The sequence below is a fragment of the Lichenostomus cassidix genome, chromosome 10, assembly GCF_008360975.1.
Source record: "Lichenostomus cassidix isolate B80296 chromosome 10, HeHo_3.0, whole genome shotgun sequence".
NCBI classification, from domain to species: domain Eukaryota; kingdom Metazoa; phylum Chordata; class Aves; order Passeriformes; family Meliphagidae; genus Lichenostomus; species Lichenostomus cassidix.
Window position 1 is genome coordinate 17,925,272 of NC_139491.1, and position 224,439 is coordinate 18,149,710.

Consider the following 224,439-nt stretch of genomic DNA (forward strand, 5'->3'; position numbering starts at 1 on the left):
ACTTGGTTCCCCCCTTTGATTGCTGGGGCTCTGTAGTGTGCTGCAAATTCCTCACTGGACTTGTTAGTATTTTTTTAAATCTATGTGTGCTGAATTAACTCTTTTCTTTACAGCATTAAAAGGGGTAACTGGAGCCAATTAAGCAGCTGTTTTGGATGATAGGTGCTTGTAGCTGTCCAGGGTGATGGAGAGCCCCCCTCCTCCTCTCTGCTGAGCCACTAGCTGAGTGTCAGTCCAGGCAAGCAGGCTCACACTGAGATTTCTGTGCCTCATGTTCTTGCTTGGCTTCACTTGGCTTGGCATCATCCTCCAAGTGCTGAGAACCCTGTGCATCCCTGCCTCTCCCAGGAGTGCTGCTCTGAGCCCCTGGAGCAGGATCTGCAGTCCCTGGAACTTGCCCTCAGCTTCATCCCTAGGTTTGTGTGTTGCTCTTTGTAGTTTTGTGTTTAGCTCACTGCAAAAGTTGGTTAAACACTGGTGGGAGGAGAAGTTCATAAAGAGCATTTTGCTGTGGCTCTTTTAAAAAGCAAACTAAAAGCCAAAGGCTTTTAAAAAATGTATTGGTTTCAAAGTCAGGAAGCAAAGATGTGTTAGAGATGAGAAAAGAACAAATCAAAGCTTCTGAAACCTGCTGAGGAGAAAGAAACACAAGATGTTTTGTTTGAAGATGAGCAGAAAGCTGAAATCAGCAAAAACTCCCCCTCCCCACCAGCACAGATGCTTCAGGTTGGTTCTTCTAGGTTGGCACACTGCTGGAAGAAAAGCAAATCCATTCTTTTCCCTGTTGGGGTTCCAGGTTCCTGTTGCTTCCATTTTATCATCTTGTCGTGACTTTGATCCCTGAAGACTCCTTAGGTGCCTTACAAATCAAGAATGCAAATCTTGTCTCATCTGCCTCAGAGGTGCCACTGAGGCTGGGTGGGCCAGGGGGGTCAGTGTGATGTCACCCTCCTGGTGGCACCTGGGAAGGTTGGGAAGCACCTGCTGATTCAGTAAGGATTATAAAAGCTTTTAATGCCCATATTGCCGCTACTTGCAGGGATGTTTTGTGCTTCCAGTCCTGGAAGTCCAGTGACCAATTTAACCCCCATTTCTCCCCTTTTCTTGTGGAGATGAGATAGATTTTAAGGTCCCTTCCAACCCAACCCATTCCATGGTTCTGTGATGCAGCACAGACCTTCCAGACCTCCTGATCCAAGTCGCAGAGCTGAGCAAAGGCAGGATGTGGCTGTGACCAGACCCCACAGTGATGGGCACACTGGTGCATGGGCAGACAGTGTGTCATAGCGTCTGCCTGTTCTCTGCCTCAGCCTATGCCTGTTTATAGACCTATCTTCAGACAAGGTCTCCTGTGAGCCTGGAAACTGAATTCTCTTGGATGTGCCTGAGGGTGCTTGAGAGTCTTGGCTGCCAGTGACCAGGTCCTGAAAGCACTGTTAAGAGTCATGACAGGCAGGTGGGGAGCAGTGGTACAGGGTACCAGGTGCTGGGGGCACACAAGTGGCCAATGGATGTGACACATCCCTGCCCATGGGGACAGCTGTGTAGAGCTCAGGAGCCAGCCTGTCCCCCTTGCAAAGGAGACCCCATGGTACAAAGGTCCCCGTGCTGCAAAGGCTAGCAGAAAATCCTCTCCCCATGTAAGCAGCAGTGGGGTCCCCAGCCCTGCCTGGGCAAAGCCTGGCCCTGCTGGCTCCCAGCCTGGAGGCCATAGGCATGGCTGTCACCTGCCCTGCCATGGCGCTCTGCATCTTCCTCCCACACAGAGGGCAGGAAAGCCCAGCACTGCTCCATATTGCTGTGGACATCAGTGTCACAGCTCTGCTCCACAGGCTTTGGGGACGGGCAGGGGAACCTAACTATAGAACCAGGAATAATGTCAGGCTCCTCTTGGTGCCATGCAGGGCCCAGGACAGTGCAGGAGGTGCCTTTGGTGTCAGTGGGAGACTCACCCTGGCTTGGGGCTGCTCTTGGCAAGGCACCCGGGAAGTGCCTCTGAGGCAAGAAAGCGCTTGCCAGGTACAGAACTGGACAGATCAAGAAGTCAAGATTTTGCATTCCAACTATCTATAGGAAATAGGGTTTTTTTTATTATTTCAAGTTTTCATAAAAATCCATAATTATTGAAATCAAAGTTACAGAAGAAAGTTTGTAACTTTTTTATTGATTTTATTTCTTTTTTCTTTCTTTTATTTTCCCCCCCCTCTGTTGTTTTTCCCCTCTCAGAATTATATCTGACACCAGAGTCCATCAGACAAAGTCCTTACAAACACAGGAGTCCTGAAGACATCGGCTGAATGTTTTCCTGGTATAAAGAAGAGGAGGAGAAGGAGGTGGTGACAGTGCGGGCGCAGTGGGTTTGGACAGGGGCGAAGGGCACGGTGGAAGGAGAGAGGTCGGTATGTTTGTAGCAATGTTTGTTAGTTATTTTTTATTTGTTCATTTGTTCTTTTTTTTTTTTTAAAAAACAAAACAACACCATTATTATTTGCAAATTGTTGCCTGGTTAAATCATTTTCATATTGAACTTGCGCGGTGCGTCGGCAGAGCTGATGCCCGCGTCGGACTTCCGTGGCACGTACTCGATTTCAATATTGTGCTTGGTGTTGCCTTTCCCCCGGCTCCACAGGAAGAGGAGCACCAGACAGAAGAGCACGACGCCCAGGAAGGAGATGAAGCCCATGGTGGTGGCGATGATGAGAGTCTTGATGTCAAAGGGGAAAGGCACGGTGGCGCGCGTGCTGTTGGCATCGCTCTCGTTGGGCTGGTTGGAGATGAACGCGAAGGTCTTGTTGGGCTGGTGGGGCCAGTCGGGGGAGTAGCTGCGCACGTGCAGGTGGGCCAGCATGGTGTCGTTGCCACCTGCGTTGCTGGCGATGCATAGGTAGGTGCCATTGTCCTGGATCTGGGCGTAGCGCACCTCCAGCGTGCCGTCAGGGAAGACAGTGAGCCGCCCGTTGGTTTTGGTAGAGATGAGGTGCTTTCGGGGAGAGAGCCACATGATGGTGGGCGGCGGGTCCCCATCTGCCCGGCAGACAAAATGCACCGTGTGGCCTTCATCCACGAAGATCTGCTGAGGTTTGCGGTCCCGTATTCGCGCTCGGCGGCAGGTGAAGTAGTTGGGCAGGAGGACGTCGGGGAAGTCCTTGAACTCCTTGCCCTGAACGAACTCGGGGGTGGAGCAGGTGGGCTGCTGCTTGTTGAAGTTCAACCTCCATCGCCGACGGAAAACCCAGAGCAGCCGACAGTCGCAGGCTAAGGGGTTGTTGTCGAGGATGAGCGTCTCCAGGTTGCCCACCGAGTGGAAAGCTGACTCCTCCAGGGTGGTCAGCAGGTTCCCTGACACGTTCAGGATGCGCAGGTAATTGAGGCCGCGGAAGGCAAAGGGCTCGACTGTGGTGAGCTGCCCTCCCACCAGCTGGATCTCCTGGAGCCTGAGCAGGTCATGGAGCATTGAGCCCTCGATGGTGACGATGGGGTTGTAGGACAGGTTCAGGAACCGGAGGTAAACCAAGTGCCTCACCGACACGTACGGGATGGACGTCAGGTTGCAGTGGGTGATGGACAGGGAGGTCAGGTTCAACCCGTAGAGGCAGTTGGATGTCATAGTATCCAGGTAGGGCCAGTGTGAGATCTCGAGGACCTTGAGCCGGTACAGCCTCTTGAATGAGTAATCCCGGATGGTATTGATGTTCAGATGGCGCAGCCGCAGCACGATCAAGCCGTGAAGGTGAGACAGGGCCTCCGTGGGGATGGAGGTCAGGTTGCATTTCTCTAGGGTCAGTTGCTCCAGGCTGTTGAGGCCACTGAAGGCCCGGTGGGAGATGTAGACAAGGTCATTGTCCCCCACCTCCAAAGACTTCAGGTTGTACAAGTCCTGGAACATGTAGTCTAGGAGGATCACAATTTTGTTCTCACTAATGTCTAGCTTGGTAAGGTTGCTGAGTCCAGTAAACACCCCCAAGGGGATCAGCTTGAGTCTGTTACTCCTGAGCCCCAGCGTCCTGAGGTTGAAGAGGTTGTTGAAAGCCCCAGGTTCAATGGCACTGATAATGTTCTCGTTTAGCTCCAGCTCCTCCAGGTGAGGGTAGTTGGCAAATTCATCCTGGTTGAGCGTCTTGATGCGGTTCTTGCCCAAGTCCAGCAGCTTGGTCTCGGTGGGGATCCCCTCTGGCACGACCATGAATCGCTTGCGGTGGCACAGGACGGCGCGCTCCTGGGCAGAGCACTCGCAGCGCGGCGGGCAGCCTGTGGCGGAGCCGGACAGGATGGATCCCAGCATCAGGAGGAGAATCGGCTGCCAGCAGGCCAGGATTGGGCTGCGCATACTCGCCTCCCCAGCTACCATCCTATCTCTCACCTGCAGCAACAGCGGGAGAGAAAGAGCAAGGGGCACGTGAGCGAACAACGGGCACGGCCACGGCAAAAGATCTGGTGTCCTGGCAGAGATGACGGTAAGGCAAAAGGCACTGCTGGTGCATAGCAGAGGGTCTAATTTTCCAGCTGAAATCCAGCCCTTCGGCTACACGGCCATCTCTCCTCCCCACTCCCTGACTTTCCACTTGATGATTGAACGTGCACAGACTTTTGAGTGGAAGGCCTTGAGGAATCTGTGTCAGACAGCTTCCTCAGCTTCTTAAAAAAATAATTTAATACGAAACACATCTATCTACATCCTATTTTAAGCTCTTGAAATTATTCCATTCCCTGTAGATGGAGCCTGAATATAAAGGCTGCTTTGCAAACACAGAGGAGCCGAGCATGGGATGGAGCATCTGGGGGAACCCCACTTGGGGTCAGCAACTGTGACAGCTCAGTGGGAGCCAGCCCCTTCCCCCTGTGCTCCCCCATGGCCCTGCTGCCCTCTGTGTGTGCCCAGGGCCAGTTTCTTACCTCCCACCATGCCAACCTGCAAAGGCAGACCCAAACCATTCCCCCCAGAAACAGCGACTGGGCAGAGCAAGCTGTAGCCTCAAGTCATGCCTAGGGGGGCTCTGGGGTACGGAGAAACTGCCTGGTGTCAGCTGGGAAAGACCCTGCCTGCTGCTGCCATCCCTGGGGAGGGCTGGGAGACCTCCCTGGGGTTCGTGGTCCAGCTTGTGCCCTAGCCCGGAGCCATCCCAGCCCGGCGGAAGCAGATGCCTTTGTTGCATTTATTTCCTTGTTCAAGCTGTTATGAGGAATCAAATCATATCAATATTGCATATTAGATCTACGGCTACTCCAGCCCGTGTTTATATCTATTGTTATGTTACTCTCTGCACTGCTCCCACTAATGCTATTTATGGCTATCACCAAACACACCCAATACATTACTTCCATTGGCTCTGTTTGTATCCATCAGTGTATATCCTGTCCATTACTTTCCCTGCTCTGGCACTATTTATGGGGCTGGTACAGGTTCTGTGCATTCCTGCCATTGTGTCTGCTCATATTCATCATTTCATACAGATATATGACCCAAGGATCACTTTCATTCCCAAAAAATTATTCAAAATTTCTTTGTAAGGACAAAGATGGGAGATGATGGACTGGCCATAAAAATGTCCACCAGCACCATCTTGGAAACCACCAGCCTTGGCACAGCTGGTGAGGGGCTGTGAGGGCCTGGAGTCCCCACAGGAAACCTCTGTGTTTCCCTCCCAATTCACTGTCCTCTTCCACCTCCCTTTACCTGCTCCCTCTGCAGTGGGGCTGCTTAATGGGGTAAGCAGCCTAAACTCATCACACCAAAGTGAAGGGATGCAGGGATGGGAGCTGATCCTGCTGAGCTTCCCTGGCAGTGGTGCTGAGCTCCCTCCTGCTGGCCCCGGGCCAGCATGTCCCAGTCCAGTGGAAACATTTCCAGTGGGAGTGCCTGGGCCCCAGCCAGGCTGCAAAGAGCCATTTGCTGGGTATTTACAATCCATCATCTCCCATGTCATCACCTCCCTGGTGCTGGGCAGCAGTACAGATACAAGTGGGGCTGCTGCTACCACTGCGATGCTGCCGGGGTGGGGTTGGGGCTGGGGCCACCACAGGGATGTGCCTCTGCCCTGGAGCCAGGATGGCTCCCCAGGCTCCTGCTGCAGTCCCAGCTGGGACTGGGTTGCCAGTGGGTCCCCATGCCACCTCTCCCCATGGCCAGGAGGTTCTTGGGGCACTGCTCACACACCCATCACTGAGCACCAGCTTGCCCACAGCTTTTTTTCTCAGAAACCAATTCCTGCTCCTCACAGCCGTGCTGGGAAAGCCATCAAAGACAGCAAAACACGGCATGCAAAACAAAATAGAGTCTGAGGGGCTTAATTATAGCAGGACTGAAAACACTCAGCTCATTAAGAGTGCCAGGCACCGGCCTTGTTTGTGCGCTGGGCCAAAAGCTCAGCTCTGCCTGTGCGTGCTGCTCTGTTCTGGTCCCTGCTGGGCATGGGGAGGGGGCAGAGCCGAATCCTGCAGCCCGACTTCCCCCAGGCCCAATCCTGCCTCTCCACCAGCAGGAAGGGGATTGCACCTCCAACACCTTTGGTCCAGTGCTGCCATCCCCACTCTGGCCTCAGCGGAGCCAGAGCTGTGCGATGTCGATGAGTAAAATATCAGCAAAGAGGCAACAGATGAATGAAGCAGAATCTGTGTGGCGTTACTGAGGAGCACAGCCCAGAATTAAAGTCTAGACATACCTCACATGTTATTAGTTTGCAGCTAAATTTAAATCCGTGATAAATACAATCCCTGACAAAAACATCCGTAATCTTAATAGCCAGAGTCACAGAAGAGCTTTGGGAGAAAGACAATAAATAAGCTGGAAAATTCTGAGCTAAGATGAGCTTTAAATCACTTCTGGCTCCCATTTACCTCTGCCTGATTCAGAGAGGAATAGTTGTGCCTCAAGGTGATGTGGATATTAAGAGATGCCCTTCTCAAAATGACTCGAACTGTGATTTTTGTGTGAGCTGTAGGCCGACAACTCGTACATGGCTTTACAGCCCCTGCACAACTGCCACCTGCAGAAAGGACTTTCCACAAAACCCTCCTAGATTTACTCTGAGGAGGACCCCAGAACATGCCTGAGCACCCCTCCAGGGTGCTGGCCATGGCCCCAGCAGGAGCTTCCAGGCAGGAGCAGAGGATCAGGCTGTGGCTGTGATGCAAAGCCCAGCCCAGGAGAGCCGCAGCCCTTGGCATGAGCGTGGCTCTCCTCCCTCACTCACAAAAAAAGAATCGATAAAAAAAGCAGCAGCTGCCAGACTCACTGCCTTTAGGCAACGAGCAAACCCAGTGCAAACCAAAGCAAAACTCATGCTCAAAGCCATGGCAGCCACTGACCCCTGCCCCCACCACCTGCTGCCCAGGGCTGAGGGCTCCAAAGTACAGTCCCTTCCTGCGGGAAGGTGCTGGCCTCGGCCCAAGAGGCACAAATTAAGGCACTGGAGCGCACTGCCTCGGTGCTAAATACACCCAGAGACCTCCCAGGGTCTCTGCCTGAGCTCAGTGCTGGGAGGAAAGATGCCATTCTAGGCCTGTGCCTGGAAATGCAGCCTGGGGCCAGACTAGAGCGCTGACAGGCAGGTTCACTCCGTTGTGATGGGCACAGGCTGCCCTGGTGTGGGAGGAACAGTCCCAGGAAAGCTGAACGTGGGCAATGACCCACAAGGGAGCCCAGGCTCTGCCCCTGGGTGTGCTCCTGAGGATGCCCCAAGGGGCAGGCAGCCGCCTGGCCGTGCTCACCACTGTCACAGCTGTCCCTGGGCTGTGCCCTGCTCCCCACCCCACTGAGCAGGGAGCAATCTGCTGTGCTGACAGTGAGCGAGCAAGCAGCAAAAATCCCCGAGTCAGCTCTAAGCCCACCTGGCAGCCATAAATTACAGAGCAGGAGACATCCACCCTTGAACCAGATGCTTCTGAGAGCATCCAGCGACAACAGGCAATTTAGGACAAAGGGAGGCCTATCCCAGCAGGGAGGGGGGCCCACAGGGCTCTGGGGGCTCAGTGTCCCCACCCTGTCCCTGCAGGAGCCAGCCTGGTGCTCTCAGCTCTGCACAGGAGTAAGCTGGACTCAGCAGTGCTGGGCATCCTCACTGGCTGTGGTGTGGGTGTGAGTCCAGCCATGGGCTCACCCCATCTCTGCCCTGATGGCTTTGTACGAAGCCAATGAGACAGCTCCCTGAGTCCATGCTCCTGTCTCCTCTAAGCTGCTCCAGCTAAATCAAATTTTATTGAACTTGACTACATTTTAGAGACAAAGGCTCCAGGTTTACAAATAAATATTTAACTACCTTTCCTGCTGCTAGAAGAGTTTCTTATCCAGACCCCGGGCTCTGCACTAAGTGTTTCTGTAGCTATCTGCAAAGCAGCAAAACAAAGGGAGCAGCTTTAATTTGCCAAACACATTTGTGCCCATTTTCTCCTCTCTCATCACTCCCCCTGCGTCCAGTGTGCATTTCTGGGCCCTTTTGCTTTGTCTCTCCCTCCTCCTCCTCTTTTCCCAGCCAGTCCTCAGAGTGTAGGCATTGGCAGCAGCTGCCCTTCTCCCCCACTGCTCAAGAATGGGCAGCAATGGGTGGGAGCATCAAGCAGAGGAGGTGGCTTCCCTCCTGGAATCACTGTTTCACATGGGGAAGAAAAAAACAAAGAGGGAGAGCATAAAGTGATCCCTGAGTGCTGCTGGGGCTGGTTGGTGGGCACAGCAAGGGTGACACAGCACTGGCCTGTGCGATAGAGACCTGCCACTGCATTCCTCTGAGCCTTCATTAATGGATGGGTTGCTCAGTGTCCTGGACTGGCCCCAAATCATCCAGGAGCAGCACAGGAGGGTGAAAGAATGGCAGAGAAACAAGCAGAAGATGAGAAGGATAGCTCAAGGTGGTGGGGAGACACGAACAAGTTGTGCAAGGCAGTGAACCATGGCAGGTCAGCCAGGGGAGAGCTCACTCTGAGACCTACCAGCCACCAGCTACCCAGGGTCACTGCTCCCCTTCCCACAGGAAGGCACAGCTCTCCAGCTGGGAGCTCTTGCTTAGCCTCCTGGAGTATCTGCTTTCAGCTGCTCCGAGGTGGGAGCCTGGAATAGGTGTGATGCAACCTGATCTGCTCTGGCAGCTGCTCTGAGGCTGTAAAAGAGCATGAAGAAGTATTGAAGATGCAAATCTCCTTCCGGCACTGACACCGCCCGGCTGGCACCAGATTTTGGCCATGGCTGGCCCATGGGACTGCCCTGCAAAGGCATTTCCTCATGGAAACAGGCTCTGCCACCCAAAACGTGGTATCCCCAGCACCACAGTCAGTCAGGGAAGCACCATGCCAAAGAGCAAGAAGAGCAGAAAAAAGAGGGAGATGCCCAGGGGAGGAGAAGAGCTCTAACATGGGCTGAGGGGCTGGAATGCTGGAAAGGCGAGGCTATGGCCCAGCTGTCTACTGGTTTAACTCTGGGCTGTGGATCTGCCTGACCCCATGCAGGGATAGCTATGTACAGTGGAGGGACAACCAGCAGTGGCCCAGAGCCAACCTGCAGAGTGTTTTCAGGCTCAGCAGGCAGGTTACTGGAGCAGGGCAATGGGAAGGAGATTCCGGTCGTCTCTGCAGGATGCTGAAGCTCAGAGCAGATTTTGCTGAGGCGATTTCTTGCTGCGATTACATCTGTGCAAGAGCTCCTCAGCCTCTTCATACCTTTGCTCCTTCATTTTGAGCATTTTTTTCCTCTTTGGCTGCACATGTCTCAGCATCCCATCAGCAAAGAAAACATCCTGACAAGGGATCAATAAGTAATTGCAAAGGCAGCTGTGGATGTCAGGGGGTGTAAAGCCCTGAGCCAGCATGAGATAAACAAGGTGAGGGTGCAGCACAGGGTGGAGCTGGGGCTCAGGACCAGTCATGCTCCCCTACTCATAAGCAGAGGTGGCCAGGACATGGACTGGTCACTGCTGCCACAGCCACTGCCTGAACTGGTGGTTCAGGGCTTCCCAGATCAGGTAATCCTGGAGGAGATTCAATTTTCATTGCTTGTGAGCCAAAGAGCAGGGGAGTTGTGTTTGCCAAGGGAATAGTTTCCAAGGGTTGGCTGGAGACATTTAGGGCTGGGTCAGCAAGAGACAGCTGGAGGGTGGTGGGCGCTGGGAAGGACATGCACCAGTTGAATGAGGTGCATGTGAATGAGGATTCTCCTTTTTCTTCCTTTATTTCAGCAAACGTCCTTGGGATTGCTGTCTCTGTGGATATGGGCTGGGTCACCAGGATGTTTTAAGTGCTCACTGAAGGCACCCAGCTCAGCTTGCACTCTGATCAGTGAGCACTGGGTACAGGAGGCTCCGATATAGCATGAGGGTCTCCCTAGATGGTTCTTCTTCCCTGTCTGTAGCTGGGAAAGAGGGATGGAAAAACCCCAGGCTCTTCTTAGGGCTATGGAAACACTTGCCCTGAAGAGGTGAAAGAAAGTCCAAGGAGTGTCTGCTGGGAGAGCTGCCAGGGTCACGATGACATTGCCAAGGCATCCCCTGCAACGTGCCCATGGCCCAAATGCCTTGAGCTCCCTTGAACTGTTCTGGGGGCTCTGCACAGGACAGCAGTGCTGGGGCTGGGGCTGAAGGACGGGCACAGCTCGGGCAAGCAGCCATCCTTCCCAGCAGCTCCGGTGCTGCCGGGCCGGCCCTGTGTGGCTCAGCACACTGCCCCAGTGCTGCTGAATCAGCCAGAGCCCAGCTGCATGGAGCCTGAGCTGGACCCTGCCTGCAAGGCAGGACAGCACCTGACATGGTGTAAAAGCAGTGGGAGCAAAGTCACCCCCCTGCCAGAGTGCCTCTCCTCCCGGCCAGGAGCAGATGGCATCGCTCTGTGGGCTTGTCTTGAGGGCTGCTCTGGTGACAGGGGCTTCCTGCTGCCTCAAACCCAGGCCCCAGCCTGTGCCAGGGCCAGTGTCCCCGCAGGGAGGAGGACATAGCTCTGCCCGGCTGAGACCCTGCTCCTGGCCACCCACAAACCATGCCTGGGGGCACCAGGAAGGACAAAGTGCTCCTTCCCATTGCTCCCCGCCTAGGAACACCCAATACCCTCCAGCTACCAAAAGGCATCCATGGCTCTACAGCTCCCCAGAGCTCTGCTCAGTGCTCAGAGCAGGGCTGGGGCACCAGCAGCTCCAGCAGCAGAAAGCAAGGGCTACAGTCAGAGGTGGGGGAGCCACCCCAATGCCTCCTGCCCTCCCTTACCCAGAGCTACCTCAGCAGGACAGCAAATGCCAAACCAGCCCAACACCCTGGTCCCAAGGACCATCAGAGAACAATGCTGAGGCTTTGGGATGTGACCCCCTCTTAATTGCCACCACTCCAAACCACTGTGTCCCTACTGCAACCCTGCCACTGCTCAAAGGTGGAAACCCCAGATCAAAGTCCCAAAGACTGGGGAACACCAAGTCCAGGGACCAGTCACATTCCTTACATTTAATTTAAGCTAAGACTGTACTTACAGCAGCACTTCTGTTCCCAGGCCACATCCCTTGAATTCCCCTATAACCAGCACAGGATACCAAGAAAAGTACAAGGGCTGCTCCGGAGCACTGCGTCTACCCCTGGAAACCTTTGGGATAGTGGCAAGAGAACTTCAAAGGACATAGAACATGAAGCCATCAGCTTCGCTGACCTCAGGGAAACCTGCTGATTTACCCCCTTTTAGGACCAGCCCTGATATTTTTATACTGCTGCCTAAAATAAATGGCCTTGGAAGCCTTTGGGAGAGGCCAAGTGCAGCCCAGCCTGGCAGAGCCGGCTCTGGGATCACCCACCGGTGGGACAAGTGGCAAGGGACAAGGATGGACTGCGTGTGCTGTGCTGCCCAGGGCTGCCACAAGTGCCAGTGGCATCAGCAGAGCTGTTCTTGCTCCGCATCCCGTGGGGACACAGGGCAGAGCAGGAGCACGGCTGTGCTTCAGGGTACTGCAAGAGATGGAAGGCTCGGTTTGCTCCATCCACCTGCCTTCCTCACTCCTTCCCGCAAGCCAGATCTCTCTCTCTGCCCCCCCTCCCAGTTATTATTAAGTTTTGTTCACATAATCACAAATTTAGTGCCGCAGGAATTTCCAGAGAGAGAAATGGGGGAAAAAAGGCATGCAAAGAAAGCAGGAGCAATAGCTAATGCAGAGGGAGGATTCCTCTTCCCAGCCTGGCTTTCTCTGGGCTGGTTTTACATTTTTCTTTCCCCCTTCCTCACTTGTTTGATTTTTGCATTATTTATGGCTTGTCTTCAGGGCCTGTATTTGCTGTTATTGTTTCATTCAACAATAAAATGGATTAGATAAAAACAAACTGTGCCGAGCTGTGGCTGAGCCTGCCTGTCCTGCATCCAGCTGAACCCACAGAGCTGGCCAGAGCAGGCGAAGGACTACCAGCCCTTCCCAGCCCAAATCCCTGCAGGAGGGGTGGTGCTGTGGGACATGGCCTGGACAGGATTTGGGCTGATAGAAATCCTTGACAGGTATGGGGCTGTGCAAGTTGGTGCAATGCCCACGAGAAGGGGTGTCAGCACAGTGGCACTCAGCCATGCCATTCCTCAGCCTTTCCAGCACATGCTGAGCCCGTGGGCATGGAAAAAAAGAGGGACCCACTATGGGAATGGAGTGGCTCCCCTGTGCCCTCAACAGAAGGCACCTATGGGGGGTGTTTGCCATGTTTTGCTTGAGCTGAAAGGAATGCTTTCTGCCCCTTCCTCCTCTCCCAGCGCTGTGGATAATGACACAGAGCCTGCGCTCTGGGCTGTACGTGAGAACAAAAGAAACCACGGGGAAAATACAGTGCATCGGAATGCAATCGGAAATGCAAGGCCAGGGTTTCCATTTCGCTCCCGCTTCGGTGCCGTTTCCCACTGAAAAGGATAAACAGGCTGAGCACAAATCAGTTTAATGGCAGCACCTAATGGCAGCACAATTCCATGTTTCCCAGAGCAAACCATAGCTCAGGCCCAAAGTGGCAGGGAGAGAGCAGCTCTGTGGGATGGCCACCCCATGGCACAGCCCCAAACAAGCACTGGGGGTCCCAGGGCCCCCCAGGACTGGCTGCCCTGGGCAGCAGTGCTGAGCTAGCCTGGTCCATCATGGCACAAGGGGACTGGTGTCCCTCTCCAGCCCTGGAGATGCCCATGGGCTGTTTTCTGCCCAATTCCTGGCAGAAAAGAGGCATCCCTGTGGGTATCCCTCACATCCCTAAAGTCCTCAGACCCATAGGGAACCTGTGGAGTGCCGTGCATTGCTCCATCGTACAGCACACAAACCACTGGCCAGCAGAGCAAGCTACCAGGCCAGTGGTCACTGTGATGCCTCCCTGGCTCCCCAGGCTCACATTTTGGGTAGACCAGATGGATCTGCTCTCTGTGACTACTCCCAGTCCAAAGGAGGGGTAGAGAAAGGCTCTGTTTGGGTACGGGAGGGAGAGATTTGGCTGCTGGAGGGTGAGAAGTGCCTCTGGAATGCTCAGGCTTTGCTCGCCACCCCCAGGTTGCCTCTGAGGTCTAAATCAGTTGTTTCCCATTTCACACTCGACATCTCAAATCCAAACAAAGAGCTGAAAGAATAGATCACGTCAAAATATTTCTGCTTCTCCCTCCTACGAGAATTCCCCATCAGAGACCAATCCAATTAAGGTGCAGGTTATGAAATTAACCATAATTACCAGAGCGATATTTAATGTTTTGCATTCTGATGAAGAAACAGAATGGAAATGACAAAAAAAAAATTAATTGTGGGTCCTACTGATATAACTAAGAGCAATATAGGGTGGGGAGGGGAAGGGCTGCCAGGGGAGTGAGTACTGTGTGGGATGGCAGGGGCTGGGCTGCATCAGGAACCCCACAGCCCCAGGGGCAGGGCTGCGTGCTTAGGGACACATCCCCCTGGGAGCCACAGCCAGCCTGTCCCCCAGAGCAGAGGTCAGCCCAGTCTGATGGCAACCACAGGCATTTTGCCATTTGAGCATCCCTTGGACAGTGCTGGACCACAGGAACATATCCCAGCGGGCACAGCCCAGTCCTGCACCTCCTCACCCTGTTCCTCCTGTGGGGACCCTCCAGCTCACCCTCAGCATTGTCCCCAGCTCAGGACAATGACCCCAGCCCTGAGACAAAGGACAGGAGTGCATCAGTGGGCAAAGCCTTTGGCCTCTGCCAGGACACTCCTCTGGAGCCCAGGAGAGGAATGCTCATTGTAGACACATGTCCATTGCAGCATGCTGAGGCTCTGACCGGCTTGCAGAGACACATGAATAAAATGATGGAGAAAACCATACAGGATGGTTAAACAGAACTATTTCTGTGCTTAACCATGAGAATGAACAAAACAAGGCCAAGGTCCCCAGCCCCTGTGACAGGGACACTGACCTGCTGCCCTGCCTGATCCTTACTCATCTAGGAGATGCTCTTTGGATGGGATATGGGCCTGGGAAGGGCAAAGGATGATGGCCAAGTTGTTGGTGAGGCCAGAAGGAGGACTGAGCCCTGGTGGGGCTAATGGCAGAGCTCCTCCCAACACAGCAATGCTGCACCAATACACTCCATGCATCCCATGCAGGCCCAGAGGGGACCTGTTGGCCACTCTTGATTGCTGCTCCTGAAATTGGGAATCACCCAGGACTCCCCTCAGCACAGCAGCTGGGGTCTCTGCTCAAGGCTGAGCACTCCCCCTGCTGTCCCCCCTTCCGAGGCAGACTGGTGTGACCTCCTGCCCTCAGGGATGGAGGGAGCCACACGCTCCCTGCCTGGGCTGCAGAGGAGATGAGGCTCTTGGTGACATTTCTCAGCATTTATTCAATTGCCCGGGTCAAGCTGACAATTAACGCTGCTCAGACACGGCCACCTCTGTGCGACCCGGCTCTCTCCTGGTGACAAGGGGACAGAGGCCACACCACACTGCTGACAGCACCTGGGGGCAGGGGAAGCACTGGGAGGGGGGGACTCTGGCTGGTGTTTGTCCCCTTCCCCAGGTAAGCCCCATCCTCAGACACGCCTCTCCCCCTCTGTAGCACACATGCTCTGGCACTGCCCAACAGGCTGCAGGTTCAAACAGCCATCAAGCCCTGGCTGTGAGTGAGGCGTGTCTCCAGGCAGGGTCACAGGGTCCTGGGACACACAGCAGAGGCACAGAGATCTTTCTCCCTGCAGCCATTCCCTGCTAAAAGCTCCCATTTTTACTCCCCTGGATGGAAAGAAAGTGGAAAAAATTGACTAAGAAGAAAATTGAGGTCATGGCCTTCTGTTTCTTTCTCCCTTTGTTTTTCTTGGGCTGTTTGATTTGAGTTAAGCATTTGTAGCCCTTTTCTCTCTCATCCCAGCCTTCCCCGCTACCTGACAAGCTCTTCTGGCTCTCTTCCCACCAAAAGCCATTTCTGCTCATGGTAGGATGAACCCTGCTCGAGGTTCAGCAGAGAACAAAGGAGAGCTGCTGACTCAGTGCACTGTGTGTGTTGGGGAGACCAAAAACCCAGCCTGGCCAAGCTGTATGTTGTGTTTTCCAGCGAGACATTCAAAGAGATGTGCCCATTGCCAACTCTGCCTCCAAGGGACAGGGTGCCACCCCACAGCAACACCCAGCAGTCATCCAACACACCTCATCAGGGCCCAACAGCTTGTGTCATGTTTTATAATTCAACAACTGTAATTACACCGTAATTGTGGTGTTATTTATCAGTCCCTGAATCAGCCCCAACCTCAAGTTGGAGGATTTTATACTTGTCATATACATGGAGCAGCACAAACTTCAGCAGTGCTACAGTGGCTGTGTGAAGCAGGACACAAAAGGAACCAGAAGCCCTTCAGTGATCCTGTTAACCTTCCAGTGATAGGAAACAGTGGTAATTAGAGGTATCACACAGTAATTATGTTACAGGTGTAGAGTAACTGCAGCACAGTACGGTGTTACAGCGGTATGGCCATTTGTTTAGTAATTAATCCGTCCACAAGAAGGCCTGGAAAACCTGACGCTTCCCCAGGAGCTGTAAACTCAGCTCCACTGTCTCCTCCAGTCACCTCCTGCCTGTCCCATGAGACCCAGTGAGAGCTGGGGCTGCCTGAGCTCTGGTGTGGGCAGGTGCTATGGGGAAAGCTCTCTATGGGAAGACATGGAGGCTTTAGCCCAGGGGCACATTTCTCTCTCAGCCTTGCTTATCATCTGTGAGCTCCAGAGGACACCTCTCCTCCATGGCATTCAGCAGCTGAGCAAACATAATCCAGGAAGGAGGCAGGAGCAGCAGGTGAGAAGGCACAGCCAACCCAGACACCTCCTCCTACTGTGTCCCAGCCCACTCTGCTGCGACCAGTGGGGGACTGAGTGGGGCTTCAGCACTGGGAGAGGGAGCTGCGCCTCTGCTCCTGGCACCTGGGACAGGCATGGGTGTTCTGCCTTTGCTAGAGGTCCAGGAGAGGGACAAGGCGTGCTCTTGGAACCAGGGGAACAGACGGGGAGGAAGTGGGGGATAGAAAGATTCAGGCAGTGCTGCTGCCTGGGATAGCTGGTGTTGGGGTGGGGAAGGGCTGGGATAGGTGCTGTGGGGTGGAGACAGGCTGGGATAGTAGCTGTAAGGTGGGAATGGGCTAGGATAGCTGTCATGGGGTGGGGATGGGCTGGGATAGCTGCTGTGAGGTAGGGATGGGCTGGGATAGCTGCCTTTGGGAGGGGATGGGCTGGAATAGGGGCTGGCATAGCTGCTGTGGAGTGGGGATGGGCTGGGCAGCCCGGTATGGTCCATGCAGCCCCTGAGATGGAGCGGATGGCTGGAGGCACCTCCACCGCTGCTCCACAGCCATCTCCAGCAGGCGTGAAGGTCAGGTCGGGGCTGCTGCAAGGTGCAGAGCAGCGAGGAAAGGGTTAAGGCTGGCAGGAGGGCTGGGATGGGGCTGTGGAAGGGATATCATTGCAGAGCCACAGCCGGGCTCTGGGAAGTGGTGCAGAGAAAGGGGAGATGGAGGGAGAAGGAGATCCAGGGAGTGGGGCTCTTCTGGGAATGCCTGAACTTCCCCCTAGGAGCCGAGAACCCGGGGAGCAGCAGGACTGTCACACCGATCCCCTGCTGCCGGCCAGCGGTGACAGGCGCTTGCTGGAAAGGGCGTTTGCTGGGAAGGACCGCGGATGGCGATTTCTGGGGCGGCAGCTGGGGCAGGGACAGGCAGGGAGAGGCAGCAGAGCCTCGGCGACGCCAACCAGCCCGAGCAGACCCGATCCCACCAGTGCCCACGCTCACCCGCTGTCCCTCCCTCCTCGTGCAAATCACTTTCGCGGCACCAACGCTCCCATTCCTTCTCGGAGGTGGCATCTCCAGCACCTGGAGCGAGCCGTGCCTCTACCCTTCACTCGCGGGCTATTTATACAACCACGGCGCAAGGTGAAAAATCCAATAACCTACACACGGTACCCGAGAGCAACAAGCACCGGCACTGCCCGGGAGAACTCCCAGAGCCATTCTGCCAGCAGGCTCCCGGGCATCCTCGCAATTCCCGCTGCCCTGTGGAGCTCCTTTAACATTAACCACTTCTTTTTTCTGCCAGACACAAACCGAGGGCAGAGCCTGCGCCGGCAGCCTGACCCTGCCCAGCATCTCCAGCTCTCTGGGTTGGCTCCTGCCTCTGGGCTGTGGGGCTGAGGCAGGGGGACCCTTCAGTGCCCCCAGAGCCCTCCCGGAGCTTGAGAGATCATCGCACTCGGCATTAACTCCCCACGTCCCCGACTCACCTACCTCCAGGCTGGGGGGGCTGGTGACAGAGAGGTGAACCCCTGCCCCGAAAAATACTCCCTTCCCATGACTCCTGCTTCCAATCTGGTCGCTCAGGGCTGGAGAGCTCTCCTTGCCCGTCATTAACCATTAGTGCCTCTGCCTTGGGGATGGTCAGAGGGACAATTCCTCCTCTTGAGTTAACCCTTGCTGGCCAGGGGCTGCGCACAGCCAGCTTGAGGCTGATCCCTGCTACCTTGCCAGTCCCGGAGGGTAGCGCTGTCCAGACTATCCGTACCCTACCTGAACAAGGCATCTGCTCCAGGCCGGCCAATTTACCCGGGAACTACGGGGAGAGGAGGAGGATGCTCCCCAACAGGATACAGCCTCAGTCCCGCCGAGCCCCAGCCCTCTCGCTGGGACCCCGGCCCCGCATCCCTGCCCCGCCTGGCTTGTAGCTCCCGCAGGGGCTGCGCCGAGGCTGCGGGAACGGTGAGGGGGTGCAGGGAGGAGATGGGCAGAGGAGAGCGCCCGGGCAGAGCGGGGCGGGGAGGCGGCAGCATCCGCACCGGCGGGGCTGGGGGGCGGCAGCTCCCGGGCACACAGCACCCCCGCACTCCCGGGGCACGCACCAAGTTCCCATCCCCACGCCCCCCGCACTGGCGCGGATCCGGCCCGGGGGCAGCGCCGTCCCGGGGCCACGGAGCCCCCCCACTCCCCGCCCCGCCAGTCCCTCCAGCCCCGGTGCCCCGCTCCGGTCCCCCCGTCCCGCTTACCCGCATCTCATCCTCGCCGGCGATCTCCTTCGGTCAGAAATGGCATCTCCCCCGGCCCCCCCGCCAAACCTCCACCTGCAGTAGCGCAGCTCCCCCTCTCCGCAGCGACAGCACGAGCGGCGGCGGCGGCGCTCCCGGGGCCGGGCCGCCCCCCAGCCCCGCGCCCGCGGGAGGGAGGGAGGGCCGGGCCGGGCACGGGGCCCCCCGGGGCAGCCCTACGGCCGCGCGGCCAGCGGCTCCCTGCCCTCCGCGCCCGGGCGGCCGGCGGCGCTTCGGGGCGGCGGCATAGCCCCCGCGGGCGGGCGAGCGGCTGGCTCGGCCCGGGCTCCGCACGCCCGCTCCGCCGGCCGGGTCTGCCGCGGCGGGGCCGGGCTGGGCGCCGCCGGCCCCCGCCTCCCCTCCGGGAGGAGCCGGCGGCGGGCGCGGGGCGGTGCGCGGAGCGGCGGGCACGGCAGCGGCGGCCGCGGCCGGTCCCTCCTCCCGCCGCCGCCCCCGCTCCGCGCGGGGGGTGCGGGTCCCCGGGGCTGCGGGGCGGGGGGAGCGGGGATGGCTCCCCCGCTAACTGGGGCCGCTCGGTGGATGGGGGCTCCCGCAGCCACCGCCCCGCCGCCGCCGGTGCAGCCTCGCTGCCCGCAGAGGACGGATCAGGGGAGCGCTGCCCGTCACCGTCGCGTCGCTGCCCAGCCCTGCCCGCGCCCGCCGAGGGACGATGCCGGGCAACCCTCGGGATTCCGGAGGTTCCGTCCCACAGCAGCTACCTCAGCACAGCGTTTACTCTTCTTTACACTGTCCCCCCTCCACTTCCCGCCCCTGCACGTAAGAGGCAAAGGGCTGCACGGGGTGAGGGGACGCCTCCGAGGACAGGTCTGGGACCTGGTGATGCCAAAGGCGTCACCAAAGGCCCCTGAGAGGCTTTGGCGCATGCTGAGCTGGTGGCCTTTCATTCACGACTAAGTGCACGACTTCCTGAGCAGTGCCCACCACTTCACCCCTTCCATAATGGACACTCTTTATTGAGCAACATTAGATTTGCCCAGCCCTGGCTCTTGCAGCTGAGGCTGATTTCTCCAGCAGTAATGGACACAAACTTTGCTTCTAATGTGCACTTTCCCCTCCTGCTTCCTCCGGGCTGGGCTCTCCTGGGGTGATTCCTGCTCTGTACTGGTTCTACCCAGCTGTCCCTGGCTGCTGGCCAAGGCAGACTCAAGGCAGGGGCACCAGGGCCCTCTGCACTAGCACGGGCTGGGGCCACGAGTCCCTTCATTGGGTCCCATGAGCCTTCCCTTGAACGGCTCTTTTAGCAAGTGGAAGCTTTTGAGCTGACCCCAGGCCTCTCCTGTGCAATGGCCTTCCCAGCCTGCCATGTGGCACAGGAGAGGCCATCCCAAGCTCATGTCCCTGCAGTGGGCTACGAGCAAGCCCCAGGCAGCTCAGGCCCCTCCTGGCACTCAGACAGAGGCTGCTCACTCCCCAGAGCCCCGTTATCCTCCTGCTTGGCACAGGCGAGCTTCTGAGTGGAGCAGGAATAAACAAAGGGTGGGCACGCTGAGCTCGCCAGTTAAGGGCTGAATCACTCCAGCTCTCTGCTCCCACTCCTGCCCACTGCTTGGCTCCCCCAGGCACAGACCCCGGCTCGGCTGGGAGAGTGGGTACCCATCAGGTGTGCAGCCCTGCGGGGGCTTGGACACAGGATCCTTCTGGCAAGAGACACAGTGGGGTGACAACGCGTGTGTGTGTGCATGAGCTCCCCTCCTGCCAGCAAGGAAACTCAGCCTGGCCCCTCTTAGTGGTCCTCAGACCTTTACTCAGTGCGGATCGATGCCTCTTATTGTTATGGCTATGGCAGCAATGCCATCGACGTTAATAGCACTTCACAAACACAGACAAAGCCGGCAATCTGAATGCGGCCAGAAAGAAACAAACAGAGGACAAAAGACAGGCTAAGAGCTCTGAATGCCGTTTCTAATGCTTCCCCCCCACCGTTAAAGCCCCACTAAAGCACAGGGCACCGCTTATTCAGTAATAACACTCAGGAATAATTCCTGGCATTGTTGGTGTGTGAGAGGGGAAATTTCACCTCAGCCGTTCCACAAACACACGGCAAGTACGCCATGCACGGAGCTCTGGTGACGTGTGAGAGTGATGCTATGCACTGCCTGGAAGCAGGGGGCCTTCCAAGACCGTCTTTCCCACCTCAGCTCCGACGGCCGTCCCCACCCTGGGAGTGAGGCGAGTGACAGAGGATGGGGGACTGGGTGTGCAGGAGCAGGGATGAGCTTTTGGGCTAGGATGACTGTTCTGCTTTTGAACAGTCTTGTGCAAACCCTGTCTTTTGTGTACTCTCAGCGTGTGATTCCCATCCCTGGAAGTGTCCAAGGCCAGTTTAGATGGGGCCCTAGCAACCTGGTCTAAGTGTAAGGTGTCCCTTCTCATGGCTGGAGTTTGGAACTAGAGATCTTGAGATCTCTTCCAATAAAAACCATTCTGTGGCCCCATGATTTTGGACCTGGGTGGAGGCACCTGGGGATGCAGGAGAGGCGAGGGCAGCACGGGTGCCCCAGGCATGACAGTGGGGTACAGCCCTGGTTTGCTCTGACAGCTACTCTGTGCATTTTGGCCTGCAGTGGGGAGAGGTAATGTGAAGGATGGAGAGTGCAGTGAGAAAAAAAAATCACCAGAAAGCTGCTCTCTCAGCTGGAGCAGCAAGGCCCTTCCCACAGTGCCAGAATGTAAGAGGAGTCAGCACAACCAACCTGCCCAAGGAACAGCACTGCCATTTGGGTTTTTCTGCCCTTTAACTCTCATCCCACCTCACGGGCAACACCTCCTCACCCCAACAGCCTCAAGGACACTTCTGACAAAGGCAGATCCTGGCAGTAATGAACCCTGCTGATCTCTGCCTGAGGAACTGCACCAGCCCCTGCTCAGAAGCCCCAAAGGCTCCCATGTTTCTGCATTTACTGACCCATCATGATTGATTAGCTTCCTGTTAATGTCCCCAAGGTATTGTAGCATGGGTGACAGAATGATGGGGACAGCCAGAAGCACACAACCAAACCTCACTGGAAATACCATCCCCTCCTGTCCCCACTAACAGCCTGTAGCTATATATGCAGCTGACAGCTTTGCAGCAAACATGCCTCTTTTGCCCTCTCCCATCACCTTTACTGGCCTTCCCATGCTGTAGAGACCAACTCCAGCTGTTGTAGGTCAACCCCTCAACTGGGTCAACCTCCTTTTTGCAGCATGGACTGACCCAAAGCACCCCAGCCCTCCAGGTGCCACTATCCTGTGCTGACCTCCGTGCAGCCCCTGGATGCCGCAGAGCAGCTCGGCTCACACGCCCTCGTTGAACATGTTCCTCTTTAAAACCTGCAGGGAACAGCAAGAACATTTGGGTGTCCATCTGCGGGGGCTCGTCCCTCAGACAGATGCTCCAGCTCTTTGCCACTGCCATCCTCAGATAATAACGGGCTGTGGCAGATGGTTCCCTTCTGTTGGCAGGAGGCAGGAGTTTATCCCTGCTCTCAGCTCCCTCCTGGAGAGCCGGCACCTGCACACTGCACGAGGGACCTGGGCAGTGGGGAGCAGACCTGCCCCTCAGCGGAGTGAGCTGGGACATGCTCGTTTCCCTTGGTTTCAGTGCACATGTCCAGGAATCCCACAAAAAGTCCAAAAAGGGCCGAGCTGGCGGGAGGGAGATGGATTTTAATTACTCCCATTATTATTATCGTTCCTTTTCTTTCAGATTTTCACACTTTTGTCTTAACAAGCTGAGCTGAGAAAATACATGCAAATGCCAGGCAGAGATAAGATGTACCACACCTTGAAGTACTGCCAGCACTGGCTCTGGGAACGCCAGATCGGCTGTCTGCCCCTCCAGCCTCCTCCCTTTGGCAGCAGGGACAGGGGGAGGGTCTGTGCCCACTCTGCCCCTGCACATCCGGAGAGGAGGGTACCTCACATGTCCCCTGGGCTCGACCAGCAAGCAGCTCCTTGATCCTGCCCAGTCCTAACCAGTCCCTGGAGAAGGTACTGTAAACTCCTGGCTACTTGGGACAGGGAGGGAAAGGCCACCCTGCTGTCTCGTGAGTGCCTTGCACAACACACGGACACAGACCTCCCCTGCCCTCCTCAGCACTGCTGGCAGCAGGACCCGTTCCTGAGGAGCCCTTGTTCCTGAGGATGGCTGTTCCACCAGGCAGACAGGGAGAAACGTGCTCCCAGATCACGTTCTCCCTTGGAGGTGGTGACATTTTGGGGTGTGTGGGGGGAGTGGGACGAAGAGGCAAGGCAGGATATTCCTGCTCCCCCATCCCCACGGCCATCTGGATGTGTGCTGATGCCTCCTCACAGCAGGCTGAGTCAGTCCAGTGGCTTCTCATTATCAGCTGGAGGGAATCCAAATTCTGCATTATATGGCTGCTTCTCAGTGAAACTGAGGATCCTTATCAAGTATTATCATAATGCTTTCTCTCTGTACTGTCTTGTACTACTCCCTGCTTTGGTCAGCTGATTGATTTGGAGCAGAATGATCCAAAAATTCTTCGATCACTAGCCATTCTCTTGGGACAGCAGTGGCAAGAGCCACACAACGTCACCTTGGACATGGGCTGGGGCTGTGAGGTCACAAAGGGGATTCCTCCACTGTCCCCACCAAAGCATTGCTTGCTGGAGGCTTGCAGGTGTGTGGCTGGACCCATCTCCAGCTCTCTCTGTCCAGCTGAAAGCGAGATGAGAGGTAGGAGATGCCATGCTCGTGCCTTGCACATCTCAAATCATGACATGACCTCCATGAAGCTGTGGAGAACAGGGATGAGAAGGAGAAAAATGCCTTTCTGTAGCCCCCCTCAAGCAGGAGCTGCTGAAGATTGGGATAAGCTGCTGGCACACAGGGTCTGCCCCAGCTCTGATTACCCAGGTCTCTGCCAGGGCGCTGTCACCACCCCTACCCATTTGAATTCTGGGTGTGGAAATTAGGCCTTTCTATGCAATGTTCTGGAACCGAGGGAGGCCACATGTCCTCAATGTCAGCCTGAGTCAAGCACTGATAGCTTGACTGCTCTGTCAAGCAGCCCAAACACGCGGCGTGAAGGGCTGAGGGAAAAGGCTCCATTAAGTTCTTAAGCTCATTGACACATATATAGAAGGTATTAATAATATCAAGCACCTCAGTGCCTATTGTAGCCCACGTTCAGGAGATCAAAGATAATTTCTGGGACAAGGAAGTTATGACAGTGACAGCTTTTTACAGCTTGGTGTAAGAATAGGAGCTGCACAACAGGACAAAGAGCAATGATTAAAGAATTTGGCACAAAGGAGAGAGGGTTTGAAGAGAGCTGTGAGTATGGAGGACAGAAGAGTCCTGTCAATTGCCACACTGAAAAAGCAAAGGCTGTGCTGGGCACGGAGGATGGAAAGGTGGTGTGGGAGCCATCCCGCTGGGGCTGACTCACAGATGCTTGCCAACTAACAGGAAGGGGTCAGGGTGCCTGGAGGGGATGAAATGGACTCCTCACCTTAATGTTTAAAAGGAGTTTGGCCCCTGCCTGGTGTGGCTGGCAGAGATGGGCATGGCTCAGCTGGGGCTGCAGCCATACCGGCAAGTGATGTCAGGAGAGGTGATGCTGGGGAGCAGGGGAGGGAGCTCAGCTGCACTGCTGGGCACAGACCAGGGAGCAAACACATCTGTCAGGGAACAGGGGGTCTGGCATGGGGCAGGGCAAGGAAGGATCTCTGCTCCCTGAAGGCCACAGCTGGAGAAGTGGAAGTAGCACACCCAGCACCAGGACACTCTCAGGGTGTAATTATTACTAATATCCTCAGTGTTCCTCTGCACACATACGTGCTCCCCTAATGTACACTGCACATGTAAACAGCTTCCTAGTGACATTTGCATGCCCAATTACATCTGCATATAATTGATTTACATGCACAGTTGGAGGGCGTTTAAAACACTGGAGCCTGCTTTGCACTTTCCCACAGCCACCTCCCCAAACCCACGCTTGAGGAAAAGCACCTCATGCTGGGGTCAAGCCCTGTCCCAGCCCCTCAGGGCTGGTGCCATTTGGTGTCCCTCCCCTGCGGCGTGTGCCACGTGCTGAGCGGGATGAGCCCACACCCACGTCCTTTCCTGCATCTCCATCATCTGCAGAGACCCCAAACCTGACCCCAAACCCAGCCGTAGCGTTTGCTGTTTGCTCAGCTCCTGTTATAAGTGACTGGCGCCTTTCCAAAAAGGATTAAAAGCAGGGAGTGAGAAACATAAAAGCTCATGTAATTATGTGCAAAAAAGCCCCTTAATAATTTATAGAGGGAGAGGGTAAATATCTTCGTGTGTTATTCAAGTGTAGCTCATTGTCCCGTCTGGCTAATACCCAGCGTACACGCATCACAGGCTTTATCCGGGAGGCTGTTTTGCCTTTAATACCTTTCATAAATTATTGAATTTATAAAGAGGAAAGCAGGTGTCATGTCACTCCTATAAACAGCTCGTTAGTTAAAGCTAACGAAGTTGGGGAGCAACAGTTTCCTCCTGGCTTGTCTACCTCCCACCTCGCTGTCTGTGCTGTCACCTGTGATTCAGCACAGACCCCGAGCTGGGGCAGGGTCTAAAAAAAGAATCTGTCAGCAGATAGATGGCCTGTGGCACCCCTACTCTCTGGCTTTGTGAGCCTTGCTTGTGCCCTCGTAGGGGGGAGAAGATGGAGGTATGGAGAGGATCCTTTTTTCCATCCCCAGCTTGCCTGCTGCAGCATCACCACCTCCATGTCACCCGTGGTCTTTTAGATGCAGCAATGGACCATCAGCTCCTGGGGGTACCTGAGGATGCTCTGGGCACTCTGCTCCTGGCAGGAGGGCTACGTGAAGGCAAACTCCGAGGGCACAACAGGGCACCCACGTCTGTCCCATTTCCAGCAGCCCAGGGCCAGGATGAGCAGCCCAACGGCTGCTCCTGAACAGAGGGGATGTGTTTCCAGGCTGACTGGGGGAAGCACAGCAACTCCCTGGTTTCTGCTGAGTGAGGCAGGGTGTTAGAAGGCCACCTCTAAAAACAGCAGAGGTGTGACTGAGTCAGCAGCACGTGCCTGCGCGAGGGAGTCAGCCCGAGCTCAGGAACACCAGCGTGCGAGCACAGCCACGCAGCCCCCGCCGGGCAGCCGGGCCCCCCCAGGCTGTGCCCCCCACCCCTGCGCTGCGGGACGGAGCTGCTCGGCGAGCAGCTGCTTTGGAGGCTCTGCTTTTGCTTTCACACCCAGGAGAGTCACCGAACCCCCACACGCAGCCTCTCCAAATAGACTATATATGCATTAAAGAACAGCCGTGGAAAGGGGAGCCATCAGAAGTATTTTAGACAGTTTTGAGCGAGTGCCAAATCTGGGTGAATAAGCTGAACGCAAAGGACCCACGCGGAAAACGCTGGCGGCAGTGCCGGCATCACGACGGGCACAGCACGGAGACGGGGATGCACGGAGCAACCCAAGCTGCGACTGCCGGCAGTGAGGCACGTCCAAGCCACATGATGAATGCTGGCCCCCGAAAACACCCAGCAGGGCCTTGCGAGCATGAGGAGAGGGAACTCAAACTATTGATAATCAATTAACTCCTTCAATTACAGCAGCCTAATGAGGTAGTGCCAAGTCAGCTCTAATGAACATCAGTTTAATAGAGGCAGTTCCTCAGGCGCTGGTTTTTGACTCAATCTTTACAAGGTAGGGAACACTGCAAAAGAATCAAGCAATTAATGTCACTAAATGAACATCCGCTCCCTGCTCTCCGCAGAGCCCACAGCTCAGGGGCTGCTGTAGCACAGGGTGTCCCTGACCCCTGGAGAGGTCCTCCCTGGTCCCCAGCACTGGGATGGGCTGCGAGGTTGCTCTGCTGGCAGCGTGGAGCTCATTTATCTCAGCACGGAGCACACGGTTCCTGGGGATGCTGCCGGATGCGTTAGTTGCTGTAAGATGAAGCGAATGTCACCGGGCCCAGCTCTCCCCTAGAGGCAGCTATTTTTTAGGTTTTTTTGGTGACGACAGCGTAAGTGACAAAACAAATGTCACTGCCCGCTGGCCCCAGTGCCTCCCTGGAAACCTGCCGGGTCCCATGTAGTGCAGGGGGAGAGGCGGGGAGTGGAGGAGGGATGCAAAGCACCATCCCTGACACGTGCCTGTCACTGGGGCTGTGCCAGCACCCCACTGCACCCCTGTGCCATGGCTGCAAGCAGGGCCTGGGGAAGCCCCTGCTCAGCAGGACACTGCCTAGCAGGAGCTGGGATGGGAATCCCCAGGAAAGCCGGGATCCCCGAGGTGCCACCCCTTGGGAAGCACGGTGCTGCACCGACAGTGTTGGAGAGGGATTTACATACTAAGGAGCCTTCCGTGGAGTAAAGGCAACCTGACATCTATTTTGGGTCTGAAAGCCAAAGGCTGTATTTCAAATCTGCTAATCAGGTGAGAATACAGCAAACCCGTGCAGAGTGGAGCTGGGAAGGAGGGGGAGTCTCTGGCTCCTGGCAGCATTCCCCACTCCACAGCAAGAGCCCCATGGCAACGGCCCCTGCCACCCCATCAGCACCCACCGAACTGGGCTTGCAGGGGAAAGGACCCCTGGCTCGTGTCAGGGCTGAACCCCAAACTCCTGCTGCTTGGGGTCTGTACAGAGGGGCACCCCCAGCATTTAAACCTCCATGGACAGGGGCTGCCAGGACCCTGCCTTTACCCAGGGCTGTCCAGAGCTGAAATGAGCTACTGGAGGGGCACTGGTGGTCCAGCCCCACTCCCCACAGATGGAGCAGATGGTGGGCACAGGCCAGCTCCCTGGGCCCAAGTGTGTGGTGCAGGGGCTGCCTGTGCCTCCGGATGCTGTGGCAGATGGAGGTGGATGTGAACTGCCTGTGCTGCCTGCTGGGACCACACAGGGGCTTGGCCACAGCCTCCCTGTCCTGCTGATGGGCTCGGGAGCAGGCTGGGGCAGGCTTGGGTGAATGGCTGGAAGGGTTCAAACGACAGGAGAGGCACAGGTCAGGTAATTCACCCATGTGGATGTGTCTGTGAAAGCTTTTGGGTCTCAGCACTGTTCCCAGTGGTGCAATGTGCGGGTAGATGATCTTTGGTCCATCTCGGGGAAGGTAAAGGGAGAAGACATTCCTGCTCTCTCTGCACAGAGCTGGGTCACACTTACATGGGAATAAGGTCCCAGGAGACCCAGGATCACTGGTGCTGGCCGGGATAAGCCAGAAGGGAAGTGCAAGGCAGGGGACTGGAAGGAGGAGAGGCATGACTAGAGATACATAGGGAAGGTAACAGCCCTGCATGCCTGGGAGACCCATGCAAAAACCTAAATCTGGGCATCTCCAGTTCCCATGAGCAACTTATCTGAGACCAGTGTAACCAGCAACTGCTCCCAGCTCTTATCAGTCTGACAGCACTGACTGCAGGTGCCGACCTTGGCAGTACTGGACCCTGTGCCTAAAAGGATCTACACAGATCCCCCTAGCCCTGCCCAGCCCCTGGGTGAGCAGGGGGTACTTGTCCCCTCCAGTCCTCCCAGTGCCCATTCACCCTACGGTGTGGAGGGGACGCAGGGTACTGGCCGTGGTTGGACTCCCCCAGACCACTTTGTTGCCATGCATAAGGGCCAGAAAAGGTGCTGAGAGTGTCTTGGGAGTGAAAACAGCAGGGGTGATGGGTGCAGGTTGCTGCACTGAGGATGCTCACAGAGCCACTTTAATGGAACAGCCATGCAGCTCCAGGCACTGGAGATTATTCTCATCTCTTTTCTTGTTTGGTCCACTTATTCAAAGACTATTAGTGGATTAACTAAAATTCTTGTGATGCTGGAGCAGCATCTTCACAAAGGTTTCTGCAGGTGGAAGGGGCAGCTTTCATGAGCAGCTTGCATGTTACCCCAGAGCAAATCTGCAGCTGGGCAGACTTACCAGGGGAACAAGAAGAGGCTCAGAGTCCTGGCAGCAGCCGCTCTCTTCTCCAAGCTGGCAGTACTGTAGAGAAACTGTCTGGAGGGTAGCAGCAGCAGGGGCTGGCAAGCCCTGTGGTCCCTCCTGTTCTCTCATGTTTGCCTTGCAGCTTCTGGGCTCCATATCACAGGGAGGGCTTGGGGACCCAGGGGACTGAACTCGGGGATGGGGGACGTCTCTCCACACCTTCTGTTGCTACGTCCTCCTTCCCATGGGTAACTCCCACTGGGGGTGTTGCTCTTATAAGCTCTGCTTCCTTGTCCAGAAGGTCCCATGCTGTACCCTGGTATCCACACAGCCCACAGACAAACAACCTCACAGCATCCCTTGTTTCTCCAGGCTGCATCGGCGCGTGTGGCAGAGTCTTCCCCCTCCCCACCCCCTCCTCATCAACTGGCAAAGCCCCAGCGGTTTCCCCCAGAGAGCGCGCGGTGAGACACAGCATGAAACAACTGCACATAATTAGAGGATTGAATGGGGTATGGGAGCAGAGCAGGGAGCTCACAACATCCATAAATAGCTCGTCTTGCCGAGCTGCTTAACTCCTTGCTTGTTCTTGCCAAAGTGCAGACCCCAAAGGGATGGTGCCTGTGCGTGAATAGGGGTGGAAAGTTCAGAAGCGTATTTTTAAACCATTCAAGCTGTACTCGAGCTGAGTGATACGTTATTGTCTCTGTGTGTCACTTGAAATGTCTTATGAATGCAAGGAATAAAAAAAAAAGCACCATTTTGCCTCTCTACACTCCCACCCCTCTGCTTCTACCCAAATAACGTCAGGCTAGAGCTGACAGGCGAAAGGAAAGCACCACAGGCTAAGGCTGCTTAAAAGCAGCGTGAAAGGCTCTTCTCTGGAAGGAAGAGCCCTGGCTTGCAGGGTTGGAGGGCAGCAGGACCAACAGCAGGCACAGGCACCTGCAGACAGCAGTGTGCCAGAGCCTGCCAGGTAAATATTGGGGTCCCAAGGAGTCCCCAGCAAGGGCAGCAGTGCTGTGTGCCTAGCAGCAGAGGGTTAGGTTAGATATCAGGAACAGAGCTCAGGAAGCATTTGGACAACACTCTTTAGCATGGAGTGTGACTCTTGAGGATGACCCTGTGCAGGGCCAGGAGCTGGACTCAGTGATCCTTGTGGGTCTCTTCCAACTCAACATATCCTGTGACTTGGGGTCACCTACTCTTGACTATTGTCCCATAAGAACAAGGGGTTTAGCCCTGCTAGCCCACCCTGCACCAGGGTAGGATGGCATCACCTCAGTTCTACCCACCCTGAGCTCTGGGGCCTCTCTGGGTGGCTGGCACTCGGTGACAGTGACAGTCCTCAGTGTCTGGGGCTGGAAGCCAGCCTCCAGCTGTGGTTAGAGACAAGAGATCCCAAAGAGCCTGACAAACAGCTGGAGCCATGGTGAGATACAGTGGGACAAAGGGAAAACAAACCAGAAACTCACTGGGAAATCATTTTTCTCCTAAATGGGGCAGATGTAATTAAGCAGCACGGGCTTTATGAATGATACCAGCTCTGCCTTGAAACACATCATTACCTCTCTCCGTTAGAGCAGTGTTTTAAATACATATTTCCTCTTCCAATGCCAGAGGAGAAGGCTCTGTGGCTGGGATATGTTGCTAATCACCTCTTATTTTACCTAGTGGCAGGGAACTGTCTACCTCTGGCTTTCCTCTGCACACACCTCTGCTCCAAGTCACTGCTGAGCACTCTCCCCTTCCTCTCCTCTCTGCCACCACCAATACCAGAGGGGAGGATGGCACTGAACTTGCATCCTCCAGCCCCAGAGGGTTTGAGCCTCCCTGTGCCCAACCTGCCTGGGATCCTGGTGCCAGAGGTCACCCCAAACCCCCCTACCCAAGCTATGTGAGCCCCTCACCATATTGTTTTCCTTGTTTTATAGAATCTGGTGCTCAAGGAGATGAGATATTTCATTGACTGCTGACCCAAGTTGGTTTCGCCCATCTGGCATCCTCTGCACCCAGCAGGGTCTGGATGTTCCTCTCAGTTTGGTACAATTTAGGCCTTTCTGTTCCCAGACAACTCCCCCAGCCTATGCCACGTCTGCCTTGAGTGCTCACAGCAATGGATTAGAGAGACCCGAGCAAGAACGAAGGGCTTTTGTACTAGAAATTGAAAGTTGATGGAGTGTGTCATAGGAAAATGACAACAACCTACTGTACCTCGAAAGACAATTATTTTTCCCTCATTGGAAGTGATTGAATTTCTCCATCAGTGACACTACCAACGTTGTCGACACCAACAGCTCTCTTATGGAAAGGCTCTTTCCCAGCTGAACACCTGAATTTCCTTACACCTGCCCTCTCCTCCCTTACCTGCTCTGCTTCCTGTGCTTTGGCAGGACGTGCTCAGCTCACAGCCAGTACAGAGACCACCCTCAGCTGGGTGTGCTCTCCCTCCCCATCTCCTTGCTTCCCTCAGCTCTGCTCCTCTGGACTAATTCTGAATATTCTGTGAATGTGCCAGGGCTAGAAATCACAAAATTAAATTATGTTGCTTCACTGTGACCAGCCATGGTAGCGGGACCTGCATCACAGTGCTGGGGCCATGCTTGGTGTCTGATGTAGGTACTCACACTGGCAAAGAGAATGAGCTGGGAGACATGGTGACCTTTCTAAAGATGGGGAAAAGGGTCAGGCAGCAACTGCTGTGGGATTTCAGCACTGGATAACACCCTGGAGAGTCTGCTCTCCCTGCAGACCTGGAGCACCATATCATGGACAGGTGCTTGACGCTGGCCTGAGGACACCCTGCAGCTACATCTCACCCTAGGGTGAAAGGCAGAGCCAAAGCCCCTTCTTTGAGTGATTTCGGCCCAGAATCTGGAGTAGTATTGAGCCCCAAGGGCTTTGGGGTAGGTTCCTGTGTGTGCCTGGGGCACAGCTGTGCTTTCCATGGGCTCCTTCCCATTCCCAAGGTGCTTCCCCCGCAACTCAGCCTGAGTTACTCCCTGCTGGCAGAGGGCCAGCCTGATTTATTAAGACACATGAACTAATGAACAAGCCACAGTGAAGCACTGAGAGCCTTGTACATCCCACTGCATCCACCTGCCCTGGGAGCTGTGCAAGGCTCCTCACAAGCCTTGTGCTTCCCAGCAAAAACTAAACCCTGAAAACGTGGGGAGCACAGGAGGGTGCCACCACCCCACACGCCTTTTGTGGGGACAGTGGTGATAGCCAGGACCATGTTCATGCTGTGCAGAGTGAAAATGCCACTGGGAAGGATCGGGAGGGCAGTGGCAGGTTGGGATGAGTGGCGAGGCTGGCGCAGGCAGGACGTCACCCCGCCCCACTCCGTGGGTGCCACGCGAGCCAGGATGGAGGAGTGCGCATGCTCCGGTGGCTTTCAGAGCCCCATATGTTGTGTGGGCTGAGAGCACATATGTTAGATATACACACATCTACGTGTGCCTGCGTATATATATACACAGACATACATGAGAGAGACTATTATAGATACAGATTTACATATATAGTCAACACCAGCAATTACTGCGGGATTTTTAAGACTGCAGAATCAGCCCCAGATAGCAGAAAATGCCTATCTTTATCCCTGCCCTCTGAGCCTGAGCCTTTGGCTGGGCTGGTGAATGCCATGTGCCAGAGCCCCAGCTGGGGAAGGTGCTGGGGGGAAGCAGGGCTGCCCATCTCCCACAAATGCACTCTGCACTATGTCCCAAGAAGGAGCAAAGCATCCTTCCTGGCCATGCACAAATCCTACAGCCCAGCAGGGATCCAGGGGGATACATCTGCTCAAACACAGCCTGTATCCATGCACAAGCTGGATGAACTGCTGTATCGCTAATAGAGAGAAAAGGCCTCTCAGGGGCAGGATTAATCTCATTCTAAGGTGGCTGCCTGAGAAAGGTCAGATGAATTTTGCCTGGACGTGCCTTTTTTCTCCACTGACTATAAATGTCATGCAGCCAGTGGGCTCCAAGGCAGGTACCTACAGAGAGGCCACATGCAGACAGGTGACAGGAATTCAAGTCCGTAGATGCTGCCCTGGATCAACCCTGGTGCTACACGCATCCACAGGCAGCACAGGGAGACAAACCCACCCCCCTGCTCAGGATTTGAGACCATGAGATTTCTTCCAGACATACAGCTCAGCTGGTAAAAAGTTCAGCTTGGTAAGTGAAACTTTTCCATTCATTGTCTGCTGTAGCCCCAAGCAGCATCACCCAGCTGTAAAGTACTTCGGAGTTGACTCAATGTCACATTTTAGTGCTGGATGCATCAGAATTCAGGATGCTTCAGAAAGGTTATGTAAACCATTACATCAAATCCTGGGAGAGTTATTAAGGTGAGCGGCAGAGCATGGGAGAATGGGTGATTATCTCACAGCAGTGCTGTGGAACCACATCAGCAGTGGCCAGCAGAAGGATGTAACTCATTCTCCTTACAAGCCCAGTTTTGTTTCTCCCTAATGTGTCTTCAAAAAAAAAAAAAAAAGGAATCCATACACCAAAGAATTTTCTATTCTGGAATATAATTATTTGAGAGAATCTCCAATTAAACAGCTAGGGCACTGGGGAGATAAGAAGATTTGAAAGAGGGGAAGTTTCTAACCATTGGACAAGTCTTCTATTCCCCCTCCCCTTTTTGAAATGTCATATTTCAAATTCAGTGTGGTCTATTAACTCCAAATTTATTTTATTCATCTGAACTTGTGCCTTTGAGGACTTGGGGGAGGCCTGCATGGTTAATTTTGGAGTTATTTGCTATGGACTCTTGAACCTCTCAGAAGTGCGTGGGCTCCCCAGGGAGGCTCTCCAGTCGGCAGAAGTTGTCCTCAAGGACATGAAAGCATCTGCAGGGGCTTGCAATTTTTCAGAGTTTGGAATGGACCCAGCCAGATTGAAAGACATTTAGAAATCTTCAGGATCAGCAAATGTATTTTGTAAAGCCTGGAGCTGACCTGTTTGAGTTAAATAATGGTAAGAATTTTGTGGGGGCAACACAACTGGGAATTGCAGGCCTGAAGCAGCCAGTTGAAGGACTAACATTAAGTCAGGAGTCATCATGCTGAAAATCTTTGGTGCTGGTTGGATAGAGCAGCCAAGTCATGCTAATTATAACAACATCCCTGATGGACATCCTGCAGCATCCTGCCCAGAGTGTTCCCACATAGCAATGCTGCCTCCTCCCAAGAAAAGCCACAGAAACCACAGGGAGACAGCCAAAGCTGTCTTGTAGAACTCCTAATCCCATGGGATTTATACCACACGATTCACACACCCCATCTCCATGCCAGCAGCCTACATCCACCTCCGGGTGAGCCACTGGAACATTGCTGCTTTGTGTCCCATCACCAGGGTGAAACAAGGAGCACATCCCGTGGCAGACTGATCCCTAACACACAGCCCCAGTCAAGAAGCTTCCATACTGGAGTCTGGGAAGGCACAGAAGTCCATACTGGAATCTGCATGGGACACATGGGCTCTGCCTCCCCAGCCCCTCAGGCAGAGCAAAACGAGGCATCAGTGAGTAACTGGGTGAATTCCTGGGCCAAACAGGCAGCAGGAACAGCGCAGGGGGTGCCACAATAAGGTTCAGCCCTACGGCTGTGCTGCTGTCACCCCTCTGGTAGGTTACAACTGCAGCACATGCCATTGGCATTCCAACACTTCCCTTTCTCTGTGTGCTCAGTGGTGCATAGCTGGTGTCAAACACGGGGGCAGTGACTCACAGTGGCTCTGGCAGCACATGGTCACTGTCTGTGCTGAGCTGTGTGACAGTCCTGGAGAGCTGTGCCTTTTAATGCCACTGTACTACCCCTCAAATCCTGGAAATGCTGCTATTGAATAAGCCCTGGACATGGGCTTGGCCCAGCCGTGCCCATGGTGAGCTCTTCGGAGGATGCTGGGGGTCCCAGTCATGCTGTGAGAAGGTGCTGCTATTAATAGCTCACCCAAAACCTTGCAGAGGCTCTGGAGGGACAGAGGTGGCAGGAGACCTGTGCCCATGGGAGCATCTAGGCTGGGATCAGCCTCAACCTGCTCTATGCACAAAAGGAGCCCTGACTCTTGGGCTACCAGCTGACACCTTTCACGGATGTTAACATTCATTTAAGAAAAATTACAAATACCCCCAACATGGGCTAATTAGCTAATGACATTATTTTGGCCTGATGTGCCATATAATTAAACAACTAATAAACGGCAAGAGTCCTGTGTTGCTGAGGCTCCTGAGTCAATACTGTGCTATTACCACGGTGTAATTGAGTTTACCGAGAACCTCGGCACAGACATCCCAGAGCCCATGCAGGAATGGTATTGAAACAGCCACCAGAGACCCACCTGCTGGATAAAGGAGAAAGACAAATCTTTTAATCTACAATACAGCCCGGAGTCACACACAGAGAAGACAAGTTTGTGCTTCACACTGTGGTAAATGCATTTTCTAGAGGAGGGTACATGCCTCCCAAGAGGGGCTACATGTGCAAGAGCTGCTCTGGCAGCACAAGCGGCTTCCAGGGCTCCAGAGAGGGTGGAAGTGGGATGAAATGTGGCTTGTCCTCACTTCCACAGAAGTGAGGGCTTCCAAAAGTCTATTTCTATTTACATTTCTCCATCAAAAAGGTGTCTTTTTGGATGCATTTCTGATGACAGAACCAAAAGGTGCATTGGGGCTGCTAACAGGTCTCAGAGGTGGCTCAAGTCTTCCTCCTGTAGCCCTGACCTTTGGAGACTGAGTACCCCAACCTAACAGTCTGCTGCTGGGCTGAGAATGGGCCAGAAGCTGGATTTGGGGCTGCAAAACCCCTTTTGGGTTATTCTAGCACTAGTAGGAAAGGAGGAGTAGGTTGGCAACCAAGCTCACTTGAGTCATGAAGCATCTACAGATGGCTCAGTATTATTTACCGTCCCTGGGGTGGGGAGGGTGATCTGGAGGTGCTCAGAGGTGATTTTGCTATATGGACATGTTGTCAGGCAATGAACACACGACCTTTGTGCACACACACACACACACACACAGGTCCAGGCTCCTCTCCTGCGCGCTCCCCTCCCCGCAGCCCTGCTGCCGAGCTTGTGTCCCCAGATGCACCCGTGCTCCAGCACGCCCTCCTCTTTCTCCTCATCTCCCTTCCCTGGCAATGCCAGGCAAGAGCTCCCTCTGCTTCCAACCACTCCCAGGCAGAGGCTGGAAGCTTCACCGGGGCACAGCAGCATCTGTCATCCCAAGGCAGAGGCACAAGGCTCTCGGCCCGTGCTGCTGTCAGGTTCCTGCATGGCAGCAGCGGGCAGAGCCGAGTCCTGCTGGCAGGCTGAGGGCTCTCTGGCCCCGCGGTGAGATCTCCTGGTGAGAGTGCAACAGCAGGACAGGGCACTGCAAGGGATGGACACAGGGCTGCATAGCCAGGAGCCACAGTAGGACTGGGGGACCTGCACTCTTCACACAGGGTGGGACGGTGGCTGCAGCTCATATCTAGCACCTGCATTCCACACTGGAAACAGCTAAATAGGGCCAGGGTAGAAATGCGGCAGGAGCCTGGGCAGGCTGCCCCATCCCAGGGGTTGCAGCCACAGTCAATGCAGCCTCAGAGCTGGAGAGTTTCTGGGAGTGTGAGCAGGACTGACAGGCTGCAGCTGATGGGCTGGGTGGGCAGCACTGCTCTGAGCAGAGCCCTGGCTCTGCTGCCACCCGCATCCCACCATGGACCTGCTCCAGTAGCTCATCCTCATCCCACAGATCTCGTCAAGAAAAGGAGGCTGGAGACACAGATGAGAGAGCCCAGAGGAACCACTCAGCCTATACTCCCAGCTCTTGCTTAGCACAAACTAGACCATCCCCCAGGAGTTCTGCAGCAAACCCACAAGGGTTCCTCACTTCACCCGCTGTTGGTATTTAAAGGAGACAACTTCGGGAGTGAGGTTGGAAGCAGACTAAGCCTTGATCCTGGAGCATGAGGAGCTCCCCAGGACAGTGGGAGAGGGATGATGGCTGGCGGATGGTGAGCTACAGGGCTACATCAAAAACGGGGGCAAAACCTGTGCTAGCAGGAGGGCAGGGAGCAGGTCCCTGTCAGCGCCGTGGCCGCGGGCGGCTGTGCGAGAGGTGCCAGGAGCAGAGGCTGGTGGAGCTGCCGGCAGCTCCGGGGAAGAGGTGGGTGTGCAAAGGCTCAGCAACGGCAGAGCTGCTGCTGACAGTGAGAGGCAGCTCCTGTCATGAGCGTGAGCCAGGCTCTGCCAACACAAACACCCAGATTGCTGAAAACAAGATGTGCGGCCGCGTCTTGGCTGTCAATCTGCAGCACGTAGGGAGCGTGCTGCGGCCGCTCCGGCTGCAATGGGGGAGGGCTCGTGCTTTCCCTGAAATGCCTCCATGGTGGTCGTGGGCAGCCCCACCAGGGTCTGGCCAGGAGGGATGGCTGTGCCCAGGTAGCAGGAATGGCTTCTGTGTTCCTGGTCAGTCAGGGAAGTTCTCCCAGCTCCTCAGCTGCAGCTCAGCCTCTGTCCTCCCATGCCCACAGCTCAGAGAGGGACCTAGGAGGAACATCGAACACCTGCTGCTGCCTTGGAGAGGTGCTTGTGTGGAGAGTCATTACTGCAATCAAGAATTACTCACAGAGCACTCAAAAGCCATGCCGAGGGGAGGCAGGGTACCTGCACAGACATGAACCCATGACCATGGGGACACTGCCTGCCACTCACTCCCAGTGGCTGCAGCCACTGGACAGCCTTGTCCCAGTAATAGCAGAGTAAAGAGGCTCAGAGCAGCCATGGCTGCTTCCTCACATGCTGGAGCAACACAGCAGAATGGAGACCTTGCCCAGTGCTGGAGTGGACACATGGTGTGACCCCAGGGACCCACCTGTGCCAAACACCAGGAGTTTAGCTCACAGTGGGAGAAGACACCCAGATTCCAACCTGCTGGCATGCCTCCTGGGGAAAATGGGCAGAAGGGAAGTCACCATGGGAAGTGACTTCAGGGCAGCATCCATGTCCTGAGGCGCTACCAACCCCCACAAAATGGCCTGACCATGGCTGAGCTCCAGTTCCTTCCCTCCGAGCCACGCCGCTCTGCTTTGCTGTGAATGCAAAGTTTAAGCAGCCCCTGTGTCTTTCCTTTTATCTTTCATTTCTATGCTGACATTTTGAAGGAAATTTGCTCTCCTCCTTGAAGTACGGAAATCTGTGTCCAAGAGCACTCGGGCCCAAAAAGCTGGGAAGATAAACATATTTGGACGTGTGATTTCACAGTGGCTACGTTGATAGCTTTCAGAGGTCGGGTCCTGTCCATCAATTACCCGCAATGTGCATCCAGACGTGATATGGGAGAACAAAAACCGACTCATTAGAGGGGAAGAGAGGTGAGTGAACACCAAGACTGGTTAAGGAGAGCAGCTCATATTTCAAGGAGTAAAGGGAGAGACTTTTCTCCTGCTCTCTTCCCCCACTCCAACAGAGGGCTACAACACCTGGGAGACACAGCACAGCCAGCACAAGCCCACCATTGCCCCACAGAGCATTGCCTTATGGCATCAGCATGACCCAGGAGGCACTGGCAGAGCTGACTTTTGGGCACGAGATATACCACAGAGCAGAATTTGCAGAAGAGACTTTGAAATGGAAACATTGAAAATGGGATTTTTAAAGATATTCAAGCCCCTCTCTCTCTTCCCTCTGGCCTGCAGGTACTTAGGAATGCTTTGCACATAAAGAATTATTTGTCTAATATATCACGTTAGAATGTGAGATGACATATCGAGGACAGACTTTTGTACAAAGCAGAGTTTTAAAAGCAGAATTTTAGCAGTCCCAGGCGGGACCGGGGCATATAAAGTATGCGCTAGAACGAGCAACGATTTCTGTTTAGCCCAAGCAAAGAATTCTCTATCCCTAGGAAAGACAATTATCATTGGCACCTCTGAGTCCAGTGCAGCCCCAGAGGGAGGTTGCAGAGAGCTGTGGCAGGTGATGGGGTGGTCCCAGGGGGCTGCAGAAACGTGGGGGGAACTGGATGTTAATTCCAACACTTTACAGATGGCAGCAACAGGCAGGGAGTGACAGAAGTTGGCTCTGGTCCTCCAGGCCACTTCCCTCTCCTTTGGCTTCCAAGATTTAAGCACCAGCTTGACAGTGGGATTAAACAAAAAGAATAATCACAGCCTCAGGCTCATCACTTTTTCCTGGGGATGTGATGGGTAATGCAGGACAGACCACCCTGTGCAAAAGGGCCCCACAGAGTGGGGGTGGGGCTGCCTGGCCTAGGGACTCCCTAGGCAAGGGATGGACTGACCCCATCTCTCTCTGCCCTGACATGGTGGGGCACCTTTCCCTTCCTGCTTTGGCATCATCTCTTTGCCAGGTCTCTCCTCCTGCCATGCTCCCTCTTTCTTTTCTCCCACAAGTGTTTTTCAGGGTGTTATTTCCTTTCTAGTATGCCAATACCTCTCCTGAGTACAAACTGCTGCAGTGTTTAGAGGGAAAGGGAAATATTTCTGTTCTGCATACTCCACAGATCCTCCTCTGCATGGAAATGGACACTATCATTATTGGGATTTCTCTTTTTAACATCTCAGCTAAGGAAACTCTTTCTCCTATTGAGCCTTTTCTAAGCAGAAACGAGGGGGAAGAGTTGTAAACCAGCCAGGCTCCTGCAGCAAATCTCTTTCCTGCCACTCGATAGGGAGTCTTTGTTGCTTTCAAGGTGGACTTCCATGCTGGAGGTGGCATGTGACATGCCCAAAGGCCCCGTGGGAGTGGACAGTGTGGCCAGAGGACATGAACATGCCCGGGATGCTGCAGCAGGGCAGGGGTGGTCTGCAGCAGCTCCAGGAGCAGGTGGTCTCCACAGCCCTGCCACGCTCCCAGCTCCTCGGGGGAGACTCATATGCTGGGATCTTGCTTGCAGACCCTCAGTGCAAGGGGGTTGAATGGCCTGGGCTTAACACATTTCAGTGGCTAGTCCTGGTGGAGATGATGCTTTGTGAGGGGACACGGCACTGCCCTCCCAGGTGAAGGGGAAGACAATCCCTATATGTATATATAAATACACACACACACGTGTCTGTGTGCGCATGCATGCATATATATTTATTTATATGTAGAACTGAGCACTCAGACCAAAACAAGCACACAGGAGCCCTCCCCTCACGCCAGCAGACCCCCAGAGGGTCAAAGGCTGCCCTGCTTTAACAACCATGGCGCTGACCCAGATTAAAACTAATTAATCAGCAAATGGATTAATTGGTCGAGGAGGAATTTAAATAAAGCGATCACACACATCCAGGCTCGAGTCCCCCAGGGTCGGGCAGTGCCGAATGGTTTTGCCCATTCTGGACCTGCCTGGATTATCCTGGCCAGTGTGGGGATGGATTTACTGGAAGAACACCCAGATCCCCACCTGGCACGGAGTGTTTTGCAAGGATGGCAGTGCCTGCAGATAGGCAGGTGGCTGGTTTAAAGTTTTGAGCTTCTCAGGTAGAGGATCATATTATTCTGGAAATGGAGGATCAAATTATTCCATTATTCCCTAGGGAGGGGATTAAATTACCCTGGAATTAGAGGATTAAATTACTCACCAAGGGAGAGGATTGAATTACTTTGTGAGTTGTGGGATTAAAACACTCTGCAGGTGGCAAGCTCAAAATAGACCTTCACACAGAAGGCAGGATTAAATTATTCTATGGCTGGTCAGGGAAAAAACCCCCAAACCACCATACTCTGGAGGAAGCCATATTAAATTATTTCTGGAGATTAAATTGCTCCACAGGCTTGCTGGATCCCAGTGCTGTGGAGCAGACCATCTGCTTGGGAAGGTGTGTGGATACCCAAGCATGAACAGCCATATGATGGGGTCCCGCTGGTGGTACCCAAGTGCCTCCTGGCACTGCGGCACCCGGCGCCTGACAGTTTTGACTATATTTATTTGCACATCAAGGTTGGGAGCCTGGCAGGGCTGGGCTCTGCTCCCCCGCACCATCCGGGAAATCCAGGGGGATCCCAGGTCACCTGGGAGCACGAGGCAGACCCGGGGAATTGAGCCAAATCTTAATTTGGTTTCTTAAGGGAGGTTTATCTTCTTTTTCGCATTGACGACTCTCTTGAGTAACAGTATCGCTCTGTATGTGGGGCAGCAGATCAAAGCCCTCCTTGCTACCAACCAGGACCAGTTCTCCTCTCCAAATTCTCTGCTTCCACCCATCACCTCCTCTCCCCTCTCATCCGTGGGCTCAGCTCTCCACCTGGCATCTCCCACAGGAGCCGGTCAGCACTGGCTGGAGCATGCTGGCGCTGTCAGCCCTGACTCACTCTGCTGTGTCTCCTTCCCTGGTGCCTGTCACTGCCTGTTCCCAGCGATGGTGACAAATTGGCATTTGAAACTTGTATTGGTATTTTTTATGCTGATTTCTTTCTGAGGCTCCACTGCTGAGATTTCGAGAGAGAGAAAGAGAATGAGCATTTTAGGATAATCTTAAAAGCAGAAAAATTATTACATGTCAAACACCGAATGGGGAGTTTAAAAGGCTCCCAGGTGGGCTGCAGAATTAAATGTTTGGAGGCTTTTTTCCCCCAGTGATGTAAGAAATGGCAATGTCACCATAGCAACTGCAGGGCACATTCTGGGCAGCAGCTCAGACATCATCAGGAGCCAGGGCTGCCCCAGCCCCTCTGCACAGCCTGTGGGGTGCCCACCCTGTGGGGTGCAAGGGGCTGGGGTGGCCCCAGCCCTCACACATCTGAGCCATGCAGCCAAGGTGTCTTCAGAGCCTGCAGATTGGCTGGCGTGGGAGACACCATGGTCCAAAGCTCCCAGAGATCCACGAGGTGGGGTCTGTGCTCCCGGTGAAGGACCTTCCCAACCACCTCAACCCTTCCTGGTTTCTCCATCCCATCTGCTCTGGTCCCTTGCACAGGGCTGGATGTTCCCTGCATCCATCTGCCTGGGTGCTTCCAGGGATGGAGAGGCAGCTGGGACCCGACACCCCTGACTCAAAGAGGGGTTCCAAGGTACCCCAAGCCAGCAGGCAAGAGCAGCTGAAGAGCCCAGCAGTGTGGGCTAGGCTCCCTTGGCTTTGTGGCTCCTGAGCCACACATGGAAGTTGTCACCTCCCCAGCTGCACAAGAGGCTCATCTGCCTCCTGCCTGCCACTGTTTCCTTGTTGACTTCTGACAGCTGCTGTGAACAGGGGAAATCATCACGAGCAACCAGGGGTTAATTGAGTGTTAGTTAACTCCTGGTGCTCTCACAAGCCTGCCAGGGTTACAGTAATTAGCACAACCTGAGTTGGCTCATTAATGGGCTTTGCAGCGAGAGTCACAGGTAGCAGGGGGGTTAAACAGGCTTGATTACTTCCCTTCTCCATTAGTACCAGCCACGGGGAAAGGATTTGTGGGAGGGAAACTGGTTTCTCTCCGGATGAAGCAGGTTATACTCTGGGAACAGGGCTGATCCCATGGGACAGGGACAGCAGAGCTTTGCCCACAGCAGGTGAGAAGGGCTCAAAACCAGCTCAGCTCTGGGCTGAAAACTGCTGTGATCCCTGACAGAGCTGCAATTCAGCTGCAAATGAAGATGATGAAGGGAAACATTCAGCAGTTACGAAGGGCTGTCATTTTCCAGGGGCTCCAATTCAATTTGTGATCTACATCCAGGAGCTCGCATGCCAACAGCAGCCACGATGGCTCTGACCACAGCAGTCCATCAGGCAGAGGGATCACAGCCAGGGACCAGCCTGACAGCCAGCTGGGGGCACCAGGGGAGGAGGGTGGCCCAGTGCTCCAAAGCTGGTGGCCCCCATCATTGCTTTCCTTCTTCCCCCACAACACATGGCTCCACAGGCTCCTTGGGAAGCTGGATTCCAACTGTTTCCCTGCCTTCCTTGGAGCCAGATTTCCCATCTGCTGGGAGATTACCCTGAACATTGGGTACTGGGGGGCACTCAAAACCGTACTGGATATCCCCAATTTGCTACATCCATCACTTGGCTCCAGCAGTTGCTCCCCACATCCCATGTCAGTCCCTCTACACTCTTGCCCTGCTGCTGCAGCTCCTGGCAGGGGTTCACTGACCCAGGAGGAACCTGTGCAAGCAGCACAGGGTGTGTGGCAGAGCTGGGAGCCAGCAAGGCCAGCTGCAGACCTGAATGCTGCCCAGCAGAGGCAGGGAGTGATTAAAGCCCCCCTCCCGTTGCTGGTGGCTGGGCTGGCCAAGACGTGCAGGATGGATGCTGCTGTCTAGAGGCAGCAGGGAAGGTTCCCTCAGCATCAGATTTATAGTGAGGCTGTAGATCAATTATCAGCAGCCTCCGACCTTGAAAGCAGAGGCACAGAGGGCTGTAGAGCATCTCCCTCCTTTTTCTGGGCAGAAGTGCCCACACTGGAGGTGATAATCCATTGGAAGGCTGCCAACAGGAGCCCTACAATTCCTAGAGGGGATGCACACACATAAGAGGTTTCCTCACATGCTATACACACACACACACACACACACACACACATACTTCTCCCTCTGGCACCCCTGTACTCTTGTTTTCCTCCTCCTTCATGCACCCAAATACACAGATTGGTCCCAAATCCCAAGCAGGGACAGGAATCCAGCTCCTGAGCCTGTTGCAAAGCAACTGACTGAATTACACAGCACACAAGGAGATGGGCAAAGAGAACCCGCCTTGGCTCTAGCTTCCCTGAATGTGCTGTAGACTCCAGTGAAACCAAATTTTTGAAAGGGTATAGAGTTCCCTGAAGTCCAGGGATATCCCTGATGAAAAGGGGACAACTTGATTTTGCAAAAGGGTAAAAAAAAAAGTCATTTGTTTCAGAAAGCAAGCACTAGCCTTGGTGCCAGCAATGGGCAGCTTCCCCTTCCAAGAGCATGGTGGAAGCACAGAGGTGGGGCATCTTCTTGTATGGACGGTCAGAATGCCATCCCTTCTGCCAGCTGACGGAAGGGATGCTGGCACCCAGCTCCCCCCTCCCTTCTCAACCACTGGGGCCTCAGCTCAGAGGGCTTTCTTTTTTTTTCTCATGGGCAAACAAAGTGGAAAATGAATTCCTTTAGATAGCAAATGAGTTTAATAGAAATGGTGATGGAGTTATGCTGTGCTGGGAATGTTAATCCCATACCCGATGTGGCCGGACTCTCAAGCAAGGCAGTGCGGTAGGAGGAAGGTTACAATTAACAGCAGAAACATGAGGGTTGCACCCACAGAGTGTCCTCAGCTGCTGGTCACACCTCAGCAGGTGTCAGGGGACACCAAGCAGGAGGGGACTCAGCTCTCCTGCCACTCTTCCTCCACCAAGGCCCAAAACACTGAAACAAGTGATGGCATCTCATTGGTCCTTGCCTGTAATTGGAGAATTTTGTATGGTGAAGTACAGAAGAGAAGCGGGAGGGACACAGGGCAGGCTGGGAACTGGCCCTGGCAGAGCCTTCGCTTCCAAAGCCTGGGGCTCCTGGGTCACCAGAGAGAGGGTTTGTATGCAAAGTGGGAAAACCCGCTGTGTGGAGCGCAGCAGCTCTGCCAGCACACAGACAGCTCTGGAGAGCATCCAGATCCACCCTGGGGCAGCTGAGATTTCAATCGAGGTCTTTGTAAACAGAGTAACACAAAAACAAGATATGAATGTCCCTGCTTCTACTGCTCACTGAGAGGTGACCCGAGGCCAAGGCTGAGCACAGCCCCAGGACTGCAGAGCTGACCACAGCACAACACATACCCTGGACTCCCCTTTGGGAGCAGCATCTTAAACAGAGCATGGGACACAAGCTGCTGAAGACACTTGCTGGACCTGCAGCTGCCCTTCCCTCTTAGGCAGACAATGCTACCCCTGCAAACCTTCACCTGGGCACACCTTCCAGCCTCACCTGTCCTGGCACAGACAGGCAACCTCAATCCTCTGCTCCTCCTGCACCAGCCCTGTACTGCTCCAGTCCCAGACCAGGAGTGTGGACAATGAAGGAGGACACCAGGGAGTGCTTCCCTTTCCCTTCAGCTTCTGCTGCCAAGGTGACACGTGTCCGAGTTCAATAAAGCCTTTCAAAGGTGGGCTGGCATTTCTCAGCACATGGGGTTTTTTTACTCATCCTTTTCATCTGGGTAATTTATTCCCTCTTTCCCCAACACAGCTTTAATTGAGTTCACAGCAGGATCTCAGCTCTGGAGCAAAGAACCAAACACCATCAGCTTCCCCAGGCAGGGACCCCACAGAGAGCTACTGGGCAAGTGCTGTGCCTGGCCACATACCTGGCTCCTTGTGTGTTCCACCATGCATCTCCTGCCTCTCTTGGCAGCCCCCCAAGCAGGACAGGAGCCATTTGAGCAGCCTGGACAGTGCAGTTTGGCACAGCCTGGGGCTGGTGACACATAGACCTGGTGAGCCCCAGTTCCCCCCCAGCTCCTGCCACACTGCTCAGGATCAGGCCACTCACAGTCACATTTGCACAGCTACCCACATCACCCCTCTTCCAAGCAGCCGTCCAAGGAGCAGGAGGCTGGGGCAGGACAGCCCCATGCACCAAGGCATGGAGGAGCAGGAGCTGCTGCTGCTTTCCTCTCCACTCAGTCACCAGGAAAAGCCCACGCTTCTGCTGCCAGAGCATATTTGATTCTTCTGCTAACCTGACCTTATTTAGTTCATTGTGAGCCCCCAGGACATTGCAACTGTAACTTAAAAGGAAAAAGAAAAAAAAAATAGCCTAACAAAAACACAAACCTTTCCTCTGATCAATAGTGCAGGCAACTGGAAAAGGTATAATTCAATTTGTCAGCACACAGTTATTAGTTACTGTGATGGAGCCCTTCCTCCCAGCCCCACTTCCCTCAACGCTCCCGACGCTGCTGTCCCTGGGGCAGGGGAGCAGCCCACGATGTGACATGAAGCCAGCAGAGGGCTGAGACCCAGCACAGCCACACAGGAGCTAATGGAGCTGTGACCTGTGAGTTGAGGCTTCACTGCATCTTGGAGATGGAAAAGGCAAGGAGACAGAGATTCCTGTGTTAAAGGCAGTGCTGACTGTGCCTCATCCTTCCATCAGCTTTGCAACTCCCCTCCTCGGGCACACACAGTGTTTAGGGGCTCCTAAACACATCCATCCTCTCCTCTCCTTTCAATGCCACTGGCTCTTCCCAAGTATGTCAGTCCTGCCTTGCTGCACCCCTTTGGGATTCTAGTAAAGCCACATCCATCCTCAGCAAGAACCACCCAGTGGACTGCTCCCGGCAAGTGCTCTAAAGCTCCTCACTTCCCTTTTCCAAGGGGTGGCGGTTGCAGGAGCCAAAACAGGGGAGAGAGCCGCTGTCCCCACAGGGCTCTACTGTGGACCAGCTTGTGGCCAGTGAGAGATCAGCAGGAAGGGGAACATGCCAGGGCATGCATGGCCTCCGAGAAAACCAATTACCACAGGAAACAAAGGGCCAGAGGCCTTGGCGAGCCTTATCACACACCTTCCATGGCTTTCCATCAGCAGTCTAGCCTGAAATTACCTCCCCTTGCTCCTGAGAGCAGTGAAAGTGGAGGGCAAAGATGCAGAGCCATAGGTAGCTGTGAATACCAATGGCTTCTGTGTGTGCTGATCCTCCCTGTCCATCCCTTGGCACAGTGCCTCCTGGACCACTGGTCCCAAGATCCCACCATGGAGCCAAGCATGGCCATCAGCCCCCACAGCACTGCCTGAACCCCTGAGAAAGAGGCACTTCCAGAAACACTTGGCTCAGCTCCCTCCCTGCTCTCCTCCCCCAACTCCTTCACCAGGGAAACCTCCAGATATGCATCCAGAGATGTCTCTTTCCATTTGTTGATGTCGACAGGCATATCACACACACATTCATTATTTAATCTACCTTTGAATTGGGCTAAATAGTTCTAACGATAATTACGGAGCATTTGTATTTATAGAAAACCGTCATGCACGATCCACATCCACACGGATAATGCCGCTGTGATCTATAAATACGTAAGGGATGGTGTGGGAAGGCAGACGACGCTTCCAGTCGCCATGAAATGCAAAATGCACGGATGGCCTTACCACACAGGGAGCTGTTACAGCTCCTCTCCTTTGGATCATGCCACAAACGGAGCTGAGGCACGGCTGAGCAGCCACACGGCATCGCAGGGACAGGGATGGGGGCAGGAGCAGACCTGCCATGGGGCACAGCAAGGCCAGAGCAGTGGCAGACCAGGCACAGGGATGCAGGATGGGGAAGGGATCAAAGGGAGCAGGAGCAGAGAGCTGCCTGGCACAAAGGCTTGGAGCCAGAGTTGGGAAGCAGCACGGAAGGAGAGAAGGGAGAGAGGGAGGATTCGCTGTTCCTCTTCCCACAGCAATAAAAGTTTTACAGCAGTGTAGCCAGCTCTTATGATTTTATTGCCAGCATTACAGAGGTAGAGCTTCTCCAAGCTCCAGCCCCTGGAGTCAAGTTAAGACACAGGAAGCTTGGCTTTCATGAGAAACCAAAGGGAGAGGAGAGAGGCCAGCACTCCTGCCTGTGCAGGAACACTGGGGGATGTGAAAACCCCCAGCTTCAACACCAGACAGCAAATAAAAGGAAGCCAATATTTTAAAATTTACTTGTTTTTAAAATAATCTTATGCCTTTGAAGTGAAGGCACGCAGAGAGCAGGGAGCTGGGCCAGTCCATGATTTGGGAGGACTTGCAAGAGGCAGCATTAGCACTACCTTGGGGAGTCTCTGTGCACATGCCCATGGTTCCAGTCCACTCTCCAGTGCCCTCAAAATCTTTTGGCATGTCTCAGGCTTTAATTCCCCACTGGCCCAGAGCCCCAGCTCAGGTGTGATGCAGAGACACCCCCAATGAGCCATGAAGCCATTTCAAAGGTGAGCTCCAGAAGGGCAGGACCATATGGAATGCTGCTCAGCACCAAACCGGGTACACTGCCTATTCCCACACAGGCACACGCACAAATTACAAGTACTTCTATTGCATTAGTGCCTGGAAATTTCATTCCAGTCATATCCCATTCAGTGAGATACTGCACAGATACAAGACCAAGCAGCATTTTTTTTTTTCCTAGAGAGAAAAGCTGTTTTTCTCTGCATATTGGTTTAAAGCAAACACAGCCAGAGGCTGCACACGCCTGAGTAATGGCCTGTGACCGTGCCAGTGAGGAGGGGAGAGATGGCAGCGCTGTGCCCGGGCTCATTGGCTTTGACATCTCCTTGTGCTGCCCCCACAACGGATCCACCCAGCCCTGCTCTGCAGAGACTATCTTGCACAGGAGGAAGAGTCCAATCCAGGCCCTGGGTTTCTTCAATTTAGAGCTTTGCATCGCCTGTTTCCCATTGCTAATTTATAAGCAAATATTTGGCCATCTGGCAGCCCTGTCCAGCGGGCAGCAAAGCGAACCGCTTGGCTTTGCTGCGGAAAGGGCAAAGCTGACATTAAACTTCTTTCCCCGAATGCTGGGCACCCCCTTCCGACACGGCTTCCACCATTTGGCAAACTGCTCCTCCACCATCTGCCTGGAGAAGTCTCCAAAGGGCATGGAGTCTGCTAAATATAGCAGAGTAGCTTAGCAAACATTTACAGCCAGTCTGAGAAGACTTCTCTCAAACTTACATCTTCCCCGGCCCATCTCCCTTGCCTGTGACGTCACAGGTATCCTTAAACTACCTCTCCATTTTTCAGTCCCATTTCCTCTTTGGAGACTTTCCCTTCCCCATTCCCTTCTCACTACCACTCTTCACCTCTACTTTTACAGTTGATTTCTCCTAACACTTCCCTTCGCGCTCGGAGGAGGGCTCTAGATGATGCCAATGCTCCTTTCCCAGCCCACGGATCCTCAGATGCAGTGGGAGATTGCAAAGCCCGTGGGCTGACTCTGCATTCACTTTTCCAGGACCAACTTCTGCACACAACACCCCAACTCTCAGTGACAGCCCCACACAACTGACATGGGGTGCACTCCATGTCTGCATGGGCTCCCCTCTCTCTGGTGGCCCAGACAGTAACCAGCAGCAGGCTGGTTTTCTCACTCCTTTGTGAAAATCTTCTGCCTCAGTAGCCCATCCTTTGTCTTGACATGGAGTACAGGCAGTGCTTAGCAGTCCCTGCCTCCTTTTTTCCAGGCAGGCACAAGGCCAGCTGCCTCCTCCCTAGCCCAATTTTAACCTTTCCCACCAAGGGCAGGGACCAGGAGCAGTATCTGTCATAGTACCAACTGACCTGCTAAGAATGAGGAAACCTATTGCAGTGTTGGGCTGAAGCACACTTACAGACTTCAAGCAGCTTGATCCCATGCTATCTGTCCCCCAGAGAAGGAAGAGCCATCAACTTGTGTTTTATCATGGCAAACAAACTAACCACCGAGAAAGAAAACAAGCACCCATCATCGTGGGCATGGACAAGCTCAGCAGGAAGACAGCCCTTGCTGCTGTATGGGGCTGTTAACAGTGCAGCACCTGGAGTTTCCTCCTTGGGAAAGCAGAGAAAGGGAAAAAAACCACAAGAAAACAAACCCCTTTAACAATGAACTCTCGTGTTCAGTCATACGTGAAGACAGGAGAAGGGGGGGAGGAGAGAGAGGGAAAAGAAAGGAGGAGAGACAACAGAAGACAGAGTACTATTTCCTCTTCAAATATTTATTTTAAGGTCTGCCTTGGAGTGCTGTTTATTGAGCTATAGAGCCTTGCTGTGCTGCAGCTTGTAGGCTCCTGCTGCACATGTGCCTGGCACTGCTTTAACTGGATGGCGGGAGCCACCAGGAATTCCCACCACCCAGTGCCAGACCCCAGAGGGCAGCTCTCTTTTGGGTCCCTTCACCACCAGGCATCCCACCATGCTCTCCAGCTCTCCATCCAGAGCCCAGCACAAGGCATCTTTACCTCTTTCCAGTGCTGTGCTGGACTGTACCCAGGACCTCAGAACACACAGTTTAGCTCTGACCCTTGCCTTCTGGCCAAGGCACAAGACAGGCTTGGAGCTAGAGCCTTGAACTGGCACTCCTCAGTATTTTGAGCTCCTTCAGTACTCAACACAATGCCCTAAGGGGCAGCAGAGGGGGCCTGCATGGAGATGGGAGATTCTCCAGCCAGTTATTCAGGTGAGCTGAAAATAGTGACCAAAGCAATGTGGCAGTGAGCATCAGCCTGCTGGAAGTGACAGATCTTGGAGGAGAGCCAGAGCTGACATCCTGATCAGAGACAGCAATTAAGAAATTAAGCTATCAGAGAGGCTTTTTGGGAGGGGTGAGTGTCTGTGGTTTGGTCAGATGCCAGAGCAGGTCAATAACATTTGTCCTTCCCACTGCAGATGGAAATCCTCCTCTGCCCCTGATCCTGACATGGTGGCACAGCTCCCACCTCCCACCACACACCATGGAGGAACAGAGAGGAGAACACCAAGACTGCAAAGCAGTGACAGTGGGGAGAGAGGTTGGACAGAAACCACATGAAAAACTCAGATGTGGTAAAACCAGCTTCACCTGCCCCTGAGCTACAACCCCCTAGCTATAGCATTCTGATCCTGAAGCACATCCCTCCTGCAGGGAAGGATGGGTATCTTCAGCAATACTCCCAGAAGAGATACCAGGGGCATTCACCACACAGCCTGCATCCTCCGGGCAAGAGAAACACTGTGAACAAGGACAGCCATGCCCAGGGTATGCTGCCATGGGCCATGCAGTGCTGCACGTGGCGCATCCAGATCAGTCCTTGGGGTGGATAGCAAAAGAACCCCATCCATTCATTATCTCAACCACTACCATCCTTGAAATGATGGGGCCCTATGGGTCTTGGGGAAAGTCCTTCACTCTGCTAGAACCCCTGATTATTCCCATCTCCTGCACAGCTCAGCTCCACACACCAAGTACCAGAAACCAGGACAGGCACAGCACACCTGCTCTGCCAACAAGCTCACAGCCTCTCGCTGGCCGCTAAATTACATGTCTTGAAATGGGAAAAACTGTTTTTCCTTCTCTAAAAGACTGTGCTGGGAACACCACAGAGGGAACCCCAGCTGTGTCACACACCTGAGCGGGATGGACTCATCCCCACACACCTCTCCTTGAGCAGCACACATAGCACTGACACTGCAAAGAGTGTCCTCCCCATCCAAGGTCTCAGCAGCGTTTCTCTGACACCCTCCCAAACCCAGCCTCATGTGTGTGCACATCTGCACTTGCACGCCTGCAGCCACACACAGACAGCTTCCTCTCTGTGCCCAGCCTGAGAAATATTGATTTCTTTCCCCCTGCAATATTTCGCTTGGCTGAGCAGATTCAGAATTGAAGAGTCAGACTCTGCCTAGAGACCAGAACCATATTTAATTCCACGGTTTAAGAAGCCCTGGAGCAGGTTATTCTTATTTTAAACTACTAGTGCATTTAAAAGCAAGTGACATTTCAGGGGGATGGGGTGGGAGATAGCTGGTGGCCTCTGCCTCAGTCCAGCCAGTGCTGGGAAGAGTTTTGCAGCTCCACTGCTGCTGCATCCCCACAGCCCCATCAGCTGCTGTGCCTGTGCCAATGAGAGGCGAGGGGTGGTGGCAAACTCACCAGCAAAGCCCAGGAGACCTGCTTCCATGTCTTTCTAACTGAGGAGAAATGAGGGGAAAAAAAGAGAGTGGAGAAAGGCAAGGTGTGAAAACCTCTGATGAAAATTGCTCAGTGCATTGAGGTTTCAGGATTCATATTGCCTGTTCCTGTACCAGGCTCTGCTCGTGGTACAGTATGGAGCAATTTGCCCTCAATAAGGAGCAGTTTGCTGACAGAGAACAAAGACATGGGGCCTTGGCCAGAGGATGATCCCTCACAGTGCCTGATCATGGAGCAGTGCTGCTGGAGGGCAGAGCCATCCCATCCACCTCCTAGACAAACACACCCTCCTGGCTGCTGGAAAGTCAGCACAGCCAATACCCCCCACAAGAACACAGCCACAGCAGGGAGCTCCATAGGAGATGCAACAGACTTTTAAGGGAGAAGGTGAAATACAATAGCAAAGGCTTGCCCAAAGCACCTGTGAGCCTCTGCCAGGTCCAGGCAGGTGGGCACATATATTACCCCCTTCAAGCCACACAGAGCATGTCTGATACCCAACACAGTGACACAGAAAAGCCAAGTGTCCCCAGGATGAAGGGTCTGGCTCAACAGAAAGGGGTCCAAGTGAGATAAGCCCTGCCAAGGAATGGGTGAAGGTATACTGGCGAAGAGGAAGGGAAACACAGATCCATACACATTGCTCCCTCCTCTCCCCACATCACATCTCCAAGGACTTGCAACACAGGTTCACCCACACAGCTTGTCACCCTGTCCTGGCTGAGGTGGTCTGAGCATGCAAACATTCACCGTCCCCTCTGCCTAAGGCACCATCTCCGGGTCCCTGCAACTTCCAGTCAGCCAGACATCCCCACTGGCCCACAACGTGCCCATGCTCTTCACAGCCTCTAAATAATGGAGATGAAGACACGGGTGCCAGACACCTCAAGGGCGCTCTGGTACATGTTATGCCCATGTGCACACACATGTCACTGAGCAGAAAGAGATCCCTGACGTGACAGTGCTGCTCCCAGGGCCCCTGCAGTGGGCTCAGCTGGGCTGCAGCGAGCTCCCGGGGCGGCTCCTGCTCACGCTGGGAAGGCAGAGCACCGGAGAGCCGCTCCCCTGGCTGTGAGATGAGCCCGGCAGGGCTGTGGTTGGCACCCTGGGAGCTCCAGTTCCGCGGGAGCCGTGATTCACAGCGGGGCGAGCTGCGGGCTCCGGGGGCTGCGGCGGGGCCGGGACAGCTGCGGTCCGGGGAGATGGAGCACCCACCGCAGCAGCCATGCATTAGCTCGCTGCGGTCGGCCCTGACACTGCACCCTCTTAGCTGTGGCATTGTATTTGGACTGAAGCAGACAAGCAGGGGAATGAAAATGGATCCTTTTATATAAGCTCCCTGCACATGCTGTAACAGCTCTTGACATCTTTGCCCAGCTCTGATTCTCGCTGGTGCTCACGTACAGGCCAAGCTGGGATTGCACAGGGATTGAAAACTACTCCCAGCACTGAAAGCATCCACTTGGGCAGTGGGCTGACACCCCACGGGGACACAGGCAGAGGGTGCCTTGCTCAGAAATGGGACAAGAAGCCTGGTTTGGACCTGGTGCTCAGCTGGCTGGTGCCAAAGGTTGGAGGTATTGATGCCGTGGGGCTCCCAGCACAAAGGGGTGTCCCATAGCACCTGCTGGAAGCAGGTCCAGCATAAACTCAAGCTCATCTACCTAGATAATACCAGGCACAGGCAGCCCCAGCAAGACTTGCCAAGTTCAGTACACAATAGGGCCGGGGCTGCTGCAAGTTTGGATGCAAGGAGGTCACATATGGGGGCTGTGTAGGGACCCACCGTGCCTGGGGAAAGAGCTGAGTAAGGAAGAGACAGGAGGAATGGAAGAGCACAATTAGCTGTGGTAAAAGCCAAGGCTGTGAAAGCACATTACCATTAGTGTAATTATTGCAATTATTTTTTCATATTTTTGACAATTCAGTATGAATTAGCTTAAGAAAACATTTTTTGTTAAATGCTGGTGAATCTAAAACATAGAGAAGCAAAATGACATTTCACTTTACATCTGGACATTTCCAAGGATTTACGCTGTTCTCTAAAATAAAAATTAAGGAACTTCCCAAGCAAAGTTTTCTTTCTAAAGGAAAGTAGCAATTACTTCATAGAGAAAACAGCACAATGAAACCCTGGGAACATTATTCTTTTTCTGGTGTTTTTCTGCCCCAAACAAACAATTCAGCAAAACAGAGGTAGGTCTCTGGGGACATGGCTTAGCAGTGGGCTTGGCAGTGGTGGGTTAGTGGTCAATGATCTTAAAAGTATTTTCAAACAATCTTAGAGGTATTTTCCAACCTAAACAAATACTGTGATATCTTGTCCTGATCTGCTGAGACCTGCTGATGACACCAGAGCTACTGACAGCTTTGGCACATGGGTGCAGCTGGCATACCCCTCTTCCTTCCTCCATCCACCAGAGAACCAGCACAGGCAATAAACACCCATAAAGTAATGGCTTTAAAGAACAAAGTGTATATAAGGACAAAGTCAGAATGAATAAAAGAAGGATGTAAAAATAACAAAAAAGGCATTGCAATTAGCTAAACTGTTAAACAAATAAAAAAGGTATTAAATAAAGTTTCCTGAATGTCGAGTTGACACAGTTTTTTTACGTTCAGGCAAGGAAATGAGTCCCTTGAGTAAATCTCCCTGCTCCAGGGCTGGGCATTAAAGGCTTTCTGGTGGATGTTGTCAGCTGAGGTCCCTTTGATCTGGGCTGCTGGATGCAGCTCTCATCTCCCAGCCAGCGTAAGCCCTGAACACAACCCCTTCTCCCACATCCACACTCCAGGGACAGCACTGCAGGGCTGGCCAAAGCCAGGGCTCCATAGGGACAGGGGAGCTGAGCCTCTCCAACGCCACCAAAATGTCCCCAGTGGGTCTTTTTATCAGGGTGCCTTTACATGGTTTGCCATCTCTCCTCCAAGTAGGACAAAGCAGCAGGGCTGCTCTCTGTCACACCTCCACTTTCACCTCTCCCGCAGGCACCAGCAGCAATTTTCCCTCTCTGGGGAAAGCAGCTTTCTTTAGCAGCATGTTACCTGTCAAAGGCTCTTCCCTCAGTGCCTCCTGAAGCGAGTGAAACCTTTATTTTTGGGAATGAGGTGAATGCTCCCTCCTGTGGCAAACAGTGCCAGCCCCGCTCCCTGGTGTGAGAAGCCCCAAAAGTGGCCTGGTTCCCTGACTCCCTGGACCTACAGAACAAACATCCAGCTGCTCAGAAGCACCACACAGGCTGGTGACATTATTTCCTGCGTGCAAGGTCATTTATGGGAGATAACTATGGATCCAGAGATGTTTATACATATGTATGTATTTCTGTAATTCTCCTGTGCTTTGTATATAATAATAAATATATAACCCAGGAACTTAACCAGTGAGGTACCGACAAAGCCATCAAACGAAGCAATTTGTCTCAGACAATTGCCTGAGCTGCCTCCAATGTCGCTGTCTCGCCACTGACAGTAAGAGGCTCTTAAGTGTCCTGAAATTGTACTGCGAGCTCCCCAACGCTCTCACCTCCGCCTTCCTTCCTCTCCCTCCAGCTCCTTCCCGTGTTTCTCCAGCAAAACACTTTCTTACGCAAATAAACACGCAGGGAGGCACAAAAGGCATTTTGTCTAGGATTTCAACACAACTACGTATTTCTCATTCAAATATTCAGCTGTATCCTTCAGAGATCAAAAGCATAGCACTGAAACGAGGCAAAGCACGAACATCCCAAGCCAATAGCTCAAGCTTCCCTTTCATTCCTGTTCTGGCTGAGGAAGCTGAGGAGAAATCCATCACCACAGTGGCTCCCAGGTGTCTCAGGCCCAGGACGCCTGTGCACACAGGTACAACTCTGTCACATCACCCATCTCTGCACAGAGCCCTGCACTGCCATTAATGGCCATTAAAGCCTTTATGAGCACTTCCTTTACAACCAGCAGGTGACCTGTGTGCTGTGAGGTCTCCAGGGAGGTGCAAGCTGGGGCAGGCACAGCCTGGACCAGCTGGAGAAAGCTCGATGCTCCCAGATACCAGGAGTGGGGTCTGGCCCAGGGAAGGGTCACCCTGTGCTGCACCAGCACCCAGGGCAGCCATGACTCGCTGCACAGCATCCTCCAGCACAACCAGCACTGAGGCATCCCTGCCACCTCCACACAGTGGAGTATAAAGAGAGGATGAATGGATGAAGTAGTGCAACCCTGCCCCAAAACATGCCCACAAGCCCCTCCTGCACCCCTACCTTTTAGCCAGAAACTACACTGGTACTGCACCACAGGCTCAGGTTTGTTAACAGGGACCAGCTTCCCTGCACAGCCACCTCCATCACTGCAGCCCACCTTCCATCCCAAACAGCTTTTCCTCATGGGAACGTGTTGGGGCAACAGGGCTGAGCCCCAGAAGCTGCTCACAGCTCTCCTTACCTCAGTGAGGATGGTGCTCAGCAGGAGCCATGGGCTCAGGCACGTTCACTGTATAATATATGAACTCGTACCAGTTTTATAAGCCCCTCCTGGCTCAAATCACATTGTAATTCTGGACAGTCTTAAATTCATTTAAATCCTAATAAAAACACCGCCCTGCATTTGCATTCGCTGCTTGCAGATCCCTGTGGCTGCTGTGACAGCGGTTCCTGTGGAATCAGTAATGCTCAGATGCTGCACACCGGAAGCCATCCCTCACAGGAGAAGTCAGGACACACACTTAACAGGACAATTAAAAACACAGATGCAGAAAATGGACCTCCAGACAGATTGAGGATGATTGACAGAACAGTTGTGTGTCAGTGTGTTTCACAGTAACACAGGAGAGCAGCAGCACCAGTGTGGAAACCTCAGTGTCCCACCTCCTCCGGGATCCCAGAGGAGATGCAGGCCAGGTATGTGGACACATAGGCACAAGGCACCAGCAGACAGCACCGTGAGGGTTTAAAACAGAGCACAGAATAGCTAATGAAGCGCCAGCAAACAAGGCTGCAGGTGCTGTGGGAAGTGTGTGCATGAACCACACAGGTACCCTGGGGCAGGTGGGGACAGACCCAGCCCTGGTTCTCCACGCATCCCAGTGTACTGGAGACAAGGGGGTGTTGCTACCAATTTGGGGGCACATCACACCCTGGGGAGGGCACTGGGGCTGCATCTCAGCACATCCTCCACCCCAGGGCTTCTGGCACAAAGCACCAGTCTTGTACTTCCCTCCTAGATACAGACCAGCTGTGCCAGAAGATGCAGTGAGGGGCTGGTTAATGGTAGCTCCATGAGGCCGAGCTCACCTTGCCAAGCCCACACAGCTCTCCCACCCCACCACAGACACAGCAGTGCTGACTCAGGCCCTACCCATGGTCTCCTTCCCCAGCTCTGCTGCCCCACTGCTCCCTGCTCCACAGCCTCTTGTTTCTTCTCCAGGTTCAGCTTCATTCCCATCCCTCCACCCCACTCGCCCTCCTCGGCACTTGTCCAGTGCTTTATGCCTGCCTGGTTTTGGCAGTGACATTAATAGGCTCCCCAGAAACAGTGAGATTATGAGCTATACCCATCCAGCCACAGAAATACTAATTATTAGTAACTGTATGAGATAAATGGAAATATAAATGATGCAAGTCAATATTATTGCCTTCTTTGTTCCTGTTTGTTTTATTTGTAGATGAAAGGACCACTCAGGCCGTCTCCCCAGGATGTGGCCGGGAGCTGGAACAGCTCCTCTTGGCAGGCTCATCCAGAGCTGTGCTCCGATAAGAAATCATACTGCACACATGCTTGCAAAGGGCTCTCTAAATCAGCAGCCCTCAAAAGCAGGCATTGTCTTTGATTGATTCATAAAACTGGAGCTGTTTCCATTCCCTGCTCCAGAACCAGGCAAGGGAGGATTTAGGGAAGGGAGAAGGTGTAGTGTGGGTGGAAGTGATTAATTGTGGAACATGGCATGGCACTGGGAACACTCCACAGTTTGGCTGGGTTTGATGCTCACGCCTTCATCCTCCTCACATGGTGGTTTAGGCACCAAGATGGGAACCAAGGACCCCTCCCAGGATCTGACAGAGATTCTCAAGCAAGTCCCAGGGCCCTGCTGTGGCCAGGCGAGCACTTACAACATCAACATTGCCTTAATCAGCAACTCTGCTCCCTCTGCACGTTCTGAGTCAGAGCTGCTGATTTTGGTGACAAGAGACTTTTTTTTTTAAGCCCTATTAGCCTCGCAGAGCTAACACAGCTAAGAGCAAGTGAATGGGATGCTAATTTTGGATCACACCTAACAGCACTGGGAAAGCACTTCCTGGAGCAGCCTCTCTCAACAGGCAAGCCACGTGCTCCCCACAGGCACGGGAGGCAGGACACAGCCAGGAGAGAGCTGTGGGATGCACCAGGGACATTTTTTTGTTCCTAATACACCCTAATATGTCTGATGCCCAAGCTCTCAGTCCATCACCAGCAAATACTCATGGGAACAAACCAGCCTTCTGACTCCCAACTCACCCCTCTCCACTGCCAAAGCAGTGATCACCTCCCTGCAGCGAACACAAACCATGCCAGCCCCTCAGTGCTAACCAGGACAAACATGCCTGCTGCCTCTCTCTCAGTGCAATGAGATCAGAAGTGGAAGCCTTGCAGGAGTAATTAGAACAGTCTTTAAAAAGCAGTCAGCCCATCCTGAATATTTCATGGAAGGTAACCTTTTTTTAAAAAAAGCTACTTTAAAACCCCTCCTTGCCCCTTAGTGCATGTCAGGGTGCAATTAAGCAGAATGTATCAGCACATAAACCCAAAGAAACAAACTGCCATGCACGCCCACCTCCATTCTTGCTTCTTCCCTGTGGTTAACATTGATGTGACATCCCAAAGCTGTGTGTACAATATAATCTCCCACCCCAAGACAAGGCAGAGCTGGCTCAACTGCTAGAAAACCTCAGAAGTCTCCCAGTCTCACAAACACAGTGCCCAGATTCCTGCCACTAACAGTCCCTGATGGTTCCCACCAAAGCTCACAGGTACTGTAAAGTCCTGAGCACCAGGCACTCTGCATGAGATCCCACCAGTGGGCTCTGCAGAGCTGCTGGACCATGGTGGTGGCATCCAGCTTTGCCCCATGGGCCAGCAAATTCACTCATGGTACCACCCTTGGGCTGGGCAGCCTGGCTCCCTGCATGGCTGAGTAGATTTCTGCACAATTAGTATTTCTTTTAACAGCAGAAAAATATCTTAATAGCTTTGTCAGCCCTCAGAGGGAGATGTTTGAAAAGAGATCTGTTTTAATCCAGAGAGCCAGGTGGGAACCAGGTAAGGCATAAAACAGAAATTCAGGGCTTCCCTTGGCACTGCTGGGGTGAAGAAGCCAACCCCTCAAAAGAGGCCACAGACACCTCTGTCTGTGACATTCCTTCCTCCAGCCCAGTTCTATCTCTCAGCTCTCCCTTTAACCACAGCATTTGGGCCACCTGAAGACAAGAGTGGCCCTGGCGTCCCCACTGTCCCTGGGGACAGCCCCAGCGCTGCTGCCACCCCTACATGTCCCCCCTCCTTTGGACACCAGGCTTTTGATGTAACCCTGATGCTGAAAACTTGCTTTTCAATAATGAAAATCCAAGACACTCCACAGGGACTTAGTGGAAACCCTACTGCAAGTCTGTGGCCACATCACCAGAGCTAGCAACACTGGAGAGGACAGGGAAGATTTTTTGGGAGCATTTATGGCACATGCATTCGGAGAGGAAGAGAAACATCCCTCAGAAACCACAACAGTTCAAAGATCTGCTCAGTTTAAACACTAAAAATTCATGCATTAAAAATCCACTCAGGCTCAGAACTAAATAAAGCCTCTGACCACATCATCCAGCCCAAGGTTTGCAGGCTCCTTGTGGAGAGGGCTTATGTGCCTGCTGGATGCTCAGGCTGAGATCCCTGCTCCCAGCACCACATCCTGCTGCCCTCCAAGCTTTTGGGCAGGGCGAGGGTCTGTGGGGTGTTTGGGACTCCAGTTGTGCCTGGCTGCCCTGTCTCGCACTACTTAGTGGACAGAGCAGCCTGAGGAACTGACCACACCCCCCTCCATTATCCCAAATTCCCTAGGCAGTAACCTTTCTCCTTTTCTCAAAGGAAAAAGCAGAAGGCAAACTAAAACCACCTTATTTTCTAAATACTGTTCTTAGGAAAAACCTTCAGTTTTTGCAAAGAGCACTCTGAAAGAAAATACCCAAATCCAAACACAGAGCAGATGGCTCTTGGTGCTTATATTTTCAGGGAGGACTTTAACCAGCAGGATCATTTCCCAGCAGAATTTTGTTTTAAGAGAAAATCGCTAAGAATAAATGCACTTCAGAGCTTGCTGTTGAAAAGATATTTTGACAGAAAACTGCTATTTCCATGGTCTCTCCATTTGCTCTGTCAGCCCTGACACAGTGGGAGCTCCTCCTCAGAGCATCCTTCACACACAGCTTTTCCCAGGGTCCAATCCACACACAGCACCTGCAGGAGCAGGGAGGAACAGGTGTCTGGGCTCATTCCTGACTACCATAAAACGGGAAACAGCAACAAGAAGCTACAAATACCTCCGTGCAAAGCTGGAAATGCCTCTCCACAGGCTTCTCTCATGCAGGAATGTGAGGACAGGTCCCTCTTTTGCATGCACCAGGTTGAGCCTATGCAGCCTGCTCTTTGCTTTCAGCAAAGAACACAACATAACGGAGAAATTACACATCTGAGTGTGAAAGAGTTCTGCCTCACTGTTTTGATTGCCTTTTCCCTGAAGCAGGCATGGAACACTGCCCTTGGGCAGCTCCAAGTGAGCCCCTGCACTCTGCTCCAGGTAGAAGTGTCCCTCCCAGTGGTGCCACTCCTGCCAAGCAGAGATCCCAGCACACTCCTCCATTTCCTACTACCTTGGACAACATCCAGTTTCAACAAACCCTCCCCCAGCTGTGACAGATGAAAGATGTTTGAATCATCCTAATTTTTTTTTCATTAGGAAACCAAATTCTGCTCTTCACCAAGAGATCCTTTTTATTCTCTCTCGAGGACTGACATCCTGGGAAATTGCCTCAACCCAGTCAGCTCTGATGTTTGCTGTCTCACGCATCTCCTGCATCAGGCTGACAGCTCACAGACTTCAGCTGAGGATGTGGATGTGCAGAACAAGCTGAAACCTACTCCTGTCTCTTTTAAGTGTCCCAGCTAGAGCGCTGGGAGGAGGCTGAGCCAGGGCAGAGTGTGCAGGAGCTGTGCAACAGGAATAGAGACATCTTGACAAACATTGCTTTTTGAGGACCCTCTCGCCTGCCCTCTCCTGGAAGCTGAAACCACTCCTGCCCAGCATTCCCAAGCTGCAGCATCTGACTGTCCACACTGGATCACTTCACATGGGCAGTGTTTGTCCCTCCCTGATGTAACATGAGTTGGAGCAAACCCATCTAAGCAGAGCCACCCAACCCCATCACAAAGCCCTTTCTCAGAAGTGCCACCATCAAAATATTAATTTTAGATTCCTGGTAAAACACTCCCTTGTGCAAGCATGATGGATTGAACATTTCCTCCTGCCCCAGATCCTAGTTGGAAGCTACACTGCCTTACCCCCACCAGGAGGGCTGGGAAGCCACCCTGGACTACAGGGGAAGGAAAAGGCATTTTTACCACACTTTTGGAAATGGAAACCAGTCCAATCCTGGACGCAGCACAACAAATGCATGTGAGTTTCATATACATCAACACTGCGAGCTCAAGCGCACCTACCTGGGTCAGATGAAGGCAGGATGCTGGGGAATCAGATGCCAGGGGTGCACTGGGCTTTGGCCTCTCCTCTGCTTTCCACTCATGCACTGTGGGCAATATGAAACCAAAATCAGGGCTTTAAACCTGGCATTTGACAAGTGAGCAGGAGAGAAATTAAAAAGTTGTGAATGCTTTTTCCTCTCTCCCTCACAAAACTGAGCTCAGGCAAGCTTAATCTTCATCTGAGCTGATATTTAAAAGTTATAAATCAGGCTGTAACAGACAGAAAAACACAACTACCAAAATTTAGTGGCCCCACTGCTGGAAGGCCCAAAATGAACTGCTTAAGAGAGCCATTTTCCCACGGAAATAGAGCAGGTCTGTACTTAGTAGAGCATTGATCTGCTGACAGCTACCAGGACAGATTTGGGCCAGAGCACTTGGGAATCATTTGCAGTGATCTCTGAAGAAGCACATGCATGCAAAACCCCTTGGAAAAACACTGTTGTAAGGCAGTACTGCAGCTGACTATGAGTCTGGATATCGCTCAATGGTCAGCACAGGCTTACACCTCCTTCCACAAGCCTCCCCAGGCAACTCAGCCCCTGGGTGCATCCCTGGAATCGAACCAAATGCTTCACAGAGGACAGGAATTGCAAAACATCACCAGAGTGCCAAGCTGCAAAAAGGCTCTCGCAGCTCAGGACTCCAGCAATGAGGCAGGAGGCTCAGACTGGGGGACACTGCATCCCACAGGCCCTGGGGGCTTGAGGGCTCTCCCATAGCTGTACTGGGATTTGGAGATGCTGTGTTACAGCCAAGGTCAGCCCAAAACACTGTCACAAGTCCTGGGGGAAACAGGCTGGGCCCTGAGAGATGCCAGGAGCTCGGTCCAGCTGAGGGGTGCACAGGCTGCCAGCACCAGGATGCCCCAATTTACCCAACCTGGGTCTCCCTCCCGCTGCCACCACAGCCAAGGCATGTGCTGGAGATAGGGGAGCTCAGCTGCAACCCTCCTGCAGGTGTGGAAAGAAGTGCCCCACATTCACCTCTTCTCCTGACAGAAACCATTTCCCATCACAATTTTTGCTGTTCCAGGAGGTGAGGTCAAAGCAGGGGGATATATTCCTCCTTTCTTGGCATAAAAAGCAATTTCTCTGAACCCTGAGCCACTCCACAAACAGGGGGGCACAGACTCAGTGAGGTATGAACACTGCTGGAGGGGCTCCAGTCCCACATGGGACTCTCTCTTCCCAGCACAGGAACACAGTGTTGGGCTGGCCAGAAGCCTTTCCCTTGCCCATTAGCTTTCCTGAAGCAGTTATCACCCCAGTTTACCTAAGAAAAGCTAAAGCATCATATTTCTAGAGGTGTTGAGTGCCCTTGGCACTCACTGGCTTCAAATCCATGTGTTGCTGCCCCAGCCCTTGGCTAATTCTCACCATCACAAGGCCCCCACATCAGCAGATGACTTGGCAGACACGTGGGGCAGAGAGAGCACAGGTGAGGGAGATGCAGTGCTTGCTCACCTGCCCAGCCCCCTTATACACACAGCTCCTGCACAGACAGGATCTGTAACACCGATTAATGGTTTCTTGTTTTTGAGGGGATTGTTTGTGTTACTGTCTACTCCTCTTTATGAACTCATACATTAGCAGTTCTAACAACAATCCCCAAAGCTACCAAAAAAAAAAACCTTCTGTGTAAAAACTGGGAGCACATCAATGCCTTTGCTTTAGGGGAACAGAACCTGCCCAATCATGCTTCAAAGGACATCTGAGGTCCTAACATTGCTCAAGAGCCTGCAGAAGGCATTGGAGAAATGGGAAATTACTTATTTGGTTTATTTTTTGCTTTCACACATCGCTTATTTTAAAAGACTAAAAACATGTTTATGAGTTTAACATATTTAAATGGATCAAAATCTGTTCAGCAAAGATGGAAAACAACTCTCCCACCCCAAACTTCTTGTGGGCTGGAATCTGCTTTTCAATCTTCCACCCACAGCAAATATTTCAAATCCGTTTTTAAACTGAAAGGCTGGGGACAGATCAGGGAGAGGACCTGTGTGGGGGGCTGTGCCACTGCTCTCCTCATCATCACCCCAAGCACCCCTTACCTAGAGTCACTCAGGGACACCTGGGCAAGGGATCAACTAGGAACAGGGGACAATACAGGATCTGTGTGTGGGGAGAGCATCCAGGGAAGATAAAATGAGAAGCTTTCCTTCCTCCTCCTCTTCCATCAGCAGCTTTCCACGAGGAGGATCAATGCAGCCCACTGTAACTGCACCGTTGTTCCATTTTTAATTAATGAAAGAAAAAACTAATCATTGAATTAAACTTCTCATTACTCCAGCTGAATACCCTCTAAATAAATTTAATTACAGTACGAATTGGGTTTCTCCCTGCCTGTTTCATTAGCTACTGATAAAGATGGAGGGAGGGGGGAAGAGAGGGAGAAATGAAAACAGAGAAAGAGAATGGAAGGTGGGAATACTAAATGCAAACCCAGAGGTACATGATTCAGATGGTTTCAGGGGCTTCCAGTAAGGGTCTGGGGAAAGACCTTCACAAAGCAGGCTGGAGGGATTCCTTGTGGGATAAACCCCCAGGAACAAGGTCCTACCACCCTCTCCAGCATTGCCACTCACACACCCTGGGGGCATGGCCACCTGTAAAACAGCCAACGGAGGTTTAGGCACCATCAGCTCCCCTCCAAACAAGGGCAAACACTGATTTCAGACCTGCAGCAACCCTGATCCCTTCTGATCTCACGTACCTCTGAACAGCCTATTTTTTTCCTCTGCAACAAAGGCAGCAACCCTACAACACTTCAGCAGGGAGCCAGTGCTGACAGAAGCATGGGAGCACATGCAAACATATCTCAAACACCTGCTGTCCCACCACGCTCCCAGACACCTGCCTGGAATGCTGTGTTTGAAGCCTTCCTGCTGGAGTGGGAGTCCTGCACGCCCAGGCTGCAGGGAGCCAGGATGTGCCAGCAGCACACTCCTCCCAGGAAATCGGTGCAGGATATCTTCCCGCAGCCCCGCCTGTTGTTGCACAGATTTTGTTTATGGCATGGTTTTGGGGCTCCCCTATTCCCCTCCTACGATTCAGCCCTCCCTTCCTCCTTCCTGACAAAGGGCATGAGCCAGCACAGCCCCACACCAAGGAGTCCAGCAGCCCCCATCAAGCACAGCTCCCTTCCAACACTTGCCTCCACATCCACCAGTTCTATGTAACTGGATAAGGTCATATTTGGGATAGACTGGAGGTGGAGAGGGTGTGGAAAATGAAAAGCTCAGCTGCTTTCTCCAATTAGGCAGTTTCAACTGAGCTGGGTGGCAGAAGTGCTACCCAGGTGCTGGCAGTGATGGGTTTTGGGACACATGGTCAGATCATCTCCTTGTTGCCATTAGGGGGCCAAGAGGAGCCCATGCAGCTTCCCCTGCAGCCCCACAGCAAGGGCTTTGTTCTCCCCCAGTCCCTTCCTGCTCTCCTCCATCCCCAGAGTGGTTTCTCCTGTGCAAAGAGAGCAAAGAGAGCTGCAAAAACCTTCTGGGGATTCCAGAAGGTCCCTTCTGTATCACATTCATCTCCCCAAACTGGACTTTCTCAAACACCAGATGGAGAAAACAGATAGCAGGCACAGATGCTGCTCTGCAGCAGGGAGGGAATGGCACTGGGTGAGGCCTGCCATACACCTCTGGCACCCAGCACAGGTCTGGACACCAGGGCCACCCCCACAGCCTGGGAGGATGCTGGCTCCAGGTGGGCTCAGCACAGCAAGCTCTCCTCTCCAGCACACGCTTTCTGCCGAAGCTAAAATTGGCTCCCACAGGCTCCTGCCATCACCAAAAGTCACTGGTACAGCATGTTCTGCCACCACAGGCTCTTCCCAAGCTCCCACTCAAAAACCCCCAACACTGCGTGCCACAGGCCCCACAGCTCCCTCTCCCTCACATGCTTGTCTTTTGTCCTGGTGATTAAACGAAGAAAAGAAAGCAATTCAGGATGACCAAAGTAATTTTTTTCTTTGCCAAATTTTAAAGCCCCAGTAATAATCTGGGGCTGAATGAAACATTTTGTTTGGGCTGAAGTGAAGCTTTCATTTTGTTTGTAGGTGGCTTCCCCCCCACACTGAAAAAAAAACCCCTAGAAAAAATTCAAAATGAAATGTCATCTCGAAACAGATGGCTGAAAGGTTTCATTTTGAAAATGTCAAAATCAAACTTTTCAGTGTTTCACTTTTTTTTTCCCAGCCAAAGCCACTTGCTAAATACAACCTGAATTCGTGAGCTGAGTCTGTTGACTGAACCTGAATTTTTTTGGTGCATAAGCTGTTCCCTCAGAGCCTTTTTTTGCAGGCCTGCACACACACCGCCACACTGTGACCCCACTGTGGCCGGGGGACGCACATGGAGTCAATGGGAACACCGACCTGGAGCACGTCCTTCTCCGGGGAAGTGTACTGGGAAAGGAAAGTGAAAGGCCAGGACTTACCGTGGCAGCAGCTCTCTGCAGCTCCACTGTGGGGGCTGGCGGGGAGTCCCGTGCAGCAGGGGCAGAGCCGGGTGCTGCAGTCCCGGGCACAAGGGACAGGATGGTCCTGCCTGTCTCATGGGACCCCAGTGCAGAGCAGGGGGCACCTGGCTCAGCCCCAGACACACAGCCCTGCAAGACAGGAGGGAGGGGACAGTGTGAAGAGGTGTTGAGGGACCTGCCCTCTCCCACCACTGGCCATCGGTCACTGCATGGAGCCAACCCCACGGCAGAATGGGCTTTGGCCACCTTGCTCCAAGGAGGGATGATGTTCATCCCAAAACTGGTCAAAACTAGATCCCAGGGATGAGGTCTAACTACCAGGTTGGTGCTGATCAGATCTTACCAACAGCAAATCCCACAGCCTCTCTCCCATGGCCTGGGTGCCAGTCTCCATCATTGCCTGGTGCCAGCACCACTGCCAGGTGACTCCATCCCCACTCACAGATGTCTGGGTGACAATGTGATGATGGAGGGCAACCACACACAAAGCTCCCACTCACAGCAAGCAGGAATCAGGTTTTGATTGCCAAGTTCAACAGTCCAAGAGTTTTCAAGCACATTTACAGCACCTCTAAATTCTGCCTTGAATTTGGGGCCTCAACACACAGAAGGGGAATGGAAGTATTTTAAATCTGCTTTACATCTGCCATTGATTCTCAAAGAGTGACAAGATTCCCAGGGTACACTGACAGATGCAAAACAGGCCAGATTCAGGAGGGTGCTCTCAAAAACCTATCCCAAAGCTTTAATCCAACACAAAATCAGTTATAAAAGCCTGGTTTACCCTCCACAAGAAGCTGGCTAAGGAAATCACATGCCACAAAACCCTATGAAAGCAGGAATAGATACCTAAACCCAAAATTCACCGGAGTTCAGGTTAGAAACTTGAAGGTTTATTTTCTTTTCCTTTTCACCTCTGGTTCACCTCAGGGGCAGCAGCACAGATGCTGCAGGACCATCACCCTTCTAGCATGATCACAAACCACAAAATGCTGAGGCTGGTGTTGGAAAACCTGTTTGTAGGAGATCACCCACCTGATAACTCCCTGAAAGAGGATTAGATGCAGCTTAGACTAAGCATCTCAACAGTATCAACCTATAAGAAGATGCTCAGCCGTTGCCACTGCTAAGGTAACATGGAGACGGATTTATCCACTGAGAGAGAAAATCTTACTTCTGAGAGCCTCTCTCATCATGGACAGGGGAATTTGCCGGGTCCTTGGCTCTGTGTCCACAGGAGCAGGAGCCTGCTGGACGGACTCACATGGAACAAGACCCAGACTGGCTCCAAACTCAAACCTCCTCCCAAGTTCAGGGGGCGGCAATCGGAAATTAAGCCCATCTGTTCCTAAAACATTGCACTCGTGGAGAGGTGAGAAGGATGAGAATCTGAGCTCAAAAGAAGCTAAAAGCACAGAGAGACAGAGTTGTCTGTCAGGGGAAAGATGCTCTGTCTTGGACTCACCACTGCAATGAGTTTGTAGATCTCAGCCCAGGCCTCAACTAAATCTTTTGAGCAAGGGAGGTGCTGCCAGCACCATGTGGGTCCCCTGCACCAGCCCACCCTGGAAAAGGCAGCTGAAGTGCCCCAAATCTCACGGAAAAAACTGCAAACAAGGGAAGATTAGATTACACATTAGGAAGGAATCCTCCCCTGTGGGGGTGGGGAGGTCCTGGCACAGATTGCCCAGAGAAGCTGTGGCTGCCCCCATCCCTGGGAGTGTCCAAGGCCAGGTTGGACAGGGCTTGGAGTAACCTGGGATAGTGGAAGGTGTCCCTGTCCATGGCAGGAGGCTGGGACAAGGTGGCCTTGAAGGTCCATTCAAACCCAAAACATCCTGTGATTCTACAAAGGAAGGGAAACTGAGGCAGGTGCCAGGGGTACGAGGAACTACCACAGCCAAACCCACCAGCACCAATCCCGGTCTGGAAAACTGGCCTTGTCATGCACAATGGTTTCACAAAGAGTATTAAGCGATCCATCAGCATTAAAGCCACCAGGTTTTATGTATTTGAAAGGAAACACTGCCTTTTTTTCTCCCTCTGAGCCCACTTTTCATTTTAAGTCTCCTCATTTCTTTTCTACCCCAAATCTAAACCAACCCTGCTGTCAGGGCCTTGCATTTGTGCCACGTTCACTCAAACAATTTTAAACCAAACATCCACATTTTCCTCTTCTCTCTTGAAATAATGATTCTAAACCTGGAAACCTTTTTTTCTTTTTTTTGCCCAGTTCCTGCTAAAAGCCAGGACAGCAGGGTGTTGGCTGGGAGCAGAGGCATGAGAAGTAGCAGCCAGGTGGGATTCGGAAGTGCTGCCTCCAAAGCACCTCTTGGTTCCAGGATGTTCAAAAAAGCAATTTTTTTGCACATCCTTTATCCCTGAGAGATGGAAATAACAAGTGAGCAGAATAGGATCAGGCATGGGGAGACAGAGGGATATTTAAAAATTCGTTCTGAGCACCACTCAGGTTACCCAGGGTCAGGGCAGCAAAAGAGACAAGTGATGATTCCTCCAGCATCAGGAACAGGGAAGGAGTACCTGGTCCCTTCATGCTTCAAGTAGTAAAAATTCAGATTTAGCAAAGAGTATTTATGAGTATTGAGAGGAAAAAAAAAATCCATGCCACAGGGAATAACAAGGCTTTCTTGCGGCTGGCAGCTGAACAGAATAAATCTATCCACTGAGTATAAATTGTTTAAGCAAAAAATCCCTCTCAACTGGAATATTTTGCAAGAAAAATAGCAACAAAAAAGGGAAGAGAACCCTGAACCCTCATAATTTCTCTCTTCAAGGTCAGAGCTGTTATTCTCTTTTGTGAAGGAGAAAAAAAACACCTTTCACCAGGAAGTTTAGCCAAAAGAATTGAAACATTTAAGATGTGAGTGCATTACTGCTTGGACTGACCTGCCCAGCTGGACTAGACTAAATCTCTCTATTTTACAGGGAGTTATCTTTCAAAAGCAAGTGGTGGGGAGGCTGAGGCACCCAGGGTAAAGGAGACATCAGCTCCTGGGACTACAGCAGTCAAGGAGAGTGCTGTGTGTCAGAGCTCAGGATCTAGAGCCTCTCTGGTTATTATGCAGAGGCTGTGCTAAGGTTGCTGCTTTAGTGCACTGCAGGCACTAAATTAAGGGGACATTTACAACCCACAATGCAGAGAAGCAGCTGCTAGAGGTGGCCATGGTAAGTGACTTCACCTCTGGGTGAAAGGCTCTGAAAGAAATCTCAGCCACAAGGAATCAAGGTGGGAAAACAAGTCCTTCCTTCTACTCACCATCCTGCCAGGACATCTCTGGGCACCTGGGGCAAGTGGGGACCAGGAGCAGCCTGCTCTGCTCAGTGCCAGCCAGGGTCTGAGACAGCCTTGTTTGGAGGGGATGCAAAGCCCACAAAATACTGAAACTTGTTTCAATTAGCAGAGTCCTCAGGTGACAAACTGCACTGTTACCTCCAGCACAGCACTCCAAGGGATCTGCTCCCCAAATACACTCCCAGACCAATTCTTGCCCAGGCTCTGCATGATATAGACCAAGAAGGCAGTTGCCTACAGAATCAAGCAGTTTCTGGTGGCAAAACAAACCCTGGTGCCTGCTCGACCTTTATCACTGCACTCAATGGCCAAGCCGGCTGGGGCTGCCAAAAAGGGGTGACACATGGTGACAGCTCCAGGGCTTGTCCTGGGAGCAGTCAGCACTGCTCCCTCCCTCCTCCCACACAAATGCCAAGCCCAGCTCACCAGGGCTTTCCACCCACCACTGCTCCTTCCTCCTCCTCTGTGCTTGGCAGGAACAGCCAATTTCAGCACAGACCAAAACCCAGCATGCTGGCACAGATGAGCCAGCCCTGCCCCGTGCTTCCCCTCTTCCATGGTCCTGTGGAAGTATCCAGCTTGCTTCCTGATGAAAGTCACCAGGAGCTTTTCCTTGCAGGTCCAGGGACATACTGTCCTGCACTCAGCCATGCAGGGAAGGGGATGCCTCTTGGTAGGAGCTGGCACAGACCTATTCCTGCCCAAGGCACACAGCCCAGAGGCAGCCCCCTCCTGGAAGTGGCCATGGAAGGGGAAGCAGAGGAAGAGCAGAGATGATCTGACAGACACACAGGCAACATGAGGAGAAAAGGATTCACTGGGAATTAATCAAGGCCACAGCACACACCTTGGCTTGTGTTGAGAATTCCACATCCTACATTGTGAGCTCAGCTGTCCAGGGGCTGTGACAGAGTACACTTCTAACCAACCAGAGGGAGCAGCAGCAAAGGGTGGGAGCACACATCTGAACACAACCAGGGCACTGCAGAGTGCTGGGCTCCAGGGAGACTAGCCCACTGGAAAGCACAGCTGGCATCATGCTGACATACCTGCAGCTGACAGATCCTTTTGAGAAAGCTAATAGAATTAATTTAGCCCTAAATCCATCCAAACGCTGGATGTTTTCTGTCTGTAGGAATTTACAACTGCTACAGGCACCTCCTGTTTGCTTGGAGGTACCAGGTGTCAGAGAGATTTGAACTCTTGAGTCACCAGAGCAGCCCATGCAGCATCCATGATCCTTTGTCTAATGGGCAGTGACAGCCCATATAGGCCCAGGCACTCCAGGAGCACCCCTTACTCAAAGGGATTGCTCCACAGACCCCAGCTAGGAACAGATGGGAGCCTCATGGAGACCTCTACTGCCTGCCAGCAGAGCCAAGACCCTGCAGCTCCTGTGTCTTTGGGAACCACACTCTTGAATGCGCTCAGAGTTGCTGCACTTGACAAAGGAATCAGCCAGGGACAAATTCTGGCTTCTGTTGCAGAGCAGGTCAGACCAGAGCCATAAATCTACTCTTATGGCCTTTAAATGTGCAACAGGTGAAATTCAGAGGTCTTGAACTCCTCTGATAGATGAGCCCTGAGCCTGGAAGGCTGCCCAGAGCAAGGGAACCTGCCATCTCAACCCAAAGCCTCCAGGTGAGCATGTTGCAGGGTGAGCATCCGATGAGCCACAGGGAAGCCAAAGTCACAGCCAAGGCCAGTTACAGGAATAGAATTGGCTCAGACAGAGCAAATGTAACTTTCCATCACTTTGCAATCAGCCATCCATCCTGGAGGCCAGCTGGCTGCCATGTCAGAGCACCTCCCATCCATTTCAACCATCCTGAGAATGCCGACGCTTCACAAGACTAGCTCAAGAAGGCTTGGGAAAGTTATTATCCAAAGCCAGGTGGCTGGACTTGACCCAAATCTTAGGCAAGTGATTAGAATGATTGACATTTTTTTGGAAAGCAAACTGCTGTGCTGTACCTGCCATCCATCTTCAAAAAACTATTAACTGCACAATCACCAAACCTGTGCACCTGTAAGGCTACACAAGTGCTTGTGGACTGATGAAGCTCATCCTGACCTGCAGCTCTGGGATCAGCCACCCCTGCAGGCTCCAAAAATGGGGTGCTTTGGCCAAAATGCTCTCCTTGAGGATCACGTTACCACACCCTGACAGCTCTTGCTGCAGCACCAGGGATGGGATACTGAGTCATGGGGATGAGTGTTGAATCGCTGGACTGGGATGACTTTCACCCTGTGGGTGATGTGATGAGTCTATTCTGGCTGGGAACAGATTGTCACAAAACTGCCTTTGCTAAAGATCTGGAGTCAGATCTTATCCAGGCCCCTCTGCTGCGATGGGACGCTGCAACACCACCAGCCAGCAAGGTATCATTCTCCCTCTTTGACTACCTATGCCAAAAATAGTCTTTTCATTGAGAGCAAAGGACACTAAACGCAGCAGCATTTCCAGGTGAGCAGAGCACAGGAGCAGCTACTGAATGACACCAACCAGAGCCCAGCCTCTGCCCAGGGCAGCCCCCAACCCCACCAGCTCCCACATCCCCTGCTAATGCTGTCCCCACACCAGGGCAAGGTCAGGAGCAGGGACTGTTGCTCCCAGGCACACTGGGATCTCAGCCCAGCTTTCCTGCATGCCAGGGCAGGGGGCTTACCCACTCTCCTCTGGTTCAACACTCAGTTGTTTCAGGTTTGAAACTTGAATCCAGCCCCAAAATTACAGATTAATGGAATGAAGAGAACAACAAGCCCTGTTCAACGAATCAGAACAGATCCAGCAGCCCACACCTATTTGTTGCAGTTCGACCACATCACCCCAAGGACTGGCAACATTGTGGGGACTCAGGATTATTTTGTACATCCTTTTCCCAGGAGAGTCCATTATCCAGGAGCCGCTGAGAAACTAAGGGAGGTCATACAGTTTTACATCCTGCACATCACCAACCCATGCCAAATGCTCAGCTGAGGCACCAGCACAGGAGGTGCCAAACTTGCTGCACCAAGAAGTTGAACTGTGCTTAGATGGGGATCCCAAACAGGGTAAAATCTGCATTTAATACCTATTATCCTAACATCTCCCCATCTGTCCACTTCCCTCACATGCCTGTAACTGCAGCATGCCAGGGCTGCCTCATATCAATGGCACTTTAATTTCATCATTCCCAACTTATTTAGAGCAATTAGGAGGCAATGAGCACACGCCAGGGGCCAGGATGCACTTGAATAGCATCCAAGGGTTACCGCAGTATCACGGGAGACTTTCAGACGGAATTATCAGCCTGAAAAAAAACTTAAATAAAAAGGAAGGCAGTCCCCAGAGGGAGGATAAGGTTCTTCCTGGTCCTATAGGTCCCTTTTTAATTTGAAATCAACTGACAATTATAAAGAGGTGATATTCCTCATTTAATTAGTAAAGAGACGGCATCTCAGGTTGGAAGACAGAGATAGATACTTTGCCTGGGCAACTGGCTGAAGAAAGGATCAGGGGAGCAAGGCAGGGATTCCTGCAAGGGCAATTGCCTAATCCCACTTCAGGTAAGCAGGTTTTGCTATTGACTTTTCTGAGGCATTTTAGAAACTCTGGTCAGAAAAGGGAGGCAAAAAGTGAGCTGCTTCTCCCTAGTGCTTTCTGTTGGGTGGTGGGAGCAGCGCACAAAAGCCAGCGCCACGAAGCAAGCTACCAAAAAAAGCCAGCCAGCCTGCAGCCTGGCTTCCCAGTGGCCCCATTTCATGGAAGGCAGGTGAGGTGCCAAAGGAGGGGACAGCTCCTCGCTTCTGATTTAGCCACATGCCCACACTCCTCCCGCACAGGCTCTTTAAATGCCTGCCTGCGTGAGGAAAGCAATGGCCTATTTTCTTCTGAGCAGCTCAGTACAGCCTCCACCTCAGAGCACAGCGCGCACAGGTCTTATTTAGGATGCTTCAGACACATTCGGAGGGACTCTGGGAACAGTCTGTGGAAAGAGAAGACTGAGTGGGCAACCTGAGTCACTTCATTGCTTACAGAAGTGTACACAAGCATCTTCCATTTGAGCAAAGCCCAGCACAGCTCCGTTGGCTCTGGGGACCAGAGGGAAGTGCATCTTCTCCAGCACACTCCACCGATGCAGAATGACTGCACACCACCTTTCTCATCCAGGCTTACGGAAAGAGGGATCATCCCCCACAGCTACAATTCAAACCTCTGATCCTGGCAATTCCTCTGCAGCACCAAAGGAGCTGGGAGCTGCTCTAATCTGCTCTGATGGGTGAGGGCTGTGGAGGAGATTAGCTTCCTCCCGAGGAGGAGGAAGCAGCACAAGGCATGTGAGGGGAGAGGTACAGTACACATGCCCTGGAGGGAAATTATTACAGCTGGCTGCAAAACTCAGCTCTGAACCCCTTGCCAAAGAGCCTGACTCATGCAGACAAACCAACCCAGCACCATCCACTGCACGTGGGGAGAAGGAAGAGATAAGCACAGGAGTAACTGGAGACCCCAGTCCACAGACAAAACACACCCAGCCTTTACCTTGAGTCCTGCCCTCGAGGAAGTCACTTTAAGCTGTCAAACAAGGGCTGCTACAAAGATCTCCATATGCTACGGCTGAGAAGGACTGCGCTGAGGCAAAGCCATGCCCTGCCATGGGGTCCCTTGTCATTACTTTTCCACATCAGTGCTGGTAACTGGTGCTGTTTGGGTCCTGAAAGCTCAAGGCCTCTGCTCATCTGCCCAGAAGCACAGCCCAGGTCACACAGGTGTGCTCAGCATCCTTCCAATGAACCTCTAGCCTTATCCAGGACAGGAGAGCAGCCATGTGCTCCCTCCCTATGTCACTTTTCTGTTCAGGCTGGTTCACAACAGCACCACAATGTCAGTTCCGTGCTGTCTGCCTGCTTGGACACCCTGAGTCAGCTCAGAAAGAAGCCTTTCTCATTACAGCTGCAAGATGCTAAAGGCTCCTGCTTCTGCCCTGCAGTGACCAACAGCACTCCAAACTCTCTCCACTCATTTCCCATGGGATAAAAGCCACAAAGTGACATCCAGCACAGGCAATGTTATCTCACAGGACTACTGATGCTGTCAGCAACCACACGCACAGCAACTCCCTAGGGCAGCAGGGAAGGGAGCTCATTGGAATCTATGGAAAGTGCCAAAATATGAACTGCTAATAAGATGTATTTTCAAATATCACCACATTATGATCTATTGATCTCACACCAGAAACTTGACTTTTTCTGCGTAACATTAATTTATGTCACTTGCACATTCTGTGAGCAGCAGATTGAATGAGTACCATTACACTAAAATTAGGTATTGCAGTTATTAAGTGCCAGGGGCCCAAATTGTCAGGATGCTGAGGAACCAATCCAGAATAACAGTGGCTCAACAACCCACAATCCACATGGAAGCTCAAGCAGCTCAGTGCTGTGGGATAGGGGCACAAGGCTCACCATGGAACAGGTTTTGTTCTCAGGGTAGCAGCCCTGCCTAGGAACAGCCTGGAAGATGAGTGCAGTTAGAAACAAGAGCCAAATCCTGCCCTGAATCAGGGGAATGCCAAGCAAGGCAGTGTTTTCAACCCCATCCAAACACACACCTAAGGCCTGATGACACCTCCTGGGCTGGATAAAGCCCTAATCAGCACTTGCAGCTCCTCACAGAGGTGATCCAAAACCCAAGAGCCCAATTCTGGAAGGAACTCTAGAAACAAGTTGTCTAGCAGAAGGTTTTCACAAAAGCTGAAAATGCTCCAATGGGACTTTGGCCAAATATTTTGCTCCCTGTTAAAATAGGGCCAATCCACAGTCATTTCTAATGATCCCACTGCCTGTTTTTCAGAGTGCTCACAGAGACAAGTTGTCACCTTTAGACTACTATATCACAGCTGAGAGCATCAAGTGGGGAAGATGATGGGCTTGGAGAGGAAGAACATCCTTCCTTTGCTCCACTTCAGCTGCCAATGGGTGTGCCAGAGCTCTCTGAATAGCGTTACATTAGTGCTGCATAAAAGCAATAAAGCCCCAAAACACCCCATTACATATTTACTGAACTACACATCACACAGACTCTCCCCAGGACACCACACAAACGCTTGGAATAACAAAGCCAGGGGCTGTAAAAAGCACCAGGCTGGGCAGACATCCACAGTGCCCACAGCTGGGGTCAGGGCACATGCAGGAGCTGGGCACACAGCAACACGGCTGGGGGGAGCCTGCAGAATAATCCAACCATCACATCTAACCAAAGAAAGCAGCATAAAGTACTGTCCCCTCTGCCAGAAACTTGCCCAAGTTCCAGTTGGTGGGCACAGAGACTGCAGAAGAGTCAGCATCCCAGGTGAGACCAGCTGCTGTGCCAGTGCACAGCCCTGGCTGCTGCCTGCCTGGCACCAACATGCACTTTCCCCCTGCTGCTCTGGTTTCATTTCCAGAACTTAAATGTTTACTCTTAAGCTCAATGAATTGTCATTTCCAAATGTCTCCTGCCCACAGGGAAGGGAGCTGCACAAAGTGCTGTTTGGTATTTCCCAGCAACCAACACTGTGGTACAGGGCTGTCATGAAGCCTTGAATGCTGCATTGTCATGACAAGTTTGGTGAGGTGAAACGGTGTGATGGGTTTTAAAAGACCTTTTTATCCCTCTGCTCTCAGCATCTGGCAAGTCTGCAGCATGTTTCCATAGCCAGGCATATGGCAAGATCACTGGTCCTGCTCTGTCACCACAAAGGCCATCAGATGCACCTTGGCTGGAGAGGTGAGGTCCCCACCAGCTGGTGGCCTGTGGCAGAGGAGAAGCTGACAGATGTGCTGGGACAGAGCTGAGGACTAGTAGGGGTCAGAGACAGAAAGAGGGGATTCCCCTCTGTATTAACACTGGAGAAATTTAGTCAGCTGGGGAACTTTTGGATGCATGTTCCCCCCCGCCCTCACAAGGCACAGGTTTGCTAAATCAGCACAGCTTTGCATGAGAGCTTCGCCCTTGTTAGCGAGTAGGAGGGGCACAGGAAAGCCACAGCTGACTTGGAATGCGCCCTCAGCTGCTGGCAATCAGGGATGCACCACGGCTCCTTCCCCTCCGCAGGACCAAGCACTCTCCAGAAGGTCTGTGGTCCCTGCCTGTGGCACAAATCCAGAGCACAACACTGAAACAACCTCAAGCAGGCCCCTGTCCACCCTGCTCCCTGATGTTAGAATCAGGGCAGGAACCTGCCAGCAATGCCAAGGAACACCCTGACCAGAGGCTTGCCTCTCCCTCCAAAGAGTTGAAAGCAAAGCCTGTGTAGATGGCTCCTTCCAGACGAGGGTTTCTCCAGCTCTGCTTACCCAGCTGGAGCCAATGTGCCAAATCACAGAGGTCCTGGCACACCTGCAGGACTCAGCCCTGCCCCAGGAGCACGTGCAATGCAGCCACCACCCAGCTACAGCCCACAGCCCCTGCACCGGGGCACACGTCCAGGGGCTGGCAGCCAGAGACACAATGCCAGGGAAGTTTTGTGAGTTATTGTGTCCCCACCAAATAGCTCTGACCTTTTCAATATTCCATATTTTTATTGGCTGCCCATTTTCCCCCAATCCCCACAGGCTCATTAGACAGCAAGCAGCTCCGAATGTGGCTCTGCAGCCAATGCTGTCGCACAACACTGAAAAGGTCAGAGACATCGAGGCTGAGCAGAGCCCTCTCCAGAGGGTGGTTAGAGCAGGACAGGAACACTCCTCAGCCAACACAGGCTGCAGATCAGGACTGCTGCCCAGAGACCCTCCAGAGGCAGAGCTCCAGCTGCAGGGTCACCGAAGCAGAGGAACCTGCACCACACCCATCCTTGCTCCCAAACAGACCAGCTGGTACTGCAAGAGGACCTTCCCACACTGGTACAGATCCTCCAATAAAAACCTCATATCCCAGGAAAGCACAAGCTAGAGCTGTGCTCCCACAGCACAGAGACCAGAGCTGGGGGAAGGCTGCAGAAATGGCCCTGACTGGTGCCACAGAAAGCCCTAAGGCTGCTACTCAGGTAGGGGAGAGGACTGATATAATTTCTCAGAGCCTCTAGCACACTGGGATAGAGAAGGGAACTACCCAAGGTGATTATCAGCCATCTTTAGTAGGTGTAAGAGAAAACTGTGAGTCCAGGTCTCCCTCAAGGCATTAAGCAGAGTGAAAGGAAAAACCAGCCCTGCTAGCAGGCTGCAGGGCAGGGCAAGCACAGCATGTGGCAGCAGGGACAACATAGCAGCCTCCCGCACAGCCTTTTTATCAACTCCGGTCCAGCAAAGCCATCTTACACAAAATAAAGCAAGACTGCTTGTAATACTGCTCTGTGTAATACTGGCACTCCCTCTGCCTGCTCCAGAGGCAACGGGGAGCCCCAGGAGTTAACCCTTCTCACAGATAAGAGGCTTCAATAGCAGCTCCCCTACTACAGGGTCAAAACTCACCCAGCGGCTTCAGAAACGTGTTCCCTGGAGCACAAGGGTGCAGCACAGGCTGGCTGTCCATTCAGCAGAGGGTGCCCTCCCAGATGGGGTACATGGCCATAGCTCCAAAAACAGCAGGAAGAGGTGGGAGCTGCAGCTAGGTCCAGCAACAGCAACAAACCAGGCCCCAAAATCCACAGGCTGGAGCCCAAAAAGACACATCCACTCACACTGAAGCTCTGGAAAAGCATGAGGGGGCCAGCCCTGAGGTTCAATAGGGCTCTGAGCAGGGGTTGGAGCAGCTCCAGGTGTGGGTGGTTGGGGCAATTAGGGCAATCAGGGCTGTAAGCAATTAGCTTGACTCGTGGCAGCTGAGCTCTCAGTGTCTTGAGCTTCTTAGTCAATAGGAAAACAGCCCCAAAAAAGACTCGACCCAGAGGTAGAAATAATAAAAGACAGAAATAAAGAAGAAACAGCCAAAACCACCCCAGGAATGAGCAGGACAATAGGGCAGAGACACCTGGTGAGGGCAGGGGTGGGGGAGGCCCTGGGCATGAGCACCAAGGGTTAACACTGCAGCAGCTCCTTTCAGAGAAGGGAAACATATCACAGCTCTGGCACCACATACTCAAATTTTTCTAAAATAATGTTAGATTTTTATTTTTTTCTTTTAAAAAAAATGGATCTGGGCAAAGGAGTGCTTTGACATTAGTGACAGATGGCATGGAAAAATTTTTGTTTGGAAAAAAATATCTTCATTTGAGTCACATGTATGCAGAAAAGGAAAAAAACTTAACCCCTGTGGGCCCCCTCCAGGAATGAGCTGTATCATATCAGCAAGGGGCCAAATCCAGACAGGTTTCAGGGACAGATCCCTACTCTTCAGGTCTCTAGAGACCACAGCTGAAAGGAGCAGAGATGGGTTTGCCCTACAAAAAAGGTGTTTTTCTTCCTTGCTGGGAGATGGTGAACGTAAATGGGTATTCAGCCCTCCCTGTCACACCAGATGGCTCTGCTTGGGAAAGGTGTCATCCCGCAGCTGTGGCAATGGTATGTCCCAGGGGCCACATCGTCACCTTCTTGGCTCCACTTGGCCAAGCCCAGCCCTCAGTGCAGGGACCACAGCAGCCCTCGGAGAGCATCCACCACGTGTTAGCAGCAAGAGCTTCACCCACTGCACAGGCCAGGAGCTTCAGAGATGCACCCTGCAGGAGATGGGCTGTACCTTGGAAAGTGGAGCAACATGAGCAGCTGTGTTTGCCTAGGGAAGGCGTGGAGAAGGGAGGAGTGAGGGGCAGGAGGAGGGCCGGGATGAGGAGTGGCGAAGGGGAGGGAATTACAAAGTGTTTGCCCTTGTGGCGAAACCGGCTGGAGATGATCTCCCACTGCTCCTGTTTTGACAGCCCAAACGCACTTGCTCGCACAATATCTCAGTCTCGTTAAAGGTAATTACAGTTCTTCCTGTGTAATGAGATGGTTTTTAAAGGCCATTCAAAAGAAATTTTCTATAATGAGGTTAAGGGTTTTATGGTGTTATACATCAAGGGAGCTGGTAATTGGTCGGATCCAGGCAGCATCCTGAAGCAGGGAGATAGGAGGTTCTGTGAATAATAGGCTAGCACGGAGTGCAGAGTCTCCAAAATGTTTTGGTTCTGCAGAGGAGGGAGAGTAAAAGTAAAAGAAGGAGGAAAGAAAAGAGAGAAAGGAAAAGGCAGAGAGTAGGATGCTTCCAGCTCCTGTAGGACTACAGTGGCTTCCTCCATCTTGCTTTGGGTGGGTTTTGAGGAGCTTCATGAGTGTGTTTCCTGGCTGGGAAATACCGCTCTGTTGGTTGGCACAGGGTGGCAGCAGGCTCGGTTCCGGGCAGGTGGTGGGACAGGGCAGGCAGGGCTCTCCTGCACGGCAGGGCATGGCTGTGAGATCTGGCTGATCCAGACTTACAGCCACCCCCGCCCGCTCCATCTGGAGGGAGGGAGAGCACCAGGCTGTGCCCGTGCAGGGATGTACGGACAGTACACAGAACGTGGCTGCGGTGGGCACAGCACCACGCAGGAGGGGTGTAGCTCCTGCCTCTTACTTCCCCCATAACAAATCCCAGGTCCTTCCCTTAGGCAGGAAAAAACCCCAGCAGACCTGTCTCCCAGCCCTCAGATCAAAGTCTTCCCCGCTGGATTGCTCCTTGGTTATTATTGCTATTGCTTCTGCTTCCGCTCCCTCCCGTCTCCTCTGTTCTTCCAGGGCCTCCCAGCAGCAGGATCATTATTCCAGGGCGTTTAGCGGCAGCTCCCCGGCATTGCTGCCGAAGGCCTGCAGCATTTCTCCATATTTAGAAGCAGCTGATGGTGGCTCAGACACTGCTGTGGGTGAACAACAGGGAGCTGAGCTGGAAGAGTGGCTATTTTGGTGCCACCCCCAACCCACGAGCCCCAGGCGATAGCAACTCCATAGCAAAGCTGCTTCTCTTGGGATCTCCAGCCCACTTGTTCACACTGGAGTGGCATCAGAGACACAAGTACCTGAACTCTGGGCAGCCTGAGTGCTCCTCTGATTGAAAAATCAGCCGGTAGACATGTGGAGGTTCACCCACCGCTTGTGCTGGTGACATTGGAGTGGCTGGACAAGTGTGCTGGAGATGGCAGGAGAGCATGCTCTTCATGTCACTACCACCTCCCCTGTAAGGACTGCTGGTTAGGGGGCATGACTGAACTCCAGCTTTCCCAAAAACCCAAACATGCTGTTCCTGCACAGTTGAACCTGCTGTGAAGGTATTTGAGTAGGGTATTCAAAAGGTATTTGAGTAGGGTTTTGTTTATTTGTTTTAGTTTTTGCAAGGGTTATTTGCCCATGCACCACTGTAGAGTCCATAACTTGCCCACAGCCGGGCCCAAGCTCTGGATTGGGATCTCTGTCACAGTGGGGCAGCGAAAGTGACTTCCCAAGGCATGGACTGACTGGAGGATGTCTGGTGCTGCAGCTGAACGCCTCTGAAAACCTAGTATAGCTGGAGGGGGGAATTTGCAGGCAAATCCTGCAACATCCTGAGCAGATGCAACTCCACCCTGCTGCACTGTGGCTGGAAGAACTGCCTTGGGACTCAGACCCCTAATTATGCTCCATGGCCTTATTCCAGTCTGAACTTCCCAGTGTTTTTGGCCCCTATCCACTATTGTAAATGTATTGTAAATGGCACAAGAACTGCTGGACCCTCAGGAAACAGTTTTTAATGGCTGGAACTCCCATGTCCTACTTGGCTGAGGCCACTGGCAGAGGTTGGAGCAGGAGAACTTCTGATGACCTCATCAGCAGACACAGTGGAGAGTGCATAATGAAGGCCCACATCTCATTTCCAAAGTGGAAGTCCCATGTTTGAGCACCTACAAACTCCATCTGTGAAACAAGTGTGGGAAACATCTCCCAAGCCCTTGGTTTCAAACCACACTGAAGTGCATTTTGCAGATGCCACCAGTCGTGGGTAACATTCATTACTCGCCTTATTCAGCCTGAGGAGTTGCATTTAATATCCTGCCTATTTATGTTTTTTAAAGACCAATTAAATATTAAAGGCATTTATCAAGGTTTAATGCTGCAGTGAGTCCAACAGCACAGATGCCAGTGATGCCAGTGCTTGTGGTTTCTGTGGGGAGCTGCAAGCAGAGTCCTGAAGCTGCTCTGCTCCATGGCAGGGACATGAGTGGTCCAGGGGGACTCTGGAGGGGTCACTGGTGCCCTTTTCAGCTCCAGGCCTCTGCACAGAGAGATGAGTAAGTCCAAGAAGCGCCCATTCTCAGGGTGCATCTCCACCCAGGGTCTAAAGCTCTTTGTCATGTACCAAAACCTTCCTCCACTCTGCTCTGGAAACCTGAAATCACAGTAGCTGGTTTGGGAATTTGTCAACTCACTGTGTTTTCAGCAGTAAGTACCAGTTTGTTGACATTCAAAGCCTCCCCCAAAAAAGGATCAATTGTGACAAATTACCCACTTCACAAAAATCCTGGAAAAAGGCTCAGGTCAAAATGTCTCATTTTTGACACACTTAAAATAAGAAAAAATCGATTTTTAGGGTTAATAAATCTAAGGTAATTTATAGTTTGCAAAAAAGAACTAGAAATGAAAAGCAACTATCAAAATGTTTTGAAAGCATATAAAAAACGCCCTTATTCAGTGGCATCAAAAGGGGGGGTTTCAAGATTTTTTTTTTCTTTTGCTGCTATTGGAATTTTTCATCTCTGCTGCTGGTGGGAGCTCACTTCTTTTCTGTCTCAGGAATTGCAGGGGTGGGGAGATGGTGGGGAGATGCTTTCTGAGCCAGTTCTGGCCTCACTCACATGGCCTCAGATGGATTATGGCTGTTATTGCCTTTACCAGATGCCAGAGGCCTCCGGAGGCTCCGGGTGAGCCTGCCTGCAGACATCCAGCCCTCTCCCACTCAGAGTGCCAGCCCTGGCACAGTGGGGGGGTGAGGGAGAGCCACCAGATCAGCTGTCACTGTCAGGACATGCAGATGGCAGGGCAGGGTGCTGGGCACAGAGGGACATGCAGGTCCCATGGAGCCCTGGCTGTCCCCATGCTCCCCTCAACAGGCAGAGGGACAGGCAGAGAGCCTCTGGAAGCAGAGCACATGATGGTGCTGAGTGGGGAGCACATTTGGGAAATGCTTTCCTTGCCTTTCCCATCACCCTCAGCCTGGTTAGGTGCTGTCCCCTGGATCTGCAGCATCAGACCCCACATTGGAATGCAAGACCTCACTCTCAGGCAGCAAAAAACCTACAGACCTAGAGAAATGGTGTCCTGGTCACCACCCCTCTGTCACATTTCACTCCCTCGTAGCTGTCCCACTAAGGGCACTGTGCCACCACTGGTGTCGCTGTGCTTTGGGGTGGGCTGTGGACTGTTTGGGGCTGGGCGGCCAGAGGGCAGGTGGGCTTTGCAATAGGCATCTGTGCAGAGATAAAGGCAGCAGAAAGGGAAAATAAGCTGATAGAAATAAAGGATGCTGAGATAATGAAGCAACAGCCAGTATTTCCTGTGATGAGTAATAGGCACCCTGTTAGGGCTACACTGAGAGAGAGAGACAGCCGGTCCTCCCTCCCCCCGCACACTTCTTCCCCCTCTCCCCCCCTCCTCCCTTGCCCTGTTCCCCCTGAATTTATCTTTCATCCAGAATAACGTCTCTCTTCATAAGGAGAGAAAGAATTAAATATTTCACGAGACTGCAGTCAATCTTGCAGGGCCCTTCTGTTGACATTTCAAACGTATATTTGACATTGCTTTCTCATTCCCTCCTGGTGGAGCAGGGAACTCTGCAGAAAACCCTCTGCAGGGAGGGGACACTGTGGGCTGTTCTAGCCACCCTCATGGGCAGTGAGACAGAGGGAGGAGCTGTCTGCTACTGTGCATCCCCTCCTTTTATCTCCTCTCCCTTTCCTCTCCCTCCCTCTTCCTCCACAGCTCCCCCCAGACCATGGGCAACCCCGGTCCTCTGTTTTGTCCCCTCCTTCTAGCAGAAGTTGAGCTGTTTCCTAGCTGTGCTCAAGGCAGGACCTAAAAGTCACCAGTTCAGCAGTGCTGAGGGTGTGATAAAGCTCCATCCAGAGAGAATTCCAGCCCCTTTGCTGTGTGGTACCTGTAACAGCTCTTCCCTTGTGGGCACAAAGCAGAGGTCAAATGGGGAAGAGATACAGACTGGGGGTTCATTCTGCTGCCACCCTCTACAAGTCAGGTGAACTGAAATCTGTAAGGAGGGTGATAAGAAACCTTTTCCCCCAAATCTACATCTTCTGCCACCAGACAGAAGAAGGCTTGGGTAGCATGAAGACAGTGTTAAGCAGCAGCAGCAGCTACAGGATCTGACTGCTCCATAAGAGCAGCCAAGGTCGCCTTGCTAGTCCTCTGGGGAAAGCTGGGAAACTGCCAGGAAAATCCTGGAGCTGTGCCATTCCCCAGACTCCTTGTGCAGGGAGTCTCCCTCACAGCTGGAGCACCAGAGGGTGGGGGACCCTCACCTCCATGCAAGCAATAATGGAGAGGAAAGGTGGAGGGACATTCCTGTTCCAGCAGCAGCACATCCAAGTGCCTCTCAAGCATGTAAGGCATCTTCAATAGCTTCCCAGCTGCCAGAAACCCCAGCTGCTCTCTGGGCTGCTTCCAAAACCTCCAGTGTCCCTCTCACCTCCCAGGAGGCACAAAGCTGCAGCACGCCGAGCTCTCGCAGGGCTGGACAGGGTGGGGGGTGTGTTCCCACTAGCAGGGTGCCACATCCAAACTCAACCCCTGTTAGTGCTTCTCTGGCAACTACCCCCAACCCCTGCAGCCCCTCAGTGTCCTCTCCCAGCCTGCTCTCGAGAGGGGAAAATGCCAAAACCATCCCAGTGGCTCTTCTGTGGCACCTCAAAGCAAGGAGGTGAGAACAAGAAGCCACTTTGCAACTGAGAGGTGATGTTTCCAGAGTGGAGAGAAGATCACCCCTGAAGTCACACCGCTCACCAAAGGCATCCACTGCTCTTTCCATTCCTTTCACTAACATAAGCCTCACAGTGAAACTGAGGAACCTGGGAGAACCAGAAGTGATTGGGAGGAGGGAGCCTGACTGCTTTTATACCCCAGGGTTCCAGGTTGCAGCTCATGGTGCCTGCAGGCAGGTTACTGCTCTACGAACACAGCAGCAAATTGCTGCAGACCGGAGGGAGAAGGAAGGTTCAAAGTTCATCAGGAAAACTGGATGGATTTGCAGAGCATTCTCCTATTCAATGAGGTTCTACAAATTGTTTCTAAGGTTCCTACAATTCCTCCAGTGTGTCAGTTGAACAAATCCCTTTCTTCTTTTTAAGTTCTGTATTTAAAGATACATTTAATCTCCCTGTTAAAATATTTCCCAATTCCTAGTAAAATTACAGAACTAAGATTTTCATCTAGTTCTACCACTCTGACTCAAACTCGTGCTGTAACCTTCTTCAGATTACCACAGGTTGATGGTTGCAGATCAAAAGGAAATATTTATGATCACTGGTGTTTCTCCTAGAAACACCCATGACCCTCACAAGCTCATGGAATGAGATCCAATGACTCCAAGTCAAAGCCAGGCAATTCCAGGCTGGAAGAAGATACCAGTGGTTAAGAGCAAAGGAGATGGTGTAACAGAACTATTGACTGAAGAGCACAATCTTCAGCCCTGCAGGACCTCTCGGCCCAACACAGGGTTGCCAAAAACAAAGCTCTTCCCTTGGAGATGCCACAGGGACTCTTAGTAGGGCAGCATGACCGGGACACCCCCACACATATCTGCTGGGGACCACAGGTCCAACACAGCCACCATGGGGGACCCAAAGCCTGGCTGAAGCCCTGCAGTGAGCACCAGGCAGGAGGGTGAGCTGAGATATCACATTGATTTCTGCTGGCATTAAAGCTCCAGGAAGAGAAAAATACCTTACGCTGCAAGGAAGCGTTCTGCAGTGAGGCGTTTATGTGCCAGTTCCCTTCCCTGCTAATTTTTGCTTTGTCAAAGCCACTGGAAAGTATTTCTTATGACTGACAAAGCAGTGGGATTTATGAATAGGCAAATTAAGAATAAAGAGGGAAGAAATAAGTCTGTTGATAAAAAAGCTGAATAATTCAGTTGAGGATCAGTTACTTGAGTCGATTCCCCCAGAATTTGAATGAAATAATTTTTACTTAAAGTAAGTTTGTCTTTTGGTTTGAAACCCTGCGAGCCGGAAAGCAACATATTTGCATTTTGCTTTCCAATACATAAACCGAGACTTCATTTTGTAGGCTTTCTTGTTGAATAATCTGCTCTAATTTAATTGGAATGTGAATCCTATAAAAAGCATTTTCTACTTAGTTTTCTACTGATCTTGGGTATTGAGATTTTGTGATCTGAAAAAGCAATACGTCTGCGTATGCTGATTACCATCCTCAGAGGAGCTTCATTGTTTTCACGTTTTCTGCTGAATAATCTGTTGAATCTAAAATGCAGTTTTGACTTAGCTCCTTATTGATATTTTTATTTTAAAATGCTATGATATGAAGAGCAATTTGTTTGTATTTTCTGCTGGGAAGTGTTTTCTGTTGAGGAATAGGAGGGCTGATTCTGTCAATGTTTACAGGAATAACCAAGTCAACAGAATTACTCACACAATTAGCTTTACTTGGCCCTAGTGGCCAGATATTGAGACATTTAAAATGGGGGTCAGTGTCTATGGAGCAAGTGAAGAGGGCATAGCCACCTCATCTTCCTCAGTTTTTCTCTCCATCTTTAAGTGCCTAAATACCTAAGATCACTGGACTAAATGACCCATGGGGTCCCTTGCTACTCAGGATACTCTGTGATGTTCTATCTACCTTTATAACTCTAGCCCGAAGTTCATAATTCTATAAGAAATGGGACAGGTTGGAAAAAAAAATAAGTGACAGTAAAGTTTGGTTCTCTTTCTGGATGCCAAGGCAAAGCCACTTGCTCCTATCTGGCTTGGAGCAGACAATCCCAGGGCATGGGGACATCCTGGAGTTGAGCTCAAGGCCAGAACTCAGACAGACCAGAGCTGAAACAAGGAACTGTAGGCACTGAAATTCCTCGGCAGATCTGGGACAAAGCCCTGCATGGGAAAACCAGTCCTGTCTCATCTATCAGCCTCACTGAGCCAGGCCCTGCACATTATCTCTGCCATGGCTTGTAGTGCCTAATCACTACCAGGCTACGTACAACCTGGCACATCCTTTAATCACAGCAGCAATCATAAGAAATTAAAATAAATTTATATATGTAATAATTGCTCAGCCCTGGGTTATCAATAATACACGAGCAGCTTGTGAGGGAGCAGGCGGATGAATGAATCCATACCCCATCCCTGGTCTGCCACAGCCGATCAGAATTCCCAGCAGCAGGCAAGCACCGCTGCCTGAGCTGCTGCTTGGAAACAAAACGGACAGCAGGAGGGCTGGGGGGAATATAGCATTTCATTCCGTGCATCAACAGAAATGGATTAATATAAGACAGGGATCCTCTGAGCAATGGCTAGGTAAAATATCACCGTGAGGACAGGAAAGCTACATTGACCGTGAAATAATTCCAAAGGGCAATATCATAATTTTGGTATCCCTTCTGTCCCCTGGGTGTTATTTCACCACTCCTGTCATCAAAACAATGCTACAGACTAAATTCACAGTGCTGGAGACTTGCACACGGATTCTCCCAGCCAGGCTGTCGCACTGATGGGTGTCTGGGGGTCCCTGCTGCTCCCCTGGGGTACCAAGGTGGAGTCAGCACGGCCTCGGCAGGCACTGGAGATGGGCAGCTCTGCGTGTGGGTGAAGGGCACCAGCTGGATTAGCCAGATGCTAAGGGCACTGTGGCATGACCTTCAGCAGGGGAAGAAAAGACAGATTTGGCTCTCTTACAGGCAGCCACAAATCCCCCTGACCTCAGCGGCAGCAGGGCAGCTGTTCTGCAGGGCACAATTTGATTTCCAGAGTTTAGGAGTTCAATGCCAACTGTTCAGACATGCATAATCCTCCACTTAACTACAGGCAACCACGTGCTGGCATGGCCCAGAGGCCTTGGTGGGAGGAGCCTGGGATGCACCCATCTCCCAGCAGAGATCCATGGCAAGGCTGTGCTGAGCCCTCTGATGTGTCCCTGGTCAGTGCTGTGCCACCAAAGCCATCCTGAGAGCCCCTAGGCTCATGGGGCTGCTTGTTTGCCTCACATTTGCTTCTCCCTCCCCCACTTTCAGAACCAGACCATCCTGCTGCATCCCCTGAGCTTGCCATCTCCAGCCACCATGCTGTGACCCATCTTGGTATAACCCAACAACACCCCAAGGTTTCTCCAAGCATCAACAACCAGCCCGTGGGCATAAGGAATCACGCTGGCAGCTCGCATTCATTGTGCATCCCTGGCACACATGGGTGCACACCCATCTCTGTGAGACACGGTAGCAGAAAGCCCGAGCTCCAGACTTCAGTCAATAAGCAGATGGCTCCCCAGCACTATCATTTTACAACATTACAGCTTCTGCTCTGCTCATGCAGTAAACATTTTCTGGCTTATTGCATGAAAAAAGGTGGCTACCATGGCTTTGCAAAATTCTACATTTCCCACATTATCTTTCCATCAAATGCTTTTAGGCTGGAGGGAGAGAAGAGCATTTCTATTTTCGATTTACATCCTGCAGGACACAGCTTTTTCCCTGGATCCCAGTGGGTTTTGCTTCTTGTTTGCCTCCTTCCTGATTGTCATAGCTCTGTCACTGTTTGTGGGGAACCGGGAGATGGAAGGCTGTTATGCAGACATCAAGGGGTTGCAATTGCATGCTGGTAAACATGAGAGCAAGAGGGATTTCTGATGGTATTAGAAACCACAAGATATCTGCAGATGTAAGTGTTCCTGGAGGCAGCGGGTCTAGTTGTTAGCAGAGCAATTAGACCTGGTGTTATTCCCAGCCCTGCGCTGCCCTGTGAGTCACTGCAGAGGAGGGGACACAATGTCCCACCCACCTGGTGGCAGCTCCATGGCACATGTGGGTCCCTGTATCCCACCCTCCAGCCAAGCCACTGCTCTCTTCCACCTGGGCCTTACAAGCTGGGGGAAGGGGGAAGGAAATGATCTGGAGGATATGGCATGGTGCCTTGCTTTACATGTACAGCAATTACCGTGCTGGCATTTTCCCTGTGTTCAGAATAAAAATGTCAATAAGGAACAAGTTATTACACCAGAAAGAGAGTGGAAGTGGCAAGAGCTCATGCAGGCTTGAGGGCCTGGGTATTATTGCAAATGCTGCCCATTCCTGCTGTGTTTTGAGCTCTGGGATCAGGCCTGTCCCTCCCTTCAGCACCATGAGACCAACCCACCTGGTGCTCCCCGCTCCAACAAGGCACTGGAATACACCAGAATGGTCAGGGACTGGAGCACACAGTGTACAAGGGTTCGCAGCCTCAAGGCAGCCCTTACTGCCCTCCTCCACTCTCTGCAATCCTGAGGCTGCCCCAGTAAATGAAAATGTATTTTTCTCTTTTAATGAGACCTTTCTGTCCTTTTTACTTTTGCCTTTTCCTTTCCAAGCCTTTCCTTGGTGCCCTGCTGAGCTTTCTGCCTCCACCAGCCCCTCCAGAGGCCTCATCAAGGAATGACGTTTCCAAAGAAAGCAATGCAATTCCATACTGAACCGCAGGGCCCTTGCATCCAACAAGGCTTTTGGCAAAGGGCACCTCCAGAACTGTGAATACCAGAGGAGACCTAACCATGCCACAGGGTGCAGGAGGAGGGTGACAAAGGGAGAGGGATGCTCACAACCAGAGGAGGGTATGTTTGCTCACACAGAGCTTGGGAGGCAGGATGAGGGCTGAGGCTGAGGGTCAGGAATCTGGGTGCCCACAGCCCCAGCCAGGGCAAGCAGGAGCCAGGGCAAGCAGGGCACCCATGGCACCCTCCTGACCATGGATGGTGAAATCACCCTGACTGCACCTCTGCTGTCCTGCACCTACACTGCCTTCGTCTCCCAGTTTTCAATTAAGAAAGCAAAACAACACACACCAAAAAAACGAAAACAAAACCTCCCCCCACAAACAAACAAACAAACAACATTAAAAAAAAAGCCCTCCAGGAATTAATTAATGATTCATGTTGGAGCCTTGGCAAACCTCACTCTGCAGAAGTTCAAAGCAGGAACAATAAGTATTTGGCAAAGAAGGGCCAGTGGGCTCGTGCTTGGCGGCGTGTGGTGCGGAGTGCTGGCAGCATCACTCCCTCACAGCAACCAACACCTCAGGGACCACAGGAAAGGCTGTGCCAGGCTGCTCTGAGCCAACTATCACATCAGCCCCAGGGATCAGCCACAACCCTACTGTGAGTAACCAGGGACAGAGGCTTGGGAGGAACATGCCACTGCTGCCAGCGGCAGCTGTGCCTGCCCTGCCTGCCTTGAATGTGATGCACCTTCCGTCCCGCTTGCTCACACACACACGTGCCCTCCTGAAAACCTGGGCCTGAGCCGCTCCAACTCTGCATCCTGGAGATTTAGGATAATGAGAGATCTTTAATGCAATTAATAGATGTCATGGGACATGGTCTTGTGAGTCTAGAGCAAATGAGGCTTGGATAATTGGTGCTGAAACACATATATCAGGGAGATGATATGTCCCCCCCCCGCCAGAGCTGGAGGCTGGAACACGCTGTCGACTGATCTTGTACAAATGCGTTTGGCTATTCACTGGCAGCAGCTTCCAAAGTTCTGGTGTGGAGCCTCTGCCAGGCAGGCTCGCAATCCTAGCAGCAAACAAGCTGTCATTTGGTTGTTAAAAGAACTGCCTGGAAAGTGGCTTTATCCCCACATGCATGCACAAACACCAGCACACGTGCTCACGTGCATGGAAGCAGCCAACGCTGGTGGCAGCAGCTTTTCTGGTCGCCCTGAGCTCTGCCTACAGCTCCACTTCCCTCAAGGAGAGTTCACTGGGAGTGCAAAGATGGTTTTAATCTGTGGCACCCCCTGCCCTGTTATGGTCACAGCAGGAGCAGAGTGGTCCAGCTGCCCCACAGCAGGGGAGAGGGATGCACCCCGTGGTATCCCACCAGAGGGATGTGCCACCTCCCAACACCGTCCCCAGCAGCAGACCCCACAACAGCACAGGACATGTGCATGACACCTCCATCCCTTGGTGGTCGGGTCAAAGCCATAAATAAGTCTACCTGTACATTGCCTCAGCAAATACTAGACAAGGACACATGCTGCTTCCCCAGATCCCCAGACCTGCTCCAGGGGTATTTCCAGGGCACATGTAACTAAAAAGCCATGAATTTTCATAAACTGCCCAACAGAAATCAATATCTAGCCTGTGCAAGGTTCCTAAAAGTTTTGTTTTGCACTGAACTCAGTGAATCAAAATCACCTGCAGGACAGGACTCAGGAGAAACCCAAGCTCTGGCATTTCATTGGGAAATATTCTGGAATTTTGCCGCAGTAAGGGGAAAAGTATTTAATTTCTCAAGCACGAACCATAATAAAATGTTAAATACAACCTGGATATTAAATTAAAACATAAAAGTCAAAACACATCAAATCAAAGAGACACATTTGAATTTCCTGGACACTGTCAACAGACAGAAGCCAGCATGATTTGCTTCAATATTCTCCCACCTGAATGCTGGCTCCATGGCTACATGCCGATTCTGATAATGTAGCTTGATAAAAAATACATTTTCCAATGGAAAATTTTACCTCTGATACCCTCTGCCTCCATTTCCAGAGTGTCTGAGGGATGATGCAGGGGACAGAAGTGGTGTCCCTCTAGGGCACGTTCCCAGCAGAGAGGAGACCAGCCTTGAGATGCTGCCCCACGCTTGGCTTGTGCAGGACCAGGGGAAATGGACCCAATCTGCACCCTTTAATGAATGGGAAAGCATTCTCATGGGTTATTAAGCATTTGTGTATGGGTTTGGAAACTGTAGCCCATGTCACCACAATATAATTATGGATAAACACAAGGCGGGCCATCAGAGAGCAGCAGAGCACAAGGCTGGAAGAAGGGCCCTATTCCCTTCCCCACCCTCTCCCAGCACTCACTGGGAACAATGGAGATGGCACTGGGCAGCCTGAGCCATCAGCTGTGCACCAGAGCAGCTCTGCCAACCAGCCCTGGGCACTCCTGGCTTGCCAAAACTAAGCTGGCTGCAGACCAGGCTGTGCCGAGGCAACCACTGTGAGAGCTCCCCAGGGACAAATCACTTCTGACAGCAAAACAGGGAATCAAACCCTAGCTGAGCTCACTCCTGGTTGTTGCTGGGCATCTGTAGTGCAGCCTCAGCCCCTGCAGATGTATATGTGGGGCTCCAGCCCCCAGGAACCAACCCACAGCATCAAAGAGACAAAAAACAAAGGTGGGAAATAGCACTTGGTTTACTGCTATGCAGCCCGGTGTTTCTGTGGCAGAGGAAGGGTGCCAGGAGATGTGGCTGGCTCACAGAGCATTTAATGGAGGTCCAGCACTTTATTAGGCAGCCATGAAGCCCTGTGAAGCCCCACTTTCCACTCTGGATAAGCAGTGCCAAAGGCACCAGGCTGGTGCCAGGGTGTGGAGAGACCAGACGGCCTTGGCCACTGCTGGTGGGGAACCAGGGCATTGGGATGCCAAGCTGTCCCGCCTGGCAAGGCTCACCACAGGTCACTGGTGTGTCCAGCCCTGTGTGCTGCTGGTCCAGGGGTCCTCCCTGCCTGTCCTGCCTGCACCCCTGCCCATTGTACAGCAGTACAGTACCAGAACCCCCTGAGGGGAGCAGAGACCAGCGATGGCTGCTTTCTGCAAGGCCAGGGCTTCCCTGGGGCCCTGGGCACCCCACATTAGCACAGCCCATGGACACAGCCTGGCTCCAGATGCAGAGCAGATGAGGCTAATGCATGCAGCACCTTGGAGTCAGAAGTTAAAGAGCAGCTGAGAGGCAGCTCTGTGGCCATCTGCCAGGTGATGCAAGCAGCACTTTCATAATTCAACAGGCAATAAAGTATTAGAGCAAGGTAAGGCCAGCAGCCTGTCTCAGGGAAGGTATCTCGAGAGCAGGGCTAGCACCTGAATCCTCAAGCCTGCAGATGTGGACATGCAGAGGGGAAGTACAGATGCCCTACAAGCACCCTGCAGACCTTGCTGCAGGATCAGGTAAAAGCAGGTGCTTCTTTAAAGGGTTAGACGTTATTGAGATGAATGAGAACAGGAAATAGAGTTGGACTAATGAAGGCGGCACTGTGGAAAGTCCTCAGCCCTTGGGGGCTAGGCTGAATAGCTGCAAAGAAGATTTACCTAAGATCTGCCACTTTCTGTTAAACTCATAGTGCAGAGCACGTTCTTGTGCGCTGGGGATTCATCAGCTCCAGCTGCCAGTGAAAGGGAGATGGAATGCCTTCCTGAGGGGTTCCTCCAGTTCTGCCACAAGTTGTTGGGTTCCAGAGCAACTGTGCAAGCAGCAGGGAAGAAGCTTTCTCCAGATGTCATTCCTGCAGAGTGCAGTTAGATGTCCTGGGTTTTGCAGTATCACAAAGCCACAAAGATGGCAATTGGCAGATCCATCCTGAGGAGCTTTGGAATAGCTTGGGTCTCACTGGGTGACTTGCCAGACCCACCCACCATTCTTCACACTCTCTACAGGCTGCCTTGCTAATCTCCAGCTCTGCTGACCCAACGGGGCTTTGGGACCAGCAGTGACAGAAGGGGGAAGAAGGTGGCAGCTGGAAACCATCACTTAAGATACAGCCCAGCACAGGAATCCCAAAGGCCTGACTGCCCAGACACAGGGTGTTCATAGCTGGTACAGGCAGATCTCCTGCCCAGGGAGATGGGAAGCACCAGGAGATGGGAAGCACCAGGAGAGCCTCAGAGGCACAAGGAGGGTTAACTTGCAGCCATGGGAGCAGAAAATGAGGTTCCAGTTATTAGTTGATTTATTGGTCTGTCCTCAGTTGGCACGCAGGACTCAGAAGAAAATGTTCCACTCCAAAGCATTAAGCATCTTCAAAGAGCAGAAGCATTAAAAATTGAAATCATAAAATAGACATGTAAATATAGCAGAGGTAAACGGGGCAGTGAGGAGAGGAGTGGAGTGCAGCCAGCCCCAGCCGAGCCTGCAGGGCAAGGAAAGGGCTGTGCCAGGGGCCTGGAGCCGTGCTGGGGTGGCTACAGCCCCCCAAGTTGGGGGGATAAACTGCAGGGAAGCTCTGGATAGCTTCCCTGGGTGGCTGCCCTGCTCACTAAGATCTGTGGGGTGCAAACACACCAGAGGGCACGCTGCCTTGCTGGATGTGTGCAGCAACCTCACCCCACAGCCCCTCACCCTGCTCCCCTGGCCTATGCTCGATACTCTAAAGCATCTAGGGGTTTTTACTCTCCTTCTCCCCTACCAGTCCTTCCCAAAATATTTCAGACATGGCAAGAAAGGGGGAGTGGGGCTGCCTGCCAGCAGTTCACCAGCTTGAGCAAACCCAGTGAAGTCAGCCAGCTCTACATCAGGAGTCACAGCTGGATGGCTAACTGATGCTGTCACCTCTTCGGGCAAGGGCTGTTGGTGACATGCAGTATTTTCAGAGTCAGGGACAAGCACTCACTTTCCTCCTCTCCTGCAGGAGCAGGGTAGTCAGACCCAAACTCCTCTGGCCAGCTGCCTGCAAGGCAGCAGGATGGTGTCACCCCTCACAAAGCACCTGCCAAAGGAGAGGGCTCAGCAGCACTCCCTGAGCCTGAGGATGGGCTGCTGGAGGTGCTGATCCCTTCTTGGACACAAAAGAAAGGAAGGGATCCAATGTAAGTCACTACCCCTATGTAAGAGCCCCTTGATGGGCCTGGGAAGTGGGAGCTAAGAACTGCTTCATGTGTCGCTCCAGCATCTGGCTCAGCCTAAGGCACCATCTGCCAGCAGGGATGGCAAGCCAGGGGAAAGATGTGGAAAAAAGAAAACAGAGGGTGGGGAGGACTCAAAACCTCCTTGCCACAGTGGGAACATGCATCTGGCTGGTGACTGGCATCTGGGGACAAGTGTGTGGCAAACCCATCCTCCTTATGAACAGCAAGTGGTACCCTCTTATGAACACGAGGCTGCCTGTTGATTGTATTTTCAGAGCTACGCAGAGATACCAAGCCCTCATGATTTGCCACTGCTTCTCAGGAGGGTAGTGCTCAGCCCCTCTCCAAAACCACATCACACTGTGCTCAGGGCCCTTAGACCTCCACATGCAAGAAGTAAACCCCTTCAGGGACCAGCAAACCAGCCAAAGGACAAAACATGAGGCACCCACACCAGTGGTCACGTGAGCTGCTAACCTTTCAAACGTCTGAGAGCACAACCATCATCTTAAGAAAGGTCTCTGCTAAGGAGCTGGAAAATCACCACATCATCCAGAGTGCTGGAGTCCCCAAAGGGCCCCATCCCATGTGTGGTCAGCAAGAGGGACAACCACCACTGCCCCTCACCACGCTCTGGCAAAAACCCAGCTCTCTTGGCACCCATACCTGTTTTTCCTCTACACACAATTTTTTCTTAATTGGGAGCTTGTTAATTATCCCAATACTTTGCAGAGGAAATAAACAGCAATTAGAGAAATAAGTGGTATTTTTATTCCCTGGCACTCTCGCAGAGCTCCCTGACGCCTCCCATCCCCAGCTCCCACATGGGCACATGTTGCTGCCTGCTCCGGCGTCGCTGCCCGAGTGCTCTGCTCCGTCTGTTCCCCACGAGCAGGGCGCTGTGCTGGTGGGCTGCCTTGCTCTCCCCCGGGGAGGAAGCGTTACTGTGTGAAAGCAGCAGGCTGTCCCGCTCTAATCTGTTTTAAAAGTCATAAATTGCTGAGAAAAGCCAGTTTTCCTGCACAACAGAAGGTTAGCGTGTTTAAAGAGAGCACTGGAACTGTTTTTATTAATCAGAACTGCCATAAAGAAAGCATTTTAATTAACATAATTATCCTGTTTGAGAGAAGCAGCCCATACCTCACAGATACTTTTCAAACTAAAGATGCGGGCTGTCACACTCAGTCATAATTAAGCAAAATGAGCTGGTTTTCCTTGCTCTATGTCTGCCTTCTTCCAGCCACATGCTTCCCCTTTCCTCTGACACTCAGTACAAGGCAAGCAAAGACAACATCATGCCATGGGGGTGGCAGGGCAGGTCTCCATCCCTGCATCCCAGTCTCCAGCATGGAGCAGTTGGAGTTAAGCTCCATCCAAGCCAGCAGTGCCAACTCCAGGCACTGACCAGGCTGCAAATAGTCAGCCTGGAAGATGGAGGTGGCTATAAAAAACCCAGATCTGTATGACTTTGTTTGCAGCACAGTCTCACAGTCAACAGATAAAAGATTTATTCTCATTGAAAAAGACAAAAAGAAAAGCATAAAAAGCCTGGCACTGAGCTGCCCGCCAGCACTGAGAAAGAGGAGTGGGTAAGGGGAATAAAAGCTGGCACAGGCAGGCAGCCATGTGGGTCTGAATTTCTCTGAGAATCCCAGACACAAGCCAGACCCTGGAGAACAGTGATCCGACCAGGAGCTGCAGCCTTCAGCAGCAGTCCTCCTCCTCCTGCCTGCTTCTGCCGGCAGCATGAGGCTCCACCACGTGCCTTAGGCAGCATCTTCCATTCCTCTCAACACAGTAACAGGCTCAGTACGTCCCTTGGCACATCCCTGCCTGCCCTTTGCTCCTGACCTGATGTCCCCTTCCAAAGGGCAAGATGGAAGGTTATACAAAGCAATTAGGCATCCCCTCCAAACTCAATGTTGGCTGCTTCAGTTGAGACATCCTGTACCACCAAGGTGTACTGGAGCACGACACAGATGTAGGGCTGAAGGCAGCACCTTCAGGAACCAGCCAAAGTCCCTTAATGGCAGCACCATTCAGTATTTTAACAGGTATTTTAAGGGATGCTCTGCTATTTGGCAGAATGTGCAGTGTAACAGACTGTTAACAATTAGAGATTTTAATTAAAATCTCCTTTATTTATAAAAGATAGCTCTGAGTTGATGGGTCTACCCTGAAATAGCACAGCACTGCTCGAGATCCTTGTGTCATATCTTTAATTCACACCCTGTGTCATCTCAAAAGGACCAAAGTCACCATGCTGAGTTCTCAGCCCCATGTCCCCAAGAACTGCAGGGACAAGAGCATCCATCCTGCCCACACAGCACCTGTGTTGGGTGTTACCAACCAAGGGCAGCTGACACTCCCTCACTGCCAGGCAACACCTATCTGCAGGTAAAACAAGGAAAAAATCTGAAAAGAGGTGATTTTAGATTTTTATTTTTTGCATGGCTTGCCTAAGAAAACAAGTCTTGTGCCATCATGTGCTCCACGTGTTGCCTGTCTCCCCTAATTACTCTCCAACTCAGCAGTCAAATTCAACAGCATGTGAGTGACAGCTGAAAATCTCAAAGTTATTAAATTCCTGGAGGTTTCATGGAAATAGGCAGGCAGACAGAGCGGAGAGGTCTTCCTCGGCTCAGCTGAGACAGGCTGCAGCAGGAGCCTGGGTCTTGCAAGGTGCCAGAGGATTCACATCAGAGAAGGGAAAAGCACAAAAGCCCCGACGATGCAGGGAAAAGGCTGAATCAGAGGATGTAGTGTGCTAGATATTGAAATCAGTCAATCTTCAGGTATTAGCCCCTGGAAAAGCAGCCTTCTGTAGTGCTGAGTGGCGTGTTAACAACCTGTTTTCAAACAGGAAACACAATTTCCATGGGAGATTCAGGTTTTCTTGATGGAAGAATTAAAATATTCAGGAAAAAAAAATCATCAAAAACACTTTTCTCCTTTGGTTCAACACAGACTGACACATTTCAGGTGACAAAAAAGACATCTGGGACCCACCACAGAAAGTCTAGAAGCATCTTCTGCATCAAACTGTGCTGGGCAGGGGTCAGAATTTGTGTCAGCCTGCTCCAGGTGTCCTCAGGAGAGCTGGCCAGGGACATGGAGCAAAAGGAGAGCACAGGGTAGAGGCAGCAGGGCAAAGCCTCAGGCTTGTGGCTGTGAAGGGCTTTGTGTGGTGCAAGGGAGGGTTTTATTTCTACGCAGGCTATGAAGCACCCACTTAGAGATGTCTCAAGACCTACTTGTAAGACCAAATAAAAATATCTCTCCTGGTTCTCAATTGTAAGAGCTGGGAGGGAGGCTTCCAAAATTGGGTTCTCTCCCTGCCTGCGCAGAGGACGGGGTTGTGACACCACAGAGAAGCTGTTTGTAGGTCTCCATTCGCAGGCTACCGAGCAGGCAGCCTCACCCTCCCTCAACCATGGCATCTGCCTTCCCCAGCTCCCAATCCCCGGCAGAAATAGGACTCCTAGCTGGAAGCGTTGGGGTTGGTGGCATTGCACGGCATTACGGCGGCTCTCCCAGCCACATCCCCTCCCTCTGCGGTCCTGTCGCTGGCCGGGCAGCACCCACAGGGTCGGGGAGCCTTCCCGGGCACTGCCCGCCCGCTCCCCTCGTCACAAACCAAAGCTGCGGCGAGATGAGACGATGCTGCTAAACTCCTTAGCAGGGAAATGTTAATGAGCACTGAGCGGAGGGTGAGAAAAACCCTTAATCGCATTAGCTCCGCTGCCAGAGCTGATGAACGTCCCCCAACCGCAGCGCCCCAGACGTGCGGCACGGGAGCGGCTCGGGGGCAGCCGGACCTCGTACTGCCGCCGCACCGCTCGGGGCAGGAGGGAGAACAGCCTTCAAAGCCACACCGATCCCTTGCTTAACCTTAAAATTACACCTGCTGCGAGCTGATGGTGCCTCCGCCACGGGGCTCTGGAATTCCATCCTGCCGGGATGGGATGCTCTAGCTGACCCGGAGCGGGAGGCTGTCCCATGTGTGTTCGCACCTGCGAGGAGTCTGCGCTTGTCTTGCATAAAGAAGTCACGTGCCCGCTTTTATACTGGGATCTCGGTTTTGAGCTTGTGTAACTCTCCGGTTTTTTTTTTGTTTTTTTTTTTTTTAACTCGGCCAGGAAATTGCCATATAAAGTGTAAGTATAAAAATAACGATTTTCCTCAGCTAACCAGCCACGTGAGCGGCGCTGCTTGCGCCGCCCTGCCTCTCGATGGCTGCGTACGCTGTGTGCACACACATGTGTGCTGCTCCGTGACACACCGGGACATTTGTTACGGTGACAGCCTGCCGCTCCCCCTTGGGGGAAAATGTGGCTTAATTTTTAGTATAACCTTAAAAAAAGGAGACTAGCGAAGCAGCTCTCCCATAAATTTTGGACGTGACATTTATTTCTCGGTGCATTATCGCTAGTGATAGACAAATCTGGAATTTAGGCGGGCAGCCATCTTCTGCCAGCTCCAGTGCGATGAAGCGGTTATCCTCAGGCTCAGCTCAGGCACTGCCTGGAAAATCTCCAGATACTTCTCACTTCAAGACCTCAGCACAAAATGTAGCTCCTATGTGCCTTAGGGGGCTCTGGGTACTCCTTTTGGTGCCCCCACCTCTAAGGAAGCTTGCACTCCCTCGCCCGTGGGCTGGGTACCAGCAGTAACACAGCAAAGTTTCCCACCCATCTCACCAGCTCAGCCTACAGAAGCATCTCTGGCATCTTAGATCCCTGCCCATCCTGGCTGAAGTATGATGGAGTTTGCTTTAAGAGCACAACAAATCTTCATGGTCACTGAGGCGAGCTCCCTGCTACCTAAGCCTGCCAAGTCGCAATTTGAATACATATAAAAGATCTCAACAGCTGGGTGTTTAATTACAGGGACTAGAAATCAGGCTCTGCAGAGTGACACCAGGTTATTTCAGCTCCCTGGAGCTGTCTTTGCACCGTGCCAGGGAGTCTGCTGCTTCCAGCTCTGTCCAAAAGTGTGGTGGCTCAAGGAAACACAAATGGTGCCAAACCCCCCACAAACCATGCACAGTCCCTCTCAAACCATGCCCAGCCCCCAAAGGCTGAGCTCAGACGAGCACAGGTGGGGATTCACAGCACAGTCCTCTCCAAAATGTGGGTGCAAGGGTTTTGCACCACTGGGTGCAAGGGTGAAATACAATTATTTGTGCCTGGACAGAGGAAAATACAAGCTGTCACTAAATCCATTATATCCATATGGATTCTACAAGTGATAGAGGGACAGGAGAGTCCCAATTTACTACCCTGGGGCTGGACTAGACCCAAAGAAGCTCTTCAAGTTCCTTGGCAGTGATAAAGGATCAGAGGAGCAGAGAACAGACGATTGTTAATAGATCGCAAAGTCTGAGGCAATTTGTGGCACAGTTATTTACACTTAAGAAAAAGCAGGCTGGTGTCAGCCCAGTCATGAAAAGTCCTTGAGTGTTGCCCTGCCTGCTGGCACACAGGGATCTGCAGTCAGTTCGTTTGAATTTCTAGGCAATAGGTACTTTCGGAAACTGAACTCTGAGTCCTAAAAGACTTGGGTACCTCCAACCACAAAGTGCTTCAAAATAGCCACAACAGGCTTTCCCCAGTCTCTTAACAGAGTCTGGAAAAGCCTTTTCTTTGGGCAGATAAGCATTTCCCTCTGCCAAGGTGGCTCAGCATCCCTGGAGCATTCCATGTGCTCCTGGGGTTGCCTCTCTCTGCCATTCTTGGAACGCTGTTTGGATTCCCTCCCAGCCTAGGGGATGGTAAATGCTGAGCAAAGCCAGCAGTGGTTGCTCAGGCCTGACTCTGGCAGCAGGTTCTGCACTGTTGCAGCACCAGCAGTAGCCCAGCCACCTCTGTGAGACCTGCGACTGACCCTCACTACTGCTCCTCACACAACCCAAGCAAAGGCATCTCTTGAAGCCTCCCAGCATCCATGTCCTCTGCTGCCAGGCTCCTGAGGAGTGCTGCCTTCCACCCTCTCAATACACGCTCCAGAAACCCGGGCTGTTATTTCCCAGGCTGTTGGATCAGTTCTTGCACTGGTGTCACCACACATCTCCAATTCCCCACATCTCATTTCAGCTGCTCCCTGGCTCCTCCCTGGCCTTTCCTCTCAACAGGGGGCACAAGCCTGTTTTGGCAACAGGGTGCCTACAAAACCTCAGCTCTAGCCCTGACTTAAAAAATTAAGATCATATGAAAAGAATAAGGCAGCCTGGTGAAGCAGGAAGCCTCAACAAGGCTGAGCAATGCAGACCACTGGGACCCCTCACCATGCCACCAGGGTTCGGGGTGGCTCCCATGGGAGTCCTTGCCTCTGTAGCAGTGGCTTGCTCTGAACATGCAACTGAGCCAAGAGAACAGTAATTCTTCCTGTGTGCTGACTGAAGGCTGCATCATCCCCCACAGGCCCTGGGGGAGTTAAAATAAGGATGAACATCAGGTCAGACATGTCTCCTGCTCACAGCCGTGCACACATCTGTCTCTCCCAAGAGCTTGGAAATGGAGTCAAGAGCACAGCACAGCCCCTAAATCCATTCTGAAGCATGCAGGTGAGGAGGGAGGAAAGCTCCATGGTTGTCCCATCAGTCTGCAAGGTCTGAGGAGGAAGCTCAGAGATGCTCAGACTGAGCTTTACACTCTCTCTTGCTCATCTGCCCACAACTGCTGATGCCCAGTGGCCAGAGACCCCACAGGGCCCTCACAGACACAGGAGACCAAAACACTCTTTGTCTCTCCTCAAAACACCATGTTTATCTGAACACCAGCTGACAGCTGATCTAAGGGAGTCCATGCCCTTGTAAGTTAAGATTTAAAGTTTTAACAAAACCCATTCACTGTTTTGTCTGGGCAAGCTGCTGGGAGAATGAGCAGCTCAATTTTATTGATAAAAGCTTCTTTTCTCTAAAAGCATGGGACCGGTTCTCCCCATGACAGCAAAGCATGAGCAACGTGGAGCTTCAGACTGCAGAGGACAACAGTTTTCCAGCATTTCTGCCAGACCATGAGGAAAAAACCCACATCTGACAACATCTGCACAGAGAGTTGGTGTGAAACCCTCAGAGACCAGTGGGCAGAGCAGGTTTCCAGCCTGTTCCAGCAGCTGGCAGTACAGCAAAGGATGCCCTCAGTCACTGTGTGGGGCAGCTATGTGGTGCTTTACTTTGCTGTCCATTATTTTGCATCCCCAAGGAAGCACCTGCTGTGTTGTCAGCAGCGCCCTGCTAGTTCCAGGAGAGCAACCCCCGCGGATCTCTTCCAAGGTGCTCCCATCGACTACTGGGGGACAAAGCAATCAGGAAGCAGACAAGGAACGCATGACTTTCCCATCGTGGAAGGACTGCTGGGATTTGCTGGAAGGCATCCAATTAGTTAACGAGCACTCCAGAGCTGAGTCTGGTCTGGAATTAGTAATTAATTACCACAAGACAAGCGAGAGTGAATACATTGGAGAAACCCACGTCTGTCCTAGAGATTGACTTAGGAGAAGAGTCTGCCCAGCAAACCCACACTGAAATGGAGAGGAGCAGCTGGAAACCAACAAGCAAGGAAGACAATATGGATCCCAGAAAGATGCACAACATCAGGAGTGACCACCACAACTGGCCCCCATCCCAGATGTCCTGTACCAGGAACTGGCCCAGCTGGGAGCCCCTGGCCCTGGAGCTGGTTCTCCATGCTGATCCCAGCCCATCACAGGCAGCACGGGTGCTGTGGGCACAAAGCCGGTGAACACTTTGCTTCTGACGAGCAACACTGGAGCAATGAAGTGAACAAGACACATCAGCCTGGCTGGGCGACTCCTGTTTCCACTGTTCACAAAGACCATGGCTTTGGAAATCCTGGAATAATTCCCTCATATTTATTTCCCTCATTAGTCTTCTGCTCCGGGTTCCCAAGCATGCTCCAGTGCAGGAGAACTGGTCCAAGGTGGCTCAGAGGAGCCAGGCTGTCACCAGCAGTATTGGCCCTCCTGGGCGCATGCAATCTCCCACCAGGTTCTCTGGTTGAAAATCAGTGACTGAGCTCTGGGGAGGAGGAGAATGTGTCCCCCCAAGCATTCGCTCCCAGGCCTCACAGCTCCTTGTCATCTGCCTCTCCGGAGCATGTCCCCATGCAGCAGGAGCTGCAGAGCAGCTCTGCATCCAGCCCCTGTGATAAATTAGCCAGGGATTCAGGCATTCCGGCGCAGCTGCCTCATCCTCTGCCAGCATGACAATGTGATTAATTTTGGGTGCAGATGAAGCTCATTTATCAGAGGCACGTGATGGCTGCGCGGGCTGCAGGGGCGTGCGGGGAGCCCCAGGGTGCGGGGCAGAGTGAGAGCTGAGGCAAAAGGCAAGAGGCAGGAAGGAGAGTAAGAAGCCAAGCCCAGGGCATCTCTCAGGAACGCTGCTTGCCACGTTGGCTCATGATTAAGCATGCTGGGGGAGAAGAGCCCACGTGGGAAGAGAGCTTTTATCTCTGCTAACACACATGGCCGCGTCTGGGGAGAGATGTGCAACGGGAGGGGTGTAAGAGGATTGGGGAGAAGAAGCATGAGCCGATTACAGTGCGTCGGGAGAGGCAATTCTACCACCACGGCCACTACTTCCCCCACTGCCCCCTCCTCCAGGCCATTTTCCACTCTCTCCCCTTTTCTAAGGACCAATGGGTCTTGTCTTGCCTGTCCCCACTCTGCAGCTACAGACACTTGCTTTTGCTGCTGGAAGAAGCATGGCCAGAGCTGCTCCTGCAGGAATTGTCTGGGAAGACAGAGCTGTATGTTCACTTCCCGATGTAACACAGCCCTGACACAGAAATATCACTCGATTGGTTCATCCACCCATTGGCTGGGCTTTCTCCGCGTGCTGGAGTATGGCAGTGCTGCTTCCTCAGCACGGCACAGCTCTCCCAAGGGCCTGAGCTGCTCCCAGCTGAGGCTGCCAAGGTCATGAGCAAAGCACCACGGATCAGGAGCCTCTGCACAGTTTTGGGGTAAGCTGACACCATGCCCGATGCCCTCCAGTGAGATGGATGCACAAGGAGAGAACATCAGGGCAGTCCCCCAGGCACCAGGACTCACAACCTTGGTTTGCCCCCTGCCATGGTTAGATATGCCCCACACAGTGGTGTCCCCATTCCAGAACAGCTCTGTCAGCAGCACCCAAAACCCTGAGATCACCATAACAACCCTCCATTCAACAATTTTAGGTCTTGAGTAGTGAACCATTTGCTGCTAAAGAAGAAAAACCCCTGAAGTTCATCAGGGCCATGCAACCTGGGACACCAGTGGCAAATCCTTGAGCACAAGGCTGATGTCAGTGCCTTCCACAGCACTTAATTATCAAACCAACAGATAGCATCAAACAAAGAGGCTGCTTTTTTTCATAAATACATACTTCTTAAAGAGAACATGTCAAGAAGACAAAGGTGAAGATGACACAATACATGGCAGCCACACTGATTGCAAGACAGTCCTGCAATTTATCCCAGCACAGAACCAGGACCCTTTCTGCTGGGTTAAAGGTAAGGTTAGAAAACCCATAGGGACTTTAGGAGTGAAAACATCAAACACTGGGTGGCACAAAAGCCCAGAAATGTTATCCTTCTTCCCACTGGTCTCCCAGAAGAAAGTCAGCTGGGTGGCTGGTGGCAGAGCAGGTGGCCTGAGAGGAGCACATCCCTGGAAAGGTTACAGGTGACACCAGTAGCTTGCAGCCAGGACTGCAGCCTCTGACATTCACATTTCTTCCAGGTCCTAAATGCTCCTCTAAGCCTGACTCATCTGCAAAGGTCCGCTGACAAGTTGTACTCTCCTTCCACCCATCACTTCACCTTCTTATCATTCCAAAGGTCCCCTGAGTCCCACATGGTGGCAGAGCCCTCCTACCTTATTTTACAATCATCATACCAATCACTGAAGTTTTCAGTTCCCATCCAACAAACTTTACCCAGGAAGGATTAAAGATCCCCACAGTTTTCCTTCGTGGGTTATGGAAGGGCACTGATAGACATACCTCAGTGTATTTTCACCCAGTGGGGAAATAATTCTGGGATGAAGTGCACCAGGAGCTGGCTCCTTAACAGAGGCACACTCAGGCTTTTCCACCTGCCTGGGGAGCAGTGGTGGTGCCCAGCCCCACTGCCCCTCTGACCCCACATGACTTTTGCAACTGGCATGGACTCAGCAAGGAGAAAACACAACAGCACTTACCAGAGCTGAAATCCTACAAGGACCTGCTGGCGAGGCAAGGAACCTGGAAAGGAGGAGAAAGAGACGTGGTTCAGTGGGCTGGCTCTGGACAGCTTTGGGTGTTTCAGGAGGGTGGCAGGGGAGTGTTGATGTGGCCCAGCCCTTCATGGGGGGATGGGGCAGGTGACCTGCACTTGCACTGCACCAGGACCATCTAAATTGATCAGGGCCACCTAAGTCCACCTAGTCCCACTCACCAGCCTCTCCAGGTGCTCAGCTGGTGCTGGCAGAGCTGTAAGCTACCGCACACAGTAGGAATTCACCTAGGGATTAAGGAGTGATTTCCCACTCCCATCCTGCCATGAACACAGGGCTGCCCCATCAATGTTCCACTCTCATCAGCTCCTGGAGCACGCCATGCAAATCTGCGCTAAGAAGTCACAACAATGCACCTGGGAAACCATAAATATCTGTGAAAAATCTCCCCATAAATCCACGGGAAGGGGAATTTACGGCGCTTTCTTTGGAGATTTCTCCGGGTGTTCCCTATTAAGCCATTGTGCTTGTTTGCATAAGTATTCCTCAGACAGTAAAGTCTTCTCTGCCATCAGTTATCAGCTCTGCAAACAGGAGCAGCACCAGGCGCGGGACATACAAACATCCAGCTGTAAAGATGAGGGACTGGCTCCTCACCTTGTGAAGAAATAAAGGGTATTAATTGTTTAGCGTAACTACAGCACACTCCCAGCAAGGACAGGGTGAACCGGTAGCCCTGACATATACAGAAAAACCAAGAAAAGGGAAACAAGCCAAAAAACTCTCAGTACGCTCTCAGGGTATGCCTCACAATGGCCAAGCTATGGAAAGAATGAGGATTTTTCACATCATTGGGGAAAAAAGTATCAAGTGGAGAAGAAATACACAAGTGCTGGAATCAGCCCTAGCTACTCAAAGCAATTGAGGTAATACATTGTCCAGCTACGTACCAAGGCCACTACAGGAATTAGGGAAGGAAATGCCTTGGCTGATGTAGCAGCAATGAATACACTTGTTAGCGATAACACATCAGTTACCAGGCTGGGTAGAAGCCCTTCCAACCAAAAATGGTTGACACAGGGTCTTATTAAAGGAGGTGATACCCAGTTTAGACACCTACTGGTGTCATCTGATGAATGGTAAACCCAGTACATCATATATATGCAGGAGGGTGGTATCATCCCACACCTCTAGAAATACAGGTCCATGATATACAACCTGGAGAGGACATTTTAATTAACATGTTCTCATGAAAATACAAACTGGAGCTTAAGTGGAAAGCTCCATATGCCATCTTACTATGTTTCTATTTTTCTGTTGAAAGTTTAGGAAAAGAAAGATGGATACACCATTCTCCCATCAAGCAGGTGGTAACTAGTCAGTCAGCTGACAAATGACTGACTCCTGGAAAAACTCTCACATCAGCTAAGAATGAATGGGACATCTCACTACTCTTGGTATTATTGACTCTGTTACTGCTACAGCATAGCTAAGGATAAAAATGATGGATGATCCGGATTAGTGGAAAGTTAACAAATCCAAAGGGAAGATAGTTTTCCTAGATTATATAGGAACAAGGTTCCCAATTCCTGAAACACCTGACAGGAAGGCTCTTGCTTTCTCGTGTCCATCAGATAAGGTTTATGATTTAGCCTGGGCAGAGGTGAGCAGAACAGGTCTCATTGCCTCGATAATACCCACTGCTGCTCAACATTTAATACCAGTTGTTGCATGATGACAGATAATAGTTTAAGAAGTAATAGTATACAATTAACATCACTTGTGAAGTGCTGACCCAGGACTGATTACCCTTTCTCGGCTCATCCCCTTTCAAAGCAAACAAAGAGGGATGCAACTGGACTTACAGGGACAGGTTTGGGAGTCCTAAATGGTATAGATGTTGAAGTGCTCCTAAATAAACTAAGTGCAACAACAAGTGATTTAAGCAAATTAGAACACCCATTGCGATCCTCTCTAATAGCACTGGGGACTAATCAATGGCTCTTATCTGATATATTGCCTCAGTGGGAGAAAATTAATGAGAGAGACCATCAGCTGATTGTAGAGGCACTTGGAATGGTCCAGGGCAATCTTTCACCAGCTCTTAGCTGTATCCACACTCAACTGTGATGCACTCCACAGTGGCACCAATTATGAGGGTAGGTGAAGAAGACACCTTACCCACAGAGGTTTGAAAAGTAGCTTGGGACAACACAACTGTAAGAGAATTTCAATCCTGGTGGTATTTGGCCCATTATGGTCCCATTAACAATAAGGTAACACTTTCTGTCTTTATAATATAATGCTTCAGTATACACCATATACCCAGTTGTTGCACTAAATCACAATACAATCATCCTCTTTCCCATAGAACATAAAGTATGGATACCACAAAGTGGACACATGTGGCCAACAGTATATGGGAACAACAAGGATTCAGCTGTAAAAGTAACACCATTAAACCCCAAGACATGTCTTGACACTGAGCAAAATGTTTGTCATTTTAAAACACATGCCGATGAAATCCCTGCAACTGCACTTATATATATTGGAAAAGGATATGCTTTCCTAAGGACCCTTTGTGGTTTTATATTAGTAGGTGATATTATTGTAGATACAAGTAATCATTCAAATATTTGCATTTGTAACTTTACTGGAATTATAGGGTATGATTTTAATTATATAGCTCCTGTTACGTCCCGCCAGTTGTTACAGTCTAATTATACACTAGTAAAAGACTTGTTACCTACTTCAACTGGAATTAATCTTAATGCTAGTAAGGAAATTATCACAACATGATGACTTACATCAACTATTGAAATATGTATGAATTGATGGAAAAAATCCTATATTCACTGTCCACCATAAGATGGATGAAATACAGTGCATGTTTGAGAGAGGAAAAAGAGATGAAGAACACCACTGCTGGGAAACTCTCCTGGGGTAGTCACCCACAGCCACAGGAATTTATAACCTCCTGCTCCACCCAGTGGTAATCGCACTAGCTTTGAGTCTATTAGGTCTGGTGCTTGTGATCATTCTGTATATAAGATTATGGAAGCTGATCATGCTTTTTGAAAGGCTTTGCGAGCTTTGCTAAATGTATTAGCAGGGATGCTTAATAAAAACAAAGGGAAGGCTGTAAAGAAGTAAAGGATATTAATTGCTTAGCATAACTTGCTTAGCATTAGTAGCTAAGATGTGCTGAAGCTTTAGGCTCCACTTTGAGCAGATTTCACCCTGCACAGCTTCTGCAAGGCTGCCTGGGTTAATTGCCAGGAGAGCAGGCTGTATTTCAGCTATGACATTTCTCTGCATGTTTAACATATCCCTATCATGACTCCAATGTACTTCTGCATAGATGGGTAGGAGACAGGAGAAAATGAATAACACGTTTCCTTCCAGCATGAAATTGTGAGAGTGTCCTCCACTGAGTGCAATTACTGTGTATATGGCTTCTGTAGTCCAGCTAATACTGCTAAGTATACTGGAGATTAAGGGATTTGGGGCTGTAAAGTCTATTTCATCCATCCAGGCCTGAGCAAGGGAACGCAAGCAGGGAAAAAGTCTTGCAGAAACCACTGGACCAAGCAGGGTCTGTCCTGCAGGCAACCATCCCACCACATCTGCTTGCTGCTCTCAGACCTCACACCAAGCAGCTCTGAGCTCTGTGTGGGGGATGTGAAGGAGGGCAAATGCAGATGCTGGGGCCAAAGCGCCTGCAGCCACATCCCCAGGGCAGATCCCACACCAGGGGCTCCCAAACCCAGCGTACTCCATCAGGGATGCTCCTGACCCTATGCCAAGCACTGCTGTCACATTCCTGGAGCACTGAGCCCTCCCCATGGTGGCATGTCAAGGACACAGGGGACACAGGGAAGGACGTAAGGGTCACAGTGCTCTGCTGAGAGTGCTCAGGAGGCACAGGAGAAGAGCTGTTATCCCTGAGCCAGAGAGCTAACAACAACACCAGAGCATTTCTGCTTTGGCTGAGGCGATGGCCTCCCTCTGCCCCATGGAGAGGGAAGTTGCAGTGCTTCCCATGGGGCTGGACTGTGCTGCCAGCCCCCAGCCCTGCTGCACCCTGGCTCCTCACTGGGGACCTGCCCTGGGGGTGCAGGCTGAACTCATGGAGGGGAATACCCTGCCCCATAGCTAGAAGCTCTGTCTAAAAATAACTCTCCTACAGAGCCAGCATCCTTCCCAGTTCAGGGCAGGCACAGGCCAAGCCCTGTCACCACTACAGCCCAGAGGAGAAGCCATGGCAATCTCCCTCCAGCTCTTCCAAGCCAATGGAATATGAAGCAGAGCAAATACTGGGGTTGCTGTGAGAGCATTGAGGAGTGAAGCACAGCAAGGAGATGGCTTTGAGCAGTAAAAGCTGCCCTTACGTTATGAGCTCAGACACAGCCTTATGCATCCCCAAGCAGCAGAGGAGCCATCTCCACTTTGATCTGGGTTTGATTTAAAATGGAGCATCTCCCTCGGCATCACCCACGGGGCAGCAGTGAAGCAACCTCATTTTCCTCTGCTTTATCCCTTTTGCCACCAGCTGTGTGCCTGAGGCCCCAGGGCCACAAACTCTGGCTCCCTGCACTCCCTGGCCATGATGTGCTGGGGTGCAGCCCCCAGCTGTGGGTGCATCCTGCTCCCTCCCTGCTCTGGGGTGGGGATGAGCCAGCACAGAGCCCAGGAAATGAGAACCTGCTGGGGCATAATGCCAATTCAACGCCCATTAACTTCTCACAAATCCTCTGCTCCACAACCTTATCTTCCTCTGCCACATCCCCTTGCTCCCCCTCCTCCTCCTCCTCCCAGGCTAATGGTCTTTTTGGATGTGGAGACAAGCTTTGTAGGCACCCTTAGCTGTTCTTGGGAGCCCCTCAATGCCAATGTCTGCAGGAAGGATAGGAGACACCCCTGACACCCCTTGGACACCCTCCTGGCACCCACGGGTGATGGGATTGCCCCACATAGCACAGCTCATGGCCAAATGCTCTCCTGCTCTTGTGGATCAAATATCAGACTCCAAATATTTACTTTTACAGCATAATATATCCAGCACCAACCCACATTGCCAGGAGATACCCCAAAGCCATCACCACATCTGGATGTGAATGATAGTTTAAACACCCCACACAGTCCTGTGCATATGGGATAGATTTACTGTCACTTCTTGTAAAATTAGGAAGGGATAAAACCAAACAGCTGAGCAGCAATGTCTGCTGGGCGAGTGGGGAGCAACACCAGCACAGCTCAGGGGCTTTGGCTAAAAAGGAAGCTCCGGAATAAATACCAGTGAAGCTGACCATGAGACGTCTTTGCTTGCAGCTCCTGCCTGAAGAGTGGATTTGACCTGGGAGCCCTCCTGACCCACAGCAGTCTGGCAGAGCTCATTTGAATCAGCAGCAAGCAACCACATTTCACTGGTCCTTCACTGCAGGGCAGGGGGGGCAAGAGGGGCAGGCAGCTCCCCTAGGAGGTCCAGTGAACTTCCTCAAATCAACAGCAGATGAAAAGCACTGACAGTGGAGCTCAGCCTGGCTGCCCTCCCTGCCGAGGTTCTCACTGCACTGCTGGCTGTGCAGAAATTCAGTGGCAAAACAGAGCCAACAGCAACCCTGCCACTGCCCAGGAATAGCTTTGGACCCCTCCTTGTCCCCTCGTTCCCCTCAACCCGAGTTGCCCACTCTCCACCTTGTTCCCCTGGGAGCTACATCCATGGGCTCCGAGCAACAGATTTGCAGAAAAGAAAGTTCACCTTTCAGCAAAGAGCACATGTTTTACACAACAAATTGAACACAGCCAAATCTTAGTTTTCTACCAGAATAGGAAATTTGCATCCAGTCTTTTCCTTTAAGAGGCACGGCTTCCTACATGAGGAAGGGGTTTGGAATACAGAGGATTCCTCAAGGCAGCAGATAAATGCTGGACCAGAGTTAGTGACTGGAGGCTGAATCTAGACAAACTTGGACTAAAATAAGGCCCAACTGCTGGACAGTCACAAGGAATATTGCAGCAGCAGCAGAGTTAGGAGCAAGAGGAATACTCAGCCTTCAGCTATGTCAAGAGAAGGAGAAGCTGTTTCTCCAAAGGAGGGGCCATAAGGATGCACACAAGCAACACCCAAGAGTTACAAGTGGAATACAACTGTGGAGGGGCAGGTTTCCACCAGTGCTACAGAGCTGTGGCACAGTGCTTGGGGCTGGCACTGTCACCATGGTCTCAGGTTTGGCACCAGCCTTTGCTACAGGCAGCAGGTCACATCCCTCTCCGGCTATGCTGAGGCTGTGGAATGGGATGGGAGAGGAAAGCATTCCCAGGCCCATTTAACCTGCCTATGAGAGCTCATAGCACCCTCACATCAGTAACCATAACCCCTGCAGCATCTCACAGCTTTCACAAAATTCCCCTTCATTGCAGCTCCCACCTTTTATCTTTAAAAACCACAACAGGCAAGGTTAAAAAAAAACATGACAAATAATCCAAGGAAAAGAATACAACAGCCTTTGAAACCCCATCCTACAGTTGAAAGGGAGGGATGGAGGCAAGGCAAGAAAGCCAGTGCAAAACCTCATTACCATCAGAAATCCTCTCTCCCTGCCCTTACCTCCTGCTCATTTCCATATCACAGGGGACACAATACCTTTCTTCTCTTGAAAAACATCCCATTTTTGCAGAGACCGGCTGTCCCCACTCCCAGCACTGGCTTGTGGAGCTGAGGAACAAAAGCCATGCTCACACCTGCCCTGGCAGGCGGTGCCAGTGTGTGAATCTCCAAGCCCTTATCAGCCTCTCAGGAGCAGTTTTTACCATTATTATTATTAGTCTACTTTATCTTTTCCCTTTTTTTTTCCCTAGCTTCAAGATCCTTTAGTCAGTCAAATTAGAGTAGAAGAAGCAGCAGAAAATAAAGCATTATAAGGGGTTCAGGAAGTTATTTTCATCTCAAGGAGCACGTAAGAAAGTTTGACAAGTCTTTATTCTGCTCTTACGGGATAATCTGTAGGTTCCCAGCTGATAGGGGGGAAAAAATTAAAAGCATCAGAAGAAATTGCAGGAAGAAGCAAAACCAAGGCCTCTGCATAAATTGAAGTAATGTGCAGCTTAGCTGACAGCTGAAGGCACTGGAGGGTGAAATGTCAGGGCCAGGAAGGAAAGGGGCAGCTGCTGGGTCCAGGCAGGGCTGGGCAGAGGGTGCTGTGTGCAGGGCAGGAGGGCCACTCAGCCCCCTCCAGCTGGTCTTTCCTCCTCCTAAGTGGATCCATCACATATTTCCAGTCCAGAGCATCACTAACAGAGCAGGCGGAGAAGGGAGGGGAAGCAAAGCAGCTCAGACATCACTCGGCATCCCCCATGCTGCCCCGGATCGCTGGATTTGTCCTGCTCCTGTCTGGCAGTTCCGATAAAAGCTACAAGCATCAAGTCAGGCACGGCAAAATTTTTTTGCCAAGACTTCAGGCTCTCACATTTGCACGCAGAATGCAGGGCCCTGGGAGCTCCCAGCATCTACCCAGGAAGCACCAAATGCAGGGCGGGGATCAGAGCCAGGGTGCTGAGGAGGGGGCCAGGATCACAGGGAGATGTACAGAGGGGAGAGAAGAGGTGGGACCACCAACTCCTCTCTGAGCCATCAGCCCGTGGGGATTAGAGATGGATGCAGACAGTGCCGGATGGCCAAGAGAAGCAGGGACCAGCTGCAGGAACCAGGGTCCTGAACCGCACAGGAAAGGTACACGAAGGCATTTGTGGTGTGAGACAGCCTTTCCCGAAGTGGCTGTGCTGAGAGCAAGGGAATGGGATCCCCCTCTTCACGGGCAGGGTATGAGGGTCCGAGGCAGCCCCCTCCCAGTGTGGCACGGCAGGCAGCCCAGTGCCTCTCTGGCTGTTCCGCGGCTGAGCCACGCGGTGCCGAGGCGGTGCTGTCACTGGTGATTGATGGCACAGTTCGGGAGGAAATAAATTCCCAGGCTTTTGCAGGTGAACTGGGGGGTGTATCCATCTTAAAGATGCTTAATGAATGTGCCACAGCCCGCAGAGTGGCAGCAGATACATCTCTGCAGCCAGCACTCCCCACGCTGTTCCTTGCAAGGTTCAGGCACAATTTAACAGCTTCTTATTGATTTTATTTATGTTTCTTAGGCCCTGGCAGTGTCTAGACTGCCCCAGTCCAACAAGGGCCCATAGTCATAGTGGGGACCTGCACTTGATTTTCTCATGCTGCTCCTCAACCCTGGGGACAATACCTGGTGTTTGGCCACAAAAGATGCAGTTTTAGGTTCTTTAGGACATATTGAGGCTTATATGGTCTTCAGATCCAAGAAAGAGGATGATGCAGTGTAACTGGAGCAATGGTGAGCAATGGCACAGGCAGTGGGGCAAATGCTGCTGCCACACACCCACGCCGCCCCAGCACCAGGCTCTGGGTTGCATCTTTGAAACTCAAAGCAAATTAAGGACCTTTGCAAAGGCGCCCTTGCAAGATGGCCTTTGGAAAGTCCGAGCTTTTTATGTAGCTTTGCAGACCTTAATTTTCAAGGAAAGAAAAATGGCAATCAGCAGTTCTGGCATGTGGCTTGGCTTTGTTTTTCCCTCTTCCCCTTAGGGGAAAAAATAAAAAGGAAAAAGAAAGAAAAGCAGCAAAGAACAGCAGAGACCCAGCTGACCTTTCTGGCTAAGAGACCTTGTCTGAATCACTGGATGGTAACAATGAATGAAATGCCAGTGCCCTGCCTTATAAATACCAGCTTCCTCTTGGGGTGAAATGCCAGCTTTCGAACATGGAAAAGCTGCAAAGAAAATGTCACCCTCGCCAAGGTGTGAAATGCCAGCCTGCTCCAAGATCCCAGGCTCACCCACGGGGCAATGGGCAGGCTAGTGCCTGCTGCTGGATCTCCAAATTCCTCCCATCCAGGGCCTTCTCCAAAGCTCCATGGCATGAAGGGGACAGGACTTCAATGCAGGACAGTCAGAGCATCAGTGCTCCAGCATTACCTCCAGCATCACAGCAGTGAGCTACTCAGAAAAGCTTCCTTGGGGAATTGGTTAATTTCCCTTTTCCAGTGGCTGTGAGTCAGAGGGCCAGTAAGACAAACAAATCACGTTTCAAGAATGGTTGGACAAGCCAAAACAGTTATTTCCAGTTTTCCCAGTGAGATGAAAAAGCAATTGAGCATAAGGAGATTTTGCCATCTAAAAAGTTTATCGCAACCCGAACTCCTAGTTCTCAGCGAGCGCTGTTGTTGCTGGGTTTAATCCTATTTATTAAACACGGGAAATCATCCAACATACTGTCCTTGTGTGAAGAAATGTTTCCTGTGAAGCTGGTGATATTTGCAACATCTCCCCTACTCTTCGCAGAGCCAAGTTTGGTTTAATCAAAGCCATGTTTTCCAGAAGCTCATCCTTCTTTTTCCCACCACTTAGGATCCTCCTATCCCAGTTTCCTGGTACCAAAGCCCCAACACCAAATCTATGTCAGATCAGGGCAGCATAGCGAGAGGGACAACTTGGAGACCTCAGGACCATCACTGAAGACTGTAGGGCTGCAGAAATGTAACCAAGCCTTCCTACCTGATAAAATTACGTCGGGAAATGAATGAAGTTGTTTTTTGTCTTCTGGGAACTGGAGCTGTTCTCTTTCCCCACACCCACACGTTCTTTTTTTTTTTTTTTCCTATAAATGTGTGAAATAATTTTACCACCCTTTTTTTTTCTTTCAGTTACTCCTCCTCCCCTCAGATCTCGCCCTTCCTGGCATTTGAAAATAGCTCATGAAAAGGAGAAGGAAGGAGGGGAATGAAAGGAAGTGTGTGGGGATGCAAGATGGAATGGAAGAGAAGGGAAAAATACATGAAGACTGAAAAATACATGTTTTTCAAAGCAAATCAGAATGGCTGATTGCTTCTACTCCAGAGCCCATTCTGGGAGAAGGCTACTAATCTGGGAAGTTTTCTAAGGCTCTCTGCATCCTGTCAGTTGTTAGGCAACACCTAGGAAGAAAATGGCACAGCACGCCTGCCTGCGCCTGCCTGTACCTCGTGTGCAGGCAGCCATCCTAGCTGGGCATCAGAGCACAGCAAGAAAACACAACCTGCCAGGGACCCAGATACCATTTGTGGTCAGAGCTGATCAAGAACGCTCTTAATGGATTTTCTTTTACTTGTGCAATACTTATGGCTGGAACTGAAACAGCTGGAAAAACCACCTCAGGTTTGAAAACCTGCTGGTGAAGCAGCATGGCCCCACAGGACCCAGGGGCACAGTCAGGGGAAGGGTCCCAGCTACCTGTGGCCTCAGAGGGGCTGGGGTGAGGGCTGGAGGGTTTCTTTCTCCAGCCAGCACCAGGCTGGTGGCCAGGCTGCTCCCAGCTTGCTGGCAAGGCAAGCCATTAGTGCTGGAGCAGCTCTGGGGATGGGTTTGTGCCCAATCCCTCTGCCTGCCTGCTGTGTGGAAGATCTCTGCCGGAAATGGTTTTAATGCATCAGTATCCGTGTGCATCGTGTCCAGGGCTTTCCCCCAAGTGCTTCTCTGTAATAGATTTCATCCTTCACCTGGAGAGATGCTGCCCTCACAGGTCCCCAAGGAATCAGAATTCCAGTTGCTCCACAGCTTTCCTGCCAGGGAGAGGCAGCAGGGCAGCTGGCAGGCCCAGAAGCATCGCACCCCTAATGCAAATCTCCTCTCAGCCTTGGCAGTGGTGGGGCTGCTGGCAAAAGGGAAGGGATGCTCACTGCTAGGGGAGGCAGCCAGGGCAGTCTTTCCCTCCCACATCCCTTGTCCCATTTTATATCTCCTCTCTCTCTCTGCACACCACCTTCCTCCCCCTTCCTGCTCCTGTTTTTTGGGCAGGGGTTCTGGGGCCAAAGGGATGCTTTCCAGCTTTTTTCTCTAAAAAGCCCCTAACAACCTAATTCATTGCAAAGCAACCATTTCATGTCTGTGTCTGACATGGAAGGGACTTGGGGATTTATGTTAGTGGCAGCACCGAGGGGAATCCGCGTCTGGATTAGCAGCAGCGGGAAGGCTGGCAGCCACAGGCATTGCCAGCACGGCTGCTGTCGGAGCCCTGGGGAGCCACCCCCTGAGCAGAACAGCTCTGCAGGGATGCACGGATACAGTGCCAAGTCCAAAGGATGCTTCCCATCCCAATCAGGAGCATGACAAGCACTCCTCGTCTTGACAGCGTCAGAAGCCAAGGAGGGAACTACGCCTCATCCTGTGCCGCACCAGCACCGGGAAAGCCGGGTTGGGCTGAGCCTGGGGGAAGTGGCAGCATGCTGAGGAGAGCCTGGCTGCTCTGAGTGGGTTCAGGCCAAGCAAGAGCACTGCCACATCCCCCAAGAGTGAAGATGGGGGCTCTGCCACTGCATGCGGCTCCCTCAGGAGCTTGGAGGGGACACATTGACCAAACCAGACAGGCAGTGTTGCTCCAGCCCAGCACAGTCTGCAGGAGCCCAACAGGACCACCTTGAGATGGCAGTGGGACACTGAACTCCAGATGAACACCCGAGCACAGCAATCTGCTTCTTTCTTCAGGAGATGCCACTGTGCAATGCTCTCTCTTACCACCTTCCCACAAGGACACTAATTTTTTCCAGCTGAGCTGAGGAACAAACAAATCATCACCCACTCCAAGTAGGTGGGTTGGCAATGGCCAAGGAGAAGATGCTTTGTGTTTGGCGATGGTCCACAGAGCTAACTCAGCAAAGCCAGATGATAGGCAGTGAAGCCACCCTTTCCAATAATAGCACTGTGTGACACGCAGATCACTCCTGCTCCGGAGGTCTCCAAGGGCTTAGTGTGAACTTCATAATACCCCTGTTTCCAGCACACAGGAATGCTGCTTGCAAAGCTAATCATCTCCTAGGGCATCTTTGTTAGCCTTAAAGTACTCTGCTTGTGGCCTCCTGCATCCGCACCGGAGGCCCTGGGCCACATCCTGCTCTCGTGTACCGCAGTGTAAATGTGTGCATCCACACCTGAAATCACATTATGGATGTTTCACTGGTGTCCAAACATACTCTTGGAGGCTCAGAAGTGCACCACTCCTTTCATTTCCAAGGTGACAACAAGCCCGCAAGACTCCCAGTCCACCTTGTGGATGTAACTTGGGCCTGGCAATTCCGCCTTCATAACCCCACCTTTTAGCTCCAGCAATCTACAAAAATCCCTCCTCTCCTGAGCTTAACAAGAGGCATTTCAACTACTGAGCCTCAAAATCAGATGCAGCACCTTTTACCAATACATCCCTGCATGCCACAGACCAAGAGGCAAACACTGAAATACACCTTAATCCTCGCTCGCAGAAGCTCCTCTTTCAAGAGCAGGAAATTATTTTATTATAGGAAAAGTCCAACCAGGGACCATGCTGAAAACCCTCACAAGCCATGTGCAAATAACCACACATTAACAGTCAGGCAGGCAGCAGAGCAGGGCAGAGCACAGGCTTCATGTGGAAACACCAGCTCTGCCCAAGGCATGGCTGGCACTGGGCTTTCCATGTGTAATCCTGAGTCCCCCATCCTCCTTCCTGCTCCCCAGCACCTGCTACAGTGGGGTCCCTTTATATTTTACCCTGCTCTGGGGCTGTTCAGAGGGCTGTTCATGGGAGCAGCTCTCTCTAGTCCAGCCCTGAGAGTCCACACTCCTCTGCACCAATGTGGGAGCATCAAAAGCCTCTCCAAGTTTTAACACAGGGTCCCACAAGTGTTTTAGCTTGGCCAAACCAGATTTTTCCCATGAAATGAAGTTTTGATGGACATTTTCCCACCAGCTAGAAAGGCACAGGGTGCCTGTCAGCACTTGCACTGCTTGGGTGTTCCCCAAGGGTCTGGACCAGACCTGGCACAAACATAGAGCAGCATCTACCCTGGCTGCGAAGAGACTGGCTGCAAAGCTGGCAGCTCAGCCTTACAAAGCTAGGCCAGACGTGGAGTTTCCATACTCCATAGCTCCCAGCCCTACCACATTCCTCACTCAGGATTTGATGGCAGGGACGCACAACAGCCTTGGATGAACCCAGCTCACGCACCGCCACTGGGCTTGGATGTGAGGCTGATTAGAAGGATTAAAAACCAGTTCAGCAGTGGGCAGCAGGAGGGATGTGCTGGCAGGGCCCAGGCTCGCCAGCCTGTGGGATGCCATGGGGAATCTTGAAAGGAAGGGAAGATCTGAGCGGGCATTGCTGCCTGGCTCCCTCTCTAACGAGGGACAGGAACAACCCGCAGGTAGCAAAGAGCTCCCAGATGAAAGCAGCTCCATCCCCAGGATCTTGTTATTATTTCACAGATGTTTCTCACATACCTTTTCTTTAGTGTTATTTTTCTAAAGTTGCTCATTGCTCTAGATAAACGGGGCCCTCTGTGGCTGCAGGCAGGGGGTGGCAGGAAAGGCAAGGCAGGAAACCCTGACTGAGCTTTTGCAGGGTTAACATGATGCCTGAGTGACAAGAAAAGACTGAAAGTGGGAAAAGATTAAAAATAGATTCCAGTTTTGTTTCAAATATTGTAAAACAAAAGGTCCTGCAGCAACTATCGCAGAACCAAAAGGCACGCCCGCATCTTGGGCTGCGAGAAAGCTCAACAGCAGATGTATTTTTCATTAAAAGACTATTTAATATTGCAGGTTCCTGCTGAAGACCTGCTTTCTTGACTCTGGCTGATTGCCGGGGAGACACTTCTTCTCCCTTGCGTGGAGGATCAGGGATTTGCTCCCACAGCCCTGAGCAGCCCCTTCTGCACATGGCCCTGCCTTGATGTCCCCAGAAGCGTCTCTATCCCCCATCAGCATCCCATGTACACACTCAGTGCTAGTGAGAGAGCCCCAGTATCAAGCCATCAACGTGGCAAATAAAGGTAAATAAGAAACAAATTATCAGGCATTTTAAAAAAAGCAAAATGAAGGGCAAGAGCAATTCCAACTGCACAAGCCCAAGGGCTGGCAGTAAAAGGAACTCCTTTCCCGCTAATGAGAGACAACTACACTTCGTTAACTCAAACTTTCTCATTTATCACCTTTGCACCGCCTGTGTCTGCCTCATGGCTGTCAGACCATGATAATGTATGAAAAACAGTCATTTATCCCTCAACATCTCAGTCAGTAAAGCCTCACTGTGCTGTGGGAATGGATTTACCCCACGCCCAGTTCAGCTCCCAGCACAATAAGGCTAATTTAGACGTTCAGCCAAACCCTCCTGTCTCCTCTATCCTCCTTTTATTTTATTTTATTTTATTTTAAGGCCAGCAGGTGCTGGGCTTTGCAATTGGAAGCGACAAGTGGCTGCGGGCAGAACATTCGAGTGAAAGCTTCTCCTCTCCTGCCTGCTTCTTGCCTATGATGCTCCCCTTGGGTACCCACCCTGGGTGCAGGCACCTCGCGGGGGGCTGCTCTGGGGCACCTGATCCTGCTCGTGGTATATTTTTGGCTCTTAAAAGCAGCAAGGAGCCACGGACACATGTGGGCATCTTAGCAGTGGGGGCTCAACACAGGCAATAACCGCTCTTGTCCCCCCTCGAGTTGGCTTTGGTATTCCCCATGTTTCCCAAACACGCTGTATTTGGTTGGAATCATATGCAAAGCACTGGCTCTGCCTCCCACGCAGCTGTTGATTGTGCAGCAGGGCTCTGTTTGTTCGAGATTTGCTTTGCAAGAGGGGAGGAGGGAGCAGCAGGCAGCTCTGCGAGGGGGTATGTGGCTAGATCCTGCCATTTTTAAAAATTAAAGGAATTGCAAAGAATTAATTCTTAATTAATTAACAGAGGTCTCAACACAGAGATGCAGAATGCAGAGGAAAATAAAAACGGCAAAACTCCCTGGTTGCTGGACACATTTCTTCTGGTAGAAAAGCTTTCTAGGAGATTAAAAAATTCACGTTCAGATGATTTTGGAAGAGGCATGCTGAGCTGGCTGGAGCCCTGGTGGTGCCACCCCCATGAGTGCTGCCATGGGTGCAGCCCCCATCCCGCCAGCTCCTGGTCCTCCAGCCCAGCCCGGCCCAGCCCATCCCTCTCAGAGGGACATTGCCTGCGATCAAAGGAGCCGCCCACAAAAGTCCCCAGGGCTTGCCGGCATGCTGGGAGAGGAAATATCAAACCTGTCTGGAAATCAAACAGCAGAGTCAGAACAGAGGGAAGAAAAGAAAAAAACACAGGAAACGAAACCTGAACTGACACCCTTTGTAATTGAAAATACCCAATGCGGAGAATCATTGCTCGGGGGACAACACGCTTTCTGCAGAGGAAATCCAAAGTGACTCCGACCCCGGAGCAGCTTCCCCAGACACCGCCGGCCATCAGAGAGAGCCCGGCATGAGGACTGTCACTGCTCTCAGCTGCAGGTTTCTGGCCACAAGCTCTGAGCATGCAGATGCCACTGTGTGTGTGATTAAAATCCCGTTTGCTGGGGACATGAAGGACATGGAGCTCATGCCAGGAGGAGCGGAGCAGGCAGCCCATGGGCTCTCCCACCACCAGCAGTGGCGAAGCAAACACCTCCCTGGGGATAAAGAGCCTGACCACTGGAAGAAATCTTCCCCAAGGGTACAAAAAAAGCTCTGATGGAGCCCAAGCCTCGTGTTTCGGCCTTAAGATGCTGTCCTCTCTGCCACCCAGCTGGCAGCAATCAGCAACGAGCCAGGGAAGCTCGTGGTTAGCCCAGAGCAGCCACCAGCAAAGCACAAAGGAAAACGAGCCAAAACCCCCTGAGGATGCAGATTCCATGGCTGGCTAATACCTCATTTAGGTATTATAAGGCGTTATATTATCCTGAACTTTAATGAAAGCCATGTAAAATAGTAGTAATAATAATAATAATGCTATAATAATAATTATAATAATAATAATAGGTGTTCAAATTGGAAATGGGATGCCATTTCTCTGCTCATCGCTGCTGTGATCTCTTGCTGATCTCCAAGTGGAAGCCATATTTTAAAAGTATTCATGTGGGGCCAAGGCACCGTGCAATAAGACCTCTGGCAATTTGCCACAAAAGCTGATACAGGAACAGGAAATCACAGGGAACAGAATGCATTTGCAATCCTATTGGGTAGGCCAAGGCAGGTAGAAACAGAAAGTGAGGAAGGAGGAGACAAGGCACATGCTGGATGCTCACATTCCCTACCCTACTCTGACCAGTTTGGGACAGGTACCTCCAGAGCAGGGCAATCTGGCATCCCTGGAGTGCACAGGGCACCAACAAGGACTTCCTGAAGGCTTCTCAAGCTCACAAAGGAAAAGTATGGGACTTTTTACATGTGACACGAGACCTTCTACTCTGGCCTGATCACAGCAAGCAACTGGAGGATTTGCTGCCAGGCTGGACCTGAGTACAAGGAGATAGCTGCAAATGAAGGATTCGCAGCCACCGTCTCCAAGCCACCCTTGCTGCCTCCACGGTTCTACCCTCACACTCCCAGAGCCACCACCACGGCATGAGCAAGGATGGGAGATGCTCTGCGGGCGGGCAGCCATGGGAGCTGGCGCTCGTCCTCCCTACCCAGCTCCGTCCCAAGCAAGACAGTGGAATTAAGTGCAAGTTATAATTAAGACTGGATGTTTGAAGAGAAACATAATCTCCGTTCCGTGGGATTCGCTGGCACAACAGTAATTAACGTCTCATTAACATTCGCCTAATTAAGCAGTTTATGAAAGTGGATAGATTTGCATACTGCTCCACTTCAGCTTCAGTGCATCCAGTTACATCCAGGCACCAGAGTTAACCCTTCCAGGGCATTTCCAACCAAATTCCCAACTCTGCGAGGCTTCCCACACTCTTCCTGTGAGGACACAAGCTGCTGTGGCTGCACATCTCACTGCACAGTGCTACCCAAAACCTGGTAAAATATCTCTCCATCACCTCTTTTCTAGTCAAACACCTCAACCCTATTACCTGTTTTCCAGACAAACCCATCCTAAGCCTTTCCAACTTCCTTCATTGGTTATCTGCTTTTAAAACCCTCAGCTGGTTTCAATGCTTTCCTGCAGATTCTCAACACATTCATCAGGATGCAAAGAAGATCTGTAAGAGCTTCCAAAGATAGGGAGAAATGTCTCCTAAAACATTTAATGCTATACTCATTCCCAAATGTTCTTTAATGTTTAAAAACAATGACTTCAAGATTAAAGAAATGCTCCAAATTCTGAACACCAGTTTAAAAGCAGGATGCAACAGGAGCTTCCAAAAGGTTTCTGTCATAGCAACTATGTTCCCTCTCTTTGAGAGTCCTCCTGTCGTTCAGAGGAAAGGCAAACCAGCAAAAGCAGTGACAACACTCAGATGACGCCTTGTCCCTCTTGGGGACAGCAGGACACCATTCCCAGACGGATCCTGAAGCAGCCCATCAAATAAGACACATGCATCCCCTTAGCAGCAAGTCAGTTGAATTGCTGGACATAACATTTTCCGCTCCTAATGCCAGCTTTCTCTTCTGGTGTTGGATTAGTAAAGCTGCTGCATCCATCACACGCTTAAAAAGACCATGTGCAAACCTGCCTCCCCCCGGGGCATCTCCTGGGGGGCGAAAAATGAGCTCTCTAGTTAGTGCTTAATGCTTGGAGACGAGATGCAACTTTGCAGCAAATACAGTGGGAAAGAAAAATTCATGACACAGCCTTTCATTGAAAATCAATAAAGCCCAGACCTGCCTGTGATGTACACACTCAATTTATTCCTCGCTCGGCTCACTGCGTCTTCACCACCAGCCCTCTCGGATCAGTCAGGTCCTTGCTGGAGGACACAGTGTCCCTGCCCACCTCTGGGTCATGGCACTGGTGTCACCAGAGCCACATCAGCATGAGGCTGTCACCTCCATGAGGTCCCAGGCCCCCATCTGCAGCAAGCCATGCTCCCGTGGCTGTGATCCAGCCCCACAGCATCCCTCCCCACAAAGCATCTGGGAGCAACAGCCCAGCTGTGTCCAGTGGCAAAGGCAATTCCAAAATTTCCTTCCATCTCCCAATGTATTCCTACAGCTACAGCTAAATGCTGTGCCAGAGAGACACTCTGGATTTGCACTTGGAACACCTCTGTCTTGAAAACACATCTTAATTTTCCCCTATCCCCAGCAGCCAAGAAACCTTCCTGGAAGTGATGATCGACTGAGCCATCCTCCTGAGTCAAGCTAGGACATCCTTCCGTCCTGCCTGAACCCTATCCGTGGGACCACCATCATTCATCCTGTCCTGTTCCCCCTTCCCCTCTGAGGGAGGCTTTGAGAGCCCTGTGAGACACCCAAAATCCCTGCAGATTTAGGCGTCAGCCTCTTGCCTTTAACCATTTTTTCTTCCTCCCCAAATCTCCCTGACAATGCTGAAAACAGTCCCAGAAAGGAGGAGAGGGGACGGGGAGGAGGGGGTGGAGGGCGTGTCCCTGAGCTTTGCCCACCCTCTGCTAGTGGGAGACCCAGAAATTCTGTGGAGATGGAGAAACGGCTGCTCCCTTCTGATGCTGGGGTTACATCTTACATCCCTCCTGCAGCCAAATCCTCCCTGGAGACAGGAGGGCAGCTGAGGGATGCAGGCAGGAGAGATGCAGTACGGCATCCCCTCTCTCCCACTCTGTCCTTTCTCCAGCTCTGCCTCTCCTCTTGCACGGATCCCACGCTGCCACCCTCACCCAGAGCCACCACAACAGGACCAAAGAGCTGCCCAGACAGCGGGGTGAGGGGCTGATGCCAACCCAGCCCCACAGCGGCTGCCTTTGGCACAGGGCTGGCTGTGCCTGGCTGTGAGCAGAGAGCTGAGGGGGGATCTGGGGAGAGGTGGGTGTCCCGCTGTGCTGGGGGCTCATGCTGGGCTCTGCAGCACAGCCTGACCTACTTTCTCGGGCGGCACAGTCACACCAGCCGCAGCGGCAGCACGGGGTTTCTTTTCTCCTCTACCACATACAGATGTCTTCTTACAAACTGGCAGCGGGATCACGGCAGGGTCCCCTCTGTGCCACCACCTCGAAGCATTGGCTGTCCCCTCCTCACCTCTAGCCAGTCTTGCTGCCTTTGAATGGGTGCCCTCCTTTCCCTAGCCTTTCCCAAAAAATTCACGGCACATCTCAGCCAAGAGGAGGATTTATTGATCGTCTTATCTGTGTCTAATCCCAGCCGGAGCGCCACGATAAACGAAGCCGGCTAAATAAAATGCCTTCCTGCAAGGTCTCTGTGTCGAGAGCAGCTGGCTGCTAGCGGGGTACAAAGCAGGGAGCAGTCCCCAGGGCCCCAGACCCACCTGTGCAGGGATGAGCAGCTCATGATGGCAAAGGCCTTGAAAGAAGGAGTAATGTACTGTGAACACCCATCCAAAGCTGAGGGCAGGGGTGGGGGACAAACCAAACCCCAACTACTCCATCTAATCGATGGTAAGCAGTTTAAATGCTCTTTCACTGCAGTTCAGGGAGCCCTAATTCCAGGCATGACCTGAATCTCTTTAAAAAGAGAAGAGAGGGGAGGCAGGCAGGCAAGGAGTGGGGAGAGCCAGAAATGCCAGGGATGCTAATTTGTCCCTGTTTCCTCTCTGCAGAACAGCATCTGGGAGAAAAAGCACCTGCTAAGGAGAAGGGATCCCCGTGGAGCAGAGATCCGGAGGTGCGTGCTCACAGCCATCCCTATTACCCAGCCTGGACTGGAAATATTTGACACAAAAGCAGGATGACGGATGCTTCTGTCTTTGCAAGAGCAACCTGGGGTGCCAACGAGCACTGACAAACCAGCCCCACCCCAGAAGGGAGCAGGGGAGCTCAGCCCAAATGCAGTGTGGCCATATCCAGGTCAGCTCATGAGCCTGCTGGGAAGCACAGGCTATAAAAAGCACGGGTGAGATGCTGGGATCATCCCAGAGCAGCGAGGAACAGGTCAGGATGGCCCTGCTCTCTAAGTGAGCAGTGCCAGGGTGGCGATGGGCTGCAGAGGATGGCACCAGTCACACAGGACCATGGGCAAGCGCCCTTCTTCCTGGGATTTCCAAAGTAATGGTCCATGAGACAGCACTGACTAAGAATTACTGCTGATTTTCCAGAGGGAGATGGGGTGTGGAGGAAGGGGGACTGAGGTTGCCAACAAGGCAGTGCTGGCAGATGGAGAGATGCGGTTTGGCACCCACAGCCCTGACTGAGGAGGAAGAGGAGGAGGAATTGCCATCCCCTGCATCCTGCTGGCTTGGTACCAAGTAGTTGTGCTCCTTCAGCAGGGAGATGCCATGGGAGCACCAGCCTGGGACCCCATTCTGCATGGAAGCAGACATCCTGGGTGCACTGGAATGGGGACAAATCCGCTGACCAGACCAGCCTGTCATCCCAGCCTATTCCTGTACAAGGCACATGCATGTGGCCAAGAGCTCAACAGGGTCCCAAATCCCCTACAGAGAGTGGACAGAGGCAGGGCTGGCTACACTGGGCTTTCATCTCAATCTGTTCCCATCCTGCTGTTCTCCTGCCACCCGGTGTCATGACGTCCCCTCTACTCTCCCAAAGAGAATCACAAATCCTCCTGCAATCCCTCCTTGGAAGCCTGAGCTTTGCCAGACCCTGTGTTAAGCACCACAGATCAAAGGGTTAATGAGTGACGAAGGGGAAAGGCTGCGATGCCTGTTCCCCACTCCCCACCCCGTGTACCCCCGCAACGGGACCTGTATGGGCAGCAGTCACTGCAGCCCTGCCCCCCAGCCCCGATTTCGGTAGAGCCTGGCAGGGCACGCAGGGAGCTGTCAGGCCCCATCATGACTCACACAGTCATTTCTCCCTTCAAGCCAGGAAAAAAAAAGACATAATAAAAAAAAATCAGGCAAACGTTTGAAACACTGGAGATAAACAGAGGAGAGAGGAGATGGAGGCAACTAATGAGGTCCCTGGCCCCGATGAGAGGTGCGAGGAGAGCACAGATGCTTCTTGGCCAGCAGCGATCCCACCCGTTGGGCACAAGGAGCACACAGGGGACAGCACTTCCCGGCACAGCCCCGGCACCACTGGCGGGACCCGCGGGCAGCTCCGGGGAGCAGTCCCCAGGGCGGTGGAGCAGCCGGACCCGGGGCCAGGACCCCCGGCAGCCCTCGGGCAGTGTCTGCACAGCCACACAGCACAGGGATGGCAGGATACCCTGGCCCCATGGAAACCTCACCGATAAAACAGATTTATTTTTCTCCCCCTGCTCTATGAAACATCCACGAACTTATAAATGCTCGGTTGGGAGGAAGCCAGAACCCCAAGCCTGTTCCCATGCAGACCCCCAGCTTCCCTACGACTTAGCCACCCCCTTCTCCAGGGACTGAAAAAGGAGAAAAGCCAAAAAAATCTTGATTCTTATAGCTAAAACCAAATGTGTCACCTCAGTAACAAATTGGCCTGCCTGCCTGCCTGGCAGAAATTGCTCTGTTAAAATATATATCCATATTATTCTTTTTGAGCTGCCTTTCCCAAATCTGTTCAAGAATGGGGAAGTTTTAAAGTCCCTGTGGACAGCAAGTCTTTCTGCTCCCTTCCTAGCACCCAGCGAGGTAATTATCTGCCAGGAGCCCCGGGCTGTGCCACGGCTCGTTGCACCGCTAATTAGCAGAAACAAGCCAGTCCCCCGGGGCACCCGAGGTCCATTCCCATCCCTCTCTGCCTTCCTCCTCCTCCTCCTCACCCCGGGGGGCACAGCAGAACATCTTGTGTTTAGCACCAAAGCTAAGGGCCTTGTACTCCTCCCTCCGGTGCCAGAGGTGCAGAGGTACCCCTGCCCACCCAAGGGACAAGGAACAGAAGCACCCCAGAAACTTATCCATTGCCAAGAGGATGCTCCTTGCCATGAGGCTGATGAGGACACCGTGGAGAGCACTACTGCTTGGTACCAAGAGACTTACAAAGCGCATAATTTAGAGTCTGCTTCAGCCTCTTCTGGAGGAATACTAAGGAAGTGGAGACTTCCCAAGAAGTCTTCTCTTCCCAAAATGAAAGAAAAAAAGATCTGATCTTGGAGGCATTTAGATCTCCCCGCTTGGACTTCTCTAGTTTTTGCTCCTCACAAGTTTCCCTGTCTCCTCACCAGGCAAAAGTCACGTTTAAATAAGCCACCAGCTCTGCCAGGAGAAGGGCACAGCATGAGCTGCCCGCTGCCAGGGTGAGCGTCTGCCGAGCGGCACGGGAGGCAGCCATGGGAGGCGGCAGCAGCACAGAAGGCAGCCATGGGGAGCGCTGGGGAGATGCCCCTCGTGCACGTGATGCGTCGGGAGGAGCATCCCCCAGTGCCTGGCCCAGTGAGATGGGAGGGAGCCGTCAGAGCCCAACCACCCTACCAGGATGGCTTCAGGCTGCCAGGATGCCACACCATCATCCTCATCGCCAGCAGCGCCAACAGGATCTCAATGGAAAGTGCGGATGGGCGCACTCCCCACCCTTGGATCGCAAAGCGCACACCGGATCGGTGATCTGAGGAACGCGGACGGCAGCTTGGGCTCTCCAGATTTACACCCATCCCTTCCTGATGCTTCAGTGCAAGACGTCCGAGGCCCCGCACCACCAGGAGCAGGGACCTTGGATCGCAAGGGAGCAGCAACAGCAAGAACTGGTGCTGTTCTCAGCATGTAAGCTGGGCACCCAGCACCGAAACCTCCCAACTTTCACAGCACAAAGCTACTTATCCAAAGCTATACCAGGACTCAGAAAGGAACCCCAGATCATCGCTCCAGGGGATCCAAGACTCTGCTGGACCATACACACAGGTTATCCTCCGTCCCCCAGAGGTTCCCCACTCAGGCTGGATATCCCACCCAGGGAGCCCCAGGTAGGGCTGAAATAGCCCTCAGCCAGCCGATGCAAGCCCAGGGCTTGTATGTTCCCAGCATCAATCCCTGCCCACTGCCTGCTTGTTTCAGCTTCCCCAGGAAATGCAGAAGGGAATGAGGTTGGTCCTGCATACCAGGGCTGCCCCACAGAAAGCAATCAGTGGGGCATCTCTTGCGATTAATGGGCAGGATCCCAGGCATCCACTGGAAACACCAAAGGTGGGATGAGCACAGAACTCATTCCTATCACCAGAAGGAATTCAGGTCTACCCCCCCCCACTAACCCCCCCTCTTAGTGCAAGGCTCTGGGGTCCCCAAATGTGTGGAGCTCCTCAAAGGCTGCACCACCCCAGAGGGACAGGAGGAACAGGCACTCACCCGGGCACCGTTCCTGGGTAACTCAAGCTCCTCTTCCCATTCCCCCCACTCAACCAAGAGCGAGACCAGCTTGCAAGCCAGTGCCCACTGCTCCACGCTCACCTGTGCTCTGCCCCTTCGGAGAGCGGCTTGGAGCTGCTCAGCCTTTGCAACAAACTCCCTTCCGCAGCAAGACATCAGCCTTTGGGTGCTGCCTGCCCCTTCCACGCGCTGGCTGCTCTGCCTGCCTTGGGGATTTTTTTCCTTTTTTCCCCTCCACCCCGTAGCGTTTTGAACGTGCAGATGCCCCAGCTTCTTAAAATTCAGCCTGGGGGCGTGGGAAGTGTTTTGGAACATGCCCAAGCTGTCTGCTCCGTGCGTGCGCGCTGCTAAAAACGATCCACCTACTGCCCCCATCTCCTGCACCGCTTGTCAGCGCCGCCGTGCCTTTCCAAAGATAAGCGAGCTTACACACGCAGCCGGGAGCAAAGCCCCACAGGAGCAATCCCACTGGGGCAGGGGGGAGACTTCTCTGCTCAGGCACCAGGCAAACTTTCCATGTAGCAGTGGACAAGGAGCAGGGTGCCAGGGCTAGTGGAAGGTGTCCCTGCCCAGGCTAGCGGGGGGGGGGGGGGGTGAAATGAGATGATCTTTAAGGTCCCTTCCAACACAAACCATTCCATGATTCTGTTGATGGCCTGGGAATTATGCCCTTGAGCCAGAGCTACTTCTATCCCCTTCGCATCACAGCGAGGATGGAGCACCACTGAAGAAAACCAATTTACTTGCTCTCAAAGGGTGCAGCAGCCGGGAACAGAGCCACCCTCATTACCACGGGGGTGTCACAGTCATGGGCTGCACTATGAACACGTGTTTAGGACACCCAGCTCGGCAGCCCTGCCCGACAGCTGAGCATCCGCGTGGTAGTACGGTCCAAGGGAGCGTAACACATCTCCTCCCCGGCAATTCCCAAGGGCTCCGCCAACAAATAATCGAGCTGCAGAGATTTGACAAATTAACCTGTAAAACATTGCTGGCAAAGCCCAGCTTGTCTGAGACACAAGAAGGCAGCTCTCAGTGGGGCACCCAACCGAGGTAACGGAGCAAGGCCAGCACATACCAATTCAGAGTCTGGCTCCAGCCACCACCACGTTAAAAAAAAAAGGGTATATAACCACTGAGGTTGGGATTTGGTCAGGAGAGATGGGCTGATCCCTCCTGCCATATGCACAGTGTACAATGAAGGCTCTAGGTCCCCAAGGGACAAGGGCAGGAGGGCCAGCTCCAGCCCAACAGCCTGGCTCTGGATTCAAACACAAGCTGCTCAGAATCAGTGACAAGGTTGCTTTTTCTTTTGCTTTTAAATCCCTCTGGCAATCTGGCCTTCAAGGGCTCATCAATCCATTCAGGGCCATCTCCCCCCCGCCGCATCACTGCTCTGCAAATTTGAGTGAAATTGATATTTTCCTATCAGAAACATGAAATTTCAAACACACAGAACATTAGATTTGAAAGCTGACTTTTGTTGGGAAGGTGCCTGTCTCTTTGTTCACAAAAGGGCTCATTTTTCCTGGAAAAGGGCCCAGATTTTGAGTGAAAGATCAATAACATGCAGAAAACGGGTCCTTTTATTTAATTTTGCCATGATACCAGAAAGAAAAGAAAGAATCCAATGCTGAAACTGAATGACTTCAAAATATTTTGCATTTGTTTACCCCAGTGCGATGCTGGAGCATCTATTGAAAGGAGCTCAATGGGAAGGATGCAGCCTTTGGGGCTTCCCTAGAGAATCCATTTATTGCCTGCTGGTACCCACTGGGGACATCATCCCTGGCACTGCTCCAGCCCAAACCCAGTCCTTTTTTCAGGGTATTATTAGAGATTTATTTGCTGCTTCCTCTGCCCTGCCTATTCCAAGGAGCTCTCTCACTAAAATGTTCAAGGATGACCCTCTGCCTACACTAATTATGAGGAAGGGTGAATCAAACTTTTATTGCAATTACAGCCTGGGTGGGGGGAATAAAGGAACAAAAAATTACACCATGAAGACATAGCATTCAAGATGCCGTGTAACAGTCATGACATGCTGCATCCTCCCCATCCATATGGGGGAAAACTAACACTTTGGCAAATTTATGAGGATGTGTGAAAGTGATTATATTCCTGAAAATATCTCAAGTGGAACGGCCTACCTGGCATATTTTGTTAGTCATGAAACACGCTCCCTCCACTGACTGTAGTTTGTGGTTTTCCATCTGCTTAAATACTTTAAATACCGAAACTTTCTTCTTTTTTTTCCCCCCAAGCTGAAATAGCACGCCAGCAGCAGAGTGCTGACTCAGGGGCGCGGGACGAGGACAGGCTCACCACCAGCAAAGGGATGCAGAGGATGCCACGCCACAAGGGCAGGAGAGCAGAGGATTCACCACGTGGGTGATAAGTCCTGCCCCTGGCCAAGGAATGCAAGAGGTCAGCTTGTGTTAATTAATTAACTGAATTAATTGAATTAGTGTCCAGCAAGGGAGCACCGAGTGCAAACCAAAAGAATATTATTTTGGGTCAAGTGTGGACATGAAAAGGAAAAGGTTAAAGGAAAGAAATGGCACTGGTTGGCTATGTTAATTTCATTTGGCCAGGAAAAAAAGGGCAACAGTTGTAAAGGTTACAGGTCACTGCTGCCAAACCCAGATTTTAGCAAGATGGGGCTTATGGGCATTTGTTCCAGGGCAGTCAGGCCCCTGATCCTCCCAGTTTCTGCTTTCAAGGGGAGTGATGCCCTTTTTGTCCTTGGGGAACAGGGGAGAAGGCACCATTGTCATCAAGGAGACCTGGGGCGGCTTCCTTCCTGCCCTCTCCTGCTCTTTATTTAAGAGTTTCAATTTTCAAGCCCTGGCTGGAGTTTCTCTGGCCTCAGTGGCTGGAAGTGGAATGGGCACGCACAGGGATGCAGCCAGAGTTCAGCACAGGGGCAAAGAAAACCCAGCCAAAACTCCCAATGCCAAAGGAGATGGCCAAGGGGCAGCCACAGCAGCAGGGAAACATCCCCCAAAACATTTAGGTGCAAGCCCATCCCCACCTTAGATGTGCTTGAGGGGGGTGAGGCCCTGGCACAGGTTGCCCAGAGAAGCTGTGGCTGCCCCTGGATCCCTGGAAATGTCCAAGGCCAGGTTGGACAGGGCTTGGAGCAACCTGGTCCACTGGAAGGTGTCCCTGCCTATGGCAGAGGTGGAACTGGATGAGCTTTGAGGTCTCTTCCAACACAACCTAATTCTATAACTCCGTTATCACGTACCCTGAGAAAACTTGGACGAACACTAACCAAGGATTTATCCATAATGGGATCATTTAGAGCCATTGAAGCAGTTATTTACTGGTTGCATGAGGCAATGGCAATTGTGCCCCTCAAAGCAACAGTAAACAGTACTCACGGTGTAACTACAGCACAACTACTCTTTGCCTGATTACAGAGAATGATCAAAGTATGGGAGCATCTAGACCGAATCACCTCCTCCCCGGGGCGTGCAGGCTGTGCAAGAGAAACCCCTGCTACAGATATACATAAAGTGAAGCAGAGACCAGTGGAACATGATGAACATTTTCCCAAATGGCAGTGCAAAGCTGAATATTAGGTGATTTGTGGCAGATTTCCTCCGAGTGAAAATCTCTCCTACCATGGTGGTAGGTTTTCACAGCTCATTTGGCTTTTCATTTGCTGAACGGCTTTGTACTGTTTTCCCTTGCAGGACAAGGCCTCATCATTTGTGTTTTCTAACAGGTTTTTTTTTTTTCTCCTAGGAGAAAACCATATCTCCTCCTGCTCTCTGTGAGCCTAATTCGGCATCTCCAGCTGGCAGACAAGGGTTTTGGAGTTACTCTCACTTTTCAGGGGGATAAATCACCTTGGAGGACAGGGGCTTTTTTCCAAGGTCCAATACCTGGAGAAGGAGTTTCTCCTTCCAAATGCAGATAGTCCCTGAGAGAAATAATCCCGTGGGAAATAATCCAGTACAAAGAGGGTTTATTGCATCTTTTCACAGGCTCTTTCTTACTGACAATTGATGAGTTCATAGCTACCAATATCCATTAGAGGGTTTATTTTATTTCTTGTTAGAAAATAAAAAGGCAGAGCCTGAGAAGAGTAAAACCAGCCACAGAGACTGAAGACTGACAAGAGCTGCCTGGCAGACAGTGAGTGAAAATGCTCTGACAAGATGAAATGTTTTTTCTTTCATTGAAATCACTCCCTTTCCGAATGACTAATACACAGCTATCGCACCATGGATATTTCCAGAGTGATGAGATGTTTTTAAAATATCTCACTGTGCCTCAAAATATCTCACTCTGGCTCAATAGATCATCCAAAACACCACCCACGGAAATCATAAATAAATAGATACTATAGTGCTGTAAAAGAGCAGACTGGCCAGGGCCAGGGCAGCATCCTTCATCGACGAATCAACAAGGCCACTGAACCCCTCCCCTCGGCACGTGGCTCCTGCAGCCAGACTTTGTGGAGATGGAGACACCAAGCCCTTGCAAACAGAGCTGGACACCTCCTACTTTCCCAGCACCTTTGCAAAGCTGTCCTGTACAGCTCCTTGATGACACAGATCTCTCCTTGAATGAACAAACTGAATAGAAGAGGTACAGTGGACTCCATGGTACCAGCAACTGCCTGCATGCAACAGCACAGCAACCACTAAGAAGGCAGGTGACATTCTCTGGCCCAAGGGCCACTCCTGGAAATCCATGTGCCCCCTCAGGCACCACCCCTTGCCTACGCAACGGCTTCAAACCTCAAGTTGCACCAACCAGAAACACCCCATCCTACTACCTGGCCCGAAACACATCTCTCCCATCGGGAAAGGGACAGCCACGCCCTGGGAACAGCTGGCAATGGGTGCCAGAGTTTAACCCTAGAGGTAAACTGGAAGCTCCCGTTCTCCTGACAAAAGACTTCAAGGGATTGCACAGAGCCAGGAAGCTCCTGCTCTCCTGACAAAGACTCCGAGGGACTGCAAGGACTGAACAGTTGCAAAGCCACCCCCAGGCAGCTGATTTTTTACACATTTCAATGCACTCGCTCCAGGCTCAGAGAGAAAAAAAGGCAGCAAAATGGCAAGGAGACATCATGGAGCATGGCTGACTTGCCTTGCACATGCTCCAACCATTCTGTGTGCAGAGAGGACTTGTGCCATATCCCCATGCCATTGTCCTCCCTGCAGGGAAGAGACCAGAATCCCATCCCAGGCTTGGATCTCCGTGCAAGGATAACGTTGCTTGGTAGCACAAGCAAAACTCTCAGAGAGCTGGAGTGCAGACATATTTTTAAAAGCTCCCTGAATCCTGGTGCCCATAGCTTAGATCCAGCACAAGGGGAGCTGTGACTCTCAGAACCTCAGCCCAGCCCAGCCCTGGCTCACTCTGCAGGAGCTGACTGTGCTTGTTTTCTTCCTTAGGAATCAGGCAACACTCTTTGTTTTGCTGATTGAAGGGAAAGAGAGCAAATCGTTTTGAGGAACTGAAAATGGGCTCCTCTGCTTTTCTCAGCAAGATAAAAAAATGGTTCAGATCACCCAGGTTGTGCTGTTCCTAAGTTGTTTCCTCTTTAGTGGCATTTACTGGAGTGCATTTTGAAACTTGGGGAGATGAAGCAGCTTTTCAGAATGGGAGTCAAAACATATCCTTTGGAAACCACAGTCTGATACTTGTCATCTTCTTTTCAAAAGGGCTGAAGCTACTTGTCCAGCACAGCAGGAAGTGGTGGATTCCCTGGGTTCAAGGAAGGGTAAACACCTTGCCACAGAAATTCAATCCTACTGCTGAGGTACATGGGGAACCTGGCAGCAATGGGCCATTGAAACCTTGCATAGAATTCTGCTAGCACCAGTCCTTCCCTGTCAATCTCTGCTTGGCTTTCCCCTATGTTTCCCCTTCTTCCCACCGGAAACAGGCAGCACAGAGAAGCTGCAGAGAGATGACAGAGATGCTGCAAAGGCAGGAGGGAGAAAGACAAGGCCATGCATTTCCAATGAAGATAGCTCCAACATCTGTCCTCAGCCACAAATGTATTCACCCGCACAGACACACTCATCAGATGAGGCTCTAAAATATTTACTGCCCAAATATCAATCCTCATAAAGCGAGGCAGCCATTTGGGCTCGGGGAGGGGGAAGGAGATGGGGCGGGTTGTCAATAATGTCATAACCACGGGCAATTTTATGTATCTCTGGAAATGGCCAAGGAACACGCAGCTTGACAGATGTGCAAACGGGTAATGCAGGCTCCCTAGTTATGAGCATGAGGATGTCAAGAGGAATAGATGAGCAGTAATTCAAAGTATATTGGGCTTAGAGAAGTACATGGGCATTGTAATGAATGCAGGATGGGCACTGTGGTGGAGGGAAGGCTGAAGGAAGTGAGGAGGAAGTGGGGTGGTGGCCTGGGAACGCAGCCCCTGTGGTGTGGGGAGTGACTGCAGGGACAGGGGACTAAGCTGCGCATTTGGTGGGCAGAGTCACGCTGCCATGGGGTGTTACTGCACCGAGGGATGTGTCAGCCTGTCTGCTGCTGCCAGAGGCTGGACCAGCCTCCAGGCTCCTTATTCCTCCTTCGCAGCTGCGTCTCTACACAAGCCTCTCCCACCATTGTGCCACCTTTCCCTTCCCTTGCTGTAAAACTCAAAGTTTTGGCCAAATACCTATATTTTTCACGAAGAAGTAAAAAAAAACCTCCCCACGGAACCAAATTAAGTTTCAAGTTTAGTCTCAGCAGAACTACAGCTTTTATTTTTGCCTTCATCTCTAAACTAGAAAACAAGACCGACGCCGCAGCAAGGGCTGCCGCCGCCCCCGGCGCCGCCTTCGAGGCGCAGGCACTGCTCACACCTCTGACTGTGCCTCACCCGGCATTTCCCCATCCCACCCCGGCAGCCTTTAAAAAGCAGCATCACACAGACACACGCTACACCCCCGGCCGCACGCTGCCGCCTCCCGCGCACGCTCCCGCCCCAGAGCCGCGAATCCCAGCCGCACGACAGACCACGGAGGCTGGGCGGCTTCCAGTGTGAGGGGCTGGAAAGAAAGGAAAACCAATTTAACTAGGCATGGGATGCTGGACCATGCTTCTCCTCAGGTGTTTGGTTTGCCAGAGGAGTGAGGCAGGACGGTGCAAAGAGGACCTCACTTGGCCAGCCCAGGACGGTACACATGAACATCCCAGCTCCATTCATTTTTCCATAAGATTTGCCTCCTTAAGCATTTCTGGCAGTGAAATTCCCACTCTCCCACGTCCTCCAGTGCTCTTTGAAGGGATGCAGTCATTGGCTGCAGTGGTGGAGCCATGCACGCCCTTCCTCCTTCTCAGCTCCTGCAGAGAAGTTCATCGTTTTTCCACACCCTGGTGCTTTTGGAGCTGGGGGGAATTACTCATGAAGGCAAGCAGGCACCCCACACACCAGCAATCACTATAAAGGTGGTTTTTCCTGTGGAAAAATCCATGAATCACTGTAAAAGTCAGTCTGGCTCAAACCCAGCCACACTGCTGACCACTGTTTATTAAAAAGAATTAATGGCCAATCTTTTTCCTGGCTGATTTTATGAAATATGACTTATCCTAACCATTCACTACTAAGTTGTTACAACATCCAGCTGCACACATCGTCTGCGTGTGCCCTGGCAGCTTTCCCTATGGCTCACAGAGTGACACACAGTTTTGTTAGCTCAAATGACCAATGACTGAAAAAGCTTGAATCTTGAAGGAATATTTTCTACAAGTCTCAGACCGCAGATTTTCACTCCTGAGATACACTTTTGGCACTGGCTGTTCCTGCAAAGGTGTTGTGTAGTGAATAATCCCCCTGGAGCTGGAGAGCCCTGGGGTGTTCAGCCCTGGGGTGTTCAGCCCTGGGCAAGGGGTGACACCAGGAGGAGGCAGGGGCACAAGCAGAGTAGGAGCTGACACACACACAGCACAGCTCCTTCTGCCTTCCATGAAAAAAAACCCACTCTGCCACCATCCCAACCAAGCCACGTGCAGGCAGGTGTCAGGAAGGGCAGGCAGGGGCTGGCATCACTTGGCATGGGCACAGCAGCTCTGACCCAGTGAGACAACCAAGCAGGAACAAATCTATAATGAAAAAATCTCTTTTTCTTTCCAAAAAATGTCCTTGTTACAATTTATTTCTCCTGGCGGCACCCTCCTGTGCACAAGAGCTCGGCCATGACATGGTGTAAGAGCAGGAAACTTCAATGCCCATGGTTGTGAGAGCAGGAAAGAGAGATAATTGCACTTCTTGCAGCAGCAGTAACTTATCTTGGGGAAACTTTGCCTGCTAATGAGGCCATTCTGTTCAGACATTCAGTGAGAGTTGAGAGGGCTGGTGCTGCTGCTAGCCCATGGTGGATGCAGGCAGAGGGCAGGTGGAGTGGGAAAAGCTGCTCAGGAAACCACCACCATGGTCTCAACCTCATCACTTTGCAGCTTAGTGGAGCTCAATTTTCCAGTGCTAGCAGTGTACCAGTAAGCTGGCTTAAATTTATTTCTCCTCAAAAACAACAAAAAAATCCCACATCAGCTATTGTCTCCTCTGTCTCCTCTTGCCTTTGGCTACATGCTGGTTTTAAGGCATCTCCTGGTAGAGCTGCACCTGCCATCCAATCCTAGGCCTCCACAAAGGATTTTCTTTCTGCATCAGTGCCTACACCCTCACAGGTCCCAGGGAGCCCGTGGCTGGCACTGCCAGGGGCACCTGGGGACAAACCTCTGTGTTGATGAGTGCCAGCTGCTGAGCAGGATGCCTGGGCTGCAGCAGCTGGAGGCAGAGGTAGCAATTTGTGTGCTCACCTGGAAAGGCAGGGCAGACTTCCTCTCATCCCTTGCAGAGCTGCTGAGAAACCAGCTCCTGGCTTTTTTCCTAGGAGTTTAACACCATCATACTCCAGATACTAGGAGAAGAGGCAAATCCCCTCTCCCTTGGGTCCAGACAACCCCATAGCAGGTGCAGAGGTGAGACAGCTTCTAGGAAAAATGCTTGGAAGGTAGCAGTTGCAGTCAGATGGGATTCCATCTCCTGTTTTGAAGGGACCATGGCACACTGCCTGTAGCGTGGCTGTGCTCTGGCACATCCCAGTCAGAGCCACCAGCGCCAGCCTCGCTCCTCATCGGCATGCCAGGCACACGCATCCCAGTGGCACGGGGCTGCTCTTCCTGCAATCTGTGTACCCAAGCGGCAGCACCAGGAAGGCTTGGAGAAGTAGAGCAAGAATGGAGAAAAGGAGGGAGTGAGGCTCAAAGCCACAGTTGAGCACAGCACGGCAGTTCAGGCTGCAAAGCCAAGGCTGGCAATGTTGCTCCAGTTACCTGCACGACCTTGAGAGCCCTGGGTGAGCTGCAAGGAGGAAAGGAAAGCCTCTAGCAGCAGCCCAGTGTGCTGCCAGGGACAGGGCAAGTCAAGCAGGGGACAAAGGGTGGCTGCCATTTAGGATGTGGCACCCCAACAACAGAGCATGCCAGATGGACCAGGCCGATTTTACCTTGGTCTCAGCCCGAAAAAGCAGCTCACAACACTCACACCTTCTTTGGAAAGCATTTTGTAGGTCTTGGGTTTGTTCCCATGAGAGCACATATGTACGAAGAGGTGAGCACCTCATGTCACTCCTCTGGACCCAGCACAGGGCAGCTGGAGGAAGAGTAGGGTCTGCCTGTGCTCCCCAGAGGGAAGGGCAGCCAGCCCCACTCTTCCAGGCAGGAGACACTGCCAGTATACAGGCAAGCCCCTGAGATCACAGCGTGTGTATCTTGAGAGCTCAGAATAAATATTTAAAGGTGGAGGGGAAAAAAACCCTGCTCATCTCTGCAAGCAGGTTCTCTGTCTTTGCTCTGGGATTTGAGACAGAGACAGAAAAATGACAAAGGAGACGCAGGTTTCGGCAAATCATGGGCACATCAGAAGTGATGGCTTTCAGATGCCGGCTTTGCTGCAAGACAAATTCTCTCCTGGCCGAATGCCTGACAACCCCAACAGCCCTTGGGGACTGCAGGTCTGCCTTCTCTCAGACACATAGGGCTGCAGTGAGCCCACATTCTTACACCTCTCCACTCCAGCCAGGAATGGGAACCAGGGTGTTCTCCAAATCCCTTTCCAAGCCAGTTAGAGCTGGTCCCGACCTGTGGGGACATGTGACCCCTCCTCGCCCTGTCTTGTGAGTATGTACAAGGTGATGGGCTTTGCATCACAGTGTTGGACAAATGCTCCCAAATCCCTGTCCCCACAGGAGCTCTACCAGAGGAGCAAGCCATAGCTCAGCTATCTCCATGCCTCACATGAGCGATGGCTGGGGGGAAGGATGGGAGGTGACAGCTCTGCTCAGCTCCCAACAGCCCTGTGCTGGGCCATTGCTTGGAGGCAGTGGCCGAGCAGCCACAGAGAACGAGATGTTCTCTATCACAAGCCTGTCCTTAGGATGCTTTTATTTCCAGAGAGAGCTCATTAGCTGTGGTTGTGCAGGAGTTCAGGTTTTTTCTCCCCCTGTTACCAAGAGCTGGAAAACTCCACTGAATAACATCTCTGACAACGGGTGGAACAAAGACAGGGCATGGTGGGGAGAGGAACAACTAAACCAGAGATAATCAAAGTTGCTGCTGCAGCCTCACATCACTTATAAACTCCATTTCCTTTGGATTTCCCAGCTGGAGCGGTCTCTGCTTGCTCAGCCCCACTCAGCATAGTGCCAGGGCTGCAGGACTTGGCTCTGCTCTGCTCCAAGGGGGAAGGAGATGCAGAGGAGAGTTTGAGATGGCAGAGAACTGGGCTCAAGGCAGCCCACTGGATCAGACAGGATGCAAGGAGCTAAAGGGACTTGCAAATGCACTAGACAAGGAGGAAGGCTCTGTCTCTGGCACTGTCACAGCAGGGGTTTAATACAGGCACGTCCTACCCAGGGATGCTCCAGCTGTGATACCTTGCCAGGATCAGTCAGGAGCAGCCACATCCTTACCAGTCAGGAGCAGCCACATCCTTAGCAGGCCCTGACGCTCCTCCCCCATCACCACACAGTTCAGCACGTGCTGCGGGAGATGCAGCCGAGAAATCACGTACCAACAGCAGGAGATAAGCCACCTTCCCAGATATGATCATAAGCTCCATTATCTCCTTAACCCTTATGCATTCACTTATCCATCCCAGATCTATTCCTCCTTATCTAAATTCTCCTCCTGTTCTTTCCCATCTCTCACCATGGTTGGTCCCAGAGCACTGCGGCCTCTCCAGAAGCGACGGAGGCAACGGGAGAGCCTGATGCCCCGGGCAACCACTCACCACAGCTAATGGGATAGGCTCTGATTGACTGGCCCCGGCGATTTAAAGTTAATAAAATGTTAAAAGCAGCCCTATAAATCACCCGTGCAGGAAGTGACCTGGACAGGAGGCCTAACGAGTTAGCAGAGGTTTTATTTAAAAGCCATTTGTCTGAGAAGTGCAACACAAAGAGTCAAATAACTCCTAGGAAAACAGCAGTGATGGAGCTACTGGGAGGATTAGAGCTGTCTGGGTATTTACAGCCTGAGGATGTCAGTCTTCCCAGCGCTAACTGGCCCCTGCTTCCCAGCTGGACCATCCCAGCTGATCCCAGCTCCAGAGCTGCAGGTAGGAACCTCCCAGAGTCAACCAGGACAAGCCAGATCACAGCTCTGACTCATATTTTTAGCTCTCTGAGTCCACTGTGAACTTCTTATAGACCTCTCAAAAAAGGAGCCTCATGCCCTGTGATAGGCTGCTGGCATCCTCATCTTCCTCCAGCCCCCAGCTCGCCTGCCCTGAGGATCACACATAGAGAGGCAGCTATTCTCTAGAGGCAGCTATGCTACTGCACACAGCTGACATCTCTGTTTGCATGAAGAAGCTTGAAACCAAGAGGCCCCAGAAATCTCCAACTCCAAAACCACCTCAGAAATCAGGTTTTTGGTTTCTAATCCCAATTTCCCCTCCTCAGCCATGAATACTGATTTTGCACCCATCAGGAGGGCAGCTGGGCCACATCAGCCTCAGCCCCTGCTCGCTCCCTACAAGCTGAGCTCTACTTCCTTAACTTTAAAAAACCCCTACTGCCAAGTGCAAGGAGCAGACAGGGTGTTTCCCTGGAACAGGGACTCCCTCCCAAATGCCCTCCCCCATCCACCCCTTATTCTCCCACCGCAGGAAGCCTACAATACCCCAAAGGCCTTTTACAGTGGGAGGAAAGGCGGCTGGTGCTTGGGAAGCCTCCAGAGCATCGTTGAGAGGCAAATTATAGACAATTATCCTCGGAAGTACATCAGGGAAGCAGAGGCAGTCACAAGGCGCCAGTTCCACCCAAGCCTGGCTCCTTGCAGCACCAGAGTAGTTTCTAAAACTATAAGCAAATTCTGATGGGATACAATCTGCAAGCAACAGGTTTCACCAGGAGCTACCCTGCCTTCAAAACCACCTTTTAAATGCAAGAGTTCTCACTCCTGAGCCAACATCTTTCCTCCCAGCAAGATGAAAGGAAGAGAAGCAGGTAGGAGATGCAATGACACAAGAAACAACCTTATTTCATGTGCATTTGCCAAATGACATCGGGTTGCCTTTGTTTTTCACAGACATCCTTACCTTGGGAGGGATGCAGGAGGCTGTGTGCAGATGCAGACGGTTCTCCTCGCCAGCGATGAGCACCTTCCAGGGGAGCAGGGAAGCCTAAGAGTGCCGGGGGGCTGTGGCCGGGGGGCTGCTCCGGCGACTCTGTGGGCGCTGAGGGTGGCTCATGGCTCCTGGGCACAGGGGGCTGTGGGTGAGAAGGCACAGAACATGTCAAGCTGGAAATGCATGGCCTGAAGCACACATCAAGCAAACCCAACCTCATAGAAAGGTTGTCTTGATAGGAAAGATAGGAAGGTGAAGAACTTAATATATTGGTATTTTTCTGTATTGTTCTTATTTCTCCTCAAGACCAGTAGGATCTACTTAGATCTGGACACTAAGCAGGTGTGGATACCTGAAGTGGTCCAGTACCCCCTGAGGGGCTCCTGCCAGGCACAGAGTGATTCTTGGCAGCAGTTCTCAGAGGGTGCTATGTGCTTCCAGCATCACTAGTGGGGATGGATAGAAGGCACAAGCTCACCTGGGCAAGCAGCCCCTGGCCCACGCTGAGGCACACAACCATGAACATGCAAGGAAAGGACCCCCCAGCTCAATGGGCCCAGCCAGGGGTCTCACAAGGCCAGGGGAGCTCTCTCCATTGCTCACAAGTCAAGAGGTTCCACTAGCACCTCAGAAATGCTAAGAGAAACAGATCCTTGACCTGCTGATCTGTGATCACTCCTCCCAAATTCAAAACTGAAATGGAAGCAAGATCCTTTGCTTACGGAGGTGGTATATCCACCCATCCTCTAACCACCTTCACCTTCACATGCTGCACTCTCCTCTCCAGCAAGGGTTTGATTTAATACATTTATTTAGTGGAGAGGTCCCCAAGGCAGAACTCACATCCTCTTTTTGCATCTCAAACAGTTTTGAGCAGTCAGTGTTTAACATATTAATAATAAAGTGATGGCACCTTGAAAAATAGACTATCCTGTCCTCAAAAACGGGGCCACATCTCCCAATTACTCCAAAGGGCACTGCTTCAGAGCTCACTGAGCAAATGGCATTTAGGTGCAGCCACCTTTTAATGGGAATGATGTGATCCTGCTACAGCTGCAGTCACAGGATTGTTAGGATTGGAAGGGACCTTTGCACATCATCTAGTCCAAGCCCTCTAAATAAGAGACCCTTTAAAATTATTAAAATCACTATTACACATCTCCCAAATGACAATATTACTGAAAAGACAATAAAACAACCCCCACCCTGCCACATGAACAATGCTGGGGCAGGGTTGGACAGAGTGGAGCCCACAGGCCTCCCGAGCCCACAGGCCCCGCCATGCCCCTCAGGCCTGCGAGGCCCATCAGGAGCCAGGCCCAAACTTAGGCCGCAGGGGCTCTTCCCGCACCACGCTGAGGGGAAAGGTGGGTGTGGGGGGTGCTCGCCTGTTCCCCCCTGTCCTGCAGCCCCTGGGAGCCACGCTGAGCTGCAGTGTCCTGGTGTTCCTGGTGTGCCGGTGCCCGGCAGCCGGGCAGGCCCTGACACCCACAGACACCATCCAGCATGGCGGCCAAGCGGATCCCACCTCCAGATATCTCCACACTGCACAGCATGAGGGCAGGAGACAGGAGGGGTGGAAGCAAGTTAAAAAATACCTCTTAGCTCAGGTATTTTTTGGCAGCCATCCCCTACCTGAGGTATGCCATCCTACTCCAAGTTGCCAGCTAAGCTCAGCATCTCTCAGGCATGAAAAGTATTCATGAGGTTTGCGGTGGAGGCCGGCAAATATTTGCCAAGGATTCTTCCAAATCTCCAAGCCCGCCATGAGCTCACTGCAAATTTGTTTGCTGATCGTGGTCCTTGCACTAATTTGCAAATGGAGAGCAAAGAAAAAGGAGGCTGTATGGTGTAGGGGAAGGTGAGCAGGCAGGATCCTATTCCATGGGGAAGACAACTCCACCGACCCTAACAAAGGCTCATTAATTAACACCTGCAGCACTAGTGTAACACCCAGCTCCTGATGCTGATTGTGGCTGAGGGAAGTGATCTCAGCGCAGGCAGCAACAGGGAATGGGAGGATCCTGCTGGGGATGGCAACAGCAGCACCTCCAGGGTGTAAGCGGAGGGATGTCCCCAGTCCGACCTCTCTGTGTGGCAAAGTTGCAAAGAGGTGCTGGGAAAGCATCCTCTCACCTTCCCTGCTTCCTCCCCAAAGTGGTTTCAACCAGAGTTTCTCCTGTGGCTTCTCCTCTGATTTTGGCACCTCACCAAGTTCCAGCCCAGGCCAAGCACATTGCTAATTAGCTGCACTAATTAATCACAGTTTCCATTGTTTATTCTTTTGTTCTCGCACAAACACCCATGCTGCCTGGCACGGTGAGCCATGGCATTCATGGAGCACCAGCACAGCTGGTGGGGCTGACCCCAGGGAATGCGGGTCACTGGCTGCTGGGCTCCCAGCTGGACACCAGCACAGAACCCACTCCTGGTCCTGCTGGGAAGTGAGTTAAAAGCCAAAGCCATCAATTTTGGCCTGAAACAGCACAAGATTCACAACCCCACTCGCTCTTTCAGCCTGAAATCGCTCCTGCCAGCATAGCCCAGACCACATTTCTGAAACTCCAAGGAGGCAAGGAGCTGCTGGTGGATCATTTAGTCCATTCTCCCTTTGGCAACTGGGATTTACGGTGCCTAAAGCACACCCAGTGCTCAAGCCTGGCCTCCAACATCTCCAGCAATGCCAATTCTACAGCCTCCATTGGGAGCTTCTGAGGCTGCTGCCACCACTGTCAGGGCACAGACTGGGCTGCAGTTCACCTGCCACCATCCTCAGTCCCTCCTGCAGCCACCAGTGCCACAGCCGTCTTCCTCTCTCCAGCCACAGGGATGGCTGACTGCCTGTCAGATCCCCCCAGGGAGACACCCCACACTTGCTCCCAGGAGTGGGCACGGCAGCCAGAGCTGGCACACGGCCCCAGCGCAGAGGCAGCCATCCGTCTCTCCCCTGGCTAATCCCAAAATCCTGCCTTTGTGCTCATCACATCCCCTGCCTGAGCATTAGGCACCCGCCGATCCCAAGCTAATCTCCAGAAAGCTCCCTCACCCAGGGGGGTTCCCCTTCCCTGGGCAGCCCTGGTATCCTGGCGGCATGGGGGGACAGGAGGATACCCTGGCTGTGACTCCTTGCCAGCACTGTGACTCCTTGCCAGCACTGGCAAGATGTGCTGGGGATGAATTCTATGACCACTCTGCTTGCTCCCTGTTGTCAGAGATTTTTTTAACCAGGTATAGGTATTTCTTGGTAAAAGAAAAAAACAAACAAAACCCCAAAAAAAGACACCAAGGGGGAAAAAAGGAACTGTTATTCCAAGGGAGCCTGTGTTGTTAAATACAGAGAAATCCAAGTCTGAAGTCCAAGAGAGGCCAAGGTTTCCAGGCTTTGACACAGCTGACAAGCTGGAGCACAATGAGAAAATACGCACACAGAAATAGCCAGGCAGGATAAAGGATTTACTGCTCCTTTCACAGAAAACAAAAGAATAGGCTTAAACACTCCATTTAGGAGTGGTTAAAAAAAAAATACCAAAAAAGATAAAAAACAGATCTGCAGGAAGAATATTCGAGTACAGGAGTACCAGGAGGTGAAGAAAAACCAGATCTTGCCAGTCCTGGGAGCAGTGGGGCAGCAGCATCCCCAGGGAGCCTCTTTCCTGACCCAGCAGCATCTTGCAGCGAACACACACACAAAATGCCAGGTCCTACCCCAGAGTAACCCAGTCGGTCCCCTGCTGCCCTGCTCTGGGTCACAGCATCCCACCACAGCCCACATCCTGGCACAGCCAGTTGTCATGCCAACATCTGCACACTCTCCCCTCTGGAGCACTTCTCCTGGGCTGATTCTGGCTGTGGGATTGCCCTCTTCACTCAAATCCCTCTCCAGGGTCCACCACCCCAGTGCCAACCACCCCAGCTAATGAGGCTAGGGCTCCCTGCCTTTCAGACAGGCTTTTCCATGATGGGAAGGCTCCAGGCTCTTGGCTGCCCTCCCTTTCATGAGGAAGTAATCTCAAAATACCTCTTGGGACCTCAGCTGGGGAGGCTTGATGGAAAGAGAGCTAGGGCTGGCAAGGGCTTTGGAAACAGCTTCCTCCCATCATCTCTCCCTGTTTGTCCTCATTGAAGAGGGAAGTTTTCAGTTCCCTCTAAGTTTCCTCTAACTTGTGATGAAAGAGAAACTCTTTGGAGAACATACAGGAACGTAGTTTCCCTGATCAAAGTACTGCAGTGGGATTTTTTGGGTTTCTTTTCTTTTGAGTAGCTCCAGCCAGAACAGAGATTTGCAACCAGGCAGGCAGAAGGTCTTACCCTTCCCATGGCAGGAGACCAAGTCTCCCAGCTGGAGACCAGGATAGAACCCACCCCTGGTCCTGCTGGGAAGTGAGTTAAAAGCCAAAGCGATCAATTCTGGGCTGAAACAGCATGAGATTCACAAACCCACTCACTCCATCAGCCTGGAATTGCTCATGCCAGAGCAACTCAGACTGTATGTCTGAAACTCCCGGGAGGCCAGGGGCTACTGGTGGGTCATTTAGTCCATTCCCCCTTTGGAAACTGGGATTTACTGTGCCTAAAACATGCCCAATGGCCACAGTCAAGCCTGGCCTCCAACATCTCCAGCAAAGCCAATTCTACAACCTTCCTTGGCAGCTTACGAGCTGCTTAATTGCCCTGATAGTTATGCATTGAGGCTTTTTTGTAAAAAGCAGCTGATTTCTCAGCAGCAACAAATACTTGGGAAAGCTTTCTCTCTGGCAAACTCTCTCTATTGTTCATCTCTTTCACATAAAATGTTCCTAATGAAGAGGGAAAGCAGGATCTTGGCTTCTTTCAAAACAATCTGAAATATTATATTAAAAACATGCACTGAGTGTTGACATATTTAGTGCATTCCTTTATAAAGCAAATTGCCCGAGCTCATTTAGAGCTTGACACCACAGAGAGAACACAGAGCTACATGACTGGGAGGATATCACTGCAAGAAGTGCCACTTTGGGGAGCTATGGAGCACCTTGGAGCAGCCAAACACCCTTGACTCCATCCTAGTGGGAAGTGGAAGCTACCAGCATCATCCCCTAAGAGAGGGATGCACAAGCACCATTCAACATGCTAATGTGACAACTACAGCAGATTTCAGATGCATGAATCCTCTGCTCCCAAACCCTCAGTTCTTCATCTAGGCATCTCCAAATGTTCAAGACTGGGAGGACACAGTGTGTACTATGCCAGGCTCTCACAGCAATGAACCTGTGCTGTGGGAGTAATGCTCGTTGTCTCCCCCAACATACCAAGCCAAATCCCTTGGAAATGGGAAGCTGGCCGCAGTGGCCAGCCAGGTTTCTCTCCACACCTGGCATGGGCAGGGTCCCTGCTGAGCCCCCCTCCTCTCCTGCAGTGTCTTTGAAGTGCTCCAGGCTCTGATGCAACAGGATTTTCCAGACATTAAACTGATGTTCAGAAAACAAACAGACATAGAGAAAGCTTTCATTACAAGACTGGTTCATGTCCAAGAGCAGCCCAGGGGCCAGCTAAGATAGGCTGTGGTGCCTTAACAGCCTCTCGCCAGAGGCCAGCGTGAGCTATGGCTCCCTGTGGATTCATGGTCCATGCCAGCTCCACACTCGCTTTGCAGGAGCAGGGCAGGAGAAATGAGCAGGTTTTATGGCACATTTGCTCTCCTCCAGGGACCAAAAGCTTTGGGGCTGACAAAGCCACTGCATTCCTCTCCTGCTGTGAGGGTGCCCAGACAAGATAATTCTGGGTACTTCTGGAGATGCTGCTGGCCTCAGTAGGGACATCTCAGGGGTAATGACCACCATGATCCCTACCTGATGCAGGCGGTCGTCCTGGGGGGTCACACCTTGCCCTCCAAGCAGGAGATCAGCACCTTAGGGGGTCTGAGCACAGGGCAGGGAACACTGCAGCCATGGTGTACATGGAGCATGTTCAGGTTCATTTACCCATGACATAACTCCATCTGCAGGGTAAGCAGCTGACACAAGGGCCTGGTTCCTGGGACACAGTGGTGCAGGTGGACACACAACTGCTGCCCCATGCTAGAGTGACACTAAAACCCCCTAAGCAGGGCATAGACCCTTGGAAGACCTGGTGTGTCTCAACCTCATTTAACTCAGGACCGCAAGCCCTCCAGGAAGGTCAAGCAACGCCTCATGACTTCCACCCTCTCCAGGCCTCCTTGGGTTTATCAGCACCAGTGAGCAGACAGGCTCCCTGCAGCAAGATCCATGGAGCACAAGGCATCACATCAGATCAAAAAGACCTGGGGCTCCTCCTCATTTATATTCCCCTCCAGCAACAGCTTTCAACATGGCTGAGGAAGGCAAGGCAAGACAAGGCCTACAGAGAATGCCTAAAGATTATTTCTCTCGGATTCCAATTTATTTTCCATCATTAATGCCTTTGAAAGCCCAACACGTTCTGCGGACAGAAAGAGCATGTTAAACGTGCGCGTGGTGGAGCTGCAAAACCGCGGTGAGCACGTGCCTAGCACAGGTACCCATCTCACCAGGGAGACCAGCGTGGCCAAGGGAAGGGCTTTGCTGCCAGCAAGCATCGCCCTTGCTCAGCAGAAGCTGTGGTAGAAGCCACTTAGCCCCCATGGAGAGGTCCCCACCATGCACCACTCGAGCCTGGGAAAGTAAGAGCATCATTTGGGAAAGCGGAGGTACCACAAGCCTGGGTGCTGAACATTGCACAGCGGCAGAGAGAAGGCAGGGCTGGGGGAGAGTGACTTGCATGAAGGATGAGAGGAGCTGGAGTCTTCCGTAATGGAGAGAAAATTGCTTTCGCCAACTATCTGCAGTTTTAAAGCAATTACATTTGGGGGGAAGCCGAGAGCATGTCTGAGCGCTACGAGCGTGGCAGGCGTGTTTTGAAATACAAGAACCAAGTCAGGAAAAAATAGAAAAAGAAAATGCCATTAAAAAAAATATTTGATGCAGTAGGCACTAAGAGGATAAAGTATTTATAACTCAGGGAGAGGACAAATATTGGAAGCAGCCAGACATCCCAGCAATGGGACAACTGAGAGGAGGTGGGGCAGCTTGCTCCCACCAGTGGTCCCCTTCCCCCTGAGCATGGGAAATCCTCCTCTGGAAGCTCTGACAATACAGCAGCTGAGCCCAAGCCAGGTCCAGCAGAAATAAATACAGTTTATTCTAATTAAAACCCTCCACTTCATCTGCTCATGCAGAAGGGACAGTAACAAGAGTCACTGCAGTGGCATCAGGGTCAGGTCTCCATGGGCTTAAACACCCTTGGGAACATGCTGCCCTCAGCCAAAACATGGCGCTGCCTCAATACTTCCACTCACAGACCTGCAGGCTGACCCAAAACCCAGTAAGCACCCAGCATGCACCAGTTAAAAGCCTTTTCAGGACCAGATTCAGACTGGGAGATAACAGCTTGATTTGGCCACAGATAAGAAACTCCTTCAAGCTGTAAGAAATACTCCTAATCTTCCCTGCAAGCCATCACTTTTCACCACCATCCTTTCCCTCTAATCTGCTGGAATTAGGAAGGATCCCAGGCCATAAGCCCATCTCCTCTAATGACCAAGGTGGCAAGTCCCGAGCTGCCCTGATCCCCAGAGCTGCTGCACTGACTGCTGCCGGCACTGCTCAGACATCCAATTTATCAGGCGGATGTCCCTTTTGCTTTCTGGCCACGCGTCTTCCCCTTGTCTTTATCTGCTCTGGGGACAAGTGTGGGAAGCGGAGAAGTGGCATCCAGGGCTGCTGGTGACAGAGTCCCTTTTCAAAGGATGTTGTTCAGCTGTTATTACCAACTCTCGCCAAGTGGAATTGAGACATGAAGTAGATTTGTGCCCAAGATAATGGCGTTTATTAGACAAGCTATTGAGGAGAAAACAAAAGCTAACAGTGGAGAGCCACTAAGAGCAATGCCTAAAGAGTATTCATCACAAATACAAAGAGAAGAAGTACTAATAGTCGGTGGTTCCCATCAATGATTTGAAACCTCAAGCAGTCCCTTAACGACTCCAGGAGAGTGAAGGTTAGTGTCACCCAGCAAGAGGTGACAACTAGCACCAAGGCATTCACGCCCTCAAACAAAGCAGCATTCAACCCCTTCTGCTCTGGTCAGACATGACTGAGCACCTCTGCCCCAGGGCGGCAGCCCCTAGCTCACCCACAACCTTTCTCCTTACTGTATCAGCATCACATATCACCTATACAACACAACACCTATTCTATATACTCCTACTGCACCCAAGAGGATGCTCCAGAGCAAGAATCCCAGGAGGACTGCACCCCACATCATGACCACAGCAGGATGGCGAGGAAAGAGAATTTAATCTTTGCACCCCCTGGAGCAACCAGGGCCTTTTTTATAAAGCCCCATGGAAAATGCCTTGAAAAGAATGGATCTGTCTAGATTTTCCTATTGGAGAATAGGAGATTCTTTCCTCACCAAAGGAGATATGCTCCTGCAAAACCTTCCAATAAAAAAATGCACTTCTTATGGGAATGAAATCTTCCATAGGATCTTCACTGCCAGCCAGCCCAAGCCCCTGGTGAGATTAGCTGGAGCCTGGCACAGTGCTCACACCCCAAGGCATTGCTGAGATCTTTGGGAAAATACAACAAAGATCATGGCTGCTAAACAACAGCTTGTCTGGGTCCTTCGCAATTACTACTTTCCAATTTCCAGCCCAGACAAACAATATAGGAAGCCCCCACATCCCCAGCCTTGAGGCCAGCCCAAAGAGACTGCTGATTTGACACCCAGACCTCTTCATCCTGACCCTTCTCTCCTTCGCTGGGACAATGCTCAAGGGCCAGGCTGGGGCAGCAGCACAGGGTGATGTGGAGGAGGGTGAGCCAGGCAGGAGCATGAGGGCATCGACGCAGCCCAGAAGCTCCTGAGAAATTTATTGCTTGTGACACGCTGTCAAAGCGAGGCGCGTCTCATTAGTCAGAACTGAAGCAAATGAGAGGGCTCCTTAGCCAATTAAAAATTAAATAAATAAAGCAGGGATGCTCCCATGGGGCTCACTACCTCCCCTTCGGCCCTGTTGGCGAGTGGGAAACCCAAGGCAAGATGTAACACAAGTCTGAGTCACAGCTTTTCCCCTTCCCAAGATGGTGAATTCCTCACTTCCAGCAAGCAGCAGTGGCCGGGAGCAGCTAGGGACCACCACAGCCTGGCCAGATCCGGCACAGCCAGATGGAAAACAACAAGCTTGAGGAGCCACACCTGACACTTGGGGAGTTGGAAAAAGAAAGACTTCCTTTCACAGCCCCTGGAGCATTTTGTTTCCCAGCTCTTGAAACAGAGCTCATTGACTCCTCTGAGTGGCATTCTCTGCTAAAAAAATCTATTTTTAACAGCTTTTCTTTTTAAAATGACGTGGTTTTCCTTTGTGGGTTAAGCTGAGCAGGCACATGAATTTTTTTGTTGGTTTTTCTTTGTTTTTTCCTCCAAGATTTATCAGGCATTGGAGCAGAGGGTATTACAACTCTTCTCCAGCTTGGCAGCAACAACAACCCTCTGGAGTTTTACACTGCCCTCCTCCACACCCACCTCCTTGCAGCATTGAGGAGGGGAAGAGCCCATCACAGACACCCAAACACACGTGAAGGGACCATTTTGAGCAGGCACTTGTGGGAAAAGCTCAGTTTCCCCATCATAAGCCAGCTTGAAATTTTACAAGAGCACAGAAGTGCCTGTTAGCAGCAAACATCCCAGCTCACCACATTCCGAAGAGGTGCTGGAAGAACCTGGGAGCTGCAGGCAGACCCATGGGTGTTGGATGGATTGGTGGGGGCACCTGCGCATAAAAAAGGTCTCACCTCACAGAGGAGGCACCCCAAGAAGAGCCCTCTCTCCTCCACCCATGCAGGACCTAGTGAGGGAGGGAGTGACCCCAGGCCCAAAGGGTGCCATGCCCAGGAGAGACCTGTGCCCAAGGCAGACAGGGACACCCCTCCTCCCACAACACTCCCAAAATGCACCCCTTAAAAAACAGAACAGACCTGAAACATGAGCCCAGCCCAGCAGCAGTTCCCAAATCAAACAATAAACAAGGAGCCGTTGCAGGTTTCCCTTACGCTGCAGGTCCTGATTAATCCCCACAGTAAACACAAAGGAAAAAACCCACCCTAAAGGGGATGCTGTCTGTTTAAATGCACAAATGGATGCTAAAAGCAGACAAAGAAGCTGAGTAGAGGCGCGGCAGGTTAGGGAGCAGGAGGGGAGTGGGGAGAAGCCCACGGGCTCTGGTGCAGGAGGGAAGAGCAGTGGGACTTCTGCCAGCCATGCCCAGCAGCCTCTAACCCCTGGTGCCATCCTACACTCCTTGCAGGGTCTGTCACCCTGGCAGGAGGGGGCATCCCCTCACCACCCCCAGTACATCCCGGCCCAAACAAACTCTTCCTTCCTAGTGGTCCCTGAGGCCAGGCTGGTCGGTTGGGGCTCTCAGGACACAGGCTTCAGGGGAATGGTCAAGCAGCAAAACCACACCTCCTCTTGTGGAAAAGGGCCAGGACACTGGAACTAGCCCCTGTGTCCAGGGACTAATGCTGCACGAGGCTGGTTTAATGAGAAATAGACATTTGAAGCTAAACAGCTCTTGCCGGCAGATTCCCCCCCTCTCTTCCCACTGATGCTGCTTCCCATACGGTGCACCCAGCTAATTAATTACAGAGCACAATCCAATCAGTCGGGCCATCCTATTGCAGTTAAAGGCATTTAAGAGATAATGCCATGAAACTCCAGATGGACTGGCCTGACCCCAGACTCTGACACCACTGGGGTGCTTGGGAGGCACCGCTGCTCCAGCTGGTGTCCCAGATCCAAACATGCTGGGAAAAAACCTTCAGCCTTGCAGTGCTCCTTGTGGGGTGGGTTTCTGAGTCCCTGCTGACTTTACCAAGAGATGTGCTGTCCTGGGCCACTGGTACTTTGCCCTGGGGCAGCCTGGACTCACTGCTGCCCACACCAGCGAGCACACACCAGCCTGGCTCACACAAGTGCCAGTGAGGGAGATGCCCTACTTCTGGCTCTGAGTTTGCTCTCAGCAAGGCAGAAGGGCAGATCTGAAAACCAGATGCCAGCCCATCTTCTCCCCACGGCTACTGTTACACATCCCGCACATAGTCAGCTTCAGCAGTGGCTGCCTCAAGTTATTGTGCACGACTGATGCCAATGTGCGAGACAGCCTGATCCCTTCACACCTCGCCATACAACTCCACTCCACCTCCCCACACCAAGTACAGAGAGAGGATGGCCCCTGCTCACCAGCAGCAGGGACTGGCCTCACTGTACAGGGGCTTTGGTGGCAAGTGGCTGTAGGAAAGTGGCTAAAGTGATGGGATGCTGTACAACCAGCCCCTTTTACTGTTATTATTTTTGGCACTGATGTGCTGATCTCTAGATGGGATGTTCTCAGCTTTGCAGGGATGACTTAAATCTCCTCTCCAGGCTAAAAGTGTGAGTGTTCTCCCCCCTCAGCACTTCAGTTATTGCTTGAAGTTATCTGACCCCTTTGATAAAGGTGGGGGCTTGCATTAGCTCAGCCCATTTGGTCTAAGTCAGCCACTGTCTCTCACAGAGCCCCAGCAAGAGATTCATTTAGTAGGTGTGCTTGCTGCCACAAGCAACCTTTGTTTCTTCATCACACCCATCTGAAGCCCAACCCCATCCATGTACGGCTGGGATCCCTGCTGATTCCCAACCTGCTCACTGCAAAGGTATTAAAGGGAAAACCTATGGTGCCAGGTCCCAGGCATCCCCCCAAGGACTCTGTATGGTTATGCTGCTCTGTACCAGCTGTGTCCCAGCCCTCATGTTTATGATGGAAGTGGCTGATTCTGAGATTTACTGATCCTACCCTTGGTTAGTTTTGCCTACCTAGGGTGAGGATAAGCTCTTGGATATTTGCAAACATTTTGAGGATTGTGATTTTAATTTTTTTCCCCCGATTGTGTGTGCAAGCATCAAAAGCTCTTACGCCTTGATCCAAAGCCCAAAGTCAAGGCAGGGAATAGATTTATACCAAGTCTAAGTATGTTCCTGTCAGAGGCGGCACCAAAAGATTGTTGCAGTTGAAATCAGTGAGGGTTCCGCCCTTACTTGGTCCAGCCCATCTCCCAGATGCTTGACCTCCACGGAGAAGTGAGGAGGAGCCTCCACTCCTCAATCTTACCTCCGAAATGCCTTTGTCAGAGGCTCAGGCACAGCTAACTATGACAAAGGACAGAAAGCCTCCTCTGAGAGCTGTCCTCCCTTAAGCCACCCCTAGCTGGATATCCAGCACTCCTGCATCAGGACTGGCACCATGCAGGTCACAGCACCAGGAATATCCAGAGGCTTTTCACGCAAGCAACAAACTACAAGTTTTACTAATGCAGACTTGAAAATGAGGGATGTGACTCTGGCAGGACTGGAGCATGGCTAGAAGCAAATGACAGCATTCACCTGCCCAAGTCAGAAGGGGATGGTGCCAAAATTACGTTTAATAACCAAGTCTTCCTGAAAACACCATCTCAGCACAACTACAAAACTCACTGTGTTTACTGCATGTCTTCTTCCAGTGTCAGAAAAAAAATACCAGCAATTAGCAAGGGAGGCTAGAACATGATTCCTATAGATAGGACCAACCCCAGACCTCTAATGCCAACTGCTGTTTCATCCTGGTAGGAGCTGCATGAGGGCTGGCTTGTTAACCTAGCACAGAAATGAAGGACAACTAAGTCATTATCTTGGACGCTAAAACAAGGATCATAACTACAGTAGCACAACACCATGACTTCACCAGAGAATCAGGGTACCACATCCCCTCCAAGGAGTCAGAAGAGATAGGGGCACTGTTTCTTTACAACATCTGTTCCATGGTCCCCTGGGAATGAGCACAGAGAAGAGCTCAGCATATCTGCATGAACAATAAAATAAAATAGGACATCCCTCTTCCTCCTGCTGGAGCAACCCAGACCAGGATGAGTACAGGGTCTAGACACAGAGAGGTCTCATTTTGTGGCAGCAATATGGCCATTATGTCATGGCACAGCTGGAGGAGGTTCTGCTTTCTAATGCAAATCCAGCTTCAGGGGCCAACCACAGCATGGACTGGACAGGAGATGAGGAGACAGATGCTCCATGCATCCAGCAATGCAGCCCAGGCAGGGTGGAGACATCCCCCAGGGAGTCAAACTCCCGTGCCACAGCTGTTTGGTGAGAGAAGGAGTTCTTCCCCTTGGATTCGGAGAATTGAAGCTCTTCAAATGCTTGAGAGCTCCTGTAAATCATTTCAGAGATTTTGGCAGGAGGAGGGGGGAGAAGCTGTTCCATAAACCCTGAGGCCATCCCACCTCACATGCCTAGAAGACAGCTCCAGAGTGCCCTGGTTCTGGAGTAATTCACTCACTCAGCTCTCAGATGCCCCATAAAACAGGGCACATCTCCCAGTGGCCATGCAAGGACTCCCACAGGAACCGACTGAAAAGCTGAGAAACCAGGTGAGGCTGAAAACACATCAGCCCCTAGGAGGGTGCCATGGACTTGCTACCAGTCCAGAGCACCAGCTCTGCTCCAAGCCTATAAAACAATGCACCAGAGAAAGTTCATAGCCTTCGGCATCCATCTTCCCTTCCCACAGCTGCAGCACTGGGATCACTGCTGTAGCCTGCACCGTCCCGTTTTCTGTAGCCTGATATGAACCCTTCCAATTAGAGCACTGAACTGTTCCCAGCTCAGCCTCCCATGCATGAAAACGTCCTGTTATTTTGCACCTGCCAAGAGCTGTGTCCCAGCAGATCTATCTTGAACTGACACTTGAGGATAATTAAACCTCTCTCTTCTCCGTTAACAGCGCAGCAGATAAAAGGAGAGCCCTGGGGCCCTCGGGTCGCTGTTGTGGTGGGTTGCTTCTGTACAAGTCGAGGAACATGAGATGTGACTCAGTTTCTCAATAGAGACATGTGCAGGGGAGAAAGGGGTCAGCTTGGCAATTTGCCCTAATTTAGCAGGGGAGCAAGACGTAAGCACAGGCAGCTTCCCTAGCCGGGCAGATCTTCTGGTGAACAGAGAGCTGGCAACCAAGTGCTTGGGATCAAATCGAACCCCTGCTGATGCTAAACCTGGGGTATCATCCGTCATGCAGCCAGCAGTCCCTAGGGACACAGCTGTGATGTTCCAGGCATCCTTGTTATCTCCTCTAGCTCTGGTCTGAGCAAGGACTGTCTCCCACTGCCACCCCTGCCAGCACTGGGGGCCAGGTGCCCCACAGCATCAGCCCAAAGTTGGCCAGTTTCGGGGAGAAGGTGGCAAAATGGGAATCTGTCACCCCACACCGCACTCTGTCCATCTCCCGCGCCAGCTGCTTGAGGTTGCTGAATGCATCCAACCTCAAAGCCGAGCTTCGATCGGGGCGGTTTTGAGGTTGGCACTGAGCATCTGCCGTCGCTCCGAGCTGGGCCTCCCAGCCCCCCGGGTATTGGGGGGGCCCAGGGCACGACGACCCCGAATCTGCCTGCTCCAGGGAGCCCTTCGCGCCGGGGGAGTCCCTCACTCCGCGGGGGGGACCCTTCCCTCATCTCAGCCCCGCTGCGAGGGGACCAAGTCGCACTTGCCGAGTGATGCGCTGCAGAGCCGCAGGTCCCCAGGGAGCATGGATGCCCCCCCGCCTCCGGAGGGATGGATATGCTCTCCCCACAAAAGCCCATCCCAGTGCCCCCGATCCCCTCGGTCGCCGTTACCTGCGCGGGCTGGGGCGGCGGCCGGGCGGGACGCGCCGCGCTGCAGCTGGGCTCGACTCCCCGGGGCTCGGCGCATCCTCCGCCGCTCGGGAGGGCTCGGCCGGGCTCCCTCGCCCCGCTCCCCGCCGCTCTCCGCCTTCCTCCGCGTTCCTCTCCCGCTCACCCGCATACCCCGGGGCTGGCGGCTACTGCCGGGCTCCGCTCGCCGCCGCGGCGCCGGCCACCTGCCGCAGCAGCCGCCGCCGAACCGAGGCGCCGCGCCCCCCGCCCGCCCCCGCCTCCTCCCCGCTCTCGGCCCCGGGATTGCTTTAAAGGGAGAGCGCCTGCACAGAGTGAGAGCTGTTTGACATCCCCTCCAACATGCACCGTACCCCTCCCGGAGCTCTCCATCACCCGCTGGGTGTGCCATGAGTCCCAACAGCTGGACCCAATGATGACCCCCTGTAGAGCCCCTTTTAGTGAGCGCATTCGTCCACTTAACCGGAAAATCCTTATCCCGCTGGCTGGGTTTGCCTTACCCCTTCCCAGGGCTGCAGGGAGTGGAGCAGCCAAGAGCTCGGCACACCAGACCCTATCCAGGAGAAAGCTGTGAACCCCTTTCCCAAAGCTGACACCCTGCCACACTTCTGCTTCAGATATCATCAGATGTTTTCATTTTCTCCTGCCAATATTATCCTCATCCTTATTCAAGCGGGAGCCGAGGCTTGCAGGTCTGTGGGTTTTAATCAAAACTGGAATTCTCTTCACACAGTCACTTTATCTCTGTTTGTCTTGCCGGAATGAAGCAACGTGTTTGGTGAGGTGTTTTAGAGCATCCTGGGGTGTGAGTGCATCCCTGCCCCGAGCAATCTACAGCTGCCACAGCGAGGGCAGGACCCGGGGGCAGGAGCAGGCAGAGGTGCTGGCAGCTGGCTCAAGTGTCTGGAGCTGGGATCAAGGCGTAGATTTGGGCTCTGCAGCATTCCTCAGCCCTGATGCTCACTGCTTTCCCGCTTGGTGTTTTTCATCAGTGAACACCATCTGTACCGCAGCCGGGGATTGTTATGACCTTTAAGGCTCCATCCAGTGGCCGTTTCCTTTAGGTGCTTTTGTGTCTTACTGTGATCCCAGGCACACTGCCAGGCTCTAAACGCCCAATGAAGGCAGGGAACATCTTTCCTCCAGTTTCAGGAAGGAGAAACATCACCAAAAAAACCTGCCCAGATGCCAGGACTGGGTCTAGAATTATTGCTGTTCCATTAATACTAGAGATAAGTGAGATAGGAAAGCACACCTGGTAGGAGGATTGTAAAGTAATTAATGCATAATGTTAATAAAGATCTTATTCCCTCTCTGCTTATTACCACAAGCTTTGCTCGAGTCCACCATGATGTGCTGCATAAAGCAGCTATCTCCTGAATCTGATTTCCTGTTTGGAGATGATCTCTAGCTGAGAAATTACCTGCTCTCAAAACTGATTAGGGTCCTCATCAGCAGATTCTTCACCCATCTTTTAAACAGGCCCTAGAATACACAGGGAATTGAGAATAATTTCATGCAGAAGGTAAAATCTGGAGCTAGTGGCCCAGCTGTGTGCCATTCCCACTGAAAATCCAGACCAAGAAGTGACGGCAGCAGGTTGCCAGCACAAATCTAGGTGCTCTGAGCTGCCCTGCTCACATCGGTGAAGATTTTGCTCCTGTGGCACCTTCCAAGCTGGTAGATGCCACTGGCTGCCTCTGGTTCCCTAGGCTACCCCTTCCACTCCGAGCACTTTGGGGGCTGTCCCCAGTGCCAGGTAACTGCCAGCCCATGAACAGAGGGAGGCTGCTGTCAGCAGGCCCTGCCTGCAGGAAGAGTGCTCCCTGCCTTGGGAAACCAGGGAACCTCAAGTTGCTGGCTGTGCACTGTGCACCCAGCCATCCTGGAAGGAGTCTGGCATGGCAGGACCTGCTGGCTCCTACCCCAGACCCCTGCAGTTGCAGGCAGCTGGCTTTCTGTTCCCTTCACGTGCTGGTCCAGCTCCATTTGGAAAAGCAATGAGGTATTTTTCCTCCTCTGCTTCCTATGGTTAAAAACTGTCTCCTAATTTCCAGCCTACATTAGCCAGTTAAAGCCTATTTGTTCTTGTGCCAGCACAGTCTTTTAGCTTAAATGGTTCCTTTCTGTACCTGGTGTTTACTTGCTTGATATATTCATGGAGAGTAATCATATTCCTGTTTTGCTTTTCTTTGCTGGGCTAAACAAGCCAAGTGCTTTCAGATTAATCCTACAAAACAGGCTCTCCATTCCCCCCCATGCTAATAGCCCTTCCCTGCGCAACTCCCAGCAGGAATTCAACTCGCTGGAAGATTGGCCACCATGGCTGTGTGCATCTCTCAGTGCTTGGCACAGCCACCAGTGCCCATCCTGCCTACACTGGTGCCACCTCAAAGCAGGCAACCACAGCCCTAGGCACGGGCTGCACATCTGCTGGCCTTCCCCCTACCACGTTGTCACCTGGATGAGGTGACACTGGCAGGTGACAATGCCTTCTGCCTCAGGCTGGCAGAGAGGCCAGGTGCTCCTGCACACTAAGGAGAGCTGTTTTCTCCCCTCTCTGCTACACCACGTTGGTGCACATGTGGAGCTCTCCCGCAGGGGGTTATAAACTTCCACAGCCTTAAATGAAACTCACAGAGGACGCACAGACTCATCCCACTAAACACAAGAGGGAGATGGTATCACCATGCTCTGATGGTCACTAATAACTTTACCTCTCCTGTGCTATTCTCAGCAGAGATAAACTTCCAGTGTCTGATGAGCCAGAACAGAAATATCCAATGGCTTTCTGTTCTTTTCTATTTTTGCTGCAAGCTGGTTAACCCTGAAATCCAATTACTGCTCATTATTCAGTGGAACTTGCTTCTTATCAAATGGACACACTGCAGGGCTGCTACGCTGACTCCCACTGCTAATGGAGCCACAAATTACTCCTGCCACGCTGGTAGACCCACAGGTGTGAGCCCGGGGGTGCAGCTCCAGCACCCCACACACATGCAGAGCTCCGGGATGCTGACTCTTGCCCTTCCAGGCAGCCCGTTGCTGCTGAGCACAGCAGCTGCTGTGGGACAATGCAAGCACACACTCCGCAGAGCTGCAGGCTTGGCTCCCAAGGCTGGTGAGGCCTGTCCTTGCTGGAGCCACCCTGCCCAGCCACCCATGGGTGCCAAGGGCCAGTCCCACTCCCCGGCACGGGCTGAGCCTGGCAGTGGGTGCTCAGAGGAGCCACACGGGCTGAGCCAGCAGCGAGCAGCCTTTAAGCTCCAGGGGTTACGCGCACAGTGTGAAATGCCAGGGGCTGATCCAGGCGCGCCTTGGATTAGCCTGGGAGGCTGGGGGTGCGGGAGAGTCTGGCTCCCTGCATTAGCACGGGAAGCGGGCACGCAGCCAAGCCCAAACGCTGCCTAATTCGCATTCGGTGCTGAATTCAGCAGGTGGGGAAAGGGAAAGGAAAAAGGCTTTGCAGTTTTCTTTGCTGATTAAAGTCATGGCACAGCAAGTTTCACCTACGTTCGTTAGCAAGAGGGGAGGGAAGGGGCTGTTCCCAGCAGCAGCTGCCGCAAGGCTCCCCATGCTCCCCCAGCACGGAAGAGGCAGCGGGCATGGATCAAATCTCCTGCCTGTGGCCTCATGCTCCCTGGGCTGGGTGCAGCCCCAGGGCCCTGCATCCATCCTTTTCTCTGGTATGGCCTCAGGGACAGTTTCTCCAGTCAGCCTATGTTAAATAAACTCCACAATAGTCTCTCAGATTGTCCATCCATCCTTATAAAACAGTTTAAGCCAATCCCCCGCGGAGACAGGTGATGGGAATGGCTGGGGTTACTCCCGCTAAGGTGTCCTGACACCAGACGTGCCTGCCACACTTTCTGGCACTCACTGCTACAGCATCACTGGGTTGCTGGTGAGCCCTGCCAAGCCCTGCCTGCTGCTCCCTCCCTCAGCACTTCCCCCTGCTTGCAATATCCACCCTCGAGTTTCTCTTCGACTGGACCAGCAAGCAATCTGGTGGGGATCCAGACCAGCCAAGGGCACAGGGCAGCATCACAGCCTCATTACGGGGTAATACAAAGCCCAGGACCTGTGTTCACTTATTCATTCTCACCACAGAGCACCTGCTATCAGCTCTGCCCTGCTTTCCCTGGCTGCAGAAGCCTTTTATTTAATGCACTGGCCTCCCGTGCCCTTCAGAGAGGTGCTCATGTGAAGTGCCATCCACTCACACCCGAGGTTTCGTGGCTACTGGCAAGAGGATGGGAGCAGCGTGATGGATGCTTGGGCAGGATCATCCCCAGCCAAATTTCAGCTCCTCCACCCAGTCCTTTGCTTCCATTTCCTGCTGCCTTGTTAGCTCCAATTGTCCTTCTTACAGCTGATTAATTCCCCACACCACCCTCCCAGTAGGTTAAAGTAATTAGCACCTTGGGAATGGCACCAGCAGTGCTCTCCCCTCCATTGCAGGGAATTTGTCCACTTCTGCTGGGCATCCACTCGAAAAGAAGTCTTCAAGATGCCACTCTGGGCTCCTGTGGGACTCAGCAGTTCCTCCTGGCCCAGGTCTGGTCCCCACTCTCCAGCCCTGGCTTAGCTTTCTTCTGCTCCAGCCGAAGGCAAAGCATCCCAGGATTCTGCCGGGGGGAAGGAGAGAAAGAAACCAATGCAACCCAGTAAGTGAAAGATTAAACATAATGCCAAGTAAATTAATATACAAGAAGGGAAGGCAGGTTTTAAATTAACTCATTACACAGACCGGCTTTCCAACCCATTTATTTATCCCATAGGTCCTGCAGCTTCATATGGAAAATGGCTTCTGCTTGACTGCTATTGCAGCCCAAACGCAACGCGACGTGGCTTCGCGGCGGCCGCCCGAGGCTGGCAGGCGACACCTGAGCGTGCCCACAGAGATGTGCGGGGACGGGTAATTGCACATGCAAAACGCTCGGCTGTGACAGCAAACAGGACGATTGAGCAGAGAAATGGGAATCCATTTCCATGCACAATTACCTGGGGAGGGCTAAACCACGGCTCCGGGAGGCAACAGAGATGGGTCCCCCCCTCTTCCCCCCTCCCAGAGTGCTGGCTGTGCCGTGTGAGAGCCGCCTCCTCTCTGTGCCTGTTTCCCTGGGGAGCAGGGCATTCCATCCTCCCAGGAACCGGGAGACGCTGTGCCGAGCTGGATGAGCCCGGTGCTTATTACTGGGTTAGTCTGATTACGGAGCAGACGGCTTATTGAACAAGCTGTTCTCTGGGGTGGGTTTTCTGGGAAAAGGAGCAGGGAAGGAAGTGAATAGTCTGAGCCCCTTTGTTTGGGAAGTGGCTGCGATCAGGCAAGGCTTTTCTACAGCGTCTTTCTTATTCAGGAGTTGCTGTTCCCAGGTCTTACTGATGAGCTGGAGCTGGTTTGTAATAGAGGAGAATAAATAAAAGGGCAAGAGGAAAAAAGAAAAAGCCCAGACCTCATTCTCTTCCCAGTGCCTTCCCTCGAGCTGGCAAACAAAAGCCAGAATGCTTGGAGCTCTGCAGAGGCGGCTGGTGCTGGAGGCAGATGCAGGTTTCCCAGGGTCTCTGCGCACAGGGGGCAAGGTCTGGTGCTAACTCTGCCGAGGGGAGCAGCACAGGCCAGGCCAGCAACCAGCTGGGAGCCTAGCTTTGTCCCCACTCCTGCCTGCTGGCTTCACTGCACTACAATTCCCAGCAGCCTGCAGGAATTGTACGCCTTTGCCTTGGAAAGCAGCGTCTGAGCAGGTCACGATAACGCACCTGAAGGGCAGCGGGCTCAGTGCTAACTGATGGAGGATGCAGGCAGTGACACAGCACCAGGAGTTTTTAAGGGCAGGAACAGGGCTTGGGGGCACGGTTCCTTCTCAGCAGAACTGCAGTGGGCAGGGCAGGACTGAGGGCAGGGTGACAGGATCACCTCTTGCAGGTTCCCACCTCCTTCCAGGATGATGGCAATGCTTTGTTTCACTCTCCAGCAAGCAGGGTCTGCTGCTTTGCTGCCTGGACAGGGAGAGACCATGGTTCTAGATGGTCCAGAAAAGGCTTCTCCTGGTCCAGTCTGGGGGCCACGAACATGGGGGCCACCTCTTTGTCCAGGCTAAAGCAGACCCATCTCTCCAAGGACTCTGAGGACTCTTGAGTCCTGGATTCACGTGGGAAATCCTGTAAGGAGGCAGCCCCTAAGGCCCCTCTGCACGTGCCTCTAATTATCACACCTTCAGCTCCAGGAGCACCAGCCCTACTTTCCCCCATTCATAATTCAGCCTGACACAGCCCAGCAAAAATCAATTCACTCTTATAAGAAAGTGCCAAGGCAAATTATTTCCCAAAGCCTTCGACAGGGCTTTCTTCTCTCCCAACAACTGTATCTTTGGTATTGAGTCCTAAATTACAGATTAACCCTTTGAGCTCTTCCAGTTCGCCAGGGAGCACAGCCAGGCAGGTGACTAATGAAGGCCTTGGCAAGATCACCTTGTCACCTTGTTGCCCATCCATTAGAGGATGGGCCCATCTAACTGTTAGTCCATCCATTTGTCCTTCCCTAATTCATCCCTCTAGACATGCTGCCAGCTGCACAACCCTCACCATATGACCTTGTCAGGGAAGCAAGCGAAGCAAGGACTGCCTCAGTTCCTAGTCAGGCTGTTAAGGCATTTGGGAAAGCCTTCTCTGGAGATCCCTGTCTGGCCTTTCCCAGGGCAGTTTGTGACCAAAGGTCTTTTTTTCCTTTTCACATTGCTCTGGTAAAGTTACCATCAGGGAAAACACAGCTTGGCATCTCTGAAAGCCACATCTTTGAAAGCCACATCCCAGTGGCAGGGTCCAGTCCTGATGTGCCCTGAAGCACCCCAGGTGACATCCCTGGGAGCAACCACCAGCTCCTGAGCAGACATGGCAGGAAAATACCAGAATGCTAAAAAGCCATCAAGTCTGCTCAATGAAAAGGCTTTCCCCAGCCTTGGACCAGAAAGGTTAGAAATCAGAGGGAGCCCATGAAAGAGCAAATGTAATAAAGGAAGTTTTAATCAGAGCCAAAAAAGAGAAGGGGGGTGAGAGAATGGATCAGAGTTGTAAACTGGCTGGAAATCAGTTCCTTCGTTATCACAATCACATCATCAGAACTTAATAGTATTTGACATTTCATTAATTTAAACCAGGAGTCTCGGGAATAGAAAGAGGAAAAGAAAGAACATTATTAATTTTTAAGACCTCCTCCTGTAAGGGTTCACATTGAAAAAGAAAAGAAAAATGTCAGAGGAAAATTGTTTCTTTATGTTTTTCCACACTTCCCTTCCGTGTCTTTTTTCCTATAGGTTGGAAGAGGTTGATAGGCATGGAAAACTCTGGTGTAGGCTCCCCATGCCTTCCACAGCCCCAAGTGAGGAATGTTCAGCCCTGGGCTACCATGGCGTGGATGTGGGGTGGAATACAGGATGCACATGACATTAGCCAGGTGTCCCTATAGTCACCTGGCTATAAACCAGCAAGAGCCACGTGCTGTGAGTAACTTATGGACAGACTCACACAGCCTAGGGATGCTGCCCAGCAGTGTCTGTCTGTCCTGCATCCACCAGCGGTAGAGGAGCTGAGGACCAAAATAGCCATCCCCAAATCCAACAATATCCTCAGAGGCTGCAGAGAGGGGGATATCTTCCTGCTTCCCTGCCAACGAAGAGCTGAAGGCAAAGCTGCCAAAAATAAAATGATTCAGGACACCGTCTCTATTGTAAGGGCAGATGGAAGGCGCTGGGCCTGTGCTTGAAAAGGCAGATCTAAAAGGAAGGAATTAAAGAGACTTTGGAAAAAGAGAGGCTTTCTGCTAAAGCCGATGTGCTGCTCTGCAGATAACGCTCCACAGGTGGAGTGGCAGGCACTCTTTGGATCTAATTGGGAAAGGGAAAAACCCCCCTCAACCGTCCCCAGATGCCTTTGGCAGCAGGAAGGTGGCTTCCCTTGCTTCTCCAGCTCCCACTGCCAACTTTTTAAAAAGCACTTCTGCATCTTGCCCTGGTATTTCAAGAGAATTCAATAATCTTAGGCAATTATTTCAAAGGATTTTTGAAATTGTCCTATTTTTCCCCTTTCAGTGTGGCTGCACATCACAATGCCCGAGAAGGCCCGGCTGCCTGCGGGGTGGCCAATTTAGCTCCATGGATTTTGACTGCTTTCTCAAGTCCCACTATTGATTTTCTGCCGGGTCCAGCTGAGAATTCAGCTTATTATAAAAATCACAGCTGGGGCAGAGCTGTGTTGCCAGTGCTGCCTCCGGATGAGGCTTCCACCTTCCCCAAGAGCAGGTCCTGCTGCCCTGCAGGTCCTGTGCTCGTAGGGCTGATGGGGTGATAGGACCTGTTGATAAAGGAGAGACATTTCCCTGGCTTCCCCAGCGATGCCTAGCATTTGCTCTGTGCAGGCAAATACCTGTTTCCTGTCTCATGCCCTGTTTAACAGCATTCACTCTCACCTGATTCCTGCACAAATAGTTTTAAGCCCTCAATTTCTCTCTTCAGCCAAGGACTTCATTTGCTGCCAATGAAGCTGGTGGTTTCAAGAGCTGGGCCAGGTGACTTGCCTTAAGGCAGATGTTCAGTGCTACTCAGCCAGCTGAAAATGGGGAAATAATAGGAAAAACAATGACTTCCATGCTGAGCCACTTGTACTGGCTCCCAACCTCACCATCTCATGCCCAGAGGACACCCCTGTGCCACCACTTCCCTCCAGCTAACTGAGTTTTACTCCTCATTGCTATTCATCACGCCCTGGAAGGGGTAAGGAGGCATCAGAGATGCTGAAGCCACCCCATGATGGCTTTGGCTTTTGTTCTCTGTTATTGCTGCCTCCTGACAGAGCAGGAACACAGAGGGGATATTTATGAGCCCTACCAGTGGTGGGGTTGGCTCTGGGCTGTGTTTAAAGCATCTCCGTGTGTTCCTAGCTTTAACCACCTCCCAGATATTTACAGCATTTGACAGCTGGAGACAGAGTTGGGTTTAAGTGCTCATCTGGTTACATGAATGACCTGCACCTCAGGGGAAAATTGTTAAGGAATACTGTAGGAGAGGAGAGGGGAGCTCCTGGATGGAAACATGGACATTTCTCTAATACAGCAGGTCCCCCTCCCCAAACCCCCCATGTGAGCACGGCCAGGATGAGCTGGGGAGGGACATATACCAGTGCAGACCCTGGTCCCTTGCTTTGTGCACAGGGGCTGGGGTGGTTGGGGTTTAGCAGGTCCCCTCTTGCCTTCCCTCTGCTTCCCATTCCAGCTATAGATCTGCCTTTTTTTTTCTCTCTCTCCCATACCCGCTTTTATCTCCTGTTTATTTTTCTTCCCCGCTTTTGCATCCTATTCATCATTCTCTCTTTCCATCTCATCTCCCCCATCCTGAAAGGCTTGTCAGAAGAAAGAGGAAGCCCAGCTTCTCCCAGCTCTATTTGCCAAATAAGGCCTGGAGTCAGGTTTTATTTCACAAAAGGAAAATGAACTGGATGCAAGTAGGCCAGAAGAAGCGCCTGTGAATAAAAAGGATGACGGCAAAGAGAAGGATGAGCACGGCAGATGCAGAGCATCCCCTTGGGGTGCTGGACACAAGCTCATTGCCAGAGCCCAGGTCCGGTGCTGGGGGAGCCGCCGGCCACAGCCTTGGCTGTTGTGCTCGTTAGTGGTGCTAAAACAGCGTGACAAATACGGGAGTGTCACGGGAGGTTGGGGAGCCAGTCAGGTGGCTAATGAGCTGGGTTAGGGCGTCAGTTTGTTTGAAGCTGAAGCAGTGTTTTCTTTCCCCCCATTGGCTATAATGCAATTAGAGAGGCAGCAGCTATTGGGAGCGGCAGCAGCAGACGAGGGGGAGTGGAGGGGGAGAAAAGCTGTGGAAACCCCTCCTGCTCCACGTCGTGTGGGAAGCACACCCTTAAGGGAGAGAAACTGCAAGTCGAGCTAGGGGATGCTCTGCTTCATCAGCCCCAGGACATGGAACATCAAGCCCCCCAAGCAACCTGGGAACATTCAGCTCAGCCCTCACCTGCAACAAATTTGTCCAGACACTTTGTCCCTAAATCTCAGCTCTCCTGGTACCTTCCTTCCCCCAGCCAGGAGTCCCTTGGTACTGGGGACCCCTCTGCCTCCAGTCAGCACTGGGAATGGGCAGAGCATTGCCTTGCCTGATGATAAACCCTTCTCCATGCCCTGTGGCTGCAAGGCATCCCCCACCTTCTTCCAGCCTGCTTAGTCCCCTAGCCTTCCTCAGTGATACTGGAGAAGGACAGGGCTGGGGGGCCCCTGTGTGCCCCTATAGCACTCATGGGGCTCCTTCAAGAGATCCAGGGGTGATATAAGGCCAGCTCCTTGCAGTCTGCACCCCCTCCTGCAAGCCCAGGCTTTCAGGGTTCTTTGTGCACACAGTTCACTCAAGCAGGCTCAAGGCAGTTGAATCAAAAGCAACTCAAAATACATTTTTGCAGCCTTTCTGGAAAAATAGCCTTTAAAGAGGGGCCTGGCCCTGTGCCCAGGGAAGTTAACTTCAATTGACTCGGCTGCATTTCGCTCCAGGCCCTCTCTGATTTTTCTGGAGCGCCTTGTAATATCGAAGTGCTACTGCAAGGAAATTAAATCCACTGCACTTAGCACCATTGTAAGCTCTTTCCTCCATGCCACACTCTTACACAGGCACCAGAGCATCTTTACCATCACCTACCTCAGTCTGCATCACCACAAACACACATCCCACAGCATCTGCAGGATCAGGTACCCAGCTCTCCTTCCAGGAATTTGCTGGTTATTCACAGCTGTGGCTCCTTGCTGCACATCAGTCACCAGCTTTGCTCCTGAGATGGCAGGAAGAGAGACCCACAGCAGAAACACCACTGTATACACGTAGAACATTATATATTTTATATTTACTCCCCATGCATATCATACTTTCTGCCATCAATACACTGCAATAGGAGCCTTTGTGCTTCCTTTAACTTAAACCCTAATTTAACCAGATAAGCAGGGACTGGATGCAGAGGCTGCTGAATCCCCGTGGCTTATTGCCATTCCCACTCTTATTTGCTTTTCCTAGCCATTGCCAGATAATTGGCCCCTTTTGGCTTGATTTTCTGGGGGAAAACACAAGCCTAGATACCTCATTAAGAAGACTGGGGTGTGATGCAGCTCTCATAGTTGGAGCAGTGGGTCTGGGATGCTTTCGGGGGGTAGACACTGACCCACTGGAGGTGCAGCCCCAAAGCCTCACACCAAGGAAGAGGCTGCAGGACCAATGCCCTCTGCTCCCATGGGAATCTGGTGTTTCCTTTCCCATGGCTGGAGAAGCTGCCTGGCAAACCCTCTGCCTTGAAATGTGGTGCTTCTTAAAACAAAGGCATTTGGCCTTAAATCCCCTTTTACTCCTCCTCATGACCAGCTTTGCTCCGGGAACCGGGTGTGCTCAGCAGCAAACCCACGTACAAGGAAAGCACATCAGCTCCTGGTGGGAAAGTGAATTATTGAAGTCAAGGGAAGCTGTGACGAAGCAATCAGGGTGGACTGCCGTATGCTCCCGGTGAATTATTCAAAGCCTGGTTTTAAAGCAATTCCTGAAATAAAGATGACAGAGAAGTGGGGGTGAAGAAAAAAAACACAGTAAAGGGCCACTGTGATGTCTCCCTGGGTGTGGGGACCAGGCTGCCCCCTCCACAGGCTGCTGCTGCCTGGGAGAGATGGGCATACACATAAAAAGACACCCTCGATGTATCTTTTAATGCTGTTTTATCCTAAAGTCAGACAATTTCGTCTGGATGGGCTGGTTTAACCCCACTGCCAGGAGAGCCAGGCAGAGAAAAGTCCCTGCTTCAGAGGACAGCCTGTGAATTTATTTGATTTCAACAGACCTGAAAGCAGCAGAGCTAGAAGAGACATGCGGTGTTGGGAATGGGGAAAACCAGGCTGAACTGCCTCCAAGGCTCCTAAAGAAAGCCAAACCACAAAGGAAAACAAGAAGGAAAGAGAAAATACTTTATTACATCTGTTTGAAGTGAGGAAGATACAGGAATGAGCAAACACCGAACTGTGTTGCCTCTGCTCACAAATGAACACACCGCTGAGCCTAATGGGATTTTAGATTAAAAGTTTTAACAAAAAATAACAACCACCTCCGCAAATAGAGTTTTATAAGGTCAAATAACAGATGCAGGGGAGTAAAAACCACTGCCCATGTTTTACCTCCTTCTGCAGGGATCCTTCTCCCAGCCTGAGCCTCTGTCTTCAGATGTCCTCCTCTAATTCCTGCCTTTATCCTCGGTGGTCATGTTCCCTGCTGAGCATGGCTGGGGAATAATCCTCTAGCATCCTATTTTGGCCACCTTTTCTAGGCAGGGCTTTACAAGTAGTTTGGCTCCCATGAGCAAAGGCCACCTTTGGGGAGCAGCAGGGCTGGGGACATGGAGCAGGGACAGCCTCAGTGGCAATAGGATGCTGCACAGGGAAAGGCACTTTCCTATGGAGTTTCCCATCACTCTTGTGGTTTCTCCAGTGATGCAGGGTTGCAGCCTGCCTTGGCTTTGGTCAGAGGATCGCTTCCCAACATCCAGGAGGGTTCTGATACACACTGACACCCCCTTTGCTAATAGGGAAACATCTAGTCCACGTGCAGGCTGGCCCTTTACCCACCTATTTCTGCTGGGCATCAGATGCACTTGCCCCATGACTCATTTTTGTAGGTATCAGGTACTTTCAGCAACAACTGACTTCAAGGACATTGGGGGTTTGCAGCACCCTTGAAAAATTAGGTAACTTCTGCACGCCTAAATAGATGCTTAATGACAGACACTTGTGGGTTAGCTGTTGGCAGCAGCCCAAGGCCAGGGTGAATCAGACACTGCCAGGATGGGTGATGGACTTATCCCTTGAAGCTCTTCCCTGCTGTGCCCTGCCATTGGCCCAGCAATGCATCCCCTGCGACAGTGTGGCCTGGCACCCAGCCCCTCCTCACCCCATTCATCCCAGCAGTGAGGATGGACTCTCCCAGACCACATCCCACAGTCCTGAGAAGGAAGGACGAGGGTGTGAGCATGCAGCATCCTCCTGCAGAGGGATGCTCAGGTGGCTGATGGAGAGGATCCGCTCCCCAGCACGACGTGGGTGGGTTGGCTGCCCTGCATGGGTCGTGCCGAGGAGCGGATCCTCTCCAGCAGCCGACCCGGACCACCGGGTGATTGAGAAGCATCGTTGGCCTCTCCAGCGCTCTCAGTCCCCCTTCTCCCCTGCTGATTGCAATCAACACCTCATTCATACGCCTCTGTTTACCAATTTTCCAGGAGGTATCATGCTAATGAAGGGAGCCAGGCAATCAAGCAGCTTCCCAGAAGTGGGGAAAAGAAGAGGGAAGGAAGAAAAGGCTGCTGCCGGGAAAAAGAGGGGAATGGGCTAGGCAAGGTTGAGAGAAGGGAGAGAAGAGCCAAATGGATGACTCTGGGGGTTCACTCTGACCTACTGTCAGCCCTGCATCCCTTCTTGGTGCTGTGAGGAGAAAGATGCTGCTACCTGTTGGGCAACATCTGCAGCATCCTTGGCAGAGGTGCTGAGGTAGATGGGTACCATGCTGAGGAAGATGAGGATGCTGGCCACAGCACTGCAAGGAAGGTTTACAGCTTCTGAGAAAGTTCAGGTAAATCTCTGGAGAGCACAGTGCGGAGCCCAGGCTCACGGGCTGTGCTCTGCAACAATATTTGCCCCAGGAATTATGAGTGCTGTATAAGCAAGGACTCTATGCAGGTAATAAGATTTAAAATTGAGTGCCAAGTCCTTCAGGACACCCTCTTGGCTGCCTGCAGGTGGCATCACCAATGCCTGTGGTGGGTTTTCCAGTTCTACTTACTTGGCACAATGGTGGGATAGGTAAGACAGTTTGCTCCCTTCTCACAAAGACCCAGAATAAGGGGTATGATCCTTTGCCCACAGTCCTGCTCTGGCAGTGAGCCTGAAGCTCCCTCGGCCCCTCCATCCTTCATCCCCATCTAGCACAGAGGCTGGAGCCCAGCAGATCCATGCAGGCAGAGCTGGCAGCAGCAGGGTGCTTTGGTGCTGGATGGTGAGGCCAGAGGAGTGACAGGCAGGGCTGTGTCCCCTCCATGTCCCCATGCCTTCAGCTGTCTGATTCACACAGACCAGGAGTGACAGCTTTGCCAGACACTGCACCTCCGAGCTGGCAGCACCTGGAGCCCTTTCCCAGCTCCCAATGTTCTCACCCATCAGTCAGCAGGGAGGATGCACAGGCAGGGTGGGGACTGCCTGCCCCAGAACCACGGTGTTCCTGCCCCACAAGGGTTGCTGTTGAGAGGAGCTGGGAGATGTCGTGAGTACCCATGTCTCTCCCTTATCAACATGCCAACCATAAAGGGCTGTCCAGCAGGATTTACAGACCCCAAACTGCCCATAACATGCTGCTGGCAGTCTATTCTTGTTCATTCTGAAAGGCTGTGCTTGCCTGAGTGCCCTCGGGCAGGGTCCAGCCCTGGCCTCTCCGCAGATGGGGACAAGCTCTCCATCACCCCCGCTGCTTGCTGGAGCGAAGCTGCCATGGGACAGCTGCCCATTCCCTGCCTGCTGACTCCTTTCTGCCAGGACTACAGGTTTAGGGAGGATTTTTGAGGCAAGATCTTATTTTTCAGAGCAGAAAGTCCCTTGGGGCAGGATTTTCAGCACTAGTGGACTGGGATCCCACATGGGATAGTGGTGTCCGAGGGCAGTGCTGAGGCCATGCAGCTGAGGACATCTCCTTGCCAGAAAGCCAAGGAGAAAGGATGGCTTGCAGGTGGCAATCGGGCAACAAATAACACAGCGGAAGACAGACGTGATTCCAGCCAGATGGAGAAACAGCAACAAACAATCTGTCTCCAGCAGAGGAAGCCCCGACAGCCCCAGCCACCACAGAGAGGGGAGCACCCTTGAGGAGAGGTGAGGCTTTGCCTGACACCCAGCTGTGTTTGGAGCCCACCAGGACTTTGACATCTCCCCACCCCACTCTAATCCCAGGGGACCACCCCTTTTCCCCCAAGAGTTGGTTTTTTAGGCACTGAGAGCTGCCTGTACTCCCCCCTTGCCCACTAAGCCCCAGGCACAGCTGATAGATGAATGGGCTCTCAACATGATTGATCTCATTGACAGTATGAAACATGGTGATTACCTGGTGCTGGCAGATTTTCCTAAGTGTAGCTCACGCAGACACAGGACGTTTGTGCCATTATCGTTATTAACTCCATTGTTAACGACTAATCTATGCAAGGACTTGGCCTGGACTCTCTGAAGCACATGAGGCAAGCTGCTGTGTTCATACTGGAAACGGACCCTGCAACAGGAAAGGGGATTTTTATCCATTTAATATTATTTTTAATTTTCTTTTTCCTTTTTGTGGTCTATTTATGGAGGTGAGCATCCTCCAAGCGTTCCTGCTCACTCCCTTGTCCCTTCAGCCCTGCATGCTCAGCGTTTCTGGGTGCTGATGACAAGGTATTTCAGGAGCTCTGCCCCATCCACTCCCATTAAAATCCACCGCAGGTCTCAGCTTTCCCTTAGAGAAAAAAGTCCAAACCTCTTTTAAAAATGTTTTCTCCCCAAATATCTACCATTTGCCAATCCTAAATTTCAGCCCAGAAACTTAACCACAATAAACGAGCCCTTTTCTCGAAGACCCCCCCACTCCGAGCACAGTCAGCAGCCGTCAGCTGAGACCTAATCAACGTCTTTCCAAAGAGGGAAGAAAAAATTATAAATAAATCCTGCACCAAGGCGTTGTAGCTGATGCTCAAGTCAGGGGATCATTTAGGGATGATTTATGGAATAGCAAACAGGTAAAAGGGAGATTGGGCTAAGGGGGGACAGGCACAACAAAACAGGAGGGATTTAGCAACAAGGTAAAAATAGCCTAAAAATATGGCAAATGAGAAAATAGCGACAGTTGCCATCCCCACAAGGATGAGTTAAAATCCTGGCTGGCGTAACTCAGCGGAGAGCCTGGGAAGCCAATGGAGCTGCAGTAATTTACAATAACTGCTAGTTTGGCTCAATTTAAATAGCTCAGCTTTATGAATACCAGGAATACGTGTGCGAAAGAGGAGAGGCGAGTTGGGAAGGTTTTATTTACACTGCAGCTTAGAAGCTGCTTAAACTGATTTGGAAGCAGGTGAATAATTAATTGCATCTTTAAGGAATCGAGCTGTTAATAATACTCCCCACAGTGGCAGTTTATAAATGTTCCTGTCAGGGTGGAACATGGAGCATCGCAGAGGGAAGGTGGTGGGGGGAGGAAAAGCCTCAAGGAAACTCTTCCCCCCACTCCCCTGCCTGCAAAATGAATTAAAGTTGCCATTTTTTCTGCCATCCAGCTGTTTCTGACACCTGGATGTCAAATCAATATTATAATGACAACACCACAGCAGAAAAAAAAAAAAAAGGAAAAAAATAGTCCTATTACTACATGGAAAATATTTGTATTGCTTCCCACTCTACAGGGTACAGCCTATTAATTGGGCATAAAGGGTAGAATCTGCCTGGAGCCTGCAGAACCCATTAGGGAAGCAGCTGGTAACGTTATGATAAAATGGGGTAAATGGGTTCTGTGAGGGGAAGAGGGTCCTGAGCAGTGCAGGGCTTGGTGCCTCCTGCTTCCACACAGCGCAGGACCTCCTGCTGCATCCCTCCCTCCATCCCAGGGGCCCTATCACCAGGAGGTGCTTGCAGAAGGGGGATGAATGAGCAGCAAGTGCCTTCACACCATTTTCCCCAGTTAATCTCCCCCAGCCAAGATAATCCAAAACTGGACCAGCCAGCACAGCCAGAGCTACAGGGATTAAACCAGCAAAAACCTCCAGAGCCAGGAGTTTCAGGAGGAATATAAACACACTTCAAGACAGGAATAAACCTCTAATAAGGAGTTGGGAAGGAAAAGCTGGGGGAAAAGCTGGTTCCTTCTGGGAATCTTTGGCTGGGAGAAGGATTTGGCCCCTGGTGCAAGTGGCTGCATCAGGGCGGGGGCTGGATGGGGACATCACAGAGTATCCCCAGCCTTGGGGTGGCAGCAGCCCCTCCACTCCCACCTAGGATGGTGGCAAGAATATCCCAGGTTTTGCTCATGCTCTCTTTGGGCATTTTCCTGCCTCTTCATTCCAGCAAGGGACAAACCCATACTCCTCACCTCTCCAATCATTCAAGCCATTTCCCAGGACCTATGCGTGGTGTAGGGAAGAGCAAGGGAGCTCCATGCTGATGCTCCCAGCCCACCTCTGAGGTGGAAAATCAGCACCTGCAGAGCCCTGCCTCATTTTCCATGATTAATCAGTTTGCTTGAGAGCAGCAGGACTCCCACCCTCATCCATCCCCCCCGACAGCCACGTGTAAAGGCTGACGTTAATCAGATAAATTCCTTTGCAGCAGCACCAACAATTTTTCTAAAGCACAGTCTCCCTGGAGCTACTAATAATTACTCCAGATCCAGACATTAAAGCACCACCAAAAAAAATGTTTTTAATTAAAAAATTAATTTTTCTGACAGACCCACTGACGCTAAACTTGGAGCAGCAAAGCATCCATCAGGAGGGAAAGGAGAGGGATGGCAATGACCTGCTGACAAGCCTCTGCAGGGAAAGGGGCAAGGAGAAGAACTGCATCCCTTTGGCTTTGGAGAAGCTGTCCCATTTCCAAATGTCTTGTAATGTCCCTGCCCTGTACAACGTATCTCAAATGCAGCAGAGTTAAGGTGATGTCCTGCTCGATGGCTTCAATCCCAGTTGCACATTTCCAAATGCATCTGTGCTGTTGGCAAGAGGAGCCAGGAAGGAGCTGTATCCCCAAGTGCCATCTCCCTAAGCCGCTGGGAAAGACATCCCACTGGCAGGACACCCTCAGCCCCCATCAGGTACAGGAAGAACCCTACAGAAGCATCTCCTTCTGTGAAGGCACCCGAACCCTCAAGCCAGGCTGGATTCATTATCCCTGGGCCAGGAGGGGAAAGAATGGAAATAAAACACATCAGTGGGAAAAAATTCATTACCTCAAACGGTTTTTGGTGGGGAAAGGCAGGGGGGAAACAGTGCAGATCCTCTCAGCCAAGCTGAAATGCAGCCACAGTGTCCAGTGCTAAAAAAACCCTGGTATGATGCTCTGGCAAGATCCGTTCACAATTCCTGGGGTTACAGCCCCAACTTTTTCTGACTAACCATAGCAATGCTTGGGCTCTCCTTCCCTCCAGCTACCTCTCCTCCAGGGGGCTCAGGCTCAGAATATAACGAACGTCTTCCCTTGCCCTTCCCAGCACCAAGGTTTGCAGAAGAGGGTAATGAACGTCCCTGTCTCACAGGGTCTGGGGATGTTTTACACAAGCCTGATGGAGGAACACGGCCGGCAGCAAGCCGCTAACAAAAGATGCTTTATTGCAGGAGGATGAAAGGCAGGATGGATCGAGGCAGGGGCTGGATTAATTGGATATGGGAAAATACCTAAATATATACATGGAGGGAGAAGCAGCGAGGTGTTCCTGCAGGACTGAGTTCAGGAAATGCCAAATTGATGTGCTTAGATAAAGATGCTGAGAGCTGATTCCTCAGTTGCCAGTGGTGCTGCCAGCCTTCTGTGAAGCAGGTAAGGGGAAAAAAAGACCCCAAAACTGCTTAAAATATCCCCCGTACCTTCACAAAGGGACCCAAGGCATCATGTCAGGGGATGAAAACTCACCTCTAGCAATGAGCTTGGGGCTCAGAGAGGACCTTCCCTCCTCCTGGCCTAAGAGCCTACTAATGAATTCAATGAAGTCAGTCCAGAAGATCTGGGAAACAGAAAAGGTTGAATGAATTTGAGTTGCTTAACCCAGAGAAGAGACTGTCAAGGGCAAAACTGAGTCTGCAAATACAGGTGGTGATGGCTGCAAAGTGGGAGAGAGAAACCTGTTCCCTTCGTCCAGTGTGAAAAGGAGAGGAAGGGACAGGTTAGATGCTAGGAACCCCCTTTCTAGCAGCTCTGGGGAGGATCTGGGCAGCCCAGCTCCTATCAGTGGGTAGTTTTTATTGAGGAAAGCTGCAATTTTTGCAGTTCCCAGGGCAGGTGGATTGCTGGTATGTTGTAGGTAATTACACCAGTACATCTTCCCACCTCTCCCTGCAGCATCTCACACCCAAACACAGCAGCTTGGCCTCTGTCAGAGCAGGGACTGGAAGAGGAATATGACTTGATTTTCCATCAGCTCACTAAACAGGTGAGAAAATAACATGCAGAGCCATTGCTCTTCATGTACAGCAAGCAGAGATTAACAGGGATTTATCTCAGCGTTCCCCCTGATAAGCAGCCCCTCCCTGGGCTGGAGAGATGCTGGGTGCAGGGGGAAAGGAAGGAAGGGAAACACCTGTGGGACCTTGAGAACCACAATTCACTGTTTTTCACCTCTCACTGAGGATAATTCAGTGGCTAGGAGCCTTTTGGAGATCTCGGACCCATTACTGCGTTCCTGTGTCTCACTTCTGCCTTATTATGGTTCATTTCCCTCTTCTTCCCTCAAAAAAAGCGAAAAAAACCCACCCCAACACTTCAGCTTCTCTGTGATGAGGCAGGAGTATTTCTGCTCACCTGAAAGCCTTAAAAATCAATATATAACTTACCTGTAATAATCCCACACTTCAGGAAATTGCTTCAAATCACATCTATTTGGGGGAGACAGTAATTTAGACTGGCTTCCCCCAGGAATTTCTACTCTGTCAGCACGTGGCTCAGTCCTGAGAGCAGCAGGTTGCTGGAGGAGGTACATAAATACCCTTGGATGGAAGCCTGGCTCTGTGTCTCACCCACCTCACAGCTGGCCATGCCTCCCCTGGCTCCAGCCCCAGCTGATTTCCAGGCCTCCATCACTTCTTAACACATTTTTTTCCTCTGGATTCTTGAAATTAAATGCTGCTAATTTATTTGCAGAAAACTCTGCAACCTGCTGGTACGTCTCTGCCAGCTGTGACCTCATCCCCCAGTGATTGGATTTTGGAGTAAATTAATAGAACCAGTTCATTAATTAATTGCAGCTAACTTGTGCGGTGAACTGGACCCATCTCTCATGTTCACAGACTGCCCAGGAACCGCTCCAGATTCCACCTCAGGAAGCACTTACTGTGTTTTAATTTCAGCTGAGTGGTTTGGATGAACACTTCCCGGTGTTCCAGCTGTTAGCAAACAGCAAACCTTAAATTACCCCCTGCTCAGATCCCGCATCTGACTCCCCAAAATAAAGGGGGACCCCTGAAAACAGCCTCCCCAGGTATCAGAGCTTCTACAGTCAAGGATAATACTGAACATCTCAGATGCTCCTACATCCTATTGTAGACAGGAGCTAGCAGCAAGTGAATGCTCCAGCGAAATCTCTAAACACTGCACATATATTTTGGGTTTATTCGCCGGGCTTACCACTGAATCTTATTTGCTGGCGTGGTTTGGGCTTTTTTTTTTTCTTTCCTTCTTTCTCCCTGAGAGAACTTAATAAATCTTTGAAATCATCAAAAAGAAATGCAGCTTCAACACTTAGAGAGCACAGTTAAGTTACTTCCCAGCAATATAAACTAAGGCTGTAAAGTCAAACATTTCCATGCCATAACGCAAGGCGAAAATGAGGGTTTGGGAACAGAGGGAGCAGGAATGGCCTTGCCTCAACTCTCCAATTGCTCGGGGCTGGACAAGTCTGGAAAGCCCATGGCTGGCTGGCAGTAGGGACAGAGATGTCACTGTTGTCCGTCCCCCCCCAGATTTTGCCAACATTCCCCTTCTGCCACACGCAGCAATTTCAGCTGTTCTCATTTTGGTGGCTGTCTCTGCACGACCCCGCTCTGAGGTAAGGGATGGCTTGATGGATCTCCCCCACACCGAGGCACAGGCACTGGCAGCAAGGAACCAGCAGAGACAGACTGAACAACCCGGGGGTGCCCACATCCTCCCTCTCTCTTTTCTTCTCTTAATAATGTTTTGTCCAGGGTTCACAGAGATGGGAGAACCCCCTTGAAGCCCCGAGGGAGGAGCCTGCTGGCACTCACCGGCTGCAGGACCAGGGAGGGAGGCTGGCAGGCAGGACCAGGGTGGGGTGCAGAGAGGACACAGCCAGGACCACGGCAGGATGGAGACAGGCAGGACCAGGGATGGATGCAGGCAGCATTTCCATGGCAACACAAGGAAAAAGCAGCATGGCCACTGCTCCAAGAGGAGAAAGGCATCAGGAGAAACTTTGTTGCCATGGAGGGCACAGGGACACAAGCCCTCCAGCACCAGCCAAGATCTGGGGTTCCCATCCCCGGATGTGGCACCCATCAAACCCCTCCACCCCAGCAGCTTGGGGTGCCATGGGGACCCCAGATGCAGGTCCTGGGGGTGGGGTCCCTCACCCTTCCACGGTGCCAGGAAGCTGTGGGTAATTGTGATGCAGAGAGCCGAGGCTGTGCCGTGCCCTTGATTTACTCTCTCCAGCCTCCTGCTTTCTAAATCTCTCTTTATTAGTATCACCACACAGCAGAGTGCAATTAGCAGTATATTAGCCATAAAAAAGCAGCCAGAGCCAGAAGTACCGCAGGTTATGGCTTTAAATCCTGATCTGACAGGGTGGCTGTGGACACACACCCTCCCCGTGACCCCCAGCCCATACTGCGATGTCACCCATCCCCATAGACAATGGGAACCCCAACACTCCTCCAGTAGCTACTCCCCCCTCTCCAGAGCTTTTATAGGTGCTGCAGCAGAGCTGACACTAGTCCTGGCCACATTTAACCATTTATATTGATTACCCTGTCAGCTCATTTGAATAATTAAAACCAGATGCAGTCCTTTTAAGCATTTAAGGGAACAGCACCGGGAGCATCCCCGGAGCTGTGTGGTTTCGGCAGATGGGTGCAGGGGAAGCTGTGCAGCTTTTGCTGTCAAATCTTCCTCTCAGTGACATTTGCCACCCTGTGTGGTACCTCTCATGTCCCCACTGTTAGGGATGGGGTGGCGGAATCAGCATAGTTCCCAACCCCAGGCACGTTGGTGGGAATAATTGCTCTTGTACACTGCTACTGTTCCTTATATAAACAGCATTAAACCTGCCAGCCAGCCACAACCCTGATTAACAGCAGCAAATAAATGAACCCAGTGCCAACAGCTCAACACTCCAGTGCGTGCAGGGATGGGGGTGGCCCAGCATCCAGCCCCACCTTGGCCTCATGACCCACAGCTCCTGTTCCAAATCTCACCCATATGCAAAGCTCTTACACCAGGTCTCTTGCCAGGGACCTCTGGCTCCTTAAAATGGATGGGTGATACCAGCTCAACTCTGGTTACTTGTTATTCCATCGTCTTTTCAAAGGGAGTAAAATATTCCTGGCGTGGTGCTGGTTATGCACTCCTGCCATCATGCAGAGATGAGTTATCTTTACAGAAAGAAGCATAGATTAATATGTCAAATGAAAATGAACTATCGGCAGAAGAAGATGAAAATGCAATGGCCAGTGACAGGGAGAAAAAGAACAGAAAAAAGAAAACTAAGCTTCTTGGGAGGACAGAAACATTTAAAACTGAGGAATTGATCAGCATTGGTGAAGTTGGATGGAATCTGAACACCCTGCACAAGGCAGGGACCTTCTTCTTCTGCCCAGAGGAGAGCACCACAGCCTCACCATGTCCTTGAGACTTGGTCCTACCACCCCCACCATGGCCCCCAGGTAAAGCAATTTCCTGGGGACAGATGAGCAGCTCTCCCCTTGCAGCACACAACCCCTGACTCTGGCTCTGCTCAAAACCTCATGCTCCAGGCTGCTTTGAAGCTTCTGGACCAGCAGTAGAAGGTGACACTTTCAGTGGGTCTCCATCCCACCATCAGACATGTGCCCCCTTCTCTCTAGAACCACCCGTGCCCTGCTCCATGCTCTTGGGTCCCCCTCTGCCCCCTCACTGCAGTATCCAGCCCTGCCATGCTTTCCCAACCCCAGAGCCAACCACCAGAGATAAATACCACTCAAAAATATTTTTCCAAGTAGGAATGGGTACACTCCAGCAGTGCGTCACAGCCACCTCACAATTTACAGGTGTTTATCATCTGGGATGAGCAGTTGAGCTGAGCTGGTTTTATTTAGACATACTTCCAGTACCTGGAAATAGCTATTTATATGTCCCAGTGTTTTGACGTGGTTAGGTGCCTGGATTTTGATGGATCAAGCCTATGAGCAGCAGGCTGGCAGGTTTCTGTTTCCTCTCCTCCCAGCAGACTCCCATGCTCAGGCATCAGGATGGGATTGGGGAGCCCCTATGCTGGGCAGAGTCCAGCAGCCTCCCTTACCCTCCAGCTCCTCAGCATGGAGAAGAGGCCAAAAAGATCCCTTCTTCTGCCTGCTGCTTGCTGCCTCTGTCGGAGATAAGAATTAATTAAATTTCCCTGCCTTTGTTACTGCCTGGGGAATTTTTCAGCTCCCTCCACCACAGGGTCCATCTGATTTAAGGGGGGGGATAGGAATATACTCCATTACACGTGTCCTAATATTGCAGATGGGATATCACCCCTGAGCACTGAACACCTTGCAACAGGAATATTTACAGAGCTGCTTCTTCATTCCCCAATCCCTGGGGTGCCACAGCCCCCTCCAGCAGTGCTGGAATGGGCAGGGCCCAACCCAACCATAAATCCCACAGGCCTCCACCACCTCAGTCAGGTTTATAGCCAGGCAGAAGCTTACACAGTAGAATAAGGGATTGTTCCCTCCAAAACTCCATCAGAAATTCGGCTTCCCCCTGCTCTCTGGGACTTTCAGAGCTGATGGGACCCTTCCAGAGCCACAGAGGTTGGCTCACCCACACCATAGCGCCAGGGACAAGAAAGGGAGGCATCCATCAGCCAGAGGAAGAGGACCAGACTCTCCCACCCTAATGGGACACCTGATGCCACTGAGAACCACCCTGCTCAAGAGCTTCAGCCCCTGGAGACCCAGAGCACCTGGGCAAGCAGCATCTCCCCAGCTCAGCACAGGCCACCCCACGCCCTCCACCCTGTCCTTGCCTGCCCAGGGGTGGCAGGGCTGTAAATGCCTTTGGTGGAGGGACCTGCCATGAATCACTCTGGATTTACAGCTGAGCTGCAGGAAAGGGAATTATATAACTCTCAGGAGACAGGCTGGCGTGGAGCGAGCATCCATCAAGTATAAATTCTGGATTATTTACCACTGCTGGATCTTGCCAAGAGAAACACCCCCTGCACTGGACAGCCTGTGAATGGATTCAGCCGCAGGGGCCTGTTCTCCAAATGGAAAGTTTCGGTATTCCTTGTCAGAGGAAACTGCGATGTTTAGTCCCCCCTAAACCCACAGGGTGAGCCCAGAACCCAGCAGAAGATGGGTCTCGTCTCGGCACAGCCCCACCTGGATCACGGAGCCTGGAGCCAGAGGAGTCTGGAAGCAGTGCCAAGCAACCCTTTTTATGAGCAGCACTTAATTATTCGCCCTTTTAAAACGTTTTGCATCATAAACCTGGAATGGAGCAGAGGAAGGTGATTATTCTGCCATTTGCTCTCCCTTGCTGGAGGCCAGTGGTGTGTGCTGAGCAAAGTGGCTACAGCCTGGGGATCCCATCCAAACCAGCACCCAGCTTTGTTGACACCTACAGTGTCATTTTGCACTGAATTAAGACACATACAAGAAGATTTAGGGAGGTGAGACGTCCCTCAGACAGGTATCACAGGCAGCAAGATCCATCATCAAATCATTGCATCCTCAACACCAACAGCCTTCAATCAAGGCAAGGGAAGGGGGCAGGAGATGCTCTCCAAAGCTCAGCCTGGGTGGCCACAGGGGTCCCTGTGACATACAGTCTGTATCTGGGGCAGATGGCTCCTGTATTTTGCTCTCCCCAAGTCCTGGCCATGCCAGGCTGCTGATCCCACCCTTTGGGACCATCGGCTGTCTACTTAGCTCTAGCAGCTGATTTACGAGCAGACCAGTGGGATGGATCAAGAACTAAACAAAACCTTTGTTACATAAATAACCCCCTAATTGTGCCCCATTACATGCCTTTAACATAAGCACACATTGAAGTGTTTCCTCAGCGAGAGAAGGATTTGGGCTTTATTTTTAAGGTAGGACTTGCAAATCCCAGAAAACCTGAGCACCCTGATCTAGTGGAAGGTGTCTCAGCAGGGGGTTGGAACTGGGTGATCTTTAAAGTCCCTTCCAACCCAAGCCATTCTGAAATTCTATGATCTGAGCCATCACAATGAGCTTTCCAATCTCTTCAGCCCTCGCAGAGAGAGAAACAGATTCGATCTGCCCAAATACAGGCTTTTTAGGAGGGATTTTGGATTCACTCCCAACCTGGAAACTTTATATCAGTTCTTTGCCGTTTTCCTTAAATTGGCAGTAAAAATTGAGGGAGACTAAAAGTCTGTGATTTGTACTTTGCACATGGGGAGCGGAACAATCTTTTGTTCATTTACTGTGACAACTGCAGTTCAGATTTAATTATTTACGATAATGTTCCAAGGCGCATTAGGGAATGTTCTCTTAGTTCGTAAAAAATAATGACGCCTTGGTGCTGAGTGGCACCTAGCTACAGGCTCTGCTACTGCACTGGGGGGAGGCACGTGCAGCTCCAGGAATGGAGCAGAATCCACTTGCCACACCTCATTTGCTGGGTGGCTCGGGAGCTTTGCCCAGCACAGCGCCCCTGAGCCATCCAAGCTGTTCCCACGTGCCATACTCACCATCCAGAGTCCAAGACAAGATCACTCCACCAGCACCCTGAGCTGCTGCAGCCTCTGCACAAGCAGAGGCTCCTCTCCAACAGCCCCAGCTGGTTAATGGAGGATTCCATGGCTGTATTTTTATTCCCCTCACCTGAAATACAGCCTGGAAACTCCCATTCCCTCCCAAAGCTGCTGGCAGACCTTGGTTCGTGTTTTCTCCTTGTCCTTGTCTAAACACCCACTGCCCCACCTCAGTCTGTCTCCCAGCACTTTTTGCTATGTCCTTCTCCATTAGTCACAGGAATTAGGGGAGACAGTTGGTATTTCATCATTAAATGTCTCACATCCAATAAATAGATCATTATTCTCCTCTGATTAGCAGCTCTACTTCCATCAGTTCAGAATAGTTATGGGTTTTTTCCCTTCCCATCTTCAAGGCGTAGCACAGTTTCTCCTAAGATCTGTTATAATCAAAGGATTAGAGCTCTGGAAATGTCCTCTGCATACGCAGGAAGGCTTTTTCCTGCTCTCCCCCCCTCTCTGAGTGAGCGTGCTTTGAAACTCTGGCTCCTGGCTCCACGACACTGCCTGTACCTGACCTGGTTTAATTTTAGTCTTGCCCAAATCTGCCACCAGCTCATTTAGCTGCAGCACTGAGAGCTCTCCATGGAGCTGGCCACAGGTCAGCTCACATACTTTTATTACAATTGCAGAGTCCACACGTATCCTGCAGCTCTGACCTGCCTCCTAGATGTTGGACACCTTCCCTCTCAGAGCTGCAAATGCCTTCTCCTCCAGCCAACCAGCACCACTGGGATGGGAGACAGGAGCTGCACCCTGGGCACAGCTCCTCTTTTCTCATAGCACAGGTGTCAACATCAGGTTTTGCATTATATCCACAACTTCAAAGGCTGCAGAGAAAATGAGAGGTGGATGCAGTCTTTTGGGATATTTCCAGCATTTCTGACATGGCAAGCTATGCCCTGGAAAGAGCAGACCCAGCTGCCCAGTTACAGCCATGATGGGCCAAGCAAGACACAAGAGCATGAAAATTCCAATGAATATTCATTTAAAAACTTGCTCAAATATTCCCAAGGTAAATGTGGCTCTGTATTAATTTCACTCTGTACACTGAGCACATAGTTATTGCAGAGAGAAAGCTGCGCAACTGGATAAAAATGGGTTTGGGGGTCTCTCACTGAAGCAGGAAAATTTAAAGACCCCAGGATCCAACTGCCTTGCAGCTCTTCCACCACACATGCTGAAGGACCCTCTTCCCCCAGCACAGCTCAGCCAGGACTGGAGCAGCAGGTCCCACCAAGCTCAGAGGAGAGGGCAGTTCCCTTTCAGCTTGCATTTTTCCAGAGGTGTGGAAAAAGCTCACTCTGAAAATAGCCACGTAAATACTCTCACTGGACATTCAGTTCAATTAGCTTTGCTGACCTCACAGGCAAGGCTTTAGCTGAGTCTCACAGGTCACAAAGGAACAGGGCAGCATAATTAGCCAGTGAAGTCCGGAGCAGTGAATCCCAATGGAAGGGAGATCTTCACCAAATAAACCCAATTGCTCGAGCTCCTCCTTCAATCCCAGCTCCTCCTTCACCGATTCTCTGGCTTTTCAGCACCTGAGGCCATCTCCTTGCAGCAAACCCCAGTCTGTCCCATCCTGCTGACACCCCTTCCATCTATTCCCATTCCTCACACCCTGCAGCTCTTCCCAGGCTGTAATTGGGATGATGGCTGTGTTTGCAGACATGTCTGTCATCAAGCTCGTCTTTCCATCCACTCCATAACACAAGACCCACACCTATGGACACATCCATCATCCCTATGTGCTGCTCTGGCACTAATACCCTTGTGAGGGGCTCTGGATTGCCTGGGAGATAACAAGTTTGCATCTTTAATGGCTCCTCCAATATTTGTACCCAGCTCCATCCCTGCCTGGCTGGATCTCTCCCATTCCAGGAGGTCTCTAATTGCTGCATGATGTGTCGGTTCAGCCGGCTGATCACAAATCACTCTGCCAGCCAGGCCCTCAAAGCGGCACCTTGGGACCAATTCGCTTCGGTGACATCTCAGACAGCTCTGCACAGTCCCAGGAAGGGAGATAAGAATGGGAAGGGAGGGGACAGTGGGGACCAAAATGCAGACCCACAGCCAACACAGCTCTCTGCTGTGCAGGGGCTCCAGCAACAAAAAAAAAAAAAAAAAGAAAAAAAAAGAACACCAAGAATGGGAGCTGGGCAACTGTAGGAATAAATGGCCAAGCTTCAGAAAGACAGGCAGCTTCTACCTTATATTGGGAATTTTTGACTCTCTGCCTTCTCCTTTCAGACCTGGAAACCAATCCCTTCCATGTTCAGGGTCAGCTGCTGCCTGGCTGCTTGCCCCTCTTAATTCCCATAAATCACAGCTCCTCACTTTCCATCTGTAAATTTGGGGAGCAGCACCTCGTGCTCCATGGGTTAAAAGACACCATGAGCTATTTGAGATCATAGTTGGGCCTCTCCATCCCATGCCAGAGGGAAGGTGGCTACCCCAGCTTTTCCCACATCCCACAGGCACCAGGATGAACCAGCACTGAAAAAACAATCCACAGCCAGGAAGGATTTGGGAAGGACCCAGGGCTGAGCTGCCCCCAGCCCTCCCCTCCACCCCAGTGAGGATGCTGCAGCTCTTTCCCCATCCCACTTCTTGTTCAGTGCCTTGTTCTGCTCTGGGCTCAGAGGGTATTTCAGCCATCTCAGTGCTTCTAATCTCTTTGGGAACATTGCTGAGAAACACAATTTCAAGACTCCCAAGATGTGACATGACTTGTAATTTGAGGCAGAGGTGAGAGCCTACCACCCAAGGGACAGAAAATAAACCGCCTCTGCATGATTCTGCTCCCAGCCCCCCTCCCTGTGATGCTCCCCTTTCCAACCCGAGCCCCAAAACCTGGGGCTGGAGTCCCTGGGCAGCCCCCTCTGGCAGGAGGGTGCCTCTGACCTCATTCCTCACACTCAGCACCCCGGAGAGCAAAGCAGAGGCTGGAAAGCACCTGGACGAGGAGCAAGAGATGTGGGGCACAGGGGCTGCAGGCAGTGAGGGGGAAGAAGGGCAGGGCTGCAGGGCAGCCAGCCCTAGCTCAGAGAAGCCAGGGAAGCCATTTGGGAGCAGCTTCTGCAGAGCAGGAGGCTGAGTGGCACATCCCAAAATGCCATCTGCTGGCACCCAGCCCTGCTTCCCACCCCACCAGGAGCCCCTGACACCAGGCAGGTCCCTGGTTCCCCAGAGCAGGATTCCTCTGCAGGGATCCAGGCAGACTCACACCCCACTGCACCCCAAATCACACCTACTAACCAAACTCCTCTTTTGCCAAATCGGCTACCCCAGCTCCACTTTGATTATCTCTCCATGAAAAGAGCTGTTGGATCAGATCAAGGCCCCAGCTCCCAGCCGTGGTCTCTGGCTAAACATCCTGTGGGAACACTCCCCAAACTGAACTGTTCCCAGCCCCCCCACACCAACACCAGGTAATACTGGTACATTCCACCCAGTTTCCCAGTGCTCTGGTGGGTGATGCTAAAACAAGAGGAAAAATAACACTGTCAATTAGCCTTGACATTTCTGGGGCCAAAACAAGGGTGACGCACAGAAGTGGAAACAAATCAGACATTGAATCTCAGCATCAGGCAAAGCTGGTTAAGCATCCCAAATTTCACCGTTTAAAAAAAAAATCTATTACTGATTTTATTAGACAACACAGGGATTTTGCAGGTCCATGGATGGTCCATGGGCCCATGCAGGTCCCCTCAAGTCCCCTGTGAGGGCCTGCCTGGCTGGGAAAGGCATGGAAAAGATATGAGTGGGAGGGAGCTGGCCATGCTGGCACATGTGCCTTTGTTTCACATCAGAGGAGGAGATAATAACCACCTGTGATCCTGTAAATTTTGATTTACACTCCAGCATCCCAAGCAATGCTCTGTTCATGGCTCAGGTGTTAATTGGGAGATTCCTCCTCATTTGTGAATGTAGCAGCTCCCCAGCTTCTTGGCTGGGTGATGGTTTCATTATCATTTCCTATATGTTAGCTTTAAATCCCCAATAATCCCACACGACTGGAGCCCATTCCAAGTGAGCAGCAAAATCCAATTTAGGATCCTATTCTCTCGGACTATGTAACCAGAGCCTACTTTGCGCAGGCACAAAAATCCAATTCAGCTTCTTTGCCTCACAACAGCTGCCCCCATGAGACTTTTCCAGATGATAAAAACATAAACCCTGAACCCCACAAGCCAGATTTGGAGGTGAGCTGAGCCATTTTGGGAAGGCTGGCACTGAAAGGAGGTGGCTGGGGGGCCGCAAGCAGCTCTGCTCCTGCATCCCTGCCCTGTCCCCAGAGCTCTTGCAGGTGTTCTCAGCTCACACCATGCCCCATCTCCCCTCATCATACATCCCTGTACTCAACCTCTGCCAGCAACCACCTCCCCAGGCACTCTCCAGGTAACTCTTCTTCCTTGCAGCCTATTCCCAAGGCAGTTTAGTCCTTCAGGTTTCTCTACCATTCTCATTTAATTCCCATTAATCCCTATTAACCACACAACATCCAAAGTCACTCCAGCGCAGAATATTTAAAGATTGCCCAAATTTAGTGACTTACCCTGTGCCAGTGCCAGGCTGAGGATGTTCCTTGCATGCCAGAGCTGGAGCCATGCCGGAAAATCAAGGGTGAGGAGTCAGTGACAGCACCTCCAAAACCAGAACTTGGGCAAGACTGAGTTTTCAGTAGGATTGTATTTCCAGTTTCCTGAATCCCCTCTTCAGGGCTCTGGACTGGATTTCAGACACTTTCTTTCTAGAAATGATAGGAAAGGGCTTTGTCACCCAAAAGGGTTGCTGTCCTCAGGGAGTCACAATGCAAGAACACAGAGATGGCCAGATGTTGGAGGTTAGAATTTTTCCTTTTGTTTTCTCTCTCTTAGGGAATTTTGTCCCACCCGTTGCTAAGAGCCAGTAACGATCGGTACTTAAGAGAGACAAAGATGTACCCATGAAGGAGGAGGAGGAGTGCACCTGGCTGCATGTCTCTTATCTGAGGGCTTTTCTCTCAGAGGGGCAGAGATATCGCGGAAGGGGCAGGTATATCGTGATACTGAACACTGAATTTTAACTGGGAAGGACCTTCACCATCCATTCGGGTGCCTCAGGGGAAAACCCGGGACTCCAACTCCCTTCCCCCTCATGGAGGGCGCATCTCCCCGGCTGCGGCTATGGAGAAGCCTGGCTGTCGCGGCGTAGCATTGCCCTTTCTCTGCTGCTCCCTCGGGCTTTTTCTGTTACACTATACCCCCACACCCCGTGCCGGCCACGACACTTGAGGCTCCTGCCACAGTTGTGGAGTTCCTGCTGTCTCTCGCTTCCACCCCAGGTGAGGCAACCCTCCGTTCGAGCTTGTGCTCTGAGCGCCCAGCCACACTCCTTCCCGCCATTACCCCGTGAGGGGGAGACGCGACTGAACCCGTGCCACAGCGCCCCCTGCCGGCGCGGGGGAATCATCGCACCTGCCCTGCCCCGCCGGGGACCAACAGCGCCCCTGCTGGCCGTGACCGGAACTGCACCAAAGGGGAGTTTGGAGAGCAGGCTGTTCCTGGGGTTTGGTTTGTTTGTTTGTTGTTGCTGCTTGTTAGCCTCGTTATAAATACTAGTAAATATAAATATACTTTACTATAAATACTAGTAAAGTATTTATAGTAAAGAAAATACTAGTAAAGAACTAGTTATTCCTTTTCCCATATCTTTGCCTGAAAGTCTGTCGGTTTCAAAGTTACAGTAATTTGCAGGGAAGGAGGGTCATATTCTCTATTCTAAGGGAAGTTTCCACTTTCCTTGGCAGACACTTCTCTTTCAAACCAAGACACCAGGAAGATCTGCAAGGAAAGAATGGGAGCCAAACCCACCCCACAAGAAATCCTGGCTGGATTCAGTCAGGGTTTGCTTCATCTCATCTTTAGATGTTGCACTTCAAACTCACATTTCCTAGGCAAAGAGTCTTTTGAACCAACTCTTCCACATTTTGGATGCTTACAAATCACAGGAATGGACATTCCAGAGCATTTCTAAGCACCTGCTTTCAAACTGGGGAGATTTATCAAGCTTGACCTTCTCACACACTTTCTGTTTGACAAAGGAGCACTTTCCAACAAATACAACCCAAAGCTACTCCAAAAAACCATCCTCAGCCTCCATGCTCTCTCATCCTTTCTTCACAGCTGTCTCATCCTTTCCTGATCCTGGCTTACTCTTCCTCCTCCAGCTTCAGTTCTTCCTCTTGTGATCAATTCCTGCAGGGCCTGGGTTGTCTGGGGATCACCTGCATCCAGATGAAGATTTCTTGATCCTTTCTCCATACACATCCTGGCAGCCTTGGCTTTCACAGGAAAGCCTTCTGGGATGTACCTGGCCCTTCTAACAAGCTAGAAAATAAAAATAATGATTGCCTGTACAAGAACTAAATTTGATGTGCCTCCCTGAGAGTATGTGGAATGGGCAAAGTCAGTAACAATGGAGAATTTTTGTCCATTGAAGGAGACAGAATGAGGAGAGATATGCATGATTTTGTGGAAGCAGGTACAGCTCCTTAACTGGGGGTTCTGATGGGGGTAAGAGAGGGTGGGGACATGCATGGGGAGGGGGACTCCGGCGTGCCAGGTCAGCTGGAGAGATGCAGAGGATGTAGGAGTTGGGGGGGAAGAAGGACTTTGGCAGGAGAAGGCTGAGGAGGTGATGGAAGGGCTGAAGCCGCCCCATGCCTCAGGGATGGAGGCTCTTCTCTCACCTAAACATTTTTGCCCCATTTCCTTCTCCAACTAGTCAGTCTTTCCTGACTCTTGTCCTGTTTCTATCACTTCTATTTCCCTCTCTCCATCTGCAGTGTGACCCAGGCACACCCAAGTGCACTAAGCCAGGGGTTCACCAAGAGCACATCAAGTGGAAACACAACAGAGGCTGTTCTGTGTGGTTCCTTTCAGGGAAACAGCTCTATTTGTGCCATGTCAGTGGATGACAGTTTTCCAGGAGATCAGTGGAGCTGCTGGTGAGCTGCAGGATTCTGGCAGGAGAAAAGCCTGCCCTTGGCTGCTGAGCTGCCACTCTCCCTGACATTTTTGGTATGCCCAGAGAGCAGCTCTCCCACATCTCATGGGCATCACCTGAGGTTTCAGCGAGGCTCCATGCACCCTAACTGGGTGCTCCAGTCCTACCAACACCTCCCCATGCACAGCACATCCATTATTTCACCAGTATTTGAAGCCTGAAGAGGCCCAAGGTGCCTCAGGAGTATTTTTCATGGGTAAATAGGCCCTTTCCCCTCCATGTCACCGGCTCAGCTGCAGCCCAGGGTCAATAGAGACAGAAAGTCGTTGCCAACTGATGAATTCATGCAAGAGAATAAGGTATTGGTCTCACTCTAGTTATGAGGAGACAGATGTTTGCATTGCAGCTGCTCCTGTCACACCACTGCTAACCAGTATCTTCTACCCAGGCAAGAAGATTCCTTCCCCACCAACACAAACCTAAGTGCCCACAAGGGAGTTATTTCTGGAAGCATCTTCTCTACTGCCTTGTGCCTTCACAGAAAAAAGGCCAGCAGCTGGTTCCTTCCTACCAGCACATGACCAGGACTCTCCACATCACCAGTTTCTGTTGGGAATCAGCCCTGCCTGGGGGGGGGCAGGTGATGTTCACAGAAGCCCTAGGTTTGGGGAGAAACTTATCCCCAGGACCTTCTCTCTGACTCTTTCCACAGATACTGCATTCACAGGAAAATGTCACATGCTGGGTTTCACAGCTGGCCCTCATCCCTTATTCCTGCCATCTAGAAACTGCTGCTGCACCTCTTTGTGGATCCATACAGCTCATGGAAATTTCACCAACATTTCACCCTCCAGTAGGAAAAGCTGGTGATCCAAGCAGAAAGCATCCTGTAAGCATCTCCCTCTTGTGTGAGTGGTGTGTGGACACCAGAGAGGCCCCACGTGCAACTGAAGAGGCAGTTGCTGCCCCAAAATTCCCAGCTTTGACCCCTGGATTTATGGGGCCTCCTTACTGCAGGACTTGGGTCCTTCTAGCACCAGTGCAGGTGCCCTGGGGCACTGCAGAGGAGAGGAAGAAGAGGGCACAGAGAGGAGCCAGGAAAGACGCCAGCAGGTGATGGGCAAGGTGAGGCTGCTGTCACAGAGAGGACGAGGGCAGAAACTCCAGGGTGTCCTTGAGGACAGCCAGCCTTGCTCCATGGGGGAGATAGCCCCACTTTGCCACGCAGCCAGAGGGACAAATCCTGCCAGAAATAAGGTCCTTGTTACTATGGTGATTGGTACTGCCTTGCAAGTACAGCCCTGTGCCACCAGCTGGTTGTGACAGTGGTGGGTGAGCAGACAGGCAGGAGATGGCCCCAGCCACCCTGAGCTTTCCCTGATGGGGACAGTGCAGAGGACACCCCTGGCAGAGTCCCCCTCCAGCCCCCAGTGACACAGCTTGGAGTTCCAGCTGACAAGCAGGTTTAATTGAATGTTTCTCTCTTTATGTTTCTCTTTCCAGCAAATAAAACCAGAGCAAGATAAAAATATATGACGCTTAAAGGGGACACTGCCAAGGAATTTTTATCTGTTTTAATTTGCGCTTTACTCTTCGTTTGTTTGCAGCACTGTGGCTGCAAAATAGCTTTTTATTTTTTTAATTTTTATTCCCTTTCCTGAGTTTTGTCATGTTTCCAGCTGGCAAATAGTGGCTGAGGCCCCTTGTCCCACTGCTGTCCCTTGGGCTGCTCCCAAAGAGAGGTGCAGGTAACCCTGCAAATCACAACAGAGTGATGTGGTTCATCCCACCCTTGTTGTTATTATGGCTTCATTTATACCCTGGCCCCTGGAATTAACAACTGGAAGGAAGATATTAGCTTTTGGATAAAAACCCAATGCTTGAGAGATCCCAGTTATTCTGCCCTATAAATTTTGATAGAATTTATTGCTCTCTGCTGCCTCAGGACCTGAAGGTAGAAATTCAAGGCCCTGGTTTTCTTCTCAGGACAGACTAATGCCAAGCTAGAAATAGTCTAGCTAGAATTCCCCACAACCTCTACTTAGAGCTCCAGGACAAGCCCAATTTCCCTCCTCCCTCCTCGGGCCCTGCTAATTTCCCCAGCCGCCGTGATAAATGGCTGTGCCGGCAAAGTGACATCTTTCTAATCTGCTCCAAGACAGATGGGTTCCTCTGCCGGGAGAGAAATCCCACAGTTAAGCCTGGCTGGGAGGGAAACCACAGCACTGGAAGCTGGAGCAATGTGAAAGGGGGGGGGGGGTCATTGCACCTTTCTCTGCTTATTTATCCACATTAGATGTGGATGAATAAGAGCTTTGGGAGCTTCAGGCACCATGAGCTTGGCTGGGGATGGAGAGACGGAGTATGAGCATCTTCCCTAGCCAGGTCAGTGCACCTGGAGAAACCACCACCTTCCCAGGTAAAGAAGACACCTCCATCTTTCTCCAAGAAGCTGGATGGGGAGCAGCAGGTGGAGTAGCAGCCAGGGCTTTCCAGGGTCAGGGGCCAAATAGCAGCAAGGTAAGACCCTCCCAAATTAGCACGAGTGCCAGATTAGCAGGGGGATCAATCCTCAGAGCGTCCCCACCTGCTTAGACCTGGGAGAAACAACGGCCCGAGTTGGCAGTGGGGTTTGCATGGCCCCTGCCCATCCCAACCCCCCGGAGCACTCATATCCTCCGCTCCGGGAGCATCCATCCATCCATCCCTCCCTCCCACTCCCGGCCGGGCGAGCGCGGAGCGCTGGTGCCATCTCCTGGGCTGCGGCCGCCGCCAGCGCCTCCCAACCTTGCCCGCTGCAGGAGCGTCCCACAGTCACAACCCCTGCGAGACCGAGCATCCTGAACACACACTCGCTGTGACATCCAGACGAGCAGGGCCGCCCTAGACTTCCTCCTGCACCTTCCTCACCTCCCACCCTGCTGCCAGTGCACTGCCGACTCAAGCTGCCCAGAGCCTGCCATGGCCTCAGGCTGGTTTTACTGGGCTTTGGCTCTGGCTTGGATAGGAAGAGCATTTCTTCAAGCAGACGCTATGCTTGTGGCATGGAGTGACAGGACAAGGGGGAATGGCTTCAAACTGACAGGGCAGGGTTAGATTGGATATTAGGGAGAAATTCCTCCCTGTGAGGTGGTGAAGCCCTGGCACTGGCTATCCAGAGAAGCTGTGACTGCCCCATGAAAGTGGTCAGAGTCAGGTTGGATAGGGCTTGGATCATCCTGGAGTAGCAGACGGTGTCCCTGCCCATGGCACAGGGTGGGAACTGGATGCCCTTTAAAGTCCCTTCAAACCCAAACCCCTCTACAATTCTACTATCATAAGATCCCCAAGACCAAGCCCAGCCCTGCCACAGCCCAGTTAGATCCTGAGACCTCCCTGGACATCCAAAATCAGCCCCAGCAGCCAGCACAGCCCACCACTGCTCTCCCATGTGCTACAAGCCCTTCCCATGCCTTCAGAGAATTCCCCAGTCACCCAAGTGGGGGATTAGTTCCCTGATAATACATCAGTCAATATCTGTCTAGTGTTAAAAGCTGGTGCCTCTGTCTGACAAGCCCTGGAGAAGCTGGTGAGGCTGCTGCCTCCAAATCACAGCTCAGTTCCTCTTCCAAAGCACCCTAAATCCAGGCTAAAAATAAATGGGCTTTATTGATTTCCTTTTTAAAACTAATGCTGGGGAGTGATGTGCTCTGTGCTCAAGGAAGAGCAAAAGGTATTAGTCACAGGGAAGTACAGCTACAGCCCTCCAACCCCCCCACAGGTGTAAATAAAGTCCATCTCACACCAAACCCCTTGCACAGGGTCCGGGGGAGCAGCAGCAGAGCTGCAATGCTGGTCCAGAGGGGTTGTCCCCTGGTCCAGTACAGCTCCAAAGCCCCAGCACATGACTTTTTGGGGACTTAAAACCACATCCCTGCACAGAGGCTGCACGTGAGGTACCCAGGTGGGAACACCCCAAAGTAGCTACAAGTGAAGAGAGAGAAGAGGTTTGCTCACCATGCTGGGAGCACATTCTCATCTCCATCCTGCTCCTTCGAGGGCAAGGGAATCCCCCAAACTGGGAATGGGGTGAAAATCCTCTGCCCAGGCCCAGTATCTGCCCCAGCCCAGCATCTGCCCAGTGCTACAGCACAGCTCTGGTAAGAAGAAGCAAAGGCTGGAAGCACCTGAGCTTCAATACAGCCCAGGGTGTTGGGCAGGATGGAGGGTTTGGTGAGAGCCCAGGTGCAGCTTGTCAGGGCAATTAGCACCCCGGGTCCAATTGCTGGTCTCCTTAAATTACCAGCACCACTAGTGCAAAGTCTGGTTTGTTGGTGGTTGCAGACATGAAACAGGCTTTGGACTGTGCTTCTCCCATCTAATGCAGAGGCAGGCAGCATTCCCAGCTTCCCTGCAGCACCCCCAGCTGCCCTCAGCTCCCTGCAGCATCCTCTTCCTCCTTGAGCTCATCTCTGAGACAGGGCAGGCATGTCAGAAACACCAAACAAACCCTGTGATATCCACCTCTACTCCCCTGGGTGAGCCCAGCACATCTGCCCAGCTGTTTCAAAAACAGACACGAGGTTCACATCGCTTTTGCCCCAGGCACACAGAGGGAAAACCCCTGCTCCTGGGGGAATGGGTGCCTGGCCAAGACTGCAGACCCACCACCTCAGGCCAGATCCACCCAGTACCTCCGGCCAGGGCATTGCTTCAGCCAGGTCAGATCCAAAGGCTTTGCTTCGTTTCCTTTTATAATCCCTTCAGCACATGGGAAGGCAGATGCTGAGAAGCTAAATCCCAGCAGCATTCATGAATGTGCTGTCTCCTGCCAGCGCCGGATGGGATATTCCTTCCAGGCGCTTGTGGAGCGCTCCAAGCACGCTCGCCGCTCTCCTCCCTCGGACAGACTTGCTTCCCCAGCTGCAGCCCCTCACAGCCATCGGGACCCCCATCCTCACTCCGTGGGCGGCTGACCCCCTCCTGTGCCGGCGGTGGGTGGCAGGGGGGCACACAGCCCAGCAGGGGTGCAGGGTGTGGTTTTGAGGGGAAAAGCCAAGTCGAGGAGCTGAGCTCTGCCTATTAAAGGGTGCACGGGGTGCCTCTTCCCTGCTGGTGAACGTTGGCATTCCAGGGAAATAGATGCCAGGGACAGCTTTGCCCATGGCAAGCAAACAGGCCTCATAGCTGTCCAGGGAAAGGGCTCTCCCATGGAAAGGGCTCCCTGACTTGCCTAGCCCACACAGGGCTTAGATGCAGTGAAGTGGGGTTCCCAAGAGAGATGGGGTGACCGAGAGGTGCCCACCTGAGCAGGGTGTCCTGCAGGCATGGCAGGGCTCTGGGTGGAGGGCTGCAGCTGTGGACCCCCTCGGCAGCCCTCCACACCTCCCTCTGTACTGGCTACCCTGGAAACACATCCTAAATAAAGCTGGGATCAGATAAATAAATGCGTCCGGAGGCCAGCGGGTCGGCCAGCACCGAGGGGAGGAGGGGAGCAGCCCTGTGCCAGAAGGGATAAGAAGTGTGGCCACCTCAAACACCGGCCCCAGGACTGTGGGGAAAGAAAAGAATTTAATTTTTCTTGTTCTTTTCTCCTCCTCAAAGTCCCCCCAAGCCTCCAGCCCCCTGCAGTGGGCACTCACCAAAGAATGAAGGCAGTTCCCCACTGCCAGAAAATGGAGCTGGGGCCACCCTGGCATTGGCTCCCCGGGCTGAAGCTGCCTTGGAGGGGGAAGGACGAGGGTCTCTCATGCAGAACCAAGCTGCCAGCCCTGCCTGGAGAGTGAAGGCACCACTCCACACTGGCTCTGCCCCTCTGCCGCTCAGCCAGATGTTGGCTGCGAAAGGGAAAAACAAATCCCCCGCTGCCACTGGGGCCTGGCTGAGGGATGGGAAATGTGCTGGCCAGATGTGGGGCACGGGGCTCCAGCGAGGGGGGGCAGCCAAAGCTGCCTGGGGCAGGGCTTGGTGGGAATGTTCCTCAGGGTAACACAGGAAGTTTCAACCAGAGGTTGTGATTTCCTTGTTGGAGGGGGGAAAATATAACAGTAATCTAAAAAGCAGTGGAAGTTTTCCTCTGTCCTCACTGTGGACAGGTTTGTCTTGGATATTTTCCCACAGCCTCCTGCCTGTGGAGTGGACCATGAACATCCCTGAGGTGGAGGATGCTCAGGTTGCTTGGAACCATTTTCTTGTTCAAGCTGTACTTGCTGGCCTCATCCAAGGCTGATGTTCCCCTGGCAAAGGGTGGCTCATTCCCAGGGGCCCAGTGAGCAAAGCAAACCTGAGGATAAAGAGCCAGAAGCAAAGCTAGGGATGCCTGTTGGTGGGCTGCAGGTAGTCCTGGGGCATTGGGGATTGTCCTGGTGAGTTGGAGGTGGTTCTGGTGGATTGGAAATGGTCTTGGTAGGGGGAAGAGGAGTGGATGTGTTCAGCTCACCTGTTGCCCATGACATAATGGGGACAGCAGAGATCAACTGTGCCCTGAAGGCTGAAGCCCTGCTCTGTTCCTCCACCAGCTCTTAAAAAGGGCAAGGAGAGGGGACTGCTGAGGACAGATAGAGAGAAAAGCCTCTCAGAGTCCCCAGCAGACCCTAAGATAAAGAGCAGGAAAGGGAATACTTTGCAAAATTGAATCTATACAAATCAGCCAGCCTGGCTAATATGTAACCCCCAGACTAAACAGAATTAGCTAATGAACTTACCGAGCCCCTGGCAATTACTCAGAAAAAGTTACTGAAAAAACAGCACATCCCAGGTTTATTTAATGTCTTTATTAATGATCTGAAAGCAAAAGTAAACAACAAATTAATTATGTTTGCAGATGACTGTATGCTGGAAGGTGTTGCAAATGCTGCCAAAGATGGCAAAGTCACACAGAGGGCCCTAGAGGGGTTAGAATTAACCCAGCAGGAAACAAGCCACATGTAATCCATCAGTGAAACATGGCACGGGGGGAAAAGGGCTTGAAATCCAGACATCCATGGGGAAGGAGTGGTGTGCTGTACAAGAGCCAAGGAGGAGGATGGGAGCACCTTTGGGGTGGGTTGGAAAGATGGGACATGAGCAACGAGCAGGGAGCCAGGCTGGGTGGGATGCTGTGTCTCCAAAGGGTTGTGACCTTGTCCTGAATCAGCTTTGCACCAGAAGAATCTGGAAAGCTCTTTTCCAAGTGCTGTGCTAGCACGGTTGGGGTGCTACAAACCCTGAGGGCCAAAGGTCATCCTGATCGCCAGCTGAGAGAGGTGTGAGGTTTGCAGAGATGCTTCAGGAGTACAGCCAGGGGTGGGTAACAGCAGCTTTGGGACTGAGCCACTGATCTGGGTCTGTGTGGATGCCAGGAACTGGCTTTGCTCCCCCAAAAGTGCCCGGTGCCAAGGGATCTGTGGAGATTAGCTCAGTTGGTTGGAGCATGGTGCTAATAACAGCAAGCTTTGATCCCTGCATGGGCCATTCACTGAACAGTTGGATTCGATGATCCTCGTGGGTCGCTTCCAACTCAGAATATTCTGGGATTCTGTGACATCCTGCTTCACCCGGAGCGGGCGGTGCCTCCGGAGCCACCCCTCGCACCCCACGTCGGGCTCTTTCCCCGCTCCTCCCTTGCCTCGCCCGGCGGGAACAAGGCTGCTTTCAGAGCGGGTGGGTGGGTGTCGAGGGCCTCTAGCCCTTTAAGAGGGAAAATTTGGTTTGTAATCTGAGTGAATTTCTCCTTTCTGACAGGCGGGAGAAGTTACAGGTCCCTCCCTCGCTCCGCTTTATTAAATATAGTAGTAGCAGGAGCCCTCGCCTGGAAGCAGGCGCCGGCCGAGGTTTTGCCGTCCCGGAGCCCTGGCCGCCTCTCCAGCCCCGGGGGACACGATGGGTGCCCGAGGTGGCATCGCCACGGTGCTGCTGCTGCTGCTGGCCGGCCACCCCCAGCCCCTCAGCGCGGGACCCCCGGCCGGAGGTGAGTCCTGTCCCCCCAGCCCACCCGAGAGCGGAGCGGTGGGGAATCCTGCGGGACACGGCTCAGGGCTGGGCTGGGGAGCCAGCGAGGAGCGGTGCGGACACGGGTGACCCATGGGTGCAGGCTGTCCCTCCCCGGGGTGCGGGGGGCTTGTCGCCGAGCTGGCACGAGCACGGAGCTGCGCTTTTGGGGCAGGGCGTCTGGGGAAAGCCGAGGGTGGGAGAGAGGCGGCTCGCCCACCGCGGCTCGGGGTGGCCACGAGGGGGTGGCTGCCTGGCCGTGTGCTTTCCGCGGGGCACACGCGGATGTGCTGCTGCGTGGGATGGGGCTCGGAGCAGCCGCGGGGCTTTGGTCGGCGCCAGGGGCAGCCGGCGGGAGAAAGGCACTGTCGCTGCCCCGCCAAGCCCGGCGCCGTGGGGAGGGAGCACGCCAGCCCTCCCTGCCCATGTTTGGCCTTGCCACAGGAGCTGTCTGCGAGGGCAGCCCCTCTTCACCCCAGGAGCGGGGGCTCGGCGGGAAGGGAGCCGGAGCGTTTGCAGGGTGTGTGCCAGCTCCCGGCGCTGCTCCGGCCGGCTGCCTGGTGGCCTGGGGCTAGGGGCGAGGGGCTCAGCTCTCCCATCGGCACAGCCCCAGAGGGGTGACAGGGCACAGGGACCAGCTGGGGCCGAGGGTCCCCGCCATGGTGCCCCAGAGCTGGCTGCTGCACAGGGTCAGAGCTGGGCACAGCAGTTACTGCAGGATGGAGTGGGGGATTCATACCGTTTTCCCCATGAAGCAGCCAGGTTTGCCCACCCAGTTCTTGGCATGGACATGTGCCCAGCCTCAACATCCTGACAGCCATCCCGCAGCCCTGATCCCTCCCTGCTCCCTCTCCTACCCCGCCATGCTCAGAGCTGCCATGGTCTGAGCCTCAGCAGGCACGATGGGTCTGGACAGGGGTCTCAGTCCACTGGGACAGGTCTGACCCTCCAAGCTGGGAGGGATCTGATCTCCAACCTGTGCCTGGGATCTGACAGCACTGCACTGTGTCAGCAGCATCTGCAGCTTCCAAAGTGAAGGGAATTAAAAAAGCAGTTTTATGTCCCTAACTCACCCCAAAAATAATGTATCATTTCACTGAGCAGTTTCTCTTCCCCAAACTTCCCCCCAAGGACCAGGACTCTGACCAGTAGTGAAGCAGGAGCTTGCTCCTAGCAGTTCCCAAAGGAATCACTGAAAAACTTCCAGTCTTTTGCTCCCCAGCCATCTTCCACATCCCAGCCTGTGTCAGTGCAAGGAGGAGGAGGATGCCAGAGCCCAGCCTTGCAGCCCTCAGCACCTGCAGGGCTGTTGTTGGTCTCTTGTTGTCCCTGTTCCCTCCCAGAGAGCAGGTGGCCTCTGGGACATGCTCCTTTCCTTACCTCAGGCCTTGTTCTTTCTATTTTTTGTCATGCGCCAAAATAGGAGGGTGCCTGGCAAGCTGAGTGGAAAAAAATCCCTTTTGTTAATGAACAGAGTGGTCTTCTTCCTTCCAGCCCTGACCTTTCCATCCCGGGATGGGATTTCCCCACATGGATTCGTTGCTTGTGTGGTGTCCAGGATGAGTCCCAGGGCTGCCCTGACAGTCCCAAACCCTTTCATGGTGAATGGGCTGGAGCAACCCCAAAAAAGAGCCCATGGCTTTCACTGACACCTGCCAGCACCCCACAACTCCCCCCAGGTAACTCCCCCCAGGCTGGGACACAGCTCTGTGGATCAATAGGTGTCTTCCTGGCATTGACACACAGGGTTGGGGAAGAAAAGGGGCTTTACACCCATTTTCTGGTGCTGGGAACTATTTCTGCCCTGGGCTGAAACAGATGTGCCAGCTGTGACCCTGGGTCTGGGCAGCAGCTTCTCATAAGCCCCCTGCATTTGAGAACATCCCTGTTGAGAGCAGCAGAACTCATTCCAGGTGTTCCCACGGGTTGCCCACCATGGGACATCCCTGTGTCTCCATCAGGGACAGCCACAAGCAGCATGCTGAGCACAGGGCTGAGGACAGACTGGGTTTTTGGGGTGAAGCCTGTGTTTTGTGTTCCCTCCAAGCCCACATTCAGGAACCCGGGGCTTCCTGCCCAGCCCCACATGGGAAGAGTCATCATGCACTTCATCAAATATGGGATTATATCAAAAAGAAAAAACCACTCATAAAACTTGTCCTCTTGACATCAGAGTGTGAAGCTTCAGTAAACTGTTTTTCAACAGCCTGGCTCCCCTCTGGTTCCCAGTGAGGTCACCAGCAGGCAGGGCTCCCCCTTCCCCAAAATCCCTGTTACTGGAGGTTTGGAATGAGGGGAGAAGAGGATGTGTAGGCTCCCTGTGAGCACCCCAAAATTTCAGCAAGTGGGTGCCCTAAATGTGACCTTGCCCAGGGCTTGGTTGGATCCCCAGAATCCATGATGGGGATCGTGGGGAGGGGAGTGGGAAACAGGCTTGTCCAGGATACCTGCCCATGGATAGGGAGCAGTGTCTGCCCTGGGGTGTCCATCCAGGATCCGTCCTGCCTTCTCCAGGTTTCTCAGCTCCATGGAGCCACTTTTCATCCACTTTTGGAAATCTGACTGATTTATTCAAACTTTCTTTTTTATGATCGTGCCACATGTTCTAAGGTCATAGCTCAAAGCAGCTGGAAAAGTTTCTAGCTGATGGGAAAGAACAGGAAAAATGCTGAAAAGGGGGGAGAACACAAACTGGTATCGTGGGAATCGGGGAGGAATATTCTTGTCTCACTCTTATATTTAGCAACAGAGGGCTGCGGGCAAATATATAATAAGCGCATTCCTGCAGGATCGCAGGACAGGGTTAAGCTCACCCCGAGGAGCTCACGTCAGGTTGAAGGCTGGACAGGAACAGGGCCTGGGAGGCGGGAGGATAACAGTCTGCGTGCCTAAATAAAGCTCAAAGCACAGACTGTTCGCAACAGGCGTTGGCCCAGCCCAGCCTCGGCTCCCCGGGGCTGCTCCCGTGGCCCTTTCCAGGTGCTGGGTTCGGCTTGTCTCCTTTTTGGGAAGCCAGTGCTAGCATCACCGCCAGCCTGCAGCTGGGAGACTCCTAGAAACTCCTCACTCATCTCTGTGCACTTCCCAGTTCCCACCTGGGCATCCCAGGTTTGCCACCAGCCACTTCACCGCACAGTATCTGCAAACCCCCTGGAGACACAGAGGAAGGAAGGTGTCCATCAGAGCTCCCTCATTCCCATCAGAGCAGGAAAAGGGAGGTCGAGTTTTTATGTTATATTGGCCAATATAACAGAATATTGATATATATTGTTCGATGAGGATAATTTCTTTTCTGTTATATTGATAGAATATAGATATATTCTATAAAATATATTCTAAATATATTCTGTAAAGTCAGAAAACCTTTCGCAAGCAGAGCCCAGAGTCAGGGCAACTTTGGATTCTGCAAAGCCGGGCTAAAATCCAGAGGAGCAGGGCTGCTGTGGCTCTTCCCAACCCCAGGATAGGGATGATGCAGGTTTGCTGCCTGATTTGTCACCTATTAGCAGCCGTTTATCCTCAGGACAGACCAAACAGGGCTTCCCAGCTGGCATCAGGGTGGGGTGGAAGATGTTTATGCCCTGAGCTATGTACCCGAGAGGGTGATAAATTCCCATTTTCCATCTTTCCTCCCCGGGGTGTGTCGCCCATTGCGCACGGCTCCGGGCGATACCTCTGGGAGCTGCCCAGTGCCCAAGGGCTGCGCTTGGCTGCCTGACAGCCGGACAGAAAACGGCCGGTGGCAGACGGAAAGCGTCCCGGAGAAGGGAGGGTGACTGCCAAAAATTGCTGGGAGTGGAGAAAGTCATGGGGCAAGCAGCATGGTTTTGAGGTGGCCGGGCCCATCACGTGCCGCCCAGACGAGGAGACAGAAAAGCAACATTCATCCGTCACCGTGACTCACTGGCTGGGGATGGAGCTGCTGTGAGCAGTGAGTCAGCTTGGGACGGCCCCGTGAATCCCTGCTGGTGCTTTTGCCCAAATCTTGGCTTTCTAGAAGTTGTTTTTCCTCTTTGCTGCAGGCAGGCGAGGCAAGGGAGGGTTTGGAGTCACCAATTGCCTGTGGTGCCATCGCCAGCCATGTTAATGGATTCTCCCCATCCTCTACCATCTCTTTCAGCCCAGCCGGCAGAAAGACGGGCAGGCAGCAGGAATCTCCTATTCCCTTTCCCAGCCCTCCTTCAGCAGGGCTTCAAGGCCTTCAGCATCCCATCCCACAGACATTTCTGAGCCCACCAGGGTCATTTCCTCTGGGAGCTGGGGAGAAGAGAGGGAAGTCTTGGCTCGAGGTAGATGTGGCTGAGAAAGCCCGGCAGCCCTGGGAGGGGATGTGAGCACCAGCTTCCACACCCCCACAGCCCCACCGCCAGCCATGCGTCCCCCCGCGCTAGAAATAGAAAAGGCATTTATTTTCTCTACAAACATCACCCCGGAGGGTGTTTCTCATGCATGGAAAAGTCAGGGGATAGCAGGAGTGGGGTGGGAGAGGCAGGGCAGGGAGGGAGACCTCCGGAAGGATGGGGGAACAAGGAGAGGAGAGGGCAGAGATTTCAGCTCTAGAAAGAGGGGTAAAAAGCCAAAATACTCATTTTCTTTGCAGACAGTTTAGCACATCAACCCCAGAGGTGTAAAAAGTATCCTCTCTTTCCCTCTTCCACACTGCAAAACCCCATCTCTGTCTGTGGAGACACTTTTCTCTGCCCCTCACAGCACTCAGTATCACCAAAACCCCATCCTGGCCATGGCCCTTGCTGCCCTGTGGGGTGCAGCGTGCTGTGGGTGCTGCACTACCAGCACAACCAAAGCTGAATCGCCCCAATTTACACCTCAACTGCACATTTTGACATCTCCTTCCCAATCCCTGGGCACTGGGTGCTGCAATTAAGGCTAGCAGGTATCTTCTGGCAAGGTTTCAAGGCTCCCGCTCGTGCCCATTCTTCCCCCACAATTTTGGCTGATAACTCCCCCAGCCTGGCACGTCAGGAGCCACTTGACACCAGCGAGGCTGGGAAACATCAGCGCCGGGCGGCTGGAGACAGGCTCCTCTCCAGCGGCGGCCGCCGGGCTGTTTGTTGACACCAGGCAAGGATCTCTCCGGTAACATCAGCCATTCCAGGCATGTCTGTGAGCATCCCCTGGCCTGGCTCCTGAATCCCCCCGCCAGCTCCTTCCCCTCACTGGGTCTGGGGATGAGCTTAGGAACAGGTACTGGCTCTGTTGGGCAGGCAGGGCTGGGATTCAGGGATCTGCAGGTGGGATGTGCACCCAGGTGCCTCACTTCCCAAAACCCTAGACTCCAGCCCAGGCTTCCTCCAAGGTCCTCGTGCTCCTCCAGCACGGGGCTGGCTGGGATTGTCCCTCATATGCCACCACATGCCCTCCTGCAGCTCTGCAAGCTCTTCCCTCACCGGGTTGGAAGCAGTTGAGGTAGGGAACGCTGCGGGAATGAGTGCCAGGATGGGCAGGGTGGAGCTGGAAAACCTGCCAGCCAGTGAGACAGGGGAAGAGGGCTGGGGAGAGAGAAGAAGAAAGAAAAAATAGAACAAAACCCGACTTAGAATGGTTTGGAAACCACGTCCTCTGGGGCTGATACAATATTTCCAGGCCAACTTCTCCTGGCAGCGGGAGCCTGAGTGAGCCTGAGTCACGCTGCAGGGGACGGCACAAAAGCCCCATTGAGCCTCCCGCTTTCCCAAATCCTCCCACTTTCTCCCCCTGCCTCACTTCCCAGGGCAAACACTCCAAATACTGCTTCCAGCTTGGGCTTATTCATTAAGTCCCTCCGGAATCATTGAGCCACACATCATTAAAAGCTCTTTATCCTTGTTCCTGCCCACGCCAGGCTTTGGGGGTGCTCAGTCCAGGGGCACATCCCCCCAGCTCTTCCCAAAAGCACTGTGACCTTTGTGGGGGGTTCCAGGCTGCCTCCCAGCTCCTTGCCTTCCCCTCCATGGCTCTGCATCTGGCTGAGAAGGAGAGCTCAGGAAATACCATCAGCTTTAGGGCTGTGCTTGAATCATCGTAAAACCACGCTGGATAAGTGACAGAGCTCTGGAGCTCCAGCCAAGCCTCCTGGACCCCACTTTATAGCCTCCAACGATCACAGCTCCTAATGCTGCTCTGTAAGGACGGGGAAGGCAGGCAGGAGCAGGCACAGGCGCTGGGCAGGGGGTTGGGGGCTGGCAGGACCCGGGAGGGTACAGCTAGCCCCCTCCCAGGCAGCGCAGAATTAGCAGGGGGCATGTTTTCGTGTTTTCCCCGACCCCAGCATCCGTGGGCTGTAAAAAGGCTGTTTTTTCCCCAAAGCTGTCAGGCAGGAGGCTGGGGAAGGCAAGCGGAGAGCAGCTGGCTGGGGAACGGGGGAGAGGAACTGAATGAATAAACACTGGAGGAGGGGATCAAAGCAGCGTGGTGCAGCCAGAGGTAGAGGCCACCGGGGTGATATGGGGGCAAAGCAAAGCACCCCTGCCCGGGACTCTCCTCCCACACCCAAAACAAGGGTGATGGCACTTCGGGTGGTCGGCAGGCCTGTGAAGGTGGTTTGCCGTGGCTTTGCTGGTGGTTTCTTGGGTGCTGCTTTCCAGCAATCTCTGCTGGCCAGCACTCCTGGAAAGCGCCGGCCCCGGCCCCCGGGAGCCCCGCCATGAGGGAGGGCCAGATGGAGGGTGGGAGGCCAGAACTGGAGCACTCGTTCCCATTCCGGGGCTGAAAAAGCACGCACAGCCCTGGCTCAGTATGTGGGAGCAGCAGCCACTGGAATCACTGGGAGTGGGGATAAAGAGAAAATGTCCCCTTCTGTGCCAGGAGCTATCAGAGCAGAGATGGATCTGTGCCCATGACACTCCATCCTGAAAATCTCCAGACAGAACCCGAGCTTTCCTGGGGCAGGCACGAGGGGACTGTGGTGTAATCCCAAGGTCCCCACTGGGTTTGAATGCCACTGCTGCAGACTAAACCCAGCTCATCTCCATTGTGCTGGGATTTCCTCCTTGTGGAGACCCAAATGGGTGCTCAGCTCAGGTCTCAGGGCATATCTGAAGGCAGCAGCCCCCCATTTGTCCCCCTGGCACCCCCTCCTCCCAGCAAAGCCCCAGCCAAAGCCGAGGGCTGCTGTGTTTGCCTTAACCTCCTCGCAAGCTGCTCATTTCCTTCCCCAGCCATAAATAAAACCACGCCGTAAAACGAAGGGAATGTGGAACATAAAGAAGCCTTTCTGCAAAAGCCCATTGGATCCCTTCCTCCCGCAGCTCCTCCACCCTGCGTGGGGACAGGGGCACAGCCCAGCCCCAGCTCTGGGGAGCTGCAGGTCCCATCAGGCATGACAGAGCCAGGCTGGGGACTAGGGAGCCTGAGCCCCAGGACCACCCATGGTGTCGGCAGGAGGCTGATTCTGCCCACTCTGCCTGTGCTGGGAGTGGGGTGGGAGCCTTATGCACACACTACAGGGGCAACAGGAGGGGATCAAGCTGCTGAGCAGCATCCCCAGGGCTGGGCAGCTGTCCCCAAGCCCCTCCAGTGCTTGCATCCCCCTGAACCCCTCTGATGTTCACATCACCCCAGCCACTCTGATGCTGGCATTGCCTTGAACCCCTCCAGTATTTTTACCCCCTGAACCCTTCCCATGTTCACATGCCCCTGAATCCCTCCAGTGTTCACATCACCCAGCCCCTGCAGCATTAGCACAGCAGGTGGGTGCAGCACAATGTGGCTGGTGATGGGCGACCTCACTACCTTAGAAGTTATTTAAATAAAAGAAACCAACCCTAAACAGCTCAGAGGGCCCCAAAACCAGCTCCTGAGGCTGCGGAAAAGGAACGCAGCAGGCTGCCCGTGGGGCGGTCCAGCAGCACCCCAGCAACAGGCAAAGCACCGGCACAGGGACCTCTTGTTGGCACAGGGTGGCGGGCAGGAAGGAGGGCAGCCGGCGGGCTGGGCTGCACCAGTGGCCGCACAAGCCCGGGGCTGTTCGGGCAACAAGGAGCTTTCACTCCCCGGCTGTTTTTCCACCGTTGGAAAACCGGTGTGGCCGGGGTGGGAAGCGGCTGCAGACACAGGGAGCCTTTCAGGGGGGCGCGTGTTTCTGCACGGGGCTCTCCTGGCACCCGCTCCGGTCATGAAAAAGCTGCTTTAATGAATTCCAGTCCCCTCCCTGCAAACATAGCCGGCCACGGTCCTGGCCCCCACCTGCCCCACCGCAGCCTGAATGGAGCCTTGTTGAGCATCCAGCCCCTCCCCGGCTCCACACCCCTATCCCTAGGCAGGGTTTGCTCCATTCCTTCCTCCTCAACCCCAGCATCCTCCTGTGGTCAGAGCAATGGGAGTCCCTGCAGCGCCTCGGGAACTCCATTGTACCCCAAACACGTCATTGCACCTCCTGCACACCCCAAAATGTGGCTGACTGTCCTGCGGCAGGGCTGGAGATGCCCCACGCTGGGGTAGGAGCCTGGGGGCAGGGCAGCATCCATCCACCAGCTCACATGCCCTCCCACATGCTCAGGAGATTTCTCTCTGCTCCAAAAACCCTTCGTGGCCAGTGCTGGTTCTCTCTGAAAACACTGACACTGAGCTTTTCGGGTGCTTCCCTTTGCTTGGACCTGGAGTTGGCTCCTTCATCCTCTTACGTGCTGGGAAGGAGGTGGGAGAAGCTTTTGTGCTGAGATGTTAAAACACAGAGGAGAGCCCCAACTAGCCCTGCCGAGCCCCAAGCACTCTGTGAGACCCCAGCTCAGAGCCCCTTGAGCAGATGGGGATCCCCTCAGGCTCTGCTCCCCCAGCCAGAAAATTCCCTGTACACCAAAAAAACAGCAACTGGAGAGGCCAAAACAGCCGTGTTTTCAGCAGGAGGAGCAGGGGAAGAGGGCCAAGGCGTCCCAGAGCCGGCGCGTGGCCGGCGGCTGGGGCGGTGCTGGGGCAGTGCTGGGGCAGTGCTGGGGCAGTCTTGGCTCTCACAGGGCTCTTGCTTGTTTGTCGGCCCCAGGAGCAGCCCAGCACACCCGGGGCCTTGCTCCCAGACCCTTTCTTAGAGCTTTTGGCTCATGTCCTTGTTCTCTTCAAGGCAAAAAAACCCCCCAAACCCAAGTGACACTGCAGTCTATAATCTGCTGGCTGCTGGCTGGCTGCTTGGAAACTCTGACAGAGGCTCCTCTTGCCTCGTCAACGCCTTTCAATCGGCTTGGCAAGGCAGGGATGGTGATTTCCTGTGGGACGCAGCAAGTTGGGAATGTCAATTGTTTTTATCCGGGGCGAGTGGGACATCTAGGTTGTCCGCTCCAACCCATGGCCAGGATGTGGGGACCTGTTGTTCCCCATGACAGGAGAGAAGGGGCCACCTGGGGCATCTGCATCTAGGAATGAGGCTCGGCTTGGGGCACAACACCCCTGTGGCATGATCATGGCATCCTTACATCACTTGGGATAGGTGCTTTTGGGGCATGGGAACTCATCCTCATAGGGTGATCCCAGGATCCTCACCTGAGCCTGCCCACAGATGAAGGAGGTCCCTGCTTGCTCCAAGTGATGGACCAGGATGGGGCACTCTGTCCTATGCAGGCTCCTCCAGAGCAAAATGCATTTGAAAAAAACAAATCCATGTTTTCTGCATCTTCTCCAAAGTGGAGGACAAGGAAGAGCAGAGACAGAGGTGAGAAGCTGCAGGTCCCTTGTGAAAGTGAAATGTCACAGGCTGAGTGGTGTTCACACCCTGGCTGGGCTGAGGAGGAGAGCAGCCCTGAAATAAAACAGGCATTTGGGAAGAAAAACAGCAGTAATTCACATTGCTCTGCTGCTGGAGAAAAATCCCAGCACCTCCTGGATCCAGGCAAGAGTCCCTCCTCCTCCTCAACAAACAGCACCACTCCCCTGGGCATCTGCACCTCTGGGAGCTTTTTATTAGTAGTATTTTATGAGAGAAGAAGAAAAACATTTCTGGCAGTTTTGGAAGAGTAGAGGCAGGACAAAATGTGCTGGCTTCAGGAGCTGGTGCCCCTTGGCACACTGGAAAACAGGCTGGTCTTGCTGGAGCAGCCCCAAACCATCATCCCCATCACCCACAGCGAGACACTGCCCAGCCCCTGGGCAGGCATGGGAGCTACTGGTGGGTCCAGCCCAGCCAAGCTTTCCCTCCCCATGCGAGCAGCCTCTCGGTACCCATCTGAAAAACACATTTTTTGAATTAGGGGAAGCCACAATTAAAATGTAGCAAAATCCCCGTGGGAGCTGGAGCATGGAGCATGCACAGGGAAGCTTGACGGGAGCCAGCACATAATGTACATGGATGTCTCCAGGGAGCAGATGTGCACACACGTGTGGTTGTGCAAGGAGGGTCAGGAAAACTCCCATTTTCCACTGTGCCACGTCACTCCTGCTCACCAAACTCCAGGACAAGGCAGTGCTGAGAGCCCCAGCACCCACCACCCCTGGCCACGGGGCAAGGCTGGTTTTGCTGGGACCACGGGAAGGAGGGAGCAGGTCAGGGAAGGACAGAGTCCTGCAAAGAACAGCATAGCTCCTCTGAGTCACTGGCTGGGCCGAAGAGGACAAGGAAGCCAAAGTGCCCCATGCCAGCAGCAGGCATGAGGGCCAGGGAATGAGCAGGCACCCTGACAGCCTTGCCCTGGGCTGGGCAAAGGGCTCGGTGTTACAGCAAAGGCCAGATATTTCCATGGTGCCATTTCCTCCCTGTCCTGAGTGGGTGGGGTGACAGGGTGACAACACCCACGTCATCCTCCCAGACCACAAGGGAAAACTGAGGCACTCTTTTCTGCTGCCAGTGGCAGGAAATGATTTTTTGTGGTGTCCTGGACAAGGAGGTCTCCCCATTCCCAAGGGCTCAGAAGAGCATCCCCCATGCAGGGCACTGCAGGGCTCAGCTCTGAAGAAAATGTGAAAATCTAGAACTGAGTGCTCCAACTCTGTCCCTGCCAGGCCAACCCTTGTTATCACCCACAGATGGTCTTCTTCCAAATGCCTCAGTGACTGTGGCTTTCACTTGCTGTACCACCCGGTGAGCAAAGCCTGCCTTGCCCATTCCTACCCTGGTCATCCCCAAAGAAATTTGGGCAAGAGGAAAATGCAAATAGGGAAGCAGCTGTAAGAGTAGATATGGGTGTTTATACCCAGATCTTGCTCTGAAGAAGGTTGGTTTCACTCCAGCATCCAACATTCACGCCTGCCTCCTCCAAAAGAGATCAGGGTCTGGGACCCTGAAAGCCAAATTTCTATCCTTGTTTGCCCATGGCACCTCAGCAAGACAGATCTGGAATTCCAAACCCAAGTGTAGGTCAACAACTGAGTGGATCTGCTAAGTGCTTTAGTAAAGCATAACAGGAAAACTTCACACATATAAACTCCAGCAGAGCCTGTGACTACATATGGACTGAAAACGTGCATTTCCCCCTCTCATCCCTGACATATCCTCCCCAAACATTTCCAGCTTACAGGACTGGAGCGTTTATGCTCAAGCACAGAGTTTTGCCACAGGCTGAGCTGGAGCCAAGCAGGATGGGTGGCTGCACGCCACAGCCACACACATTTAACATGTGTGAGATGCACACGCATGCATTGAGTCAGCTAAAAAATAAAAGCGCTCTAAAATTAAGCCTTGCCGCTCCCTGTACTCTTAATCCTGTCCTCTCCTGCCTCTGCCCTGTGACACAGTCTGTCATTTCATGTCCACATGCCATTGTGCTGAGTCCTCCAGGGCTGATGTATACTGGGTGTTGAACACGTTCCAGCTGCATCTCCAGGCACCCGCTTTGAGCCGAGGTTTCCATACGCTGTCACATCCACATATGGATCACTGGCACTCACATTCATTCCTCCAGCACTGCGGAGAAACACCATTTCTTTAACCAGAGGGTGGTGAGGCCCTGGCACAGGTTGCCCAGAGAAGCTGTGGCTGCCCCATCTCTGGAATTGTCCAAGGCCAGGCTGGACAGGGCTTGGAGCAACCTGGTTTAGTGAAAGGCATCTCTGACTATAGCAGATAGTTGGACTACATGAGTTTTAAGGTTCCTTCCAACCTTCTAGGATTCCTCTAGGTGAATCAGAAAAGCAGACTCCCCCAAGGGTCCTTTTAGGCTGCTGGGCTACAGCAACCTGTCAGAGGGCAAACAAGGGAAGGGCTGATGGATGGGCTGGGGAGGCTCCATAATCACAGCACCCACCCAGACAGGGCTTGCAGGAGGTGTCCTTCCCTGCCTGACCTTTCTCCCTTTTCTCCCCAGCCTCTTTCTTCGGGGACAGCTTTGTGGAGATGCCGCTGGCAGACGCCTCGCGCACGGTGCGGCTCCATCTGCAGCTTTTCACCAGCCAGGGCAATGGGCTGCTCTTCCTGGCTGCTGGCCAGCCCGACCACCTCCTGCTCCAGCTGAAAGCTGGCAGCCTGCAGGTCAGCACCCCGGCACCCCAACCCCCTCCCTGGGCTGAGGTGTCTGTGTCGTGGCTTCATCCAGTGCGAGGATGAAGGGGCAGCCCAGCTGCCAGGACCCCTGATGAGGGGGGGATGCTGAGAGTGCAAGAGGAGAGTGGACACAGTCTTGGAAGATTTGGTTAAATACAGAGAAATAGGCTCCATCTAGGGAAGCTCCTCACCCACTGCCTGGGTGATGCTGGGGGTAGTCATGGGGACACCCATATACTGTCTCCCCGTGTGCATTGGGTGGTCAGACACTGGGCACAGCACCCTCAGGTGTGAGGAGGTGAGACAAGAGGATCCAGGGAAAGAAGAGCTGGGACATGGAAAGCAATCAAGAGAGAGAAATAAAATTCTGTGTTGTGGTTATGGTATTGGCATCCACCGTGAAGGAAAAGAGCAGGGAGTGTCCAAGGCACACATCCTGCCTCTCCTGAAGCCTGGGCTGGGCTACCAACCACACTAAACCAAAGCAGGAGTGCAAGCGAGCTGCTGGCCAGAGGTGTCCCTAATTCAGACCATGTGTCCCACCAGCTAACCCTCTACTTAGGCAGGCTCCAGGCTGCTGCCCGCGGGGAGCAAAGCCTGCTATTTCCCCTGCCAGTTCCCAGGGAAAGGGTTGGAAGCAGCCCAGGTTGCAGGAATGGAGGGCAATGGGCAAGACAGAGCAGGGAAGGAGGAGCCAGCATCTGGCAGGGCTGCTCTGTGAGGGGAAAGGAAAGGCCTGGTTGTGGGACTGGGAGATGGAAAGCCCCAGCCCTGAGACTGGGGTTTGCTGAGAATGAGTGAAAAAGGAGAGAAATTAAGAGAGCAGGACAAAGAGGGCAGGTCCATGGGGAGGATGAAGGAGGAGAACATCCAGAGGTAGGAGAAGTGAACAGAGGGACCAACCCCCTTGTGAGCACCTGGGTATGGGTCCATGCTTCAGCAGGTTTTTCTGGAAGGTGGAGAGGTCTCACTTGAGCTGAGGATTTTGTGTCTTTCCCTGCAGGCCAGGCTGCAGTTGGGCTCAGAGGAGGTGACCTTGCAGTCGCCAGCAGGCCTGCAGCTCAATAACTTGGCAGTGCACGACGTGGAGCTGCTGGTGGAAGATGGCAGGATGACACTGACCATCGATGGCCTCTTCAACAGCTCCGCAGACATTGCAGGGCCAGCAAGAGAGCTGGACATCCAGTTTGGCCTCTATGCTGGTGGGACAGGCAGCCTGGACCTGCCGTACCTTGCTGAGGCCAGCCCTCCCTTCAGGGGTTGTCTTCACCTGGTGACATTCAATGGCCTGGATGTCCTCTCCCGTCTGTCTGCTGATGGCAGGTCCAAGACCTTCCACCATGTCCAGGAAGGGTGCAGCACACAGTTCTCTGCAGAGCCCGAGGAACCATTTGGGTTCCCGGGGCCACACTCCTACATTGCTTTTCCCACATGGGATGCGAGGCAGGAAGCAACCATCGAGTTTGTGATAACGACGAGCATCACCCAGGCACCCCTCATCTACCACGCAGGGCTGGAGAATGACTTCTTCTACCTGGAGATCTCCAACGGGCGCCTGCGAGGGTTTGTGGAGAAGGGGAACGGCGTCATCGTCCTGCACAACAACGTCTTCATCAGCGACGAGCAGCAGCACTACGTCAAAGTCCACACGGACATCCACAAGTTTGAGATACTGATAGATTACTACGCCTCATCCACGTCAAACCGGGGCATCAACAACTACCTGGACCTTCAGGGAAACCTCTTCATTGGAGGTATGGATGAAAAAGCTTTGCAAAGGCTGAGGGAGCATCATCTTTCTTTCATCTCATTGTGGACCATGACCAACCACTCCTTTGTGGGCTGCTTGGAGGACCTGCGGATAAACCAGCAGAGGAGGAGCCTGCAGGACGCCGTGATCACAAAGGACATCACAGCAGGCTGTGGGAAGCAGGACCACTACTGGGACTATGAGGAGGTGTATGAGCAGGATGAGGCATCCACCTCCCCACCTCCGAATGTCTGGTCAGCAGCACCAGGCCTGGTGGTGGAACCGTGCCGGCCTGACAGCAGCTTCCCACCTGCCTTTGCCAACATCAGCAGGCTGCTGCACGTCAGCCCCCTCATCGTCTCCGAAGGGGGCATGGCCTACCTGGAGTGGAAACATGCCCAGCCAACAGTAGACTTGAGCCTGGCCAACATCCGTCAGTCCCAAATCCTCTTCAGCATCACCAATGATCCCAGGCACGGCCAGCTGGAGCTGGACATTCCCGGGTCCAGGAGCAGAAGGAAGTTCACCTTGTTGGACATTGTGAATCGGAAAGTCAGATACATCCACGATGGCTCCGAGGGGCCCATGGACCAGCTGATGCTGGAGGTGACAGTGACCACCCAGCAAGGGGTCCCAGAGTGCCTGCGGCAGGGACAGGTGTACCTGCTGCCCATCATGATCAACCCTGTCAATGATGCCCCACAGGTGATCTTTCCCCGTGGGAACCACATGACAATCCTGAAGCACACACGGAAACACCTGACCACTGACATCCTGCAGGTCCTGGATGACGACTCATCCTGCGATGACCTCGAATTCCAGCTGCATGGTCAGCAGATGGAGGAGGGTTATGTGGAGTTAGACTTCCACCCTGGAGTGCCCATTGAAGAGTTCTCTTGCAGGGACCTGGAAGCTGGCAATGTAGTCTACGTGCACCAGGGCGGGACAAACTTACAGCTCGCCTTGCAGGTGAGCGATGGCACGGTCCCGAGCCCCATTGCCACGCTGAGGATCCTCGCCATTGACCCCGACATCCGCCTGCTCAATAACACCGGCCTCTCTGTCTCCCAAGGAGGGGCTGCACACATCACCACAGCCAACCTGTCAGTGGGGACAAATGCTGCGGAACAACGGGTCTCCATCCTGTACGTCCTCACGGAGCCCCTGAAGTATGGTGAGGTCCAGAAGCAAGGGAGCATGGGAGGGGAATGGAAAAAAGTTGAGTCCTTTCACCAACAAGACCTGGAGCAAGGGCGCATCCAGTATTTTAGCACAGACCCAGAGCACTGGCTGGAAGATGGCATGGAGGAGGTGAGATTCAAGGTTCAGGTGGGGCAGAAGGTCTTGCCAAACAACACTTTCCGCATAAGGATTAAAAGAGCCACCATTAAGATGAAGACCATGGCTCCCCTCCAGATGAAGAATAAGCGGCACAGAAATATCACCAGCAAGGAGCTGGAAGCAATGTTGGAAGATCCAAACTCTACCCCGGTTCCCTTCCACTACATAATCATCCAGGCTCCCAAAAAGGGAAACCTAGAGCTGCTTGGCAACAGGCTGACTGAAGGGTTTGGATTTACCCAAGAGGACCTGCAGGGAAACCACCTGAGCTACGGAGTGACCATCAGGAATTCCCAGCAAGCTGAGGACTCCTTCCAATTCCGTGTCCACGCTGGTGAGCAGCACTCACCTGTCTATACCTACACAATCAGCATCGGTGGGGACCCCGATGCACCAACTTTGACCAATGTGCTCCTGACCGTGCCGGAAGGTGGACAGGCCATCATCTCCAAGGATCACTTGTTTGTGCAGAGCATGAACAGCATGGACTATGTCTATGAGGTGATTGAGGGGCCAGCACATGGGAGGCTGGCCTGGGCTGCGTCCCACGGCTGGTCCTCCAGAGAGGAGATCACGGAGTTCACCAACGATGACATCCTCCAGCGCCGGCTGCTGTACCAGCACGATGACTCTGAGACACTGGAGGATGACATCCCCTTCGTAGCCATCAGGCAGGGTGAGGGCAGCACCGAGCCTGAGGCTGAGGAAGTGAGAGGTGTTTTCAGGGTCTCCATCCAGCCTGTCAATGACCACAGCCCTGTCCGGGCAGTGAACAGAGTCTTCAACGTGGTGCGCAATGGGCAGCACCTGCTGACCACTGATGACATTGCCTTCACTGACAAGGACTCTGGCTTCTCCGATGCGCAGCTGGTGCTGGCCAGGAAGGACATCTTATTTGGCAGCATCGTGTCTGTCGATGACAGAAGCCACCAGGTCTATCGGTTCACACAGGATGACTTGAGGAAGAAGAAAATCCTCTTTGTCCATTCTGGCGCTGACCGGGGCTGGATCCAGCTACAGGTCTCAGATGGCCTCCACCAAACCACAGCCCTCCTGGAGGTGCAGGCATCAGACCCCTACATCAAAATAGTCAACAACACTGGTCTGGTCATCCACCAGGGCACCCGAGGGAGCATTGACTCCTCTGTCCTCAGCCTGGAGACCAACATGGACATCAGGTCAGATGAAGAAATACGGTTCCTGATAACCACACCCCCAAGGTGGGGGACCGTGCTGAGAGGGGAGCAGCCAGTCATGGCCTTCTCCCAGAGGGACCTGCTGGCAGGAGAGATCTCCTACCACCACAATGGGAGCCGGAACAGCCGGGATGAACTCCAGTTCACTGTAGAAGCAAATGAGGTGGCAGTGGAGGACACGCTGGCCATCAGCGTGTTCTTGGACACCCATCCCAGCCCCCTGAGCGTAGTCAACCACAAGGAGATCTATGTTTTCCAGGGGGAAGCAGCTGGGCTCAAGGAGGAGGACTTACTGGTGAGTATCCCCTTCTCTAGTCATTCCCCATGCCTGCATAAATTCCCTGGCCACCAAACCAGGACAGGCACCCATGGGACCCCATTTTACCCCCACCTGCTCATAGCCAAGGCCTTGTGCGCTTGTCAGGTTTTTCCCAGGGGCAGAGGGGTTCAGGTACAGCCTCAGTAAGGTGGTTCTTGCAGTTCATCCCACAGCAAAGCTTTGAGGGATTGATTGCATAGCAGGTGGGCTGTGGGGCAGCCCAGCCTCAGGTACCAGCCCTTCCACTCATGTCTCGTCTCCCCCACACTCACAGGTGACTCACGAAGAGATCCCTCCCCAAGACATAGTCTACCTGGTGCGCAGCCCCCCAGCCTCTGGCTTCCTGGCAATGCTTCAGCACAGCCAGGATGTGAACGAGCAGCCCAGCCTGGACCCCATCCAGTCCTTCACCCAGGAGGACATCAACAGCGGCAGAGTCCTCTACCTCCACTCCAAGCCCAGCGAGGAGCGTGACCGGTTTGTCCTGGACATCACAGCCCGTGGTGCAGACCCTCTGGAGGGGGTAGTAGTCAGCCTGATTGTGCTCCCCATCGCCGTCCCCTTGGACATCCACAACATCACGGTGCCGGGAGGTGGCTCTGCTACCCTCTCCTCGGGCATCCTCCACATTCCCAACACCTACTACCCAGCTCTGGGCATGGAGTTCAGGGTGCTCGAGCCCCCCCGGTTCGGCACCCTCCTGAACAGCCAGCGGCCTGAGCAGGGCGGGCTGCACAGCTTCACCTGGAGCGAGGTATAGCACCCATGGGTGTCACCTGCCCACCACGCTGCTTTCCTGAAGGACTGGGGAGAGCCCAGGGGTGGTCTCCACGCTGGGAAGCTGGGAAGGGCTGCAGGGGTTTCTCCCCATCAGAAGGGATGGAGGTGTTAGGGGCGGTGGGTTTGCTCTGCAGCCCCTGGGCATGCAGGGTGGGGATGCAGGCAGAGCACCCACGCTGGGCTTCATGTCTGCTTCCCACAGAGCTCCCACTCCTGTCTTGTGGATCCACCCAGCAGGGTTGCCCCTGAGCGAGTGGTGGGTTGCCAGCATGCTCCCAGGATGGTGCAGGGTCCCCTCTCCAGAGAGGCTGGTGGCTTGTGTCCTCCCTGGAGGATCACTGGCCCCTCGCCCCGCAGGTGGAGAATCAGCAGATCCAGTACAGGCAGGATGGTCCCCGATCCCTCACTGACAGCTTCACCATCCTGGCCAACGCCTCCGAGGTATCCCGACAGAGCCAGCCCAGGACCCTCTTCATCACCATCCTGCCCCGCAGCACCAAGGGGCCGCGGCTGAAGGTCAACGCCGGTTTGCAGGTAAGCGGGACCGCGCTGCACTCCGCTCACTCACCTCGGGAGCTGCGGCTAAGCGGAGCCGGGCTGCCGCCCAGAGGCGGGCGGTGGGGAATGGGAAAGGAGGAGGACTTTCCCGACTGGGCGAGGCTCTGGAGGAGGCGGAGAACGAGCTGTCCTCGCCCCCATCCCGTCCCGTCCCGCCCCGCCGCCGATGCGGGGATCGGCCGCGAGATGGGAGCATCGCCCCGCTCTCCCGGCGCGCCCGGCGCTGCCACGGCGGCAGCAGCGCCTCCGCAACCCTGCTCCCGGGATAATCCCTGGCAGCTCCGAGAGCAGTTGCCCACGTTTCACCAGCACGGGCTGGAATTACTCAATCATCTGGGCAGCTTTCACGCGTCTCCTTGTGCCCATGGCAGAAAAAGGCAGAAGCAAAGAGGTCTCACCTGCTGCTGAACTCCCATCTTCTGCTCCCAACACCACCCTGTCCCATTAGAGGTCACTAATGCAAAATTCCAGCAAAGAATTTATTGGAAAACATGCAAGCATAATCATGTCCGTGTCCCCCCGCCCCTCCCCATGTACTTTCACTATCCCAGGATTTCCCAGGGATACTCGGGAAATTATCTGGCTGGCGGCAGAAGAGCAACCTGCTCCATAAGGATGATCACACACTTGCTTTGGGAAGGGTTCTGGGAGCCTGAGCTCTGGAGAGGATGCCCAAGGGGGAGGGGCAGCCCTGCCTAGCCCCAGAGACAGCCATTTTGGGGGATACCAGTGAAGTTTGGGAGGTACTCCCAGTCCCAGCTCTGTGCCTGTCCCAGTTTCCCCCCTCCAGCCCAGGAAGCTTCTCAGCAAATCCCTTTCCTAGATCTGCCTCACCTGAGCCAAAATTCAGGGAGAAGTTAACCCCTCAGCTGCTGATCCCATGCCAGTCCCTTTTCCCCACTCCGGACACAGTGGAAGTATGGCCTTTCCTCCCTCCCAGTCATCATGCTGAGAAAAAGGGTGAAAAGACAGAAAAAGCTCCTGAATAAACTCTGAGGCAGCAATTTGTCAGCCCTTCCGTGGGAATCCCTCTGCACCCTAGGAAGAGTAACCACAGCTGCCCAGAGGAGCTCTGGAGCTGGGAAAGGCTTCCTTCCCCCAACGGGAATGATGGGAGAGGCCTGGCCCTGCTGTGTTTGTGTTCTGGTGAGGGATGACTTCAGTGTTTAAAGGTCAGGCCAGGCCCGGGAGAGAGATTGCACAAAGGTTTCCGGGGATGCCGAGTCCTTGCAGGGCTGGGAGACAACAGGAGTGGTCTAGACCCCAAAGTGGAGCCCCTTGGGAAGAAGCAGCAGTTTTTGGGTTGGATCTGAAGGAAGGATGGCTGGATGCCACCAAGAGAGAGTGTTCCACGGCCTCCCCAGAGCACACGGCCACGCTCCCGGCACTGTTCCGCCACCTCCCCGCATGCCCTCCCTGAGAGCAGAGGCGACACGGAGGCTGAGCAAACACAATAAGCCGAGCAAGCGAGCGCAGGAGCCAGGCGGAAGGCTTTAATAATTCAGGGAGGACGAGGAGCATGAAGAAGTGGGTCAGCTCCCGTGGCGCAGGCTCTGGGCGGGGAGCAAAGCTACTCCAGCCACTCTGACTGTCCCTTCCCAATGGACAGCGATGCCCTGCAGCTGCCAGTCCCCCCTGCTTTGCCCACAGGGAGTTTTCCTTGGCTCCAAGCCCTCAGTGTGATTGCAACTCCAACTGCTGTGGGTGCTGGGGAGAGGAAGCAGCTCAAAAAACTCAGTGCACGCACAGTGAAGCTCCTGCCCCGGCTGTATGTCCAGCAGCACTTCCCCCACCCTGTCTCTCCAAAGCCCTGTTTTCCAGCCTGCCTCTGCCATCCCGTGGGGACTGCAGAGGGATTTAATTTCTCTGTCGGCACCCACACCCACTCAAGCAATGTTTTGGGTTAGGCCAGCTGAAAACAGAAAAGAGCTCATCCAGCGGAGCGCCTCCTCCAGCGCCTGCCTGGGTGTTGTCTTGCAGATTCCCAAGACGCAGATTTCCAAGATCCCAGCCTCATGATGCTGTGGGGTTGTTGTGCATGTCTCCCTGCATGCACATCCCACTCCTCCACCCCATGTGAGCCATGGCACGGCTCCATCCATGCACCCCATGATTTCAGGGCATCCTGAGGGCAAAGGGCAGCTCTGGGCTGTGTGGGCAGAACCTGTTTGGCAGCACGAGATTCATCCCTGTGGTCTGCCAAGATCGAGATAATGGCACAGGGTTATGAGTGGGGAAAATTGTTGCCTCCAGCTGGAGATGGGGTAGCAGCCAGGGCTTTGGTGTAGCAATGTTCCCGGGGGGAGGGTAGGCACCACTGGATGGGAGGAAGTGGTCTTGGGAAGTTCCACAGTGGCTCTGAACTCAGCCACATACTTGTCATTCCTGGAGGGTTTGCTGGGACAGCAGGCCTTGCTGCAGCCTTGTGAGGGGGTGGTGGGGAACAGGGACAGGAGCAGGAGCGAGGAGAAACACCCAGCCAAGAGGAGATGGGGCTGCATGTGGCCATTGTGTACCCAGCAGCAGCTTGTGCCCCCCACTAAAACCCCTTGCCTTGCAAAGCAAGGTCGCAAAGGCACAGCCCCTGCCCCAGGGCACCGTGCCCTCTTCCATTTCCAGGAATTGGGGAAACTGAGGCACCCTTGCCTCCGGCACACAGAGGCACAGACCCAGCTGTGTGGCACGTGCTGGCAAACACGGCAGTGGTGATGCAGGGCTGGGAAGAGGCCAGATGATGGAGGCGTCACCCGGGATGCAGACAAGGCGCCCTTGTTGGGCTGGGATGTGCTCTGGCACCCAGCAGAGTGGTCTGAGCTGGGATGGGAAAAAGGGGAGAGGTGCCAGGGGTATCCCCGGGGGATTACAGCCTCTCCCTATCCCCCAGCTGCGGGAAGGTGCCACGGCTGTTCTCAGCCCCCACATCCTGAGTGCCGAGGACGAGGACTCCCCAGCAGAAGAGGTGACCTATTCCATCCAGCCCCCAGCCAACGGGAAGGTTGTGCTGAGGTCAGCACCCGGCGCTGAGGTCCGGAGGTTCACCCAGGCCCAGATAGACAATGGCCTCATCCTCTTCATTCACCAAGGTAGGGCAGGACTGAGGTGCCCCAGGCACCCTGCACCACCCCAGGGTGATGGGGACTTTGTGCCACCAAGGTGGGTGCTAACCCCATCGCACAGCACCTGGTCCAAACCTGAAAGGGTTAATGGGGAGCTGCATCTCCTCTGCCCCCCACAGATGCCTAGGTCTGTGCTTTCCACAGGACCCCTGGATGGTGGCTTTGCCTTCGATCTGTGGGATGGCGAGAACCTATCTCCTGGGCACTTCTTCCTCATCAGGGCCCAGAGAGAGCCCATCATCAGCCTGGCCAGAAAGCAGAGCCTCACCATCTGCCCAGGTGGGTTCCAGCATGGTCCCCATTCTCCCAGTTCAAACGGGGCCCCCTTGGACCTGCTAGCCTTGCCCAAGCGCTGCTGAGATGCCCCTGGCAGAGGCTGTGGGTGGGTGGCAAGGTGACTGGTTGAAATCCATACTGGATGTGTTTTCCAGGTGCCCTGCAGCCCATCACCAGCCAGAATCTGCAGGCAGTGAGCAACAGCCCTGCCAGCTCCACCACTCTGTACTACAGCATCGAGCAAGCCCCACGCCTGGGCAGGCTGATCACCTCCCAGGGAGAGGAAATCAGGAACTTCACCCAAGCCCAGGTAAGATTTCACCTTCTCTAGCCCCTCAGAACCCCAAGCACAGCCCTTCATCACCCTACACCACAGCATGGGGGTCCCAGTCTGACCCCACTGCTGCCACAGGCACCTGATCCCAGGCAGGAGGCAATGCAAGGTTCCAGCCGTGCCGTGACTTTCCCAGCTCTGCCAACAGCTGCTAAGAGGGATTAAGAACTGCTGCCCCAGCCTTGGATTTAGCACTGGGGGAGGCTGAGGGAGCTATAATCCCTTTTCCTAGGCCATCTCCCTGCTGCAGAGCCAGCCAGGCTGGCTGCGGAAGGGAAGAACCAAGCATGTTGTTTTCACTCCTGCTCTAAGAAGTCTTTTCCTGTGAGACCAAATTTTGCAGGGCACAGCAAAGGTCTTATTTTATTCCATCACTCAAAACCACATAAGTTTACCCTCCCTGGAAGCTCTTCTGTGCTGTGCTCACTCTTGGAAGATGCTGAGCAAGCTCAGCCTTTCCTCTGAGCCTCAGTTCCCCCAGTTGCTGGGAGAAATATCATGAAGTCAACAGAATGGTTTGGGTTGGAAGGGACATTAAAGGTCATCTAGTTCCAATCCCCTACCATGGACAGGCACACCTTCCACTAGACCAGATTGCTCCAAACTCATCCAACCTGACCTTGGACACTTCAGGAATGGGGTAGCCACAACTTCACATCTTGGCAGAGAGACACCATGAGCTCTTTATGGTGGCTACTGTGCCATAGCTTGTGATAATCCCCATTTCTTACCTAAGTAGTGTTTGGTTACTCCATCTTAGAGCCAAGATAGGAGCTCATCAAAGATTTTTTTAATTTTTAGGTGGACAGCAAGCTGATTTTCTACCAGCACGAGATGCCAGACAAGCCCTTCTGGCTGGTCCAAGATGCCATCCGCTTCCGTGTGGTCACTCCCACGACCATCTCAGATTCCTTCATCCTCCTCGTCCTGATCTCCTTCGAGGAAAAGTGTCCCCAGCGCTTGACTCAGCTATGGAAAAATGCAGGTAAGGGTGGAGTGCAGAAACATGGGACAAACCAGCTCTTCAGGAGGGCTTGTTTGTCTGAAGAAGACACCACTGTGTTGTTTTCCATGGTTGATATATTACACCAAACATCTAAAACTGCATCCAATTTTTCCATCATCACATCAACCTCTCACCAACTTCCCAAAGCTGATTCTGATGCCTTTTCTCCCCAGGTCTCCAGCTTGCAATGGCTCAGCAGGCTGAGATTGACACTTCAGTGTTGGATGCCTCCAACCTCCTGAGCCAAATCCTGGTCCCTGAGAGGGCTGGATATGATGTTGTTTTCCTGGTGACAGAGCAACCAGCTCATGGACGGCTCTTGGTGGCCAATGTGCCTCTGGATCAGTCACGGCCATTCTTCCTGCAGTCAGACCTGGCAGCGAGGCGTTTGGTGTACGCCCACAGTGGGGACAGCATCTCCAAAGACCATTTCAGTTTTAGGGCTTGGCTCCAGCCCCAGGAGCAGCGCTCTGTCCGTCCTCCACAGGACGGGGTGGTCATCTCTGAAGCATTCAACATAACAGTGACCGGCAGCACCAAGTCACCGCAGGTGGTGAAGCGGCGAGAAGTGCTGCAGGTCCCACCAGGCTCTGTGGTCACCTTGTCACAGGAGTACCTGGATGTGGCAGACCCACTGGTGTCCCCAGGGGAGATGGTGTACAGCGTCCTCCAGAGACCTCTTGCTGGCCACCTGGCCAGCACACACAACCCACGGGAGCCCATCAGCCACTTCACCCAAGCGGATGTCAACGCTGGCCATGTGGTGTTCGTTGCCACCGGGAGCCGTGCCTCAGGCTCCTTAGCCCTGAGCCTTTCCAGTGGCCACCACCCACCCATCCAGACCTCACTGGAGATCGCGGTGCTGCCTGCCGTGAGCACCAGTGCCAGCCCGACACTGCTGGAGGTGCCCCAAGACCTGAACAGGGCCCCTGTGTCCCACCATCACCTGCTGGGTGCTGCACCACGAGGGGCAGGTAATGTGCTGTACAGGATCATCAGGGACCCCAGGTTTGGCCAGGTGCAGGTCAACCAAAAGCCATCACGGGGCTTCTCACAGAAGCAGCTGGACCGCAGGGAAGTGACATTCACCTTCAGTGACCTGACGTCACCTAAGGATGACTTCCAGTTTGTTGCCATGTCACGGGCAGGAAACAGGACCGGGGTGGTGAACGTGACTGTCCGTGCTGCGGTGAAGACCCGAGCGGGCAGCCTGTGGCCCCGGGGCACCACAGCCCTCCTGGACACCAGTGTCCTCGATGCCAGTGAGCTGGCCAACCGCACCAAGAGCGTCCCAGTCTTCAAGGTCCGCAGGGCACCCCGTGCCAGCCGTCTCGTGAGGGTATCCAGGGACCCAGGACAACCCACCTCCCCGATTGAAACCTTCAGCCAGAGTGAGCTGGAGCAAGGGCTGGTGGGGCTGGAGCTGCTGGATGCAGGAGACACCCAACAACCCCTGCAGAGTGACAGCTTCATCTTTGAGCTGGTGGCAGCCGGTGTGCCACCAGCACTGGCATCCCTGGAGTACAGCATCGAGCCCTACAATGCCTCAAAATCCTATGGTGTGACCCTGCTCACAGCCCTGCTGACACCTTCACCCCCAGAGCCCCACGGCACGGCGCGGAGCAACCCCAACGCCAGCGAGCTGAGCATGACCCCCAGTGCCACCATTAGCCCCAGCCCTGGGGCAGGAGGCACCTTCCTCAGCTTCATTGAGGCCAACATGTTCAGCATCATCATCCCCATCTGCCTCATCCTGCTCCTGCTGGCCCTCATCCTGCCCCTGCTCTTCTACCTGCACAAGCGCAACAAGACGGGCAAGCACCATGTCCAGGGCACTCCCGCCTCCAAGGCCAAGAACGGGGCTGTGCCAGACCATGAGACCTTCCGGAGGACAGACCCCAGCCAAAGCATCCCCCTAACGACTGTCACCTCAGATGGCAAGGGCACGGGTCCCCCGCCCCCGGGCATGGGCTCTGGGGCACCGCCAGACCCCGAGCTCCTCCAGTACTGCCGGACTTCCAACCCCCCGCTGAAAAACAACCAGTACTGGGTGTGAAGGGCTCAGGTGTGGTGGCACAAGACCACCTGAGGGTCCAGCCCCTCCTGCAGCACTACCAGCCACCTCCTCCTGGCTCTCCTCCTCCTCCCTGGGAGCTGGCATCCCACAGATGCAGGAGGGCCCTGGGGATACAGGGGCTGCTGCTCCAGCCCACCTGGCAGCCCCACATTTTCTTTGGGCAGGGGAGGGGGGCACTGCATAAGCAATTGGGGGCAGGCAAAATTCCTGAGAATCGCTGAAAAACGCTGACTTTGGGTGCTCATTTGGGCCACCTGATGGTGGCCACAGTGCTGGGGGGACCTGATGACACTGGTCCCCACAGAGCCACCCAGGCTGGTCCAGTGGTGGCTCCTCCACTGTCGCCACAGGGGTGCTTTTCACAGCTCTTGGCGGGAGGGAGGATGAGGAGCGGCTTGCGCTGAGTCAGGCTAGGGATGAAGCTGCCCAAATCCCCCAGGGCTAGGCGGGCTGAGACACTGGAGCAGAGGCTCGGAAAAAACTCTGTGGCCAATGCCAGGGGAATTTAGGAGTCCCCACCCACTTGGAAAAATATCCACCTCGCTCTTTCTCTATTTGCAGTGTGCTGCATCAAGCCGATTGCACCGAGCCCTGGGGGGGTTGCACAACAGGTAGGATGCCCTTGGCAGGGAGGGACGGCTGGAGTTCACCTGGGCAGTGTGAAACCAGAGAGAAGAGCAGAGAAGCAGAGCCAGCACGGTTTTCCACTGTATGCTCCAGTATGGCAGAAGTAAACAGAATAAAGTGCCTTTTCCGAGGTGCATCACTGTTTTCCTAAGCCATCTCCCCTGCCAGTCCTGTTTTAAGCTGCTGAGCGACATTTGGAGGTAATGGACCATATTCTGGGCTCTTGCTCAAATTTTCCCCAGCCTGGAGTCCTTAAAACTTAAATAGAAACTGTCTGAGGGAGGGCAGAGGAAAAACTGAGCGCTGAGCTCAGGATGGGACCCAACAATAATACCCTGCACTGCCCCAGCTGGGAATCTCATCACAGGGCACATCCTGCTCACACATGTCTGAGGGGAAGCTGACATGAGCCCCCAGGGACCACAGGGGACCACTTAACACCCCTCTCCCCCAAGATAAGATCCAGCACATGACCCCTTCCCAAACAAGCACCCCCTGTGGTCCCACTTGAAGGCTGCAGCAGAGCTGGGATGTTTGCCTGGACCATGCCAGCAGTTTTCCTGGCTGGGTTTGTGGTGCCAGACCTTTGCTGAGCAGTAAATCACACCTGCCCTGCTCCAGCTGGTGCTAGCACAAATCATGGGCACCCAAAGCCATCAGTGTGCAGGCAGGCACCCTGTGTCCCCCAGCTCCACTGGACAGGGCATGGTGGAAGCAGCCACGGCAGCTCTGAGCCTGCTTGGCCCAAGGGGGTGGCAGATGAATGTCTGCTCCCCACCTCCAAAACCCTCCTCCTGCCACATGTAGAGGGAAAATTGAGGTGTCCTTCTGCTCAGAGGCAAATCACACCCTCTCCTCTCTGTGAAATGGGGTCAGGGTGACCGTGCTGCCCACGCCATCGCTGGGAGATTGCCAGGATTGTGCTGCTCCCAAAAGGTTGGCACAACCTCTGCCATTGACTCTCTCCAGATCACAGCTCTGCACCTCCCCTATCTCATTCAAACACACACATTTATTATCTTCACTAATTACATACCCCCCAGAGAGGGATGTGGGCTGCCTGCATCCACCTCCATCCACCGAGGGCCACCTTGGAAGCATTGCTATGTTTTCCTTCCCAGTGATTCTCGCCTTGTGCCCAGGGATTAAATAGAAGGAACGTGGCCTATTTTGTAAGGAGCACTGAAAGCGAACCAGGTTATTTTTAAGGCTTGTGGTTGTATTCCCGCTGCTGGGAAACATCCACTTCCTGAGGTCAGGGGAGGACAGGCAGTAACCTGGAAAACGGCAGCGCGGATGGCGGCTCTCTGGGGCCGAGCTCTGCTGGCAGGATTTAAATCCTCAAAACTGAGGGACTGGGTTAGTCAGGGTTTGCAGGATCAGATGCAGCTTCAGTGCTGCCACTGCTACCCACCCATCTGAGGAAGGGCTGGGGGTCCAGGTGGTCTGCTGCCTGGATGTGAAACACAAACCACAGCCCAAACAAGCTCAAAAGTTTGCTGGCCAGGCTCTTTGGCTTCCCTGGCACCCTTCCCTGTCTAGCTCACTATAAAACTTGCAGAGGTTCAGGGAAGATTGTGGAATGGTTTGGGTTGGAAGGGACCTTAAAGGTCATCCTGTTCCACATCCCTGCCATGGCAGGGACACCTTCCACTATCCCAGGTTGCTCCAAGCCTCATCCAACCTGGCCTTGGACACTTCCAGGGATGGGGCAGCCACAGCTTCTCTGGGCACGCTATGCCAGGGCCTCACCACTCTCACAGGGAACAATTTCTTCCCAATATGCCATCTAACCCAGCCCTCTGGTAGTGGGGAGCCATTCCCTGTGTTCTGTCTCTCCAGGCTCTTGCCCAAAGTCTTTCTCCAACCCTCTTGAGGCCCATTTTGGCATTGGAAGGGGCTCTAAGATCTCCCCAGAGCCTTCTCCTCTCCAAATGAACAACCCCAGCTCTCCCAGCCTGTCCCCAGAATCCTCAGAGAGCATCCTGGGAAGAGGGACAGGGACCATAACCCCACAGCCATCGCACCTGTGGCAGGCTGGATCCAACACCTCTCCTGGGTTAATGACACCAGCACCATGGTCTCAGGTCAGGTTTCAACAGCAGCTGGAGGCACTGGAGCTCGCAGGTAGGGATGGACACAGAGCAGGAGGGGAAGCTGTCACAGCTCCGGTGACATGAACCAGTTTCCAGGTACCTATTCAAATGCAAACAAAGAATCCAGCCAGGGCAGGTTGGATCCTTTGGCTTTGAAACCCCTGCCCCAGCAAGCTTTAGCCATGCAAATGCAGGGGTTCAACAAATGAGGGACTGTAATCCCAGCCAGGCTTCAGGCCAGCACAGGAGACTGGGACCCACATAATCATCACATTCCTCCAAAATCTCCTCCGGACCACAGCAGCTGCAGGACCTTGGGACAACACTGTCCACACTTCTCCTGGGAGTGAGCACAGGAACTCAGTTTAGGCAGGCAGCCCCACTCTGTTTTGGGAAGGCATGGTCCTAGGGCTCCTACCTCTCTGTCCCAATCCCAAAACCTCCCTGGCAGCTCTCACTAGCCCCAGGAGATGCTCTGGACTTCACTGAGAGCCAGGGTTCCCTCAGGGGGCATGGGTCACGCTGTGATGAAGAGCAGTCTCCTCGGATCAAGGCAGGTGAAGGGGGGGTCAGGTCCTCCTAGGAGCTGTCCTATGTGGGAAACCCAGAGCCAGACCTGAGGCTGACAGCTGCATCGTGTGACGAGGCTCAGCACCTCTGCTCGGCTCCAAGCCAAGCCCAGTGCCCCGGGATGCCGGGAGCCCTCCCTCCCTGCTACATGCCTGCCTGATTCGGGCCAGTCATGCCCACAGCCCGCAGAACAGGCTCAGCTGGCAGCAAGCCCGGCAGGACGGGATGGAGCCTGGGGGAAGAGCTGGTACGTCACCCTGGGAGCACCTCAAACAAACCCACAGAGGGACAGTGCTGCCCCAGGAACCTGGCATGTCTCCCACCACCTTGCCCACGTGAGATAAAGCACATGGATTTACGCTGCAGGGCCAGATGAGCTTCCCAGGTCCTGAGGAAAGTATGGAGTGATGAGGACCTGGACACCAGAAAGCATCCCCCATGCCTGCCGTGGCTCCCCAGCCCAGCTGCGATTTAAATTTCAGACAAATTGAGCCTGACCTCTGTTTCCACACCCAGCAACTCCAAGGCAGACAGACAATGACGGAGGGATAACCACATCCCAGAGCCTGGGCTCCCCACCCCTCCTGCACAAACAACACACCCAGAAACACAGCTCTCCGGCAGTGCAGGACCTACCTCCCCGTGCTCAGCACCTTCCCAGGGACCAGAGAGAGGGAATCCAGGCTGGCATGGAGAGCTGAGACAGGGTCTGACCTGAGCATCACACTGGTTATGGCTAGCAGGGGGAATATGGAAGGCTGACACACTCCCATTAAAGCTGTTTCCCAGCTTGTTCCCTAAAACAGACATCACTGATCCCCCATAATTGCCCTGGGCTGGGAGCAGGAGGGAGCATTTATAGCCACAGCCAAAGGAACCAGCTGGTGCTCGTATCTTTGCCTGGAGGAGCCGACTCAGGGTCATGTTTCGGAAATATTTGAGAAGCACAGCAATTAAAAGATTGGAGCTGGCAGGCTGAGCTGTCTCACTCTGCCCTGGTCCATGCCTGTGTCCTCCCACCTGCATCCGCCCGGAATCACTCCTCTCCATGGGCACACTCATCCACCTCCTGACGTGGTGGGGGGGGTGGGGTTGAAACTCCCCTTGGCTCCATCCCCAGAGCTGCTGCCGACCCTAATGGGCGGGCAGGACTTCTCCCCGCTCCCCCAGGAGCACTCCCTGCTCCCCGTTGGCAGCTGTGCCTCTCCACCCCCCTTGCCAGCGTGTGCCGGCAGCGTGGCGTGCACAGCCAAGCCCCATCCTGCCCAGCCACCCCGCCAGCAGCTGCACCCTGTGCTCCCCATTGCATGGGAGGAGCTGGGCTGGGCCACTGAGCTG

At 52.7% G+C, this 224,439-nt stretch overlaps 2 protein-coding genes and 2 long non-coding RNA genes across 9 annotated transcripts; 2 read left to right on the top strand and 2 right to left on the bottom strand.

Annotated features, from left to right (window-relative positions):
* Positions 1–2,068: 2,068 nt before the first annotated feature.
* LINGO1 (leucine rich repeat and Ig domain containing 1) lies at positions 2,069–154,131 on the bottom strand. 4 transcript variants are annotated; one of them, XM_085070974.1, is made up of 6 exons: positions 153,923–154,131; positions 139,158–139,329; positions 103,413–103,455; positions 65,121–65,291; positions 60,634–60,719; positions 2,069–4,360 (listed from the first exon to the last, which is right to left on the bottom strand). In XM_085070974.1, exon 6 carries the CDS (start codon positions 4,346–4,348, stop codon positions 2,507–2,509), a length of 1,842 nt encoding a protein of 613 aa, XP_084927100.1. In that variant the 5' UTR covers positions 4,349–4,360; positions 60,634–60,719; positions 65,121–65,291; positions 103,413–103,455; positions 139,158–139,329; positions 153,923–154,131; the 3' UTR covers positions 2,069–2,506. The 4 variants fall into 4 exon arrangements, with proteins under 4 accessions (XP_084927100.1, XP_084927102.1, XP_084927101.1 ...); XM_085070976.1 differs by lacking the exon at positions 65,121–65,291; XM_085070975.1 differs by lacking the exons at positions 139,158–139,329; positions 153,923–154,131 and adding an exon at positions 126,653–126,773.
* On the top strand, positions 22,962–31,090 carry LOC146432865 (uncharacterized). Its single transcript, XR_014854360.1, has 3 exons — positions 22,962–23,171; positions 30,305–30,351; positions 30,441–31,090. It is a non-coding gene; the product is annotated as an uncharacterized LOC146432865 (long non-coding RNA).
* A 13,035-nt stretch (positions 154,132–167,166) lies between the features above and the next one.
* On the bottom strand, positions 167,167–184,731 carry LOC146432866 (uncharacterized). The gene is made up of 4 exons (XR_014854359.1): positions 184,277–184,731; positions 172,647–172,737; positions 169,105–169,266; positions 167,167–167,550 (listed from the first exon to the last, which is right to left on the bottom strand). It is a non-coding gene; the product is annotated as an uncharacterized LOC146432866 (long non-coding RNA).
* A 9,488-nt stretch (positions 184,732–194,219) lies between these two features.
* Positions 194,220–220,586, top strand: CSPG4 (chondroitin sulfate proteoglycan 4). Of its 3 annotated transcripts, XM_085070978.1 has the most exons (11): positions 194,220–194,328; positions 194,410–194,635; positions 206,880–207,043; positions 208,059–211,637; positions 211,936–212,415; positions 212,799–212,975; positions 215,884–216,082; positions 216,260–216,394; positions 216,547–216,701; positions 217,527–217,710; positions 217,905–220,586. In XM_085070978.1, exons 2-11 carry the CDS (start codon positions 194,548–194,550, stop codon positions 219,785–219,787), a joined length of 7,044 nt encoding a protein of 2,347 aa, XP_084927104.1. In that variant the 5' UTR covers positions 194,220–194,328; positions 194,410–194,547; the 3' UTR covers positions 219,788–220,586. The 3 variants fall into 3 exon arrangements, with proteins under 3 accessions (XP_084927104.1, XP_084927103.1, XP_084927105.1); XM_085070977.1 differs by having other exon boundaries at positions 194,302–194,635; XM_085070979.1 differs by lacking the exons at positions 194,220–194,328; positions 194,410–194,635 and adding an exon at positions 198,018–198,586.
* The last annotated feature ends 3,853 nt before the right edge of the window (positions 220,587–224,439 follow it).

Bases quoted from the DNA above. Each gene is read 5' to 3' on its own strand.
- CSPG4 (XM_085070978.1), top strand. From the start codon at position 194,548: ATGGGTGCCCGAGGTGGCATCGCCACGGTGCTGCTGCTGCTGCTGGCC. The intron at 212,976-215,883 runs GTAAGCGGGACC...CCTATCCCCCAG, and splicing joins AGGTCAACGCCGGTTTGCAG to CTGCGGGAAGGTGCCACGGC. The intron at 217,711-217,904 runs GTAAGGGTGGAG...TTTTCTCCCCAG, and splicing joins TCAGCTATGGAAAAATGCAG to GTCTCCAGCTTGCAATGGCT.